At 35.8% G+C, this 264453-nt stretch overlaps 3 protein-coding genes and 1 pseudogene across 3 annotated transcripts; 1 reads left to right on the top strand and 3 right to left on the bottom strand.

Annotated features, from left to right (window-relative positions):
• Positions 1 to 7688: 7688 nt before the first annotated feature.
• On the bottom strand, positions 7689 to 8548 carry TSHB (thyroid stimulating hormone subunit beta). The gene is made up of 2 exons (XM_033861410.1): positions 8387 to 8548; positions 7689 to 7943 (listed from the first exon to the last, which is right to left on the bottom strand). The coding sequence occupies exons 1-2, from the start codon at positions 8546 to 8548 to the stop codon at positions 7689 to 7691; spliced, it is 417 nt and encodes a 138-aa protein (XP_033717301.1).
• Positions 8549 to 48992: 40444 nt separating this feature from the next.
• SYCP1 (synaptonemal complex protein 1) lies at positions 48993 to 208154 on the bottom strand. The gene is made up of 27 exons (XM_019919177.3): positions 207994 to 208154; positions 207199 to 207266; positions 202106 to 202179; positions 189573 to 189631; positions 188255 to 188324; positions 187571 to 187644; positions 184729 to 184837; positions 175624 to 175718; positions 174935 to 175119; positions 173645 to 173712; positions 151058 to 151119; positions 126969 to 127073; positions 126060 to 126163; positions 124528 to 124645; positions 123747 to 123817; positions 120843 to 120924; positions 114865 to 114927; positions 114625 to 114687; positions 88236 to 88352; positions 87697 to 87807; positions 86458 to 86550; positions 85864 to 85938; positions 68218 to 68277; positions 64381 to 64560; positions 57377 to 57520; positions 49586 to 49675; positions 48993 to 49478 (listed from the first exon to the last, which is right to left on the bottom strand). The coding sequence occupies exons 1-27, from the start codon at positions 208144 to 208146 to the stop codon at positions 49341 to 49343; spliced, it is 2631 nt and encodes an 876-aa protein (XP_019774736.3). The 5' UTR covers positions 208147 to 208154; the 3' UTR covers positions 48993 to 49340.
• A 6688-nt stretch (positions 208155 to 214842) lies between these two features.
• LOC101324049 (bile acid receptor-like) lies at positions 214843 to 228045 on the bottom strand. The gene is made up of 10 exons (XM_004327651.4): positions 227982 to 228045; positions 225705 to 226067; positions 223550 to 223690; positions 222734 to 222876; positions 222535 to 222639; positions 222301 to 222400; positions 221327 to 221458; positions 220794 to 220919; positions 220527 to 220640; positions 214843 to 216171 (listed from the first exon to the last, which is right to left on the bottom strand). Exons 1-10 carry the CDS (start codon positions 228043 to 228045, stop codon positions 215927 to 215929), a joined length of 1533 nt encoding a protein of 510 aa, XP_004327699.3. The 3' UTR covers positions 214843 to 215926.
• LOC109547325 (dnaJ homolog subfamily A member 1 pseudogene) lies at positions 219361 to 220170 on the top strand (annotated as a pseudogene).
• Positions 228046 to 264453: the final 36408 nt, after the last annotated feature.

The following is a 264453-nucleotide window of genomic DNA, read 5'->3' on the forward strand; positions in this document are numbered from 1 at the left end:
CTAATATACCAGAAACACTCCAAAATTTTGGTGTTGTTTTTGTTTTTGTCCTGTATAATTTATGATGGTTTTACTTATATTAAATAGAAGAAATTTAAATTAAATTAAAAGAAATAACCAACAAAGTGCCTAGCATGCCTGGCACTGATGAATATTATTACCTATTGTTACAATTATTATGTTTATGAGTTTTTGTTAATTATAAATCAAACGTGTAATTGTGTATAACTAAAGATACTTCTGCATGATACCAAATACCTATTTGAACACATTCATTTGCTGAATTAATGAATAGTTTTTTTATATATTTCCCAATTCTATTTTAATTTAAAGACTACATATCAAGAGCCATAGCTACAGTTCCTATAGTTTTCCCTGGGCCTGCTCTGCCTTGTAAGATGCAACCCATTCTAATATTAGAATTGTTTTCTTATTTTGTTTTGGAAATACTATTTTGTACACTTGAAAAAACTCTTTATAAGAATGCTGATATGCTAAGATGAACAAGACAAGTCTCTGTCCCCAAGGAGGTTAGAGTGGAAAAAAGGCAAGTATAATTACCATGAGGTAAGTGCTATGATAATCATTAACCTGGAGTGGATCCATTCAGCCTTGGGAAGGATGGTCAGAGGAAAGAGGTTTACTGAATTTTGAGGTCACCAAACTGAGTCCTGAAGAACCCATACAAATGAGTCAAGTAAAAAGAAATAGAGGTAGAAAAGAAAAAGGGATTACTGAGGAACAGTATGAAGAAGGCCCTGAAACAGAGAAAGCATGGAAACATTCAAAGAGGGAAGGTCAAGAACTGAGTTGATAAAGGGCCCTGTTAAACTGTGCTAAGAAGTCTTAGGTTTGTACAGAGGTCGTTGGGAAATTTTTAAACAAAATCAAATTAATTTGATTAATTGATTTTAATCAAATTAATTTTTACAAAATCAAATTTCATTCTTTTAAAGATTACTTAGCTTTAGTATAAACAGTGATTGGAGGGCAAAGGCCAGAGTCATGAGGATTTCTAACTAATGAAATGCAAATTCTACCAAGAAGTAGTAGACAGATGCAAGAGAAATTGAGGGAAAGAGGAGCCTAGAGCCATGCCTAGGTTTCTTGGCAGCTGGAAGATAGTGGTGTACAGGAGGAAAAGCAGATTGTACTGATGATGCTAGTTGGAGATGACTACAGGACATCCAAGAGGATATATAAACAGGCACTGGATACATGACTCTGAAGCTCGGGAAAGAAGTCTAGACTAGAACTGTAGTTGAGGAATCTGCAACATAAAAGTAGTAATGCCCAGATTTGAACAATATGAGCCACCTCTCATATTTAAGATCTCAGTGATAAAGTTTAAAAAATTATAATCTCCTACTCTAGGAAGATAAAAGCCCCAAACAATTCTTTACTCCCCATGCATTTCTTAATCTCAGACTGGAGTGTCTCTTAGCTACCTGCATTCCTTCAATAGCTGCCATCTAAACTGTCTTTTAATGCAATGAGTGTAATTCCTTAGGAAAACCAAGGTTGAATGAATACAAATTGAAGTTTCTCATATGCTCTACATTGAACAGTGTCCACAAGGTCAACAGGACACATAAGATTATCACAACAGTAGCCCTTCCTTCACAAAGTTTATAACCTTCACCCCTACAGCACCAAGCAAAATTACATTCCCAGAAGGAAGTATAGTCCAGAACTATATTACTGTTGCCTGCTAAACACCATAGCATAGATTTTGAGTCATCTTAGAGAAAAAGGGTATAAAGGCATGACAGGAGAAAATGTTGACTTCAGCCTCATTAGGACTGGTTATAAATGCCATGAATGTATTACATTGAGACTCCAGATATGTGACCTCCACTGGGCCCTCTAGGGAAGCAGAAAGGTCAGGGAAGATCAGGACTAAAAATTGTCCTGAATATTGGACTATTAGCAAGTCTTTGTTGACCTTATTGAAAACAGTTTCAAGGGAAGATAGGAGTGGAAGTCAAATTGTAATGGGTTAGGAAGACGATGAGAAGTGAGGCAGTAAATATTTAGTGTAAGGGTCTTGCTCTGGTCTGATTGATTCTCCCTAAAATTCATATGTTGAAATCCTAATGCCCATTGTGATAGTATTAGGAGGTGGGGCCTTTGGGAAGTGCCTAGGTCATGAGGGTGGAGCCCTCATGAATGGGATTAGTGTTCTTATAAAAAGAAACCCTACAGAGATCCCTTGCCCCTTCCACCAAGTGAGGACACAGTAAGAAGGAGCCAGCTCTGAAGCAGGAAGAGCTCTCACCAGAACATGACCATGCTGGCACCATGACCTTGAACTTCCCAGCCGGAAGAGCTGTGAGAAATAGATTTTTGTCATTTATAAGCTACCCAATCTGTGGTATTTTGCTATAGCAGCCCAAACAGACTAAGACAGGGCTATTTCACAAAGAACCTGGAATAAGAATTCAAGGAGAGGGGTAAATAAATATAAGGTTGCACAGGGTCGAGAGAGAGCTGTTTGCTTTTTTTTTTTTTTTGGATGAGAAACCATTCAAGGATGCTTTATACTGAAGCGAAGGAGTCCATAAAGCAGAAGTAAGAGAAGATAGAAGAGGAAACAGCAAGGTCCTGGAGGAAATGGAGGATGGGATGAGGAGCATCTTTTTAAACTAGTGGAAAAGATGCTGAATCAATCAGTAATTTTCAGTTGAAACAGTATCAGAAACCCAACTCTAGCTTAAGCAGAACAGGAAAGTTATGACTTCTTTAAGGGTTGAAGCTGGCTTCAGATTAGACCTACTGATATCAGAAGGTCTCCCTTTCCTCACTCTCTTGTTCTTCTCTGGGTTGGCTTTATTCTCAGGCTGGCTGTTTCTAGGAGATGCCAAGGATGGCTAGCAGTGGCTCTAGGTTCACATTCTAGCAGCTTAGAAACCCCAACAGGCCAAGCACTCCTCTTTGTCCAACAGTTACAGTTAAAGCCCTGAGACTGACTCCTACTGGAAGAGATTAGGTCATATGTCCACCCCTTAATCCATCAGGCTTGGTTGAGCTTAAGTAGCATGCCTACCTCCATCAGCTCCACTCAAACCATTTGACTTGGAAAAGGATGGGGGGAGAGCCCCCAAAGGAAAATCAAGGTGCAGCTACCAAAAGAAGGGACATGGATGTTAGCCAGGCAAAAATGGTAGGTGAAAGGAGGGTAATAGAAGTAGAGAAAGTGAGACAGAGTTGTGTTAAAAGATAAGTAAGAATTGGTCAAAAGAAATGAGAGGGTAAGGAAGAACCCAACACTGAACATTAGAACTAGAGTGGAAGATACCATGATATAAGAATTTTTATGGCACTTAAACTCAGACTTGCTGCTCAATAAACGGGGGAGAGGTAATTTCTTATATAAAAAACAACTTTAAAAAAATTGAGGTATAATTGACATACATTATATTACTTTCAGGTATACAAGATAATGATTCAATACTTGTAAATATTTCAAAATAATCACCACAATAAGTCCAGGTAACATCTGTCATCACACATAGTTACAGAATTTTTTTCTTCTGATGAGAACTTTTAAGATTTACTCTCTTAGCAACTTTCAACTATACAACACGGTATTACTAACTACAGTCGCCATGCTGTACCTCGCCATGACTTATTTATTTTATATCTGGAAGTTTTTTCCTTTTGACTCCCTCCATCCATTTCACCTACCTCCCCACCCTTCACCTCCGGCAAGCACCTACCTGTTATCTTTTTCTATGGGCTTTTTGGGGGTTTTCTTTCCACATATAAGTGAAATCAAACGGCAATGATTGGCAGTCTTCCTCCATCTGACTTTTTCACTTATAATACACTCGGCGTCCATCCATGTTGCCGAAAATGGCAAGATCTCCTTTTTGTCTGCTGAGCAGTAGTCCATTATATATATCTACCACATCATTAACCATTCATCCATCAATGGACACCTAGGTTGTTTCCATATCTTGGCTATTGTAAATAGTGCTGCAATGAACTTAGGGGTGCATATATCTTTTCCAGTTAATATTTTCATTTTCTTCAGATAAATATCCAGATGTGGAATTGCTGGATCATATGGTAGCTCTATTTTCCATTTTTTTAAAGGAAACTCCATACGGTTTTCCATAATGGCTCCACCAATTTATAACCCCACCAACAGTGTACAAGGTTCCTTTTTCTCCTTGTTATTTGTTGTCTCTTTGATAAATAGCTATTCTAACAGATGTGAGATGATATCTCATTGGGGTTTTTATTTGCATTTCCCTGATGATTAGTGATATTGTACATCTTTTTGTGTACCTGTTGGCTGTCTGCATGTATTCTTTGGAAAAAATGTCTATTCAGGTCCTCTGCCCATTTTTTAAATCAGGCTGTTCATTTTTTTTTTTTTTTTCGATGTCAAGTTACATGAGTCTTTGTATATTTGGGATATTAACCCCTTATGGGATATATTGTTTTCAAATACCTTCTCCCATTTAGTAGGTTGCCTTTTTATTTTGTTGATAGTTTCCTTTGCTGTGCAGAAGCTTTTTAGTTTGATGTTTATTTATTTTTGCTTTTGTTTCCATTGTCTGAGGAAACAGATTAAAAAAAAATATTGCTAATACCAGTGTCAAAGAGCATACTGCCTACATTTTCTTCTAGGAGACTTATGGTTTCAGGTCTTATGTTTAAGTCTTTAATCCATTTTGAGGTGATTTTTGTATATGGTGTGAGAAAGCAGTCCAGTTTCATTCTTTTGCATGTAGACATCCAGTTTTCTCAACACCATTTATTGAAGAGACTGTCCTTTCCCCATTGTATAGTCTTGGCTCTTTTGTTTTATAGTAATTGACCATATATGCATGGTTTTATTCTGAGCTCTCTATCCTGTTCAATTGATTTAGTGTCTTTTTTTAATGCCAATACCATACTATTTTGATTACTATAGCTTTGTAATATAGTTTGAAATCAGGACGGATGATGCTCCAGATTTGTTCTTCTTTCTCAGGATTGCTTTGGTTATTTGAGGTCTTTTGTGGTTCTGTACAAATTTTAGAATTGTTTGTTCTAGTTCTGTAAAAAATGGCATTGGAATTTTGATAAAGATTGCTTTGAATCTGTAGATCACTTTGGGTAGTATGGACATTTATTTTAACAATATTAATTCTTCCAATCCATGAGCACAGACTATCTTCCCACTTACTTGTGTCTTCTTCATGTTCTTTCATTAGTTTCTTATAGTTTTCAGTGTACAGGTCTTTACCTCCTATCTATTTTTGATGTAATTGTAAATAGGATAGTTTTGTTAATGTCTCTGTTAGTTTTTTACTAGTATATATAATGCAACTGATTTCTGTACATGATTTTGTATCCTGCAATTAGTTCTCACAGTTTTTTGATGGAGTCTTTAGGGTTTTCTATATATAGTATCATGCAGTAGTGACCATTTTACATTTTCATTTCCAATTTGGATGTCTTTTATCTTTTTCTTGTCTACTTGCTCTGGCTAAGACTTCCAATATATTGGTAAGAGTGGATATTCTTGTCTTGTTCCTCTTCTTAGAGAAAACATTTTCATCGGTATGATGTTAGCTGTGGGCTTGCATATATGGCCTTTATTATGTTGAGGTACATTCCCTCTAAAAGAGAATTTCTATTACTAGCAGCATCCATTTAGTTATGAAAGAACTCTTTATATTTCAAAGTCAAATGAGAAACAAGAGGGACTCTTTTTAAAGAACTGAATCTCAAATTCCTCTGCCAAAAACTGACTTATTAAACTTCAGGTTGAATTAAAGACCAGTTCAGAAGATGTTCCAAAATTTCCATCTTTCTCTTCTCACACAAGCAATAATTCTTCACTTCCCCATCTCTAAGTTCTCTATTCATTCTCCCACTTCTAAACCCAAAGAATACTAATACATTCCAAAATAGCATTTCCATATACCCAAGTTTCTGGATCTAGCTGAGGTAAATTTTTGGTCATGCCAATTCCTAAGCTCTTTTCTAAGTATTCTTTGCCTTGGACAACTCCATTTTCAAAAGTAGTTTAAGATAATTTATACATGCATCTAATCCAAATAGACTGCCTTCAGTGGAAAGAAACAAGCAGTCTCTAATGCACTCACTCTAGGGCTCCATGCTGATACAGGCCACCACACCCATGTCCAGGCCTAGCCTCCTCCCTGAATGTTGAGGAAGCCCATTTAATGAATGTCTTCTGAGTTGGACTGTTTATAAGGGGCCTCACTGAACCCCATAGGCTTTCCACAGCTCAAGTCCTTGGAAAACATTTTTCAGATTCTGTGCAAGTCATGTGTGATTAGTGCCAGTTACGTTTGATTAATCAAAAATCTATATTTGGTATACAGTTTTCAGAGGGAATGTTTTAATTCTACAGCTTTAAGTGTCCATATTGTCAAGTGATATGAGAACCCAAAACCCCAGATTAATATTTGGAGATCATGATAACATTGACTTCACATGTTAAGGTAAGAATAATGTGGATTCATGACTTTGCATATAAATGTACAACTATTCTGTCCCCATTGGCAGAGCATGGGTTTGGTACTAATCCATCTACACCACCTTAGCATCCCCCCTTGGACACTGTCAGCCTGCAGGCATTTACAACATGCCCAGAAGAATGCAACCAATGACTAGGATATAACAAAGACAACTGGCCCTGCTGACAATTGATTTTCACCCAATGGCAGCAATTTGGATGGAGAGAAATGGAAAAATATAGGATAAGTCATCTTTTATGAGGTCAAGTCTGCAGGACACTAGGTCTGTCTCACTTCACGCAGCTATTGAAACCAAACTCAAATGAAAGAGTACCTAAGGAAGGAAGAGAAAAATAAACCACTCTCTAAGCACATTTACTGGAAAACAGTGTTTAACTATTGAAGGTTTAGGTTAGAATTTAGGATGATTCCTCTCTGTTAGATCCCTTAGCACTCTACCACTATTCCTAAAATCTTTCATAATCATACTAGTTTTTCATGACATCGAAAGCCAAAACAGCATAAGTTGCTGGAAAGTGTCTCAAATTACCTTAAAGACTACAAAGGATTTAGACTTCTACATGTAAAATGATCGTGGCCTCTTTTCTAGGCTTTTGGAGTATAACTTTCATAAGTCAGTAGGCCCACCAGAGTAATTAAATTAAATAGATTAAAATATACTGTTTACTGAGTTTTGGTGAAGTTTTATCTTGTGTATTTGAATGACAGGATAAAGTAGTATATTGCAAATTTCATATATTCCTTACTCTCTCTCTCTACTCCAGCCCCGTTTCAGCCTTTGGAAGTAGGTGTCTCCAGTACGCTGACACCGTTTGTTCCTTCAGCCGTTGACCACATTACTCTGTAGCTTTCCCATATTCATTTTCTATGTCAAGACAAACCTCGTGGCCCTCTGTTAAGACAGCCTGATTAACGCTGTCTTTCATTAGTATTTCATGTTCCTGTTCTCCATTTTACCTGCACTCTGCCCTTTCATGTGGAAACCATCCTTCATATGAGCTGGAAATGCTCTTTCACTCACCTTCTCTTCTAAAGCCCTTAAGCTCGCTAATGCATGAATGGGTATGGGTATGGATGAAATAGTACTCAAACGTACACATGGTGTTGTGAAATATATCGATATTTTATTAGTTTTATTCCAGGTAAACACATTTAACCAAATTGCAAATTACATCACAATTGAAGTTAGATAGAAAATCCCACCACATAGGACTTCTGAGGTTTGGTACAGTAGTTTGTTTTGATGGCTTCATGTATACAATCACTATAGTCAGTATTACACTTGCCACACTTACAGCTTATAGCTACAGGGTAGGAGAAATAAGGAGTAACATGGCGTGGGCATCCTGGTATTTCTACAGTCTTGTACATGAAGTCTCTATATGTACAAACATCCTGGGACAGAGCATATTTGGGAAGAAACAGCTTGCCATTGAAGTCCTGAGGAAAGAATTAAAAAAGGAGCATACTGTGATAGGACTTTAGAAAGTATATAGATAATGGAAACAGATAAAAATCAATTCACTTATATTCCTTTGTCACAAACAGGACTGGAGGAGGATTCCTTAGTTCCATTCCCCGGTACTAACTCAACATATCCACACTAAATCCCATAGAGACAAAAGTGACACCCCCTCTTTTACCTTATATCATGAGAACAAGATAAGTTTTAAATAAATTTTGGAAGTAAAACTGTTATAAAATTATCTGTATCCACTGTGCTGAGTAGGTACTGTAACCTGTGTACTCTACCTCTACAGAGCCAATAACTGTTAGATTTTGGAAATGAGGTTGTGTTTTATCTCATTTTCTCTCTGGATAGAAATGGACTGAGTCTAGGTTTATCTAATTTTCAGCTAAAAGAAGTGAAATGAACTACATACCCGTGTCATACAATATCCAGCACAGATGGTAGTGTTGATGGTTAGGCAGTAAGCACACTCTTTCCTTTCGACATGCATCATATACTCAGTTGGAATACAAAGAGCCATTGCTTGCCCACATGCAAGGCCAAAAAGCATGGACATCAGGAAGATAGCAGTCATGCTAAATCAAAGATAAAATTAAAGAATCTATTACATGTATCCTTTAGGACATTCAGAAGGGACATTCAGAAAGAGCTATAATGTGTGTGTATGTGTGTGTGTGTGTAAATATATGTATTTATTGAATGTCTTCTTTGTCCTAGGCCCTATATTAGGTGTTTTTACATAGTTAATACTCTCAGTAACCTTTCTTTATGTATTTAGATGTGGCTATGATCCACATACCCCACAGTGACAGAGCTCACATAGTGAAAGTCCTGTTTGCAGGTGCCACTTAGCTCCACTGGGCAGTGAAATGGCAAGCCTGAAACACTATAACAGAAAAGTGGCAGGGACACGTATGTCAACTAAGTACAAAATAATTCATTCAATGGAAACAATCAAAATACCTGCCTTTATCATTATAAGAAGTGAGTTAACAGGCTTCAGTAAGGGCTTTCCCAGAAATGTGCTTTTCTAAAAACTTTGATTCAATAGCTTAAAAGGCCAACAAACTGGTCATAATAAGAAAAGGCAAAGAAATCAAGGAAGTGCATAATCAAACTTCAGTACCAGCTCAATGCAAACAGTCTTGCATATGATTCTACCCAATGCCTGTCAAGAAAGACAAGGCTAAAGGTCAGCTAAATCTACCACTGATGTTAAGGGGCTAACCCAGAAATCTAAAAACCCCTCTTCTCAACCCTTAGGATATCCTTTAAGGTTGAAAGAATTAGAGTTGGAAAAATAAAATTATTTTACACAGAAATTGTATGGAATTCATTATCTTAAAAAGATTGTGGAGGCAAAAAATACAGATTGACACAATGAGAGTAATACAATCAAGGATGACAGGTCCACTGTAAGTTAGCCAGGAAAGTAAAATAAGTTTTGGGTGAACGGAAGACAACAGAGGATCCACTGTGCCTCAGGCAGAATACGTATCTCTGTAGAGCCTGTCTGATGAAGAGTGTGTTCACTATCAACTGGACTTTGTAATGAGTTGGATAATGTTATGACTTATAATAATTTAAGTTTTGCTACTGAGAGAGGGTAATCAAGTTGCAGACTTTTGGATGTAAGTTGATCACTTCAAAGATTGTACAGTTAGCTAGGCATATTTGGATTTTTTTTCCTTCTCAAGTATCATTGTCAGAAAAGAAAATACATATCTTAATGGAGTAGTATTACCTTTGAACACAAACTTGTTTTATTATTCTATTAAATAAATTATAATTCATTAAATGTTGTTATTCAATCATGAAAAATGTATCAAGATTTTTCTCAATTTTTTCCTCAAATCTGTCAATTATATCCCAAGAGCATCTTTAAGCTACATACACTGAAACTTCCATTAACTGAAATCTCATAGACTCTGCCTCAGTTAACAAGAATTTTTGTCTTTAATTAGCTTGTAAGAAAAAAATGAAACCACATTCAACAAGCTACCAGGTATTTATTTTAAATGTCAACTTCCAGAGATTAGTGGGCATTCCTACCAGTCTCCTGTTTGGAGAATGAGAATTGCCGATAAATTAGACAAACATATATTGAGCATTTAAAGTAGGCACTGACAGACACAAAATGGATAAGCTATGGTCTTTGACCTCAAGGGCTGACAGTCTAGTGTAGGAGATAACTATGAACACTAATAATAAAAATACATATTGTTTAACTGATAACACCAAGTGTTGGTGATGATTTTGAGCAACTAGAACTTTCATATGTTGCTGGTGGGATGGTAAAATGGTACATACAAATAGTTTGAAAATCAGTTTGTTTCTTATAAAATTAAACATACGCTTAACTGATCACCCAGCAATTCTACTCCTAGATAGTCACTCAAGATAAATAAGAACAAATGTTAACAAAAAGTAGGCAGTATTTTAAGTGCTCTGAATGACTTGAAATTATCACTCTGACACCCACAATAATCAAAGAGTTTTTTTCCTATATAGACAAGGAAGTGAACTAACCCATTAAGAAGTGTTTTCTGGTGAATACTTTCAAATAAAATTTGCATATTTAAGCATTCCTTGGAGGTTTTTTGGTATTTCAATCACGGAGCAAAGTTATAAGAATTCCTTGCTCATGGAGTCTGGTTTTCTCAGTGCTTCACAAACGTGAGCTCCCTCTATGGTATAGAGCTGGTTCCATTATTTTAGAGCCACAGACTTAGAGGATCCTCTGCAGGATCTTAAAAATATCGACTGAGGTAGTCCAGGGGTTAAGACTTCACCTTCCAATGCAGTGGGTGCGGGTTCGATCCCTGGTCGGGGAGCTAAGATCCCACATGCCTTGCGGCCAACAGATATAAAACAGAAGAAATATTGTAACAAATTCAATAAAGACTTTAAAAATTGTCCACATCAAAAAAAAAAATAGACTGAGTAAATGATATAAAATATTCACCTGTCATGATCATATGGTTCTTGCCCATCTAGCCAGCCAGCTACTGAATTTTTGCCATAGGAAATAATTAACTTCACATATTTTAACTTTTAGCTCTATGTTCTATATAAAATAGATATGTGCTGACCTAGTGGTGAGAATATTGGTCCTGGAGTTAAGGAACAGAATTCTATTTCAAGATCTCCCATGGATCTATGAGAAATCGACTAAAATATTGAATCTATCTGGGCCTAATTTCCCCATCTGCAAAACAGAAAAAGACAAGTACACCTGATCCTTTTTAAAACTGTAGAAGAAAAAACAGTTTTGGAACTTTTACCCATTGTTGTCATATTCATTATGGACACTTTACATTGTCTGAAGTTCCTCTTATAAATGTAAAACTCCAAATTAACAAAAAGAAAAATTAAAAGTGCTGAATCATCAGCAGCAGTAGCTATATAACTTAGTAAAGAAAGTAAGAATTATTCTTTCTCCTTTATTGCAAATAGTAAAACTTCACCCAAAGAATCTTTCTGGGGCTCAATTTCTTCAGCTGTAAAAGAAAAGGCTTAGAACCACAAGATGATCAGGAAGGAATTTTCAGCACAAATAGACTATGATCCTATGTGATAAATTAGTGTCCGGTCCCTGGTCTAAGAGATAGTGACCTAGAATTATGCTTCCAGGTTTTATTGCAATTGTGTGTAACTGAGAAATTAAGAAATCTGTACCTTCATTTTTCCATATACTCCTTCCTAAAATCATAATAAGTATAAAACAATACATGTGAAGCACTTGGAATGCTACAGAAAACTATGTAACTATATAATACTGAGTATATAAATCAGTGTTAGTTAATACCTCCCTAGATGATCTGCCACAGTTTCTCCTTTATTGTCACCTGGATTCTCATCCTCTGTAACTTAATTGCCTCTTTTAAAATCATTCATAAATGATTTATTGAGCACCTAAACAGAGGTGTGATTTTAGGCCCTAAATAATGAGAGATGCCCTTTTCAGTGCCATGACCACTATATCCACACTTTCAACATTTGTACTTATTCCAAGATATCCTCTTTCCTTTGCCCCTTACCCAGCCTTTTCTCTCATCTTTTTGTTCTCACTACCTTCATTCTTAAGCACATTTCTCTCTAATCTGCTAATTGCCTTCACCAATCTTTTCTCCCCAAATCCCTTACTGTGCTATGAAAAGAATCAATTGTCCACCCTGTGAACTCCAGGAAGTTCACTAAAGCAATACAGTTTTCTAGAGAGCAAAATGTACTATAAGTCGGGTGTGTGCTTTGGAAACTATCCAAGGGGGGTTAGCTATAACTAAAACAATAAAGAGTAAATTACCTCTGCAGGTACCCAAAACTGAAGTTATTCCCAACTTTTCTCAGAAGTACATTATCATCAAAGATAACCATTAGTAATTGACAGGATTTAATACACAGATTATTTAACTGATTAAAACATTTAAATCAAATGTAAATAGTAAGGGAAGGCCATGAATATCAATCAGCCTTCATTAGGAAATTGACCAATTTTTCCTCTTCTTTGAAGTCAGTAGAATATTTTCTTACCCTTACATATGTAGTTCATTCATCTTCACCTATCACTGAACAATTTTGGAGCAATAACTAGAATTTCTAGAGCCTATCAAAGCAAATTGTCACTCAGCATTTGCCATTTTGAAATAAATGCTAAAATGATGAAAATGAAAATAATTTAGAATAACAACATTTCATTTCACAATGCCTTCTCAGTGTAGACACCTACCTTACTTTGCATTGGGGAGCTGATGCTGTAATGACCCAGACTAGAAGCTCTTGGTTCATTTTATACCCTTCAGGATAATTCCTCTCTGATCTTCTTGTTTATATAATCACGTTTGAATTACCGCTTCCTTATCTAAAAACCATCTATTGAAAATTCATACTGAACCCCAAATAAAATGTGTTTAGACAAACAATTTCACAACATCTTCCTCTGGAAACTCTGACATTATTGCAGCACGAATTTCCTTTTCTCCTATTTCAAAATAAAATTACCCTTGTAAATATATCCTTTATTAATATTTATTAATAAAGGAGAAAAACACAGAAGGATAAAAAACAAATTCAAAACAAAAAACCCTTAAACAGGGCTTCCCTGGTGGCGCAGTGGTTGAGAGTCCGCCTGCCGATGCAGGGGACACGGGTTCGTGCCCCGGTCCAGGAAGATCCCACATGCCGCGGAGCGGCTGGGCCCGTGAACCATGGCCGCTGAGCCTGCGCGTCCGGAGCCTGTGCTCTGCAACGGGAGAGGCCACAACAGTGAGAGGCCCGCGTAGCACAAAAAAAAAAAAAAAAAAAAAAACCCTTAAACATCATCTAAGTAAGTCTTGGGAATGAAAATTTTTGGGGGGCTTGAGTGCCCCAAATTTTACCTAAATGTTCATTTAGAGATATATATAATTATTGCTCATCTATAAAGCAAAGGTAACTTCTTTATGGTAATCCAGGACAATTGGCATACATCTTGCTGATTAAAACCTCCCCAAAATTAGTTCAAAATATCGTATTTGTTTTTTCTTTGGATTTAAAAAATAATAAGTAAAATTTACATGTGGGAAACAATATCATTTAAGTAAATGGCCAAATATTTTGAGATGTCAAAATGATTGAGTGCAAATCCTGGCTCTGCCATTTACTAGTTATATGACTTTAGCATGCTTGAGCTCTCTTTACTTCAGTTTCTTTACCTATTTAAAGATAATATCAGTTTCTTAAGAACTGCTTTTGCTGCATCCCATAGGTTTTGGGTTGTTGTGCTTTCATTGTCTTTTGTTTCTAGGTATTTTTTAATTTCTTCTTTGATTTCTTCAATGACCTCTTGGTTATTTAGTAGCATATTGTTTAGCCTCCATGTGTTTGTGTTTTTTACGTTTTTTTCCCTGTGATTGATTTCTAATCTCATAGCGTTGTGGTCAGAAAACATGCTTGATACGATTTCAATTTTCTTAAATTTTCCGAGGCTTGATTTGTGACCCAAGATGTGATCTATCCTGAAGAACATTCCATGTGCACTTGAGAAGAAAATGCATTCTGCTGCTTTCAGATGGAATGTCCTATAAATATCAGTTAAGTCTATCTGGTCTAATGTGTCATTTAAGGCTTGTGTTTCCTTATTAATTTTCTGTCTGGATGATCTATCCATTGGTATAAGTAGAGGGTTAAAGTCTCCCACTATTACTGTGTTACTGTCAATTTCCCCTTTTATGGCTGTTAGCATTTGCCTTAGGTATTGAGGTGCTCCTATGTTGGGTGTATAAATATTTACTATTGCCATCATCAAAAAATCTGCAAACTATAAATCCTGGAAAGGGTGTGGAGAAAAGGGAACCCTCTTGCACTGTTGGTGGGAATGTTAATTGATACAACCATTATGGAGAACAGTATGGAGGTTCCTTAAAAAACTAAAAATAGAACTACCATATGACCCAGCAATCTCACTACTAGGCATATGCCCAGAGAAAACCATAATTCAGAAAGACACATGCACCCCAATGTTCATTGCAGCACTATTTACAATAGCCAGGACATGGAAGCAACCTAAATATCCATCAACAGAGGAATGGATAAAGAAGATGTGGTACACATATACAATGGAATATTACTCAGCAAGAAAAAGGAACAAAATTGGGTCATTTGTAGAGACATGGATGGACCTAGAGAGTGTCATACAGAGTGAAATAAGCCAAAAAGAGAAAAACAAATATCATATATTAATGCATATATGTGGAATCTAAAACAATGGTATTGATGATCTTATTTGCAAAGCAGAAATAGAGACACAGATGTAGAGAACAAACATATGGATACCAAGGGGGAAGGGGGTGTGGGATGAATTGGGAGATGGGGATTGACATATATACATTATTGATACTATGTATAAAATAGATAACTAATAAGAACCTACTGTGTAGCACAGGGAACTCTACTTGATGCTCTGCGGTGACCTAAATGGGAAGGAAATCCAAAAAAAAGTGGATATATGTATACGTATAGCTGATTTACTTTGCTGTACAGTAGAAACTAACACAACATTGTAAAGCAACTATACTCCAATAAAAAAAACTAGCTCACAAATTTTTTTAATTTTTTAGAATTTAAAAAGTGATAATATTAGTGTTTATGTAAAGCACTTAACACAGTGTCTGGCATATAATAAGTGCTCAATAAATGGGAGGAAATCTATAATAACTCAACTTTTATTTAGTTACAGAACCTAGTACATAGTAGGCAATTATTACATTTGTTGAGTGCATAAATGGCTGAGGGAGTGCATGAATAAATAATTACTGAATTTTTGGTACCAACATACACTTTTCTCCATTCCATAGTTGTAACTCAATTTTACCCCTTTTAACCCATTTGTGTCACTGTAACAAAGGCAATATGCCAAAAGTTCAATGAGAATATCCCATTGCCCTCAGCAAAAAGTCTAAACTCCTTAGTATTATTTACCAAGTCCCTCACAATGTATTTTATCTCTCTAGTTTTATCTTTCACCATCTCCCACCTTCCCCCTACCTTCCCTACCTTTTCTCCACTTCCTATGTTTTTCAGCCACACTGCATGAGTTCCTCAGATTAGTCACATCCTTTCTTGCCTCCAAGTCTTTTCATATGTCATTCCTTCTATCTGAAACATTTGCCTGATCCTTCATTCCATGCTTCATCTTATCCAACTCCTGCTCATTCTTTTTTTTTTAATGGGTTGTTCCTTTTTAATTTAAGATTCATTACTTATTTATTTATTTTATTTATTTTTGGCTGCATCGGGTCTTGGTTGCAGCATGCGGGATCTTCGTTGAGGCATGCGGGATTTTTCGCTACGGCGCGTCGGCTTTTTGTTGCAGCGTGCAGGCTTCTCTCTAGTTGTAGTGTGCAGGCTCCAGGGCACGTGAGCTCTGTAGTTGTGGCGCGTGGGTTCCAGAGAGCATGGGCTCTGTAGTTTGTGGCACAGCAGGCTCTCTAATTGAGATGCGCAAGCTCAGTAGTTGTGGCTCACGTGGGCTTAGTTGCCCCGTGGCATGTGGGATCTTAGCTCCCTGCAGGGATCAAAGCTGCATCCCCTGCATTGTAAGGCAGATTCTTTACCACTGGACCACCAGGGAAGTCCCTCCTGCTCATTCTTTGCAAAGCCTTCTCTGTTTCCCCAAGGTCTTTCTCATGGTTAGTGGTTTTAAGAGAATTAGAGGAAATATATAGAATATCTGGCACATGGTAGATGCTCAATAAATCATAGATATTATAGATTATTGAAAATCCCATTAGTATTCACTTATCCTAGTCTATATTATTAATAAAAGTTATTGAAAAAAAAAGAGGCCTGGTATAGCTGAGTCTCCTTGGAGGGGAGATGGGAAGGTCAAGAAAGAATCTAGGATATATACCAGAAAAAGTCATTTTGGAGCCCTCAAATCTTGCGAATGTGAGCTACTGTGTAGTAAGGGAAGAACTATGAAAACAGGGAAAGGAACTTCCCTGGTGGCCCAGTGGTTAAAACTCCATGCTCCCAATGCAGGGGACCCGGGAATGATCCCTGGTCAGGGAACTAGATACCACATGCCACAACTAAAGATCCGCATGCCAGAACAAAGATTCCGCAGGCAGCAACGAAGATCTTGTGTGCTGCAACTAAGACCTAGCGTAGCCAAATAAATAATTTTTTTTTTTTAAAGAAAAGAAAACAGGGAAAGTGGAAACGAGGGTGTCAAACTTAACCTGCTTCATGTGATGCTATGTTAAGACAAGAGTATGGTAACTCTGGGAACATTAGATGTTTGTTTCTAATGGAAGTAGTATCTCTGTGGTATGAAGTAGATTCAGGAATTCAGTTTCTAGCAGATTTATACACACGTCTCTGGGAAATATACATACACATAATAGGTAACTGATAAACACTTGGCCTATTACTAGAAGAACTATGATAAATATCACACATTTGAGTAATAGTTTTCTTTTCAAAAAAACTCTCACATATGTGATCTCATGCTGTTAAAAGAATCCAGGCAGATTGAACTTGCACTTCTGGCCTAGATTTACTCTCCCACATAAAATAACTATAAATAGGACAAAATATATGAAACAAGGTACTACACACACATTGAATATTAGACAGCAAAGGAAAGTGACCCCAGAGAAATGGGATGCAAAACAAGCAAACTATAGCTTACTTCCTGGAGAAAGTTTCTGGCCTACTGGTGTAGGGACGGGTACCAAGGAAGAGGCCAGACGTGTCCCCAAAATGAGGAGATGGACCTGGGAGTTCTTGGAGCTCAAGGCACCTAGAGTACAAAAGAAGAGTACTGGAGAGGAGAGAACTGTGCAGAGAGAAAATTCTAGAGATGTGTAGAGGATCTCTTTGAGTATTCAGCTAAAAACTGATAAACTCATGCCTGATGAGGCTGAGAAAATAAATATCTGAAATGTTTAAAAGGACAGTCCTGGGACTCACACAGATATAGGAATAGCACATGTTCCAACCAGCAACAGTGAAAACTCTCCTGATTCATGGGAAATTGAGTCATATACTTACAAAGATTTTGCCTCATTTGTGGGGAAAAATTAGCCCCAGACTAAATGCTATTCTGACCCTGCCTAGCAAAACTTAAAAGCAAGATCCCAAAGGATCAACTGTTTACCAATAACAGAACTGAGTCAAATAAGAAAGCTGAATAATATTTATAGAAACACAAAAATATCTGTGGAGAACAAAGTAGTAGTTACCAGTTGGGAGAGGGAAGGGGGGGAGGGGCAAGATAGGAGAAGGAGATTAAGAGGTACAAACTACTACAATAAAATAAATAAGTTACCAGGATATATTGTACAGCACAGGGAATATAGTCAATATTTAAGAACTTTAAATGGAGTATAATCCATTAAAATATTGAATCACTATGTTGTATACCTGAAACTAATATAATATTGTAAATCAACTATACTTCAATTCAAAAAAAGAATACAACAATATCTGGTACCCAAAAAGGTATAATCTACAATATGTGGCATTCAATGAACAAATTACTAGACATGCGAAGAAGCAAGAAAATACAACTCATGATGAAGAAAAAATTAATCAATTGAAACTGACCCAGAAATAATATATATAATAGAATTAGTAGACAAAAGAGATCAGAACATGACATTACCAAATGAATACAATAATTTTCCAGTAACTGATGCCAAAGAAATGGAAATTTGTGAGTTACCTGAGAAAGAATTCAAAATGATTATTTTAAAGAAGCTCAGCAAGATTCAAGGGAACGTAGACAGACAACTCAATGAACTCAGGAACACAATATATGAAAAAATAAGAACTTTAACAATGAGATAGAAATCATAAAAAATAAAGAACCAAACAGAAATCCTGGGGCTGAAGACTATGTAATCATATTGAACTCTCAGATATGAGTTAAAAGACAGGTCTGTTGAAAATAACCATAGCTACAATATTTTGTTAATGAATACATGATATAAAAAGATGTAAATTGGGGCATCAACAACATAAAGTTGGGGGCAAATAAATGTGTAGAACATTTATGCAAATTAAGTTGTTATCAGCTTAAAAATAGACATAAATATGAGATGTTTATATAAGCCTCACAGTAATCACAAAGGAAAACCTATAATTGATACACAAATGAGAAATAGAAAAGAATCAAAGCATACAACTACAAAAAGTCAGCAATTCACAAAGATGGCAAGAGAGGAAGAAAGAAAAAAAGAACTACAAAACAGTCAGAAAACAATTAACAAAATGATAATAGTAAATTCTTAAATATCAATAATTACTCTAAATGTAAATGGTTTAAATTCTCCAAAAGACACATAGAGTGGCTGAATGGATTAAAAGAAAAGTCTCAATAATATGCCTATAAGAGACTCACTTAAGCTTTAAGGATACTCATAGGCCAAAACTGAAGGATGGAATAAGATATCCCGTGCAAATGGAAACCAAAAGAGAGCAGGGACAGCTATACTTATACCATATAAAATAGACTTTAAATCAAAAGCTGTAACAAGAGACAAAGAAGGCCATTAAATAATGATAAAGGGGTCAATTCATCAAGAGGCTATAACAATTATAAATATATATGTATTCAATATTGGAGCACTTAAATATATTAAAAAATGATTAACAGATGTGAAGGCAGAAATAAACAGCAATGCAATAACAATAGGGGACTTAAATACCCCACTTCCAATAATGGATAGATTACCCAGACAGAAAATCAACACAAAAATAGTAGACTTGAAATATGCTTTAGGCCACACAGACCTAACAGACATATATGCAACATTAATTCCAATGGCAGCAGAATGTACATTCTTCTTAGGCACACATGGAACATTCTCTAGGATAGATCATATGTTAGGTCACAAAACAAGTCTTAACAATTTAAGAAGACTGAAATTATATCTAGCAACTTTTCTGACAACAATAGTATGAAAATACAAATCAATAATAGGAAAACTGGAAAATTTACAAATATGTGGAAATTAAAACAATATACTCCTGAACTACCAATGAGTCAAAGAAGAAATGAGAAAATGTCTTGAAACAAATGAAAATAGAAACACAATCTACTAAAACTTATGGGGTGTAGTAAAACCAGTTCTAAGAGGAAAGTTTAGAGTTACAAATGACTACATTAAGAAAAAAGAAAGGTATCATAGACAACCTACAATTATGCCTCAAGGAATTATAAAAAGAAGAATAAACTAAGCCCAAAGTTAGCAGAAGGAAGAAAATAATAAAGATTAGAGCAGAAATAAATGAAATTGAGACTAGACAGACTATAGAAACCAATGAAACTGGGTTGGGTATTTTTGAAAACATAAACAAAATGACGAACTTTTAATTAGACTCACAAAGAAAAAAAGGGAGATAACTCAAATAAAACTATAAAGGAAAAAAGGGACATTACAACTGACAACAGAAATACAAAGTACCATAAGAGACTATAAATAATTACATAGCAACAAATTAGATAACCTAGAAGAAATGGATAAATTCCTAGAAACTTACAAGCTACCAAGATTGAATCATGTAGTAATAGAAAATCTGAACAGATCAATAATGAGTAAGGAGATTGAATCATTAATCAAAAATCTCCCAAAAGTAAAAGCCTAGGACCAGATGGCTTTGCTGGTGAATTCCATTTTAAAAAGAATGAATACCAATCCTTTTCAAACTCTTCTCAAATAATTGAAGAGGAAAGAAAACTTCAAAATTCATTTTATGAGGTCAGCATTACACTGCTATTAAGCCATAAAAGGACACTAAAGACAAGAAAACTAGCTATTGTAAATAATGCTACATGGAAGCAACATAAATGTCCATCAATGGAGGAATGGATAAGGAAGATGTGGTACATATATACAGTGGAATATTAGCCATAAAAAGGAACAAAATTGGGTCATTTGTAGAGCCGTGGATGGACGTAGAGAGTGTCATACAGAGTGAAATAAGTCAAAAAGAGAAAAACAAATATCATATATTAATGCATATATGTGGAATCTAGAAAAATGATATAGATGATCTTATTTGCAAAGCAGAAATAGAGATACAGACGTAGAGAACAAACGTATGGATACCAAGGGGGGAAGGGGGAGATGGGAGGAATTGGGAGATTGGGATTGACACATATACACTATTGATACTATGTATAAAATAGACAACTAATGAGAACATACTGTATAGCACAGGGAACTCTACTCAATGCATTGTGGTGACCTAAATGGGAAGGAAATCCAAAAAAGAGGGATTTTTATATATACATATATAAAAAATATGTATATACATATGTATGTATATACATACACATATATGTATATGTATAGCTGATTCATTTTGCTGTACAGTAGAAACTAACACAACATTGTAAAGCAACTATACTCCAATAAAAATTAATTACAGGGCTTCGCTGGTGGCGCAGTGGTTGAGAGTCTGCCTGCCAATGCAGGGGACACGGGTTCGTGCCCTGGTCCGGGAAGATCCCACATGCCGTGGAGCAGCTGGGCCCGTGAGCCATGGCCGCTGAGCCTGCACATCTGGAGCCTGTGCTCCGCAGCGGGAGAGGCCACAACAGTGAGAGGCCCACGTACCACAAAAAACAAAACAAAACAAAACAAAAACAAAAACAAAAATTAATTACAAAGAATTTACTCTGTTACAATGCCAAGAAGCAATCAGGAGAATACCATCACCAATAGGATAAAGCTAATCCAAGTTCTAATGGTCTAATATTCCCCATTAGTAGCTAAATAGTGCAACTTATGCTGAAATTCACATGGAGTTAAGATGGACCTATTAATTTGGAGGAATAATTAAATATGAACAGTCAGGAAAATGTAAATACGGTAGTACTATTTCTTTTTTACCCATCTCAAGTCTCTTTTTAATTTAGAAATACTAAAATGCATTATGCATATTGTGGTTTGTTCTCAAATGACCACATTTAGTATGTTAAGTTTTAGAGCATAGTAGTTTATTTAACACTAATTACAAATTCACTTACTGAATTAAATTTAAATGTTATAGCTTTTGTTATAGAGTTCCAAAGCTGAGAAAATATAAACAATTCAACATCTTTAAAAGAATAAAAAAAAGAATGAAATAATGCCATTTGCAGCAACATGGATGGACCTAGAGATTGTCATACTGAGTGAAGTTGTCAGACAGAGAAAGACAAATATCATATGCTATCGCTTATAGGTGGAATCTAAAAAAATCGTACAAATGAACCTATTTACAAAACAGAAATAGAGTCACAGATGTAGAAAACAAACTTATGGTTACCAAGGGGGGAAAGGGGGGAGACGGATAAATTGGGAGATTGGGATTGACATGTACCCACTACTGTATATAAAATAGATAACTAATAAGAACCTGCTGTATAGCACAGGGAACTCTACTCAATACTCTGTAATGACATATATGGGAATAGAATCTAAAAAAGAGTGGATATATGTATATGTACAACTGAATTTTTTTTTTTTTTTTTTTTTTTCGGTATGCAGGCCTCTCACTGTTGTGGCCTCTCCCACTGCAGAGCACAGGCTCTGGATGCGCAGGCTTAGCGGCCATGGCTCACGGGCGCAGCCACTCCGCAGCACGTGGGATCTTCCAGGACCGGGGCACAGACCCGTGTCCCCTGCATTGGCAGGCGGACTCTCAACCACTGCGCCACCAGTGAAGCCCCAACTGAATCACTTTGCTGTACAACTGAAACTAACACAACATTGTAAATCAACTATATTTCAATAAAAAATTTAAAAAACAAACAACAAAAACAATGGGATACTACTATGCCTCCATTAGAATGGCTTAATTAAAAAGACTGAACATACCAAGTGCTACTGAAGATGTGGAAGACTAGAACTCTTATACATTGTTGATGGGAATATAAAATGGTGACCACTTTTGAAAATATTTTGAAGTCTCTTAAAAAGTTAAACATAAACATACCATGTGACCTACCCATTCCATTGCTAGCTCTTTTTCCAAGCAAAATAAAAGTGCATGCCAACACAAAAACTTGTATACAGATGTTTTAGCAGCTTTACTTGTAGTATCCAAACCCTGGAAACAACCCAAATGTCCAACAACAAGTGAATGAGTAAATAGTGGTATAACCATATAATAGAATACTACTCAGCAATAACAATGAATGAACTATTGATGTTAGACATAGATGAAACTCAAAATAATTATTCTGGGTAAAGAAGCCAAGCAAAAAAGAGTGCATGTTTTATGACTCCATTTGTATAAAATGTTATGAAATTCAAACTAACCTATGGTACATGAAGTACATCAGTGGTTTCCTGGGGACAAGGGGAGAGACAGAGGATGAGATTATGAAGAATATGAGCAAAATTTTGGTGGATATGGATATGTTCATTATTTTGATATCATGATGGTTTTAAAACTTATTAAATTGAATACTTTAAATATGTGCCATTAATTGTTAATTATATCTCAATAAAGATTTTTATAAAACTAAAAAAAAGACAAGAAAACTATAGGCTAAACTCTTAAATGAACATAGATTCAAAAATTTTAAACAAATGTTAGCAAACCAAATTCAACAACAGATTAAAAGGATCATGTACCACGATCAAGCATAATTTATCCCTGGGATGCAAGGATAGGTCAACATGAGCAAATAAATCAATGCCATACACCACATTAACAAAATGAATAATAAAAAGCATATGATCATCTCAATAGAAATAGAAAATATATTCAACAAAATTCGATGTCATTTCATGATAAAAAATCTCAACAAGTAAGGTATAGAAGGAAGGTACCTCAACATAATAAAGGCCATATATGATAAGTCCACAGCAAACACCATACTCAGTGGTGAAAAGTTAAAAATCTTCTCCTCCAAGATGAAAGCAAGACATGCAGGCTCACTACTGCCTTAATTCAACATAGTAAGGGAAGTCCTACTCACAGCAATTAGGGAAAAAAAGAAATAAAGGCATCCAAATTGCAAAAGAAGAAGTAAAGTGATCTCTGCAGATTACATAATCTTATACACAAAACCCTTAAAGACACCACCAAAAAAAAAAAAAAATGTTAGACCTAATAAATGAATTCAGTAAAGTTGCAGGATACAAAATCAACATGCAAAAGTGAGTCACATTTCTATACATTAACAATGAACTAACAGAAAGAGAAATTAACAAACCAAACCCATTTAAAATAGCATCAAAAACAATAAAATACTTAGGAAAAATTTAACTAATGAGGTGAAAGACCTGTACACTGCAAACTATAAAAACACTGATGAAGTAAATTGAGGAAGTCACAAATAAATGGAAAGATATGCTGTGTTGATGGACTGGAAGAATTAATATTGTTAAAATGTCTATAATACCCAAAGCAATCTACAGATTCAATGCAAATTCTATCAAAATTCCAATGGCATTTTCCACAAAAATAGAAATAATCCTAAAACTGTATGGAACCACAAAGGGCCCTGAATAGCTAAAACAATCTTGAGAAAGAAGAACAAAGCCAAAGGCATCATGTTCCCTGATTTCAAACTACACTGCAAAGCTGTAGTCATAAAAACAGTATGGTATTGGCACAAAAACAGATACACAGATCAATGGAACAGAACAAAGAACCCCAAAATAAACCCGTGCACTTACGGTCAATTAATCTACAACAAAAGAGGCAAAAATATACAATGGAGAAAAGGCAGCCTCTTCAGTAAATGGTGTTGGGAAAAGTGGACAGTTACATGTGAAGAAATGAAACTGGACCCCTATCTTTTTTTTTTTTTTTTTTTTGTGATACGCGGGCCTCTCACTGTTGTGGAGCACAGCCTCCGGACACGCAGGCTCAGCAGCATTGGCTCACGGGCCCAGCTGCTCCGTGGCATGTGGGATCTTCCTGGATCGGGGCATGAACCCGTGTCCCCTGCATTGGCAGGCGGACTCTCAATCACTGTGCCACCAGCGAAGCCCTGGACCCCTATCTTATACCACTCACAATAATTAACTCAGAATGGATTAAAGCTTAAACATAAGACCTGAAACCATAAAGTTCCTAGAAGAAAACATACAGGAAAATCTCCTTGATTTGTGTCTTGGCAATGGTCTTTTGGATATAACTCCAAAAGCACAGTCAACAGAAGCTAAAAGAAATTAGTGGGACTACATCAAACTAAAAACGCCCCCTGATTTGAAACTATACTGCAAAGTTACAGTCATAAAAAGCAGTATGGTACTGGCACAGAAACAGACATATAGATCAGTGGAACAGAATAGAAAGCCCAGAAACAAATCTACACACATGGTCAATTAATCTACAACAAAGGAGACAAGAATATACAATGGAGAAAAGACATTCTCTTCAATAAGTGATGCTGGGATAACTGGAGAGGTACAGGTAAAAGAATGAGATGAAAACATTTCCTCACATCATACAAAAAAATAAAGTCAAAATGGATTAAAGAGCTAAATGTAAGACCTGAAATCATACAACTCCTGGAAGAAAACATAGGTAGAACACTCTTTGACATCATGGCAATATTTTTTTTTGATCTGCCTCCAAAAGCAAAAGAAATAAAAGCAAAAATAAACAAATGGAACTTAATTAAACTTAAAAGATTTTGTGCAGCATAGGAAACCATCAGCAAAACAAAAAGATAACTTACTGAATGGGAGAAAATATTTGCAAATGATATGACCCATAAGGGATGATACCCGAAATTTATTTAAAAATTCATACAACTCAATATCAAAAAACCCAAACAACCCAATTTAAAAATGGGTAGAACATCTGAATAGATATTTTTCCAAAGAAGACATTCAGGTAGCTAACAGGACATGGAAAAATGCTTAACATAATTACTCATCAGAGAAATGCAAATCAAACCCACAATGAGATATCACAATATACCTATCAAAATGGCTATCGGGCTTCCCTGGTGGCGCAGTGGGTGAGAGTCCGCCTGTCGATGCAGGGGACGCGGGTTCGTGCCCCGGTCCGGGAAGATCCCACATGCCGCGGAGCGGCTGGGCCCGTGAGCCATGGCCGCTGAGCCTGCGCGTCCGGAGCCTGGGCTCCGCAACGGGAGAGGCCATGGCAGTGAGAGGCCCGCGTACCGCAAAAAAAAAAAAAAAAAAAAAAAAAAAATGGCTATCATCAAAGTCTACAAATAAAAAGTGTTGGCAGGGTTGTAGAGAAAAGGGAACCCTAGTACACTGTTGGTGGGGTTGTAAATTAGTACAGCCATTATGGAAAACGGTATGGAGCTTCCTTATAAAACTACCATATGATCCAGCAATTCCACTGATGGGTATATATCCAAAGAAAATGAAAACACTATTTCAAAAAAATACATGCACCTCAATGTTCATAGCAGCATTATTTACAATAGCCAAGATATGGAAACAGCCTAAGTGCCCATCAAGAGATGAATGTAAAAAGAAGATGTAGTATATATACAATGGACTATTACTCAGCCATAAAAAAGAATGAAATTCTGCCATTTGCAATAATGTGGATGAACCTAGAGAGTATTATCCTTAGTGAAATAAGTGAGACAGAGAAAGACAAAACTCTGTTAGCATTTATATGTAGAATCTAAAAAATAATATAAACAAATGTATACAACAAAAACAGAAATAAACTCACAGATATAGAGAACAAGCTAGTGGTTACCAGTACAGATAGGGAAGAGCAGAGGGGTGATATAATGGTATGGGATTAAGAGACACAAACTACTATGTATAAAATAAATAAGAAACAAGGATATGTTGTACAGCACAGGGAAATATAGTCATTCTTTTGTAATAACTTTAAATGGAGTATAATCTATAAAAATATTGAATCACCATGTTGTACACCTGAATGTAATACAATATTGTAAATCATGTATACTTCAATTAAAAAATAATAATAAAATTTTAAAGTCAAACTCATAGAAGCAGAGAGTAGAGTGGTGGTTTCCAGGGACTAAGAGTTGGGGAAAATTGGGAGATGTTGGTCAAAGAGTATAAGATTTTTGTTATAAGGTGAATAAGTCCTGGAGAATCTAATGTACAGTATAGTTAATAATAATTAATCCAGTTAATTATACTGTATTATAGACTTGAAATTTGCTACAAGAGTAAATTTTAGTGTTCTTACCACACACACACACAAATGATAACTATGTAAGGTGGTGGATGTGCTAATTAACTTGACTGTGGTAATCATTTCACAATTTATACATATATTAAATCATCACATTGTACTGCTTCAAAAATCATGTTGTACAGCTTAAATATATATAATTTTTTATCATTTGTACTTCAAGCTGGGGGAAAATGGTAAAAAATAAAATAAAAGAACTCTTATAGTTCAATAGCAAAAAACCAAATAATCCAATTTAAAAATGGACATATGATCTGAATAGACATTTTTCCATAGATGACTTACAGATGGCCAGTAAGTACACAAAAAGGTGCTAAACATCAGGAATCACTAGGAAAATGCAAATCAAAACCACAATAACATATCACCTCATACTTGTAAGAAAAGTTATTATCCAAAAGTCAAGAGATGAAAAATGTTGGCAAGGATGAAGAGAATGGAACCATTATACACTGTTGTGGGAATGTAAATTGGTACAAGCATTATGGAAAACAGTTTGGCAGTTCCTCAAAAAAATAAAATTAGAACTACCATATAAGCCAGTAATCCTACTCCTGGTTATATATCCAAAGGAAATGAAATCAGAATCTCAAAGAGGCATCTGTACTCCCATGTTCATGGCAACATTATTCATATAACCAAGACATGGATACAAACTAAGTGCTTATCAACAGATGAATGGATAAAGAAGATGTCTTACATGCACACACACACACACACACACACTGGAATATTATTATTCAGGCATAAAATAGAAGAAAATTCTTCCTTCTGCAGCAATATGGATGAACCTAAAGGATGTACTAAGTGAAATAAGCCAAAGACAAATACTGTACGGTATCACTTATATATGGAAGCCAAATAGAAAAAAAAAGCTGATTTCATAGAAACAGAGAATAAAATGTTTATTTCCAGGAGCTGGGTTTAGGGGAAAATAAGGATATGTAGGCCAAAGGATATAAACTTTCAATTACAAGAAGAATAAATTCCAAGGTTCTAATGTGTGTCATGGTGACTATAGTTAATAATAGGGTATTGTAAACTTGAAAGTTTCTGTGAGTAGATACTAAGCATTCTCATGACAGACAAAAAAAGAGCTAACTGTATTAGATGATGGATATATTAATTATCTTGATCTTGGTAATTATTCCACAATGTATATGTATATCAAATCATCATGTTGTATACTTTTAACATATACAATTATATTTGTCAATTACTCCTTAATAAATAAAGTTGGAAAAAGGTATTATAACTAACTTTTATATATTCAAGTAGTTAGAGGAAAAACTAAACATGTATAGACATGGAGATATAAAATGTCCAAATTGAACTTCTAAAGATAAAAACAACATTGTTTCTGATGAGAATACACTGAAGTAGGTTGATAGCAGATAAAGCATTACAGTGAAAAAGATTAGTAAAGTTAAATACATAGCAATACAAACTATTCTAAATAAATTACAGAGGTAAAAGGACTGAAAAAAAATGAACACTAAATGATTGAGTTGTGGAACAAATTTGAGATTCCAAATTTATATGTAACTGTACCCCTGAAGGCAAGGGGCCCAGAAAAAAATACACTATACTAGAAGACTAAACAATAAAAACTATATGATCACCTCAATAAAGGCACACACACAAAAAACGTTTGGCAAAATCCAAACTCTATTCCTGACAAAATTATCAGCAAACTGGGGATAGAAGGAAACTTACTTAACTTAATAAAAGGCATCAACAAAAAAACTATGACTAACATCATACTTAATATCAAAAGATAGAATGCTTCACCCTGAAGACAGTGAAAAAGGCAAGAATGTCTGTTCCCATATCTTCTATTTAACAGTGCACTGGGGATAAGGTAAGAAACACAAAAAGGCATTGAGACTGGAAAGGAAGGAGTAACATTTTTAGTCACAAAAAGCATGATTATATATAAAACCTTACTGAATCTAAAAAAACTAATAGAACTTAATAAACTAATAGAGTTCAGCAAGATTAATATACAAAAATCGGTTGTATTTCTATACATAAACATCAAAATTTTAAAACAATTGTTATTATATTTGCATACCATAAAAACTGCTGCTTGAGGGTCTGGCTTCCAACTAGCCTGAATCTAGGTGCTGTGTGAGATGTTCCTGTTTGGGACATGACAGGCCTTTGCACCCCCCAGCCCCCAACTACTAGGAGCAACTAAGAATAAATTAAGCTGTTTGGACACTCAAAAAGGTTTGAGAGACAACCAAAAGCTAGGGCAGGGTTGAACAATAAATCCATCTCCTACATGAAACCACTCATTACAGACTACGAAAGGTGGCTATTTTATCCAATGCAACCACACATGGAACATTATCCAGGATAAATCATATGTTAGGTCACAAAATAAGTCTTAATAAATTTAAGAAGACTGAAATCATATAAAGCACCTTTTCCAACCAAAATGGTATGAAGCTAGAAATCAATTACAAGAAGAAAACTGTAAAACTCACAAATATGTGTAGATTAAAAACATGCTACTGAATAACCAATTGGTCAAAGAAGAAATCAAGAGAGAAATTAAAAAAATTACCTTGAGACAAATGGAACTGGAAATACAACATACCAAATTATATGATGCAGCAAAAGCAGTGCCAAGAGGGAGGTTCATAGCAATAAATGCCTACTTTAAGAAACAAGAAAGATATCAAATAAGCAACATAACTTTATACCACAAGGAACTAGAAAAAGAAAAACAAACTAACCTCAAAGTTAGTAGAAGGAAGTACCTAACAAAGATCAGAGCAGAAATAAAAGAAATAGAGACTAAAAATGCAATAGAAAAGTCCGATGAAAATAAGAGCTCAATTTTTGAAAAGATAAACAAAATTGTCAAACCCTTAGCTAGACTAACCAAGAAAAAAGAAAACTTAAATAAATAAAATCAGAAAAGAGGAGATATTACAATTGATATCACAGAAATACAAAAGAACATAAGAGATTACCATGAACAATTATAGGCCAAAGTACTAAACATCCTAGACAAAATGGGAAATTCCCATAGAAACATACAACCTAACAACACTGAATTATAAAGAAATAGAAAATCTGAAGAGACCAATCACTAATAAGGAGATGGAATCAGTAATCAAAAACGCCCCAACAAACAAAAGTGCAGGACATACAATGAAGAAAGGACAGCCTCTTCAATAAATGGTGTTCGGAAAACTAGACAGTCACATGCAAAAGAATGAAACTAGACCATTATCTTACACCGTACACAAAAATTAATTCAAAATGGATTAAAGACTTGGATGTAAGACCTGAAACCATAAAAGTCCTAGAAGAAAACACAGGCAGCATATTCTTTGACATTGGTCTTAGCTATATCTTTCTGGATATGTCTCCTCAGGCAAGAAAAACAAAAGCAAAAATAAACAAACAGGACTATGTCAAACTAAAAAGCTTCTTCACAGAAAAGGAAACCATCAACAAAATTAAAAGACAACCTACCAAATGGGAGAAGATATCTGTAAATCATATATCCGATAATGGGTTAATATCCAAAAAGTATAAAGAACTCATACAACTCAACATCAAAAAAACCCCACCTCAATTAAAATATAAGCAGAGAACCTGAATAGACATTTTCCCATACAGATAGTCAACAGACACATGAAAAGATGCTCAGCATCACTAATTAATAGGTAAATGCAAATCAAAACCACTATGAGATATCACCTCACACCCATCAGAATGGTTATTATCAAAAAGAGAAAAAAATAACAAGTGTTGGAGAGTATGTGGAGAAAACAGAACTGTCATACACTTAGTAGAAAGGTAAATTGGTGCAGTCACTATGAAAAACAATATGGCGATTCCTCAAAAAATTAAGAATAAAACTATATGATCCATCTATTTTATTCCTAGATATTTGTCTGAAGAGTACGAAAATACTAATTCAAAAAGATATAAGCACCCCTATGTTCATGGCAGCATTATTCAGAAAAGGTAGGATATGGAAATAACCTAAGTGCCCATCAATGGATGAATAAATAAAGAAGATGTGATATATATATAAAATGGAATACTACTCAGTCATAAAAAGATGAAATCTTGCCATTTGCAATAACATGGATGTACCTTGAGGGTATTATGCTAAGTGAAATAAGTCAGGTGGAGAAAGACAAATAACATATGATTTCAATCATATGTGGAATACTTTTAAAAATCAAAATAAACAAAACAAAACAAACACATAGATTCAGAGCACAGATTGGTGGCTACCAGAAGAGAAAGAGGATTGGAGGCAGGGCAAAATGGGTAAAGGGGGTCAGCTGCATGGTGACAGATAGAAACTAGACTCTTGGTGGTGAGCACGCTGTTGTGTATTCAGAAGCCGAATCATAGTGTTGTACACATGAAACACACAATGTTATAAACCAATGTTACCTCAATAAAAATAATTATTCTATGTGAAAAAGCCAGACCAAAAAAAGTACATGCCATATGATTCTGTTTATATAAAATTCTAGAAAATACAAGTTAATCATTAGAGCAAAAGCCAATTAGTGACTAACTGGGGATGGGGAAATGCGAGGAAGAGCAGAAGAGAAGGATTACAAAGGGGCAGAGGAAATTTTTTAGGGGTGATGAATATGTTCATTATCTTGATTGTGATGATTTCATAGGATATACATATGTCAAAACCTATCAAATTATACTCTTTAAACATATGCACCATTATGGTTTGAATTGAGTACCCCCAAAATTCATACATTGAAGTCCCAACCCCAAGTAACTCAGAATGCAATCTTATTTGGGAGATAGGGCATTGCAGACGAAATTAGTTAAGATGGAGTAGGTTAGGCCCCTAAAACAATATGATTGGTATCCTTATAAAAAGGGGAAATTTGGATACAGACACATGAGCAGGGAGAATGCCATGTGACGACTGGAGTTCCTTGCCACAAGGAACTAGCAGAAACTAGGAGACAGGCCTACAACAGATCCTTTCCCAGCACTCTCAGAGTAGCATGACCCTACCCTACCAATATCTTATCTTGGACTTCTCGCCTCTATAACTCTGAGATAATACATTTCTGATGTTTAAGCCATTCAGTTGTGGTACTATTTTATAACAGCCCTAGGAAACTAATACATGCAGTTAATTGTATGTCAATCATACCCCCAACAAAGCTGTTTTTAAAAATTCAGTAGATAGAAACGACCTGTGCCTTATCTGGATTCAGGTTGTACCACTCTTTCACTAATCTGTGCCTTATCTGGATTCATGTTGTACCACTCTTTCACTCTTCCTTTTACTATGTTCTTTTGAACATTCTAAACTTTTCTTGCAGCAGGGCTTTGCATTTGCTGTTTGTTCATTATGAAGAGCTCTTTCACCATATCTCCAAATGGCTTCCTCATTATCTCAGCTTAAAAATTATTTCCTCAGAAAAGTCTTCCTTGACAACTAAATCTAGTGTCTTACACTGCCCCCATCACTTTTTACCCCATTATCTTGTACTTTCTTCATAGCATTTATAACTTTCTGATATTGTATTATTTGTTTACACACTTTTCTCTGTTTCTCCCTTTCCAAAGAGAATGTAAACACCATAAATGGAGGGGCTCATCTGTCATCACTATATCCTCAGACTTCAAACCAGCCTACTGTATATACTATATGTTAAATAAATATTTATTGAACACATAAATAAGTGAACATATAGAGCTAATCTCAGAGTGTATAATTCAATACATAGAGAGGTTATTAACTGCTTCAATGTTCTATAAATAGTTACAGTAAAAGCCAGGCTAAAATCCAAGTTTCCTAATATCCTTTTCATGACATTAAAATTTTAACTCACTTTCAAAGGTAAAAAGAGCCATCCACAATCTCCAATTAACTAAGCAGAGGAATGACATTGGAATATGGACATATGGAATATGGATCAGATTTACTAATACTTTCCCCTCCTCAAAGAGTGTACTTTTCTAGCTTGCAACATGCTCTAGTTCCATAAAATTCTAAAATCCTATGCAACAGATATTTTTTTAAACATCAGTTTATTCATCTGAACTCTGAGTTATCTATAAGAATCAAATTGCAATAGTCTGCAATTTGAAACAAAATCTATTTGTTTATTAAACTCCTTTTAACCCTCTTTTCTTAAACAATACAGATAACTGAGAGCAAGAAGAGCTGGACCTAATGGGCGTATTGATAATTTTATTATCTTGAAGCTCCGAAGAGACAATTTTGATTTAATATGTATAAAAAATATGTCAATTTGCTGCTTTCTTTTGGTAACCAGTTAAAGCCCCTAATATGACAGATTTATATGAATTTATGCAAGCTTGTCCCATCCATTTCAAAACATTTTTAAAATTAAGGTCATATATAAATGTTAATAGGAATTGCTAACATTTTCTGTAATAAAATTTATAGTGTTATAAAGTAGGATCAATACCAAGGTTTTTTTCCTATATATCAAAACTTATTTTTCTAACCCTTAGTATAATATCATTCACTCTATTTTTGTTACTTTATATAACCTCTTGGTAATTAGATATTATTTCTCTGGCTAAATAATATGAGCAGTATTAACTGTACTCACAATAACACAGTATTGTTATATGCGAAAATCAATAAAAGATCATTAGCAAATTAATCTGTGGTAGCTAAGGAATAATAAACTAATAATATAGTTAATTTCCTTCACTACACATGTGTAAAAAACAACTGAAGTGAAAGAAGCTAGACACAAAAAATCACGTATTGTATGATTCCACTTATTTGAAATACACAGGAGAATTCATAGAGACAGAAAGCAGACTGGTGGTTACCAGGAGCTGGGGGAGTAGAAAATGGGGAATAACAACTTAGAGGGTAAAGGGTATCCTTTTGGGGTGATGAAATTATTTTGAACCAGATAAAGGCAGTGCTTGCACAACACTGTGAATGTATTAAATGCCACAGAACTGTTCATTTTGAAAGGTTTATTTTTATTATGTGAATTTCACATATTAACTTTAAAAAAGACAACTGACAGCTTAATGCAAAAATATTAACAATACATTATGGTGTTTGTAATACATGTAGAAGTATATTGTATGTCAAGAACAGAATAAAGGACAGGAATGGGGAATGGAAATGTATTTCTGTAAGGTTTTTATTTATTTATTTTTTTTGTGGTACACGGGCCTCCCACTGTTGTGGCCTCTCCGTTGCAGAGCACAGGCTCCAGACGCGCAGGCTCAGCAGCCATGGTTCATGGGCCTAGCCGCTCCGCGGCATGTGGGATCTTCCCGGACTGGGGCACGAACCCGCGTCCCCTGCATTGGCAGGCGAACTCTCAACCACTGTGCCACCAGGGAAGCCCTCTGTAAGGTTTTTATACCATATGTAAAGTGCTATAATATTATTAGAAGGTAAACTATGATAAGTTAAAGATGTATATTGAAAATCCTAGAGCAACCACCAAAAAATAAAATATAGCTAAAAAGGCAATAGTTCAAAAGAATGAGAAGACACAGACTGGGAGAAAATATTTACAAAAGATATATCAGATAAACCATTGTTATCTGAAATAGTCAAAGAATATTAAAACTCAATGATAAGAAAACTAACAACCTGATTTAAAAATGGACTTGAGCAGACATCCCACCAGAGAAGACATATAGATGGCAAATCAGCATATGAAAAGATGTTCCACACTATATGTCACCAGGGAATCGCAAATTAAAAAAAAAGATACCACTACACACCTATTAGAATGGCCAAAATCCAGAACACTGACAATACCAAATGCTGGCAAGAATGTGGAGCAACAGGAGCTCTCATTAATTGCTGGTGTGAATACAAATGATACAGCCACTTTAGAAGATAGATTGGCAGTTTATTACAAAACTACATGACTCTTATTATAAGATCCAACAATCATGCTCATTGGTATTAACCCAAAGGAGTTAAAAGCTTGTGTCCATACAGAAATTTCCACATGGATGTTTATAGAAGCTTAATCCATGATTGCCAAAACTTGGAAGCAACCAAGATGGCCTTCAAGCGGTGAAAGGATAAACAAATCGTGGTACATTCAGACAATGGAAAATTATTCAGCACTTAAAGAGAAATGATCTACCAAGCCATGAAAAGTTATGGAGGAGCCTTAAATGCATATTACTAAGTGAAAGAAGGCAATCTGAAAAGGCTACGTACTGTATGATTCCAACTAAATGACATTCTGGAAAAGGCAAAACTATGGAGACATTAAAAAGAACAGTGGTTACCAGGGGTTGGGGGAGGGAGGGATGAATGGGCAAAGCACAGAGGATTTGTAGGGTAGTGATAATATTCTGTACGATATGATAATGTTGGGTACATGTCATTATACATTTGTCAAAACCCATAGAATGTAGAACACCAAGAGTAAACCCTAATGTAAACTATGAACTTTGGATGGCAATAATGAATTGATAAAGCTTCATCAGTTGTAACAAATGTACCACTCTGATACAGGATGTTAACTGAGGGGGAGATTAAGCATGCGTGGGACCATGTGCATATGGGAAATCTCTGTATTTTCCATTGTTTTTTTTTTTTTTTTTTTTTTTTTTTTTTTGCGGTACGCAGGCCTCTCACTGTTGTGGCCTCTCCCATTGCGGAGCACAGGCTCCGGACACGCAGGCTCAGCGGCCATGGCTCACGGGCCTAGCCGCTCCGTGGCATGTGAGATCTTTGCAGACCAGGGCACGAACCCGTGTCCCCTGCATCGGCAGGCAGACTCTCAACCACTGCGCCACCAGGGAAGCCCTCCATTCAGTTTTACTGTGAACCTAAAACTACTCTAAAAAATAAAGTCTGTTACTTTTTAAAAAGCCAATGATGAAAATAAAATGGAATCATGACAACACTAAAATAATCCAAAAGAAAATACAGGCTTACCTCATTTTACTGTGCTTCACTTAATTGCACTTCACAGTGTATTTTTTACAAATTGAAGGTTTGTGGCAACCCTGTGTCAAGCAAATCTATCAGTACCATTTTTCCAACAGCATTATCTTTAAATTAAAGTGTATACATTATTTTTTAGACATAATGCTATTGCAAACTTAATAGGCTATAGCAGAATGTAAACATAACTTTTATATGCATAGGGAAACCAAAAAATTTGTGTGACTCACTTTGTTTTGATACCTTATTTACTGCAGTGCTCTGCAACTGAACCTTGAATATCTCCAAAGTATGCCTGTAGAAACAGAGAAAACAAGGAACAAAGAACAGATGGAATAGAAAATAAATGGCAAGATGGTAAAATTAAACCCAAGTGCATCAATAATTATATTAAACGTAAATGGTTTAACTAATTCAAAAGATACATGCACCCCAATGTTCATAGCAGCACTATTTACAATAGTCAAGACATGGAAGCAATCCAAGTGCCCATCAACAGACGATTGTGTGTGTGGGTATATATATATACAGTGAATATTATTCAGCTATAATAAAGAAATATTGCCATTTGTAGCAACATGGATGGACCTAGAGAATATTTTATTAGTGAAGTCAGAGAAACACAAAAATGATATCACTTGTGGAATCTAAAAAATAATACAAATGAATCTATATACAAAACAGAAACAGTCTCACAGACAAAGAAAACAAACTTATGGTTATCAAAGAGGAGAGGGGAGGGAGGGAGGGACAAATTACGTGTATGGGATTAACAGATACAAACTACTATATGTAAAATAGATAAGCAATAAGGATTTACTGTATAGCACAGGGGATTATATCCAATAGCTTGCAATTACTTATAATGGAATATAACCTACAAAAAAACTGAATCACTATGCTGTACACCTGTAACAGCATATTATTGTAAGTCAATAATATTCAATTAAAATACTGTAAATCAACCATACTTCAATTAAAGATATATAGTTAAATGGTTAATCATTCAAATTATAAAGCAAAGATGATCAGATTTGATTAAAAAATCAAGACTGACTGTATTCTGTCTACATGTAACCCAGTTTACATACAGAAATACAGACAGATAAAGACAAAAGAGTGGAAAAAGATAAAATATGAAAACATTAATTAGAAGAAAGCTGTAGTGGCTATATGAATATCAAAGTAAACTTCAGAGCAATGAATATTCTATGAATAAAAAGGAACACTTTACAATGATGAAGGGGTGAAGTCATCAAGAACAAAAAAGCAATCCTAAAAGTGTATGCACATAAAAACAAACTTAAAAGTATATGAAACAAACACGGACAGACTTAAAAGGAGAAATCAATAATCTATAATTATAGTTGAAAATTTCAACACCTTTCTCTCAGTAATTGAAATACTACATATTTCAAGAAGCTCAAGAAGAAATAGTAACTTTAAATAGCCATATATTTATCAAATAAATTTATTTCATAATTAAATATATTACTTCAAAGAAAACTTCATTCCCAGATTATTTCACTGGTAAATTTTCTCAAACATTTAAGAAAGATATAATACCAATTTAACACAAAGTCTTTCCAAAAGTTGAGAGAACACTCCTCAGTTAATGTTATAAGGCCAGCATAACCTTGATGGCAAACCAGGCAAAAACACTACAGACTAAGAAAACTAGAGACCAACATCTCTCAAAAAATGTCGAGATGCAAAAATTCTTCACAAGAATTTTAGCAAATCAAGTCCAATAATATATAAAAAGGATAATATGTCATGACCAAATGGGGTTTATCCCATGAATGCAAAGTTGGTTTAACACTGGAAAATCAATTAATGTAATTCACCATGTCAACAGACTAAAAATGAAATACCATATGTTCATCTCAAAATATGCAGAAAAAGCTTGAGAAAAATCAGCATTCATTCATGATAAAAATTTCCAGCAAATTAGTAATACAATGAACTTCTTCAACCTGATAAAAGATATCTAACATCATACTTAAGGTGAAATAATTGGGAAAAAGGCAAGGATGTCCACTCTCACCATTTGTATACAATGTTATATTAGAAATACTAGCCTGTGTAACAAGGCGATAAAAAGGGGAAAAAAGCATAGAGATTGAAGAAGTAAAAATGTGTTTATCTACAGATGACATGATCATCTATACAGAAAATTGTAAGGAATCTACAAAAATATTACTGGAACTAGTAAATGCTACTGGAACTAGTAAGCAGGTTTATCAAGGTTGTAGGAATCAAGTTCATTAGACAAAAATTTCCACCTCCCTAGGCATCATTATCTTCCTTCTGCCACAAGGTTCCTGGAGTGTCAGACTATGTTACACTCATGCCCTCTTTCTGGGTCCTGGGCACCACAGATGGCTACTGCTAGGTGGCCATCCTTGGGTTCATCTACTTGTTTGGTCTGCCAGCTAGGCTGCCTTGACTTCCATGTACCAAATACCATTCCCTGAGTCCTACAAAGCAAATGCAGACCTTAGCGAGGCAAAGAACACTCAATCAGTAGAGCTGGCACCAAAATACCAATGCTCCATGCCAACATGGTCTTTCATAGACTGTGACCACCTATTACTGACCAGAGCTGCCTTGGGTGGCCCTCACGTGTCCATTTGTAGGAACTGCAGCCTCCAAGTTAACTTCTGTTTTCAAAGGACCTGGGATAGGCAGGTGCATAATAATAATGGCTATTGCAGGCATCAGCCTGGCAATATGGGTTCTCTTGACATTTCAGCTACTCCCAGGACAGGAAGGAGGCTTCTGAGGATGGAGAGAGTCCATGGGGCCAGTTTAGAGCTAGGGAACATCTAGAGTACAAGTCCTCCTTTTTCCTTGTCCCTGTTGAATTCACCTTCATGTAGTGAGTCAAATTCATTAAAACCCACTGAACGCCCACCTATCAAGGGCATTCATAACATTGATTTTATTAATAAAAATGAGAGATAATTATTAGCACTTGCTTTGTGCTAGATACACTTCAAAATGTCTGTTAACTCATTTTTTTCTATTTATAATTATCACCATTTTACACAACAGAAAACTGAGCCACAGAGAGGTTATTCAGAACCTGAATGGCAGAGCAAGGACTCCAAACTTAGTCAGCCAAACAAACGCCATACTTTTAATACACACATCATATCACCTGTGGTAGGTAGGCCTGAAGAATTAGTTTTGACTTAATTAAACATGATAATCTAAAAAACTATATTTGCGATTTAGCTAATAAACAGATTGTACAAAAATCTCAGATACTATTAAAAGAGCTAGAAAACTTTTTTTTTCACATCTTTATTGGAGTATAATTGCTTTAAAATGTCATGTTAGTTTCTGCTGTACAACAAAGTGAATCAACTATATGTATACATATATCCCCATATTCCCTCCCTCGTGAGCCTCCTTCCTACACCTCCTATCCCACCCCTCTAGGTCATCACAAAACATCAAGTTGATCTCCCTGTGCTATGCAGCTGCTTCCCACTAGCCATCCATTTTACATTTGGTAGTGTATATATGTCAATGTTACTCTCTCACTTCATCCCAGCTTCCCCTTCCCCCATTGTGTCCCCAAGTCCGTTTTCTACGTCTGCATCTTTATTCCTGCCCTGCCACTAGGTTCATCAGTACCTTTCTTTAGATTCCATATATATGCATTAGCATACGGTATTTGTTTTTCTCTTTCTGACTTACTTCACTCTGTATGACAGACTCTAGGTCCATCCACCTCACTAAAAATAACTCAATTTCATTCCATTTTATGGCTGAGTAATATTCCATTGTATATATGTGCATATCTTCTTTATCCATTCATGTGTTGATGGACATTTAGGTTGCTTCCATGTCCTGGCTATTGTAAATAGTGCTGCAGTGCACATTGGGATGCATGTATCTTTTGGAATTATGGTTTTCTCCGGGTATATGCCCAGGAGTGGGATTGCTGGGTCATATGGTAGTTCTATTTTTAGTTTTTTAAGGAACCTCCATACTGCTTTCCATAGTGGCTGTATCAATTTACATTCCCACCAGCAGTACAGGAGGGTTCCCCTTTCTCCACACCCTCTCCAGCATTTATTGTTTCTAGATTTTTTGATAACGGCCATTCTGACTGGTGTGAGGTGATACCTCATGGTAGATTTGATTTGCATTTCTCTAGTGATTAGTGATGTTGAGCATCTTTTCATGTGTTTGTTGGCAATCTGTATGTCTTCTTTGGAGAAATGTCTATTTAGGTCTGCCCATTTTTGGATTGAGTTGTTTGTTGTTTTGATATTGAGCTGCAAGAGCTGCTTGTATATTTGGAGATTAATCCTTTCTCAGTTGCTTCATTTGCAACTATTTTCTCCCATTCTGAGGGTTGTCTTTTTGTCTTGTTTATGGTTTCCTTTGCTGTGCAGAAGCTTTGAAGTTTCATTAGGTCGCATTTGTTTATTCTTGTTTTTATTTCCATTACTCTAGGAGGTGGGTAAAAAAGGATCTTGCTGTGATTTATGTCAAAGAGTGTTCTGCCTATGTTTTCCTCTAAGAGTTTTATAGTGTCCGGCCTTACATTTAGGTCTTTAATCCATTTTGAGTTTATTTTTGTGTATGATGTTAGGAGGTGTTATAATTTCATTCTTTTACATGTAGCTGTCCAGTTTCCCCAGCACCACTTGAGGAGGCTGTCTTTTTTCCATTGTATATTCTTGCCTCTTTTGTCAAAGAAAAAGTGACCATATGTGCATGGGTTTATCTCCGGGCTTTCTATCCTGTTCCATTGATCTATATTTCTGTTTTTGTATCAGTACCATACTGTCTTGATTACTATATCTTTGTAGTATAGTCTGAAGTCAGGGAGCCTGATTCCTCCATCTCCATTTCTCTTTCTCAAGATTGCTTTGGCTATTCAAGGTCTTTTGTGTTTCCATACAAATTATAAAATTTCTTGTTCTAGTTCTGTGAAAAATGCCATTGGTAATTTGATAAGGATTTCATTGAATCTGTAAATTGCTTCGGGTAATATAGTCATTTTCACAATGTTGATTCGTCCAATCCAAGAACAGAGTATATCTCTCCATCTGTTTGTATTGTCTTTGATTTCTTTCATCAGTGTCCTACAGTTTTCTACAGGTCTTTTGCCTCCTTAGGTAGGTTTATGCCTAGGTATTTTATTCTTTTTGTTGCAATGGTAAATGGGAGTGTTTCCTTAATTTCTCTTTCTGATTTTTCATTGTTAGTGTATAGGAATGCAAGAGATTTCTGTTCATTAATTTTGTATCCTGCTGCTTTGCTGAATTCATTGCTTAGCTCTATTAGTTTTCTGGTGGCATCTTTAGGATTTTCTATGTATAGTATCATGTCATCTGCAAACAGTGACAGTTTTACTTTTTCTTTTCCAATTTGGATCCCTTTTATTTCTTTTTCTTCTCTGATTGCAGTGGCTAAAACTTCCAAAAGTATGTTGAATAAGAGTGGTGAGAGTCTTCTTCCTGATCTTACAGGAAATGCTTTCAGTTAGTCACCATTGAGAATGATGTTGGCTGCAGGTTTGTCATATATGGCTTTTATTATGTTGAGGTAGGTTCCCTCTATACCCACTTTCTGGAGAGTTTTTATCATAAATGGGTGTTAAAATTTGTCAAAAGCTTTTTCTGCCTCTATTGAGATTATCATATGGTTTTTATCCTTCAATTTGTTAATATGTGAGCTAGAAAACTTTTAATGTAATAGTTGTTAACTTAGTGTACGTTGAGAGAGGATTTGGCACTATGAACAATATTGTTGACAAAAAGGAATTTTCTACCTATTGAGACTAGGTCATCCAATGACTGTCAATTTACTGGGAAAATCATTTTAAAAAATGGATGCATTTTCCTTTGACAAATCATAGTTCAGACATGGGCTTCTTTTAACTACAGACATCCTCATCAAGCAAATAACACAGCAATTATTTTTAAATTAAAAATAATTTGGAAATTATTAGAATAATTAGAGGATCTGCACTACAGGCTTATCACTTTGGGTTTTTTAAGGTTTTGTTTGTTTGTTTGTTTGCTTCTTGGCCGCACTGTGCAGCATGTGGGATCTTATTAGTTCCCCGACCATGGATTGAACCTGTGCCCCCTGCAGTGGAAGCATGGAGTCTTAAACCACTGGATCACCAGGGAAGTCTGGGAATGTCTATTAAAATTTTAAATATACATCTCCATAGGCCCATGAATTCCAAGTTAATAATTTATTCTATAGAAATAAAAGCACTAACATTAGCATTGTTCATAGTGCATAAAACTGGAAACAAAGAGAAATCCCATTACATCAGTTAAGATAGAGCAGATTATGCCAACAATAACAAACAACCCCAAACTCACAGGGGCTTAACACCACAAAGTCTTATTACTTATTCACACTACATGACCATGATGTGCTTAATCAGAGAACTTTATTCCATGTAATTTTCACTCACAGCCCTAGGATGACAGAGGTTTCATCATTTGTAACATCACAAATTGCTGCAGCAGGAGGAAGAGTGTAACAGAGGGTCTCATGTTATTAACCAAATACTCTGGCATGGAAGTAATTAACGTACATCACTTCTATCTAAAATCGATTGGCCAGAACTTATCATATAGCCTTACCGAAGTGAGAGGGGAAGTATAATTTTCTCATGTGTCTGGAAGGAGAGAAGAACTGGATACAGCTGATCATAAAAGTCTCTACCATACTCTAGTAGATAAATAGCTGAATTATGGTACATTCATAAAATGTCACACAGCAATTTAAAAGAATGAATTGGAAGTATACCATGTTTTAGAGAGATCTCCATGAGAGAATGAACGAGTAAAGCAAGACTCCAAAAAGTATATATTATCTCATTTTTGTAAACTAACCATGATCGGAGAACCCTGTATGTATCACGCATATGTAAAAATATAAGTAAATACATTATATCTATATCTATCTGTCATGGAGAAAAATAGGGTTCTTGCCAAGGGTTACTACCTAGGAGAGGAGGATTTGGTGGAGGGGGACCCTGATATATGTAGACAGGGGAAGAGAGAGGGTGAAAAAGAAAGCAAAAGGAAAAAATTAGGGCACTAAGAATTTGTATGATTATATTTATGCATTGATGTAAGTTATGTATATGAATATAGAAACTAAGTCATTTTTAATCTTTTCCTTATAATTTTGATTGCTTTTATAGGCCTCAAAACACTGATCTGTTGAAATTAAATGAACTTTTCACTTGCCCCCAGCTCTAAACTCTATGATTTCATAATTTAAATAAGTCTTATCTGTCTCTATTTGTCATTTCCTATTTCTAACCCACAGTTGACCTGCTACTGATTAAAGTTCTTGATGTACTACTACAGCCTGTGGACTATTAATTATACTGAGTTATACTGAATTCAGGTTGCCTGAAATTATGAATAATTTATTTCTAACCTTTATATCAACCGAAGCAACTTGCTCTTTGACGTCATTAATTTACATTTACATGAAGCAGGAGACATTTTATTACTGCTAAAGTGATAAAGTTATGGATATTTTTCTTAGGACAGGTATTAGGTCTAATCTAAAAGTCTATAACTTAAACTATCAGTCTAAGAAATTTTCCCGTCTCTCATCTGGACTATTTTAATATCTTCAATAACCTCACCTGTTCTGATTTACATCTAATGATCTTTCTAAAACAAAAGTCTTTTTCAAGTGAAAGGATGGATGATAAAGTTGGGAAACCATATACTTTATATCCTTTTGTAAAGTTTTAATTTTAAAATACCATATTTTAAGTAATAAAGTCTTATTTTCCTTGCTTAAACTCTATTCCATTTTCCATACCAAAAAAGTACAAGCTTTGCAACATAATATACAACATTCTATATGAAGAGACCATGGTCTGGTTCTACTAATTATTCTTCATTTCAACCTTTATTTTGCTATTTCTTCTGCTTTGATTTCCTCTTATCCTTCTTATACACCTGTAGAATTCCTATTTATGTTCAAAATCCATCTCTTCCTGAAGGCCTTCTCTGAAGTCGACATGAAATTATCATTTATGTCTCTGTATATTTCATACTTGTATACTGTTGAATTACTTATAAGTGACTCATTTGTTTACACATTTATATTTGCTACTAGACTGCAAGTCATTGAGAGTATCATTTATCATATTGATACCCCCAAATCCAACTATTTATTCTATACTTTCAGGTATTGCCACTCAGAATGATACGATACAGAATATTCCTTTCTTGAATCACTTTGTTCTCTAGGCTTCCATGATCCTTTACACTTCACTTGTCTCCCTTATTAGTGTTTACAGCAACCCCTCTATTGCTTGACAATGTTTCAGTATCCCAAGCCTCAATACTAACTCCTTTCCCTTCTGTAACTACACACTCACTACCTGTAAAGAGAGTGCATTCAATCCTGTGCTTTAAACGGCATGTTTATGCCAATGATTAGTAAATACTGACCCTTCTGGAAAGCTCCAGATTCATTTGTCCAATGACCTTCTCAACATCTCCACTTAGATATCTAAGCTATCTCAAATATTACATAGCCCAAAACAGAACTTGAAAACCCAACCTTACACATTTTCTTTCTTTCACCTCATCCTTACCTCCAGCCAATCTGTCAGTAGTCAGCACATCTGTTTGGTTCCACTATCAAAATATATCCAAAATATAACCCCTGAGCCCCACACCCTTGCTCAGTCTAGTGTGGCTAACATATGCTCTTTTTACAGCCCAAATTTGGCTGAGGCTCCCTCAGCCCATGCTTCTGCTGAAGCGTATGTCCTGTAGACACACTGAAGTACTCATTTTTGCTTCAGACAAAGCTTACAAATCATTCAGTTAAGATCCAGAACCTGCAACCTATTTCTAAAAAACAGTAATTCATGTAAAAGCAAAGCTACCATAGGCTATAATGACTCACCAAGTGAAAATTCCTATGGGGCTATGATCCAGAACAGGACCACCAAAGCCACATCAGAGTTTCAATATTAGTATGTTATTTAGCTCCCCCAAATTCCACTCTATTTTTTAAACCTTTTTTAAAAAATTAGTTTATTTTATTTATTTTTGGCTCTGTTGGGTCTTTGTTGCTGTGCGCAGACTTTCTCTATTTGCGGCGAGCGGGGGCTACTCTTTGCGGTGCACAGGCTTCTCGTTGCGGTGGCTTCTCTTGTTGCAGAGCACGGGCTCTAGGCACGCAGGCTTTAGTAGTTATGGCTCGCGGGCTCTAGAGCACAGGCTCAGGAGTTGTGGCACACGGGCTTTGTTGCTCCGCGGCATGTGGGATCTTCCCGGACCAGGGCTCGAACCCGTGTCCCCTGCATTGGCAGGTGGATTCTTAACCACTGCGCCGCCAGAGAAGCCCCAAATTCTAATCTATTTTTTTCTCAAAGTATCCAGCCTATTTAATCAAATTACTGGGATTTGATAACGCTCTACTGAATTTATCCCCTCATTAGAGGGGCTTTCATCTGCAGGGCAAAGCCTGCTCTATAAAACATACAGCATGGAGCAGATCACATGCCTCCTGCAAGAAGCTTCAAGATGAAAAGAGTAGAGAAGGCTGGGTCCCCTATGCCCAATTTTCCTAAACTCATGGATCATACTGTCACTCCTTCAAAGAGTGACTAAAGGGCAGGAAATATTTCCTAACAACCTAAAACTGGGTTATGACAAAAAGCTTCTTCTTATAATAATATCTAAACTGCACTCAGTTTAAATTAATATGCTTAAAAAAGGTATTAATCATTATGTAATTAGCCTATACAATTTTCATAATAATTAAATTATAAATTTTCCAATTGTTCATTAATGCTAGTTAAAATTATTTTTATGATATTTTTTGTGAGGTTTTTTTTTTTTTTTTTTTTTTTGATGAGGTTACCACAAATGAGTGCACTGATCCCTAAACTTAGAATGATAAATTATTTTTCTTACTCTGGTGTTTTTCAGGAGTTGCCTCAAAGTAAAAACAATAGCATTAGTCTTAAGTTTTATTCTGGATTTGGTTGTCAAAACTGACTCTCCAAATCTCAAAACAGAAGACACAAATATAGGCTACTATAACAATATAGGAAATTTTAGGAAATTTTATGGAAATTTTATGTTTTTCTAATTTCCAATATTTGATCTTATTTTTATTTTTTAAATTAATTTTTATTGGAGTATAGTTGCTTTACAATGTTGTATTAATTTCTGATCTTATTTTTAAATCATGTATTAAACATTTTGATTCTGAAGTCTTACTATAAGAATCATCAGTATGGTATATGTAACTTTTTCTTAAATATATATTAAATTTTTATTTAATCAATTCAACAAATACTGAGTACCTACAATGGGTCAGGCATTGTTCTAAGTACTCAGGATGCATCAATAAACAAAGCAGACAAAAATCCCTGTCTTTGTGAAGTTTACATTCTAGTGAGTGAAGACAATGAATAATAAACATACTAAGTGAGGTATATAGTGTGTTAGAAGATTATATGTGCCATGGGGAGAAAAAGAGTAGTGTAAGGGGAATCAGAAGTACTGGAGAGAGGGGAAAGTTTCCGAGAAAGAAGCATGCCCAGCATGCTCAAAAACAGCAAGAAGCAATCTGTCAAAACTTAAGAGCCTAACTCATCTTTTTAAATTAAAAGCAAGGAAGAACAATATTTGAAAATTTAAAGAGTGCAAACTAATTGTGACAGACTGGCTAGTTGTTGACCTGACCCCCTTCCCTGATCTCCTGAGACATAACTAGAAATGGATCACAGTCTGTCTTGAAATTAGGTGTGGCCATGTGATTTGGTTCCAGAAAGTAGAATGTGGGTGGAAGTGATGTACATCTATTTCAGACCTGGGTCATTAAAAACTTCCCACATGGATCCTCCATGGTATTTCCCCTTTTGCAACAACCTTGGAAGCAAGTTGTTGAAGATGGCAGACCTAGAAGCTGGAAGGAGCCAGCGTTCCTAAATCACCACCTGGAGAAATGCTGCTTACTAAATAGTAGCATTTAAGTGAGAAGTTGATGATTAGCCAGAGAAGCTAGTGTTAACTAATATACAAGTCTTGTTTTATTTTAAAATGTTTGAAAATATATAGTAGCTTCAAATGTGAAATATCATGTCATCAAGACTAATAATCCTCCAAAGAAAATACTTGCTCAGGAGACTAATTATAAAGTTCCAATTAAAGTTTCTAGATCAAAAGCTAGAAATCCTAAGACTATATCCAGTTTTCAGAGTATAGTTACAGGCACACAAATTGAAGGAGGAACATAATTTCCATAATGTTATATAGCATTTCCATTTTTTCCTGGGTAGTCTTTCCTACAAACACATTTCCCCACCATAAGGAAATTAAAATTCTACTATACCAAAATTGTTATAGACAACTATAAGACTATTTTTATCCATTTGCCAATTGTTTTTATAAAGTTCATTCACTCCCTTACTTTATTAGATGAGTCTTTCATACCTACTCTTCTCTTCACAACTTGCAACACTTTCCCCTCCACCTTCATTCTCAGTGGATGATCTTAATTCTCACTTCACTTAAGAAAATTGAAGCTATGAAACCAGAAGTTCTACAAACTCCCATCCACCATCGTGTTGTGATATATATGTTTCCTTTTCCCTTGTTACTATGGTAGAATTGTCTATTCTCCTAGTTAAGGCCCAGCACTTTAATATTCCACCAGATTCCATTCCTCTTGCCTATTATAGGACATTCTACTTAAAAAAAAAAATCTTCTTTCTCTTCGGCATCATCATTTCCCATCATCCTGAATCTTTCCTTAATTATTTAAACTTGCTATTAATTCTTACATCTTTTAAAAAAGAATCTTCTCTTGACCCACTTCCATTTCAAGTAGCTATTTCATTTATCTTCTTCCCTTTTAAGGTATAACTTCTTAGTTTTCTTACTCTTAATGAAGATAGCTGTCTCCACTTTTTTCCTTCCATTCTTTCCTTAACCACCCCCTCCAATTGAACTCCACTTCACTGAAACTGCCATTGTTAAGATCACCAAAGTCCTCCCCATTAATAACACATTAATCAATTTTATCTCTGAGCAGTATTTAACACAATTTATCACTCCCTTCTTCTTTGAAATGCCTTCTTGCTAGACTTCAGTATTACCCTTGCTAAATCTTTTATGGTTCCTTCTCATCTCTGATCTCTTCTCTTTTCTAGGTACAGTCACTCTCATAATTGTACATGTTCTCAACCACTCTGATAGCTTTAAATATGCTGTTGACTCCCAAATTTATATCACTCTCCTGGATCTGTCTCTAAGCCTACTTACCATCTCTGGATGTCTAATATACATTTTAGACCAAATATGTCCAAAATTACATTGCTCAGGCCAAAAATATTGACATTATCCTTGGCCTTTTCTTTTTTTTTTTTTTATCACATCCCACATCTAATCTTAAAAATAGATCCAGAAGTTGACCTCTTTACTCCTCTACTGCTCTCAGCTTTGTTCACACCACTACCATCTCTCATATGTATTATTAAAATAACCTGTTTTCCTGTTTTAACCTTTTGTCCTCTTTTCAAAATCTGTTCTCAATATAGCAGTCAGAAAGATCCTTATTTTAAAACATGAGTCAGATCACAGTTTTCTTTGCTCAGAAATATCTGCTAATTTCACATCTTATTCAGAGTAAAAGTCAAAGTTCTTACAGTAGCCTATAAGCATTACATAATCTGCCCACCCAAACTCCCTATCCTGTTAAATACCAGGCCTTTTCTCCTTATACTCTTCTTTTGTTCATTATCCTCTACCCACACTGGCCTCCTTGCTGTTTCCCAGATACACTAAGCACACCTCCACCTCTGGGCCTTTATACTTTTTGTTCCTTTTATCAGGAATGTTCTCCTCAAGATAGCCACAGGCTTACTAGTTATTCATCAGATCTTCAAATGTCATTGCACTGAGGGCCACTCTACATAAAATTTCAACCCTCTTCAATACTCCCTAATACTCTTACCTGTTTTATTTCTCCTTAGCAATTATCATTAACTAATATACTATGTGTTTTGCTTATATAGTTTATTTATTGTCTATTTTCCCCATTAAAATGTAAGCTCTAGAAGAAGAGAGGGCTTATTTTTGTTTCATTCATTCTTATATCCCCAGTATCTAGAACTGTGCTTAATTCTTAGCAGATATTCAATAAATATTTGCCGAATGAATGTTGAATAAATGAAGTATTTTAGGTAGTCATACTGGTGGAGGCTTTTTTCCCACAACTTAAAGCCATTTGTCAATTTTATAAATAGATAAATCAAAGCTGCTTCAGAACCGTGAAACTTAAATGCCCTCAAGATTTTAAAAATAAATAATATTAGCAAAATTATAATAATTAGCTGTTCAGATGACCTCACAGAATCAATGAGAAGTATTTGCATCTAAAATACTTTAATAGTAAAGAATAAATAGTAAATCTCAGTGTTCCTAGTGTTCAACGGACAACTTTACAGGTGTGAAAACTTAGCCAAAACAGCTTTCACGAATACAAGAAAAGGTAAAACCAAAATATAATCATCTAATTATCTGAATAGAATTACAAGTTTTTAAGTAACATGTGGTTATCTCCCATTTAGGCCAAAATATTAAAATATAAAGAAACAAATTATTTATGAAAATATCAAAAAAGTCTCAATTTCAGAAAATGTTTGGCTCTGTAGAAAATAAGAATAAAAAAATTAACTATAAATTTGCTGTTATTTAGGCTCCTTAATCACACTGATTTTCTGAAATTAAACAAATAGCTTTCCTGCTTCCTTTAGTTTTTGTTTCCTATCCATTTTAGCAATTATAGCCCAAGGGTCCTCCTGCATTTTCCTCATAGCTCCAAGATTCCGCGTACATCCAGTGGTTGTTAGAGATGAAGGAGTCTGAATAGGAAATAAATAAAATCATAATATGTTTAACTAAAAAAAAAAAAAAAAGAATTAAATCCAGCTTTTGAAATTTGCTTTCTGAAATAAAATTTTAAAACTACCTTTTTTGGTGTTCTGACACAAAATTGAGAAATTGGTGGATTCTTCTTCTTGTATAGTTTTTTCAATGTCTCTTCCTCTGAAACCATGCTCTTAAAGAGAAATATAAAAATATAATTTGGAGGCTGTCACCATTAATATTATATTATTAAATTTTTGTCTACATCCCACATATGAGAAGGAGATGGAGGAGTACAAGGAGGGAGAATAAAAGAGGAGAGAGGGGAAAGGAAAAAAATAAAAAAGACTGAAGAAAGAAGACAATGACAAAATAAATCTTCAATCTGTCAAACAAGGACCTAGATTTTGATTCTATTAACTATATACCTAAAAGGTTATGTGGAATACAAGATGTGTATGAATAGTGTTTTTCTACTGATTTCTATTTCTGTTTCAGAGTCTTCATACTATGACTTTCCCCACCCCTTCTCCCAACCTACTTATTTAAATACACTTAGGCCTTATAATAAGCATTCATAATCCTATAAAAATTATAAATGTTGTCAATTATCAATTTATGAATATTTTCCCAAATAATAATAGCTAACACTTATTCAGTATTTCTTTATGTCAGGCACTACTTTAAGCACTTTGCATATTTTAATTAGTTTTAATCCTCACAACATTTTTATGACACACAAATACTATTATTATCCCCATTTTAAAGGTGAAGAACTGAGACACACAAATATTAAGTAACTTGCCCAAGACTATACAGCTAGTAAGAGGTGGAGCCAGGATTCAAATCCAGGTAGGCTGGCTCCAGAATCCATTTCCTTAATGAATATGCTACATAAATTTAGTCAGGTAAGCAATCAGTTCACATTATCTTTTCCTGCTCATTAAAGTCACACTTAACACAAATTTCAGAAGCTTCATGGATGAAAATATTCAGCCATTTTCATGAATTCTAAGATTTCAGCAGAATTCACTTAGTCACAAAGAGCTGACCTTTCAGATACACTCAAATCAGTATGCACCAACTGACCAACTTAGAAAAGATAAATTATCTTAAAAATCATATCGTAAACTATCATTAAAATTTTGCTTACTGTATGGTAACTGTATGTTCACTAATGGCTGCCTATATAAAAAGAATAAATTAACCTAATTTAAAACAACAAAAACTTGTCTGTCCTTATAACTCTGTTGCATTCATCTTTTATGTGCTTATTGGGCACTTGTATATCTCCTTTGGAGAAATGTCTGGTCAAGTCCTTTGCCCATTTTTCAACTGGCTTGTTTTTTGTCATTGAGTTACGGGAGTTCCTTATGTATTCTGGATATTAATCTCTTGTCAGATATATGATTTGCAAATATTTTCTCCCAATCTTTAACCTTTTCACTTTCTTAATAGAGTCCTTTGATGCATTTAAGTCCTTAATTTTGATGAAGTCCAATTTACCTATTTTTTTCTCTTTTTTGCCTGTGCTTTGGTGTCATGATATCCATGAAGTCCTTGCCATTCAATGTCATGAAGATTTTCCCAATGTTCTTCTAAGAGTTTCATAGTTTTAGTCCTTACGATTAGGTCTTTGATTCATTCTGAGTCAGTTTTTGTATATGGTGTAAGGTAAGAGTCCAACTTCATTTTCTTGCATGTGGACATCCAGTTTTCCTAGTACCATTTGTTGAAAAAACTGTCCTTTCCCCACTGAATGATCCTGGCACTCTTGTCAAAACTCAACTGATTATATATGTGAAGATTTATTTCTGGGCTCTGTTTTTTATTACATCGGTGTATATATTTGTCTTTATGCCGGTACTATACTATTTCAATTACTAGCTTTGTAATAAGTTTCAAAGTCAAGAACTGTGAGTCCTCCAATGTTGTCTTTCTTTTTCAAGATTGCTTTAGCTATCTGGGGCCCCTTGCAAATCTGTATAAATGTATCGAATTTTCCATTTCTGCCAAAAAAGCTGTTGGAAATTTAATAGGGAACATGTTAAATATGTACACTGCTTTTGGTAGTATTGACATCTTAACAATGTTATGTCTTCCTATCCATGAACACAGAATTATTTTTCTTTATTTTTAAGTCTTTCAGCAATGTTTTGTAATTTTCAGTGTATGAGTATTTTACTTTCTTGGCTAGATTTGTTCTTAAGTATTTAATTCTTTTTAATGGTATAGTAAATAAAATTGTTTTCTTAATTTCCTTTTTGGATTATTCATTGTTGGTGTATAGAAACATAACTGATTTTCATATGTTGATCTTATACCTTTCAACATTGCTGAATTTATCTATTAGGTCTAGAAGCTTTCTTGTTTAGGCTTTGTGATTTTCCATGTATAGATATGATCATGTCACCTGCAAATTAGAGGCAGTTTTACCTCTTTTTTACATTTGCATGCCTTTTGTTTTTTGTATTTGTCTAATAGTTAAAAGCCATGGCTAGAACTTCCAGTACAATGCTGACTAACATTGGTGAAAGTGGGCATCCTAGTCTTATTCTTAATCTTAGGGGGAAAGCTTTCAGTCTTTCACCATTGAGTATGATGTTAGCTTTGGTTTTCATTCATACCCTTTATCATGTTGAGGAATTTTCCCTCTGTCCTAGCTTTATGAATTTTTATAATGTCAATTGAGACGATCATTTGCAATATTTTTTCCTTTGTTCTATTAATGTGGTGTATTATATTGATTTTCTTATATTGAACCACTCTGGCATTTCTTGGATAAGTCTCATTGGTCATGGTAAATGATCCATTTACTATGCTGCTGGATTTGATTTGCTAATATTTTGTTGAGGATTTTTGCATCTACGTTCAGAAAGAATAATGGTCTACAATTTTCCTTTCTTGTGATGTCTTCATCTGGCTTTGGTATCAAGGTAATGCTGGCCTTATTGAATGAGTTACAAAGTGTTCTCCCTTCAATTTTCTGGAAGACTTTGAGAAGGATTGGTGTTAAGTCTTTAAATATTTGGTAGAATCCATCGATAAAGCTATCTGGTCGAGGACTTTTCTTTTTTGGGAGTTTTGGATTACTAGCTCAGCTCTGATAAGGTTTTCTGTTTCTTCTTGAGCAGATTTAAGTAATTTGTGTATTTCAAGAAGTTTTTCTATTTGTATATTTCTTCTAGGTTATCTAATTTGTTGGCATATAATTATTCACAGTATTATCTATCTCTAAAATGTTGGTAATAACATCTCCAATTATATTTCTGACTTTAGGTATTTGCTTTTGTCAGTCTAGCTAAAGGTTTGTCAATTTAATTGATCTTTTCAAAGAAACAAATTTTGGCTTCATTGATTTTCTGCTGTTTCCTTTTCTCTAATTTGTTTATCTCCACTCTAACCTTATTATTTCCTTCCTCTGTCAGCTTTGGGTTTAGTTTGATCTTCTTTTTCTAGTTCCTTAAGGTATAAAGTTAGTTTATTGATTTCTTTCTTTTTCAATGTAGAAATTTACAGCTATTACATTTCCCTTAGAGCACTGTTTTTTCTGTCTTACGTAAGTTTTGGTGTATTGTGTTTTTCATTTTCATACATCTCTAAGTCAAATTTCCCTTGTGATTTCTTCTCTGATCCATTGGTTGGTTAGAAGTGTGTTAATTTCCACAAGTTTGTGAATTTTCTAATTTTCCTTCTCTTATTGATTTCTAACTTCATCTCTTTGCATTAGCTTTACTTCATATATTTTAAGGGTTTGTTATTAGATGTGTAAATGATTAAAACTCTCATAACTTCCCACTGTATTGAATCTTTTATTAATATATAATGTCCTTATTTGTTTCTTGTACTTTTTGATTTAAAGTCTATTTTGTCAGATATTAGTATAGCCATCCCACCTCCTTTTTGGTTACTATTTGCACATCTTTTTCCATCCTTTCACATTTAACCAATTTAAAGCTAACATGAGTCTCTTTTTGTTTACTAGAGTGTATAATCTGTTTACATTTAAGTAACTACTGATAAGGAGAGACTAACTTTTGCCTTTTTTGATATTCATTTTCTATATGCTTTATAGGTGTTTTGTTTGTTTGTTTTTGGTCACTCATTTCCTCCATTACTCTCTTCTTTTGTGTTTAGGTGACTTTTTTGGTAGTAAAATGTTTTGATTCCCTTCCCATTTTCTTTTGTGTGTATTCTATAGATCATTTTTGTGTTTACCATGGGGATTACATTTAATGACCAAACATTATAGTAACCTAATTTGAATTTATACCAACTTCACTTCAATAGCCTACACAAACTGCTCTTATACAGCTCCATTCTCCTTCTGCTACTGATGTCAAAAATTACATCTTTATATATTGTGTGACCAACAACATAGGTTAATTAAGCATTTGTCTTTTAAATTATGTAGAGGATAAAAAGTGAAGTTAGAAACCAAAATTACAATCATTTCAGCTTTTATAATTTCCAATGTATTTAACTTTATCAGAGATCTTTTCTTTGTCTAGCATACTTTCATTTCAACCTGAACAACTCCCTTCAGCATTTCTTGAAGAGAAGGTCTAGTGACAACTCCCTCAGCTTTTGTTTATCTGGGAATGTCTTAATTTCACTACATTTTTGAAGGACAGTTTTGCTAGATAGCAAATGCTTAGCTGACAATGTTTGTCTTTCAGCACTTTGAATATGTAAACCTAATGACTTCTGGTTCCAAGGTTTCTAATGAGAAATCAGCTCATAATCTTATTGAGGGTAACATATATGATGAGTTGATTCTCTCTTGCTGCTTTCAAGATTCTCTCTGTCTTTTGAATTAACTTATGTTTATCAGGTGGGGAAGGATGGAGGGAAGGGATAGTTAGGGAGTTTCCTATTGACATGTACATACTGCTATACTTAAAAAGGATAACCAACAAGAACCTACTGTATAGCACAGGGGAACAAATACATTATGTATTAAAAACAAGATTCTCTCTGTCTTTCAACAGTTTGATTATAATGTGTTTTGATGTGAGTCTATTTGAATCTATCCACTTAGAATTCATTGAGGTTCTTGGATTTGTAGATTCATTTACTTCATCAAAATCTGAAAAGTTTTCAGCCATTTCTTCAAACATTCTTTCTTCCCCTTTCTCTCTTCTCTTTCTGGGACTCCCACAATTCATATATTGATTTTTTGATGGTGTCCCACAAGTTTCTGAGGCTCTGTTCACTTTTCTTCATTCCTTTTTTTCTGTGCTTATACTCAATAGTTTATTGTCCTATCTTCAAGTTTACCAATTCTTTCTTTTGCTTACTTATATCTGCTTTTGAATCCCTCTAATACACTTTTCATTTCAATTACTGTACTGTCAATTCCAAGATTTCTTCTTGGTTCCTTTTATAATTTCTATCTCTTTATTGCTATTCTCATTTTATTCATACATTTTTCTGTTTTTGTCTGTCTTCCTTTAGCTCTTTGAACATCTTTAAGATGGTTGTTTTTAAAGTCTTTGTCTAGTAAGTCCAATATCTGAGCTTCCTCTGGACATTTTCTGTTGATTTGTTTTGTTCCTTTGATAGGCTATACTTCCCTTTTCTTCATATGCCTTGTGATTTTGTTGTTGTTGTTGTTGAAAACTAGCCACTTTAATCTTATAATTTGATACATCTGCAAATCAGATTCTTCCCCTTCCCCAGGGTTTACTGTTTATTTATTTAGATTTGTTTTGCTTTTTGTTTTACTATTAAAAGTGTCTCTGTGCATTGGATAAGCCTGTGGTGAAAATTTGAGATCTTCCTGTTTTTTTTTATGAGCCTGTGTCCTTCCCTGGGCATGGCTTTCTAAATGCCCTGTAAATGTGATTGATTTTGAATGTTCTAATGCTTGAACATCTGGCTCTCCAAAGAGGGAAAAAAAGAGAGAGATAAAAGTGCAGTTTGTTCTTCTGGAAGACAAATCTTCTGGAAGACACTTCAGCCAGTGAGGTTCGAAACACTTCAGCCAGACTCTGTACCTGTACCTCAGTGATCAGAATCAGCAGTCAGAACACTGAACCTTGATCTTCGGAGGACAAGGTCCTTATTGTTCACCCTGGTTCCAGCAAGACATAAGCATGGCCCTACCACATGGTTATAGGTTGAGTGATAGGTAGCCATTACCACTTTTAAGGCTGAAATTGACCAAAATTAACCATAACTTACCAGCCAAGTTTCCCTCTGGAAGTTGCAAGCATTCAAATAGTCTTTAGAGTTCCAAAATAAATTACTTCAGACAGTTTCTACCAGTACCATTGTTGTCTAGGTGGAGAAATGGGTTCCTGGCACTTCCTACTCCACTATCTTCTCTAAGGTCATTCTAGACAATACATTTTTAAATCTTACTTTTTATAATAATTTGAATGTTCACCAAAATTTAAATGTAACAGCTAAGAAAATTACAAAAATAACTAACTTCAAGTGATAATTATAACAAATAAAGCCCACTATGAAATATCTTTAGACTAGTTTAAACTGTAAAAAATAAAATAAAAATAAATAAAATACTGTAGTATGTTACTGTGTTACAAAGTTGTGATGCTCCTTTTAAAAATGAAATGAAATCATGAATCATTCTGAATCTCAGATAAGCTAAGAAACTAGCCTAAATTCACACTACTAGAAAAACAGTATGAACTCTAGTCCTGGAATATCTAATTCCATAGCTCATGCTCTTTCTAATAATTCTCATTACATTCTTTTAATATCTGGACTTCAGTTTGAACTGGCAGTTATTATGTACAATGACATACATAGGCTATGGAGCTAGACTGTTGGTGTTCAAATTTTGGCTCCATGCCTTACTAGTTATGTGACCTTAGGCAATGTAACAGTGTGACTCAGTTTCCTCATCTGTAAAATGAGAATAACAACCCTGTCTCTCCTTCTAAAGCATGAGATTGTTTCAAGAAATAACTGAAGTAATCTGTGTAAAGTCTTTACAATAGTGCCTGGTTCACATTTTAATCATTAAAATGCTAATCATTATCTACAAAACAAAGAGATACTAGAGTAGGGATTTTCTATAAGTTAACTTCAATAATTACAATTTTAAGACTTCAGCTACTCATTATTCCAGAACAAATGAAAGTAGAGGATCCCAAAACAGTATAAAAGCTTGAAGGATCTCATAGCTATGAGTTGGAATAATGAAACAAATGACTTTAGCTGGAATTTTGTAATTAAGAATCTTTGGTAAATTGCTCCATTTCGTGTAATAAGGTTTATCTGATTTTAAATCAAATGAGTATAAGTTTAATTATTCTCAATAAATCATTATTATGCCTTAAGAAAATACTGATACGTGTTAATATACTCATAGTAGGGAGTAATTGATGATACAAACTGCTAGGGGAACTATCCTCCTTAAACATGTCATCTTTAACACATTAACCCATTAAGAATCATAGAAATGTAATAGTTTTCAACCAATACCTTGATATAAATTTCAACCAATAAGTGGTATAAAATAAAAGAACATGTATAATATGCAAAATCAAGAGGGGTCTTGAATAACAAATTTGGCTGCAGCAAGATTAAAGATATTCACCTAGCCTTTCTTTAAAAAAAAAAAAAGGAAAAGAAATAACACTCTTCTGGAAAACAAGAGGGTTAGTCCTCTCATATGACAACTATGTTATATCAAGTATTTCAAAATGTCATTGTTTTCTGAAGTTTATGGCGATTTTTTTAACCCTAATTTCTTTAAAATGCTGCAAAAGTAGAGGGTTCTGTGTTATAGTAGAGTTCTACTTTTTTTCAGTATTGCAATATAGATACTATGCATATATATTATACATATACATCAAGAAATAATATAGAAATATAATAATGTAAACAAATAATAAATGCTGATTATTTGTAATAAGTTTACCAAAAGATCAGTAGTTTCTGAACTATCTGAATTAATATCAAAATCGAAGACCATTTTTCTCTTTTTACTACTTTCTTCAGTGGGTACATTCTTGTTTTCTCTTTGCTGAATTTTTAGTTTCGTTGGTGTCTTCACAGTATATGCCTATTCAAAAAGAAAAACAATACGTTATCCCATCAAATAAAACATATATTACTAATAAACGCAAGTTGAGGTTTTAGCAATCAATAATAACTCTCCATTATTATTGACATGTATATGAAGTAGAAATTTTGGATAAGAATTTAATTCAGAAGTTTTTGAAAAAAATCATGGGGGAGGAGAAGGAGAAAGAGAGGGAGGGGCAGAGAAAGAGAGAGAAAAGAGGCACTCCAGCTTCAGCAGTCAACAATCTTAAGAGAGACTTTAATTTTTCTAACAATGATTAAGGCCCAAGACCTGAAATCTTTTCTCACTCCATAGAAATACTTACTGATTTATTTGACAAAAAGTTTGCTTATGTTTTGTTGACACAGTAATTCCATTAGTCAATGTTTAGTATTCCATATTACCCTGTAATATGTAATATGTAAGTTTTATAATTTTTAAAAAGTATCTTTAAAAAGTAAGGGCACTGATATCAGCAAAAATGGCAGAATAAGGAGCTCCAAAAATATGCTCTTCCACAAAGCAACAAAAATGCTGGTAAAGGTGGTCAGAATCAGCTTGTTTAGAACTATGGAAATTAACAAAAAGCTTGCAACAACCTGGAGAGTTTTTTGTTGTTGTTAATGGCTGAACTTCTGTAAGAAGAGCAAAATTAGCAGTATCTTAACTTTTCCTCATCTCATCCCCTGCTCTCTAGCTCTGTGGTACCCTTAAAAAGAAACAGCCCACATTCCTGGTCCAGCCTGGCAGCCACTGGACACAGCAAAACAGAACTCTTTCAAAGTTTTATTCCCAAAAAGTTGTCATTATTTGACCTGCCTAGTGGTTCTCTGGATGATTTCATTTACAGGACTGTTGGTATTTGATCCAACTCAGAGCTCACTCAGTTAAAAAAAAAAAAAACTTTCTCCTTGATGTGTGTAGGGTAGGAAATAATATTTGTCAAAAACAATTAAAGACAAGTGTTTTAACTTTGCAGCTCCCTGAGGCAATGATTAACAGTTGGGTGAATGACAGACTAACCAAAAACCTTAAAAGGACAGCTAGGAAATAAGATGTCCATAAGGGGCTTTGAAAAACTCTGAAATATTCCTGGAAGTACAGAAAGCCATGCTCACAGACAGGGCTGTAAGCACAGGAAAGACATGAGAAGGCCCTAAGCTCTTACCTGTGGCTCATCTTGAAGGTCTGCAAAAGCAGAAACTGAAGGCTAAGGCAGAGTTTTCTACTGTCTGGCTGAGTGTTGAAAGCATGCCTTAACATTAACTTAATAGTCCTTTGGCAAAGATTGTGAAATTTATTGATCCAGGTATTTAAGGAAATCTCTATTAAAACATTAGCTGAACATTAAGCTAACCAGTAGAGACTTTAGTGGCACTCAAAGAATACAAACTTTACAGAATTAATTTAGAAAAATCACTAAACGAACAATAAAAACTATGACAAGCAGAAACAACAAACCTTGAGGAGAAGGGAGAATCTGATTTCCAGATTTGTCACTTACATTATTTTTAATGTTCAGATTTCAAGAGAAAATTATAAGCTGTGCAAATAAGAAATAATGGCCCATACATTTGTGAGGAAGCAATCAACAGAAACTATCCCTAAGGAAACCTAGTTATTGGACTACCTAGACAAAGACTTTAAACCAACTATTTTAAACATGTTCAAAGTGAACATATTATAGTAATCTTATAGTCTTATTATAGTAAGAGATAAGAAAAACCATGTCCAAAGAACTAAAGGAAAGTATAAAGACAACGTCAAACCAAATGGAACATCAATAGATGGATAGAAATTATTTTTAAAAGCACCAAATAGAAATTCTGGAGTTGAAAAGTACAATAACTGAAATGAAAAATCACTAAAGAGGCTCAACCTCAGATTTGAGCAGGTAGAGGAAAGAATCCATGAACCTGAAGATAGTTCAACTGATATTATCCAATCTGAGTGACAGAAAGAAGAAAAAAGAAAAATGAAAAGAGCCTCAGAGACTTGTGGGGCACCATCAACCATACCAACATACACATAATGGGAATGAGAGTGGAGGGAATTCCCTGGTGGTCCAATGGTTAGGACTCTGTGCTTCCAGTGCAAGTGGCCTGGGTTCAATCCCTGGTTGGGGAACTAACATCCTGCAAGCCACATGGCACAGCCCCCCAAAAAATAAATATAAAAATAAACAAAGAATGAGAGCAGAGAGAGAAAGGGCAGAAATAATATTTGAAAAAATGACTGAAAACCTCCCAAATTTGATGTAAACATTAATCTATACATCCAAGAGGCTCAACAAGCTCCAAGGAAGATAAAATCAAAGAGATCCACACCTAGACACATCATAACCAAAATGTCAAAAAACAAAGAGAAACTTGAAAGTAGCAAGAGACAAGGGACTCACCATATACAAGGTATCTTCAATAATATTAATGGCTGGTTTCTCATGAGAAACCAGGGAGTCCATAAAAGATTGACATATCCAAATGCTAAAAGGAACCATTAGCAAATAATTCTATATCCAGCAAAACTGTCCTTCAAAAATGAAGGAAAAATTAAGATATTCCTAGATAAACAAAAATTGAGAGAATTTGTCACAAGCAGACCTCCCCCACAAGAAATACTAAAGGCAGTCCTTCAGGCTGAAATGAAAGAACACAAGACTCAAATTCATATGAAGAAATAAAGAGCACCAGAAAAGGACACTGCATAGGTAATCATAAAAGATAGTATAAATATATTTTTGTTTGTAACTCTGTTTTTCCTATCTGATTTTAGACACAGATATATAAAGCAATAATACTGTATCGATGGGCTTAAAATGTATAAATATGTGACTTATGTGACAATGATAGCACAAAAGAGAAAGAGGGAACAAAGATATATTGGGGCAAAGTTTTTATATACCATTGAAATTACACTGACATTAATTCAAACTAAATTTAAGTTAAGGTGTTAACTGTACTTTTCAGCTAATCACTAAGAAAATTTATTCCAAAAGTATAGTAAAAACCAAAAGGATTAAAGTGGTATACTAGGTAATACCTATTTATCACAAAACAAGACAGTAATGGAAAGGTACAGGAATAAAAAGACATAAGACATATAGAAAACAAAGAACAAAATGGTGGACCTAAGTTCTACATTATTAGTAATTACATTAAATGTAAGTCGATTAAACATTCCAATCAAAATGCAGAGATTGTCCGAATGAATGATGGAAAAAATCATGATCCAACTATATGATGTCCACAAAAGACACAATTTAGATTCCATAACATGAATAGGTTGGCAGTAAAAGGGTGATAAAAGATATACCATGCAAATAGTAAACAAAAAGAGCTAATATCAGATAAAATATACTTAAAAAAAAGATTAGTAGTGACAAAAGGAACATTTTATAAAGGTAAAAGAATCAATCCATCAAGAAAAGATAATTGGTATGAAGTATACATGCAGCTAACAATATAGCCCCCAACACATGAACCAAAAACTGGGAAAATTAGATTATTCAACAGTAATAGTAGGAGACTTCCATACCCCCACTTTCAATAATGAAAAGAACAACCAGACGTAAGATCAGCAAGGAAATATAATACTTGAACAACACTATAAACCAGCTAGATGGATACTTAGCAGAATCACAAATTTGGAAATACAATGCATTCCTAAATAACCAATGGGTCAAAAAATAAATCACAAGGGAAATTAGAAAGTACTTTGAGATAATGAAAAGGAAAATACAACAGACTTATGGGATACAGTGAAATCAGTGCTTAGAGAGAATTTTATAGCTATAAATGTCTACATTAAAAATTATGATGAAGACATGACAATTAAATACAGTATGGTACCCTGAGTTGGATCCTGGAAGAGAAAGAGGACATTAACGGAAAAACTGTGAAATCCAAATCAAGTCTGAAGTCTAGTTAATAGTAATGTACCAATGAATGATTCTTAGTTTTGACAAATGTACATGGTAATGTAAGATGTTAACAATGGTGAAAACTGTGTGAGGAATATAAAGGGATTCTCTGTATTATGTTTGTAACTTTTCCATAGATCTAAAATTAATTGCAAAATAAAACTTCATATGAAATAAAAAGGTCACCACACCACCAGAACAGCCAAAATAAAAAGATGAAAAATACCATGTGGTGACAAGGATGCGCAGCAATCAGAACTCTCATTCACTGGTAGCCAGAATGTACAATAATTTGGTACAATAAATTGGTACAATAGTTTTTTTAAAAACATGATTGGCAGTGTGATACAATAAGAAATATATATATATATTTGGTCTTTGTCCTTGGTTCCTGACACAACTTCTAAAACCCTTGTAATTTCCTGAGTGACAGGGTTGACAGGAGGCATCTTTTGGTATAATATTTGGTCTTTGTCCCCAGTGATGTTGATAGGAGAGTTCTTTGTTATTCATAATGAGCTCCTTTCAACTTACCTGAGTTTATGCTAATGAAATAACTGGTGGTAGGGGGTGCTTCAGGATGATAGCTTCAGGATGGTGGCTGGTTGCCAGGAAGGCCAAGGCATGATTAGAAGTTTGGAACCTTTCACCCCACCCCCTGAACTCCTAGGAGGGGAGATGGGTTAAAGACTGAGTTAATCACCAATGGCCGATGATTTAACAAATCATGCCATGTAATGAAACCTCCATAAAACCCCTAAACAATGAGGTTCAGAGAGCTTCCAGGTTGGTAGACACATGGAGGTGTTGGGAGGGTAGCACTCCCGGAGAGGCATGGAAGCTTCTGTGCCCCTTTCCCCATACCTTGTGCCCTATGCATTTTTTCTATTTGGCTGTTCCCAAATTGTGTCCTTTATAAATACTGTTAATAGCAAGTAAAGTAATTTCCTGAGTTCTGTGGGTCATTCTAGCAAATTATTAAACCTGAGAAGGGGGTTGTGGGAACCGTCAATTTATAGCCAGTTGGTCAGTAGTACAAGTGGCAAGCCAGGACGGTGTCTAAAATGGAAGCCTTGTGGGACTGAGCCCTTAACTTGTGGGGTCTACATTAACTACATTAACTACAGTGTCAGAAGTGAATCAAATTGCAGGACGCCTAGTTGATGTCTGGAGAACTGGAGAATTGGCTGGTGTGGGAAAAGATACACACACATTTTGTATCAGAGTAAAAACAGCTCAGGCTGTATCTGTTAACATGGAATGTATTATGCATAACCCTGTAACCCAGCAATTTCACTTCTATGGACATACCCAACCAAGATGCGTACATGTCAAGCAATACATTTTTATAGCAATGCTATTCATAAAAGTCCACTCTGGAAGCTAACCAAATGTCCATTAACATTACAAGGGATAAATAAGCTGTGGTACAGTCACACCATGAAATACCAAATAAAAATAAAGCAACTTCAAGCAACAATGTGGATGAATCTCATAAACATAATGTTAAGTGGAAAATGTCAAAACAAAAAGAATATGATTCTAATTATAGAAAATGCAAAAACAGGTACATCTAATACTAGAATTTGGGACAGCAGTTGGACTTGGAGGAAGGGCTAGTGACTGGAAGGGGAAACAATCAACTATTCTGAAGTGATAGTAAGAGTCTCTTTTAATCTGAGTGCTAGTAATAAGGTTAAGTTTGGTTTGTAAAGATTCATCAAGTTGTATAATTATGATCTGTGCATTTTCTTGCATATATTTCAATAAAAATCTTTTTTAACTAAGGTCATTCTTCAACAGAGATCATTTCATATTTTGAATAACAGAATAGTAAATACAACAAAATAATTTTATATAAAAGGCTTGCTAAAAAAGAAACTATTCTTTTTTTAAAAATACGATAAAAATAAAATAAAAACAATATATCTTTTTTTAAAAAGCCTCGCTAAGCTATGTACTTTACTAATTTTCATAAATTCCACGAGGTGCATAATATTGTATATATAACAGGATATGAGTGTAACTCTTTCTTTTGCTCTGGAATTGTCAACTAAAGCACAAAGCTGGGGGAAAGTGCCAGTAACACATACTCTAAAGAAAGCTACCTATAATTAAGGCCAGCTCCTTCTCTAAGGCTTATTAAAAGGTGGTAGAACAGGCCCAACAATCACCAAATACCTCTCTTATTCCCAGTTATTTTAAGGAAACTGGGAGGTTAAAGCACAAAATTTCCACTTAGGGGGTAAAGACAGGTTGAAATACTCTGCCCCGCGACTCCCAAGACAAGTGAGGATATAACTTTAAAAAGCAGCCTTATAAGAAGGGGATACTGGCATCTCATTCCCTAAGTGGATATAAACCTAAGCAGAAAATTTGTTTATCTGTCTTTGTGTCTCCCTGAGCAAAGTAAAAAGAAATTAGAGAGAGATAGATGGCAGAGAGCGGGAAAGGGGGAGTCAGAAGTAGAGCATTATGCACCACCATTTAGCATTGAAAGGTTGAATGAATTCCCCATGGATTAAGTGGACATGTCGAAGATAGCTAGCAATGAGCCACCTTGTTAGTGGCACCTGCTCCACAGGGCTGACTGCTAAGTAAAAGACGCCAGCAGCAAGATGATGATGAGTAAACAGCAAAGGGAGGTAACTGAGGTCATACTGGAAAATGCAAGTCAAAACCAGATTTTGTACATCAGGGTCCTATGCACTGGTGAATACCAGAAAGTGATAAAATTTGCCCAAGATGTCATTAAGTTGTGAACAGTGATAGATTTAAAAAAATGAAACCATTTCGTGCTGGTATAACAAATAATTGAAACTTTAAAGAAAATGGTTTCATGTCTATGTGTGTGATACCAGATATATGGTATGTGATAACAGAGACTTCTTTTTTATTAAAAAAAATTACTACTTTCTTAGAAATTTTAGCAACAAACCTTTGGTAATGGTGTAGATAAAGTATTTTTGGCAGATGTCCACAGACAGTCTCTTTTATCTTTTGATTTGCCGTGATCAGCTGATGGGAAGTTTCCAGATTTATTTTGTGAAGGAGCTGCTTTAGAATCAAGTTTCCAACAACTAGTTTCAGGTGTTTCCAATAAAGATGTCCGTGTTTTCTATATTGAACAACAAAAATGAATAAAGTCATCATTAAATGTCATTTTAATTAAAGTACAACAACTAGAAGAAATATCACTGAAATAAACTAGAATTTACCCCCAAATTTAGTATTGATTAGATAACTTTGAATAAATTTCACTTATCTTCTTTGTCACTTTATTTTGCCATTTAAGATGAAAGTGGTATCTGCCCCCTTTGTCTTCACAGAGCTGCTATGAAAACAAGTAAGACATCTCAACTCCCTATTTGACCAAAAGTTGAGAATTCTCCAGAGAAAAATCTCTATTCCTGGTGGCAAAAAAATCTTAATCTGAGGTTCATTCCAACAGCCTAACAGCCAAAGGGCATTCTCTTTTATGCTTTCATATTTTCTCTATCAACTATAAAAATATCAGCTTTTCCTATCCACCAGCTTCATTCCCCTCCAAAAAAAAGAAATAGAGAAGAAAAATTATGAAAGTAAAGACCTAGAGAAATTTTCAGGAAAATTTTCAGGGCAAGATAAAGGTAGCTGATTAGAAGGCACAAACTACTATGTATAAAATAAATAAGCTAGAATGATATATTGTACAGCACAGAGAATATACCCAATATTTTATAATAACTATAAATGGAGTATAACCTTTAAAATTTGTGAATCTCTATGTTGTATACCTGAAACTTATATAATACTGTAAGGAAACTATACCTCAATTAAAAAATAAAATATAAATTTTTAAAAAGGAGCTAAATGAGGTAATTTGAAGGTTTCTTGCCCAGTTCTAGTGATCTCACTTCATTATCCTTTTTCCAATAGGTATGAATTTTGGCAGCATTTTTTCCACAGAGTTGTATTTCTATATCTTTTTCCATAAATATTTCTATATCATAGCTGATAACACAATTTTGATGAAAGCAAATTTTCTTCCGCTCTCTGGACTCATCAGGAGTCATCCTCAAAATCTCCAAAATGTAACTGCTTTCATGGACAAATTTTTCTTACCCAAAAGGACTGAGAATAGCAACTACACCACCCTGTGGTCATATCTTGGAATCTAACATTTCCCTAGTAGCCTAAAAGAAAATGCACCAGCATTCTAGACTACTGAAATAACCCTCTTTGTAATACATCATGAAAATGTATATACTTTCCTACAAGTTACATTCTTTTCTGAATATTACATTTCCAATGATGAATATATACAGAACATTCATGATTTTCTCTGTTGTTCTTTTTAAACAAACATTTATTCGGTATTTCCTATGTGCCAAGCACTATTTTATTTTATTATTTTTTTAATACATCTTTATTGGAGTATAAAGTATACCAGCTTTACAATGGTGTATTAGTTTCTGCTTTATAACAAAGTGAATCAGTTATACATATACATATGTTCCCATATCTCTTCCCTCTTGCATCTCCCTCCCTCCCACCCTCCCTATCCCACCCCTCCAGGCGGTCACAAAGCACCCAGCTGATCTCCCTGCCAAGCACTATTTTAAATGCTTCACAAAGCATTAAATGAGATAATAATCTCATTTAATCTTCATAACAACTTTAGGAAAAAGGTACTATTATTATCCCTAGGTGATAAAACTGAAGCATGAAGAAATAACATTCCCAACCTCAGAAATGTTTGATAAACCTCATGATTATTATATATAAGGCTTGTGATACTTCAATATTGTTGGAATAAAGCATAGCACACAAAAGTCTATTTAAATCTTCTCATTTCATCATTTTCTCATTATTTGCAATATATATATATCTAGACACCCAGATAAAATATAGGGAATTATCTAATCTACTTGATAACATACATAAATAATAGACATGTTACTGGAATTATACATGAATCAAAACAGCTCTATAAGAATATGTGATATATACTTTCATAATATGAACACATTCTATATTTAGAAATAAATATTGGAGTTTAACCAATTTATCATCTTCATCAGACACTTCGCTTAGACTATATCTAACCCTCCTGGCTAATTTTAATATAACAATAATTTCTCCAAATATAATGTTTTCAAATATCTATCACAGTGTCCGGACATATGAAGCATCTAATATTCACTCACAGGTGCAATATTTCTTTCTTTCTTCTCTTTGAACCCAAATGTAACAAAATTATATCACTGTCTATACAAAAAAACTGAACATTGTTGTTTGGTATAGACAAACAACATACTCTTATGTTAAACAAACATATACAAACAATATACTCTGTTACTTTCAGTTTATAGTTAAAGCAACTTCTGTGGGGACTTAGGAGATTACATCACTGCGTATAAGGAATATTTAATCATTTTAACTAAAATTTGCAATAAAACTCTTCTGTAATAATTCTATATTACCAACTGGATTAGAAGCTGAATATAACCTCCCTTTCTCATACCTGATGCTCCCTTCTATGTACAGGGAACATTCTTAACTTCTCTCTGCTTTCTTAGAGAAACAGCAATGACTTAATGGGATTGTTGAATACGAAAGGAGTAACGGGGGACATATAGTTCAGCCCCTTCCTTACTCCTCCTCTTGGGTACCAGAAGAAGCACACATTCTACTCTATGCCATACATTTTACAAGAGCAGGCCATTCAAGTAGGTACACTTGTCCCAGTCTAGCTCTACCTGTGATAAAGTAGATAAACTTGTTTAATTTAGGATTTCAGGATTAAGAAATCCTGTTGCCTTCAAATATAAGCCACACTGTCCAATGTTATTTGTCAATAATAAAGATATTATGTTGATTTTCACTGCCTTTCTCAGTTGGCTTAGACTTAAGAGAGCAAGATGTCATTTATTTAGCCCTCTCAAACCTCAAAATTAAACACAATCTAAACATGAGCTTTAGAATTTTTAATTGAAATATTTTCCCCCAATGTTGGAAATTTCTCAAGAAACACAGAAGTACCTAACTAATTTAATGCTATAATAAAAACTATAAAAGAATAAAATCTCTAAATTTCCAAATGACAAATGCTTTGAAATTTTTTAGCTAATGCTTTTGAATTAATAAATAGAAAGAAACAATTTTGGAAATGAAATTGTGTGATATATATATATATTTAATTTTTATTGGGGTATAGTTGATTTACAATGTTGTATTAGTTTCAGGGGTACAGCAAAGTGAATCTGTTATACATATACATATATCCACTCTTTTTTAGATTCTTTTCCCATATCAGCCATTACAGAGTATTGAATAGAGTTCCCTGTGCTATACCATAGGTCCTTATTAGTTATGTATTTTTATATAGCAGTGGGTATACGTCAATCCCAATCTTCCAATTTATCCCTCCCTCACCCTTTACCCCCTAGTAACCATAAGTTTATTTTCTACATCTGTAACTCTATTTCTGTTTTGTAGATAAGTTCATTTGTAGATTCCACATATAAGCAATATCATATGATATTTGTCTTTCTCTGTCTGACTTAACTTCACTTAGCATGATAATCTCTAGGTCCATCCATGTTCCAGCAAATGGCATTATTTTGTTCTTTTTAATGGCTGAGTAATATTCCATTGTATATATGTACCACATCTTCTGTGTGATATATTTTTGATGTTATTTTCCCATTTATGAACAAAAAAATTTACTAAGTAGATGTTAGAAAGTGAAATGGTTATAAAGAAATCTATGAGAGTTATATAAAACTCTTACCTTGTCTTTTTTTTCTTTGAGAGTAACTGTGTTTTCTTTTGCCTCTCTTTTGAGGTTTGCCTATTAAAAATGAATATCAAGTACATACAATGTAGTCATTACTATTATAAAAAATTACTGTTCCTATTATCAAATCTTTCCTAAGAAGTATTAACAAAGAATACTGCCTTCTAAATCTTATAAAATAATGAAAAGAAAAAAGAAAAACAAATCAGTTCCTTTCTACAAAGGTACGTTATTTGATTTTGATTATCTTTTTTAAAAATTCTGATCTGTCAGTAGTTATCTGTGGACTTTTTAAAGTCCTTTAAAACACTGAATCTCAGCTTTCTCATTTGTAAAATGAAGTGGATGGATCAGCTTATAAAGTAAGGGTATATACAAGTAACTAACTGTAAAGAGCTGCGAAGAGATCCAAAATATTGTGAGCCTTTAGAGGCAGAATTCCCTTTTTCTCTGTGTATGGAGAAAAGCAATTCAGTTGGACACTGAATAATCAATTTTCAACTTGAGATAAACAGGTATGAGAGAGAAAAAGAAAGTACAAAAAGAGTACAAAATACTTACAAAATAATACATCATTTCTCTAGTACTCCAGGAAACAATACATTTTGCTGGAGATTAGGGCATGTGTATTCAGTGGGAAAAAAAGAAAAATTAACCCTGGCCTAGAGAAAAGAATATGTGCAATACCTTTAATATGACAATCATCTGGAAAACAGAATGGTTACAGCTCCAAGGAGCCTTAAAGGTCTCAGAGCAGAAAAAGTTTCAATAAGCACAACTTTAGGCAAAGTCGCCTTGCCTGCCCATGATGCCTATGCCAATACCTGCACTCACTGAATGTCTGTACACCATGGTATCTCTCCTAAAGTGCTGCTCCTAACCAGAGAACACACTTCACCATGAAAGAAGCTGGCAATAAGCTGATGTAACAGTAGTCACTGCTCTTATTATGTATCCTATCAACTACCAATAGTTGATCTTCAGTTATCACAACTGGGGTCTACTCTATGGGGATGAAATGCTGTCTTCTAGGATAAAGTATACCCTCTAAACTGGCTAAATAACACTGCTTCTCAGAATACATATCTTGGCTTCTAGAGGATGGAAGGGAGAAAGCACCTCCCAAAACTGCACTTTCTCTACAACTCTGACTTTTGCTACTCCGGAGATCTTAGTACAGTCTGTTCTAATACAACATGGGTTTCCAAGGTGTGAATTAGCTCATATACAAAGGTGTATCTTTGCTAGTGTCTAATTAATCATGAGTTCCCTAAGGCCAAAGTGATGGGCAGTCCACTAAGGTACCTATTTAATCTGAGTAACTAAAAAATGCGTGTAATATGGTCTGGCAAAGAGAGGATTGACTTGAGGCACAGGAGTAGAGTATGATAGCCCTGTGCCCAAATTTCAGACCTGAATAAATTTACAAACCTAGAACCCTCTAAACTAAACAAAAGCTTGGTACTATTGTGGAAGGATTTTGCAATAATATCACAAATTCATACTGAATCCTTCCTACTACCATGTGCACTGAGAGAAATACTAAGACTTATGGGTAATTGGACATTGACTATTAGCTAACACCAATTCTTGTAACCCATAATGTTATTATTTTTTCACTAGTTTGAGCACAGATGTACTGGGGTCAAGTGATAAATAGCACTTAATCCAAGTCCACCTCATGGTGAGCCCATGGAACCATAAACCTATCCTGTGGTCATTTCTTTAGATCCTGAATACACAGCTGAACAGATAAACTCAATAAGTGGCAAAATCCCCATATTGGTTCTGACTACAGAGTGAGAGATTTTTATATTTGGAAGGACCAATTGGAAGACTTTAGAACTCTCCTTCCATATCAAGAATGTAAACAAATATACAAAATATCACATCTCACTAGGCAGAGATTAAGGCACCATCAAGAGATGAAAGATATAGGAAAGGTGATTTAGTACAGTCTCACAAAGCCAACCTATTTTAAGTGGAAGCTAAGACTGTCATTCGGCAACAATTTCTTCATACCAACTGGTATGTAAAATAGGTCAAAATTGGGATTGGCATATTGACTAGGATCAAAATTGAAAACTAAAAAAAAGTTTCATACAAAACATGAGCTCAACTTAAATAATGGAATTGTGATTACAGAACAGAATATGTGTTTTTATTAATCCTGATAATGTAAAATAATTAAACATAAAAATTGTATATGCAAAAGAATAGGCAGTAGGAGAAAGTGTTAGATATACTGTTTAAAAATATAAAGGTAATGAGTAAAATAATTTAAAAAACTATATACACATCCCAAATCAACCAAAAATACACACACATAAAATTTAGAGAAAAAGACAATAAAATAAATATTAATACGCAATGTAAAATAAAATGGCAAAAGCATGATTAAAATATATATCATATTGATAAGGGTTAATATCCAGAATATGTAAGGAACTCACACAACTCAACCAAAAAAACCAAATAATTTTTAAATGGGCAAAGGACATGAATAGACGATTCTCCAAAGAGGATATACAAATGGCCAACAAGCGTATGAAAAGATGCCCAACATCACTAATTATAAGAGAAATGCAAATCAAAACTACAATGAGCTATCACTCACACTTCTTAGGAGGATGACCACTATCAAAATAATAGAAAATAAGTGTTGGCAAGGATGCAGAGAAATCGGAACCCTTGCACACTATTGGCAGAAATGTAAAATGGTACAGTTGCTACAGAAGACTGTATGGTGGTTCCTCAAAAATTATAATAGAATTACCATATGATCCAGGAATCCCACTTTTGGGTATATATCCAAAAGAATTCACAGCAGGATTTCCAAGAGACATTTGCACACCCATGTTCATTAATTACAACATTAATCACAATAGCCAAGAGGTGGAAGCAACCTAAATGTCCATCACAGATGAATGGATATTCATCCATGTGGTATATACATGCAATGGAATATCAGACTGCCTTAAAAAAAAAAAAAGGAAATTCTGTCACATGCTACAAATGGATGAACCCTGAAGACATTATGCTAATTGAAATAATCCAGTTACAGAAAGACAAATACTGCATGGTTCTACTCATATGAAGTATCAAAGGTAGTTAAAATCATAGAAACAGAAAAAAGGTAGTTGGAAGGGGAATTAGTGTTTAATGGATTTAGACTTCCAGTTTTGCAAGATTAAAAAGTTCTAGAGATCTATTGTACAACAATATGTATATGCTTAAAACTATTAAACTGTATACACTTAAAAAGTGTTAAGATGGATGGTAAATTTAATGATACATATTTTTACCATGATTAAAAAAAGTAAAACTATAACCATTCTATCTTATGAATATCAATATGAAGGTACTAAGAAAAAATATTAGCAAACAGAATCCAGCATCACATTAAAAATACTTCATGACCAAATGGAGTTCATTCCAGAAATGCAAGAATAATTTAAAAATATGAATCGTATCAATAAATACTATTGGAAAAAATAAGCTACTAAAGAAAAAGAGACTCTCAGATTAGAGACTCCACCAGGGTTAATAAGAAATGGACAAAAACATATAAGACAAACAAGTCCAAAAAGAAAGTTAGGATCACAACATAAATATCAGGCAAAGCTGGCTTCAAAGCAAAAAGGACAAAGATGAAAGATACAGTTTCCAAGGAGCAATTAATTAGTATAAACTTTTACACAATGAATAGTATTCATAAAAACATGTAAAGCAAAACTGGTCGAGAACTCAAAAAGAAGAGAAATATAACAGTAATAAACCCTTAACTCCTTCTTTCAGCTCATGATTGATCAAACAGAAAAAATACATAACAAAGTTAAAGTAGATGTCAAAAAAAAACTGATACAGTAGATCAAACTGTTTGGTAAAGGTGGAAGAGTGAAGGCAGATTATAAAATCTTCCTCTCCCTACACTAACAAAAAAGTATAAAGGGAGGGAGGAAAAGTAAGTAGTCAAGAACCGGCAAAAATGAATTCAACGACAGAAACATACCATACCAGGTCATAATCTCTGATTCTAGTGAAGGTTCAGCATGAAAGATACAGAGTACAGCTGTGCTGATTTGACTCAATGTGTCTCCTAACCTAATCACTACTTACATGGTATTGGTGAAAGTGAACACATATAATAATGAGAAGAATTGTCACTAATATACCTGAATTTGTAAGAAGAAATATGAGGGGATAAGCAGGCAGTCCAAGAAAAAGAAGCCTAGGAAATGCATGAAAAATGACTAAATCTTATCATTTTGGTCTCTCTAGTCTGGACAAAAAAGCATAACAACCATACCCGTATAGAATTAATTATCCTTGCCAATAAATAGAACATATTAGAAATAAAGTCAAAAGACAAAATGTAAAAAAGAAGAAAAGATTCCCCTGAAGGAGCAGAAAACATAAAAAATATGAGATTCACTGAAAAACCACGTGAATTTTGTCCTTATCCCTGGGTCCACCTCTCATCACCTTGTAAGTGAGGTATACCAAATCATGATATTCTTATCTTTTCCCTCATAAAATTTGGTGCGTGAGGAAATACAGCTTGGAAGAGAGATTGGAAAAATGGCAAAAATGAATAACCATAGCTTATCCTGTTGGATAGACACATGGGCTCCAGGGCTTCAGCTTGAGTTGGTTAAAAGATGTGAAGCCTGGGCTTCCCTGGTGGCGCAGTGGTTGAGAGTCCACCTGCCGATGCAGGGGACACGGGTTCGTGCTCCAGTACGGGAAGATCCCACATGGCACGGAGCGGCTGAGCCCGTAAGCCATGGCCGCTGAGCCTGCGCGTCCGGAGCCTGTGCTCTGCAATGGGAGAGGCCACAACAGTGAGAGGCCTGCGTACCGCAAAAAAAAAAAAAAAAAAAAAAAAAAAAAAGATGTGAAGCCTAAGGAAAAAATCATCACAAAAAAACTACAGACCAATCTTTGTTATGAATCTAGGTGCAAAAATTGCTCAACAAAATACTAGCAAACCAAATCTAGCAGAATACAAAGAAGATTATATGTCATGACAAAGTAGGATTTCTCCCAAGAATTGAAATTGAATTTCATCAAATTAAAGACTTTGTGCTACAAATGATACCATCAAGAAACTGAAAAGACAATTCAAAGAATGATAGACATTTCTCCAAAGAAGATATACAGACTGCCAACAAACACATGAAAGAATGCTCAACATCATTAATCATTAGAGAAATGCAAATCAAAACTACAATGAGATATCATCTCACACCAGTCAGAATGGCCATCATCAATAAATCTAGAAACAATAAATGCTGGAGAGGGTGTGGAGAAAAGGGAACCCTCTTGCACTGCTGGTGGGAATGTGAATTGGTTCAGCCACTATGGAGAACAGTATGGAGGTTCCTTAAAAAACTACAAATAGAACTACCATATGACCCAGCAATCCCACTACTGGGCATATACCCTGAGAAAACCGAAATTCAAAAAGAGTCATGTACCAAAATGTTCATCGCAGCTCTATTTACAATAGCCCGGAGATGGAAACAACCTAAGTGCCCATCATCGGATGAATGGATAAAGAAGATGTGGCACATATATACAATGGAATATTACTCAGCCATAAAAAGAAACGAAATTGAGCTATTTGTAATGAGGTGGATAGACCTAGAGTCTGTCATACACAGTGAAGTAAGTCAGAAAGAAAAAGACAAATACAGTATGCTAACACATATATATGGAATTTAAGAAAAAAAAAATGTCATGAAGAACCTAGGGGTAAGGCAGGAATAAAGACGCAGACCTCCTAGAGAACGGACTTGAGGTTATGGGGAGGGGGAAGGGTGAGCTGTGACGGGGCGAGAGAGAGTCATGGACATATACACACTAACAAACGTAGTAAGGTAGATAGCTAGTGGGAAGCAGCCGCATGGCACAGGGATATTGGCTCGGTGCTCTGTGACAGCCTGGAGGGGTGGGATAGGGAGGGTGGGAGGGAGGGAGACGCAAGAGGGAAGAGATATGGGAACATATGTATATGTATAACTGATTCACTTTGTTATAAAGCAGAAACTAACACACCATTGTAAAGTAATTATACCCCAATAAAGATTTTAAAAAAAAAAAAATAAAAAAAAAAATAAAAAAAAAAAAAAAAAAAAAAAAGAATGGGAGAAAATGTTTAAAGATCTTATATCAGATAAGGGACTTGTATCTAGAATATATAAAGAACTCTTAAAACTCAACACTAAAAAAATAAGTAACCTAATTTTAAAATACGCAAAGTATCTGAATAGATATTTCTCCAAAAAAGATATACAAATGGCCAATAGCACGTGAAAAGATGATCAAAATCATTAGGCATTAAAGAAATACAAATCAAAACAAAAATGATATACCATGCCACACCCACCTGGATGATTATATCAAAAAAAGACAACAACAAGTATTGGTGAGGTTGTGGAAAAACTGAGACCTTCATGCACTACTAGTGGGAATCCAAAATGGTACAGTTGGTTTAGAGAACAGTTGGGCAGTATCTTAAAATATAGAGACACCATATTACCCAGCAATTCTACTTCTACATATATAATCAAGAGAAATGAAAACATATATCCTCACAAAACTTGTACACAAATATTCTTAACAGCATTATTCTTAATAGTCAAAATGGAAACAACCGAAATTTCCATCAATTGATAAATGGATAAATAAAACAGTATACCCATATAACAAAATATTATTCAGCAATAAAAAGGAATGAAGTACTGATATATGCTAGGACATGGTTGGACCTTGAAGACATTATGCTCAGTGAAACAAGACCATATATTATATGATTTCATTTAAGTGAAATATCCAGAAAAGGTAAATCTTATAGAAATAGAAAGTAGATCATTGATTGACTAGAGCTAGTGAATTTGTTGATGGGAGCCAAGGGGCAGGTATAATTGCTGCTGGGGGGTTGATACATATATTCTAAAACTACGTAGCAGTGATGGTTGCACAACTCTCAGTAACTGTCAATATATGTAAAAACCACTGAGTTGTACACTTTAAATGGATGATTATATAGTACATAAATTATATGTCAGTGAAACTGTTTTTAAAAACTTTCGGAGCTGAGCAAGGAAACAGACAAAGTTGGGGACTTTAACACCCCTCTTTCAGCTACTGATAGAATTACTAGGCAGAAAGTCAGCAAAAATATATAAAACCTGAACAACACAACTAACTAATTAGGTTTAATTGACATTTATAGTACACTCCACCAACAATAGCATAACATACATTTGTTTCAAGCACCTATAGATCATTCACCAAGACAGACCATATTCTGGGCCATAAAGCGAACCTCAACAAATTTAAAAGAATAAAACTGCTATGGACTAAATGTTTGTACCCCCCCAAAATTCATATATCAAGGCCTTAACACCTAGTGTGGAATGGTGTTTGGAGGTAGGGCCTTTAAGAAGTAATTGGGTTTGGAAGAGGTCATAGAGGTGAAGCCCTCACGATGGGACTGGTACTCATAAAGAGTTGAAGAGACCAGCATTCTCTTTCAGCCATGTGAGGACATAGCAAGAAAGTAACTGTCTTCAAGCCAGGAAATGGGCCCTGACCAGAACTTTACCACGCTGGCACTCTGATCTCAGACTTACAGCTTCCAGAACTGTGAGAAATAATATTTGTTGTTTAAGCCATTCAATCTATGGTATTTTTGTTATAGTATCATGCAGACAAATACAGAACTCATAAAGATTGTATTCTCTAACCATAATGGAATCAAACTAGAAATCAGTAACAGAGAGACAACAGGAAAATCTTTGAACACATGAAAATTTGAAAACAAACTTCTAAATAATCAATGGGTCAAAGAAGAAGTCTCAAAGAAAAATAAAATTATAAGAACTGAATGGGGAGAGGGGGAAGATGGCAAAGAGTAAGACGCGGAGATCACCTTCCTCCCCACAGATACATCAGAAATACATCTACACGTGGAACAACTCCTAGAGAACACCTACTGAACGCTGGCAGAAGACCTCAGACCTCCCAATGGCAAGAAACCCCCCATGTACCTGGGTAGGGCAAAAGAAAAAAGAATAAACAGAGACAAAAGAATAGGGATGGGACGGGACCTGCACCAGTGGGAGGGAGCTGTGAGGAGGAAAGGTTTCCACACACTAGGAAGCCCCTTCGTGGGCGGAGACTGCGGGTGGCGGAGGGGGGAAGCTTTGGTGCCGCGGAGGAGAGCACAGCTACAGGGGTATGGAGGGCAAAGGGGAGAGATTCCCGCACAGAGGATCGGTGCCGACTGGCACTCACCAGCCCGAGAGGCTTGTCTGCTCACCCGCCGGGGAGGGCAGGGCTGGGAGCTGAGGCTCGGAATTCGGTTGGATCGCAGGCAGAGGACTGGCGGCGAGAACACAGCCTGAAGGGGTTAGTGCACCACAGCTAGCCAGGAGGGAGTCCGGGGAAAAGTCTGGACCTGCCGAAGAGGCAAGAGACTTTTTCTTGCCTTTTTGTTTCCTGGTGCGCGAGGAGAGGGGATTCAGAGCGCTGCTTAAAGGAGCTCCAGAGAAGGACGCGAGCCGCGGCTATCAGCGCGGACCCCAGAGACGGGCATGGGATGCTAAGGCTGCTGCTGCCACCACCAAGAAGCCTGTGTGCAAGCACAGGTCACTATCTACACCTCCCCTCCCGGGAGTCTGTGCAGCCCGCCACTGCCAGGGTCCCGGGATCCAGGGACAACTTCCCCGGGAGAACGCACGGTGGGCGCATCAGGCTGGTGCAACGTCCTGCAGGCCTCTGCCACCGCAGGCTCGCCGCGCACTCTGTGCCCCTCCCTCCCCCCAGCCTCAGTGAGCCAGAGCCCCCGAATCACCTGCTCCTTTAACCCCGTCCTGTCTGAGCGAAGAACAGATGCCCTCAGGCAACCTACACGCAACCTACACCACATCCCAAGCTGAACCCCGGGAGCTGTGCGAACACAGAAGAGAAAGGGAAACTTCTCCCAGCTGCCTCAGGTGCAGCGGAGTAAATCTCCACAATTAACTTGATGTACCCTGCATCGGTGGAATACCTGAATGGACAACGAATCATCCCAAATTGAGGAGGTGGACTTTGACAGCAAGATATATTATTTGTTCCCCTTTTCCTCTTTTTGTGAGTGTATATGTGTATGCTTCAGTGTGAGATTTTGTATAGCTTTGCTTTCACCATTTGTCCTAGGGTTCTGTTCGTCCATTTTCTTTTTTTACTTAAAAATTTTTTTTTCTTAATAATTACTTTTTATTTTAATAACTTTATTTTATTTTATCCTCTTTCTTTCTTTCTACTTTTTCTCCCTTTTATTCTGAGCCGTGTGGATGAAAGGCTCTTGGTGCTCCAGCCAGGAGTCAGTGCGGTGCCTCTGAAGTGGGAGAGCCAACTTCAGGACACTGGTCCACAAGAGACCTCCCAGCTCCATGTAATATCAAACGGTGAAAATCTCCCAGAGATCTCCATCTCAACACCAACACCCAGCTTCACTCAACGACCAGCAAGCTACAATGCTGGACACCCTATGCCAAACAACTACCAAGACAGGAACACAACCCCACCCATTAGCAGAGAGGCTGCCTAAAATCATAATAAGGCCACAGACACCCCAAAACACACCACCAGACGTGGACCTGCCCACCAGAAAGACAAGATCCAGCCTCATCCACCAGAACACAGGCACTAGTCCCCTCCACCAGGAAGCCTACACAACCCACGGAACCAATTTTAGCCACTGGGGACAGACATTAAAAACAACGGGAACTACGAATCTGCAGCCTGCAAAAGGAGACCCCAAACACAGTAAGATAAGCAAAATGAGAAGACAGAAAAACACACAGCAGATGAAGGAGCAAGATTAAAAACCCACCAGACCTAACAAATGAAGAGGAAATAGGCAGTCTACCTGAAAAAGAATTCAGAATAATGATAGTAAAGATGATCCAAGATCTTGGAAATACAATAGAGAAAATGCAAGAAACATTTAACAAGGACCTAGAAGAACTAAAGAGGAAACAAGCAATGATGAACAACAAAATAAATGAAATTAAAAATACTCTAGAAGGGATCAATAGCAGAATAACTGAGGCAGAAGAATGGATAAGTGACCTGGAAGATAAAATAGTGGAAATAACTACTGCAGAGCAGAATAAAGAAAAAAGAATGAAAAGAAATGAGGACAGTCTCAGAGACTTCTGGGACAACATTAAATGCAACAACATTCGAATTATAGGGGTTCCAGAAGAAGAAGAGAAAAAGAAAGGGACTGAGAAAGTATTTGAAGAGATTATAGTTGAAAACTTCCCTAATATGGAAAAGGAAATAGTTAATCAAGTCCAGGAAGCACAGAGAGTCCCACACAGGATAAATCCAAGGAGAAACACGCCAAGACACATATTAATCAAACTGTCAAAAATTAAATACAAAGAAAACATATTAAAAGCAGCAAGGGAAAAACAACAAATAACACACAAGGGAATTCCCATAAGGTTAACAGCTGATCTTTCAGCAGAAACTCTGCAAGCCAAAAGGGACTGGCAGGACATATTTAAAGTGATGAAGGAGAAAAACCTACAACCAAGATTACTCTACCCAAAAAGGATCTCATTCAGATTTGATGGAGAAATTAAAACCTTTACAGACAAGCGAAAGCTGAGAGAGTTCAGCACCACCAAACCAGCTTTACAACAAATGCTAAAGGAACTTCTCTAGGCAAGAAACACAAGAGAAGGAAAAGACCTACATTAACAAACCCAAAACAATTAAGAAAATGGGAATAGTAACATACATATCGATAATTACCTTAAATGTAAATGGATTAAATGCTCCCACCAAAAGACACAGATTGGCTGAATGGATACAAAAACAAGACCCATATATATGCTGTCTACAAGAGACCCACTTCAGACCTAGGGACACGTACAGACTGAAAGTGAGGGGATGGAAAAAGATATTCCATGCAAATGGAAACCAAAAGAAAGCTGGAGTAGCAATTCTCATATCAGACAAAATAGACTTTAAAATAAAGACTATTAAAAGGGACAAAGAAGGACACTACATAATGATCAAGGGATCCAAGAAGAAGGGATCCAAGAAGAAGATATAACAATTGTAAATATTTCTGCACCCAACATAGGAGCACCTCAATACATAAGGCAAATACTAACAGCCATAAAAGGGGAAATCGACAGTAACACATTCATAGTAGAGGACTTTAACACCCCACTTTCACCAATGGACAGATCATCCAAAATGAAATAAATAAGGAAACACAAGCTTTAAATGATACATTAAACAAGATGGACTTAATTGATACTTATAGGACATTCCATCCAAAACCAACAGAATACACATTTTTCTCAAGTGCTCATGGAACATTCTCCAGGATAGATCATATCTTGGGTCACAAATCAAGCCTTGGTAAATTTAAGAAAATTGAAATTGTATCAAGTATCTTTTCCGACCACAAGGCTATGAGACTAGATATCAATTACAGGAAAAGCTCTGTAAAAAACACAGACACATGCTGGCTAAACAATACAATACTTAATAACAAAGTGATCACTGAAGAAATCAAAGAGGAAATCAAAAAATACCTAGAAACAAATGACAATGGAGACACCATGACCCAAAACCTATGGGATGCAGCAAAAGCAGTTCTAAGAGGGAAGTTTATAGCAATGCAATCGTACCTTAAGAAACAGGAAACATCTTGAATAAACAACCTAACCTTGCACCTAACGCAATTAGAGAAAGAAGAACAAAAAACCCCAAAGTTAGCAGAAGGAAAGAAATCATAAAGATCAGATCAGAAATAAATGAAAAAAAATGAAGGAAACAATAGCAAAGATCAATAAACTAAAAGCTGGTTCTTCGAGAAGATAAACAAAATAAACAAACCATTAGCCAGACTCATCAAGAAAAAAAGGGAGAAGACTCAAATCAATAGAATTAAAAATCAAAAAGAAGTAACAACTGACACTGCAGAAATAAAAGAGATAATGAGAGATTACTCCAAGCAACTCTATGCCAATAAAATGGACAACCTGGAAGAAATGGACAAATCTTAGAAATGCACAACCTGCCAAGACTGAATCAGGAAGAAATAGAAAATATGAACAGACAAATCACAAGCACTGAAATTGAAACTGTGATAAAAAAATCTTCCAACAAACAAAAGCCCAGGACCATATGGCTTCACAGGTGAATTCTACCAAACACTTAGAGAAGAGCTAACACCTATCCTTCTCAAACTCTTCCAAAATATAGCAGAGGGAGGAACACTCCCAAACTCATTCTACGAGGACACCATCACCCTGATACCAAAACCAGACAAGGATGTCACAAAGAAAGAAAACTACAGGCCAATATCACTGATGAACATAGATGCAAAAATTCTCAACAAAATATTAACAAACAGAATCCAACAGCACATTAAAAGGGTCATACCCCATGATTAAGTGGGGTTTATTCCAGGAATTCAAGGATTCTTCAATATACGCAAATAAATCAATGTGATAAACCATATTAACAAATTAAAGGAGAAAAACCATATGATCAACTCAATAGATGCAGAGAAAGCTTTCGAAAAAATTCAACACCCATTTTTGATAAAAACCCTGCAGAAAGTAGGCATAGAGGGAACTTTCCTCAACATAATAAAGGCCACATATGACAAACCCACAGGCAACATCATCCTCAATGGTGAAAAAGTGAAAGCATTTCCACTAAGATCAGGAACAAGACAAGGTTGCCCACTCTCACCACTCTTATTCAACATAGTTTTGGAAGTTTTAACCACAGCAATCAGATAAGAAAAGGAAATAAAGGGAATCCAAATCGGAAAAGAAGAAGTAAAGCTGTCACTGTTTACAGATGACATGATACTATACATAGAGACTCCTAAAGATGCTACCAGACAACTACTAGAGCTAATCAATGAATTTGGTAAAGTAGCAGGATACAAAATTACTGCACAGAAATCTCTGGCATTCCTATACACTCATGATGAAAAATCTGAAAGTGAAATCAAGAAAACACTCCCATTTACCACTGCAACAAAAAGAATATAATATCTAGGAATAAGCCTACCTAAGGAGACAAAAGACCTATATGCAGAAAATTATAAGACACTGATGAAAGAAATTAAAGATGATACAAATAGATGGAGAGATATACCATGTTCTTGGATTGGAAGAATCAACATTGTGAAAATGACTCTACTACCCAAAGCAATCTACAGATTCAATGCAATCCCTATCAAACTACCACTGGCATTTTTCACAGAACTACAACAAAAAATTTCACAATTTGTATGGAAACAGAAAAGACCCCGAATAGCCAAAGCAATCTTGAGAACCAGAAACGGAGCTGGAGGATCAGGCTCCCTGACTTCAGACTATACTATAAAGCTACAGTAATCAAGACACTATGGTACTGGCACAAAAACAGAAATATAGATCAATGGAACAGGATACAAAGCCCAGAGATAAACCCACAAACATATGGTCACCTTATCTTTGATAAAGGAGGCAGGAATGTACAGTGGAGAAAGGACAGCCTCTTCGATAAGTGGTCCTGGGAAAACTGGACAGGTACATGTAAAGTATGAAATTAGAACACTCCCTAACACCATACACAAAAATTAGCTTAGAATGGATTAAAGACATAAATGTAAGGCCAGAAACTATCAAACTCTTAGAGGAAAACATAGGCAGAACACTCTATGACAAAAATCACAGCAAGATCCTTTTTGACCCACCTCTTAGAGAAATGGAAATAAAAACAAAAATAAACAAATGGAACCTAATGAAACTTCAAAGCTTTTGCACAGCAAAGGAAACCATAAACAAGACCAAAAGACAACCCTCAGAATGGGAGAAAATATTTGCAAATGAAGCAACTGACAAAGGATTAATCTCCAAAATTTACAAGCAGCTCAATAACAAAAAACCAAACAACCCAATCCAAAAATGGGCAGAAGACCTAAATAGACATTTCTCCAAAGAAGATATACAGATTGCCAACAAACATATGAAAGAATGCTCATCATCATTAATCATTAGAGAAATGCAAATCAAAACTACAATGAGATATCATCTCACCCCAGTCAGAATGGCCATCATCAAAAAATCTAGAAACAATAAATGCTGGAGAGGGTGTGGACAAAAGGGAACCCTTGAACACTGCTGGTGGGAATGTGAATTGGTACAGCCACTATGGAGAACAGTATGGAGGTTCCTTAAAAAGCTACAAACAGAACTACTATATGACCCAGCAATCCCACTACTGGGCATATACCCTGAGAAAACCATAATTCAAAAAGAGTCATGTACCAAAATGTTCACTGCAGCTCTATTTACAATAGCCAGGAGATGGAAGCAACCTAAGTGTCCGTCATCGGATGAATGGATAAAGAAGATGTGGCACATATATACAATGGAATATTACTCAGCCATAAAAAGAAACGAAATTGAGTTATTTGTAGTGAGGTGGATGGACCTAGAGTCTTTCATACAGAGTGAAGTAACTCAGAAACAGAAAGGCAAATACCGTATGCTAACACATATATATGGAATCTAAGAAAAAAAAATGTCATGAAGAACCTAGGGGTAAGACGGGAATAAAGACACAGACCTACTAGAGAAGGGACTTGAGGATATAGGGAGGGAGGAGGGTAAGCTGTGACAAAGTGAGAGAGTGGCATGGACATATATACACTACCAAACATAAAATAGATAGCTAGTGGGAAGCAGCTGCATAGCACAGGGAGATCAGCTGGGTGCTTTGTGACCACCTAGAGGGGTGGGATAGGGAGCGTGGGAAGGAGGGAGATGCAAGAGGGAAGAGATATGGGAACATATGTATATGTATAACTGATTCACTTTGTTATAAAGCAGAAACTAACACACCATTGTAAAGCAATTATACTCCAATAAAGATGTAAAAAAAAAGTCTTTAGAGACATGAAAAGTAGGGCTAACCTTTTATTTCAAAAGTCTAGTAAAGAAGTAAAAAAAAAAACTGAATGAACACAAAACACAACGTATCAAAACATACGGGACACAGCTAAAGCAGTACTGAGAGAGAAATTTATAGTACTAAATGCTTACATTAGGAAAAAGGGGAGAGTGATTTCAGCAAAATGGCAGAATAGGCGTTTTTACCGTCCTCCCCATCAAGAACACAGATTTTGACTATAATCCATAGATGAGAATACCTCTGTGGAAGTTCTGGAGTCCAAAAGAGAACTTCCAGCACACCATTAGAGCAAAAAAAAACCCAGATTCAACACACTGAAGAAGATAAGATGAATGGTTTCATTTTACCCACATCACCCCCTCTCCCAAGACAGTACAGCACAGTTCCCAGAGAGAACCTGTTAAGTCAGCAATTTTTCCCATGGGGAAAAGTGAGACCAGGAAAGTAAGCACCTAGCTTCCCCAACTATGTAAAACACTGCCAAATATTTGCAAACCATATATGTGATAAAGGGTTAATGTCAAAAACATATAAAGAACTCATACAATTCAATAGCCAAAAGCCAAACGATCCAATTTAAAAATTGGCACAGGACCTGAGTAGACATATTTCCAAAGAAGATATATAAATGGCCAACAAGTAAATGAAAAGGTATTCAACATCACTAATCATCAGGGAACTGCAAATCAAAAGTACTATTAGATATATTACCTCATGTTTGTTGGAATGGCTATTATCAAATAAAACAGGAGATAAATGCTGGCATGGATGCAGAGAAAAAGAAGAACCCTTGTGCACTACAGATGGGAAAGTAAACTGGTTCAGCCCCTACAGAAAACAGTATAAAGATTCTTCAAAAAATTAAAAATAGAACTGCCATACAAGTCAGAAATTCTACTTCTGAGACTACATCCAAAGGAAATGAAATTATTATGTTGAAGAGGTATTTGCACCCCCATGTAGCATTATTCACAACATCCAATACATGGAAACAACCTGAGTGTCCATAGACGAAGAATGGATAGAGACAGTGCAGTATATATATACAATGGAGTATTATTCAGGTGTAAAAAGAAGGAAATCCTTTCATTTGTAACAACATGGTTAGACCTTGAGAGCATTATGCTAACTGAAATCGACAGAGAAAGACAAATACTATATGATATAACTTACATGTGGAATCTTAAAAAACAAACAAAACACAACTAAATTCACAGAGAAGAGGATTAGATTTATGGTTACAAGATGCAGGGTTTGGGGAGATGGGGAACTGGATGAAGGTGGTCAAAAGGCACTAACATCCAGTTATAAGACAAGTACTAGGGATGTAATGTATAACATGATGACTATCATTAACACTACTGTATGGTACATTTGAAAGTTGCTAAGAGAGTAAATCCTAAGAGTTCTCATCACAAGGAAAAAACCTTTTTTTTCTTTGTCTTTCTTTTTCTTAATCTATATGAGATGATGGATGTTAACTAAACTTATTGTGGTTATCATTTTACAATGTATGTAAGGCAAATCATGCTGTACACCTTAACTTATACAGTGCTGTCAATTATATCTCAATAAAATTGGAAAAAGAACCTAGAAGAAAGAACATTAGGAGTGGTTTAATACAAGGAAGTATTATTCCTCTTTTACTAAAACAGTAGGATAAAGGTAAGTATGTATGCTACAATCGCAGGTGAAGTAAAAGCCACTTAGTCATTTCTTTGACAAACATTTGTCGAAAACAGAAAATTTTCAAAGCACTATGCTCAAATAAAGGAAAGACAAAGATAAATAGACATAACCCCAGCCCTTGAGGAACTTGAAATATAATGGGGCACAGAGTGACATAACTATTTTAATATAAGAGCAAAATACTATGAGAATACTTATATACAGTCAGCTCACCTTTGCAAGATAAAAGATATGTGAAGTTTTCCATAGGTGGAGAAAGGAAGAAAGAAATTAAATGCAGGAAACAAAGTGAACAAATGCACAGAGGTTTGAAACTGAAATTGCATGTTACCTAGGCACGTTGCAGAGTGATTAGGGAGGAGGATTTGGAATTATGAAAAATAAACCTAGATTTGAATTCTAAGCCATTCTATTTTTTTTTATTATGTGATCCTGAATAAATAAGCTAACCTCTATAAAAATGGAGATAATAATAAGTATTGTTTATAGAACTGCTATAAAGATTAAATTATATATAAGTAGTATACTCAGCACAGTGAGCTGTCATATAGAAAAAAAAAAAAGTATTTGTCATTTTAAAGTGTGAGTCAATTCACTTTGTAAATTCCAAAACACTATACAAATATAAGGCATTATTTTTTTTCTGAAACATGATCAATAGCTAAAAAACACATCCAAATACATAAGTACTTTATAATATATGAAATAATATTTCTCAAATATTTATATCTGAAAGCTCGCCTACTCTTAAAGTATACTTATATTTATATGTCTTTAATATTTAAACAAGGGAATATGCTAAATACTTCTGAAATAAAAGCTAATGGGGAAAATTATATTTTTAATCCTTACTCAAATTTATCCTATTATTTTCTAATATGACATGTTTATAAAAACTTAAGTTACACCTAAAACTTAAAATTAGTTACTTTATAATGCCACAAAACCTACTTTTTCTTCTCTTTCTATTTCAAGTTGTTTCTTAGCAGAACAAAGTTCATTTTTGAGATTGGATAGTTCAGTCTCCTAAAGAAAAAGGAACATAAAGCTTATAAGTGCATCCATATATTTCTTAAGACAATAAAAATTCAAACTAGTGTTTCAAAACCAATTTAGTTTTATAGAGAAATAAATTCACTCATGAAATATATACACTTTTAAAACCCTACTGATATGAAGGCTCCTAGTTGAATATAACTAAAGATTTCATTTAGACAACTTTTGTATAGTTTGCTCTAAAGAAATGTTTAACACTATGTATATCTCTCCTTCTCATTCTCTCCCAATCTATCTCACTCCTCCTTTCCCAACCTCAATCAGAGCTCAAAACTTATTCATAACTGGAGTTTATAACTTTCCATTTGAAAAACAGAGTTCGTTTTACCAAAAAAATGATTAGAAAACCACCTACCTATAAGATCTATAACATCCCTTTCAGATTTATGATTATTTGATTCTACAGTTCAAAATTATGGTTTTATTTATTATTCTTTACTACCAGCCATGCTGACATGAAAATTGGCTTCTACTGCTATTTGTTCTCACCAAAGATGCTTTCAATGATGACTGTTCTTGTTCTTTGCTCTTATAAAGTCCTAATTCTGAGTCTCTTTCTTCAACAATTTTATCATATTGGTGCTATGTTAAAAAGAGAAACCATTTTAAGTATATTAGAAGCCCAAAAGATTACATTTTAATACGACTGGTATCCTTATGCATTTAATATTTATAAAAAATGATGTTTATGAATTCAGTAATACATATCTGAGCTATTTTTTAATTTTTTCAACTACATTTTTAAATTCTAACAATAAAAACAATGAAACATAGATAACTGTCTTCGAAATAACCCAAGAGCAAGAAATAATTTTTTAAATTAGAGACACTGAATTTCATAATTTATAAAAAGTCTAGAAACACAGGACCTCTTCGAAAAACGGCTGATTCCAGATCTTGTGCAGGGAATACAAAATGAGTCTTGAACATTTTGTCATAACAGAAAGCAAGAAAGCTGTCACAGATTATTAGGGTCAAATCAAAGGGACCTGCCAACCAGTTCGAAGAGGCTCCCACTGGCCAAAGTTGGGACAATTTAAGTGTCAACAAGGATCAAAACTGTACTGGATTAAGACATACCAAATATGCTTAAATCTATGAGTTCACAATATTACTTAAAATATTTTTTTAAATCCTCATTGGTTACTTCATAATAATATCCTAGCAACAACTTATAAAGATTAATTGATAGGTATAGCCCACTTCCTCTCCAAATCTTGAAGAGTATAGGGCTTAATTCCCTAAGAGAATGATTACTTTCAAACAACAATAAAAAATAGAGCACACTCACAAACACAACAAACATTGTCTTTCATCTATTTATTATTGTTTAGCCTAGTATGTGTTAGACACAGGTAGAAGATAAAAATATTATATTTATAGTTATATTATATTTATTTAAATACATATCCTGGGTATGTATTTAAATAACTACAAGGTGGGAAAGTCTATAAGAGACTACTATGAAAATTGAGGAAAAGAGTGACTACATTTATCCATCAAGACAATAAGGAGAGACCTCCTCAAGGAAGTGACCCCCAGGCTCAGCTTCATGTGGTTAAGACTTCAACTTGGAGAAATGAGAGATCAAGAGTATTCCAGCTCTATTAGTCATGGTTGCATAGACAATAATTTTCTCTGACAAATCAGAATGCTATATTTTACCATTTTTATGCATAAATATGGCTCCAATTAATAATTTTCATTACACAACAGGAAAAAAATTACCTTATGCTTTTCCATAAGTGCTACCATTTCAGCTATTTTATGTTGACATCGTATATCAATTTCTTTCTGTAATTTTACTGCTTCATCAGCTATTACTTTTGCTTTCTCAACCTATCAAATAAATTTAAAGTTTTTTAAAATTAATGCACAAAAAACAAATTTAACTTAAATGTTAAATTTAAGTTAAAATACAGAAATCAAACACCAGGAAATTAGGAAAGCCAAGTAGAAAATACATTATTGTTTTGGTTTATTTTAGTTAGGGTCTTCTACTAAGTGAATGACAGTATAACACTGTAAAGATCATTTAATCTTTTCAAAATGATTATATACTACCCAATACTCAAATACTTAGAATAACAATGATACTTTTAGCTTCTATTAAAAAAGCTAATTAATTATCCCTAGTATAAATTTATTAAATCTTCTAAAGAATCATAGTGTTAAAAGTAAGAATTATTACTTTTCTCTTAAAATGCAAACATACAAATATAGGGTTTTAGTATAACAACTTCTCAAACATATTTAGTTTTTCCTACCTCTCCCAAAAGATTTTCTTCTAATAGCTTTTTGTCCTCAATTTCTTTCTGATAGCTGTCAGTCATTTCTTTAAATTTTTGTTTGGCACCTTCTAGTTCTAATTCTAATTTATTGACCTTTGAATAAAGAAAACAGCATGAACATTAATAAATTTTGTGGATTACTTGAAAATATTCTGTATTCATTTTGTGGTTTTGTGACTCTTAAAAGATGATTTATTCATAGATATTATAGTTGGATCATTTTACTTACAGTTTTCATATGGTGAGATGTGCTTTATTTTTCACAATATCTATCTTTTTCCCTAAAATACATATTTAGTCTTGACAAGTAATATTTTAAAAGCAGCCATATTTTTATTTTTAATGAATTTTTCAACATTATTTATTTAGTCTCAGTTTGCTGTTTTATTACAATAAGTAACTATTCCATTTGGACAGAACACACATGCGATTCAAAGAAAAAGCATTTTTTCAAAAAAAAGCTTTATTGAGGTATAACATATGCAAAAAAACTACACATAGTTAATGTATACAGTGTGATGAGATTGGACAAATGCATACACCCATGAAATCATCGCCAAAATCAAGGTAATAGACATATCCATCATCTTCAAAAGTTTCCTTCTGTCCCGTTTTTTTTGTCATAAGAACACTTACATGAGACTACTCTCTTAACAAATTTTTTTAAATTTTGTGCATATTTATTCCTTCTAATAGATAGTGTTCAGGTTCTTTTTAACTGATGCCTATTTCTCCCTATCCTCCTAACCCTGATACATTTTTTAAATGTTTTTATTGTGGTAAAAGTCACATGATATAAAACATACTATTTTAACCATATTTAACTGTACGGTTCAATGGCACTAAGTACATTCACATTGTTGTGCAACTCTCACCATCATCCATCTCCCGAATATTTCACCTTCCTAAACTGAAACTCTGTCCCCTTTAAACATTAACTCCCCATTCTCCCTCCCCACTCCCTCTACCCCCCAGCCCCTGGCATCTACCAATGTACTTTCTGACTCTATGAATTTGACTATTCTAGGCACCTCGTATAAGTGGAATCAAACAGTACTTGTCTGCACGTAATGTATACTGGAATGTATTTTTAAGGCTAACTTAATATATGTCCTGCAAACAGAACGTACCTTCTTTTTTTCCCCCCTGTGCTATACAGTAGGTACTCACCAGCCAAATACGTCATACATAGTAGTGTACATACATCAGTCCCAATCTCCCAATCCATCTCACCCCTGTCTTAGTGTCCATACATTTGCTCTCTACAATTGTGTCTCTATTTCTGCTTTGCAAATAGGTTCATTTGCATCATTTTTCTAAATTCCATATACATACGTTAATATACAACATTTGTTTTTCTCTTTCTAACTTACTTCACTCTGTATGACAGTTTCTAGGTCCATCCACGTCTCTGCGAATGGCACAACTTCATTCCTTTTTATGGCTGAGTAATATTCCATTGTACCACATCTTTATACATTCCTCTGTTAATGGACACTTAGGTTGCTTCCACGACCTGGCTATTGTAAATAGTGCTGCAATGCACACTGGGGTGCATGCATCTTTTGGAATTATGGTTTTCTCAGGGTATATGCCCAGTAGTGTGATTGCTGGGTCATATGGTAGTTGTATTTTTAGTTTTTTAAGGAACCTCCATACTGTTCTCCATAGTGGCTGTATCAATTTACATTCCAACCAACGGTGTAAAAGGGTTCCCTTTTCTCCACACCCTCTTCAACATTTATTGTTTGTAGATTTTTTGATGATGGACATTCTGAACAGTGTGAGGTGATACCTCATGGTGGTTTTGATTTGCATTTCTCTAATAATTAGTGATGTTGAGCAGTTTTTCATGGGCCTCTTGGCCATCTGTATGTTTTTGTTGGAGAAAAGCCTATTTAGGTCTTCTGCCCACTTTTGATTGGGTTGTTTGTCTGGATATTGAGCTGCATAAGCTATTTGTATATTTTGGAGATGAATCCCTTGTCAGTTGCTTCATTTGCAAATATTTTCTCCCATTCTGAGGGTTGCCTTTTGGTCTTGTTTATGGTTTCCTTTGCTGTGCAAAAGCTTTTAAGTTTAACTGGGTCCCATTTGTTTATTTTTGTTTTAATTTTCATTATTCTAGAAGGTGTGTCCAAAAAGATCTTGCTGTGATTTATGTCAAAGAGTGTTCTGCCTATGTTTTCTTCTAAGAGTTTTATAGTGTCTGGCCTTACATTTAGGTCTTTAATCCCTTTTGAGTTTATTTTTGTGTATGGTGTTAGGGAGTGTTCCAATTTCATTGTTTTACATGTAGCTGTCCAGTTTTCCCAGCACCACTTATTGAAGAGGCTGTCTTTTCTCCATTGTATATTCTTGCCTCCTTTTTCATAGATTAGTTGACCACAGGTGTGTGGGTTTATCTCTGGGCTTTCTATCCTGTTCCATTTATCTATATTACTGTTTTTGTGCCAGTACCATACTGTCTTGATTACTGTAGTTTTGTAGTGTAGTCCGAAGTCAGGGAGTCTGATTCCTCCAGCTCCAGTTTTCTTTCTCAAGATTGCTTTGGCTATTCGGGGTCCTTTGTTTCCATACAAATTGTAAAAATTTTTGTTCTATTTCTGTGAAAAATGCCATTGGTAATTTGATAGGGATTGCATTGAATCTGTAGACTGCTTTAAGTAAACAATATAGAATTGTTGACTACAGGCCCTATGTAGTACAGCAGATCTCTAGAACTACTTTATCTTGCATAACTGAAACCTAAGCAAATTGAAGAACAACTCCCCATTTCCCCCTCCCTCCTAGTCCCTGGTATTTACTTTTCTAATTTCTGCTTCTATGTGTTTGACTATTTTAGGTATCATGCAGTATTTGTTCTTCAGTGACTGGCTTTTGTTGCTGAATTGTAAATATTCTTTACATATTCTGGATATTAGATCATTACCAAATAATGATTTGCAAATATTTTTTTCCAATTTTTTGGCTTGTCTTTTCACTCCCTTGATAGTGTCCTTTCAACCTTTGATAGTGTCCCCTTGAACATTATCAATAGAGTGAAAAGATTCATTGCAATCTCTACCCAAATTCCAACTGCCTTTTGTCGGAACAAATTGATCCTAAAGTTTACAAGGAATTCCCAGGGACCCTGGATAGCCAAAACAATCTTGAAAAAGAACAATGTTGGAGGACACATAATCCCCAATTTTAAAACTCACTACAAAGCTACAATAATCAAAACAGTGTGGTACTGACATAAGGTAAACATATGGATCAATGGAATAGAATAGGAAGTCCAGAAATAAAGCCATACAACTATGGTCAACTTAGAATGACAAGACAATTCAATGGAGAAAGAATAGCTTCTAACAATAAGAATGACAAAAGAATTCAATGGAGAAAGAACAGTTTCTAACAAATGTTGTTAAGACAAATAATAAGCACATGGAAAAGAATGAAGTTGGACTCTTACCTCATATCACATTACAAAAATAACTCAAAATAGATTAAAGATCTAAATGTAATAGCTAAAACCAAAACCTCTTAGAAGAAAATAGGAGTTAAAATGCATGACAATAGATTTGGCAATGGATCCTTAGATATGACACTAAAAACACAAGCAACTAAAGAAAAACAGTTAAAATGGATTCCATTAAAAAGCACACTCAGTATTACTGAGATTAATTTTCTATAAAGAATCAATACCTTCAGTTTCTATTTTTTCCATATATTTTGTACAAATATTTACTAATATAATAATTATCAAAAGAAAGAGGACCTTAGGACTTCCCTCGTGGTCCAATGTTAAGAATCCACCTACCAGTGCAGTGGATGTGGGTTCGATCCCTGGTCAGAGAACTAAGATCCCACATGCCTCAGGGCAACTAAGCCTGTGCACTGCAACTATTGAGCACACAGGCCACAACTGGAGAGCCCACATACTGCAACTACAGAGCCCACGTGCTCTAGAGCCTGCGCACCACAACAATAGATCCTGTGTGTCGCAGCTGAGTCCTGATGCAGCCAAATATAAAATAAATAAATAAATAAATAAATATTTTAAAAAAGAGGACCTTTAATTAGCACTCACTCTCCAGAATCACTTATGGCATTAGGACTGAATTAGAATTGAGGAGGGGGTAGAGGACAGTGACAGGAATTGGGGAAGGGAGGCATGGGTAACTTAATAATGAAACAGACTGTATTCTGTACCCATGAAAGAACCACTAACTTTATTTTTCTTAATATTTATTTATTTGGCTGTGCCGGGTCTTAGTTGCAGCATGTGGGATCTTCATTGCTGCATGCGGGATCTTTTAGTTGAGGCGTGAGGAACCTTTAGTTGTGGCACATGGGTCCTTTAGTTGCAGCATGCAGGATCTTTAGTTGTAGCATGCAAACTCTTAGTTGTGGCATGTGGGATCTAGGTTCCTGACTAGGGATCAAACCCAGCCCCCCTACATTGGGAGCACAGAGTTTTAGCCACTGGACCATCAGGGAAGTCCCACAATCACCAACTTTAAAACACAGAATATTATAAATGTTGATAAAGGCTTCTGAATGCCTCTGTTCATTAGTTTCCCCTTCTGCTCCCTGAAGAGTAACAAAGATTCTTAATTTAATATTCATGAGTCCCTTCCCCTTTTTTATAGCTTTACTGCATAATGATATATCAGTATTTCAGAGTTTTTTGTTTCAGACTCTATATAAATGTTTTCTTAGTATGTATATTTTTCTGTCTTGCATTTTCACTCAGCAGTAGGTTTTACATATTTATGTGTGTATAGTTCCTTCATTTTCTCTGCAGAGTAGTGTTCCATTGTATGAATATACCATGGTTTATTTATGTACTCAACTGTTCACAGACACTGAATTGTATTCAACTTGGAGATAATACACACGATAACGGTGTGACTGTTCTCAAAAACATTGTCTCCTGGTACAAATGTATAAATTTCTCTATATCCAGACCTGAAATTGCAGATTGCATGTTCAACTTTACAAGATAACAACATTGTTTTCCAAAGTACATGTACCAATTTGAACTCCCAGCAACAGTGTGTGAATACGTATATCAATTTGGAGAGAACCAGCATTTTCACATAAATGGTAGATTGTTAAAATTACATTTTCTAATAGCTTGTTGCAGATGTTTAAGACTAGTAATTTTTTCTGTGTAATGATTATATATCTATCAACCTTACTAAACGACTCAATACTTTATTAACTCATCTGGAGATTCTTATAGATTTTTTACAAATGCAACTCCAATCTAAAACCATCTGAGTCTGAAGTTTGTTTGTTGAAAGATTTTAAACTGCTGATCCAATCTCCTTAATAGGACTATTCAGGTTAATTATTCGTTTTGAGATTGTTTTGGTTAATCGACTTCACTTCATATTTTTTGTATCTTTCAAATATATTGGCATAACAATGTTCATAGTAAAGGTATTAACTTCAGACCTTCATTAAAAAAACACGTTATAATTTCTAGATTAATAGAATTGTGGTTAGAGGACATATTCTGTATGATTTCAAGCCTTTGAATTCTGTGGCCCTATACATGATCATTTTTGTTAACTATCTGAGTGTTCTTGAAAAATATGTTTCCTTCAGTTTTTCATCTAAAAATGTCCTTATTTCTCCAACATAAAAGAGAGACACGTTGTGGACATAATTCAAGGTTGATCTTTTCTCTGTACTTGAGAATATTGTTTCACTGGTTTCTAACTTCCACTGTTGCTTGCTGAGATGTCCACGGTAAATCTCTTGTCATTCTTTCATTGGTGATCTCTCATTTCTCTCTAGCTACTTTTAAGACCTATGTGTGTTTAACATTCTGTAGTTTTACTGTACTAAGTCTAGTTCTGGATTTATTCTAATTTTTCCTTCTAGGTATCCATCAGTCTTCCTATATCTATGAATTCGTGTATTTCATCAATTCTAAACATTCTTAGTATTTATTGCCTCTCCCCAATTCACTCCATTCTTTCCTTCTTCCTGGGCAATACAAAACCCTTATAAAAACAAATTCATTACAATATGTGACAATAATAAGAGTATGATAGCATATAAGTTAGACATGAGAGAGAAAGGAGATTATGTATTCTGAAGCTAAAATGTACCAGTAAAAAGGACAAAAATTATGAACTCCAGCTGTATGTTGTTCATAAGAGACACATCTAAAACAAAGATATAGAAAGCACAATAGTAAATAGGTTGTTAAAAATACCATGCTTAACACAACATTGTAAATCAACTATACTCCAACAAAATTTTAAATAAATAAATAAATTAAAGCCTGTAAACACTAAGAAGAAAACTGGTATAGTTATAACAATAAAAAAGAAGAATTATTCTCTAAGGCAAGAAAACACTATTACATAGATAAAGTGAGTGTCTTTAAAGTGGAAAAAAGTTCTATTATGTATAGAATATACAGAATATATATAGAATATATATTAAGTATACACATAAAGTTCCACATTGTATAAAAAAATTACATATATTATAGTATGTACCTAATAACGTGGTATTAAAAGAAAAATTGACAGAACTTCAAGGAAGAATAGAAATCCACAAACATCAAGTGAGATTTTTTAACACATCAATCTCATTCAAGTAATAAAACACGAAGAAAAAAGAAGTAAAGATATAGAATCAATAAATATGCAGCAGTTTAAAGAATATGACTATAATCTTGACCAAATGGAACACTTCACCCAACAACTGTAGAATACACATTATTTTCAGGTATATGCGTGCGTTTATAAAAAGTAACCCTATATTGGTCCATCAAGCAAATGTCAATAAATTCCAAAGTACTGCAGTCATACCAGAGTGTGTTCTCTAATTACAGTGTGCTTATGATAGAAATCAATTCCAAAAACATAACATGCCATTAAGCTCAGAAACTGAGAAATATAGGAAGGTATTGAATGAAACAATACTAATTTAATATATATTTAAACCTATGAGACACAACTACAACAAGCTTAGAAGGAAATATATTGCCTTAAAATGTGTACACTGGAAAGACTGAAAATTAATTATCAAAGAATTAATATCAAATTGGAAAAAGAACATAATGAAAAAACAATAAAAGGAGGAGAAAATAATAAAGAACATAAATTAATGAAACAAAAACAAGCACCCTACAGAGAAGATCAAAAAATCCAAAGCTGTGTTTTTTTAAAACTTCCAAAATTGATAAATGCCTGGTAAGACTGATCAAGAATAACAAAAGGCATAAATAACCAACATCAGGATTGAAAAAAGGACAATACTATAGATGCTACAATTTTCAAAATATAGAAAATGTAGATTAACAGGGCAAAATCCCCCCAAAATATTATTTACTAAAATTGAAAGAAATAGTAGGATACAAAATGAACATACAGATATCTGTTGCATGTCTAAACACTAACAATGAACAAGCAGAAAGAAAAATTTTTTTTAAATCCCATTTAAAATTGCAAAAGAAAAAGAATAAAATACCTAAGAATAATCTAAATAAAGAGGTAAAGACCTGTACTCAGAAAACTAAAGACACAGATGAAAGAAAGTGAAGGCGCCACAAAAAAGAATGGGAAAATATACTAAGCTCAGGGATTGGAAGAATTAATACTGTTAAAATGACCATACTACCTAAGGCAATCTACAGATTCAGTGCAATCTCTATCAAAATACCAATGGCATTTTTCACCAAACTACAACAAATAATTTTAAAATTTGTATGGAAACATGAAAGATCCCAGATAGCTAAAATAATCTTGAGAAAGAACAGCAAAGCAGGAGGTATCACACTCCCTGACTTCAACACTGTACTACAAAGCGACAGTAATCAAAGGAGCTGGCACAAAAACAGACACATAGATCAATGGAACAGAATAGAGAGTCCAGAAATAAACCTATGCTTATATGGTCAATTAATCTACAACAAAAGAAGAACACACAATGAGGAAAAGACAGCCTCTTCATAAATTGTGTCAAGAAAACTGGACAGCTACATGCAAAAGAATCAAATTGGACTACTTTCTCACACCATATACAAAAATAAAATAGATTAAAGACTTAAATGCAAGACCTGAAACCATAAACCTCCTAGGAGAAAACATAGGCGGTATGCTCTTTGACACTGATCTCATCAATATTTTTTTTTGGATATGTCTTCTTAGGCAAGGGTAACAAAAGCAAAAATTAAACAAATGGGAATCAAAATAAAAACTTTTGCATAGAGAAGGAAACTATCAACAAAATGAAAAAGCACTCTACTGAATGGGAAAAAATATTTCTAACAATATATCTGATAAGGGATTAACATCCAAAATATACAAAGAACTCATACAACTCAACATCAAAATAAACAAGCAACTCGATTAAAAAAAGGGCAGAAGACCTGAATAGACATTTTTCCAAAACAGACATGCAGATGGCCAACAGGCAGATGAAAAGATGCTTAACATCACTAATCATCAGGGAAATGCAAATCAAAACCACAATGAGGTGGGGAGGAGTCAAGATGGCAGAGTAGGAGGACATGGAATTCACCTCTCCCAACAAATACATCCACAAATGGAACAATTCTCACAGAGCACCTTCTAAACACTAGCAGAGGACCTTGGACACCTAAAAGGACAAGAAAGATTCCTGCATAACTCAGTAGGATGAAAGAAAGGAAAAAAAGAGGAAGTGGGATGGGACCAGTGCCCCTGGTGGGGAGCTGAAGAAGAGGAGAGGTTCCTGCACCCAGGGAAGCCCCCTCACCAGGGGGAAGATCAGCTGGGACAGAAGGGGAACTTCAGGGGCTCGAAGGAGAGTACAGCAACCAGTCTGTGGCAGGCGGGACAGAGTGAGACCTACACAGATGGTCCATGCCACAGCCCTGCACGCCCCAGCCTGAGACACGTGTCTGCCACTGCAGGCGGGGGCTGGGTGCTGGAACATGGAGTTTGGAGAGCAGACCGAGGGAGAGGTCTGTTGTTGGCTGCGAGGAGACAGCCTGAAGGGACGGGAGTGAGGAGCTGCGCAACTGGGAACATTCGTGGAAGAAGCCTGGGGCACCATCGAAGCAAAGCATCATTGTTGAATGGCACATGGAGGGCGGGGCTGTCATTGCAGCCTCTTTCCCCACGTGCTGGCCCTTGCCTCCATGGGCATTACGAGGAGCTCCCTCCTGAGCAGACTTGCATGCCCTGGTCACCACCTCAGCTCCCCCCAACCTGTCTGGGTGGGCTCACATACCCAAATCGCTGCCCCAGCCCCCTCTCGCCAGGGCAGGCTCATGTACTCTGGGGCAACCTCAGAAGCAGACACCGGTGGGTGACCCACACGCAGATGTGGAGCTGAAACCAAAGCTGAGCCCCAGGGGTTGTGTGACTAAGGAAGAAGAGCTGAAATCTCTCCTTGAGGCTGTGCGAACCACAGATTTACACCCCTGCTGCCAGCTTTGTAAATTCAGCACCTGTGGAACATTTGAAAGGACAATGAGTGCTCCCGAAGATGAGATAGGTCTAGCTTTAGCAAGTGGAGGGTTTGTGGGCACATACACTCAGGAGTTAGGCTAGGCCACAGTCTGAGCAGCCTCCATAGCTCCAACAGTGGGTCCAGGTGCACGATTACTGCAGTCCTTGGACCTGACTTCAGTAGGTCTGTGGTGGTGGCCTGGTGAAAACAATGCCAAAGAGACACCAGGGCCAATCAATTGCTGGCATACCCACAGTTAAGGTGGGTCATGAGCACTGACAACAAAAATGTAATTTGTGAGCCCACACAATGGGTAAAAGGTGACACAACAGAGCACGCTCACAGGTGAACAGTTTCAGAGGAGTAATATTTAGCAGCGTCTCTCCCAGTGGGAATGCTCCAATCCTGCCTACCTAGCACTGCAGATCAGAAATACAGCTCCAAAACAGATCTGGGGGCCTCTACTCCAAGAACTAGGGAGCAAACCCTGCCCCTGACAGGGCTGTGACAATCACAGAGCAAAGGGAAGGCCTCACTCAATATCTAGTGCAGGCTCTGGTCACCACAACCGCCTATCAAGGGGATAACGGCCAGCATACACTGGGAAACAGGTGGCAGACATCCATACTAAAAAACAGCCCCCAAACCAAAAAATATTAAACACACAGAGACTACACAAGGACATTCCCACATAAAAATAGCCCTCCAACACAGTGTGAGGTTCTGGCGTCGGGAGGAAGAGCCACCCGAGCATTTGGCTTTGAAGGCCAGTGGGTCTTGAGTGCGGGAGCCCAACAGAGCTGAGGGATACAGAGACTGCATTCTTAGAGGGCACACACAGGGTCTCATATGCACGGGGACCCAACACAAAGCAGTATCTCCATAGGAACCTGGGCTAGACCTACCTAGGGGTCTTGGGAGGTCTCCTGGGGAGGCACGGGTTGCCTGTAGCTCACTGTGGAAGCAAGGACACTGGTTGTGGAGACCTCAGGGAATATTGATAAGCATAAGCACTCCTGGAGTTTCCAATTTCAGCACCAAGACCCAGCCCCACAAACAGCATGCAGGCTCCAGCACTGGAACAACTCAGGCCAAACAACCAGCAGGTTAGAAATACAACCCTACCCATCAGTAGACAGGCTGCCTAAAGGAGTACTGAGCTCACAGCCACCTCATACGGCTTGACACAGTCCTGCCCACCAGACGGACAAGACCCATCTCCACCCACCAGAGGGCAGGCACCAGTCCCTCCCACCAGGAAACCTCCACAAGGCCCCAGACCAAACTCTTCCACCAAGGAGCAGATACCAGAAGCAAGAGGAACTATGATCCTGCAGCCTGCGGAAAGGAGACCACAAACACAGAAAGTTAGACATAATGAGATGACAGAGAAATATGTTTCAGATGAAGGAAAAAGATAAAAACCCACAAGAACAACTAAATGTAGAGGACATAGGCAACCTACCCAAAAAAGAATTCAGAGTAACAATACTAAAGATGATCCAAAATCTCAGAAAAAGAATGGCGGCACAGACCGAGAAGATACAAGAAATGTTTAACAAAGAGCTACAAGATTTAAAGAACAGATATGAACAATACAACAAATGAAATGAAAAATACACTAGAAGGAATCAATAGCAGAATAACTGAGGCAGAAGAATGAACAAGTGAGCTGGAATATAGAATGGTGGAAATCACTGCCACAGAACAGAATAAAGAAAAAAAGAGTTAAAAGAAATGAGGACAGTCTCAGAGACCTCTGGGACAACAATAAATGTAACAAAATTTGCATTATATGGGTCCCAGAAGGAGAAGAGAAAGAGAAAGGGCCTGAGAAAATATTTGAAGAAATTATAGTCAAAAATTTCCCTAATATTAGAAAGGAAACACTCACTCAAGGCCAGGAAGCACAGAGAGTCCCATACAGGATAAACCCAAGGAGGAACATGCCAAAACACATATTAATCAGACAGAAAAAAATTAAATACCAAGAAAAAAATATTAAAAGCAACAAGGAAAAAGTGACAAATAATATACAAGGGAAAACCCATAAGGCTATCAGTTGATTTTTCAGCAGAAACTCTGTAGGCCAGAAGGGAGTGGCAGAATATATTTAAAGTGATGAAAGGGAAAGACCTACAACCAAGAATACTTTACCCAACAAGGCTCTCATTAAGATTCCAGGGAGAAATCAAAAGCTTTACAGATAAGCAAAAGCTAAGAGAATTCAGCACTACCAAACCAGCCTTACAAAAAATGCTAAAAGAACTTCGCTAGGTGGGGGGAAAAAAGAGGCCACAACTAGAAACAAGAAAATCACAAATGGGAAAAGTCACTGGTAAAGGCAAACATACAGTAAAAGTAAAAATTCATCAACATACAAATATATCAAAACCCGCAACCGTGAGGAGAGTACAAAAGCAGGAAATGGGAAATGCATTTGAAATTAAGATACCAGCAACTTAAAACAACCTTGTATATATAAAGATTGCTATATCAATACCTCATGGGAACTGCAAACAAAAAACAATAGAATCACACACAAAGAAGGAAAAGCAACCCAAACATAATACTAAAAGATAGTCATTAAATCAAAAGAGAAGAGAACAAAAGAAGAAGGGAAGAAAAATCACCTACAAAAACAAATCCAAAACAATTAAGAAAATGGCAATAAGAACATACATACCGATAATTACCTTAATTGTAAATAGATTAAATGCTCCAACCAAAAGAGGCAGACTGGCTGAAAGAATTTTAAAAAAGACCCATATATATGCTAGAAGAGACCCACTTCAGATCTATGGACACATACAGACTGAAAGTGAGTAGATGGAAAAAGGTATTCCATAAAAATGGAAATCAAAAGAAATCTGGAGTAGCAACACTCATATCAGACAAAATAGATTCTAAAATAATGACTATTATAAGAGAAAAAGAAGGACACTACACAATGATCAAGGGATCAATCCAAGAAGATATAACAATTGTAAATATTTATGCACCCAAACTAGGAGCACCTCAATACATAAGGCAAATGCTGACAGCCATAAGAGGGGAAATCGACAGTAACACAATGATAGTAGGGGACTTTAACACCCCACTTTCACCAATGGAGAGATCATCCAAAATGAAAATGAATAAGGCAACACAAGCTTTAAATGATACATTAAACAAGATGGACTTAATTGATATTTATATGACATTCCACCTAAAAACAACAGAATACACTTTCTTCTCAAGTGCTCATGGAACAATTCTGCAATATAGATCATATCTTGGGTCACAAATCAAGCCTTGGAAAATTTAAGAAAATTGAAATAATATCAAGTATCTTTTCCGACCACAAGGCTATGAGACTAGATATCAATTACAGGAAAAAATCTATAAAAAATACAAACACATGGAGGATAAACAATACAGTACTAAATAACCAAGAGATCACTGAAGAAATCAAAGAGGAAATAAAAAAATACCTAGAAACAAATGACAATGAAAACACGACGACCCAAAACCTATGGGATGCAGCAAAAGCAGTTCTAAGAGGGAAGTTTATAGCAATACAATCCTACCTCAAGAAACAAGAAACATCTCAAATAAAACCTAACCTTACACCTAAAGCAATTAGAGAAAGAAGAAAGAAAAAACCCAAAGTTAGCAGAAGGAAAGAAATCGTAAAGATCAGATCAGAAATAAATGAAAAAGAAATGAAGCAAACAATAGATAAGATCAATAAAACTAAAAGCTGGTTCTTTGAGAAGATAAACAAAATTGAGAAACCATTACCAGACTCACCAAGAAAAACAGGGAGAACACTCAAATCAACAGAATAAGAAATGAAAAAGGAGAAGTAACAACTGACACTGCAGAAATACAAAGGATCATGAGAGATTACTACAAGCAACAATATGTCAATAAAATGGACAACCTGTAAGAAATGGACATATTCTTAGAAAAGCACAACCTTCTGAGACTGAACAGGAAGAAATAAAAAATATAAACAGACCAATCACAAGGACTGAAATTGAGATTGTGATTAAAAATCTTCCAAAAAAGAGAAGCCCAGGACCAGATGGTTTCACAGGCAAATTCTATCAAACATTTATAGAAGAGCTAACACCTATCCTTCTCAAACTCTTCCAAAATATAGCAGAGGGAGGAACATTCCCAAACTCATTCTATAAAGCCACCATCACCCTGATACCAAAACCAGACAAAGATGTCACAAAAAAAGAAAACTACAGGCCAAATTCACTGATGACCATAGATGCCAAAATCCTCAACAAACTACTAGCAAACAGAATCCAACAATACTTAAAATGACCATACACCATGATCAACTAGAGTTTATCCCAAGAATGCAAAGATTCCTCAATATATGCAAATCAAACAATGTGATACACCACATTAACAAATTGAAGGATAAAAACCATATGATAATCTCAATAGATGCAGAAAAAGCTTTTGACAAAATTCAGCACCAATTTATGCCAGAAAGTAGGCATAAAGGGACCCTACATCAACATAATAAAGGTCATATATGACAAACCCACAGCCAACATGGTTCTCAATGGTGAAAAACTGAAACCATTTCCTCAAATATCAGAAAGAAGACAAGGTTGCCCACTCTTGCCACTATTATTCAATATAGTTTTGGAAGTTTTAGCCACAGCAATCAGATAAGAAAAAGAAATAAAAGGAATACAAATTGGAAAAGAAGAAGTGAAACTGTCACTGTTTGCAGATCACATGATACTGTACATAGGGAATCCTAAAGATGCTACCTGAAAACTACTAGAGCTAATCAATGAATTTGGTAGAGTAGAAAGATACAAAATTACTTCACAGAAATCTCTTGCATTCCTTTACACCAATGATGAAAAGTCTGAAAGAGAAATTAAGGAAACACTGACATTTACCACTGCAACAAAAAAAATAAAATACCTAGGTATAAACCTACCTAAGGAGGCAAAAGACCTGTATGTAGAAAACTACATGACACTGATGAAAGAAATTCAAGATGATACCAACAGATGGAGAGATATACTATGTTCTTGGATTAGAAGAATCAGCATTGTGAAAATGACTATACTACCCAAAGCAATTTACAGATTCAGTGCAATCCCTATCAAACTACCAATGGCATTTTTCACAGAACTAGAAGAAAAAATTGCACAATTTGTATGGAAATACAAAAGACCCCGAATAGCTAAACAATGTTGAGAAAGAAAAATGGAGCTGGAGGAATCAGGTTCCCAGATTTCGGAATATACTACAAAGCTACAGTAATGAAGACAATACGGTATGGGCACAAAAATAGAAATACAGATCAATGGAACAGGAGAGAAAGCCCAGAGACAAACCCATGCACATATGGTCAACTTATATTTGATAAAGGAGGCAAGAGTATACAATGGAGAAAAGACAGCCTCTTCAATAAGTGGTGCTGGGACAACTGGACAGCTACATGTAAAAGAATGAAATTAGAACCCTTCCTAACACCTTACACAAAATTAAACTCAAAATGGATTAAAGACCTAAATGTAAGGGCAGACAGTATAAAACTCTTAGAGTAAAACATAGGCAGAATACTCTATGACATAAATCACAGCAAGATCCATTTTGACCCACCTCCTAGAGAAATGGAAATAAAAACAAATGGGACCTAATGAAACTTAAAAGATTTTGCACAGCAAAGGAAACCATAAATATACACAAAAAGACAACACTCAGAATGGGAGAAAATATTTGCAAATGAAGCAACTGACAAAGGATCAATCTTAAAAATATACAAGCACCTCATGCAGCTCAATATCAAAAAAGCAAATAACCCAATCCAAAAATGGGCAGAAGACCTAAATAGACATTTCTCCAAAGGAGATATACAGATGGCCAACAAACACATGAAAAGATGCTCAACATCACTAATCATTAGAGAAATGTAAATCAAAACTACAATAAGGTATCACCTCACACCGGTCAGAATCGCCATCATCAAAAAATCTACAAACAATAAATGCTGGAGAGAGTGTGAAGAAAAAGGCACCCTCCTGCACTGTTGGTAGGAATGTAAATTGATACAGCCACTATGGAGAACAGTATGGAGGTTCCTTAAAAAACTAAAAATACAACTACCATATGACCCAGCAATCCCACTACTGGGCATATACCCTGAGAAAACCATAATTCAAAAAGAGTCATGTATCACAATGTTCATTGCAGCAATATTTACAATAGCCAGGACGTGGAAGCAACCTACGTGTCCATCAACAGATGAATGGATAAAGAAGATGTGACACATATATACAGTGGACTATTACTGAGCCATAACAAGAAATGAAATTGTCCCAGAGTCTGTCATACAGAGTGAAGTAAATCAGAAAGAGAAAAATAAATACCGTATGCTAACACATAGATATGGAATCTAAAAAACAAAATGGTTCTGATGAAATAGGGGCAGGACAGGAAAAAGGACACAGACGTAGAGAATGGACTTGACAACACGTGGAGGGGGAAGGGTAAGCTGCGACGAAGTGACAGAGTAGCATTGACACATGTACACTACCAAATATAAAACAGATAGCTAGTGGGAAGCAGCTGCATGGCAGAGGAAGATCAGTTCGGTGCTTTGCAACCACCTAGAGGTGTGGGATAACAGGGAGACACATGAGTAAGAGGTTATGGGGATATACGTATGCATATAGCTGACTCACTTTGTTATACAGCAGAAACTAACACAACACTGTAAAGCAATTATACTCCAATAAAGTTGTTAAAAAATGATAAAAAATTAAAGACTGTTACAAGGGATAAGGAAGAACACTACACAATGATCAAGGGAACAATACAAGAAGATATAACAATTGTAAAAATATACGCACCCAACATAGGAGCACCTCAATATATAATGCAAATGCTAACAACCATAAAAGGGGAAATTGACAGTAACACAATAAAAGTGGGGGACTTTAACACCCCACTTATACCAAAGGACAGATCATCCAGATAGAAAATCAATAAGGAACCACAGGCCTTAAATGACACATTAGACCATTCGGACTTAACTGATATTTATAAAACATTCGATCCAAAAGCACCAGAATACACTTTCTTCTCAAATGCACACAAAATGTTCTCTAGGATAGATCACATCTTGGACCACAAATCAAGCCTCGGTAAATTTAAGACAATGGAAATCATATCAAGCATCTTCGCCAACCACAACGCTCTGAAATTAGAAATAAATTACAGGAGGGGCTTCCCTGGTGGTGCAGTGGTTAAGAATCCACCTGCCAGTGCAGGGGACATGGGTTTGAGCCCTGGTCCGGGAAGATCCCACATGCTGCAGAGCAACTAAGCCCGTGCACCACAACTACAGAAGCCTGTGCTCTAGAGTCCACGTACCACAACTACTGAGCCTGCACACCTAGAGCCTGTGCTCTGCAACAAACAGAAGCCACCACAATGAGAAGCCCACGCACTGCAACAGAGTAGACCCCGCTCACCGAACCTAAAAGAAAGCCTGTGAGCAGCAACGAGAACCCAAAGCAGCCAAAAATAAAATAAGTAAATAAATAAATAAATAAATTTATTAAATATAAAAATAAAAGAAAGAAATTACAGGAAAAAACTGTAAAAAACACAAACACGAGGAGGCTAAACAATATGTTACTAAACAACCAATGGATCACTGAAGAAATCAAAGAGGAAATCAAAAAATACCTAGAGAAAAATGACAATGAAACATGACAATCTAAAATCTATGGGACACAGTAAAAGCAGTCCCAAGAGGAAAGTTTACAGCAATACAATATTACCTTAGGAAACAAGAAAAATATCAAATAAACAACTTAACCTTACACTTAAAGCAACTAGAGAAAGAAAAACAAAGCCCAAAGTTAGTAGAAGGAAAAAACTCATAAAGATCAGAGCAGAAATAAATGAAATAGAGACAAAGAAAACAAGATCAATGAAATTAAAAGCTGGTTCCTTGAAAAGATAAACAAAATTGATAAACCTTTAGCCAGACTCATCAAGAAAAAAAGGGAAAGGGCTCAAATCAATAAAATTAGGACATTACTACAAGCAACTACACACCAATAAAATGGACAACCTAGAAGAAATGGACAAATTCTTAGAAGGGTACAATCTCCCAAGACTGAACCAGGAAGAAATAGAAAACATGAACAGACCAATCACAAGTACTGAAATTGCAACTGTGATTTTAAAATTTCCAACAAACAAAAGTCCAGAACCAGATGGCTTCACAGGCAAACTGTATCAAACATTTAGAGAAGAGTTAACACCTATTCTTCTGAAACTCTTCCAAAAAATTGCAGAGAAAGAAACACTCCTAAGCTCATTTTATGAGGCCACCAACACCCTGATACCAAAACCAGACAAAGATACCACAATAAAAGAAAATTACACATGGATGAACAGAGACACAAAAATCCTCAACAAAATACTAGCAAACCGAATCCAACAAACGATACGTTAAAAGTCGCATACACCATGATCAAGTGGGATTTATCCCAGGGATGCAGGAGTTTTTAATATATGCAAATCAGTGGGACACACCACATTAACAAACTGAAGAATAAAAACCATACGATCATCTCAGTAGATGCAGGAAAAGCTTTTGACAAAATTCAACACCCATTTATGATAAAAGCTCTCCAGAAAGTTGGCATAGAGGGAACCTACCTCAACATAATAAAGGCCATATATGACAAACCCACAGAAACCCTTATTCTCAGTGGTGAAAAACTGAAAGCAGTGTATATATGTCCATGCCACTCTCTCACTTTGTCACAGCTTACCATTCCCCCTCCCCATACCCTCAAGTCCATTCTCTAGTAGGTCATAGCTAGTGGGAAGCAGCCACATAGCACAGGGAGATCAGCTCAGTGCTTTGTGACCACCTAGAGTGGTGGGATAGGGAGGGTAGGAGGGAGAGAGATGCAAGAGGGAAGAGATATGGGAACATATGTATATGTATAACTGATTCACTTTGTTATAAAGCAGAAACTAACACACCACTGTAAAACAATTATACTCCAATAAAGATGTAAAAAAAAAAAACAAAAACTGAAAGCATTTCCTCTAAGATCAGGAACAAGACAAGGATGTCCACTCTTGTCACTTTTATCCAACATAGTTTTGGAAATCCTAGCCATGGAAAACAGAGAAGAAAAAGAAATAAAGGGAATCCATATTGCAAAGGAAAAAGTAAAACTGTCACTGTTTGCAGATGCCATGATACCATACACAGAAAATCCTAAAGATGCTACCAGAAAACTACTAGAGCTCATCAATGAATTTGGCAAAGTTGCAGGATACTAAATTAATACACAGAAATGTTGCATTCCTATACAAATAAATTAATACACAGAAATGTTGCATTCCTATACACTGACAACAAAAGATCAGAAAAAGAAACTGAGGAAAAACAATCCCATTTACCATCGCATCAAAAAGAATACAATACCTAGGAATAAACCTATCTAAGGAGGCAAAAGACCTGTACTCTGAAAGCTATAAGATGCTGATGAAAGAAATCAAAGATAACACAAACAGATGGAGAAATATACCATATGCTTGTATTGGAAGAATCAATGTTGTCAAAATGACTATACTACCCAAGTCAATCTACAGACTCAGTGCAACCCCAGCAAATTACCAATGGCCTTTTTTACAGAAATAGAACAAAAAAAAATTTTAATTTGTATGGAAACATAAAAGACCCCAAATAGTCGAAGCAATCTTGAGAAAGAAAAATGGAGCTGGAGGAATCAGACACCCTGACTTCAGACAATACAAAGCTACAATAATCAAAACAGTATAATATTGGCACAAAAACAAAAATATAGCTCAATGCAACAGAATAGAAACTCCAGAGATAAACTCACGCACCTATGGTGAACTGATCTATGACAAAGGAGGCAAGAATATACAATGGAGAAAAGACAGCCTCTTCAATAACCAGTGCTGGGAAAACTGGACAGCTTTATGAGAAAGAATGAAATTAGAACACTCCCTAACACCATACACAAAAATATACTAAAACTGGATTAAAGACCTAAATGTAAGGCCGGATACTATAAAACTCTTAGAGGAAAACATAGGCAGAACACTCTCTGACATAATTGTAGCAATATCTTTTTGGATCCACCTCCTAGAGTAACTAAAATAAAACAAAAATAAACAAATGGGACCTAACTAAACTTAAAAGCTTTTGCACAGCAAAGGAAGCCATAAACAAAATGGAAAGACAACCAAAAAAACAAGAAAAAATATTTGCAAGCAAAGTGACTGACAAGGGATTAATCTCCAAAATATACAAACAGCTCACACAGCCCAATATTAAAAAAACAAACAATCCAATCAAAAACTGGGCAGAAGATCTAAACAGACATTTCTCCAAAGAAGACATACAGATGGCCAAAAGCACATGAAAAGATGGTCAACATCACTTATTACTAGAGAAATGCAAATCAAAACTACCACGAGGTATCACCCCTCACCTGTCAGAATGACTATCCTCAAAGACAACAAATAACAAGCATTGATGAGGATGTGGAGAAAAGGGAACCTTCATGCACTGTCAGTAGAAATGTAAATTGGTACAGCCACTGTGGAAAACAGTATGGAAATTCCTCAGAAAATTAAAAAAGAACACTACCCTACGATGCAGCAATTCCATTTCTGGGTGCTTTTCTGAGGAAAGCAAAAACACTAATTTGAAATATATATGTACCCCTATGTTCCTTGTAGCATTATTTACAATAGTCAAGATATAGAAGCAACCTAAATGTCCATCAACAGATGAACCAATAAAATTTCAACCATTCTTGTAGGTAGGGCCCACTTTCATAGGTGTGAGACCTATGTAGTCATACAATGCTCTCTGATTAGTTTCCAGCCTATTTTGAATTTTTTAAGAATATTTGAACTAGGTGCCCCACCTTTTCATTTTGCACTGAGCCCTACATATTATGTGGCTAGTCCTACTTAGGGGTGTAGTGATATCCCATTGTGATTTTATTTTTATTTCTGTAACTAATAGTGTTAAATATTTCTTCATGAGCTAATCAGTCATTAGTATATTTCCTTTGTGAAGTGTCTATTCAAGTCTTTTGCCCACTTTTTAATTTTTATTATGATAAAATACCCATAACATAAAATTTGCCATCTTAACCTTTCTAAACCATACAGTTCATTTACATGGTTATGCAACCAATCCCCAGAACTCTTTATCTCATAAAACTGAAACTCTATACCCATTAAATAATTCCCCACTACCCACCTCGCACAGTCCCTGGCAACCACCACTCTCTAGCCCATAAATTTGACAACCCTAGGTACCTCACATAAGTAGAATAATATTTGTCTTTTTGTGACTGGCTTCTTTCACTTAGCTTATGCCCTCAAGGTTTATTCATGCCGTAGCATATATCAGAATTTCCTTCTTTCTTAAGGCTGGGTAAAATTTCATTCTATGTATATACCACATTTTGTTTGTCACTCACTAGTCAATGAATGTTGAGTTGCTTCTACCTTTCAGCTATTGTGAATAATGCTGCTAAAAACACGGGTGTATACATATTTCTTTCAGACCCTACTTTCAATTCTTTAGGTATATACACAGAGATGGAATTACCAGATCATATGTTAATTCAATTTTTAATTTTTGAGTAACCACCAGACTGCTTTCCATAGCAATGGTACCATTTGACATCCCACCAAAGTGTACAAGGATTCCAATTTCTCTACAATTTCACAAATATTTCTTATGTTCTTTTTTTTTTAATAGTACCCATCCTAATGGATGTGAGGTGGCATCTTATTGTGGTTTTGATTTGCATTTTCCTAATGATTAGTGATGTTGAAGATCTTTTCATGTACCTATATACCATTCATACATCTTCTGTGGAGAAATATTTATTCAAGTCCTTTGCCCATTTCCAATCCAGGTTGTTTGTAGTTGTCTTTTGCCAATTTTGAATTGGAATATTTGTATTTTAGTGTTGAGTTTTAAGAGTTCGTTATATATTCTGGATATATGTTATTTGTCAAACAAATATTTTTGTCAGTATTTTCGTCTTCTTTGTACTTTGCCTATTTTCTTTTTTTTTTTTTTTTTTCCGGTACGCGGGCCTCTCACTGTTGTGGCCTCTCCGGACGCGCAGGCTCAGCGGCCATGGCTCACGGGCCTAGCCGCTCTGCGGCATGTGGGATCTTCCCGGACCGGGGCACGAACCCATGTCCCCTGCATCGGCAGGCAGACTCTCAACCACTGCGCCACCAGGGAAGCCCGCCTATCTTCTTAATGATACCTTTTGATATACAGATCTTTCAGATTTTGATGAAGTCTAATTTATCATATTTTTATGAATATTGCTAGTTCACTTACTAGTACACTAGTGACTTTGTAGAAACCTTAGAATTTTCAGTGTAGACCATCACATCACTTAAGAAGAAACAGTTTTACATATTGTTTTACAATCTATATAACTTTATTCCTTTTTCTTGCCTTAATGTACTAGCTAGAACCTCCAATACAATGTTGAATGGGGTAGTAAGAGCAGACACTGTTCTTGATACTAAAGAGAAAGTATTCAGTCTTTCATCATTAAGTATGATGCTAGCTCTAGGTATTTTGTAGGTATTCTGTATTAGACTGATAAAGTCTCCTTTTATACCTAGTTTTGTTGAAATTTTTTTATCAAGAATGAGTGCTGAATTTTGTCAAATGTTTCTCTGCAATCATTGAGCTGATTATATTTTTCTATTTAATCACTTGATACAGTAGATTACACTGAGAGTTTCAAATTTTAAACCTAACTTAAGTTTCAAAAACCCCCACTTCTTCAATGTAATATGGTTTTAATATATTGCTAGATTATATTTACTGGTATTTTTTTAAGGGTTTTATGTCTCTATAAAGGATACTGGTCTGTAATTTTTTTTCTTGTAATATCTTTATCAGGATTTTGTATCAAAAAACTAGTTGGGAATTGTTTCCCCTCTTCTATTTTTTGAAAGAATTTGTAGAACACTGGCATTATTTCTTCCTGAAGTGTGTGTTAGAATTCACCTGATAACTTCCAGATCAGGATTTTCTCAAGGAGATTTTTTTTTGAATTTTATTTAATTTGTTTTTATACAGCAGGTTCTTATTAGTTATCTATTTTATACATATTGGTGCATATATGTCAATCCCAATCTCTCAATTCATCCAACCACACCCCCACACACACTTCCCCCCTTGGTGTCCATACGTTTGTTCTCTACATCTGTGTCTCTATTTCTGCCCTGCAAACCGGTTCATCTGTACCATTTTTCTGGATTCCACAAATATGCGTTAATATATGATATTTGTTTTTCTCTGACTTGCTTCACTCTGTATGACAGTCTTTAGGTCCAACCACATCTCTACAAATGACCCAATTGAGTTCCTTTTTATGGATAAGTAATATTCCATTGCATATACGTACCACATCTTCTTTATCCATTCGTCTGTCAATGGGCACTTAGGTTGCTTCCATGACCTGGTTATTGTAAATAGTGCTGCAATGAACATTGGGGTGCATGTGTCTTTCTGAATTATGGTTTTCTCTGGGTATATGCCCAGTAGTGGGATTGCTGGATCACATGGTAATTCTATTTTTAGTTTTTCTAGGAACTTCCATACTGTTCTCCATAGTGGCTATATCAATTTACATTCCAACCAACAATGTAAGAGGGTTCCCTTTTCTTCACACCCTCTCCAGCATTTGTTTGTAGATTTTTTTGATGATGGCCATTCTGACCGATGTGAGGTGATACCTCATGGTAGGTTTGATTTGCATTTTCTAATAATTAGTGATGTTGAGCATCTTTTCATGTGCTTTGGGCCATCTGTATGTCTTCTTTGGAGAAATGTCTGTTTAGATCTTCTGCCCATTTTTTGATTGGGTTGTTTGTTTTTTTTATATTGAGCTGCATGAACTGTTTATATATTTTGGAGATTAATCCTTTGTCTGTTGATTCATTTGCAAATATTTTCTCCCATTCTGAGGGCTGTCTTTTTGTCTTGTTTATAGTTTCCTTTGCTGTGCAAAAGCTTTTAAGTTTCATTAGGTCCCATTTGTTTATTTTTGCTTATTTCCATTACTCTAGGAGGTGGGTCAAAAAGGATCTTGATGTGATTTATGTCATAGAGTGTTCTGCCTGTTTTCCTCTAAGCATTTTATAGTGTCCAGTCTTACATTTAGGTCTTTAATCCATTTTGAGTTTACTTTTGTGTATGGTGTTAGGGAGTGTTCTCATTTCATTCTTTTACATGTAGCTGTCCAGTTTTCCCAGGACCACTTACTGAAGAGACTGTCTTTTCCCCATTGTATATCCTTGACTCCTTTGTCATAGATTAGTTGACATAGGTGTGTGGGTTTATCTCTGGGCTTTCTATCCTGTTCCATTGATCTATATTTCTGTTTTTGTGTCAGTACTACATTGTCTTGATTACTATAGCTTGGTAGTATAGTCAGAAGTCAGGGCGTCTGATTCCTCCAACTCCATTTTTCTTTCTCAAGATTGCTTTGGTTATTCAGGGTCTTTTGTGTCTCCATACAAATTTTAAGATTTTTTTCTTCTAGTTCTGTGAAAAATGCCATTGGTAGTTTGATAGGGATTGCACTGAATCTGTAGATTGCTTTGGGTAGCATAGTCATTTTCACAATATTGATCCTTCCAATCCAAGAACATGGTATATCTCTTCTCTAGGAGATTTTTTTTTTTTTTTTTTTCTGTGGCACGCGGGCCTCTCACTGTTGTGGCCTCTCCCGTTGCAGAGCACAGGCTCCAGACGCGCAGGCTCAGCGGCCATGGCTCACGGGTCCAGCCGCCCCGCGGCATGTGGGATCTTCCTGGACCGGGGCACGAACCCGTGTCCCCTGCATTGGCAGGCAGACTCCCAACCACTGCGCCACCACGGAAGCCCTCTCTAGGAGATTTTTGATGACAAATTCAATTTCCCTGATATATGGCTCTTCAGATGTACTGTTTCATCTTATGTCAGTTTTTAGGAAGTTAGGTTTTCCAAGAAATTTGCCCATATATACAGTGGAATATTACTCGGCCATAAAAAGGAATGAAATTGGGTCATTTGCAAAGACATGGATGGACCTACAGACTGTCATACAAAGTGAAGTAAGTCAGAAAGAGAAAAACAAATATCGTATATTAACGTATATATGTGGAATCTAGAAAAAATGGTACAGATGAACTGGTTTGCAAGGCTGAAACAGAGACACAGATGTAGAGAACAAACGTATGGACAGCAAGGGGGAAAAGCGGGGGTGGGGGTGGTGGTGGTGGTGGGAAGAATTGGGAGATACATATATACACTAATATGTATAAAATCGATAACTAATAAGAACCTGCTGTATAAAAAAGTTAAATTTAATTAAATTTTAAAAAAATAAATTTGCCCATTTCATCTAAGTTTCAGATTTATTGATATAATGTTGTCCATGACATTCCTTTGTTATCCTTTTAATATTTACAGTATCTATATGGTAATGTCCTATTTTATTCCTGCCTTCAGTGAATTTTACTCTCTCTCCTTTTGTAATCAACCCTGCTAGGGGCTTATCAATTTTATTAATATTTTCAAAGAATCAACTTTTGATTTCATTAATTTTTGTCTTTGTCTCTCTTATTTCTTTGATCTCTCTTTTCATTTTTATTATTTCCTTTGGTCTACTTTCCATGGGTTTCATTTGCTCACCTCTTTTCAGTATCTGGGTGAAAACCTAGGTCATTTCTCCTTTTCTAAAATAAACATTATTTATAAATTTCCCTACAAGAACTGCTTTAGTTGCATCCCACAAATTTTGGCATATTGTATTTCTATGATCGTTCCGTTTAAAATAATTTCTAATTTTCCTTGTGATTTCTTCTTTGGCCCATGAGTTACTTACTAGTATAATGCTTAATTTCCTAATATTAGGCTTTTCCAGATATCTTATGGTTACTTATTTGTAATTTAATTCTGTTGTAGTGAGAGAATATACTCTATAAGACTTTAAAATTTTTAAATGTATGGCCCAGCATATGGTCTATCTTGGTAAACAACCTATGTGCACTTCAAAAGAATTTACAGTTGTAGCTATAATGTTCTACAAATGTCAATTAAGTCAAGGTAGTTAATAATGTTGTTCAAATTTTGTATATTCTTACCTATTTTCTTCTAGTTGCATTAATTGCTGAAAGAGGGCTATTACAACCCCCAAATATAATAATGAAATTATCTATTTCTCATTTTAGCTTTTTATGTTTTTACTTCACGTATATTGAAGCTCTGCTATTAAGAACAAATACATTCATGACTGTTATACCTTCCTGATGAACTGATACCTTTATCATTATCAAATGCCCCTTAGGATCTCTGATAATACTCCTTGTATTTCAATCTATTATATGTGTTATAAAAATTGTTATTCCAGGTTTTCTATGCTTACTGTTTGTATAGCATATGACATATCTTTTTCCATATTTTTACTTCAACTTCCTTTTATCTTTATTTAATAAAGTGTGTCTCTTGCAGGGAGCATATAGTGTGGCCTTGACTTTTTTATCCAGACTAACAATTCCAAGGCTCCACCCCAAACCTACTCAAGTTCAATTTTCAATGTATGGGTAAGGAATATGAAGACATATATATACACACACGTACATATATTCTAAGCTGCTTAGATGATTTTAACATAGATAAACCAAAGATGTGCACTCTACTACAACTAAAAGGATTGATCCCCACAATCTCAAGATAATGATTGAAAATAATTGCTACAATATAAATAAAGGGCTTAAAATTCCTAAATTCTCATCTATGTGTTAGTATTTTTAAAACAAAAATAAGGATTCCAAATACCTTTATCTCATAAACATTCAGTTGCTTGCTTTCTGCTGTACTTTTTTTTTTTAAGGCCTTATTCTGTTAAAAGATAAAAATAAAGGATTATGTTTAATATCAAAGTGATTCAAACTTGCACTGTTACTGACTTAGACTAAAATTACTAAAGTAAAGGAAAGCATTATTCTCTAAAACTGTAGTGAAAACATAGGTTGTTTTTTTTTTTTAAATAGTTTTATTTTGAGAATCAGTACATACCTCCTGCTGGAGTTCTTCAATAACCTTGCTTTTATTTTCAACTTGTTTCCTTAAATTGTTACACTAAAAAATCAAGAGAAATTTAAAATATTTTATTCAATATTCCAGTCAAAATAATTTCAAACTAACAAAAATATTAGCATAGAGATCACTTCAAAAATCATGTCGTTAAATAATTCCATTAATGTCAAAAATTCTGTGAACAAGTACAAATTTTAATAGATTATCTCAGTACAAATTTGAAATTCTTAAAATGTCTTAATCTACTTAAAGAACACATGAATTCAATTACTTTAAGGGAAAAGTACCTTTTACTGAATCCCATACAGAGGGCTGAATTATATAATTAATTGGAGGATTAGAGATAGCCAGAGGATTAACTATAATTTGTCTTCTTTCTTATTCATTATTCCCCATTTATCATTTATGAGATCTCTTTTACTTATTATATTTGGGGAAGGGGAATAATATAATACTCTATCTCCTCTATAATACTCTATCTCCTCCTAAATACATTCTAATTCCTCTTACAGAAATACCATCTAAATCATTTTTTTAATATCTCACTTTGAGGGACTATTTCACCTGGCTACACATGTAGAATTGGATTAAGAGGTACTAGCCCAAAAATATATGGAGCACCATAAATGCAGCACAGATTTCTAAAGGGTCCTAAAACATTACAGATATATAAGCTGTTCTAATTTCCATCAAAGTAGAAAGAAAGTCCAACGGGAAAAAAATTGTAATATCCACAATTAGCACAAAATGCTGTGTTAAATATCTTTTTTGAAATACTCATATGTAGTCATAGTCAGCAACTATTCTGAAACTGAATAAGGTATGATACTGGGGTTTACAAGTGATTTATTTAATCTAAATTTTACTGTGCACCATCCCCCTCAATGGTCTATTTTAGAAAACTCAAAAGAAAACTGAAGAAGAAAAGCCATAGAAAAGTGAGAAACATTTTACTGATTATCATGCCAATTGGCAGGTATAAACATATTAGGTGAAACTATTTGTGTATACAATTTTTATTTATTAAAAAAATCAAAGACTTCCATTTTTGACAGAAAAATCACCTAGATACTCTGAACAACTTTCCTGATAAAAATAATTTGAAAGTAAATATCTAAAAAATAAGGAATCTGCCTACTTGAAATTACAACTTTAAAGTGTCGTAATAGTAGGTTTGAGGCTAGCATCAAAGGCAGCACTTGGCCTACAGGTATCTGCTGAACATACCTAGGGTCAAAGAGATAGGAGATAAAACTCAGAGCTCACTAAAGGTAGAGAATCCAATAAGAGAACCCTGCATAAAGTCACAAACTCAAAGGACTACCTACTCAGTGAAAGTGTAAACAAGAAATAAATCTGCCACACAGAAGGGTACAGTAAGGAAACTTGTCTGTCTTGACCCTGGCACTGAGTGAATGTTATGAAAACTGTCCTGAAAATTTGTAGCCATGAGGTGGCCTTATATTGGATTGGGGAGGGGAGCGGGGCAGTCATTTATAGCTGGGTTCATACTATCTCTATAATCTCAAAAAACTTCAAATGGAGAATTTACTTTAAAACGGGCTCCTCGTTAGTAGTGTCCCCAAGAAAATCTTTCTGGGAGGATACCAATTTCAACACAAGCCTCAAAGAATTACCACAGGTAAAAAACCAAGGAATCAGAAAACATAAATAAGGCTCAAAGAATAAAAAGTCAGCAGAAAGAACAAAGAGCAAAATCAGACCTGAAGAAGACTTCAGATATTGATATTATCAGACAAAGAATATCATATTAAAATATATTAAATATTTTTTAAAATTAAAGACTTGAAACTATGAAAAAGAAATGAGAGACCATAAACAACAATTGAGCAGATTTTTAAAAGAACTAATTAAAACTTCAGTAATGAAAAATATAATTAAAATTTAAAACTCAATAGACAGGAAAATAGGTTACTTCTTGGCCTTACCACATGAATGCTGAACACATTTTAAAAATATCAGTTTGAAGTATCACCAGATTATTAACTTTGCCCAAAAAAGCACATGTTTTATGCATTTCTCTGTTCTTCAGACCATCAAAACTTATTCCCTTGAGAGTTAATATTTATGATCATATTTTTCTGCTACTCAGTTTTTCCTAAAAAACTATCTTTATAACTGACATTACTACATATTATAAAAACCATCTTTATAACTGTAATTATGACAGTTCAAAAAATATGTATATTTTACTAAAAGGATAATGACATCAGATCTATCAACTTTGTCATTTTGACTGGCCCATCTCACTGTCCCTTATTTCTGAATAAACTAATGAAAATTAAAGTAACTTAAGTTTTCAATCCTTTTAAATTTAAATAATATCCAAATTTAGGACTAATTAATATATTTGGTGGAATACCCAGAAATTCTTGAAAAGATTTTAAAGTATTACAGTTATTTTTAAGTCAAATAATTCATGTACAAAATATCAAAGAATTTTATTCACCAGAATTCTAGGTAGAAGAAAATAGTGTTAATTATTAGAGGTCGGAACTTCAGAAAGTGAACTATGCTTTCCAAAAGACTACTCACTGACTCACTATACAGAAAGTCAAGTTTAAGACAAGTGTGTGGTGAAGGGCAGAGAAGGGAAAAGTGAATTGGTATTGCCAGCCAGGCAGTAAAAACATTTCACATAAAGAAAGCAGAAATTTTTCTGCAGCTCCCTTGATTATAAGAATTGGAGAGATATCTAAGAATGATTTTTAAAAGCATCTTGCCACTCTAAAGATATCCACAACAAATGCAGCTGCTAAGAGAATGAAATTTGGGGAAAGAGAAGAGATAGCTAAAGATCAGTTTAATGAAGCTTTCTTTGGTCTTTGAAGCATTATGCAAAAACTCCTTATCGCAGAGCCTCTTCAAAGAAACCTGTAGTAAAAATCCTATACTATTCCTCGGGGAGGGGAAAGGGTAAGCTGGGACAAAGTGAGAGAGTGGCATGGATTTATATATACTACCAAATGTAAAATAGATAGCTAGTAGGAAGCAGCCGCATAGCACAGGGCAATCAGCTCAGTGCTTTGTGACCACCTAGAGAGGTGGGATAGGGAGGGTGGGAGGGAGACACAAGAGGGAGGAGATATGGGAACATATGTATATGTATAACTGATTCACTTTGTTATAAAGCAGAAACTAACACACCATTGTAAAGCAATTATACTCCAATAAAGATGTTAAAAAAAAAATCCTATACTATTCCTGAAAGCCTTCAAAGTGGAATTGAGATTTCTTTGTACAGGACAATGTAAAGGTTGGCCCTAAAGAATCTAGCCATACATATTTTGTTACAAAGTCTCTATTCCTAAATATTTTTCACATTTGATAATACCTTGTTTTCTAATATCTTCATTTGTTTATCTTTTTTTACAACTTCACATTCAATGCTTCGAGCCTAAAAAACATTATTTGACATCAGATTTTTAAAAAATGTCAACAGAATTTCTATTTTCTGAGTATCTTTTAGACATGGAATTATAAAGCTTAGTCTTATATTTCTACAAAAACATTTATCAGCTCTCCCAGTTTAGTTCAGTAACCTTTTTTAAAAAAGAAATTCTTTTTGTGTCTATATGTCAATGTTCATTATTCTTATCTTAGCATTAATATCACTTTACAATATTTTATTAGCTTTCCCAGTTTATACTGAATTTTTTTAAACTATATATAAATGTTTATAATTTGTTAAATATGTCTTTCACAAACATTTGTTAAACTGAACTTTGTAACAATCCAATGATATAGAAAAGTAGGTATTATTATCCCCACTTTAGAGATGAGGAAACAAAGGCTCAGATAAACTACGTATGAAATAATAAATGTCTGAACTAACGTAGTGGATTGGGATAAAAGAAGAGTGTAATGAATTTCAATGTCAGCCAAAATATCCAAGAAATATTTGTATTTTAAATTCTTTCCAGAAAACTGTTTCAACAGGTAAATTGAAATCCAACCATGGAAAGCTGAAACATGCTATCAATTTGTCTTGCATTTCGTTGTTTTTTTTTTTTTTTCCTTAACTCATCATTAATATTTTCTACTTTGGTAAAATAAATTTAAGTTCTTAGTGGAAAATTTTTATTTTACATTAAACATGAAATTCATGTTTTTCCCTACACCAACAAAATTAGTGTTTTGAAGCAGCCCTCTGATACAAATTTTAAAGTAGTGAATTACATACCAAGTCTTTAGGAGATTAAATTCATTTTTTTCGGGTTGAATTTAACAAATAAATATGAAACTCAAAGAAAAAATAACTTTTTGAGAAAAATATATGATATAGTCTAAAGAATGTTAGAGAGGCAGCTCTACCACTTCTTACTCATGTAGCTTTTCAAGTTTTTACCCTTTGAAGGCCTGACTTCCTAATTCATAAAATGAGAACAAAAATGACTTCCAGTTTAAGATAACATACATAATCTAGAATGTTCCTGGTTCATTGCAAGCCCTTAAAAATATAGTTCATCTCATCCTTAGACTATTCCAATAGTCTTAGAGCTCTCCAACGTATAAATAAAATTATGACACTTCTCAGGTGAAAACTCTTCAATAACCTCAAACTCCTAAATATAGCTATGTGGCCTTAAATGATCTACCCTCATTTTCCCCCACCCTCATTTTTCCCCATCTTCATCTCTCCACTCGCATCTCCTCGCCTCTCAGCTTTCCCTCCTCTCTCCACTCTCACCACTATCTTAAACTCCACCTTTCAGCCAAGATAAACTTTGTCTAGTTGCTTAAATATGATGGGCTCTCTCATACTTCATATACAATGTGTGTATGTGTGTGTGTGTGTGTGTGTGTGTGTGTGTGTGTGTGTGTGTAACTTGGAATACTCTTCTTTTCCCTGATATACTTGTGCCCACACCTCTGCCTTCCACTAATTCCTATTAATCAGAGGTTTCAAAATGAATGTTGCTTCTTCCAGGAAGCTTGTCCTGACTCAAGTTTAGATAGATGCCCTTTCCATGGGCTCCAACAGCAATTACATAGAAGACCTATGTTTTGGTCTGGCCAGCATCCTTTCCTGGAAAGACTCTTTCAGTATAAATTTCACAGTAATCCTGCTTAGTTCATAAAGCTTGATGGGGACTGATATGGCTCCAAGGATGGCAATGCAGCTCAGGCTTGGACAGATTACTCTATCCCCTAATTGCAATGAATGGCTCAGGTATAAGTGAGCTAAACTAGACCAGAGTCCTCTCTAAGATTTTTTTCAGAGCTTTCAAGACTATTTTTTATAGCCTTCCAATTTATTCCAGTGCCTTTCACCTCTCCCTATTCCATTCTCAAAAATTAAAAATGTTACTTGCCTAATGAAAAAACTTAATTGGATACTATTGTCCACCAAAACAAATTAAAAACAAACTTAGCACCCAGAACAGTGCCTGGCACATCGTAGGTAGTCAGTAATATTTGTGGAATGAATGAAAAAACACAGTCAAGGCTTTCACAATCTAGGTTGATCAGCACAATCTATTTTGGCACCCTTTTCTCCCTCTATGTATGTTATATACTATAATCATGTCACATACTTTATACTATTCCACTTTTGTGAATAATCTTCCCTAAAAGCCTTCTTCCTATCTCAACTCTTTGAAATCATTTCCACCAATGCACAACACAAATTTATTAATCAATTTATCAGTATATTTCATATTACTAAAGTATGAGCCTTTTATTTAGCCTAAAATATAAATCAACATTTATAAATGCTCACTATTTAAAGAAATTTAGAATCATGCCACTATTTCTTCTAGATATAAACCACATAAGCAAAATAACCCAATGTGGCCCCTATTTTTAAGGTCAATAGCCTACAACAGTCCTTGGCCCACTAATTATTTATACAATAGTGTACTTTTTCTTGACACGTGGTATTGCTTTTATGATTTAAAATTTTGTGATAGAACCTTTCATTAAATACAACATACCTTTTCTTCACTCTTGTCCAATTTATATTTAACTTCATCTCCTTTCTGTTTTAGTTCTTCTTTCACAGATTCCAGTTCATTCCTTAAAGAAATAGAAGAGTGATACTGTAATAAAATCTATATTTTCATTTTATTCCCTTTCTGGAATTCCTAAAACGGTTGACTATTTAATTTTTTGTTGGTTTATATTTTCATTTTGTTTGATAATTTTTCATGCATTAATGTCAATAAGCACAATTCTACTCCTACATTTAAATTAATTTATACATTTATTTTGAAATTACTTAGATCTTTATAGCCATTTTTCCATAAAAAAAGAAACTCCTAGGTAGGAAAACTTATTTCTTATTTAAGTCAAGATTTCACTTTACTGTTTTCTTAGTCATAAATTAGTCATCATTCTAAGACATAGTCGTAATGTTGTACAGATAAATTAGGGACATACATACCAGTGATTTTAAAGAAGAACTACATGACTGAGATATTTGCGTATACCTGTATCCTTATATATGTACAGAGTATCTCTGGAAACATACACAAGAAACCTAGATACCTCTGGAGAGGGAAACTGGATATCAGGAAGACAAAAGGCAAGCAAAACAGGTTTCTTTCCCCATGTCCTTTTGTCCTTTTGATTTTTACACCACATGCATGTATTATCCTTTCAAACTTTTTTCAATTTAAAATCTGTCTGTTGCATATGAAAACAAGGGTGTTTTGTCTCAGAAGGATACTTAAAGCTATTTCTTTCTTTCTTTTTTTTTTTTTTTGTGGTACGTGGGCCTCTCACTGTTGTGGCCTCTCCTGTTGCGGAACACAGGCTCCGGACGCACAGGCTCAGCGGCCATGGCTCACGGGCCCAGCTGCTCCGCAGCATGTGGGATCTTCCCAGACCGGGGCACGAACCTGTGTCCCCTGCATCGGCAGGCGGACTCTCAACCACTGCGCCACCAGGGAAGCCCTAAAGCTATTTCTAATTGTAGACTCTCTTGTTACTACAACTGATATGTTACTGGGTCTAATGTAAATGCATGGAATAGTATTCAATCACGTGGAATAACTTGGCCTTGTAAGAACTGAATCTAGGATGTTTACTCTTCAACTGAGTTTAAAATTTTTAATTGGCATATTCTTACTTTTCCTAAATATATTTTTATTTACAGTTCTGTAAGTCCATAGAGTAGGCAGATGTACAAAAAGATATTATCCAAACAACTTAAATTAAAAGCAGCCTTTCCCTAAAAAATAGCTTCACTTTTTATCCCCAAAATGTACAGTGGCTTAATCACAGATTTAGTCTATAAATAACAGTTACTTCTGAAGAAGAAAAGTAAGCATAAAGGACAAAAGTAATCTTTAGAAGCATAGTAAAAGATGACTTTCCAAATATGGAAAATAGTAACAGTTAAGTGCCAGGCACTGTGCTCAGCACTTTATTCACATTTCCTCATGAAATCCCCAGACAGTCCTATGAGGGAGATATATTAGGTCTAAGGAAATATCAAATAATTTACAATTGTTAAGTTTTAATGACCACATTCTTTAATCAAACAAGTCAAAACTTAATACATCAGAATGTGAGTACAAACAAGAGCCCCCTAATATTTGGAAATCATCTAAATTACTAATGGATTAAAAGGAAACTTAAAATACAAAAACAGATTATTTAGAAAATAATAAACATGAAAACACTGCGTATCAAAAAGCAGGTCACAGATCTACAGTAGTGTTAGAAAGTAAATTGATACCTTGAAATGTTTTTCAGTATTTGAAAAAGAGAAAGATAAACCAAATATCAATATATTGATTTTTAAATATATCAATTTTTAAAGTAACTAAAGAAAATATTAATATTTGATTGCAGGCAGGAAAAAGATTTGTAAGTAAAAAAGCAATGGGAAAAAATTTCAAAAGGAAAGAATTCGATTTAATACAAAATTCTTTAAAAAAACTTCTGTATAACAAAAAAATTACCCAAAGTGAAAGGAAAACAACAGGTTAGGGGAAATATGTGCTTTAAATAAAATAACATAAAGGATTAATATGTTTTTTAAAGCTTAAATGAGTAAGAAAATAATCAAGATATCAAAATATTAGTGGGCAACAGGCATAAGCAATTTACAGAGAAGAAACTCTAGCAAACACACACGAAAAATTCCAAAGCTTACCCAAAACATGAGAATTATAAATCATAACAACTATGAGTTGTTTCTACCTGTTATATTATCAAATAAATTAATGATAATACCCAAAAGTAATTAAAACATTTGGAACCATCATTTTCATAAAATATTGGTTGTATTGCATGGTTTACAACTGATAAAACCTATTAGAAACCATTGGTCTATAAAAAGTAATTGAAATAATTATTCCTATGACTCAATAAATTCACACTGGAAATTTATCCTATAAGAAAAACATCTCTATGTCCCAAAATGTTTACTACAGTATTCTTTATGATAGTGAAAAACTGGAAAATGTAAATATCCAAATTAAAATATTGTTATATTCACTTGACTGACTGGCATACAAGCATTAAAATAGATGATTGTGAAAACAACTAGAAACATAGATAATGCTTAAAGTAATATTAAATTTTTTAAATACCTCTTCTAAATTTTCTGGCATATGACTAGTATACTTTCTTAAATAAATATTAAATATTAGAAAGTTTATGATAATTTAAAATTAATTTCTACATCTAATATCACTATTTCAAGCTAAGTATAAAATAGACATTATTACAATTTTATTTTTAAGCAGGATTCCAAACCAATGATTTAAGTCTAATTTTTTATTTTATACTATATTCAACATAAGATTAATGTAAATTAACTACAACAAGTTAATAGAAAAGAAATACTATTTTGGGCCAGTCAAAAAAGGCCAATGCATTAGTCTTGCCTCAATTGTGTTTCTGTCTCTTCCAGATTTTCTATTTGTTTCAACATCCTTTCTTCTTCCTTTTTGCTGTTCTAAAGAAATAATCAGTGCGGTTTATATTAATTATTTTGTTTCAACAAAACTAAAATTGAAATTAATACTCAAGACCTTTATCTGTCTTAAAATTCATTTAGTTATATATAAAGCAAGAGAATGGGTTATTTAACTTATACAGTTCCACACTAGTTTTCCAGCCTTACTCTATTCCCCTAATAATCTCTATATTAGTAGCTAAAAAACTAGTCTTACTTGCTGTTTCCCAGTGATACTTTGAGACTTGTGTCCTTTGTTCATATTGTTATGGCTTCAAGGAATGCTTTTCCACTCATTGCTACCGACTGAACTGATAATTATTCATGTTTTTAAGGCAAAAATCAATGCTGTATTCTCTCTGAAGCCTTCTCTTTCTCTTTCCCCAAGGCAGAAGTGATCCTGTGAACTGTGATAACATTTTGTCCCCCAAACAATACATATACTATTTTAAGCTATTTGAGCATTTATTTTTTTTATTGAGTCATAAACTAAAGAGGAATGATATTTTATTCATCATTGTATGCATATTATTACTACCTCAATATGCATATTTTTCTTCTAAAACAAAGTATTTCGAAGAAAAAGATAATCAGATAATCTAAAATAATCAGACTTTTAAAGCTGGAAGAAACTTTAGAGGTAATCTATTCTAACCCCTTAACTTTACAGTAAGAAAACTAAGTCACTGGGACTTTCTTTTTCAACTCACATTAATATCTTCTTGCTGTTTCTTTAATTCTAGGGCCATATCCCTTGTTTCTTGTGCTAGGTCTTTGTTTTCCAGTGAAAGCCTTTTGCAGCTTGCAGTTAGTTCAGTATTCTTAAGCCTGTTTTTTAAAAAACATGTCATACCAAAATATTTACATATAAAATTATATGATGTGGAATTTTATCCAAAATAATCTTAGGGGAAAGAAAGGAAGGGCTGGGGCTACAAATGAAATAAGATTGGCCATTAGTTAAAAATTTTTGAAGCTGGGTGATAGGTATATGCTGGTTCATTACAATATTCCCTCTTAACGTTGTATATATTTGAAAATTTTCTATAGTAAGTTTTTCAAGATGTTACATATTTCCTTGCATATTCTCCATACCACTTCCCCATTTATCTTTCACAAATTTTGAAAAGTATTTATTTTTTCAAATAATATTTTCTTTCTAGTAGACTGTCTCTTAGAAACTGTTTCAAATTTCTGATGATTTAATAGCACATGAGACATTAACTATTTTTAATTAAAATATTTTCATTAAAATAAATAAAACTTTGTGCACATGCACAACACTTAAACTGCTCTTACAAGGTCTCAAATATTCTACATTGGAAGAGAGATTACTGCTGTTACTGGTTGCAGCCAGGATCATTTTTAAATGAGGGAAGGGGAGTGTGTGGCTGGCTCTATGGAATGATTTCAGAAGCACCTTTTATCTCCTACTTACTGATACTGGAAACTCATCAAAGAGTTTTAATTAAAAAATGAAAAGTTGAAAAAGCAAATATACCAAGGATAACACAAATTTATATTAATCAGTTCATTCATTAAAAGGAATTTTGGTTAATAGATGAATATTACCCAGAGCTCCTACAAAAGTACTGTTGAAAAGGTACCAGAAAGCTGAGAATGGGAGTTGAAAGAGAAGTGACAAGATGCTGAGTAAATTACTTATTTCTCATTTTTATCTAGAGTTGAGAAGCAACCAGAAAGCAAAAATCATGCTCACCACTAGATTGCCTGCTTCAGTTTAGTTCTCCCTGAGTAACAACACAACAATCATTTCCTCCCACTTTCTCTAGAAATTAAATTTACTAAGTAGGTGAAACAACTAAATATTATGTTTGGACAATGTGAGAAATGAATTTATATTTTGTCAGTTCATCAATACAAACCTATGTAGTAATTTAGTAAAACAATCAAAATAACTAGTTACAACTACAAATGATTATTTTTATGAGGAGCTAAATAATCTCCAAGAAAAGAACATATCGCTCTTCTAATGCAGTTCTCAAGTTTGTGATATATACTCTTCTTATGTCAATAATATGTACCTCCTTTAACAATGAAATTGACACATTATTTTGATCTTTAATCAGAAATAAAACACAACTTTAAGCCTATTCAAAAAAGTATTACACATAATTTACTAATTTAGTATTACCTACTTCGGAAAGTAGTTAATACTTTACAGTATTACAGAAAGCTTAGGAATTGAATACATAAGCTACTTTATAGATAGAAAACATACTTCTCATTTTCAAGCTCAGTTTTCAGCTCTTTAACCTGTTTTGAATAATGCTGTTCACTTGTTGCAATGGCAGTTAACTGTATTTCCAAATCATGTACTTTTTTCTGGAAAATAAACATGTATTATCACAGCAAATGTTTTTACAGTTTTCTCACTTAAGAAGTATGGTCACTCCATGTAAGCAAGTTATATCTTTGGCAAAAATATGACAAATTTTTAAAATTTAAATTGATTTAATGCCATAGTCATTATAATTTTAAAACAATGAGCAATGACAAATGCAATACTATAAGTAAATTCCATCTTGATATTCTGAAGCTCAAGCAGTAAAATTATATTTACATATTATAAAATACTATTGTCAATTTTATACTACCAAGTAATTAATTTCAATTAAAATGTCACATTTTTAAGAAGAAATGCATTAGTTAATGAAATCAGGCAGTACTTGAAAAACTAAGCTGTTCTTACTATATTAGAAAGACAATTACAATGTAATACTGTAATAGACTGAAAACATACTTTTTAAAAATAAAAGACATTCTAAAATTATAACATGAGCACTATAAAAATTACTATAAGCTAAGAACTTAATAAAGGCTAAAATTTAAATGTATCAATTAAGAAATACTCAAGACATCAAGAAATGTAATTGTTATAAGCCATGGCATTATGTATACTATTGGTATCTAAAATGTTGACCTTTCTCTTCCTCATTATAATATGCAGGTTCTCTAAATGTGCTTTAAATCAATTGTTAGCATACTAAATGTAGCAGGAACACATCTTCCAGAGGAATTTTGTGAAGCAATCTTGCACAAATCTAACAGCCACACCATAATCTACAATGTAAATCTGTATCCTACTAACAAAACACTTGAAAAAAAAATGTATCCTTTTTAAACAAACCTCTCTGGTTTTGAGAAGCCCTGTTAGTTCTTGTTCTGCTCCTTTTAATTCTTCAGCAATCTTCTCAAATTGTTTCTTCTCATCTAAAAGCTTTTGGTTTTCTGCCTATTTAAGGACATTAACAAATCATGACAATCAAAGCACACACACATTCAAGATAATCAAGCTGCTCAAACAGAGTTGTGAAGAGAATTATGAATTTCTCTTTGGCTCAAATTTTTAAAAAAGAGAAAACAAGTCATTAAGTAAATTCCCAAACTAAATATGATAACAGAGGATTTAATGGGCAGAGCCCTGGAATTTTTTATTTAAAAAAAATAAGTCATACAGGTCACTGAATTCAAACCTCACCTTATGCATAAATCACTTTAATTTATTAGCACTTATTACTTAACTCACTATTCTATCAACCCAGTTTGTACTTACATTTTACTAAAATGCTCTTCCTGTAACTTTCATGCAATGGTCATTGTTCTGTGTTCCTTAATCACAAAGTCTAATTCCTCTTTTCACATGATAGCTGAGAAATATTTGAAGAGCTATCATCACTCCTGAACTTTTCTCTTAGCTATTCTAAAATTTCTAATTATTTTTATTATATATTCCTATGGAATGGTTTTATATTGCCTCATTCCTTCAGGATGGGCTCACTTTGTCAACATACCATTCTAAATGAGGTGTCAAGAATTTAATTCAATGTTCTAGACAACCATGGGTCAGCAAACTACAGCTCACAGATCAAACCCAGCCACTGCCTGTTTTTAATAATTCTTTACCATAATATAGCCAACCTAGTTGTTTATGTATTATCTATGCCTGTCTTGCCCTGTAACAGCAAAGTTGAATACCTGCAGCAGAGACCATATGGCCCGCAAAGCCTAAAAACTTACTATTGGCCTTTCACATAAAAATTTTGTCAACCTCTGCTCTAGACAAGTCCTATACAACAAAACTTCCTGCAACAATAGGAACATTTTCCATCCTGTCCAATATGGTAGCTATTAGTCCTTCAAATGTGGGCCACTGGAGCTTAGAAACTGACTTGTTAATTTGATTTATTTTAATTAATTTAAATATAACACATTTGGCCAGTGGCTACCATACTGGTTAGCATAGCTCTAGCTACTGAGCAAAACAAACTATAATCTAACCATTAACTCTTTAGTTATGAGTGCTTAATTTCTATTACTTCTTCCTGTTATCCAACAGAGCATAAGATTATGAATTCAATTTTTATTTTGTTTACTTAAGCATGAGATTATAATAATTTTATTAAAGCCTTGCCAATAAGAGGTCTGAGATTAAAAACTATAAAATCCACTAATTGCAGTTATAGAGTTTGAATTTTACCTATAAGCAATGTAGAGCTATTGAAAGTTTTGATATAGCAATATAACATGATCATATTTGCGATTTAAAAAAGATAACTATAGAAATAGTACATAGGAAGACCCAATTATAATCAGGTATATATCTATACCTATATAGATATGTACAAATATCTACAAATATAAAGACTCAAAGATATGCCATGTAAACAATAAACATAAAAAAACTAATGGCCATAATAATATCAGTTAAAACAGACTTCAAAATGAGACAGTATTATCAGAGATAAAGACAGGCATTCAATCATGACCAAAGAGTCAATGCAGCTGGAAGATATAATAGTTATATATAAATGTAAAACATTTAACCGAAATTCAAAATACACAAGGCAAACATTGACAGAATTAGAGAGAAACAGACAATTACAGAATCAAAGTAAGAGATTTTAATACCCATCTTTCAGTAAACAATAGAACTGGACAAAAATGAATCAAAACCAAAAGAGTTTTCACAATACCATCAACCAACTGTACCTAATTGACATTTATAGAACATTCCACCTAACAATAGCAGAGGAAATATTCTTTTCAAGTGCACATGGAGCATTCACTCAGATATACGAGATCATGATTTCTAAAACAAACCATAACAAATTTAAGTAATAATATAGATATACGAGATCATGATTTCTAAAACAAACCATAACAAATTTAAGTAATAAAGTATATTATTTGACCATAATGGAATTATGGTCAAGCTAAAAATGAATAACAGAAATGTAACAGCAAAATCTCCAAATACACAGAAATTAAATAACAGACTTATAAATAACCCCAGGGTCAAAGAATAACTCTCAAGAGAAATCAGAAAATAAATGAAAATGAAAATACAACATATCAAAATTTGTGGGCTAAAGCTAAAGAGGTGATTAGAGGAAATTTATAATATTAAATGTTTACATTAGAAAAGTCTCAAAAGAGCAATCTAAGTTTCCACCTTAAAAACATAGAAAAAGAGCAAATACACACAAAGCAAACAGAAGGAAGGAAAAAAGAGAAGAAATCAGTGAGATTGAAAATCAAAAACCAACAGAGAAAATCAATGAAATAGAAAGCTGGTTATTTGAAAAGATTGATAAAGTAATAAAACTCTATCAAGACTGACAAAGAAAACAAGACCACAAGACAACTCTCAGAATGGAAGAAAATATTTGCAAATGAAGCAACTGACAAAGGATTAATCTCCAAAATTTACAAGCAGCTCATGCAGCTAAATAACAAAAAACCAATAAACCCAATCCAAAAATTGGCAGAAGACCTAAATAGACATTTCTCCAAAGAAGATATACAGATTGCCAACAAACACATGAAAGAATGCTAATCATCATTAATCATTAGAGAAATGCAAATCAAAACTACAATGAGATATCATCTCACACTGGTCAGAATGGCCATCATCAAAAAATCTAGAAATAATAAATGCTGGAGAGCGTGTGGAGAAAAGGGAACACTCTTGCACTGTTGGTGGGAATGCAAGTTAATACAGCCACTATGGAGAACGGTATGGAGGTTCCTTAAAAAACTAAAAATAGAATTACCATACAACCCAGCAATCCCACTACTGGGCATATACCCTGAGAAAACCATAATTCAAAAAGAGTCATGTACCAAAATGTTCATTGCAGCTCCATTTACAATAGCCAGGAGATGGAAGCAACCTAAGTGTCCATCGTTGGATGAATGGATAAAGAAGATGTGGCACATATATACAATGGAATATTACTCAGCCATAAAAAGAAATGAAATTGAGTTATTTGTAGTGAGGTGGATGGACCTAGAGTCTGTCATAGAGTGAAGTAAGTCAGAAAGAGAAAAACAAATACCGTATGCTAACACATATATATGGAATGTAAGAAAAAAAATAGGTCATGAAGAACCTGGGGTAAGATGGGAATAACGACACAGACCTACTAAAGAATGGACTTAAGGATATGGGGAGGGGGAAGGGTAAGCTGTGACAAAGTGAGAGAGTGGCATGGACATATATACACTACCAAACATAAAATAGATAGCTAGTGGGAAGCAGCTGCATGGCACAGGGAGATCAGCTCGGTGGTTTGTGACCACCTAGAGGGGTGGGATAGGAAGGGTGAGAGGGAGAGAGATGCAAGAGGGAAGAGATATGGGAACATATGTATATGTATAACTGATTCACTTTGTTATAAAGCAGAAACTAACACACCATTGTAAAGCAATCATACTCCAATAAAGATGTTAAAAATAAAATGACTGACAAAGAAAAAAGAGAGAAGACATAAATCACCAATATCAGCAATGAAAATAAGGGTAACACTACAGACTCCAAAGACATTAAAAAAATAATTGCAGGGAGTGCTACTAACAACTCCATGCACAGATAGTCGACAAAGTTAATGAAATGGGTTAATTCCTTAAAAACCACAAACTACCAAAATCACCCAAGATAAAGCGAGTAACTTGAATAATGCTATAGAAAAAATAAATAAAATTCATAGTTAAAAATCTTGCCAAAAAGCAATCTCTAGGTCCACATGATTTCTCTGGAGAATTCTACCAAACATTTAAAAAAGAAATAATACTAATTCTATATAATCTCTTCCAGAAAATGGAAATGAAAGAAATGATTCCCAACTCATTTTATGAGGCCAGCATTAGCCTGGTTCCAAAACCAGTGAAAGACAGTCCAAGAAAACTATAGGCCAATAACTCTCATGAACACGAAAACAAAAATCCTCAACAAAATATTAACAAAAAAATTCAACAATACAGAAAAAGAATAATACAGGCATATCTCAGAGATATTATGGGTTCATTACAGAATACTGCAATAAAGCAAATATCACAATAAAGCAAGGAACAGGAACTTTCTGTGCACATAAAAGTTATGTTTACACTATTCTTAGTTTACTAAGTGTTCAATAGCATTATGTCTAAAAACAACAATGTACATACTTTAATTTAAAAATACTTCGGAACTTCCCTGATGGAGCAGTGGTTAAGAATCCACCTGCCAAAGCAGGCGACATGGGTTCAAGCCCTGGTCCGGGAACATCCCACATGCCATGGAGCAACTAAGCCCGTATGCCACAACTACTGAGCCTGTGCTCTAGAGCTCATGAGCCACAACTACTGAGCCCACTTGCCACAACTACAGAAACCCACACACCTAGAGCCCATGCTCTGCCACAAGAGAAGCCACCTCAATGAGAAGCCCGTGCACCACAACAAAGAGTAGCCCCACTCGCTGCAACTAGAGAAAGCCCGTGCACAGCAATGAAGACACAATGCAGCCAAAAAGAAATAAATAAATAAAGTTTTTTTTAAATACTTCATTGCTAAATAAACCCAGACACCTACGGTCAATTAACCTTTGACTAAGGAGGCAAGAATATACAACGCGAAAAGTCTCTTCAGCAAGTGGTGTTGGGAATGTTGGACAGCTGCATGTAAATCAGTGAAGTTAGTATGCTAACACATATATATGGAATTTATGAAAAAAATATATCATGAAGAATGTAGGGGTAAGACAGAAATAAAGACACAGACCTACTAGAGAATGGACTTGAGGATATGGGGAGGGGGAAGGGTAAGCTGTGACAAAGTGAGAGAGTGGCATGGACATATATACACTACCAAACATAAAATAGATAGCTAGTGGGAAGCAGCCGCATAGCACAGGGAGATAGCTCGGTGCTTTGTGACCACCTAGAGGGGTGGCATAGGGAGGGTAGGAGGGAGGGAGACGCAAGAGGGAAGAGATATGGGAACATAGGTATATGTATAACTGATTCACTTTGTTATAAAGCAGAAACTAACACACCATTGTAAAGCAATCATACTCCAATAAAGATGTTAAAAAAATAAAAAAGAATACACCCTCTCACCACACTCAAAAATAAACTCAAAATGGCTTAAAGACTTAAACATAAGACATGACACCACAAAACTCCTATAACAGATCACAGGCAAAACATTCTCTGACATAAATCATACCAATTTTTTCTTAGGTCAGTCTCCCAAGGCAATAGAAATGAAAACAAAAATAAATAAGTGGGACCTAATCAAACTTACAAGCTTTTGCACAGCAAAGGAAACCATAAACAAAACAAAAAGACAACCTACAGAATTGGAAAAAATAATTGCAAACGATGTGACCAACAAGGGCTTAATTTCCAAAATATACAAACAGCTCATACAACAACAATAAAGAAACAAACAACCCAATCGAAAAATGGGCAGAAGAACTAAAGAGACATTTCTCCAAAGAAGATATACAGATGGCCAATAGACACATGAAAAGATGATCAACATCGCTAATTATTAGAGAAATACAAATCAAAGCTATAATGAGGTACCACCTCACGCCAGTCAGAATGGCATCATTAAAAAGTCTACAGATAACAAATGCTGGAGAGAGTGTGGAGAAAAGGGAGCCCTCCTACACTGTTGGTGGGAATATAAGTTGGTGCAGCCACTGTGGAAAACAGTATGGAGGTTTTCTCAGAAAACTAAAAATAGAATTACCATAGGATCCAGCAATCCCACTCCTGGGCATCTATCCAGACAAAACTATAATTCAAAAAGATATATGTACCCCTATGTTCATAGCAGCATTATTCACAATAGCCAAGACATGGAAACAACCTAAATGTCCATCAACAGATAGATGGATAAAGAAGATGTGGTACATATATACAATGGAATACTACTCAGGCATAAAACCAAACAAAATAATGCCATTTGCAGCAACAAGGATGAACCTAGCGATTACCATACGAAGTGAAGTAAGTCAGAAAGAGAAAGACAAATACCATATGATATCACTTATATATGGAATCTAAAATATGACACCAATGAACCTACCTAAGAAACAAAAACGGAGTCATGGATATAGAGAATAGACTGGTGGTTGCCAGGGGTAGGTGGGTGGGAGAGGGAAAAAAAAATACTTCATTGCTAAAAAAATGCTAACCATCATTACATTATTTGTAATCTTTCTGCACTAGTAACAAAGATCACTGATCACAGATCACTGTAAAAAATATAATAATAATGAAAAAGTTTGAAATACCATGAGAATTACCAAAAAGTGACACCAAGACACAGAGTGAGCAACTGCTGTTGGAAAAATAGTGCCAATATACTTGCTTGAGGCAGCGTTGCCACAAACCTTCAATTTACAGAAAATGCAATTATCTGCAGTGAAGTGCAATAAAACAAAGTATGCCTATACACCACACCAAGTGAGATTTTTCCCAGGAATACAAGGCTAGTTCAACGTTTGGAAATTAATCAATGTAAAACACCATATTAATAGTCTAAAGAACAAAAACCACATGATCATATCAAATGACACGTAAAAATAATTTGACAAAATTCAACACAGATTCATAGTAAAAATTCTCAACAAACTAGGAATACATGGGAAAGTCAACAAAAAACCTATAATTAACATCATAGTTAATAGTTAAACACTAAATGTTTTTCCCTTAAGATCAGGACATCAAAGATGTACACAATCATCACTCCTATTCAATATCATATTGGAAGTATGGAAGAATAAAAAAATACACAAAATAATTCATCTTTAATAAATAAATAAATATTTTGTGGAAAAGGTTGGGGGTGTGGCCAAGATGGCACAGTAGGAAGACCTTGTGCTCACCTCCCCCTATCAGCATACCAGAATTAAACTATTTACACAGAAACTGTTGATGAGAAAGACCAGAAGACTAGAGAAAAGTGCTTCTACAACTAAAGAAATAAAAAAGGAACCACAATGAGATGGGTAGGAGGGGCAGATATGTGGTATAGTCAAGACCCATACCCCCAGGGTGGGCAACCCACAACAGAAGAATAATTGAAATTGCAGAGATTCTCCCCGAAGAGCACGGAGTCCAAGTCCCACACTGGGCTCCCAGGCTAGGGTCCCTGCACCAGAAGATGAGTCCCCGAAACATCTGCCTTTGAAGGCCAGTGGGATTTACTTTCAGGAGAGCCAAACGGCTATGGGAAATCGAGATTCCACTTTTAAAGAGTGCACACAAAATCTCACATGCTCTGGGACCCAGGGAAAGAAACAGTAATTTGAAAGGAGCCTGCGTCAGACCCACCTGCTGACACCAGAGAGCCTCCTAGAGAGGCATGAGGCAAGTGGAGCCCACCCTGGGAACACAGACACTGGCAGCAGCCAATTTTTGGAGCTCGTTCTACTACGAGGACACTTGTGCTGGCAAGCAACATTCTGGAATTCTCCCCCTCTAGCTTATTAGTGCCAAGACCCAGTCTGCCTCAACAGCCTGAAGACTCTAATACTGGGAACCTCAAGCCAAGCAACTAGCCAGATACAGCCCCAACCACCAACAGGCCAACTTCCTTAAGAGCCCCAAAGCCCACAGCCAACCCAAGACATGGTCCTATCCACGAGAAGGCAAAGGACTCGGCCCCACACATCACTGCACCAGCACCAGCCCTGGAACCACCAGGGCCCTACAATCAGAGATCTCAGGAACCAGCTCTACCCACCAGTGAGCCAGCACAAACACGAGGACCCAGCCTCACCCACCAGTTGGTGAGCACAAACCCCAGGATCCCTTGGGCTCCCACCCTTCCCACCAGTGGGTGAACAACAGGCACAGGACCACTGCAGCCACACAGCCTGCCTTGTCAAAAAACAGTCCATGTACCAGGAGTCTGGCACCAGTCTCAGGACCCCCAGGCCCTGAACCTGCCCACCTGCAGGCCAATACCAGTTCTGAGATGCCTTGGACCCCCTCAGCCAGCCATCCAATTATCCAGCCCCACCAACCTTCAGGCTGACAACAGCTCTGGGATACCCCGGACCCCAGAGCCAGTAGTGTCAGGAATCAGCCATGCCCACCAGCAGGCCGATACTAGATGCAAGACCCCAGCAATACAACTACTCATCCCAGAACCCAGCTCTGCCCACCCGTAGGTCAGCACTAGCCCTAGGATCTCCTGAGGCTCCACAGCCAGCCACCTTGTGACCCAGCCCCACCCATCAGTGGGCAGCAGCCTCCACACAAGGCAGGGCCTGGCAACCAACTGGACCGGGGCCACCCACACCTGTAAGACCACCCAAAGTAGGCAGCCCACCACAACAGAAGGAAAAACATGGCCCACATAGGGGGCACCCCTAAAGCATATAGTTCTGATGACCAGAGGAAAATATGTGGCTGGGACACATAGGATGTCTCCTATAAAGGGCCACATCTCAAAGGTCAGGAAATATAACCAACCTTCTAAATACATAGAAATAAAAACAGCAAATTAGGCAAAATGAGGCAACAGAGGAATATGTTCTAAATGTAGGAACAACAAAGTGAAGTGGAGATAAGAATCTACCCAAAAGAGTTCAGGGTAATGATTGAAAAATGCTCAAAGAACATGGGAGAAAATTGGATGAACAGGGGGGAAGTTAGAAGTTTTTAACAAAAAGTTAGAAAATATAAAGAAGACCCAAACAGAGATGAAGAATACAATAACTGAAATTTAAAAAATACACTAGAAGAAATCAACAGTAGATTAGACAATACAGAGGAATGGATCAGTGAGCTGGAAGACAGAGTAGTGGAAATTACTGAAGATGAACAGAAAAAAGAATAAGAAGAAATGAGGACAGTTTAAGAGACTTCCATGACAACATCAAGAGTATTAACATCTGCATTATAGAGGGCCCAGAAGAACAGAGAGAGAAAAGGCCAGAGGACATATTTGAAGACATAATAGCAGAAAACTTCCCTAATCTGGGAAAGGAAACAGACATCAAAGTTCAGAAAGAACAAAGAGTCCCAAACAGGGCCACACCAAGACACACTGTAACTTAAATAGCAAAAATTAAAGATAAAGAGAGAATATTAACAGCAGCAATGAAAAAGAAGTTATGCACATGAGAACTCCCAAAAGGCTATCAGCTGACTTTTCTGCAGAAACTCCACAGCCCAGAAGGGAGTGGCATGATATATTTAAAGTGGTGAAAGGGAAAAACTTAACAACCAAGAATACTCTACCTGGCAAGGCTTTCACTCAGATTTGATAAAGAGATCAAAAGTTTTACAGAAAAGAAAAGCTAAAAGAGTTCAGCACCACCAAACCAGCTCATGTACAAAGCTAGTAGAAAGGTTAAAAGACAAAAGTAATAAAATCAACTTTATCTGCCATAAGTAGTTAAGGGATACACAAAACAAAAAGATGAAAAGTATGATGTCAAAAATAGTAATAATGGGGAGAAGGGAGTAAAAATGCAGGGTTGTTAAAATCCATTTGAACTTAAGACATTAAAAACTTAATCAGATAGATAGATAGATAGATAGACTGCTGTATATAAACCTCATAGTAACCACAAGTCAAAAATCTATTATAGATACATACACACAAAATAGAAACGAACCCAAACATAACACTAAAGATAGCCATCAAATCACAAACGAAGAGAGCAAAACAGAACTACAAAAACAACTCAAGGAGGGGACCAAGATGGTGGAGTAGGAGGATATGGAACTTACCTTTCCCCACAAATACGTTAAAAATACATCTATACATGGAACAATTCTCATGGAAAACTGGAAACTGACAGAGGAACTCCTATACAACCAAGGATGCAAGAAAGATTCCCATGTAATCAGGTAGGACAGGAAGAAAAGCATCAAGTTGGGACCTGTGCCCCTGGGAGGGGACTAAGAAGAAAAGGGAAATTGCATGGGGGGACACTCACTGTGGGGAGTAAGTGGGTTGAGCCACAGACTGGGCATCCCAGTCCTGAGGTATTACATAGAGGAGACAAGCCCCTTTGGCTATTTGGAGAACTGCTGGGACAGAGAGAAAGGCTGGAGGTGTCTAGACTCTACTTGTGAGGAGTGAGTGGGTGCTGGCTTGCCACCAGGCAGGGCAGGGAGAGGTCTGCCCTAGAGGCTAGCACCTTGAGCACTCCCCAGTCCAAGCTGAGTGAACACCTTGGCCCCACTCACTCCATGCAACATCTTGGCACTGGATCTAGGAAAGCCAGGTCCTGGGAAAAGACTCGATCTAGGAATGCAGAGGCGGCCCAAGAGCCTGGGGTGTGGTCCAGGTAGGGTGGCGGCAGCCATTGTTGGTGCTTACTCAAACAATGCCACAGAAGTAGCCCAGGCTTCTGATGGCAGCACAGCCACTTCAATTCCTGCAACCATAACGTCACGATCTCCAGTGTCAATCAAGTTAATGCTCCGGCCCTGCCCACTCCATGCCATAACCTTGCACTAGATCTGGGAAAATGACAACAGGGGAAAAGACGTGACCTTGGGCTGAGTGAGTGGAGCCACAGACACATATGCAGGTAGCGGACTGGACCTCTGTTAGCCCACGAGCCCCACTTTCTATACAGCATTCCCCTCCTTTGGGGCAAAGGATCCAGCACGAGGAGAAGGAAAAAATACACACTTAAGGGAACACAGCCAGTTCTATCCCAACCCTCAGGGCATCCACTCCTGCAACTTAGGAACTGAAAGGGTGGGGATTGCCACTGAGCAGAGAAGAAGTCACACCTCACACCCTGTGCAGGCTTTAGCTCCTCAAACACCAGCCACATACCCTATCAAGGTGATAGTGGCCGGCACACCCTGGGGAAAGATGTGACTGGTCTCCACACCAAATCCAGCCCTTACACTAAAAACACTGGGCACATGCAGTCTACACAGGAATGCTCCCACATAAAAACACCCCTTCAAGACCACAGCAGATAACTGTTTCACCTAAATTCATAGAGACAGAAAAAGTTAAGTAAAATGAAAAGGCAGAGGAACAACTCATAATTGAAAGAGCAAGAGAAATTCCCTGAAAAATAATGAAACAGAGATAATCAGTACAACACACAAGTTCAAAACGTTGGTAATGAAAACACTAAATTAAGAAAGAGAATAGATCTAAACATTTTAACAAGGAACTAGAAATTATACAGAAGATCTAATCAAAAATAGAACATTCAATTTCTGATAAAAAGCACTCTAGAGGTAATGACTCACAGACTAAATGACACAAAAGAATTCATAAGCGATCTGGAAGGTAGAAAAATGTAAATCACCCAATCAGAACGGCAGACAAAGATAAATGAAAATTAATGGTGAAAGCAACATACAAGGTCTATGGGATAATATAAAACATGTCAACTTCCACATTATAGGGGTCCCAGAAGGGAGAAGAGAGAGAGAAAAAGGTCGAAAATGTACTTGATGAAATTACAGCTGAAAACTTCCCTAACCTAAAGAAGGAAACAGATATTCAGGTACAGGAAGCACAGACAGTCCCAAACAAGATAAACCCAAACAGACACACACCAAGATATGTCATAATTAAAACAGCAAAAGTTAAAGAGAGAATTCTAAAGGCAGCAAGAGAAAAAGAGAGTCACGTATAAAGGAACCCGCATAAGGTTATCAGCCAATTTTTCTACACTAACATTGCAGACCAAAAGGGACTGGCATGATACATTCAAAGTCATGAAAAGGAAAAACCTGCAAACTAGGATACTCTACTCAGCAAGACTATCATTTACAATATAAGAGATAAAGAATTTCACAGACAAGCGAAACTAGAAGAATTCAGCAATACTAAACCTATCCTAAAAGAAATGTTGAAGGAACTTCTCTAAATGAAAAAGAAGTAAGAATCTACAGGAAAGGGAAAATCCCAACAGGAAAGGCAGATAAATAACAAGGATTGAAGATCACTTAAATGAGCTAGTACACATATTAAAAAACAAACAACAATTGTAAAAGCAACTATAACTACAATAAACAGTAAAGGGATAAGCATGAAAATGTAAAATAGGACATCAAAATCACAAAATGGGGGGAGGGGAGTAAAAAAATGTAGATCTTTTAGAATGTGCTTGAACTTAAATAACTATCAGTTTAAAGCAATAGATATGATTATGGTCAACATAGATGAACCCCATGGTAACCACAAATCGAAAACCTACAATAGATACACACACACACACAAAAAAGAGAGAGAAACATAAGAATATTACAAAAGAAAATCATCAAACCACAGTGGGAAAAACAAAAAGAAGAAATAAAAAAGAAGAACTACAAAAACAACTGGAAAACAAGGGAAAAAATAACAATAAGTACATGCATATAAATAATTACGCTCAATTTTAATAGACTAAATGCTCCCATCAAAATATATGGTGGGTGATTGGACTAAAAAAAACAAGAGCCTTCAATATGCTAACTACAAGAGATTCACTTCAGAGTGAAATACACAGACTGAAAGTAAGCAGATGGAAAAAGATTTCATGCAAACAGAAACAAGAAAGTGGGGGTAGCAATACTCATATCAGACCAAATATGTTTTAAAACAAAGGCTATAACAAAAGATAAAGAAGAGCATCATACAATGATAAAGGTATCAATACAAGAAGAGGATTTTACACTCGCTAACATATACGCACCCAATACAGGAGCATTAAACATTTAAATACTAACATACATAAAGGGAGAAACTGAAAATAATACAATGATAATAGGAGATTTTAACACTCGACTGACATCAATGGACAGATCATCCAGACAGAAAATCAATAAGGCAACAGAGGTCCTATATGACACAATAGACCAGTTGGACTTAATTGCTATGTACAGGATGCTACACCCCCAAAAAAGCAGAATACACATTCTTTTCAAGTTGACATAGAACATTCTCCAGGATAGATCACATACTACATCACAAAACAAGCCTCAACAAATTTAGGAGGACAGAAATTTTATCAAGCATCTTTTCCAATAATTGTATGAAACTAGAAATCAACTACAGAAAGAAAAATGGGAAAAGAACAACCATGTGGCAACTGAACAACATGCTACTAAAAAGAAATGGGTCATCAATGAAATCAAAGGGAAAATCAAAATACCTTGAGGAAAATGAAAACACAACGTTCCAAAATCTATAGGATGCAGCAAAAGCAGTTCTAAGAGAGAGGTTTATAGTGATACAGGCCTTCCTCAAGAAACAAAGAAAATCACAAACAACCTAGCCTATCACCTAAAAGAATTAGAAGAAGAAAAACAAAGACAAAAGTCAGCAGACGGAAGGAAACAATAAAGATCAGAGAGGAAATAAATAAGAGACCAAAAAAAAAGAAAATATCAATAAAAACAAGAGCTGATTTTTTGACAAAATTGATAAACCTTCAGCGAGACTCACCAAGAAGATAAAAAAGAGGACCCAAACAAACAACATAAGAAATGAAAGAGGAAAAATAACAGCCAATACCACAGAGATACAAAAAGTCACGAGAATATTATCAGCAATTATATGCCAATAAACTGAAGAACCTAGAAGAAATGGACACATTCCTAGAAACATACAGCCTGCCAGGACTGAGTCAAGAAGAAACAGACAATTGAAACAGACTGCTCACTAAAAGCGAAATTGAATCTGTAATAAAACTCCCAGCAAACAAAAGTCCAGAACAGGATAAATTCACAGGATAATTCTACTAAACATATAGAGAAGAGCTAAGACCTATCCTTCTCAAACTATTCCCCCAAATTGAAGAGGAAACACTCCCAAATTCGTTCCACAGGGCCACTGTTACCCTGATACCAAAATCAGACAAAGACACTACAAAAAAAGAAAATGTATTTTATGAATATATATGTAAAAATCCTCAACAAAGTATTAGCAAACCAAATTCAACAATACATAAAAAGATCATGTACTATGATCAAGTTGGATTTATTCCAGGGCCACAAGGCTGGTTCAACATATGCAAGTCAATCAATGTGATACACCACATTAACAGAAGGAAAGACAAAAAACCCCATGATCATTCCAACAGATGCAGAAAAAAATGTTTAACAAAATTCATCATCCATTCGCAATAAAAGCTCTCATCAAAGTTGGTACAGAGTAAACATATCTCAATATAATAAAGGCCATTTATGAAAAACCCACAGCCAAAGTAATATTCAACAGTGAAAAGCTGAAAGACTTCCCACCAAATTCAGGAACTAGACAAGAATGCTCACTCTCACCACATCTATTTAACATAGTATTGAAAGTCCTACTCACAGCAATCAGACAAGAAGGAAAAACAAGTATCAAAATTGGAAGGAAAGGGGTAAAACTGTTACTGTTTGCAGATTACATGATACTCTATACAAAGTACCCTAAAGCCTCCACCCAAAAACTATTAGAACTAAGAGATGAATTCAACAAGATTGTAGAATACAAGATTAAGCTGTACTAAAGATGCTACCAAAAAACTACTTGAGCTCATCAATGAATTTGGTGAAGTTGCAGGACAAAAAATTAATACACAGAAATCTGTTGCATTTCTATACACTAATAATAAAATATCAAAAAGAGAGAGCAAAAAAAAATCCCATTTAAAATTTCATCAGAAAAATAAAATACCTAAGAATAACCTTAAACAAGGAGGTGAAAACTCTGCAAACTATAAAACACTGATGAAGGAAATAGGAGATGATTCAAAGAAATGGAAAGATATCCTGTGCTCTTGGATTGGAATAATTAATATTATTAATATGGCCATACCACCCAAAGCAATCTACAAATTTAATGCAATCCCTATCAAAATATCCATGACATTTTTCACAGAACTAGGACAAATAATCCTAAAATACATATAGAACCACAAAAGACCATGAGTTGCCAAAGCAATCCTGAAAATTAAAAAACAAAGCTGGAGGTATAATCCTCAGAGACTTCAGACTATACTACAAAGCTGCAGTAATCAAGGCAGTATGGTACTGGTACAAAACCAGACACAAAGATGAATAGAACAAAATAGAACCCAGAAATAAATCCGCACACCTATTGTCAATTAATCTACAACAAAGGGGGCAAGAATGTACAATGGAGAAAAGACAGTCTCTTTGGTGCTGGGAAAACTGGACAGCTACATGTAAAAGAATGAAATCAAAACATTCTCTAACACCATATATAAAAATAACACAAAATGGATTAAAAACCTAAATGTAAGACTGGAAACCATAAAACTCCTAGAGGAAAACATAGGCAGAACACTCTTTAACATAAATCATAGCAATATCTTCTTGGATCAGTCTCCTAAGGCAAAAGAAATAAAAGCAAAAATAAATAATGGGACCCTATTAAACTTAAAAGCTTTTGCACAGTAAAGGAAACCATCGACAAAACAAAAAGACAACCTACAAAATAGGAGAAAATATTCGCAAATGATATGACTGACAAGGAGGTTTTTTTTGTTTGTTTGTTTGTGGTACGCGGGCCTCTCACTGCTGTGGCCTCTCCCATTGCAGAGCACAGGCTCCGGACGCGCAGGCTCAGCAGCCATGGATCATGGACCCAGCCACTCTGCGGCATGTGGGATCCTCCCGGACCGGGGCACAAACCCATGTCCCCTGAATCAGCAGGTGGATTCTCAACCACTGCACCACCAGGGAAGCCCAGACAAGGAGTTTTAATATTTAAAATACACAAACAGCTCATACAACTCAATATCAAAAACAACCAATCCAATCAGAAAATGGACAGAAGACTTGTAGAGATATTTTTCCAAAGAAGATACACAAATGGCAAACAGGCACATAAAAAGATGCTCAACATCACTAATTATTAGAGAAATGCAAATCAAAACCACAATTAAATATCACCTCACACCTCTGAGAATGGCTATCATCAAAAGTCTACATATAACAAACATTGGAGAGGATGTGGAGAAAAGGGAACCCTGGTACACTGTTGGTGGGAATGTAAATTGGTTCAGCCACTATGGAAAACAGTATAGAGATTACTTTAAAAAACTTAGAACAGAATTACCATATGATGAAGCAATTCCACTCCTGAGCACATATCCAAAAAACCTAAAACACTAACTCAAAAAGATATATGCACCCCACTGTTCACAGAAGCACTATTTACAACAGCCAAGACACAGAAACATGGAAGCTACCCAACAGACAGTCATCAACAGATGACTGGATTAAGATGTATACACACACACACACACACACACACACACAAAATGGAATATTGCTCAGCCATAAGAAAGAATGAAATACTGCCATTTGCAGCAACATGGACGGACCTAGAGAATATTATGCTTAGTAAAATAAGTCAGAGAGAGAAATACAAATACAAATACATTATATCACATGTGGAATCTAAAAAATAATACAAATGAATATATATGCAAAACAGAAACAGAATCACAGATGTAGAAAACAAACTTGTAGTTACCAAAGGGGAGAGGGAAGTGGGGAGGAGCAAATTAGGGATATGCGGTTAACAAATACAAACTACTTATAAATAAAATAGATATGCAACAAGAATATACTGTATAGAACACAGAATTACACCCAATACCTTTTGAGAACCTATAATGGAATATAATCTGCAAAAAACCGAATCACTATGCTATACACCTGAAAATAACACAATATTGTAAATCAACTATAGTTCAAGAAAAAAAAGAGGAAGAAAGAAAGCTCTGACAGGTCTTACAAAACAATAAACCTGTCTAACTTTGAAAAATACAACAAAACCAATTTTAAAATGGCAATAAGAACATACCTATCAATAATTACTTTAAAAGAAATGGACTGAGGCTTCCCTGGTGGTGCAGTGGTTGAGAGTCTGCCTTCCGATGCAGGGGACACAGGTTCGTGCCCCGGTCCAGGAGGATCCCACGTGCCGCGGAGCGGCTGGGCCCGTGAGCCATGGCCGCTGAGCCTGCGCGTCCGGAGCTTGTGCTCCGCAACGGGAGAGGTCACAACAGTGAGAGGCCCGTGTACCACAAAAAAAAAAAAAAAGGACTAATGGACTAAATTCTCCCAAAAAAAGACACAGAGTGCCTGAATGGACAAAAAAACAAGATGCATATATATGCTGCTTACAAGAGACTCACTTCAGATCTAAAGACATAGACTAAAAGTGAGGGCATGGAAAAAGGTATTCCATGCAAATGTAAATCAAAAGAAAGCCAGGGTAACAATACTTATATCAAACAAAGTAAAACAAAGACTGTTACAAGAGACAAAGAAGTCCATTACATAATGATTAAGAGATTAATCAAAAGGATGATATAATAATTATAAATATATATGCACCCAACATATAGAAGTACCTAAATACATAGTGCAAACATTAACAGACATAAAGGGAGTAATTGACAGCAACACAATAATAGCAGGGAACTTTAACATCCCACTTACACCAGTAGACAGATTATCCAGACAGAAAATCAATAAAGCACTGGCCTTAAATGACACATTAGACCAAAAGGACTCAATATATCTATACAGAACATTCCATCCAAAAGCAGCAGAATAGACATTCTTTTCAAGTATACATGGAACCTTTTCCAGGATAGACCACATGCTAGGCCACAAAAAAAATCAGTAAATTTAAGAAAATTCAATTCATATCAAGCATCTTTTCTGACCACAACACTATGAGACTAGAAATCAACTACAAAGAAAAAAACTACAAGGGAAAAAAACTCCCAAACATGTGAAGGCTAAACAATATGCTACTAAACAACCAATGGATCACTGAAGGAATCAAAGAATAAATCAGAAAATACATGGTGACAAATGAAAATGAAAACACAACAATCCAAAATCTAAGCAATGCAGCAAAAGCAGTTCTAAGAGGGAGGTTTATAGTGATACAAGTCTACCTCTCAGGAAACAAGAAAAATCTCAAATAAATAGCTTAATCTTACACCCAAAGGAAGTAGAAAAAGAACACACAAAACCCAAAGTCAGTGGAAGGAAGAAAATCATAAAAATCAGAACTAAATTTTTAAAAAGAGAGACTAAGAAAACAATAGAAAAGATCAACAAAACTAAGAGCTGGTTATTTGAAAAAATAGACAAAATTGATAAACCTTAGTAAGAGACTCATCAAGAGAAAAACAGGGCCCAAATCAATAAAACCAGAAATAAAAAAGGATAAATAGAACCAACACCACAGAAATACAAAGGATCATGAGAGATTACTATGAACAATTTTACACCAATAAAATGGACAGCCTAGAAGAAAAGGACAAATTCCTAGAATTGTACAATTTTCCAAGACTGAACCAGGAAGACATAGAAAGAATAAACAGACCAATTACCAGTAATGAAATTGAATCAGTAATTTAAAAAATTTCCAACAAACAAAAGTCCAGGACCAGATGGCTTCATAGGTGAATTCTACCAAACATTTAAAGGAGAATTAACACCTATCCTTCTCAAACTATTCCAAAAAACTGCAGAGGTAGGAACTCTTCCAAACTAATCCTGCCAGGTCAGTATTATCCTATTAGCAAAACCAGTCAAAGATATCACAAAAACAAAAGATTACACCCCAATATCATTGATGAACATAAATACAAAAATCCTCAACAAAATATTAGGAAACCAAATTCAACAATACATTAAAAGGATCATACACCATGATCAAGTGGGGTTTATCCCAGGGATGCAAGGATGGCTGAATATCTGCAAATTAATGTGATACACCACATTAACCAGATGAAGAATAAAAATTATATGATCATCTCAATAGATGTGGAAAAAGTTTTTGACAAAATTCAATATCCATTTATGCTAAAAACTCTCCAGAAAGTGAGTATAGAGGGAATATATCTCAACATAATAAAGGTCATATATGACAAGCCCACAGCTAACATCATACTCAACAGTCAAAAGTACTTCCTTTAAAATCAGGAACAAGACAATGATGCCAACACTTGCCACTTCTACCTAACAAAGAATTGGAAATTCTAGCCACATCTATCATACAAGAAAAAGAAATAAAAGGAATCCAAATCAGAAAGGAAGAAGTAAAATTGTCACTGTTTGCATATGACATGATACTGTAAACAGAAAATCCTAAAGACGGCACCAAAAAACTACTAGAACTCATCCATGAATTCGGTAAAGTTACAGGACACAAAATTAATACACAGAAATCTGCTGCAGTTCTATATACTAACAACAAACTAACAGAAAGAGAAATTAAGAAAGCAATCCCATTTACAATCACATCAAGGAGAATAAAATACCTATGAATAACTCTAAGTAAGGAAGTAAAAATCTCTACCTGGAAAACTATAAGACACTGATGAAAGAAATTGAAAACACAAAAAAGATGTAAAGGTATACCATATTCATGGACTCAAAGAATTAATGTCATTAAAACAACCACAATACCCAAGGCAATCTACAAATTCAATGCATTCCCTATCAAAATAACAATGGCATTTTTCACCATACTACAATAATTCTAAAATTTGTATGGAAACACAAAAGACCTCAGATTGCCAAAATGATCTTGAGAAAGAACAAAGCAGGAGGTATTATGATACCTGATTTCAAACTCTACCACAAAGCTACAGTCATCAAAACAGTATGGTACTGGCACCAAAACAGACACATAGATCAATGGAATAGAACAGAGGGTGCAGAACTAAGCCCATGCTTATATAATCAATTAACCTACAACAAAAGAGCAAGAAATACAATGGGGAAAAGACAGCCTCTTTAATAAATGGTATTGGGAACACTGGACAGCTACATGCAAAAGAATCAAACTGGACTACTCTCTCATGCCATGCATAAAAATAAATTCAAAATGGATTGAAGACTTAAATGCAAGACCTGAAACCATAAAATTCCTAGGAGAAAACATAGGCAGTACACTATTTGACATCAGTGTTAGCAATATCTTTTTTGGATATGTTTCCTCAGGCAAGGGAAACAAAAGCAAAATAAACAAATTGGACTATATCAAACTAAAAAACTTTTTCATAGAAAAGGAAACTATCAAAAAAATGAAAAGGCCACCTACTGAATGGGAGAAAATATTTGCAAATGATACATCCAAAAGGGGTTAATATCCACAATATACAAAGAAACAAATAACTCATACAACTCAACATCAAAAAAAAACCCAAACAAGCTCATTATAAAACAGGACAGGGAAAAGGATCTGAAGAGAGATTTTTCCAAAGACATAAAGATGTCCAACTGGCACATGAAAAGATGCTCATCACCACTAATCAGGGAAAGGCAAATCAAAACCACAATGAGATACTACCTCCCATCTGTCAGAATGGCTATTATCAAAAGATAAGAGATAACAAGTGTTGGTGAGGATGTGGAACAAAGGGAACCCTCATGCATTGTTGGTGGGATTAGCATTATTTACAATAGCTAAGATATGGAAGCAACATAAATGCCCATCAATTGATGAACAGATAAAGAATATGTGAGAAAGATAGATAGATAGATAACAGCCATAAAAAAAATGAAATCTTTTCATCTGCAACAACATAGGTGGACCCAGAGGGTATTATGTTGAAATAAGTTGTACAGAGAAAGGCAAATACTGTATGATTTCACTTATATGTGAAATCTAAAAAACAAAACAAATGAACAGACACAACAAAACAGAAACAGAGTTATAGATACAGTGAAAAAACAGGTGGTTGCCAGAGGGGAGAGAGGTGAGGGTAGGAAAGAAATAGGCAAAGGAGACTAAGAGGTACAAACTTCCAGTTGCAAAATAAATGAGTCACAGGTATGAAATGTACAGTATGGGGAATATAGTGAATACCTATGTAATATATTTGTATGGTGACATACTGTAACTAGACTTATCCCAGTGAACATTTCAAAATGTACAGAAATATCAAATCACTGGTGTGCAACAGGAAGTAATATACTGTTTTAGGTCAATTATACTTCAAAACAAACAAACAAAGTCATAAAACAGAGATGAGATTTATGGTTATGGGGGTGGGGAAAATAAGGGAGGACGAGGAGTTGGATGAAGGCTGCCAAAAGGCACAAACTTCCAGTTGTAAGATAAACAGTACTAGGGATGTAACGTACAATGTGATATAATTCACACTGCTGTATGTTATTTATGAAAGTTGTTAAGACAGTAAATCTTAAGAGTTCTCATCACAAGGAAAACTTTTTTTCTATTTCTTTAATTTTGTATCTATATGAGATGATGGATGTAGACTTATTGTAATGTATGTAAGTCAAATCATTATGCTGTAGACGTTAAACTTATACAGTGCTGTATGACAATTATATCTCAAGAAAACTGGAAGAAAAAATAAAATACAATTAGATTCAAAAAATAAATACATTAAAAAAATTATACACAAAAGAATAATAAAGCTGGAGGAATCACACTACCCAAATCTAAGACTCACTATAAAGCTACAGTAAGCAAAACACTGGTGCATGGATAGACCACAAAAATCAATGAAACAGAAATAGTCCAGAAGTAGACCCACACAAATATGGTCAATTGATTTTTTTTTATAAATGTGCAAGAGTAACTCAATAGAAAAAGGAGAGTCTTGGGAATTCCCTGGTGGTCCAGTGGTTAGGACTCCGCACTTTCACTGCCGAGAGCTCAGGTTCAATCCCTGGTCAAGGAACTTAGATCCCGTAAGCCGCTTGGTGCAGCCAAAAACATAAATACATACATACACACATACATATATAAAGAAAAAGAGAGTCTTTTCAACAAATAGTATTATCAGTACCCTACATCAATCCAAAGTATTTAAATCTTAAATATCTCTCAAAGTAGTATCTCATTACTACCATCATCTCCCAGCCTAAGTTCTCTTCTCTGGCTCCTGTGATTGTCTGTCTATTCTGAACTGTTCTCTTAATATATTGTGTTCTCCGTACTGCAAACCAAATGAGCTCTTCAAATTGCAAATCTGACCAAGTCACTCCCTGCTGAAATTCTTTAGAGCTTCTCATTCCTCTTAGGATAAACATAAAATTCTGTTGATATGATTTTAAAGGGCCATGAATTAACAGGCTCCTACTACCTCTCTAGCCTCATTTTGCACCACACTCTTTCTTTCACTCCATGTTGTATTCACCATTCTCCTTCCTATCAAATGACCTTTGCACATATTTTCTCTACCTGATAAGCACTTCCCTTCCTTCTCTGGATTTCAGTTCAATCTTTACTTTTTCAAAAAACGTCTCCTAAACTCTCTACATAGTTCAAATCCCTTTATTACACTGTAAACTAATCCTTTATTGCCCTTGACACCATGGTATTATTACCTTTGAATGGCTGCTTGTATTTAAGTATGATTATTTCATGACTAGCTCCATGAAAACAGGATATGCATCCATTTGCTCCCCAGTGCATCCCCAGAGTATACCATAAAAGGAACTCAACAAATGTTTGTTAAACGAATTAATGTATCTTATTCATCCTTCACAACCACCCTATGAGATATGTACAATTATTTCCCCCATTTCATAAAATGGAAAAACCAAGGCATCAAGAATTTAGGTAAATTGCTCTAGGTCATACAGCTAAGAAGTAAAAAGCTGGATACCATCAAAGCATTATGATTCTAAGGACCAAGATATTAATTATGCTCTAACGGCTATTCAAATAAAACAAAACCTAAACCAATCCTTGTCCATGTAGGAGTGTAAAAATAATACTTTAGTATTAATTCATTCAACAAATATTTATAAAGTGCTTACAAAGTGTCAGTTACTGTGCTAAGTACTGAGGTTACAGGGCAAACAGGACAAAGGTTCTTAGTCCTTATTGGAGCATTCCACTATTTATTTATTGACCACCTACTATGTGCCAACTACTGTGCTAAGTAAAGGAGACTCTAAAGAGTGAATAAAGCTTTAAATAATTATACCAAAAATAAATTAAATTTCATTTGTGATAAGTGCTATAAAGGAAAAATTCAGGGTGCTAGAGGAACAAGCTACACAGAGACCTAAACTAGCTAGGAATGTCAAGAGAGATTTCTAAAGAATTGATATTTAAGCTGAGACCTGAAGTATAAGTTTACATTATCAAATTTGAAAGAAATGTAAATATTATTATTTGCAAGAATTTGTGCAAAAGCAATTCACTGAAGAAAGGATAAGCATTTGGAAATAGTGCTTCCCAAGAGATGGAAGAATTAGGAGTTGCAAAATCAGGTAGAGATGTGATTGGTTAAACCCAAAATCAAAGACCTGTAATGATAAACAATATTGTCTTTTATAAGCAAAGGTTGGCAAACTACAGCCTCTAAGACAAAATCAGCCCACAACCTTCTTTTGTAGGCCCTTTAACTAAGAATGGTTCTTACATTTTTATAAGATTGTTAAAAATAAAAGAAAAAAAATGGAAGGGGAGGAGAAAATTAACATTCTGTATATAGCCACAAAGCCTAAAATATTTACTATCTAGTCCTTTACAAAAAAAGTTTACCAACCCATGCTCTACACACTATAATCAAGTAAAACATAATGAAGCCTATCCTAACAAATTCATTAAATATGATTCTATTTGAATACTAAACGTAGGTACTGAATAGATATCATACATATCTTGCTCAAAATTGCAGCTTTGTGGCTCAAAGTTATCAAACGCACACCAAATTTACAATCATCTACAGAATAGGCATATTTGATCTCACTTAAATGTACTGTCAACACATGCTTAAGTAATATAAACACCTACACTGACAGTTATCAAAATATACCATAAAAATTGATAGAGATAAGAAATGTGGCTTCACTAAAACCAAATGTAGTTTTTTTTATATTTTAGTTGAAAAACTACCATAAGACATCTATAGGATGAGAGTCTAAGTCACTGGATTTAATACTATTTTGAAAAATAATTGCTACATATTAATAAGAGAAACCATACACTTACCAAGATTTTTTTCAATTCTTCAAGTTCTACTTCTTTGTTATTTTTAAGCTTAGTCATCTCTTCTAAAAAATCAAAAGAATATAAATGCGTTAAAAGCTGGATTTAAAAAAATGGGAAAGGAGAGACAAGAAAACAAAAAAAAGATTCCATTTTTAAAAGACATTCTTTCATAGTTGTACCATTCAAATAGCCTCCAATCTGATTTCTCCACTTCTATTCCTCACTACCAACACTCCCCACCCAACATCAAATTTACCTTCCATACAGAAGTGACAATGATCCTTTAAAAATGTAAACAAGATCATGTCATTCCTCTAATTAAAATCTTTCAGTGGTGTTCCTTTGCCAGCAGAATAAAATCAAAATTCCTTTCCTTGGCCCTACCTGATTTGGTCCTTATTACCCCATACTCACTTCATTTCCCTTTCCATATTTCTTCTTACACTTAGTCACAAAGGTTTTCATTCACTCACATGTATTAACCAAGCTCCTTCACACCTCAGCGCATTTCTACAAGCTTTTCCTCCTGAATGAAAAGCTCTCTCCAACTCACATGCTTTCCCTTAACTAAATCTCACTTACTTAGGTCTCAGTTTAAGGCCATCCTTGATCACCAAATCTAGATTAGGCCTTATTATTTTCTTATATTTTGTCATTTTCATTCATTTCATTCCTTCATAGCACTTATCCCAATTTGTAATTAAATATTTATTTGTAATTATTCATTTTATGTGTCTCCAAGTGCAAAATCTCATGAGAACAAAGACCATGTCTGTTATGTTCCTAATGAATATCCAAAGCTAAATGAGAAACATCTAAGTCTAAGTTCTATAGTTATTGTGTATCTAATAACCAAAGAAGAAGCAATAGAAAAAACTAGAAGGAGAATCTATTATACAACCAGAGTGAAAATAAATGTAGGCACAGAGATAGAAAATTGACCACAGGAGTAAAACCTGTTTAGAGCTATATTAGACTGAACTGAAGATGGGAGACACATGAAGAAGCAAAGAAAACTGTACCAAGGAAAGAAACACACAAAAAATTATTTGACAAAGATTCTGAATTTACAGTTGTCTTTAACTTACTTGGTATGCACTACCTCATTTAAATGAACAATGAAGAAACAAAGAGTTTGAATTTAGGCAATTAGATGGCTCTTAAATCTGCAACACAGAATAGTCAGATTTGTATTTTTAAAGGAACACTAGCATAAATGCAGAGAATGAACAAAAGGTAGACAAGACTGGAAAGAAAAAGATTGATTCTAAAGATACTGCAATTAGTTCTGGTCAGAGATGTCTGGTTCCAAGCTAATGTCAAGATATAAGGGGTAGAGTAGGCTGTATCTGAGAAGTGCACAGAATAACAGTGGTCTTAGGATAGGTCAATGATTGTAACTCCTGAGGGGACAGTGGAGGCATACACTAATCAAGATGTAATCCTACGAAAATATCATTAAGGAAGAATGCAAAGTGTAGCCAGGAAACAATGCAGTAAGAATGAGGGCTACTGCAGTAAGAAAGAAGGTTATGAATAAAGGACAAAGCAAATAGAAGCCTAGTAAACACAAAAAGAGATGACAAAGATGAGGACAAATGAGGGTAATATGAAGCATGGTTTATGATAATGTCCCAGATACAATTTGTGTTCCATTATGTTACTCACATGCATCCCTCTCCTAGGCTAAGAGAATGTGCTTGAAACTCTAAAAACCAGGAAAGAGGAAATGAGGACTTGAACTGTTCTAGGTCTGTGGAGACGAAGAAAAGGGGGAAGATTCAAAAGATATTTAAGCGTTAAAAACTCTTAAATTGGAGAGCAGGAAGATGGCGGAAGAGTAAGACGCGGAGATCACCTTCCTCCCCACAGATACACCAGAAATACATCTACACGTGGAACAACTCCTACTGAACACCTACTGAAGGCTGGCAGAAGACCTCAGACCTCCCAAAAGGCAAGAAACTCCCCACGTACCTGGGTAGGGCAAAAGAAAAAAAAGAATAAACAGGGACAAAAGGATAGGGACGGCACCTGCACCAGTGGGAGGGAGCTGTGAAGGAGGAAAAGTTTCCACACACTAGGAAGCCCCTTCGCGGGCGGAGACTGCGGGAGGCGGAGTGGGGAGCTTCGAAGCCGCGGAGGAGTGCACAGCAACGGGTGCGGAGGGCAAAGCGGGGAGATTCCTGCACAGAGGATCGGTGCCGACCGGCACTCACCAGCCCGAGAGGCTTGTCTGCTCACCCGCCGGGGCGGGCGGGGCTGCGAGCTGAGGCTCGGGCTTCGGTCGGAGCGCCGGGAGAGGACTGGGGTTGGCGGCTTGAACATAGCCTGAAGGGGTTGGTGCACCACAGCTAGCCGGGAGAGAGTCCGGGGAAAAGTCTGCACCTGCCAAAGAGGCAAGACTTTTTCTTCCCTCTTTGTTTCCTGGTCCGTGAGGAGAGGGGTTTAAGAACGCTGCTTAAAGGAACTCCAGAGACGGGCGCGAGCCGCGGCTAAAAGCGCGAACCCCAGAGACAAGCGCGAGCCGCGGCTGAAAGCGCGGACCCCAGAGACGGGCGCAAGCCGCGGCTGAAAGCGCGGACTCCAGAGACGGGCGCAAGCCGCGGCTAAAAGCGCGGACCCCAGAGGCGGGCGGGAGACGTTAAGGCTGCTGCTGCCGCCACCAAGGGGCCTGTGTGCGAGCACAGGTCACTCTCCACACCCCTCTTCCGCGGAGCCTGTGCAGCCCGCCACTGCCAGGTTCCCGGGATCCAGAGACAACTTCCCCCGGAGAACGCACGGCGGGCCTCAGGCTGCTGCAAAGCCACGCCGGACTTTGCCGCCGCAGGCCCGCCCCGCATTCCGTGCCCCACCCTCCCCGCCGGCCTCAGTACGCCAGAACCCCCGAATCAGCGGCTCCTTTAACCCCGTCCTGTCTGAGCAAAAAACGGACGCCCTCCAGCGACCTACACGCAGAGGCAGGGCCAAATCCAAAGCTGAGCCCCTGTGAGCTGTGAGAACAAAGAAGAGAAAGGGAAATCTCTCCCAGCAGCCTCAGAAGCAGCGGATTAAAGCTCCACAATCAACTTGATATACCCTGCATCTGTGGAAAACATGAATAGACAACCAATCATCCCAAATTAAGGAAGTGGACTTTAGGAGCAAGATCTATGATTTTTTTCCCTATTCCTCTTTTTGTGAATGTGTATGTGTATGCTTCTGTGTGAGATCTTGTCTGTATAGTCTTGCTTCCACCATTCGTCCTAGGGTTCTATCCGTCCATGGTTTTTTCTTAAAATTTTTTTCTTAATAATCAATTTTAATTTTAATAACGTTATTATACTTTACCTTCGTCCTTTCTTTCTTTCTTTCTTTCTTTCCTTCCTTCCTTCCCTCCTTTAGACAACGATTCATCCCAAATTGAGGAGGTGGTCTCTGACACCAATATTTATGATTTTTCCCCCTTTACCTCCTTTAGTGAGGGTGTATGTGTATGCTTCTGTGTAAGATTTTGTCTGTATAGCTTTGCTTCCAACATTTGTCCTAAGGTTCTATCCGTCCCTTTTTTTTTTTTTCTAAATAAGAATTTTTTAATTCAATAACTTTATTATACTTTATTTTATTTTTACTGTATCTTCTTTCTTTCTGTTTTTCCTTCTTTCCCTCTTTCCTTCCTTCCTCCCTCCCTCCTTCCCTGCTTTCTTTCCTTCTTGCCTTCTTTCCTTCTTTCTTTCTTTCTTCCTTCCTTCCTTCCTTCCCTCCTTTCCTTCTTTCTTTCCTCATACTTTTACTAATTCCCTCTACTTTTTCTCCCTTTTATTCTGAGCCGTGTGGATGAAAGGCTCTTGGTGCTCCAGCCAGGAGTCAGGGCTCTGCCTCTGAGGTAGGAGAGCCAACTTCAGGACACTGGTCCACAACAGACCTCCCAGCTCCACATAATATCAAACGGCGAAAATCTCCCAGAGACCTCCATCTTAACACCAGCACCCAGCTTCACTCAACGACCAGCAAGCCACAGTGCTGGACAACCTATGCCAAACAACTAGCAAAACAGGAACACAACCCCACCCATTAGCAGAGAGGCTGCCTAAAATCATAATAAGGCCACAGACACCCCAAACCACACCACCAGACGTGAACCTGCCCACTAGAGAGACAAGATCCAGCCTTATCCACCAGAACACAGGCACTAGTCCCCTCCACCAGGAAGCCTACACAACCCACTGAACCAACCTTAGCCACTGGAGACAGACATCAAAAACAGCGGGAACTACGAACCTGCAGTCTGCAAAAAGGAGACCCCAAACACAGTAAGATAAGCAAAATGAGAAGACAGAAAAACACACAGCAGATGAAGGAGCAAGATAAAAATGCACCAGACCTAACAAATGAAGAGGAAATAGGCAGTCTACCTGAAAAAGAATTCAGAATAATGATGTTAAGGATGATCTGAAATCTTGGAAATAGAATGGACAAAATGCAAGAATCAGTTAACAAGGACCTAGAAGAAATAAAAATGAAACAAGCAACGATGAACAACACAATAAATGAAATTAAAAGTACTCTAGATGGGATCAATAGCAGAATAACTGAGGCAGAAGAACGGATAAGTGACCTGGAAGATAAAATAGTGGAAATAACTACTGCAGAGCAGAATAAAGAAAAAAGAATGAAAAGAACTGAGGACAGTCTCAGAGACCTCTGGGACAACATTAAACGCACCAACATTCGAATTATAGGGGTTCCAGAAGAAGAAGAGAAAAAGAAAGGGACTGAGAAAATATTTGAAGAGATTATAGTTGAAAACTTCCCTAATATGGGAAAGGAAATAGTTAATCAAGTCCAGGAAGCACAGAGAGTCCCATACAGGATAAATAAGGAGAAATACGCCAAGACACATATTAATCAAACTGTCAAAAATTAAATACAAAGAAAACATATTAAAAGCAGCAAGGGAAAAACAACAAATAACACATAAGGGAATCCCCATAAGGTTAACAGCTGATCTCTCAGCAGAAACCCTACAAGCCAGAAGGGAGTGGCAGGACATACTGAAAGTGATGAAGGAGAAAAACCTGCAGCCAAGACTACTCTACCCAAAAAGAACCTCATTCAGATTTGATGGAGAAATTAAAACCTTTACAGACAAGCAAAAGCTGAGAGAGTTCACCACCACCAAACCAGCTTTACAACAAATGCTAAAGGATCTTCTCTAGGCAAGAAACACAAGAGAAGGAAAAGACCTATAATAACGAACCCAAAACAATTTAGAAAATGGGAATAGGAACATACATATCGATAATTACCTTAAATGTAAATGGACTAAATGCTCTCACCAAAAGACAGAGATTAGCTGAATGGATACAAAAACAAGACCCTTATATATGCTGTCTACAAGAGACCCACTTCAGACCTAGAGACACATACAGACTGAAAGTAAGGGGATGGAAAAAGATATTCCATGCAAATGGAAACCAAAAGAAAGCTGGAGTAGCAATTCTCATATCAGACAAAATAGACTTTAAAATAAAGACTATTACAAGAGACAAAGAAGGACACTACATAATGATCAAGGGATCGATCCAAGAAGAAGATATAACAATTGTAAATATTTATGCACCCAACATAGGAGCACCTCAATACATAAGGCAAATACTAACAGCCATAAAAGGGGAAATCGACAGTAACACATTCATAGTAGGGGACTTAAACACCCCAGTTTCACCCATGGACAGATCATCCAAAATGAAAATAAATAAGGAAACACAAGCTTTAAATGATACATTAAACAAGATGGACTTAATTGATATTTATAGGACACTCCATCCAAAAACAACACAATACACATTTTTCTCAAGTGCTCATGGAACATTCTCCAGGATAGATCATATCTTAGGTCACAAATCAAGCCTTGGTAAATTTAAGAAAATTGAAATTGTATCAAGTATCTTTTCTGACCACAACGCCATGAGACTAGATATCAATTACAGGAAAAGATCTGTAAAAAATACAAACACATGGAGGCTAAACAATACACTATAATAATGAAGTGATCACTGAAGAAATCAAAGAGGAAATCAAAAAATACCTAGAAACAAATGACAATGGAGACACAACGACCCAAAACCTGTGGGATGCAGCAAAAGCAGTTCTAAGGGGGAAGTTTATAGCAATACAAGCCCACCTTAAGAAGCAGGAAACATCTCGAATATACAACCTAACCTTGCACCTAAAGCAATTAGAGAAAGAAGAACAAAAAAACCCCAAAGCTAGCAGAAGGAAAGAAATCATAAAAATCAGATCAGAAATAAATGAAAAAGAAATGAAAGAAACAATAGCAAAGATCAATAAAACTAAAAGCTGGTTCTTCGAGAAGATAAACAAAATAGATAAACCACTAGCCAGACTCATCAAGAAAAAAAGGAAGAAGACTCAAATCAATAGAATTAGAAATGAAAAAAGAGAAGTAACGACTGACACTGCAGAAATAAAAAAGATCATGAGAGATTATTACAAGCAACTCTATGCCAATAAAATGGACAACCTGGAAGAAATGGACAAATTCTTAGAAATGCACAACCTGCCAAGACTGAAACAGGAAGAAATAGAAAATATGAACAGACCAATCACAAGCACTGAAATTGAAACTGTGATTAAAAATCTTCCAACAAAGAAAAGCCCAGGACCAGATGGCTTCACAGGCGAATTCTATCAAACATTTAGAGAAGAGCTAACACCTATCCTTCTCAAACTCTTCCAAAATATAGCAGAGGGAGGAACACTCCCAAATTCCTTCTACGAGGCCACCATCACCTTGATACCAAAACCAGACAAGGATGTCACAAAGAAAGAAAACTACAGGCCAATATCACTGATGAACAGAGATGCAAAAATCCTCAACGAAATACTAGCAAACAGAATCCAACAGCACATTAAAAGGATCATACGCCATGATCAAGTGGGGTTTATTCCAGGAATGCAAGGATTCTTCAATATACGCAAATCTATCAATGTGATAAACCATATTAACAAATTGAAGGAGAAAAACCATATGATCATCTCAATAGATGCAGAGAAAGCTTTTGACAAAATTCAACACCCATTTATGATAAAAACCCCGCAGAAAGTAGGCATAGAGAGAACTTTCCTCAACATAATAAAGGCCATATATGACAAGCCCACAGCAAACATCATCCTCAATGGTGAAAAACTGAAAGCATTTCCACTAAGATCAGGAACAAGACAAGGTTGCCCACTCTCAACACTCTTATTCAACATAGTTTTGGAAGTTTTAGCCACAGCAATCAGAGAAGAAAAGGAAATAAAAGCAATTCAAATCGGAAAAGAAGAAGTAAAGCTGTCACTGTTTGCAGATGACATGGTCCTATACATAGAGAATCCTAAAGATGCTACCAGGAAACTACTAGAGCTAATCAATGAATGTGCTAAAGTGGCAGGATACAAAATTAATGCACAGAAATCTCTGGCATTCCTATATACTAATGATGAAAAATCTGAAAGTGAAATCAAGAAAACACTCCCATTTACCATTGCAACAAAAAGAATAAAATATCTAGGAATAAGCCTACCTAAGGAGACAAAAGACCTGTATGCAGAAAATTATAAGACACTGATGAAAGAAATTAAAGATGATACAAATAGATGGAGAGATATACCATGTTCTTGGATTGGAAGAATCAACATTGTGAAAATGACTCTACTACCCAAAGCAATCTATAGATTCAATGCAATCCCTATCAAACTACCACTGGCATTTTTCACAGAACTAGAACAAAAAATTTTGCAATTTGTATGGAAACACAAAAGACTCCGAATAGCCAAAGCAATCTTGAGAACGAAAGAAGGAACTGGAGGAATCAGGCTCCCTGACTTCAGACTATACTACAAAGCTACAGTTATCAAGACGGTATGGTACTGGCACAAAAACAAAAAGATAGATCAATGGAACAGGATAGAAAACCCAGAGATAAACCCATGCACATATGGACACCTTATCTTTGATAAAGGTGGCAGTAATGTACAGTGGATAAAGGACAGCCTCTTCAATAAGTGGTGCTGGGAAAACTGGACAGGTACATGTAAAAGTATGCGATTAGATCACTCCCTAACACCATACACAAAAATAAGCTCAAAATGGATTAAAGACCTAAATGTAAGGCCAGAAACTATCAAACTCTTAGAAGAAAGCATAGGCAGAACACTCTATGACATAAATGACAGCAAGATCCTTTCTGACCCGCCTCCTAGAGTAATGGAAATAAAAACAAAAATAAACAAATGGGACCTAATGAAACTTCAAAGCTTTTGCACAGCAAAGGAAACCATAAACAAGACCAAAAGACAACCCTCAGAATGGGAGAAAATATTTGCAAATGAAGCAACCGACAAAGGATTAATCTCCAAAATTTACAAGCAGCTCATGCAGCTCAATAACAAGAAAACAAACAACCCAATCCAAAAATGGGCAGAAGACCTAAATAGACATTTCTCCAAAGAAGATATACAGACTGCCAACAAACACATGAAAGAATGCTCAACATCATTCATCATTAGAGAAATGCAAATCAAAACTACAATGAGATATCATCTCACACCAGTCAGAATGGCCATCATCAAAAAATCTAGAAACAATAAATGCTAGAGAGGGTGTGGAGAAAAGGGAACCCTCTTGCACTGCTGGTGGGAATGTGAATTGGTACAGCCACTATGGAGAACAGTATGGAGGTTCCTTAAAAAACTACAAACAGAACTACCATATGACCCAGCAATCCCACTACTGGGCATATACCCTGAGAAAACCAAAATTCAAAAAGAGTCATGTACCAAAATGTTCATTGCAGCTCTATTTACAATAGCCCGGAGATGGAAACAACCTAAGTGCCCGTCATCGGATGAATGGATAAAGAAGACGTGGCACATATATACAATGGAATATTACTCAGCCATAAAAAGAAACGAAATTGAGCTATTTGTAATGAGGTGGATAGACCTAGAGTCTGTCATACAGAGTGAAGTAAGTCAGAAAGAAAAAGACAAATACCGTATGCTTACACATATATATGGAATTTAAGAAAAAAAAATGTCATGAAGAACCTAGGGGTAAGACAGGAATAAAGACGCAGACCTCCTAGAGAACGGACTTGAGGTTATGGGGAGGGGGAAGGGTGAGCTGTGACAGGGCGAGAGAGAGTCATGGGCATATACACACTAACAAACGTAGAAAGGTAGATAGCTATTGGGAAGCAGCCGCATGGCACAGGGATATTGGCTCGGTGCTTTGTGACAGCCTGGAGGGGTGGGATAGGGAGGGTGGGAGGTAGGGAAACGCAAGAGGGAAGACATATGGGAACATATGTTTATGTATGACTGATTCACTTTGTTATAAAGCAGAAACTAACACACCATTGTAAAGCAATTATACCCCAATAAAGATGTTAAAAAAAAAAACTCTTAAATTAGTTAGATTTTAAGAGCTAGATATTAAGAGTTAGAAACAACAGCATTAGATAACCAATTAGAAGTGAAAGGTAAGGGAGAAAGAAGATTTTTTGGTTTTGAGAACTATACTATCAACCAAAGAAGGAAATAAACTAATGTTGAGTACTTACATCATTGTTAATGATACTCTCCTAAACATAATACTTTGCACACTCCATCATTCTCTACAACTATCCAAATCCTCTCTGTATCTTAAACTCTACTTTGTTTTTTAAATCTACCTATTCTATAAAGCCTTTTCCAACTCTGCAGTCCACATTGATACCTTTGGCTTCCTCTTGTTAACAGCATTAACACATTTCCATCAATAAGAAATCTGTGAGCATTCACTCCAAATATATAAATATTTAATACAAATACATATTTATATTTTATAAATTTATATAAAATACATATATTATATTATTCATTATAAAACATATATAAAGCATTAAGAATAAATAGAAATAGAAGTTCTAATACTTCCTTCCCTAATCCTAAATAGAAGTCTCTCTCACTCCTTTAATTTTTGAAACATGGTTCTAATGATTTTATGAATTCAAACTTTCTCCTACAATAATTAGAGATTTCTCAAGAACATGGTATTTCACTTCTTGTATATGTTTCCACCTAAGATAGTGCTAAGAAACACACATAGAACTATTTCACAGTCCTGGAATTCCTTATCCAAACTTCTCATAATATATTGCTCTACTAAGAGCAAAATCACATTATGCATTCGATCTTTCAATATGACAATAACAGCCACTTATATTCAATATCAGATTTAATTATCCCATAGTCTACAACATTCAACTGACCAATTCTAAAGAACATAGGTATATGCAGTGATTTAAGACAGTATGTTATGCTTTAAAGGAAGATTTAAAAAGTGGGTGAAATATGCATTCACAATCATTCTAATGTAAAATAATACTAAAAATATTATTTACCATTGGATAGTACAATTTTGGATGTTCTAAACAGTCTAGTCTTTAATGGAAAAGTAAGCTTTGCAAAAGGAAAAGCATAAATTGGGTTTCAAAGTTCAACCAAACATCCTAACAGGCACTACTGCTTACAATTATTTTAATTATATAAGTATTCAAAGTTAATAATAAAGATTATAGAAAGTTATAGAGATTTCCAGAAAAATGCCTGCCAATCCATGAATTATCTTAATTTATAAAATAATTCTTTTCACCAAAATTGGAAAAAAATGTTTATATATGTTTATAATTCTCCACAATTATAAATATGAAGCTTTATAAATATGAAGCATAGACTTATTAAAATTAGCTAACTAAATAGTCATAAATTCACAAAATAACTACAAACTTCTCTCTCTTTTAGCCATGAAAGTTGAATATTAACACCACCACATGATAAAATAGTGTCACATTTTCCTGAAAATAGTTCATAATCCAACATGGCTAATAAATGAAATTTCAAAATTCAATCAAATCAAAATATAAGACATTTCCCACTAAGAATTATTATTACGGCCTCTGAATCCTAAATTAAGAAAAAAAAGACTACAGGACGAAGACATTCCACCTGTGGGCAGCAGCTTCAGGCCATGCTCCAGAGTTCCAGCCTACCCTACATATTTCAGACTTGCCTAGCCAGCCGCTAAAACCTTGAGAATGCATCAAGCGCACGTTTATAACACTCTATGGAAGGAATCTGATCTTCCCATATGCAGAGCCTAAAAACCCACGGCAACTGTCTAGAAGGAGAACAAGGGGTAAAAGGCAGTTTCAGGCACAAGCCCCTTAGATATCCTCATCCACCAATGGGCAGAGAGCAGAAGCAAGAAGAACTACAATCCCGCAGCCTGGGGAATGAAAACCACATTCACAGAAAGATAAACAAATGAAAAGGCAGAGGGCTATGTACCAGATGAAGAAACAAGATAAAACCCCAGAAAAACAACTAAATGAAGAGGAGATAGGCAACCTTCCAGAAAAAGAATTCAGAATAATGATAGTGAAGATGATGCAAGACCTCAGAAAAAGAATGGAGGCAAAGATAGAGAAGATGCAAGAAATATTTAACAAAGACCTAAAAGAATTAAAGAACAAACAGAGATGAACAGTACAATAACTGAAATGAAAACTACACTAGAAGGAATCAATAGAAGAATAACTGAGGCGGAAAACGGATAAGTGACCTGGAAGACAGAACGGTGGAACTCACTGCTGCAGAACAGAATAAAGAAAACAGAATGAAAAGAAATGAAGAGAGCCTAAGAGACCTCTGGGACAATATTAAATGCAACAACATTCGCATTATAGGGGTGCCAGAATGAGAAGAGAGAAAGAAAGGACCCAAGAAAATATTTGAAGAGATTATAGTCAAAAAATTCCCTAACATGGGAAAGGAAATAGCCACGCAAGTCCAGGAAGCGCAGAGAGTCCCATACAGGATAAACCCACGGAGAAACACGCCGAGACACATAGTAATCAAATTGGCAAAAATTAAAAACAAAGAAAAATTATTGAAAGCAGCAAGGGAAAAATGACAAATAATATACAAGGGAATTCCCATAAGGTTAACAGCTGATTTCTCAGCAAAAACTCTACAAGCCAGAAGGGAGTGGCATGACACACTTAAAGAGATGAAAGGGAAGAACCTACAACCAAGATTACTCTACCTGGCAAGGATCTCATTCAGATTGGATGGAGAAATCCAAAGCTTTACAGACAAGCAAAAGCTAAGAGAATTCAGCACCACCAAACCAGCTGTACAAGAAATGCTAAAGGAACTTCGCTAAGAGGGAAACACAAGAGAAGAAAAGGGCCGACAAAAACAAACCCAAAACAATTAAGAAAATGGTCATAGGAACATACATATCGATAATTACCTTAAACATGAATGGATTAAATGCTCCAAACAAAAGACACAGGCTTGCTGAATGGACACAAAAACAAGACCCATATATGTGCTGTCTACAAGAGACCCACTTTAGGCCTAGGGACACATACAGACTGAAAGTGAGTGGATAGAAAAGATATTCCATGCAAATGGAAATCAGAAGAAAGCTGGAGTAGCAATACTCATATCAGATAAAATAAACTTTAAAATAAAGAATGTTACAAGAGGAAAGGAAGGACACTACATAATGATCAAGGGATGAATCCAAGAAGAAGATATAACAATTATAAACATATATGCACCCAACATAGGAGCACCTCAATACATAAGGCAACTGCTACCAACTATAAAGGAGGAAATCGACAGTAACACAATAATATTGGGGGGCTGTAAACCTCACTTACACCAATGGACAGATCATCCAAACAGAAAATTAATAAGGAAACACAAGCTTTAAATGACACAATAGACCAAATAGATTTAATTGATATTTATAGGACATTCCATCCAAAAACAGCAGATTACACCTTCTTCTTAAGTGCACATGAAATATTCTCCAGGATAGATCACATCTTGGGTCACAAATCAAGCCACAGTAAATTTAAGAAAATTGAAATCATATCAAGCATGTTTTCTGCCCACAATGCTATGAGATTAGAAGTGAATTACAAGGAAAAAACGTAAAAAACACAAATGCATAGAGGCTAAACAATACGTTACTAAATAACCAAGAGATCACTGAAAAAATCAAAGAGGAAATCAAAAAATACCTAGAGACAAATGACAATGAAAACACGATGATCCAAAACCTATGGGATGCAGCAAAAGCAGTTCTAAGAGGGAAGTTTATACCAATACAATCCTACCTCAAGATACAAGAAAAATCTCAAATAAACAATTTAACCTTACACCTAAACGAACTAAAGAAAGAAGAACAAACAAAACCAAAAGTTAGCAGAAGGAAAGAAATCATAAAGATCACAGCAGAAATAAATGAAATAGAAACAAAGAAAACAATAGCAAAGATCAATAAAACTAAAAGCTGGTCCTTTGAGGAGATAAACAAAAGTGATAAACCATTAGCCACACTCATCAAGAAAAAGAGGGAGAGGACTCAAATCAATAAAATTAGAAATGAAAAAGGAGAAGTTACAACAGACACCACAGAAATACAAAGCATCCTAAGAGACTACTACAAGTAACTCTAGCCACTAAAATGGAAAATCTGGAAGAAATGGACAAATTCTTAGAAAGGTATAACCTTCCAAGACTGAACCAGGAAGAAACAGAAAATAATATGAACAGACCAATCACAAGTAATGAAAATGAAACTGTGATTAAACATCTTCCAACAAACAAAAGTCCAGGACCAGATAGCTTCAGAGGTGAATTCTATCAAACATTTAGAGAAGAGCTAACACCTATCCTTCTCAAACTCTTCCAAGAAATTGCAGAGGAAGGAACACTCTGAAACTCATTCTATGAGGCCACCATCACCCTGATACCAAAACCAGACAAAGATACTACAAAAAAAAAAAATTACAGACCAATATCATTGATGAACATAGATGCAAAAATCCTCAACAAAATACTAGCAAACAAAATCCAACAACACATTAAAAGGATCATACACCATGATCAAGTGGGATTTATCCCAAAGATGCAAGGATTCTTCAATATATGCAAATCAATCAATGTGATACACCATATTAACAAATTGAAGAATAAAAACCATATGATCATCTCAATAGATACAGAAAAAGCTTTTGGCAAAATTCAACACCCATTTATGATAAAAACTCTCTAGAAAGTGGGCATAGAGGGAACCTACCTCAACATAATAAAGGCCATATATGACAAACGCAAAGCAAACACCATTCTCAATGGTGAAAAACTGAAAGCATTTCCTCTAAGACCAGGAACAAGACAAGGATGTCCACTCTCACCACTATTATTAAACATAGTTTTGGAAGTCCTAGCCATGGCAATCAGAGAAAAAAAGAAATAAAAGGAATATGAATAGGAAATGAAGAAGTGAAACTGTCACTGTTTGCAGATGACATGATACTATACATAGAGAATCCTAAAGATGCCACCAGAAAACTACTAGAGGTAATCAATGAATTTGGTAAAGCTGCAGGATATAAAATTAATGCACAGAAATCTCTTGCATTCCTATATACTAATGATGAAAAATCTGAAAGAGAAATTAAGGAAACACTGCCATTTACCTTTGCAACAAAAAGAAAATACCTAGGAATAAACCTACCTAGGGAGACAAAAGACGTGTATGCAGAAAACTATAAGACACTGAGGAAAGAAATTACAGATGATACCAACAGATGGAGAGATATACCATGTTCTTGAATTGGAAGAATCAGTATTGTGAAAATAACTATACTACCCAAAGCAATCTACAGATTCAATGCAATCCCTATCAAAATACCAATAGCATTTTTTACAGAATTACAACAAAAAAATCTTAAAATTTGTATGGAGACACAGAAGACTCCGAATAGCCAAAACAGTCTTGAGGGAGAAATACAGAGCTGGAGGAATCAGACTCCCTGACTTCAAAGCTACAGTAATCAAGACAATATGGTACTGGCACAAAAACAGAACTATAGATCAATGGAACAAGATAGAAAGCCCAGAGATAAACCCATGCACCTATTGTCAACTAATCTATGACAAAGGAGGCAAGGATATACAATGGAGACAAGACAGTTTCTTCAATAAGTGGTGCTGGGAAAACTGGACAGCTACATGTAAAAGAATGAAATTAGAACACTCCCTAACACCATACACAAAAATAAACTCAAAATGGATTAGAGACCTAAATGTAAGACCGGACACTATAAAACGCTTAGAGGAAAACATAGGAAGAACACTCTTTGACATAAATCACAGCAAGATATTTTTTGATCCACCTCCTAGAGTAATGGAAATAAAAACAAAGATAAACATATGGAACAGCGGCTGCGCAGGTGCAAGTGGAGAGCCTTGGGCTTGGCGCAGGAGCAGACGTGGTTCTGTGGCTCGTCAGTCTTACTCAGGGTTTTGGTCCCATCACTCCAGTGAATGGGTCTTCTCAATGTCACCACTGGGATGTGGCTCTCCTGCTGCTGATGGAGTTGGAAAATTCCGCAAGACAAGGCCCAGTGACATTTCACATGGCGTAGGAGGAAAAAACTTGGACAGGCAATGGACTGAAAGAACATGACTACAGAAGCACCCAGCTCCAAAAGTCCCAGCCTGCCACTATAGAATGGCCATGTGGATAAAAGGCTATTGGTGCTCCAGCCAGGAGTCACTGCTATGCCTCTTAGGTGAGAGAGCCAACTTCAGGACACTGGTCCACAAGAGACCTCCCAGCTCCATGTAATATCAAACGGTGAAAATCTCCCAGAGATCTCCATCTCAACACCAACACCCAGCTTCACTCAACGACCAGCAACCTACAGGGATGGAAAACCTATGGCAAACAACTAGTAAGACAGGAACACAACCCAACCCATTAGCAGAGAGGCTGCCTAAAATCATAATAAGGCTACAGACACAGCAAAACACACCACCAGACGTGGACCTGCCCACCAGAAAGACAAGATCAGGCTCATCCACCAGAACACAGGCACTAGTCCCCTCCACCAGGAAGCCTACACAACCCACTGAACCAACTTTACCCACTGGGGACAGACATCAAAAACAACGGGAACTACAAACCTGCAGCCTGCAAAAAGGAGACCCCAAACACAATAAGATAAGCAAAATGAGAAGACAGAAAAACACACAGCAGATGAAGGAGCAAGATAAAAATGCACCAGACCTAACAAATGAAGAGGAAATAGGCAGTCTACCTGAAAAAGAATTCAGAATAATGATGTTAAGGATGATCTGAAATCTTGGAAATAGAATGGACAAAATGCAAGAATCAGTTAACAAGGACCTAGAAGAAATAAAAATGAAACAAGCAACGATGAACAACACAATAAATGAAATGAAAAAGACTCTAGATGGGATCGATAGCAGAATAACTGAGGCAGAAGAATGGATAAGTGATCTGGAAGATAAAATAGTGGAAATAACTACTGCAGAGCAGAATAAAGAAAAAAGAATGAAAAGAGCTGAAGACAGTCTCACAGAGACCTCTGGGACAACATTAAACGCACCGACATTCGAATTATAGGGGTTCCAGAAGAAGAAAAGAAAAAGAAAGGGACTGAGAAAATATTTGAAGAGATTATAGTTGAAAACTTCCCTAATATGGGAAAGGAAATAGTTAATCAAGTCCAGGAAGCGCAGAGAGTCTGATACAGGATGAATCCAAGGAGAAATATGCCAAGACACATATTCAAACTGTCAAAAATTAAATACAAAGAAAGCGTATTAAAAGTAGCAAGGGAAAAACAACAAATAACACACAAGGAAATCCCCATAAGGTTCACAGCTGATCTCTCAGCAGAAACTCTGCAAGCCAGAAGGGACTGGCAGGACATACTGAAAGTGATGAAGGAGAAAAACCTACAACCAAGATTACTCTACCCAAAAAGGAGCTCATTCAGATTTGATGGAGAAATTAAAACCTTTACAGACAAGCAAAAGCTGAGAGAGTTCACCACCACCAAACCAGCTTTACAACAAATGCTAAAGGAACTTCTCTAGACAGGAAACACAAGAGAAGGAAAAGACCTATAATAACGAACCCAAAACAATTAAGAAAATGGGAATAGGAACATACATATCGATACTTACCTTAAATGTAAATGGACTAAATGCTCTCACCAAAAGACACAGATTGGCTGAATGGATACAAAAACAAGACCCATATATATGCTGTCTACAAGAGACCCACTTCAGACCTAGAGACACATACACACTGAAGGTAAGGGGATGGAAAAAGATATTCCATGCAAATGGAAACCAAAATAAAGCTGGAGTAGCAATTCTCATATCAGACAAAATAGACTTTAAAATAAAGACTATTACAAGAGACAAAGAAGGACACTACATAATGATCAAGGGATCGATCCAAGAAGAAGATATAACAATTGTAAATATTTATGCACCCAACATAGGAGCACCTCAATACATAAGGCAAATACTAACAGCCATAAAAGGGGAAATCGACAGTAACGCATTCATAGTAGGGGACTTTAACACCGCAATTTCACCAATGGACAGATCATCCAAAACGAAAATAAATAAGGAAACACAAGCTTTAAATGATACATTAAACAAGAGGGACTTAATTGATATTTATACGAAACTCCATTCAAAAACAACACAATACACATTTTTCTCAAGTGCTCATGGAACATTCTCCAGGATAGATCATATCTTAGGTCACAATACAAGCCTTGGTAAATTTAAGAAAATTGAAATTGTATCAAGTATCTTTTCTGACCACAACGCCATGAGACGAGATATCAATTACAGAAAAAGATCTCTAAAAAATACAAACACATGGAGGCTAAACAATACGTTACTTAATAACGAAGTGACCACTGAAGAAATCAAAGAGGAAATTAAAAAATACCTAGAAACAAATGACAATGGAGACACCATGACCCAAAACCTATGGGATGCAGCAAAAGCAGTTCTAAGAGGGAAGTTTATAGCAATACAAGCCCACCTTAAGAAACAGGAAACATCTCGAATATACAACCTAACCTTGCACCTAACGCAATTAGAGAAAGAAGAACAAAAAACCCCAAAGTTAGCAGAAGGAAAGAAATCATAAAAATCAGATCAGAAATAAATGAAAAAGAAATGAAGGAAAGAATAGCAAAGATCAATAAAACTAAAAGCTGGTTCTTCGAGAAGATAAACAAAATAGATAAACCACTAGCCAGACTCATCAAGAAAAAAAGGAAGAAGACTCAAATCAATAGAATTAGAAATGAAAAAAGAGAAGTAACGACTGACACTGCAGAAATAAAAAAGATCATGAGAGATTATTACAAGCAACTCTATGCCAATAAAATGGACAACCTGGAAGAAATGGACAAATTCTTAGAAATGCACAACCTGCCAAGACTGAAACAGGAAGAAATAGAAAATATGAACAGACCAATCACAAGCACTGAAATTGAAACTGTGATTTAAAATCTTCCAACAAACAAAAGCCCAGGACCAGATGGCTTCACGGGCGAAATCTATCAAACATTTAGAGAAGAGCTAACACCTATCCTTCTCAAACTCTTCCAAAATATAGCAGAGGGAGGAACACTCCCAAATTGCTTCTACGAGGCCACCATCACCTTGATACCAAAACCAGACAAGGATGTCACAAAGAAAGGAAACTACAGGCCAATATCACTGATGAACATAGATGCAAAAATCCTCAACAAAATACTAGCAAACAGAATCCAACAGCACATTAAAAGGATCATACACCATGATCAAGTGGAGTTTATTCCAGCAATGCAAGGATTCTTCAATATACGCAAATCTATCAATGTGATAAACCATATTAACAAATTGAAGGAGAAAAACCATATGATCATCTCAATAGATGCAGAGAAAGCCTTTGACAAAATTCAACACCCATTTATGATAAAAACCCCGCACAAAGTAGTCACAGAGGGAACTTTCCTCAACATAATAAAGGCCATATATGACAAGCCCACAGCAAACATCATCCTCAATGGTGAAAAAGTGAAAGCATTTCCACTAAGATCAGGAACAAGACAAGGTTGCCTACTCTCACCACTCTTATTCAACATAGTTTTGGAAGTTTTAGCCACAGCAATCAGAGAAGAAAAGGAAATAAAAGGTATCCAAATCGGAAAAGAAGAAGTAAAGCTGTCACTGTTTGCAGATGACATGGTCCTATACATAGAGAATCCTAAAGATGCAACCAGAAAACTACTAGAGCTAATCAATGAATGTGGTAAAGTAGCAGGATACAAAATTACTGCACAGAAATCTCTGGCATTCCTATACACTCATGATGAAAAATCTGAAAGTGAAATCAAGAAAACACTCCCATTTACCACTGCAACAAAAAGAATAAAATATCTACAAATAAACCTACCTAAGGAGACAAAAGACCTATATGCAGAAAATTATAAGACACTGATGAAAGAAATTAAAGATGATACAAATATATGGAGAGATATACCGTGGTCTTCGATTAGAAGAATCAACATTGTGAAAATGACTCTACTACCCAAAGCAATCTATAGATTCAATGCAATCCCTATCAAACTACCACTGGCATTTTTCAAAGAACTAGAACAAAAAATTTCACAATTTGTATGGAAACACAAAAGACCCCGAATAGCCAAAGCAATCTTGAGAACGAAAAACGGAGCTGGAGGAATCAGGCTCCCTGACTTCAGACTATACTACAAAGCTACAGTTATCAAGACGGTATGGTACTGGCACAAAAACAGAAAGAGAGATCAATGGAACAGGATAGAAAGCCCAGAGATAAACCCACACAAATACGGTCATCTTATCTTTGATAAAGGAGGCAGTAATGTACAGTGGAGGGAGGACAGCCTCTTCAATAAGTGGTCCTGGGAAAACTGGACAGGTACATGTAAAAGTATGAGATTAGATCACTCCCTAACACCGTACACAAAAATAAGCTCAAAATGGATTAAAGACATAAATGTGACGTCAGAAACTATCAAACTCTTAGAGGAAAACATAGGCAGAACACTCTATGACATAAATGACAGCAAGATCCTTTTTGACCCACCTCCTAAAGAAATGGAAATAAAAACAAAAATAAACAAATGGGACCTAATGAAACTTCAAAGCTTTTGCACAGCAAAGGAAACCATAAACAAGACCAAAAGACAACCCTCAGAATGGGAGAAAATATTTCAAATGAAGCAAGTGACAAAGGATTAATCTCCAAAATTTATAAGCAGCTCATGCAGCTCAATAACAAGAAAACAAACAACCCAATCTAAAAATGTGCAGAGCTAAATAGACATTTCTCCAAAGAAGATATACAGACTGCCAAAAAACACATGAAAGAATGCTCAACTTCATTAATCATTAGAGAAATGCACATCAAAACTGCAATGAGATACCATCTCACACCAGTCAGAACAGCCATCATCAAAAAATCTCGAAACAATAAATGCTGGAGAGGGTGTGGAGAAAAGGAAACACTCTTGCACTGCTGGTGGGAATGTGAATTGGTACAGCCACTATGGAGAACAGTATGGAGGTTCCTTAAAAAGCTACAAACAGAACTACCATATGACCCAGCAATCCTACTACTGGGCATATACCCTGAGAAAACCATAATTCAAAAAGAGTCATGTACCAAAATGTTCATTGCAGCTCTATTTACAATAGCCCAGAGATGGAAACAACCTAATTGTCCATCATCGGATGAATGGATAAAGAAGACGTGGCACATATATACAATGGAATATTACTCAGCCATAAAAAGAAACGAAATTGAGTTATTTGTAATGAGGCGGATGGACCTAGAGTCTGTCATACAGAGTGAAGTAGGTCAGAAAGAGAAAGACATATACCATATGCTAACACATACATATGGAATTTAAGGGAAAAAAATGTCATGAAGAACGTAGGGGTAAGACAGGAATAAAGACACAGACCTACTGGAGAATGGACTTGAGGATATGGGGAGGGGGAAGGGTGAGCTGTGACAGGGCGAGAGAGAGGCATGGACATATATACACTACCAAACGTAAAATAGATAGCTAGTGGGAAGCAGCTGCATGGCACAGGGAGATCGGCTCCGTGCTTTGCGACCGCCTGGAGGGGTGAGATAGGGAGGGTGGGAGGGAGGGAGATGCAAGAGGCAAGAGATATGGGAACATATGTATATGTATAACTGGTTCACTTTGTTATAAAGCAGAAACTCACACACCATTGTAAAGCAATTATATTCCAATAAAGATGTAAAAATACTAATAAAAAAATAAAATAAACAAATGGGACCTAATGAAACTTAAAAGCTTTTGCACAGCAAAGGAAACCATGAACAAGATGAAAAGACTACCCTCAGAGTGGGAGAAAATATTTGCAAACAAATCAGCAGACAAAGGATTAATCTCCAAAATATATAAACATCTCATGCAGCTCAATATTAAAAAAAAAAAAGACCCAATCAAAAAATGGGAAGAAGACCTAAATAGACATTTCTCCAAAGAAGACATACAGATGGCCAAGGAGCACATGAAAAGCTGCTCAACATCACTAATTATTAGAGAAATGCAAACTACAGTGAGGTATCACCTCACACCAGTCAGAATGGGCATCATCAGAAAACCTAAAAACAGCAATTGCTGGAGAGGGTGTGGAGAAAAGGGAACCTTCTTGCACTGTTGGTGGGAATGTAAATTGATGCAGCCACTATGGAGAACAGTATGGAGGTTCCTTAAAAAACTAAGAATAGAATTACCATCTGACCCAGCAATCCCACTACTGGCCATATACCCAAAGAAAACCATAATTCAAAAAGACACACGCACCCCAATGTTCATTGCAGCACTATTTACAATAGCCAGAACACGGAAGCAACCTAAATGCCCATTGACAGACGAATGGATAAAGAAGATGTGGTACATATATACAATGGAATATTACTCAGCCATAAAAAGGAACGAAATTGGGTCATTTGTTGAGACGTGGATGGATCTAGAGCCTGTCATACAAAGTGAAGTCAGAAAGAGAAAAGAAATATCGTATATTAACGCATATATGTGGAACCTAGAAAAACGGTACAGATGAACCGGTTTGCAGGGCAGAAATTGAGACACAGATATAGAGAACAAATGTATGCACACCAAGGGGGGAAAGCAGCGGGGGGTGGGGGTGGTGGCGGGATGAACTGGCGGATTGGGATTGACATGTATACACTGATGTGGATAAAGTTGATGACTAATCAGAACCTGGTGTATAAAAAAAATTATGTATATATATATATATATATATATAGAGAGAGAGAGAGAGAGAGAGAGAGAGAGGGAGAGAGAGAGAGTAAGAAAAATAAAAAAGACTACAAAACATCTGTTAGGCTCCTTACAATTCTAGGTATGTATGAACTGCATAATGAAACTGAAAAGTCTTTCTTAAGATTTAAATTTTCTATCTTTGAAAAATCAAATTAATAGTTACCAAATAATCACTATTGGTAAATGATGGAGGAGAAACTATATTTTATTCTGAAATAATGTTGATGGTTTTATAATTGGTTAATATTATCATGTACATATGTTATTCTCTAAAACTTACCCAGATCACTTGATTTCTTCTGAAGCTCGATGGTAAGTACTTTCAATTGATCTTCACTTCTTTCCAACCTTGTAAAATATATTAGTTCATAATGTAAAATATTCTTTTAGTCAGAATTCATCTAGTAACTAAAACTGGTGCAATTTAGCAACAGTATATCTTTTCATAGATTCACTCATTCAATTATTACACATTTCTTGACAACCTACTTTGTGTCAGATAGTGTAACATTTCAAAACAAGATATTACTATTATACATACATAGTTGTGTATTATTTACATCTACATAAACCCTCAAACTTATTGTCATGATTTAGCTCTTAGCTATTGATGATAATCAAATTAATGCATCCTAGAACTTTGAAAGAGATTGAGTACATAACTACTATTATACTGAATTCTGCCTTAGGAACAATATATGAGAATTACCCAATTCACTTAACTCCACTGGCTTTCCATTTCCTCATCTATAAAACTGAGGTAATTGGAACAGATGACATCCAAAGTCACTTAAAATTTGAAAATCACCTGGATAGGTCAATCAAGAATATACAAGATTAGCTGAGCTAGAATATCTAGTTTTCCTTCCTTCACTATACACAAGCAGTAGAGAAGAAACTCTACTAGGCCCAGGTCATGACTTCAGAGAGAAGCTTATTCCTCTCTTTCATCTTCCAGACTTAATTAACCCTTATACTAATGGGACAAAAATAATTACCTAGGCCTCATAACACAACTTCATATAAACATTTCCTTAATACAAAGTACTGGAAAACAGATGAAGTTTTTAACTCAAGTTTTAGAAAAACTATTTAGATGAAATGCAGATGAATACTTTATATATACCTAACCATATTCATTAATCCATTGATTTATTAAAAATGTTTGAGTACCTACTCTGTACCAGGCTAGTTGCTAAATTTATAAATCACAAAGAAGGTTACAGACCCCAGTAAAAACAAACCAACAACCTAGGAAGTTATTTCTATTTAATAACCCACAGTTAATTAAATATGTGATATCACTGCATCAGCCCTTATGAGCTTGTCTATATTGCTTAACTCTATGAAAAGCATGCATGGGAACTATCCTAGAGAATACCTGCTATCTTTTCCTGGGATACCTGCCTACCCAATACAAACTCTTAAAATGTGTTCCCACTTTATATATAAAAAAGAGACTTGGTTATAGTTGTTATAGGAATTACAAGCCAGTTGTCAATGAATAGAAAATGGCACTGAATATTAGAAGTAAATTGCTTTTATTCAGCTAAATAAGAAGTATTTTTACCTTTGCTGTTCTGTTGTCAATAATTCTTTCAAGTTGCAGGTAGTAGTTTTAAGTTCAGTAACCACAAATGAATGGGCAGCTTTAGCTTCATTAAATTCTTCCATTTGCGCTTCTTTTTCTCTAGTGAGCTGATATATTTTTTTTGTTGCTATTTGTAAATCTTCCTCTAAAGCCTTTTGAGTACTCTAAATGAAATAAAGTACAAAAAAAACCCCTATGAACCAAGGGCCTTAAGAAAAAAGGCTGAATTCATCTGCTTTCTGTAATTCACTGCCTCTCCCTCCCTCTCTCCTTATCCCTTCACCCCTCCTCTACTCCACCCTGGCCAATCTGGAGTGCCGCACCCACTACTCTTATTTCAATTCACCATTCCTCCAAAGCCCACCTATACTCCCAATCCCTCCATGGAGTCTTCCTAACCAATCCAGCCCATAATGTTCTTTCAATTCTTAGAAACATTGTAGAATTTTTGCCTGAATCATGTTGGTACCTAGCATAGTCTTGTATTTGTTATACTTTTGATGTGTTTTTATCAAATGTCTCTAAACTATAAGCATTTGCAGACAGAGATTGTATCTTCTCTGTTTGAAGCTTCAGGTCCTTGTACATAGTATTAGCATTCAGTAAATATTTGTTGACTGACTGATGGTGTGAGAATTATCACACACTAATCAGTTTTTAAATCATACCACACTTCTTTGCAAAGACATTTTAATATCTTCTAGTTCTGATGTCAAATGATCCTTCTTCTCATTTGATTCTTTTAAGCTTTCATTCTGTAATTCTAAAAAAGAAAGTTGTAGATAGGTAATACTTAATAAAAAATACATACCAAGAAAACAAATTATTTGTAACAATTACTTTTTCCTCTATTACATACTCCAAAATGAGAGAGAATTATGCATATACAGATGCACTGATATCATCACCTTTTACTGATCTTTCAAGATTGTTATTGCCCAAGGACTCAAAGGTGAATATATAGGGACATTTTGTGCTACATTTTTTAGTACTAGCTAAGCATTAGAAACAACCTAAATATCCAAAAGGAGACATTAAATTATGGTGATACAATGGTATATCATGTAGCCAGCCACTGTAAATGATGATATAGATGTTTATTTATTTATTACTAATTTGAATATTCATAAAAATCATAGAATAAAAAGGGCAACTTAAAAACAGTATTTATATAAATAGTACATGTGAAAGGAAAGAATACACATAAAAATCTCAAAAGTAATTTGTCTCCTAATGGTGAAATTATTCATGATTTTCATTATTCCCGATCTTGATTTTTATATTTTTCTAAATAATTGCATTTACTTATTTAAATATTATGAAAAAAATACTGACTCCACTTGATAGCTAAATATTTACTAAATCCTAAGTGCCAGGTGCTAGTTTATATGCTTTACACATATGCAGTCACTTTTCAACCTCATAAAAAACACTAAGGGAAAACAGTTCATGCCCGTCTCTGGGTTCAAATTATTCTATTTCCTTTTACTAGCTACCTACACTTGGGCATGATACTTAACCAATCTCTCTCTACTTTTCCCACATGTAAAATGATAGTTATTCATATCTTGAAGAGTTCCTGTTAGGATTACACACGATAATGCAACTTAAAACATCTAACCACAGTGTTTTCTAGCATATAGTCAACAAATGTTAAATACTATTATGATGATGGTAATGATGGTATAGTGTATACAGAAACTGGACCTTAAAATTCAAGGTATTTACAGTACAACTGGGCAGGCAGACAAATAATCAAAGATAAGTGCTGATGGGTAGTCACTAGAAATTCTGGGAATATATCAATACATAGAGGGGACACCAAAGCTTAATAGGACCAGTAACGGTTAGAGGTAAGGGGAGACAGACATAGAGAGGGAAAGTTCCAGAAAATGACAGCTGGGTTGAAACATTTGAAAGCCAGTAACAATTAACAAGAGTAATGGGAGTTGGGAGAAAATCACAAGAGATGTGAAAGAGCATATACAAAGGCAAAAATGGAAGAGACAGGATGACACATTCTGCAATCTAAAGGAAATATATTTCAATAGCATGAAACTTAAAGTATGAGGGAGAAATCATAGCAGATATGATTGGAAAAATAATGACAAAATCATAACAGGATTCATATAACTTGCTCAGAGGTGTATGCTTCCTAAGTCATGAAAAACAATGAAGGATGTTAAACAACAGAATAATGTTCCAGGTTTATATTTTTTTTAAATTCCAATCTCAAAATCTGTGTAGAAATGAAGGGGCTAGTGCTCCAACTCTCAGAAAAAAATAGGAAAAGTAGATCTGGAAAGGGGGCAATGATAACTAAAGGTTGTCTATTATCATACTATTTATAATGGTCTGTCAATAAGTGTCTCCTCTGAGAAATCATAATCACAAACTAGTACTTAGGCATGTGTGGGAACAGAATATATGCTGCTTGAATATCCTAAAAAGCTCCAAGCCAAAACTTAGTTTGAAGTTCCCCTAAGTTCCCCCAGAATTCCAGAAGCTGCAAATGTAAATTTCCTCTGTAAAAATATACTTCCAGTTCAGGCCTTAAAGAATTTCCACAGCTGAAATTACATGACCTCACAATCAAAATTCACAAGAGTAAACAAAGCACTACGAGCAAAGTCAGTAGAATGAACAATAGACAGACTTTGACCTGACTGTAAGATTTCAGATGTTAGAATTACTGGCTGTAGAATTTAAAAAATAAGTATTATATCATTTTTAAAAACTAAAAGAAGGAACTTCCCTGTCAGTCCAGTGGTTAAGATTCCACGCTTCCAATGCAGGGGGCACGGGTTTGATCCCTGGTCGGGGAACTAAGATCCCACATGCCGTGGGGTGCAGACAAAAATTTAAAAAAAACAAAAATACTAAAACAAATAAGGGGACTTCCCTGGTGGCGCAGTGGTTGAGAGTCCGCCTGCCGATGCAGGGGACACGGGTTCGTGCCCCGGTCCGGGAAGATCCCACACACCATGGAGCGGCTGGGCCTGTGAGCCATGGCCACTGAGCCTGCACGTCCAGAGCCTGTGCTCCACAACGGGAGAGGCCACAACAGTGAGAGGCCCGCGAACCACAAAAATAAATAAATGAAAGAAAGAAAGAAAGAAAGAAAGAAAGAAAGAAAGAAAGGAAGGAAGGAAGGAAGGAAGGAAGGAAGGAAGGAAGGAAGGAAGGAAGGAAGGAAGGAAGGAAGGAAGGAAGGAAGGAAGGAAGGAAGGAAGGAAGGAAGGAAGGAAGGAAGGAAGGAAGGAAGGAAGGAAGGAAGGAAGGAAGGAAGGAAGGAAGGAAGGAAGGAAGAAAGAAAGAAAGAAAGAAAGAAAAGAAAAGAAAAGAAAAGAAATAAGGAAGATGTCCTAAAACTATCTAGAAATGACATATAAAATTGAAACTGACAATTTCACTGGGGTAATAGTGAGGTATGTCATTCAAACAAACATTCCTCTAAAAAGGAATAAAAATTCAGGATCAAATATTAAGAACATTAAAATCACTAAACTCCCAACAAAATAATAAGAAATTACCAGGCACAAAGTGAAGGGAAAATAGAAACTTAGAGAAGTAAGATAAGTACAAAACCTGCTTTTGCCTCAGGGGAATTTGCAGGTCTTGGCAAAGCTGGACTTTTGATTTGAAATTATGATGAAATGAGAAAAAGAAATATGAAAATCCAAAGACTATATAAGGTAAGAAGCCCAAGAATTAAACCTTTGTACAATAAGATAGAACAATCATTATATGTGGAGGGAGCAAAAGTAAACAAACTCTCAAGCAAATCTACAGCACAGGTTCACATCACCTGAGTGGTCCAGTTAATCCCAAGCCATGAAACGGACTTAAGGTGGGTAGAGCCACCATGCACATGGTAAAAGTAAATAGGAATCCTCCAAAGAGGAAGTTAAATTACTTACATACTAGGCAAGGCTTACAATACTTACAAATTTTTTCAAGAAAAATAATAAACATGTAGTCAAAGACAACAAGGCACCCAATAAAACAAGGCTAAATAAATAAAACAAAATCTGGGCTAAAATATATCAGAAACAAAAGACAGTATGAGGCCCACAAACATTTAAGATAAAGAATTATCAGAAAGAAACTATAAAATAGCTATTCTTAGTATATTTAAAGAATAAAAGCCTTGAAAATAATAAGAAACAGAAAATTATATAAAGTAGAATAGCAGATTTGAAAAATAAGTAAGAATAACATCTTAAACATCTTAATAACTGAAAATAAAGTTGGAAGAGTTCATAGTGGGTGAGAAACAAATGAAGAGAGAATTAGTGAATGACAAGATAGGTGAAAAGAAATCGTCAAGAATAAGGCACAGAAAAGCAAAACTGTGAAAAGATGGAAAAGAAATTAAGAGTCACAGAAGATAGAGAAAATTAACATGATTTTTATTCAAAGTTCCAGAATGAGAGGAAACAGAGAATAGAGCAAATATAATGTTTGAAGGAAAGCAATAATAAAGGACATTAATTTACAGATTCAAGAAGCTGTAAAATAAGATTAAGCATATATCTTAACATATCATACTGAAAATGCTAAAATATCAAAGGCAAAGAAAATCTAAAAAGCCACAATAGAGGGAAAAGCTAACTTATATTCAAAGGTTCAACAGTTAGGTTGAAAAATGACACAAAGGAAGCCAAAAGAAAGCAAGATGCTACCTTCAGTGTTCTAAAACATATAGTTTTAACATATAGTGTGCCAACTAGAAATACATATCAAACAAAAAAATCCTTTCCAGATGAGAATGGATAAACAAACGTTCAGACAAAATCATCACAAGAATATGCTCACTAAAGCATATTATAAGTATTACTCTTCAAGGTGGAAAGAATATGATCCAAACAAAAGATCTGAGAATTAAGAGGAGGGATCAAAATCAAAATGGCAGAGTAGGAGGACACGAAACTCACCTCCCCACGAGGAACACATCAAAAATACATTTATACGTGGAACAATTCTCACTGAAAACTAACTGAAGAATGTCAGAAAAACTCTTGTACATCCAAGGCTGTAAGAAAGATCCACATGGAATCCAGTAGAAAGGAAAGAGAAGCAATCAGATCGGGACCTGTGCCCCTGTGAAGAGACACGGAAAAGGAGGGGAATCCTCCTTGGGGAGAGAGCAGTTCAAACCACGTATTGGGCACCTCAGCTCTCAGGTCCAAAAGTGGGAAGACAAGTCCCCTAAGCTGGTTAGAAAACCAGTGAGACTAACAAGGGGGCTGTAAGAAACCTAAACTCAACTTGTGAAGAACTGCAACACTTGCTTACTCCTGAAACAAGGCAGAGAAAGCAAACTGAAACTGCACTGTACTCTGTCCCATTTCCCACAACTTCCACAGTGTGCTACCCAGCCTGAGCCAAGTGCCTGCTCAGGCTTTGCTTGCTTTGCCCACAACTCCACACTAGGTAAAGGGCTGCTGTGGCTGACCGGAGTGCTCAATTGTGAGCGACTATGCCAGCCCAAACACAAAACAGCATCTGACTAGGGAGGAGCATCCATTATCAGCACTTAAAGCAACAGTACATCAGAAGCGGTCCCAGGCTCTGACTACAGCTGACACCACCACAGCCTGCACCCAGACCCACACAGAGCACCCACACCAGCCCTGCCTACTCTGCAGTCCAACTCCAAACTAGGGTGAGGGTTGCAAAGGCATTTTAGTCCCATCTGAATGGGGCAGGGACAGCTATTAATGGTGCTTACAGATGCAGCACATAAGCAGTCCAGACTCTGACTGTGACCAGGGATGCCACAGACCATACCCAGACCCACGCCGAGCACCTGCACTGGCCCCTCTTGCTCCAGCACTGCTCTGCATGGGGTAAGGGTGCCAGTGCTGGGAGGGAAGAGCACACACTTAGAAGGAACAAAGACAGATCAGACCAAACCCTTAGGCTTTCTCCTTGAGCAACTTGAGACCTGACCCTGCCCCCAGTAGGCTGGTGTTGGCCACTTAGAAAAGAAACCCCAGCTCACAACTGGCTCTGGCTCTAGTCCCTCCATCTCCAGCCCAACCTCTTACCAAGGTGATAGCTGCCAGCACATGCTGGGAAAAAACACGACTCACATCAGATCCCACTCTCCCACCACAACCAATGGGCACACTCAGACTCTCCCATACAAGAATACCCCTTCAGGACCTCAATGGGTAACTTTTTCACCTAATTTCATCAAAACAGAGAAAGTTAAGCAAAATGAGAAGACAGATGAATTTCTTTCAATCAACAGAACAAGAGAAAAACCCTAAAAACAACTGTTGAAACTAATAAATAATTTACCAAATAAAGAGTTTAAACCATTAGTAATAAGAATGCTACCTGAATTAGAGAAAAGAACAGATGAACACAGTGAGAATTTTAACAAGAAACAAGAATATATAAAAAAGAAACAGTAAGAACTAAATAATACAATAATTAAATGAAAAACACACTACAGGGAATTAACAAGTGACTAAGTGATATAGAAGAATGCATAAATGATCTGAAAGATAGAAAAATGTAAATCGCCCAATCAGCAAAAATATTTTCCAGCAAAAATGCCAAAAAAGTCCTAAAAATAACATTAATCAAACAATATGTAAAATTGAATAAAATAACATAAAAATAATAATAAAAGTAGATTCATAACCAGGGATAAAAAGTTAATATTAGAAAATTAGGTTTAACATTAGAAAATAATCACTAATAAATTAAAGGAAAAAAACATATGACAATCTCAATATATGCCAAAAAAAAGCACATTTGATAAGTCAATATCCATTATAAAACTCTTTGACAGTAATTCTCTTCCAGAAAGCAGGGATGCAATAATAAATAATTGCATTCCCCATAATTAACTTTGTGCCTGACACAGAATAGAAAGGAGGTTAATAAAAGTTGAACAGATGGAAGAATGAGTAATTGTTTGAAAGTGGTAATATACATCCAAAAGAAAGTTTCCAACTGCCTTCCAACTGCATTATACATGGAATGTAGGACAATGTGCCGCTTCCATTCAAAAGGATAGCAGAGGAAGTAGAGACTTCAAATTTGTTAAAGCCAGAAGGTAAAGAAAACTTTCATTAATAGGTTTTGAGGGAAAAAAATTTTTATATGCTACATAAGAAGAGCAAGGGTTTCAAAGACAAAGTTTGGAAAGTAGAGGAACAATAGGAGGTTAAGACAGGGAGAAAAGCCAACGTTGATAAGAGAATGAAAAAAGGTAATGGGTTTTAACCAAGGATGACTGATATGTGGCCTCATGAAAAAACCCAAACCCTCTCCAAACAGCATCCTATTTCAAAGTATAGTACTCTTAATACACAGAAAGAAAATAATCAAAATTTTCTCCCCTTAAATTTATTTCTTAAATCTCTGATCACTGATACTCTTTAGCAGGCAACAAGTATTGGCAAGAGACAAAAATTAGGTAATAGCAAGAAAATATTAAAAATTAGCTGATCATAATTCATTTAAATGGATAGTTCCAGGCAGAATGAAGTAGTCTGTAACAGAACAACTCTCATGCTGAAAATAACTAGAAAACACGAAACAAACCAAAACAGAAAGGACAAAAGAGGCTAAGATTCCTAAGAAAGAACTCCTGATAACTGAACTGACAAAGTGCAGCTGACATCTGCTGATTCTGGGTATGAGCAAGAGGTCTAAATGCTGCCTTGGTCCCAGCAGAGGGCCACTGCCAGGGGATAAAAAAAAGAGCATAGTTTTATTGGGTCTCAAAGAGCTGAAGAAACAAAACTGAAGACTCAAAAAACCTCATAAACTTGACTATTTCCCTTCATTCAGCTCAGCCTCTAATTGCATTATAGTAGTTAGCCCACCACACTCCCAATTTCTCTCTAGCAAACAGAAGACAATATCTCCAGAGCCTCTAACTTTTCTTATAACAATGTATGGAATTCAATCAAAAAATTACTGGGCACACCAAAAGATAAGGACAAATCACTAAAAAGTAAGACTGTAAAGGAATAGAAAGTAGAATGGGCTGAGGGGAGGAAGGAAGGGGAGTTACTGGTTAATGGGTACAGAGTTTCAGTTTTGCAACATGAAAAGAGTTGCAAGAGTTCTGGAGATAAATACTAGTGATGACTACATAACAGTGTGAATGTATCTACACCACTGAGCTGTACACTTAAAAATGATTAAGATGGTAAGTTTTATGTTATATGTATTTTATCACATTTTTTAAAAAGAAACAGACCAACAGGTAAGCCAGATATTGAAATAAAAAGAAAATAGCTATAAAATATCAATGATTAATATATTCAAAAAGGATGAAATGTCATTTTTAAAAGAGGAGAATTAACTGGAGAATTGGAATCTTAAGAAAAATAATTGAGTGGAAATTTAGAAGGAAAAAATATGATTAAAGTTAAGAATTCAGTAAATGAGTTTAAAACCAAATTAGACACAGCAGAAGGCAGGGTTAGGTAACAGGTCAATAGAAGATCTCTAAATTGAAACAAAGAGAAAAACAAATGGAAGATACATACATATGGGAAACAATGAAAAGTAACTTAAATGAATATATTTCAGTGGTTATGAGTCTGCAGAATCACATTGTATTAGTTATTTATTACCAATAAGTTGTTTCCAGTTTATATAAGATTAAACATTCATTCATCCTAACACGTATTAAACTCCTATTATATATACATAGCAATATGCTGGGCACTAGAGTGACAAAGATATTTAGTGAGACAGAGTGCCTGCCCTCAAGACACTCATGGTCACAGGAGACACACAAGTAATGCTTAAGCCACTCTTAACAATAAGGAGTTCACTAGAATTTAGCCAGTAAATTTGGAGAGGAGGTAGGAGGTTCATTTTGGACAGAGTAAGTAGCCAAAAGCATGATGGTGAGATAGGAAGAACATAAAAGGTAAGGAAGTTAAACAATTTCAGTATATCTGGAGTATAGGATATAGTAGTGACCGTAAGATGAAAGGAGCAGGCATAGGTTAGCAGGAACTAGATAATTATTTGCCACATTTTTAAGAGAAAGGTGAAAAATATCACAAGACCTCTATGATGTTCTGAAAGGGACATAGTATTTCACAAAGTATATGCCTTTCAAGTGCCTTACTAGTTGAACAAGTTTGAAAAATACTCAATAATAATATAGTCTAAACATTACATGACACTAAAGATCCTTCATAATCTGATCCAAACATTTTTTTCCAGTCTCATTTACCTGAGTTCTTTAAGATACAGACACACCAATCAGTGTTTCAAATATACCCTAATTTTCACACTTCCATGACTTGCACAAGCCATTTCTTCTGCCTACACTCCCTCCTCCAATTCATTGTCTAGTGAACTTTTAATCATCTAAGGTTTAGTTTAACTAACAATTTTTTCTAAATGTCTTGCTCCAAGAATAATTAATAATTCCCTCCATAGTGCTCCCAGAGTATTCATTTATTTATAAGATGTTTGAGTGCCTAATATATGCCAGGCACTTGGAATGCATCAATGAACAAAAAAAGACAAAGATCCTTGTTTTCATGGAGCACCTTATTGAAACTCTGAAGAAGGTGACAGTATGAAAAGGGATAAGAGGAGCACATATACTTTGAAAAATCTTCTTAAGCGACTATTACTCCCTCCTCCAACTGTTCCAACCTAGGTGGAGAATTACAGCATTAGAAAGCATTACAAAAAAATTGTAGTGAAAGCTAAATTTAAAACATAACAAGAGGAATACATAAGACATTCTTATGTTTTCTTATATAAATTCTTACTTGTCTTTTCCTCTAATTGATTAACTTTATCTCTGGACTCCTCTAGCAGAAATGTTAACTCTTTCATTTTATTTTCTTTCTCAGTACTTTGGATCAATAGCAGTGATACCTAAAATGAAATATTTAAATAATACATTATAGATATGAAAAATTAGATATGACACCTTAGCATTTATCATTATCTGTGATTTTTTTATGTACTTGCTTATATGCTTTTCAGCTGTCTGTGCCTGGCATTTAGTTATGTGCCTGTACGATAAACATTTATTGGATGAAGGAATGAACAAACTAATGCAATATACCCAATATTACAGTATGCATTTTAAGATATCACTTAGAAGATTATATATTGAAATCTACTCGTTCATTTATTCCATAAATATTATTGAGCACCTAATCTGTTCCAGAAACCCTAATACGCACTGAATATACAGAGATGATGGAACTCACCTTCAAGAAACTCACAGCCTAGACCAGGAAACAAACAACTATACTTGAATATTATTAGTAATAGGACAAAAATGTTATAGGAATCAAGAAAGGAACACCTAAATCAGTCCTGGGGGAGGTAATCAAAAATTAATCCTTCTCAGAGAACTGAACTGAGTCTTGATAGACAAGTACAAATTAATCAGGCTGCAGGGGAAATGAACATTCTAGACTTGTATGAGAACACAAAGGATCAAGAGATCATGCTTCTATTCAGAGAACTGAAAATATTCAGATGGCTAGAATACAGAGTGCATGTAAAGAAAAGGTGAAAGATAAACTCATAAAGATAGATTGAAGACTTGCAGATTCAACATGGCAGAAAGACCTCTATGCCCTATTTTCATCTTCAAATCACCCAAAAAATAACCAGGAAAACAACAAAGGTGGACTTCATCTTCCATGAAACCACGAGACTTCTATAATCCAAACCACAACATGTCAAAAAGGAAAGCAGTTAGAAGGAACAGAAAAGGATTTAGTATAGAAAAGCAAGGTCAAAACTAAGAGTCTAGGGGCTTCTCTGGTGGCGCAGTGGTTAAGAATCTGCCTGCCAATGCAGAGGACAAAGGTTCGAGCCCTGGTCCGGGAAGATCCCACATGTCGCGAAGCAACTAAGCCCGTGTGCCACAGCTACAGAGCCTGCGCTCTAGAGCCTATGAGCCACAACTACTGAGCCCATGTGCCACAACTACTGAAGCCCGCGCACCTCGAGCCCATGCTCCAAAACAAGAGAAGCCACCGCAATGAGAAGCCTGTGCACTGCAACAAAGAGTTGCCCCCGCTCACCGCAACTAGAGAAAGCCCGTGCGCAGCAACGAAGACCCAACGCAGCCAAATAAATAAATAAATAAAAATAAATTAAAAAAAAAAAACAACTAAGAGCCTACACAGGGAAGATTACAAATGAGAAGATAATTAAATCCCAAAGAAACAGAATGTTTCAAGAATTAGAAGCAACAGACACTGTGAAAGGTAGGTATGAAACAGGAGACTAAGTCTAAGGAGACTGGAAGTCTGCAAAGAGTAGTAAGACCTCCCTAGGCCCTCTTAACCCTCCTTTCCTGGACTCTACTCCCTGAAAGCCAATGTAGTCAGAGAACTAACCTACTCCATCTTTATAAGAGACACTGGTATGATCAAACTGAAAAAAAGAATCTCTAAACCTGGGTATTCCAGGCACAGGAAGGGGTGGAGACAAAGGATATAATTGAGAGTCAGCATATGGAATGATGAGACTCAGCTTGTCCTTCCTACCCTGCCAACCCAGCCCCAAAATGCCATCAGCAAAGTTTACATTCCCAGGCAGGAATTTGGAGAACTCCAGAAAAAAAAAAAGCCTTACAAATAATGACATTTAGGAGTCCCCAACAAAAACACTAGCTGGACACAGCATAATTTTACAGGGAACCCCCCAAATCTGTAAGCTCTGCTCATGTACCCAGGATTCCAACAAGCTTCTTAGCACTTTATTCTATTTTTGTGTTCTGTAATAATAAGCACAATTTTAAATTTTAAGAAGACCTTCTTTCAGAAATCTGGTTTAAAAAATACAGTTAAAATACAGAAAAAATTGTTAACTCTTTCAAAAGATCAAAGTATAACACATAAATCAGAATTCTATCATTTAACCAGAACTTAAAGAAACTCTAAGAATCTTCTCTGTACTTTCAATTAACGTTTGCCATTATTGTTCAAGTAGATATCCTTATTATCTATAATTACAAGCTATCTGTGGCAAGTCAGATAAAAACTCAGGAAAAATTGGGGGAAGTAGAGAGATGAGGATTCCTTTCTATATTTCATTTTCCATTCTGGATTCAGAAGGCTTGAAACTGTTAAAGTTGGCATAATAATCATCTGAAATCAACATTCTTGTGACTGCAAAAGAACACAGACTCATCATTTTCAAGTCTCGCACTATGTGTCATTAATAGAAAGAAGCAAAAGAATGTTTTAGTTCCCCTTCATTGGTGTCATAAATAGTGTATTTCAAAATAAACTGCAAAATGTGGGTCGAGTGGTCAATCATCATCATCTTTATATTTTATGAGGTTTCTGTCTGAACAAAACTTCTCACAAAATAACATATTTTTACAGCAATGTCCTAAAACCCACTAATATAAATATTGTAGAAGATTCACTGATTTTAAAAAAGGACTAGCATTTAGTATGTATAAATTTGAGTCAATGGAAATTAAGGCAAATGGAAAATATATTTAAATATGTATAATATTAAAATTCTCTCAGAAATTTATCAAGCAGGCAGCAAGTACAAATTTCTCTTGAAATTTTAAGTATCTCATGAATTAGCAAGTATAAAGAATACAGAAAGTTGATTTTTAAAAAGCACCTGCTTTTCCTTGTTATTTACTTCCTTCTTGTATTGTTCATCAAGATGTTGGATTTTTTCATAATCTTCCTTTACTTTAAAAATAAAACAAATACACTTTAATATCTTCACATAATTGTATAACAAACAAAATTTTAAGTTTCTGATATTTTATTTCACTTCCTTATTTATCTAGATATTAAACCCCAAAGGTTTCTAACAAGTTAAAACTGCTATTTTCTTGCTGCTAACTTTCTGTTTAGTAAAATAAAGAATTTAAATAATATCAAAGTTACAATAACTTTTAAAAATTCTATCATTCTTATAATAGCAGATATATAAAAGTTTTTTCTTTATAACACACTAGTCTGAAATAACAGATTTTAAATGTGTATGTATATTATTATTTTAACATGCAACTTGACCAAGAAATGTAAAAATAAGACCAAATCACACTTCAAATCACCAAATCACACCATTATACAAACCATAATTTGATTTCAGGGAAAATGTAGCTTTTGAAGCCAAAAGGTTATTTTTAACATATACCAATTTCCTGCCACATTCCACAAGATTTTGAGGGGCTTATAAAACCATATACAATACAGAAATTTTCAATAGTTTAGGCATCAAGCTGAAGGTATGAAAACATTAGCAGAATCTAATAAACAGCAAAAGAGTAATATAAAAAATAAGGATTCCTACCCTTAAAATGGATTTCCAGTCTGGAATTCTCAGCTTGCACACGAAGTTCCTCAAAAGCTATTATCATTTTCTGAAATACATTTAACTTTTAAGAATCATACTTAGACTTTTTAAATAGCTTTCCTCAAACAATGAAAATAATAAATTTGTATCATCTGATCATTATACTTAAAACTATACAACTTTGAATAATGAAAATTCTATAACTTTTAACAATTAAATAAATTTACTAAAATATTAAGAGTGCCTATTAAGGTAGCTTCCCAGGTATTTGAAGGCACTGAAGACAGGTTATATATCACTGAACAGCAAAAAAACAATTGTTGGTACTCTAGTCATTTACTTAATAGCCCATACCAAAATCTGTAATTTTCTATTGATTTTTGCTTATGTATTTCTGTCTTCACTAAAGTGTAACCTCTGTGAGGTCTCTCCCCATAAGAGTTCAAATTATACTTCTATTACCTGGCAGCATGAGTTCATTCACATTCAACAAATCCTGATTTGTAAAATTGGATGAATTCATTTATTCATTTAATAAATAGTTACTGAGTGTCAATTATGTGCCAGGCACTGTTTTAAGCACTTAGGATATAAGACAAAGTCCTTACCCTATTGGAACTAACTTATATTTCAGTGTAAGAAAGAATATATACACACACAAATACACACACACATACACACACACACGTGTATATCAAATAAATATCATGTAGTTTTAAGTGCTCTTCAGAAAAGTTAGACAAGGTGAGGAGATAGAGGATAATTGAACAGAAAGACATTTTAGGTAAAGTAGTAAAGGGGATAATAAAAAAGCAGAATGAAGCTTATGAGTTTGCATAAGATCTTGGATACAGAAGTTCTAGATAGAAGGAACAAATTCAAAGAAGCAAGATCAGAAAGAGCTTAGCAAGTTTGAGAAACAAAAAAGGAACAACTATAGAAGAGAAGCAAAGTGGAAAATGATAGGGGATGGGGTAAAAAAGGTAAACAGGCAACAGACAGATTGATAATACTGGCATGTTTTTCAAATTAATGGTTAAGTGTCACAATGTGCTAGTCTCTGACACAGAGTTAATATCTAATAAATTAAGTTAAATGGTGTCACTAACATGTAAATTCAAAAAATATTAAAAAACAGAACATTAATACTCATGGTATATATAGAACCCTGGGAATTTTATTGGATATAATCATATATCAAAAGATAAATAATAATCCCTTTAGCAAGAACAATTGTTCATATCTTTGTAGCTATCACTATAATTTGCTTAGAAATGCCTCTGTTTAAAATATTCAAATTTTCAATACCACTTACCTCAATGTTACTATTTAGGTCCACATAAACTTGCCTAGTTTCTTCCCGCTCATATTCATCTATTATAAATATAAAATTTTCAAAAGTAAATTTGAAAACAATTACAATTCCAATAAGATAATACTCAAATGTCTCCGGTAAACATTAAAATATTTAAAAATCTGTGTTAGTAAAGGGCACTGGTATATCTTTTGAGTCTTTTAAAGTAGTATCAAAAGCAGCTTCATAGTAAGGTATGGTCATACTTCATGACATCAACCTCAAAAGCTAGGTGCTGTTCAATTATCTCTAATTTCCTTTTATAGAATTACTACTATTCATTAATTTATTCAAACTTTGTAAAATATATTTACAGTTTTAGACTTTACAATAAGTAGGGATTTAACCACTAGTCTATGAAGTATTTTTCCTTTGTATATTTAAGATTCTTGAAGTACATGTGAAAGGCAAAGCTCACTCTTGTTTCTGCTCTATCTCTGAAGAGGCAGGAAAGAAGATAAATCTCAAGACCAGAGGAACAAGTTAAGAATAGGTGTAGCCCCAAGAACAAATCTCCTGTAACTCCTCTATAATATTTTTTAGGGTTTTCTTTTTTGGTTTTTTTTTAACCTGAGCAATGATTCCCTCTAACTATATATTCAAGCCTTGAGTAAAGTCAGTAAAACTTAGAGTTGATAGGTGGTGCTGTAGAGAATTAAGGCACGAGGCAGGAAAAGAAATGCAGCTGTCCCATCATCATTCCCCCAGGTAAGGCCAAGCAACACAGAAACCACATTAGACTAAAGGGAGGGTATTGGTCCTATATTCTCAGTAACAAGCTGCAAAACAAGAGAACGGCAGCTACGATAGACTCAAATGTCAATGAAGAGCCAAATGAACTGACTTTAGAAGAATACAAGTATCCTAAATGCCTCAAAAATACTGAAGAGAGCTCTAGACTTATCACAGCACATGGAACAGGAGCCGTTTATTTGAATATTCAAATAAACCATTTTTATTTGAATATTAAAGGGCTGGAAAATTTAAAGAAATAGAGACAGAACACATCAGCATTTCAACAGAAAGATGGTTCATCCTTCTCACTCCATCTATTCACTGTCTCATATTCACTAACAAACACATTTAGCAACAAACCTTCCCTATTCCACAGAAATTATTTGCACCAAAGAACTGCATTCTATTGCCAACACCTCCAATCTTCCCGTTACCACTACCACCAGTACTTCCAAAATACCCTCCAGTCATTCTTCCAATAGGCAAGTACTGAAAAGCAAATAAATAAAACTACAAAAAAGAAAATAAATTGGTATAGATGTACTTTACAGTTGTCAGGAGCAAGTTGCTACAGGTGGCATAGAGAAGGGACTTTCGTAGCAGAGTGTTCTAATATACTGACATAATACTGTAACAGTATAAGCCTACCTTTTTGGTTTTCCTGGTATCTATCTATCTATCTATCTATCTATCTATCTATCTAAACTCCCTGGTTTTCCTGGTATCTATCTATCTATCTATCTAAACTCCCCACCCCCACCTCCTCCCTTCCCTCTCTCTCCCCTCTCCCTCCTCTCTCTCTCTCTCATACACACACACACACACACACACACACACACACACACACACACACACTTACTTTGCCCTAATTTGGCCAACTAGATCGTGCTGCATTCATCATCTTAAATAAGAAAGGATTCAACCAAAAGCAAAGAAAATGTCTATGAGTTTCAAAAGCCCAGTGTTGGGATTAGGGGAAAGATTCAAGATATAAACAAGTAATAGATTTTCAGAATATATAAGTCAGAACAAAGCTTCCATCCTCTAGACCTAAGAAATATTTACCAGTTTGTAAGGAAGAAGCCTTTAAAAGGGGAAGCTGAGAGAGCTTATTAGATTCTGGCAGGTACTTAAGAAAGGGTTCACAAATACCATATGCTAACACATATATACGGAATCTAAGGGAAAAAAAATGTCATGAAGAACCTAGGGGTAAGACAGGAATAAAGACACAGACCTACTAGAGAATGGACTTGAGGATATGGGGAGGGGGAAGGGTAAGCTGTGACAAAGCCAGAGAGTGGCATGGACATATATACACTACCAAACGTAAAATAGATAGCCAGTGGGAAGGAGCCGCATAGCACAGGGAGATCAGCTGGGTGCTTTGCGACCACCTAGAGGGGTGGGATAGGGAGGGTGGGAGGGAGGGAGATGCAAGAGGGAAGAGATATGGGAACATATGTATATGTATAACTGATTCACTTTGTTATAAAGCAGAAACTAACACACCATTGTAAAGCAATTATACTCCAATAAAGATGTAAAAAAAAAAAAAGAAAGGGTTCTGTAGCCCTCTACCCTCACCAAGCTAAGCTTCAGGGTTGGGGAACACAGAAATCCCAGAGAGTTAGGGCCAACTAAGAGTAGAGTGGGGCTGTGCTTTTTTTTTCTTCAGTATAACTCTAGGAAGATGACAAAACCTGAGAAGAAATGCCTGTGAAATATATATAGACAGGTAAGGCCTTAAACAGCTTCACAATTTCCCTTGTTCCAACACGTTATGCAACTGAGCATGGTGGGATGAAGCACAGAGAACCAGCATACCTGAATAGGCCCTGAGGACTGGTATGAGGAGCAGCTCACCAACTATCTATGTGGACAAATAACTGAATACCAATCGAAATGATGAAAAGTCTCAGAGGATAGATGACTGAGAAACAAACGTCCCTCTCTACCACATGGTACTATATGGGCACCCCCAAATTTACATACAATCCCAGGGAAAGAAGAAAAATTCCCAAATTTACTGAGATAATTTCTTCCACACTAGCAGAATGAAGGCTTTAAGATATAAAGATATAAAAAAGATATAAAAATATAAAAAATATAAAGATATAAAACATCTTAAAAATTAAGAATTTTTAACATTTTAAGACATAAAAATCTTGTGCATACTTGAGTTTGCTGACTAAAATCACTCAGAATCATATATTCTACAAAATTTATCAGAGTACGAGAAAACCACACAGAAGGGACAGAAAAGAGATTCAGCTACCATAAGTAGAGCCATGCAAGGTGAAAACATTAGAAATTGCTCAGTGACCTGCTGTACAACTATAAATATAAAAAGAGGATTCAACCACTATACTAGGACCAAGCTCAGTTTATCACCTAGTTTGTTTATTTAGTCTAGATAGTTCTTGCTTTTTTCAATGATGTATATGGTTAGAAAACCTACACGAGGCCTATGAAAAAATACTGTCAAACAAAGAAAAGGGAACATGAAAGATGTTAAAAGGAACAGCCTATCTCTGAAAACGAACTCTAGAGAATTCAGATGAAAATTTCAGAAAACTATTTGGTATTCTCAACAGAACCAAGAAAATATGGTCTCAGTGAAAGAGGAAGATACAGTCATAAAGAAAGAACAGGCCATGTTAGAAATTCAAGAAATGGGGTGAATTAAATAGAAAAAATAAATAAGGAGGAAAGGAGCAATGGCTTAGATAATGAGAGACTCAAAGGAACTAGAGATTAGAGGCAGGACAGGAAAGAACTGATACTTCAGAAGTCAAATTGTTTCCTAATACAGGAAACAAACATAAATTGAGGGGGTGGGGGAACAAATATTAAAACAATTAGAGAAACGAAGAACAGAGGGCCAACAAACAAATAATAAGTATACCCAAACAGAAATCAGAATAAGTGACCAAAGATATCATAAGGCTTTCCTGGTCTAAAGAAATAGACTAGTGCATATAGATCCAAATGGTTGCACTGACAAAACTGTAAATCAAAAGGATCAAGAAAATGCCAGAGTCCTGGCAAGGGGGAAAATATATGCATAAATACATATACTATATATTTAGGTAGAAATCTAGGTATAGATAAATGGAACTGTGATTATCCCCATTTCACAGATAACAAAAGTGTGACACAGAAAAATTATGTTATTTGCTAGGATCCCAAAATAATAAGTGGTGGTACATGATTAAAACACAGGTCTGCCTAATGAAAACCAGTAGGGATAAATGCAAAGAATGTTATTTGGATCCAAAAACCTAAATGCACTTGCAAAGAATGAAGTAAAAAAAAAAAGTGAAAGATTTTAATGACTAGTGAAGTCACTAAAGCCTATAATACAATGTGACTATCAAATAAGCTGACTTTAGAGTTCATTAATGACACCTACAATTAGACAAGAAATAGTCCTTTACACAGGTCAAGTTACACATTAGATTATCTAATACAGATCTGGACTCCTAAATATAACAACAATATTCAAACAGATCAACCAAAATAACAAAAGTACAAAGAATCTTGAAACATCTAGGCTGAAGAAGACAAGGTTCAGAAAGGACAAGTAACCACCTTTAAAAATCTAAAGAGATGTGACAGGGCGAGAGAGAGTCATGGGCATATACACAGTAACAAACGCAGTAAGGTAGATAGCTAGTGGGAAGCAGCCGCATGGCACAGGGATATTGGCTCGGTGCTTTGTGACAGCCTGGAGGGGTGGGATGGGGAGGGTGGGAGGGAGGGAGACGCAACAGGGAAGACATATGGGAACATATGTTTATGTATGACTGATTCACTTTGTTAAAAGCAGAAACTAACACACCATTGTAAAGCAATTATACCCCAATAAAGATGTTAAAAAAAAAAAAATCTAAAGAGATAAAAAAGTGCTTAGACTTTTTCTGTATGCCTTAAGGAGAAGAAATACAATAAGAAGAGAGAAACTACAAAGAGATTTCAATATAAGAGATTTCAACAGGGAATTCCCTGGAGGTCCACACTTTCACTGCAGGGGGCCCAGGTTCCACCCCTGGTGGGGAACTAAGATCCCGCAAGCTGCCTGGTGTGGCCAAAAAAACAAAAAGAGAGAGAGAGAGAGATTTCAACATAAAAATAAGAGCTGTGCTTAAATGACAGCCTCGGGGTTAGTGGGTTTCCAACACTGAATATGTTCAATCACAGGAAAGAGACTACCACTTGGTAGTCACAAAGGAAATTATTAATTTCCTATAAAAGAATTAAAGCAATGGATATGTAAATAGACCAAAAAGCTTTAAAGTCCTTTTCAACACTAAGTAATTTAGATTAAGGGATAAGGCTACAGGAAAAAAAAAAATGTATGCAGTACTTCGAATGGCAGGCTAAAGAATTCCAATGTACTTAATGTGAGCAATAGACAGCCATTTAAAGGTTTGTTTTTTTTTTAAGGTACATCTAAGAACAAATTTATTCTTTACTTATTCATTCATGAATTTATTTATTGCCTGCTATCTTCACAGACACTGTGCAAAGTGTTGAATATACTGAGTCAAATAAGACATGATCCCTTGCCTGCAAGCTTACAGTGAGATGTAGTAGGTACTCAATATTTGTTGAAGGAATTCATAAATACATGGTAAAGGTATACTAAGGGTACTAAGTAAAAGAAGAGGAGCATCTAAGTCAGAGTGAAAAACTAGGGAATATTTCCCAAGGGTGGTAATAATTACTCTGAGTTTTGAAGGACAAATATGAATTAACAAGATGAAAAAGGAAGGAGGATCAGCCAATAAACATATGCAAAAACTCAGAAGTATAATCTGTTTAGGGGTTAACAAGTAGTTTTCCATGAGCTTGTGTATGTGGGACATGTGAAAAGATTTGGCAAGGTGAAGGGAAGTGGCAAACACCATGCTATCCTGAAAATTATGGAAAGCCACTGAAAAAATTAGACAGTGACATTATTTGATCTGTATTTTGAAAAAGCATCCAGGACTCTGTCTTATGGTAATGACTAAATAATTCAGACCAACCTTCCTCCTAAAGATAAAAATCTGGAGGAATTTTTTGAATTATTGAAAGAATCAAAGATCTAAAAAGATAATGATGAATCATCAGGCCAAGAACAGGTTGAGGATTATAACTCAGAAAACCTAAACCAACTTCCAGTGTCAGTCAAGATGGAATAAGCCCACTATAGCCTTTGTCTCCCATTGATTACAACTAAAAACTCTGGATGAAATCCATAAAGCAACTACTTGAGGAATCTGAAAAGTAAGCAAAAGCAGGTAGATTGGGAAGAAAAGTAAAATCTTGAAGAAATGACTCATGTGAAGGCAAGTTTCCTGTTTGTTTAGTTTTTTTCCTACCTTCTCTCCTAGCATTACTAAAGTGTAAGGGCCCAGCAGAACTATAAAAGCAAAAGGAAATCCCTTTTTTTTTTCTCTTCCAGCCCTGCCCCAAAGGTGGCTCCAGTAGTGGAGCTACAGCAGCCATGGCAGCAAGGACATATGAAACCCCAGGAGAAACTCCATGTCTCTCACCAAAGGACAGGAGGACGGGACCCCTGTAAGGCTGAGGGTGAAGGGGCAATGCTAGAGAGAGCTCGAGAAGGTGATTCCCTAATTATTTGTATGACTTGGCACAAGTCCCATAGGGAAAAGGGAGGATGTGCATGTACAAGATAGACCCAAGGCAAATATAGCAAGTCCCTCTGAAATCACTATCCAAGTCCCAGAACTAATCTAATCTTGAGTGGAGCATACATGAAACAGACGCAGAGTAACATGGCAAAAGCTTTGAAAACTGAACTGATAATGGAACCCCAGCACACAAAAGGTAAGATAGAACTTGTGATCTAAACTTGAGTTGCGTATCTGCTAAAATACAAACAAACAAACAAACATTTTCCAAGGGATTTTTAACAGGACCCAGAATCTCACAACATGTCCAGGATATAATCTAAAACTTCTCAGCATTCAGAGAACTAGGAAAATGTCACATCATTCTAAGTCTCAAGCAAGCAATCAAAAATAATGAAGTACACAATGAGATAAACAATAAGAACTAGAATCTACAAAACAACAAACCACAGAAACAGATCCCAAGGGATTCCAGATATTGGCATTGCTGGACAAAAAATTTAATAAAACTAAGCTTACTATGCTCATGGAGACAAAAAAAAAGCGAGCTTAAAAATTTCTGCAAGGAATTTGAAACTCTAAAAAGTAACATTACAGATATTTTTTAAAGAACAGAACCAGAGAATACAAGAGCAGAAATTAAGGCCTAACAGATGAATTTAAAAACAGTTTAGAAACAGCTAAATAGAGAATTGGTGAACTGGAACAAAGCAGAAGAAATTATCCTGAAGGGAGCGCAATAAGAAAAGAAGATGAAAGATACAAAAAAGGTAAGAAATATGGAAGGAACAGCACAGTGACCTCACTGTTATGACTTGAAAAGATTCAACAGGCTCTCATCTAAGGGATTTTGCATTTGCTGTTTCCTCTGCCCGAAATATTCATTCCCAAAATAGCTACATGATACATTCCCTCATTTATTCAGGTCTCTAATCAGATACCACTTAATCAGAAAAAAACTTCCCCAAATACCCTATCCCAAAATATTCTCTTTTGAAGCAGTTGTCATCACCCAACATGTATTTTATTTATTCATTTATGATATGTGTCCCTTTACAAGAGTGCATACTCCATAATAGCAGAAATTTTGTCTGTTTACCACTGTTTTCCCTTAGCATCTAGAACATTTCATGGCACATAGTAGGCACTTTTTAAAATGTTGAATGAATAAATAAAAGACAGAGAAAATCACAAGAGTAAAAATAAAGGCTTACGGCAAAAATACAGATGGAGTTTACAGTAAATATAAGGCAAGTATTAAGAATTTTTAGGGCAAGAATATATAATGGAGAAAAGACAGTCTGTTCAATAAGTGGTGTTTGGAAAACTGGACAGCAACATGTAAATGAATGAAATTAGAACATTCCCTAATACACAAAAATAAACTCAAAATGGATTATAGACCTAAATGTAAGGCCACAGACTACAAAACTCTTAGAGGAAAACATAGGCAGAACACTGACATAAATCACAGCAAGATCTTTTTTGATCCACCTCCTAGAGTAATGAAAATAAAAACAAAAATAAACAAATGGGACCTAATTAAACTTAAAAGCTTTTGCATAGCAAAGGAAACCATAAACAAAACAAAAAGACAACCCTCAGAATGGGAGAAAATATTTACGAATGAAGCAACCAACAAGAAATTAATCTCCAAAATATACAAACAGCTCATGCAACTCAATATCAAAAAAGCAAACAACCCTTGGGCTTCCCTGGTGGCGCAGTGGTTGAGAGTCCGCCTGCCGATGCAGGGGACATGGGTTCGTGCCCCGGTCCGGGAAGATCCCACATGCCGCGGAGCGGCTGGGCCCGTGAGCCATGGCCGATGAGCCTGTGCATCCGGAGCCTGTGCTCCACAACGGGAGAGGCCACAACACTGAGAGGCCCGCGTACAGCAAAAATAAAAAAAAAAAGCAAACAACCCAGTCAAAAAATGGGTGGAAGACCTAAGAAGCCTTTTCTCCAAAGAAGACATACACATGGCTAAAAAGCACGTGAAAAGAAGCGCAACATCACTAATTAAGAGAAATGCAAATCAAAACTACCATGAGGTACATTCATTCAACAAGTGATATGCTCAGGGCCAGGGATCCAGCAGTGAATAAACAGACAACAATTTTAATCTCATAGAGCTTACATTCCATTGCGGGAGGAGGTAAGATAATAAACATCTCAAAAAAGTAAAATCTAGAGTTTGTCAGATAGTGATTGACTGCCCAGGAGTGAAACAATTCAGGGAAAAAGGACTTGAAGTGTCAGTAGAGGTTGGGGTCATCAATGTACAATACAGTGGCTAGGCTAGAACCTAGGGGAAGATGGTATTTGAATAAAGACCTGAAGGAGGTGAGGGAGCAGCACATGATGATGTTGGGGAGGGGTGGGAGCATTCCAGTCACAGGGACCAGCAGGGACAAAGAACTTGAAGTGGGAGTAGGTCTGGAGAGTCTGAGGTGGCCAGAGCAGAGTCAATGAGGAGGAGAGAAGCAAGAGATGAGGATGGAAGAGTAGGCAGGGGCAGACATGAAAGGCCTTGTGGACCACTGTCAGGACTTTGACTTTTCCATTGAGTGTGATGGGAAACTGCTGGAGAATTAGGAGCACAGCAACAGTACAATCAGACTTAGGCTTAACAGTATTATCTAGACCACCAATGCCCCAAAGGTGAGCAACAGACCTTTGGAAATGTGGCTGATGAGACTGATTTTTCATTTTATTTCATTTTAATTAAATTTAAAACTCATTTCTTGATTCAGTGATTGGAAAACTTATAAGTGTGTTTGGAACAACTTGGGTATGTGAATCTATTTTTTTCAACTGTACATTTATGAGTTTTAAATATAGATCAGGTATTTCCAATAAAAATTTTACCATCTGAGGGCTTCCCTGGTGGTGCAGTGGTTGAGAATCTGCCTGCCAATGCAGGGGACATGGGTTCAAGCCCTGGTCTGGGAAGATCCCACATGCCACAGAGCAACTAGGCCCGTGAGCCACAACTACTGAGCCTGCGCGTCTGGAGCCCGTGCTCTGCAACAAGAGAGGCCGCGATAGTGAGAGGCCCGCGCACCGTGATGAAGAGTGGCCCCCACTTGCCGCAACTAGAGAAAGCCCTCGCACAGAAATGAAGACCCAACACAGTCAAAAATAAATTAATTAATTAATTAATTATAGTATCTTTAAAAAAAAACAAAAATTTTACCATCTGAAAGAAAAAAAAACAACCTACCATGAGGTATCACTTCACACTGGTCAGAATGGCCATCAACAAAAAATGTACAAACAGTAAATGCTGGAGAGAGTGTGCAGAAAAAGGAACCCTCCTACATTGTTGGTGGGAATGTAAATTGGTACAGCCACTATGGAAAACAGTATAGAGGTTCTTTACAAAACTAAAAACAGAGCTACCATATGATCCACCACTCCTGGGCATATATCCAGAGAAAACCATAATTCAAAAAGATACATGCACCCCAATGTTCACTGCAGCACTATTTACAATAGCCAGGACATGGAAGTAACCTAAATGTCTATCCGCAGAAGAATGGATAAAGAAAATGTGGTACATATATACAACAGAATATTACTCAGCCAGAAAAAAGAATGAACTAATGCCATTTGCAGCAACATGGATGGACCTAGAGATTATCATACTGAGTGAAGTAAGTCAAACAGAGAAAGACAAATATCGTATGATATTGCTTATATGTGGAATCTAAAAAAAGGTACAAATCAACTTATCTACAAAACAGAAATAGAGTTACAGATGTAGAAAACAAACTTATGGTTACCAGGAGGTAAGGTGGGAGGAAGGGATAAAATGGGACATTGGAACTGACATATACAGACTACTATATATAAAATAGATAACTAATAAGGACCTGCTACATAGCACAGGGAACTGTATTCAATATTCTGTAATGGCCTATATGGGAAAAGAATCTAAAAAAGAGTGGATATATGTATATGTATGTGTAACTGATTCACTTTGCTGTATACCTGAAACTAACACAACATTGTAAATCAAATATACTCCAATAAAAATTTAAAAAATAATAATAATCATAATAATAATAAAATAAATAAAAGATGTTTTAGGAAAAAAAAGAATCTACATGTCACATCAAGATATACTCTTTAGGGGAATTCTGTGGTGGTCCAGTGGTTAGGACTCTGTGCTTTCACTGCCAAGGGCACAGGTTCAATCCCTGGCTGGAGAACTAAGATCCTGCAAGCCATGTGGCATCGCCATAAATAAATAAATAAATAAATAAATAAATAAACAAACAAACGAACAAATATGAGGAAAAAAGATATACTCTTTAGTTCACTTAAGAGATCACCTAAAAATGTTTAAAAGGTTCTTCAAACCTCTCCCACCATCTGATATCTGACTTAGCTTAAAACTAAATGGAAGAAAGAACTAACAGCCTTGCCTCTCTAGCCCAGGTTACTTTCTACAGTGCAGTCCATATACTATCTCTCTACCCCATCCATATACTTTTCACCACTTTTTATATTTAGACAGAAAAGTTAATCTTGCAAGTTGAATAAACAGGGTATCATGGAAGAGCTGATAGTGGTGCGGTACATTCTGGAAGGTATATGTAGTTGCAAAAGCAAAGTACTTTAGGCAGAGACCAAGAATAAAATAACTAGCAATACTGCATACTAGAAATAATAATAACAGCTAACATTTATTGAGCACTTTGCACTGTTTAAGCATTTTATATTTATTAACTACCTTAATTCTCAAAACAACACTGAGGTACTTTACTAACTAATAAACAGAGGGTCAGAGATTACATAAATTATTCAAATTATTCAAGGTCAAGCAGATAACAACTGAAAGTTTGAATTTGAGCACAGGGCTATCTATCTCTTCAATCCAAGCTCTTAAGCTGTGTGGTATCAATTAAAATTTGAAAAATAGAGGCTATCCTGAAAAAGCAGGTAGACAGTATTTCCCAACAGATTCTTGGCAGAAACAAACAAACAACAAAGTAGACCTAATGGCAGATTAATGACAAAGACAAAAACAATTATTTTTGAAAATCAGATTATGTTTTTCATCAAAATGAAAAAAATTCCTACTTTACAATTAACATCAAAATATGCATAAAATAAAAACATGCACTTTCACATACATACTACAACCTTAATAGAATGTTTTAAAATAATGTTTCTTTAGAAGAAATTTGAGAATTCTATTTATAAATAAATACTACACTGCTATTCTTAAGCACTGTGCTTTCAGCATAGCCCTCCATCAGTATTTTCTATTATGAACATGGCTATATATCATTCTTGATTCAATTTCCTGGTTGTTCCAAACAGAAGAGAAGGTTAGTCTCAAGACCACACTTTAATTGAAATGCGAATTAACCATAAATGCCAAGTAAATATATATCTTTTAAAATATATTATCTTTCAAAAAGCTTGAAGAACTTTTCAAAGCTCAAAGAACTGAGAATCTAGTTACTACTTATATAAAGAAATGGTATGAGACACATATAACTTGTTCAAATAAAAAATGGCTCCTGGGACTTCCCTGGTGGTCCAGTGGTTAAGAATCCACCTTCCAATGCAGGGGACATGGGTTCGATCCCTGGTCAGGAAACTAGGATCCCACATGCCACAGGGCAACTAAGGCCGTGCCACAACTACTGAGCCTGCATGCTCTAGAGCCCACGCACCACAACTAGAGGGCCCACATGCCGCAACTACTGAGGCTGCACACTCTGGAGCCTATGTGCCGCAACTAGACAGCCCATGCACCACAACTACCTAGCCCGCGTGCTCTGGAGCCCGTGCGCCACAAGTAGAGAGAAGCCCACGTGCTGCAACAAAAAGACCCCACGTGCTGCAACAAAAATACCCCACATGCTGCAATGAAAAGACCCCACATGCAACAACCAAAAGACCTTGCATGCTGCAGTGAAGATCCCATGTGCCACAACTAAGACACAACGCAGCCAAATAAATAAATAAATAAATATTTTTTAAAAATTTTTAATTGGTTCCAAAAACTGAAAAGACAATTTGTTTCCCTCTCCACCCCCACCATTAAAGTAATAACAATAAATTGATAAAATCATATAAAATGAGAAAGATATTTACATTTCTTTGTCTTTTCAGCAGATCTGGCACAAGTTTCTTTGAGTAGATTACATAAATGCCTTGTAGCATTATTCCTGAAACAGAGGAAAGAGTTTGCATAAGTGTAATGTATCTCAAAGCAAAATCATATATAAAAGTTATGAAACATTACTGTTACAATTTTAAAGAAATTCTTAAAACATCATAATATTTAATATATATCACATATCGTTCATAAATGACTATAAAGGAAAAATTGGTTGACTGTACTATTAGCAAAGATGATTTAATAACTGCCTCCTTTTAAAGTGAAAAGCTCCTTAAAAGTTTCTACCCAAGTAGCTTTCAATAACCTTTTAGTAAACAGTTCCAGATTCACCTAAGAAATAAAATGAGAAGAGAGGATTGGTATTTTCATTACTAATTACCCCAGAAATATTCTAGCTATCTTACCTTCAAAACATAAAATAAGTAATTTTCTGAAGAGTCATTAATTATGTGAATAAGACCTCTGATCATCTCACAGATGCAGAAAAAGCTTTTGACAAAATTCAAAATCCATCTATGATAAAAATTTTCAACAGAGTGGGTACAGAGGGAACCTACATCAACATAATAAAAGCCATATATAACAAGTCCACAGCTAACATCATACTCAACCCTGAAAAGCTGAAAGTTTGTCCTGTAAGATCAGGAACAAGACAAGGATGCCCATTCTTGCCACTGATATTCAACATAGTATTGGAAGTCCTAGCCACAGCAATAGACAAGAAAATAAAAGGCACTTGAATCAGAAAGAACAAAGTAAAACTGTCACGATTTGCAGATGACATGCTATTATATATAGAAAACCCTAAAGCCTCCACCGAAAAACTGTTAGAACTAATAAACAAATTCAGTAAAGTTACAGGATACAAAACCAACATACAAAAATCAGTTGTATTTCTGTACACTAATAATGAACTATCAGAAGAGAAATTAAGAATATAATTCCATTTACAATTGCATCAAAAAGAATAACACACTTAGGAATACATTTAACCAAGGAGGTAAAAGACCTGCACACTGAAAACTATAACACACTGATGAAAGAAATTGAAGAAGACACAAATAAATGGAAAAATCTTCTGTGTCCATGAATTAGAAGAATTAATATTGTTAAAATGTCCACACTACCTAAATGGAGTCTGGTACCAATTCCAAAATTGGAAGGGGGTTCCTCACACCAACAAGCAATTCTGGGCACCACAGCTGAGTGTCCTACAATTCAATTCTGACACCATCTACCTGGAGATAGCATCAGACTTCATAAGTTAAGGGTTCAGTCCTATAAGACTGCTACCCTCCCCTTATCCCACCAACTTCAGATGCTTGTTGCAAGCCCAGGTTGTTACCTGTGGTTCTGTCCCACTGGCTATAAATCAGAGGTTCCCATGACCTCCTCCTTGGCTTCTATTAATTTGCTAGAATGACTCAGAGAACAGAGAAACAATTTACTTACTAGAGTACTGGTTTATCATAAAAGGATATAACTCAGGAACAGCCAAGTGGGAAAGATGCACAGGGCAAGGTATGAGGAAAGGGTGAGAATCTTTCATGCTCTCTCCGAGCTCATCATTCTCCCCAAATCTCCACATGTTCACCAACCAGGAACCTCTCGAACCCTGACCTCTCAGGTTTTTACAGAGGCTTCATTAGATAGTCATGACTGATTAAATCTTTAGCCATTGGCAACTGATTCACACTCCAGGTCCTTGCCTGTCCCCAGAGGTTGGAAGTTCCAATCCTCTAACCACGTGGTTGGCTCTCCAGGCAACCGGCCCCTATCTTTAGGTGGGGTCCAAAAGTCACCTCATTAGCATAACAAGACACCTTTTCACTCTCAACATTTAGGAAATTCCAAGGGTTTGAAGAGTTGTGAGTCAGGAAAGATGGATGAAAACTAAATATATACGTGAAATATATTTTGGTCATCTGAATGACCAAATATATATATATATTTTCTTATAAATCACAATACCACACTACTGAAAGCAATCTACAAATTCAATGCAATCCCACTCAAATTTCCAATGGCATTTTTCACAGAAACAGAACAAACAATACTAAAATTTGTATGGCATCACCAAAAACCCCAATTAGCCAAAGTAATCTTGAGAAAGGAGACCAAAGCTGGAGGCATCACACTTCCTGATTTGAAACTACATTATAAAGCTATAGTAATCAAAATGGTATGGTACTGGCATAAAACCAGACACATAAATCAATAGAACAGAATAGACAGCCCAGAAATAAACCCACAGATATACAGTCAATTAATTCATGACGAAGAAACCAAAAACATACAGAATGAGGAAAGGACAGTCTCTTCAATACATGGTGTTGGGGAAACTAGACAGCCACATGCAAAAGAACAAAACTGGACCACTACCTTACACCATACACAAAAATAAAGTCAAAAGGGATCAAAGACTTGAACCTAAGATCTGAAATCATAAAACTCCTAGAAGAAAACATAGGCAGTAAGCTCCTTGACATAGGTGATGATTTTCTGGATTTAACACCAAAAGCAAAGGTAACAAAAGGAAAAATAAACAAGTGGGCTACATCAAATTTAAAAGCTTCTGCACAGCAAAGGAAACCATAAACAAAATTAAAAGGCAACCTACTAAATGAGAGAAAATATTTGCAAATCATATATCTGATAAGAGGTTAATATCCAAAGTATATAAAGAAGTCATGCAACTCAATAGCAAAAAACAATCTGATTTTAATCTGGGAAGAGGATCTGGACAGAGATTTTTCCAGAGAAGACATACAGATGGTCAACAGGTACATGAAAAGGTGCCCAACATCACTAACCCCCAGGGAAATGCAAATCAAAATCACAATGAGATACTACCTCACACCTATTAGAATGACTATTATTAAAAAGATGAGATAACAAGTGTTGGTGAGGATGTGGAGAAAAGCGAACCCTTGTGCACTACTGGTGGGAATATAAATTGGTTCAGCCACTATGAAAAACAGTTTGGTGGCTCCTCAAAAAATTAAAAATAAAACCATATGATCTAGCAATTCTACTTCTTGGGATTTATCCAAAGGAAACAAGAATACTAACTTGAAAAGGCATATGCATCCCCATGTTCAATGCAGCATTATTTACAACAGTCAAGACATGGAAACAACCTAACTATCAATGGATAAATAAAGTGTGGAATATATATACACCCATAAAAATGAAGGAAATCCTGTCATTTACAACATTATGAATGGAACTTGAGAGCATTATGCTATATGAAATAACTCAGACAAAGAAAGACAAATACCGTATGGTCTCATTTATATGTGAAATCTTAAAAAAAAATTAAAAACTTATAGATACAGACAACAGATTGATGGTTGCCAGAGACAGAGGTGGGAGGTGGGCAAAATGAGTGAAGGGAGTTAAAAGGTACAAACTTCCAGTCATAAAATAAATCCCGGGGATGTAATATACCGCATGATGAATACAGTTAGTAATATTGTATATTTGAAAGTTGCTAAGAGAGTAGATCTTGAGGGTTCTTGTCAAAACAAAAAATCTGCAATTATATGTGGTAATGGATATTAACTAGACTTATTGTGGTGATAATTTTGCAATATATACATATATCAATCATTACATTATACACTTAAAAATAATATAATGTTATATGTCAATTATATCTCAACCAAACAAAATTTTAAAGGTCAATATAATGCAGTCATATCTTCCAAATCTCATTAAATGGTATTGAAAGTTAAAAAAAAAAGACCTCTGGGTGTCTCGAAGTTGCTAACATATACACCAGTTTAAATTTTCCAATGTATAATTTTTCTGCAGAAATGAATTGTTACAGATTAACATTTTATAATAATTTTTAAGTCTAAATATTAGTTTAATGAAGAGCAAAAGCTGTAATATTACATAAACTACATCCTTTAACATTTTCAATAATCTAATAAATGAAAAGGTTAAGAAGTCACTGAAATCAAAGGTGGCTTTGTTTTGTTTTCAAAGCCTGTGACTATTCTCTACCACAAATCAGTAGTTCTCAAAGTATGATCCTTGCACCAGCAGCATCCACATCACTTGTTAGAAGTACAAATTCTTAAGTCTACTCCACTGAATCAGAAACTCTGGCAGGGGAGGAGAGGCCAACAACATGTGTTTTAAGAAGCTCTGCGGGTAATTCTGAAGCTTGCTAAAGTTTAAGAACAACTGTTCTAGACAGAGGAACTTTTTATTGTTACTGATTTTGTAAAATCAAAACAAGTAACTACAAACCTAATTCTTGGACTTCCCTGGTGGCACAGTGGTTAAGAATCTGCTTGCCAATGCAGGTAACACGGGTTGGCGCCCTGGTCCGGGAAGATCCCACATGCTGTGGAGCAACTAAGCCTGTGTGCCACAACTACTGAGCCTGCGCTCTAGAACCCGCAAGCCACAACTACCGAAGCCCATGCGCCTAGAGCCCATGCTCTGCAACAAGAGAAGTCACCGCAATGAGAAGCCCGCACACCGCAACAAAGAGTAGCCCCCCGCTCACCACAACTAGAGAAAGCCCGCGCGCAGCAATGAAGACCCAACACAGCCAAAATTAAATAAATAAAATAAATTAATTAATTTTAAAAAAAAGGATGATACTAAAGTTTTAAGCCAAAGTTAATGGAAGAATGATTGGGCCACTGGCAAAAACAGGAATTTGACAGTGAGAATTAGCTTGGAACTAAGTTGAGCCCTCTTCTGCAAGGGTTTCACCTAAAACAATAGTCAAACAAAAAGGTATACAATATACATAGGCAGTTGTAGATATAAGATTATCAGGTACCTTTATCAACACTAAGTAATGGCTTCCCTGCCTGTCATTTTAAAAAGTGAGAAGTTACTAGTCAGTGACCACAGTTTGCCAAATGCAAGAATGTAAAATAGGTATGTCTTCCTTTTCTCCACAGCACCCAGATAGAATTCTATATATCAATTAATATTATACAACAGAAAGAGCACATCCAATTTTTGGAAATTATTTTAATAATTAGTTTGGAATAAAAAATAAATTTGTAAAGAACAAATTCATTAAATTATTACTTACTCTTTTATTAAATCTTTATTTTCTTGAATTCCTTCTTCTAATTTCAAACTTACTTTTTCATTTTCAAACTAATTTATAAGACAAAAGAACAGTTCATCACATTTTACTTAGCAAAATAAACATGAGTATATTCATTAAGCAGCATTTCTTTGCTAACATGCTATGATGGTCAATAAGAATTATTTTCTTTGAACACAAAGAAGAACTTTTTTTGTCACACTTATGGATATCCTATAAGAATATGGGTCTCACTTTCATCAGTCTAAAATTAGGTTTGCTGAATTATCTCCAAAATGTATCCAACAATATTTTAATGTGATATTATCTTCCCTAAACATTTTGAAATGATGTTTTATCTTTCTCCTAACCCAATGTTGCATTTTCTCAAAATTTTTCTTTCACTATGCCATAAAATTGAAGAGAAACAGTTTCAAATTTAAAGTTTTATCTACAATGTCATTTTCTAATATAATAAAAAAAGACATATCAAACAAAACATCATCAGTAACAGGAACCAATAAAAATTAAAATTCTATAATTAGAATCATTAAATCAATCTTTATCTAAAGTAAATTACTATTTCCCTAGTCATTTGCATTAAGTTTCATGCAGCCTGTCTTCTGCTCATCCTAAAGTTGAAATGCAACTAATATTAATGAAACTTCAAAAAACACCATTCTTAAAATCCACATCACAGAAACAAGATAAACCCAACTTACTCTGAAATAATACTCTAGTTTTAATAGTATTATAAGATTTACTATACTATATTTTCAATTACAAATTTCATTATACCTGTAGTTCTTGAATGGCTTTCCGCTGTGCTTCAATTATTTTTCTATTTTCTTGCAACTTGTTTTCTTTCTGCTTCAGTTCAGATTCTACACTCACTTTCCACTTCTTGATCTTGTCAGTCTCCTTATACAGTTTTGAATATAGTCTGCTCATTGGTTCTGAATTCTATTATAAAATAGGTTTTCAATGACTGTTAATAGTTCAAAATTTTAGTATAACCAAACTACAGCTGCCTATTGAAAATATCCATGAGTATCTTAATAGTTGAGACCAAATCTCTCCTCAATTTATGCCCTAATACCATGCTGAAAGCTATATTAACTTTTTTCTAACTACTAAGGCAATATTAGCTACTTTACTAAGGTTACTGGTCACCTGACTAAGTTATTCCTTGATGAACAAAATCAAATAACTTCAAAATGTGCCTAAGCCAGAAGTTAGAAATCTTTAAGTCAATGAGAGAATCTGGCTGCTTAAAAGCTAAAATAAATCACTCTACATGAAATGTGTCAATTTTAGCAATGGTCTTGAAATATTTTGGTTATACAAACAGCTTAAGGATTAGCCAAAGGATATGAAGTTTAAGGTACAATGACAAGAAAAATAATAGTGAACACAAGATCTTTCATTTAGCCTGAGGTTTTATTTGGATTTTATTTGGATTTCCTGCATCATCCCTTTCCACATTATAAGGTAAATGTCAAAGGTTTGCTTTTATTTTTTTAATCATGCTACTTTCTCCTTGCTGATAGCTCTGTTATCAAAATATATGAATAAATTCCGTATTTCTAAATTTGTGATACCATAATCCCAGCAACAACCAGATAGCGCTTTACCAGGCCATGGAATTTCTCTTTGCTTTAAAGACATCTATGTGCCATAAGAAAGAATGATTTTTATAACTAAAATCAAAAGTACAGTATATCCTACAAATTCCTTAGACAGTAAACCAGCCAAACAATCATACCTATTAATTCAAGAATTGTTTGTAAAATACTGGCTTAATTCTCAACCTTTTCACACATTGCATTCATCTCCCCTTTCCTATTCTTGATTTTTATGGTTTAAAGTTAAATGGCCCCGTAAGAATTCATGCTTTTATAACTCAGGAAAATACAGAGGCCTAGTGTTTCAGCAAATTCAAAAGAAAAGCAAAGTGGCAAAAAGGTTTTAAAGAATATAACTTAAAACCTTAACTAAATATTAATCCTTTTGAAGCTTCAAAAGAAAGATAAATACAAGTAATAATAAATGATACTCCAATTACAAGAAATTTAATATAGACAGGAAATCTTCTGACCTCAAAATCAGAGTCTTTTAGTCCCTCCTGGTAATGACAACTGTCAGAATTATCAACCTAAAAAATGAATAAATTTTTCCTATGAGAAAATACTCCTGATGATAGTTTCCAAATAGCAGCAATTAAATACTGAAGACTAGTAATCCAACAACTAAAGACTTTTTTTTCTTTTTCAAGCAAGCCATTCAATATCTAAACAGGTTATATCTATATACACTATACTTAACTGACCTGTTCAAGCATGGGCAAAAAGTCAACTTTTTGTAAAGCAGGATCTGCAAGATAAAAGACAACTGGAATTAAATATGCCAACATCCTGTTTTATATATTAAGTATTATATCTAGCTTTAATGTCAACGCTATCAATATAATACTCTTATTTGATATCTAGCAATGTGTATTTTAAAAATGCTTCTATGTAAGGTGATACATTGCTTTTCTAGTCTCCTACCTGAATCAATGTTTTTCCCATTTTTGGAGAAATTAGTCATTGCAAATGGAAAACCAAAATCATCTTCAACACATTTGTTGAAACCCTAGAAACACAAAGAAGTTCTTAAACACACTGTCTCATACCACTCTAATAACTAGCAGTGTAATATGTAATTACATATACAGTATACATCTGCTTAAAAAAGTGACTATAATTGTAAATCCTTTAATGTATACATAGTGTTAAATATATCAAACGATTTTGCCCTGTAAACAAAGCAAAATTTTTTAATTTTCACTTATAAGAGAAAGCTAAACTAAAATTACATGATACATGCTTTGTTAAGTACTCAGTAATAATTTTAGTGATTTTAATTAGTAGCTTAGAATATTGGCTTTCTTCAATTTCATTATGATCTTTCCCCTGGTAGAATTGAGAATTTTCTTCACTGAATAGCATTTTAATATTATACTCTTTGGCTATAGAGACATAAGAATTTTTCTACAACATAGAAAATTAAAATATTCATTGCTTCATCCTATTTCCAACATAAAGTTCCACATAAGAAATTTATTTTTTTAAACAGAAAGACAGATCAATGGAACAGGATAGAAAGCCCAGAGACAAACCCACGCACATATGGACACCTTATCTTTGATAAAGGTGGCAGGAATGTACAGTGGAGAAAGGACAGCCTCTTCAATAAGTAGTGCTGGGAAAACTGGACAGATACATGTAAAAGTATGAGATTAGATCACTCCCTAACACCATACACAAAAATAAGCTCAAAATGGATTAAAGACCTAAATGTAAGGCCAGAAACTATCAAACTCTTAGAGGAAAACATAGGCAGAACACTCTATGACATAAATCACAGCAAGATCCTTTCTGACCCACCTCCTAGAGTAATGGAAATAAAAACAAAAATAAACAAATGGGACCTAATGAAACTTCAAAGCTTTTGCACAGCAAAGGAAACCATAAACAAGACCAAAAGACAACCCTCAGAATGGGAGAAAATATTTGCAAATGAAGCAACTGACAAAGGATTAATCTCCAAAATTTACAAGCAGCTCATGCAGCTCAATAACAAGAAAACAAACAACCCAATCCAAAAATGGGCAGAAGACCTAAATAGACATTTCTCCAAAGAAGATATACAGACTGCCAACAAACACATGAAAGAATGCTCAACATCATTCATCATTAGAGAAATGCAAATCAAAACTACCATGAGATATCATCTCACCCCAGTCAGAATGGCCATCATCAAAAAATCTAGAAACAATAAATGCTGGAGAGGGTGTGGAAAAAAGGGAACCCTCTTGCACTGCTGGTGGGAATGTGAATAGGTTCAGCCACTATGGAGAACAGTATGGAGGTTCCTTAAAAAACTACAAATAGAACTACCATACGAGCCAGCAATCCCACTACTGGGCATATACCCTGAGAAAACCAAAATTCAAAAAGAGTCATGTACCAAAATGTTCATTGCAGCTCTATTTACAATAGCCCGGAGATGGAAACAACCTAAGTGCCCATCATCGGATGAATGGATAAAGAAGACGTGGCACATATATACAATGGAATATTACTCAGCCATAAAAAGAAACGAAATTGAGCTATTTGTAATAAGGTGGATAGACCTAGAGTCTGTCATACAGAGTGAAGTAAGTCAGAAAGAAAAAGACAAATACCGTATGCTAACACATATATATGGAATTTAAGAAAAAAAATGTCATGAAGAACCTAGGGGTAAGACAGGAATAAAGACACAGACCTACTGGAGAACAGACTTGAGGATATAGGGAGGGGGAAGGGTGAGCTGTGACAGGGCCAGAGAGAGTCATGTACATATACACACTAACAAACGTAAGGTAGATAGCTAGTGGGAAGCAGCCGCATGGCACAGGGAGATCAGCTCAGTGCTTTGTGACCGCCTGGAGGGGTGGGATAGGGAGGGTGGGAGGGAGGGAGACGCAAGAGGGAAGAGATATGGGAACATATGTATATGTATAACTGATTCACTTTGTTATAAAGCAGAAACTAACACACCATTGTAAAGCAATTATACCCCAATAAAGATGTTAAAAAAAATTATTTTTTTAATGTAATTTTTTTTTTTTGCCACACTGTGCATAATGTGGGTTCTTAGTTCCCTGACCAGGGACTGAACGCATGCCCCCTGCAGTGAAAGTGCGGAGTCAACCACTGGACTGGCCAGGGAAGTCCCCACATGAGAAATTTAAATAAATTACTAAAAAAAGCTCTATTCCTCCTTTCCTATAAGAACCTACTACACGTACGAACTTCCCGTTTATCCTGTCAACCCAGAAGCTCAGAGTCAAATTTTAACCTCAAACACTGATTTTTACCAGTATGTCAACATATTTGTCCAAATTTTCTTAATTTTCCTTGATCCTAATATTCTTCTAATTTATATTTTACTATTTCATTGTATATGTTCATAAGTTGCTTTAAATCATTTAAAGAAAGAGGATTAAAGTAAGCAGGTTCCATTATGTATGCAGAATTCCAAAGCACCAGTAATTATTTCTTTAAATGAATGATGCCTAAACACATTAAGTGTGCTCATTATTCATTCAAAGAAATGCTATTCAAAATTCTTGGGTAAATCAGAACATATTTACTGAAAAAAATTATATCACCAGTAAGAAAGTTCACTTTACCTCATTTACCTAATGAATAAATGCAAATTTACCTTGAAGAAATCAGAATCTCCACCCAAAGTCTGAGGTTTCACTGCAGATACTTGACTGCTACTTAATCTCGGTGGTACAAACAATTTAAAGGGCTTCTGCTTTTCCATTTTCTCTTCCAGTCGTAATTATCTATTGCTCAAGATGGGGGAGAAAGTGTTTTACATTGTTTCATTAATACACTACTTATTCTATAATAAATGGGTATATAAAGGAATGCGTGAAACATTTGCTACCATGGAAGCCTACGGTGTCCCTTACTGCCGTGGTGTTCAAAGCAGAAACATCCCCTATTTGTCCCCACCATCCCCCCACCACCAATGGCCACGCTGGCGACGTCAATGGATAACCGAGAAACTCAAACTAGGCATCTTCGCCGGGACTGCCTGAAAAGAAGCCCGTTACCTCCACCAGCCCTGTTAAATTGCATCACCTCGCCGGGAAGAACTAGTTGAGGTGCTTAGACGACTACGGAGAAGGCGCCACAAGGCGCCGGGGGCTGCCTGCGTGTGGGAGGGCCAGTAACAAAACGTCGCCCAGCTCTGGGTTCAGTCATCAGGGAGGGAACTCGGCACACCTGCCCTTACCTTTAAAAAACTAGCGGGAAACGGCGGGCTCGGTGCTCACGCGAACCGCCACCTGCTGTCTATTAGGGCAGCAGAAAGAACCAACACGAACTTCTGCCTCCGAACCTCGGAAAAGGCGGGATATCGCGCCAGCCGAGCGGCCAGGAGGGAAGTGCAGGGCGGTTGGAGGTTTAACGGCTAAATAACGGTCGGCGACCTCCGTTGACCCGGGGCGCAAGACCTACATCTCGCGAGATTTCCCTTTACCTTAGTAGCAATTCTTCCCTGGATACTCTTTCTCCTTAGAATTGGTCTTCTTTAAGCTTCTCCTATTGTTAAAGAACGTGAGGAAAACTATCAGGTGCTGTGATAGAATGGAGCTGAGAGTGAAAAATCTATTTCTGTCCTCTAAGAAGAGCTCACAGTCTTAGGGAAGAAACAAGTGCAAACATAATTATAACCCCCTGTAATCATTTAATGGTAGTAATTTTCTAAGGGTTGTTGGGACCCTTAGAAAGGGAGAGTGGCCTTTACAGTGGCTTGGGAGTCAGGAGAGAGCTTCACGGATGTGGTACACTTTTGTTACTACTTCCGTAGAAAACAGAAGGGTGAATAGAGCGTTGGCTAGATAGTGAATGCGGGAAGGGGTGTTCCCGGCTGAGGGGCGGTAGGCAAAGGCGCTGGAGTCGTGAGAGAGAGAAGTCCGAGAGTGACTGAGGGGGCTTTCCTGGTGGCGCAGTGGTTGAGAGTCCGCCTGCTGATGCAGGGGACACGGGTTCGTGCCCCGGTCCGGGAAGATCCCACATGCCGCGGAGCGGCTGGGCCCATGAGCCATGGCTGCTGAGCCTGCGCATCTGGAGCCTGTGCTCCGCAACGGGAGAGGCCACAGCAATGAGAGGCCCGTGTACCGCAAAAAATAAAAATAAATAAAAAGAGTGAGTGGGTCCAGGCAGTGCGGTGTAGGTGTGTGAGGACGCAAATGGGAAAATGATGAGACTGGAGACTTAGCAGATGTGACGGCCTCTCGAAGGCTTTTGGATTTTAGCCTTTATGGATGGGAATCTTGAGGAAGTTTGAACGGAAAAGGGGGCATGATCAAGTTCAGAAGAAAATTTGTAGTATGAAAAACGGTTTAGATTTATGATACTGGAGTTAGGGAGACAGTTTTAATAGCCTAGGTGAGTAAGGTATGAGACCTGAGCTATGACAGTGCCAGTAAAGATGAAGAAAATGTGTCAAATGTAAAAGATATTTAGGAAGGAAAATTAATAGGATTTGATGGCTTTTTTAAAGTGAGCAGCAAAAGAGAGAAGTCTAAGATGACTGCCTGGTTTCAGACTTGGGCTACTAGACACAATAAATATTGTGGGTGCTAGGTACCTAGGTTTGAGAAATAAGACAATGAGTTCTGTTTTCAACATATTGACTTTGTTTTCTAACTTTCTCCATGTACTACAATATAATTGATGCTTTTCCAAAGGACTTTAGTAATATTTTTAAACAACTCGTTTTGTATAAATTTAACCTACAAGACGGAACAGTTTCTGATAAAATTACATTTTGAGCTAGAAAGGATGATCCAGTGTAAGGCTTTCATTTTACATGAAACAGTCTAGATACCCTAAAAAAGATAAAATACTCCCTTCAAGAGATGATACCAAGAATAAATGCACAAGATAACCCCTGGGGGGAATACTTGATACATTTAATTAATATATTTTATAAGTTGAGGGTATAAATTCAATATTCCAATTTTTTTAAGTTTTACAACAGTGAAATATTCAACTATGGTCTTTTTTCTATATTGAAAACAAAATGCTATTCCCAGTATTAAATTAACTTAAAAATCACAGTATATTATTTAATCAGATCCAGTCTTTCAAAACAATTGTGCTTCCATAGAATTTCTCACTTTCATGTATTTCACATGAAAAATTGTTAACATTAATCTTATTCTTACAAGGATTAAAATATTTGTGGTAAGATTTCAGGTTTTAAGAACTTTATTTTTTCTGCAAAAGGTGTTGGCAAAAATGTCAAAATATTGTCTACCAGAATGAGCATTAAATTGTGCTGAATTTCCCAATGTATGTTAACATATTTTGTCATTTTAATTTTTTCAGTATCTTGCCATGACAAAATTTTTAATTGGGGCTTATAAAAGATCTCTTTTTTAAAGACATTAAGGGACTTCCCAGGCGGTCCAGTGGTTAAGACTTCACCTTCCAATGCAGGGGGTGCAGGTTTGATCACCGGTCGGGGAGCTAAGATCCCACATGCCTCGGGGCCAAAAAACCAAAAAAACATAAAACACAAGCAATATTGTAACAAACTCAACAAAGACTTTAAAAATGGTCCACATCCAAAAAAAAAATCTTAAAAAAAAAGACATTAAGGAAAAGTAAGAATTGAACGAAGCTTTGTTCCTCTTTAATAATTTATAAAATGCTATAACAGAAATAAGTTTAAAACGTTAGTTCCTTATCCATCAATCTAGCCTTAAAGAGGTTCACAACTGCTTTTATTCTGATTACAACTGTTTCCACTAAATAATCTCTTTTATGTCTTCAAATAATATATATATTTTCATTCAATTTTCTACTAAATGAAAAAAAGGAGAGTTTCTTCAGGTAAGAACTCTATTTAGTACTACTCCTTTCTGAACGAACCACGCAGTAACAATAACCATTGCTTCTTTGGGGACGAATCTTAAAAAGAATACTAGATGTCCCTCTAGTGGTGGTCCTAAATTCCACAAAATTTGATGAGCCCTTGATGATGTCCATTTTATGGCGATATATTCTATTCGTAACAGCAATTCTGTTCATGTTTTTCAAATCAGTATCCTGTGATCATAGCGTAAACAATCTAGATTTAGGAAGTTTAAGACAAACCACAACATTCTAAAATTTCATCAAAATGAATACAAATTCCATTTCTCAGAGAGTAAACTAGCCAATTTGGAGTCCTTTGTTTTCCAAATGCTAAGTATTTCTGAATAGTTGTGATTCAGTGTTCTCAGTTCAGTGAGCCTCCCTATGAGATGAGCAAAATGCTGTAGGTCTTCTGGATGATAAATTTTTGAATATTTGTACAAAATTTGTAAAACTGGTTCTTGTAAATTTTCCACATGTTGCTTATTTGTAATGCATGGACGATCTGAAAAACATTATCACATATATCTTAATGAATATTGGAAAATGGTAGAAGATAATGAATTAATTTAAAACAATACAGTTTTAAATAATAAAAATTGCAAATATTTACTGAACCTTTAATATATGCCAGATTTTATGCCAGGTAACTTGCTTCTATGCAATGTTTTATTTAATCTTCATAATACCCTATGAAGAGTATTTCTTAATGATCAGACAGCATTCACTCATCCAGTCATTGTGCTGGAGATACAGCAGTGAACAGAGACTAAATTTCCTGCCCTCATTGAGCTTGTTTTTTGGGTCTGGGAGGAGTAGGGGAGGAAAAAGACATATACACATTTTTTAAATAAAAATATATGACAACAATAAGCGAGAGTGCGGGATAAGAATTGGGGGGGGAGGGGCATTAGCTATTTTTAAAAGGGTAATCAGAGATAAGATGACATTTAGCAGAGATCCAGGATGGTGAAGAGGGAGCCATGAAACCATCTAGGAAAGAGCTTTCCAAGCAGAAGATTTGTCAAGTACAGTAGAAGCTGTGGAAGGAATCTGCTTGAAATTTACAGGCAACATATGCATCAAAGGCAGTGTGGCTGTGGTGGTGTGAGCAAAAGGAATAGTAATAGACACTGATAGAAAGAACTTTGGCTTTAAATTGTGTAAAATAGAAAGCCATTACAGGGTTATGAGCAGAGGAATGACATAATCTGGCTTATGTTGTCAAAGAATCACTCTGGCTACTGTATAAAGAATAGACCCTAGGGAGGCAAGGGCAAAAACAGGAAAGTGAGTTAGTAGTTTTATTAGGATGGCAGGGACAGAGACAGTAAGAAGTGGTTGAGTTCTGGATCTATTTTGAGGCTATAGCCAACAAGACTTGTTGCATATTTGATAATGGGCATAAGAGAAAAAGAAGTGAAGGATGACTTCAAGAATTTTGGCTTATACAACTTGAAGTATGGAGATGCCATTTAGTAGAGATGGAGGAAGAATATAGGAGAATCAGGGGGCAATCAGGAGTTCACATTCAGACATGTTAAATTTTATATGCCTACTAAACATCCAAATTGAAATCTTGAGTAGGCTATTTAATGGAGCTTAGGGTAGCAGTCCAGGTTGGTATATAATTTGGGAGTTGTCAGCCTCTAGATGGCATTTAAAGCCATGAGATAAGATGAAATTTCAAAGGAAGTGCACATAGGAAAAAAGAGAACTGAGTCCTGGGACATTTTAACATTTATCAGTGTGCGAGATGAGGGGGAATTAACAAAGGAGACAGAAAGAGCAGCAACTGAGGAGGAAAACCAAGAGAGTGAAATGTCCTGGAAATCAAGTGGAAAAAAATCATGTCAAGAAGGAGGGAGTGATCAACTGAAGCCAAATGTTAAGTGTTCGAAGAAAGAGGGAGTGATCTGCTCTTTCAAATGTAGCTCACGGGTCAAGTAAGATGAAGACTAAGAATTGACCACTGTAATCTGCAATGCCAAATTACTGAAGATTTTGATAAGTTATGGTGGAAGGGAAAGGAGGGGACAAAATCTGACTGTACTGGGTTCAGAAGTAAATGAGAAGAGAGAAATGGAGGCAGGAGTATAGACAACTCTTAAATTTTTTTTTTTTTTTTTTGCTATAATGTAGAACAGAGAAATAGGAGAATAGCTGAAAGGGGATTTGAGGTAAGGGCAGACACTATAAAACTCTTAGAGGAAAACATAGGCAGAACACTCTATGACATAAATCACAGCAAGATCCTTTTTGACCCACCTCCTAGAGAAATGGAAATAAAAACAAAAATAAACAAATGGGACCTAATGAAACTTCAAAGTTTTGCACAGCAAAGGAAACCATAAACATGATGAAAAGACAACCCTTAGAATGGCAGAAAATATTTGCAAACGAAGCAACTGACAAAGGATTAATCTCAAAAATATACAAGGAGCTCATGCAGCTCAATAGCAAAAAAACAAACAACCCAATCCAAAAATGGGCAGAAGACCTAAATAGACATTTCTCCAAAGAAGATACACAGATTGCCAACAAACACGTGAAAGGATGCTCAACATCACTAATCATTAGAGAAATGTGAATCAAAACTACAACGAGGGCCTTCCCTGGTGGCGCAGTGGTTGGGAGTCCGCCTGCTGATGCAGGGGACACGGGTTCGTGCCCCGGTCCGGGAAGCTCCCACATGCCGCGGAGCGGCTGGGCCCATGAGCCATGGCCGCTGAGCCTGCGCGTCCGGAGCCTGTGCTCCACAATGGGAGAGGCCACAACAGTGAGAGGCCTGCATACCACAAAAAAAAAAAAAAAAAAAAAACTACAATGAGGTGTCACCTCACGCTAGTCAGAATGGCCATCATCAAAAATCTACAAACAACAAATGCTGGAAAGGGTGTGAAGAAAAGGGAACCCTCTTGCATTTTTGGTGGGAATGTAAATTGATACAGCCACTATGGAGGTTCCTTAAAAAAATAAAAATAGAACTACCATACGACCCAGCAATCCCACTACCGGACATATACCCTGAGAAAACCATAATTCAAAAAGAGTCATGTACCACAATGTTCATTGCAGCAATATTTACAATAGCCAGGACATGGAAGCAACCTAAATGTCCATCAACAGATGAATGGTTAAAGAAGATGTGGCACATATATACAATGGAATATTAATCAGCCATAAAAAGAAACGAAATTGAGTTATTTGTAGTGAGGTGGATGGACCTAGACTCTGTCATACAGAGTAAAGTAAGTCAGAAAGAGAAAAACAAATACCGTATGCTAACACATATATATGGAAACTAAAAAATAAGTGGTTCTGAAGAACCTAGGAGCAGGACAGGAATAAAGACACAGACGTAGAGAACAGACTTGAGGACACAGGGAGGGGGAAGGGTAAGCTGGGACAAAGTGAGAGAGTGGCATGGACATATATACACTACCAAATGTAAAATAAGATAGCTAGTGGGAAGCAGCCGCATAGCACAGGGAGATCAGCTGGGTGCCTTGTGACCTCCTAGAGGGGTGGGATAGGGAGGGTGGGAGGGAGATGCAAGAGGGACGGGATATGGGGATATATGTATATGTATATGTATGGTGCAACAAGAAAACTAGCTCTGCAAAAGAATGTGATTTGTGACAAATGTGAAGGCCAAGGTGGTAAGAAAGGAGCAGTGGAGTGCTGTCCCAATTGCTGAGGTACTGGAATGCAAATAAGAATTCATCAGATAGGACCTGGAATGGTTCAGCAAATTCAGTCTGTCTGCATGGAGTTCCAGGGCCATGGGGAGCGGATCAGTCCTAAAGATAGATGTAAAAGCTGCAATGGAAGGAAGATAGTTCAAGAGAAGAAAATTCTAGAAGTTCATATTGACAAAGGCATGAAAGATGGCCAGAAGATAACATCCCATGGTGAAGGAGACCAAGAACCAGGACTGGAGCCAGGAGATATTATCATCATTTTAGATCAGAAGAATCATGCTGTTTTTACACGACGAGGAGAAGACCTTTTCATGTGTATGGACATACAGCTGGTTGAGGCATTGTGTGGCTTCCAAAAGCCAATATCTACTCTTGACAACCGAACCATAGTCATCACTTCTCATCCAGGTCAGATTGTCAAGCACGGAGATATCAAGTGTGTGCTAAATGAAGGCATGCCAATTTATCGTAGACCATATGAAAAGGGTCGCCTAATCATTGAATTTAAGGTAAACTTTCCTGAGAATGGCTTTCTCTCCCCGGATAAACTCTCTTTGCTGGAAAAACTCCTACCTGAGAGGAAGGAAGTAGAAGAGACTGATGAAATGGACCAGGTAGAACTAGTGGACTTTGATCCAAATCAGGAAAGACGGCGCCATTACAATGGAGAAGCATATGAGGATGATGAACATCATCCTCGGGGTGGTGTTCAGTGTCAGACCTCCTAATGGGGCCAGTGAATAACACTCACTGCTGGCATTTTATTTGCAGTAGTGATTGAGTGAAAGACTATAATCATAATATGCTCACTACTTGCTATTTTTTGTTTTAATATTCAACTATAGTAGTGTTTTAAAAGTTAAATGAAGAATAAACTCAAATATAAAAAAGAAAAAAAAACTTTGTTATAAAGCAGAAACTAACACACCATTGTAAAGCAATTATACTCCAATAAAGATGTTTTAAAAAAAAAAGGCATTTTTTTAAGATGCAAGAAATTACAGCATGTTTGTAAGCTGAAGGGAATGCCCTTATAGAGAAGGCTATTTTGATGAAAATTGGTACATTTGGAATCAATGAGTAATAAAATAATCACAATCTTCATGATTTCATTGCCAAACTTAATCCAAATTTTTACTGCTAAATAGTTTTTTACCTGAAAAAAACACTGTTGTGGCTGCAAGCAGAGCATATTCAGTATTAGTAATGCTAAGCTCATTCATTCTTCTACAGAAGTAATACACTGTAGTAATAAATTCTTCAGAAATACCTAAAAAGATTAATATCAAATGTATTTTCATCAGAACACAGTGCAGACTCATATTGCCATTATCATATTTTCTCAAAGGAGTACAAGAAAATGAAACATGTCTGACAAATTTTTTCCATCCAATACAATATTTTGTATTATATATAATATTACCAGTCAGCATAGCAGAAGGACAATCTTCATTGCAAAATGTTTCCATAGGATAAATAGCACTTCTATCACCACTTTGATCATGACAATTCAGTGAATGATCTGAATGATCTGATATTTTCATAGTACCTAGTTAAGGGAAAAAATATAAAGTCTGATTTTTTAAAATCTTTATTCAGTTAGTAAAGTCAATCTCTCTAACGTCTGTTAAACAGGAAACATTCCCAACAAATGGTATCTTTATAATTTTTATTACTGAAACATGAATCTAGAATAATAGTTCACACTTTATGTAAACATTATATAGAAGACCCTCCAAAAATGTGTATTCTATGATACTATATAAGAAGAATGGCTTTCTTTAAGAGAAAAACAAAAGCTAGAACAATGAATTGGAAAACTATAAACCACTATTATGAAGTACTTATTTGTACACCAACTAGTACAATAAAAATATAATAAAAAATAGCTCAATGTTATATAATCTGTTGCTAAATTTAATAGTAACTATTAACATTAAGATTGAGTTAGTTGACCTTTTTTGCTTTCAGAAGTTGATGAAAGATATTCTTTTTGACTGTAAATTTGGGCCACATGAAGGAACATCACTTCAGTTTTTGATCCCTTCTGTAATGCAGTCTGATCCTCATTGGTCAAATTTTCAAATCCTTTACGAAAAGATCACATAATTGTTTGAAATAAATAATGAAAAGATAATTTTCAGGTATAGGATTTAACTTTTTTTTTTTTTTTTGAGGTATGCAGGCCTCTCACTGTTGTGGCCTCTCCCGTTGCGGAGCACAGGCTCCGGACGCGCAGGCTCAGCGGCCATGGCTCCCGGGCCCAGTCGCCCCACGGCATGTGGGATCTTCCTGGACCAGGGCATGAACCTGTGTCCCCTGTATCGGCAGGCGGACTCTTAACCACTGTGCCACCAGGGAAGCCCAGGATTCAACATTTTTATATTATTTACTTATGATACGAATCTTAACTGGTCCCTTAGAATAATTATGATTCCACATGGTACTATTTGGGGGCACTTTCATCAGAACCAGATAATAATAATTTCCTATGGCAAGAGCAAATTAAACGTAGTTGGTTTAGCCTTGAAGAATTTATTTTCACAGAGAGTTACCTGTGCACGTAACTAGATAGCTAAGTTTTGGCCAACAGTGGCTTCACCTTTTTTTTTTTTTTGGTATGGTACAGGGAATTTTGTTTCATGTTTTATCTAAAAAACAAAAACAATTTATTTCCCAAAATAAAAATAAAATAAAACATACAATCAATCATAGTTTGTCTTAACTCTAAGTCTTTGAAGTCACTTGAATAATATTTTAAAATATTTATATTTTCATCCAACTGATTGATTAAAGCAAACAAAGTAAACATGTTTTTAAATTTAGAAGCAGTTTTGTTTTCTTAAAATGCCACCTTCCTTTAAAACAAGGAACTTTTTTAAAATTACGTATTAAATTACTTTAATTTTTTCCAAAGATAAAGTGATTACCTGGGAGTCTCTTGGTGAAATTCATTAACCTCTGTATATGTAGGACAACTGTCTCTGAGAGTCGCAAGAAGATCAGTTCAGGATTTGCATATCCCTGCAGCTAAGCAACAAAAAGAAATAAGATTAATAATTTTTTTCTTTCAAATGACTTTAAATTTTAAACTTTTCTGATTATGCTGTTATTTTCTAACATAATTAATTACAAATTATTTCTTGCTAGTAATGAACACATACAAATCTTTCTGTTTCTTCTAATGGAATTGTATATTTTTGATGAGCGGCCACAATGTTGTTAATGAGCTGATGTTCCTCTTGAGTTAGTTCCATGCTCTCCTGAATCTGTAAGAAAATACAGGGGGAAAACTGTAATGCATACCTATTAAATAAGACATCATCATTAAAGAAACAAGAAATTTTTTAAGGAGAGCCTTGCCACTTTTCCAGATCTAGTGGTAGGTGACACAAGCTTGTTGTTTACCCCTTCCTCTTCCACTTTGATGTTAGAGTAAAAATTATTCTTCTGCTTAAAGTTCTTTCGAAGTCTCTTTGATCTGCATTGGATTTCTGTGAGCAAACCTGTGATATTACAAAATTCACATAAAATATTTTTGGTACAACAAATAACATTATAGGATTTGATGAAAATTGTCTTACATTGTACACATATGTGATCATGAACTTGCCTTTTCACAAAAAACCTTTCTTTTTTGGTAAGCATGTACAACAGCAGTTAAATTCACTACATTACTTACTTCTTTTCCTTCCACAACTTCCTGTCTACTTAAAACTACACAGTCATCCTAGACTTAAATTAAAAATTAATTTTGCATCTCCAAATTATAAATTTAGACCTTTTTATGTTAGAGAAATTTCCACATTAATTATATCTTGGAAGCAACAGAATGTTAATTGGTACATTGAAGGGAAACCACTAATTTTAAATTGTGCTTTTTGTAGTTGAATTATATAACTTTAGGTTAAGTAATATAAAAATACAAGGATTTCCAATTAAGAAGAAACTATGATTATTACCAAAGTTAGAGCAATACAGTATAGAACATATTTTATGGAAATAATTACCTAGATTGGTAACTGGCTATCCTAATTTAGCAGTTGCTGGAGAAATAGCTTAAATCCAGACAAATATGTTATGTTCAAATATGTTCAAAATAACTTGAAGAACGTAAGTTCCTAGTAAGGTAAGAAAAACTAAAACCCCCCTAAAAAAAAAAACCACAATGGCACTTACATTCTTCCAACATTCCTACAGCCTTACACTTTTTTAGTCTGCACTCTTGACATTTTCTACGCATGTACATGTCCATTTCACAGTGACCACCATTCTTGCAACTATATACTGCATTTTTGGTGATGCTACGTCGAAAAAACCCTAATAACAAAGGAGAGTTTTTAAAATTTTACTATTAGGTGTTTTTAGTTACTTGTTTTTAACCTTCATAGTAAAAGTAATCAAGTTAACTAAATTATTTCAATAAAATGTTTTTTCCCTCAGTAAGAAGGTTTGGTTTAATATACATTTATCTGGATAATTGTTTTAATCCTCTCCTATTTGATATATCTTATTCCATGGTTGTTCCTGTCAATAATCTATCTGGAAATTAAACTAAATAACCCCAACACATTAAAACAACTCTCTGTTTTCTATGGTTATAATATACCATCTAAAAGCATTTTTAAACTATATTTTACAGAATATCAAGATTCCATGACACATCTCTCAAGGTTCCCTAGAAGGAATATGTGCTCATGTAAAATAAAACTATAAGGAAACCTCTCTTTTTCTCGCCCCACATTTCTACCTCAACTCATAAAGGAAGAGATAATTCTTCCAAACTTACTCCTCTGTCCTTCCTTTTTAGCACTTCCCCAGATGAGAACATATTGCTAATTTATTTAGTCCAAGATGTTGAATGGGCCGTTTTGTGTGTGTGTGTGTGTGTGTGTGTGTGTGTGTGTGTGTGTGTGTGTGTGCATGCTGGGGAGAGGTGTGGAGATTCTACATTTTCCTAAATCCATGCATAGCAGTCTCTTCCCATTTCCTGTTTCATTTCCCATTCCTGTGCAACAATCCCTGCTATCTTCCTCTTATTCTATTCCAAGCAGTGAAGTTGATAAAGTTAGTCAATACCCCAATTAGAAGCCTGCCATACTCTTTCTGTAGACACGCTTGAGAGTGGGAGTTTCATGACTTAGATTCAGCAAAGGGAATAGAAAGCTCAGCTTAGGTTTCAGAACTATGCCTCATTCTTCAACTTAGTTTTAACAGCAAGGCCCTGCATTTTAAGAGTACGCAAATACTGGCCCAGCTATTCTACTCATAAAGCTGGTACCTCCTTTCCCTTAGTCTTCGTTTGGCTATTCTTTGTGTGGGGTGAGTGTGAGATTCTGACAATAAGACTTCACCTTGAACTTCTAGACATGTTTACCTAGTCCTGTATTGATCTAATCATTTCCAGGTTCTGCCCCAATATTTCATTTGTGAATTTAAAAAATGCAGAAGTGTTTCAAAACCTCAAAACTTCATCAAGAACTATTTTACTCCTTACTCCATGCCAATATCAATGATGATCTTCAGTGGTAGACCTCCCATTGGTTTTCAAAAAAGCATTCCTGGGACTTCCCTGGTGGTCCAGTGGTAAAGAATCCGCCTTCCAATGCAGGGGATGCGGGTTCGATCCCTGGTTGGGAACTAAGATCCCACATGCTGCGGGGCAACTAAGCCCACCCGCCTCAACTAGAGAGGCCGCGTGCCTCGAACTCCAGGGTCCACGTGCTCTGGAGCCCAAGCACCACAACTAGAGAGAGAAAACCTGCACGCCACAACTAGAGAGAAGCCCATGCACCACAACAAATAGCCCGCGCAACACACCAAAGTCCTGCATGCCGCAGTGGAGATCCCACGTGCCACAACTAAGACCCCACACAGCCAAAAATTTAAAAATAAAATAAAATAAATAAATATTTTTTAAAAAGCATTTCCAACAAATAGATAGAATCGTAGAAGTCATTTAATTGAAATTTCTTCCTAATTCACGAATTATACCAGCCATATGAGATGTAATAGTTAACATTCAGACCTTTTTAAAAGATATTTTTTATTCCAACGTCAAATTCACCTAGGAACATGCAGAGTTTCTGCCACAAAAGTATTTTGAATTTTATATTTAAATATAAAAGTTTTCATCAAAATTAAAAAGAAAATGAAATCAAAACTTCGTTAAATTCCATTTTCACATCTTTGATCCCACAGACTGATCACTTTAAACATATCAATGGCTCCCCTTGATTTTATGTTTCACATTTTAAAGAGAGTACTCCTACATGCTTAAAATTTCATGACTCTTCAGTGAACACTAGGATTAAAGTTTTAACTTTATCCTTACCTTTGCAACCTTCACAAGTAAGTGCATTGTAATGATATCCTGATGCTTTATCACCACAAACTACACAGAGTTCTTCCTGTCCCTTAATACGAATGGAAGAATGAGTTATTCTGGACCTTTTTATTCCAGGGTAACCATCTTCAGCATCGTGGGCAACCACGTAAGTGGATTTATTTAATTCACAGGAAAGAAGTCCATACTCTCCACCACTGAACTGTGGGTCCAAGCTACAAGTGTTGAAATGACTCTGTAAAGATTGGGACTGTAGAACTGGAGGAAACTGGACAGTAGAATACTGGCAATAAGGTGATTCTTGAAAATCAATGTCGTACAGCTGATAATTGATTTGTTCTGGCAAAATATCTAGTTTTTTTAACGCACACACACACACAAAAAAAAAAAAAAATGGTGAAAGTCAAGTTATTTTTCAAATTTCAAGGAGTTTTACACTCAAAGAACAGAGTTAATTCAACATGTCCAATACATCCCAGGGACTTGCTGTCCAGCATGAGAGGCAGACAGTAAACTGAATTGCAATGCATGATAAATGCTGCCACCCCAGAAGTATGCAGAGGTTGCTCAGGAGCTGGGAGAAAGGGTTGTTAATGGCTTACATACCAATGCAGTCTATTTCCTTAAGTAGAAATGAGTATTTCCCGGAGTTTGAAATGAAAGCTTTTCCCCAGCTTCTGTATTTTCTTTGTTGTGAATAAAATTGTTTTCAGTGCAATCAGATCAGTAAAGAGATGAATTAATAAATTATCCCACCCCCCCTACCAAAAAAATCAAACTAAAATACAATTATACCAGTTATCTGGTTATTTCAAGCAAAAAATAAATTCTTTAAACTCCCCATTTAATATACCTTAACACTCTCCTTTGCCATTTGTAGACCTGATTTAAATTACTAGTTTCTTTTCTGTTTTATTATCTAGCAATTCAATTATCTGGTGATAAACTTACCTACCCCGGAGGGTGACTGTAAGAATGAAATAAAATGTGAAATGCAAAAGCATGTATAAAATACAAAATGATACTTAATGGGTATCTTTATTGTTATTATCAGAAGCTACCAAACACCAACTTACTTTCTGTTTTCAGGAGGATTACTGAAATCAATCCAGAAAATTGGCTCCAAAGAGACCCAGGAATACTTAGTTCCTCTATGTCTGTATCTAGTAATATTTGTACTTTTCCTGGTGCTGAATCACAAGATGATTAGACTTACTCTTACCCTCAAAATTCTACCCCCAAGATTGGTAAACAGTATAATTTCTATTAATTCACCTAAATTATTTGCAATCTGATAGCATCCAATCCAATGCAAAGTGTTGAATAAATACCAATAACAGCCTGATATAAGAAGAAAAGTTATCAGTAAAAACAATGTAACTTTTATTTAAAGAAGAGGGCCCTTCTTGGCTGAGTATCAAAAGACTGCAGAATACTGGCTGATGTTCCATTGGCATGGAAATCAGAGTTCAAAGTATAATATAAAAGAAAACTGCATTTAAAATTCAATTCATATTATAATCTTGGTCTTTTTGGAGAAAAATCCTATTGTCTCTTGCACTCTGTTTTCTATTTCTTTCCCTTTGATAAAAATCTTATATTAAGATTAAAGTTTCAGGAACATTGAATAACTACTCTGAACTACATTTTCTAAATTGCATGTGAACTAGCTTCAGCTAACCCCTAAAAATAACTTATAATTTGCATGCTAATTATATTTTTAAAAATTGAATACAATTTTAGACTACTCTGCTTTTTCTTCTTTACATTTGATTCTGGCTTACAGCATTTTGGTATTTCTGATTTTTGAAAGTAATTATATTCTCTGGTAGGGAGTAATTGAAAGTCTTTGGTTCATTTGTTAATTTCTTTTAAAAAAAACCCTCTAGGGACTTCCCTGGTGGCGCAGTGGTTAAGAATCCGCCTGCCAATGCAGGGCACTGGGTTCGAGCCCTGGTCCAGGAAGATCCCACATGCCGCGGAGCAACTAAGCCCGTGTGCCACAACTACTGAGCCTGCACGCCTAGAGCCCGTGATCTGCAACAAAGAGAAGCCACCATAATGAGAAGCCTGTGCACCGCAATGAAGAGTAGCCCCCGCTCGCCGCAACTAGAGAAAGCCGGCGCGCAGTAATGAAGACCCAAAGCAGCCAACAATAAATAATAAATAAATAAATATTTTTTTTAAAAACCTCTAATTAACCATAATTCCTGCCAAAAAAAAAAAGTTTTATTAACTATTATACTGTAGTTTTTTATTACACACCGTAGTACTGCACTGGTTCAGCAAGACAATACCCATCAGATGCAGTGACGTAAGTATTGGCCATTCTCTGGTCCAATTTTCACTTCTTCATTAGTAGATGCTAAAATAGAACCTGAAGGAAACAAAAATTTTGTAGACTTTTTGAAAGTATGATTATCAAATCAGTATGATTTTATAAAAGTATAATACTGTTTTTGAAAAATAAAGAATTTAGCAGACTTTATACAAGACATTTATATTTACACTTTAACTGGAAGAATATTGATTTTTCATATCTCTACATACCAGATTATTTAATTCAGACAACTTCTTATTGCTCAGTTCTTTAAAATAACTTAAATCTTGGTAATAATCATTATGGCTCTTGAAAGTGTACCAAGCTTTGGAGTTAGACTTCATACACTGCATTTACCACTTATTTATGGGTCATTTTTACACCTCCTTGAACCTTAGTTTCCTCATTTGTAGAAGCGAAAGAATGAAACACACCTAGCCAAGTTATGGGAGAGTTTAATTAATGTGTTTAAAATCCAGCACAGTTCTTGACTTAATAACCGAGTCGTATAATTATTATTCTAATGTGTTCTAAATTTAGGTGAATTAGGAAGAAAAATTACACTTTTTCATGAAGGAAATTAAAGAGTAGGAAAAGAATGGCTTTCATAGCACTTTATTTAATCTTCTATGTCCTTTGTAAATATTTTTCATAGCACTGTGATATGCTAAGCATTAAAACATTAATTTTGGTTCTGCGTGACCAATGAAAATAGTTTTTTGATTACTGAAAAAGTGTTTTATTTTTAATAGTAAAGACTAAAAATCATAAGCTATTATGAGGGAAAATTATTCAAAATCTAAGACGATCCCTTATGGGAAAAAAACCTATTTTTGTTATTTCCTAGGTAGGAACTCCAAAAAGAATGCATCTTTGAATAGACTTAAACAGGAAATCACAGTTAAAGAAATTGGAAATTATTAAAAGAAAATAAAGGTCACTCTAGAGTCCATGATATTTTATAGCTTTATCCTCTCTATTCGAAGGTAAAGACTGTTTTCACCTTTTAAAAGAACCGAAAAAGAAGAAAATGGGTTTTGAAACATACCAAAGATATACATGACAAACTTCTGAGATTATATTGAAAAATCTTTTACTTAGATTTATTTCTCATGTGATGAGGTCATGGCAAAGGTTTCTACATTCGTGAAGATGATTAAAGTAGTAGTATCTCTGAAATTTGTCTCCTGTATTATTTAATAGGCTCTAGGTTCCTTTAAAAGTACTTAAATCTCCCACTCTCTGACAGTCATGTAGAAGAAGTGCTGAATGGAACAGATGAAGCAAAAGTGGTGCCCCCAAGTAAGTGCACTTTCAAAATGAAGTTTTCCTTGAAAAGTAAGGACTAAAATCAATAGGATCAGTATTACAACAGGTTAATCGGCTCTCCATATGAAAAGAATTCTAAGTGCTATCGGTTTAATTTGTGCCATACTCTTTAGTAATAATCCTGTTTAGTTTTTTCCAAACTTCTCTTTTGAGTCTCAATTTGATTTTAGAAAATCCCAAATGAATGTGAAAACTTGAAGTTGTTACTCACCCTTCCTTTAAAATTCCTGCTTTTAGCATTAGACTTCATATAATATTAAATAAATATCTGAAAATTAAAAAGTATTTGGTATTCCTTTTTTTTGCTGAGCAAGATTTCATTTAAAAAATAATATAGAATAAATTAGAGGTAGCACATTAAAACAAAACTGGTAATATCCTGGCAAATACATACAGAAGTATCTTATAACAATGCTGCTGTCAGGGTTCATATCATAAATAACAATGTTCTCAAACCAAGTCCTTCCAATACTGATAAATAAATGCCCCAAAATATTGTCTAAAGCAGAAATGTCTTTATCAGTTTATGGACTACAGGCATACCTCAGAGATACTACGGGATTGGTTCCAGACCACCAAAATTAAGCAAATATCACAATAAAGCAAGTCACATACAGTTTTTTATTTCCCAGTGCATATTAAAAGTTATGTTTATTTTATCCTGTAGTCTACTAAACATGCAATAGCATTATGTCTTTTAAAAAAATACCTTGTTAAAAATACTTTATTGCTAAAAAAAGTAATCATTATCTGAGCCTTTAGCAAGTCATAATCTTTTTGCTGGTGGAGGGTCTTGCCTCAGTGTTGTCGGCTGCTGACTGATCAGGGTGGTGGCTGCTGAAGATGAAGTTATGAAACTATGAAGTTTCCCTCACCAATTGACTCTTCCTTTCATGAACAATTTCTCTGTAGCATGCACTGCTGTTTCATAGCAGTTTACCCACAGTAGAACTTCTTTCAAAATTGAAATCAGTCTTTCAAACCCTGCCTGTGCTTTATCAACTAAGTTTATTTACTATTCTAAATCCTTTGTTGTCATTTCAACAACCTTCATAGCATCTTCACCAGGGATAGGTTCCATCTCAAGAAACCACTTTCTTTTCTCATCCATAAGAAGCAACTCCTCATCCATTCACATTTTATCATGAGATTGCAGCGATTCAGTCACATATTCACGCTTGACTTCTAATTCTAATTCTCTTGCTATTTTCACCACAGCTGCAGTTACTTCCTCCACTGAAGTCTTGAACCCCTCAAAGTCATCTATAAGGGTTGGGATCAACTTCTTCCAAACTCCTGTTAATGTTGATATTTTTACCTCTTCCTATGAATCACGAATGTTCTTTTTTTTTTAAGGTGTGTGTGTGTTTTTTTTGTTTTTGGCCTCAACGCATAGCATGTGGGATCTTTGTTCCCCAAGTAGGGATCAAACCTGTGCCCCCTGCAGTGGAAGAGTGGAGTTTTAACCACTGGATAGCTAGGGAAATCCCTGAATGTTCTTAATGGCATCTAAAATGGTGAATCCTTACCAGAAGATTTTCAAGTTACTTGGTGCAGATCCATCAGAGGAATCACTAGCTGCAGCAGCTATAGCCTTACAAAATATATTTCTTAAATAGTAAGACTTGAAAGTCAAAAGCCATGGGCTGTAGAATGGATGTTGTGTTAGCAGGCATAAAAACAACATTAAACTTACTATACATCTCCATTAGAACTCTTGGGTGACCAGGTGCATTGTCAATGAGCGGTAATATTCTAAAAACAATCTTTTTTTCTGAGCAGTACGTTTCAACAGTGGATTTAAAATATTCAGTAAACCATGTTGTAAACAGATGTGCTGACATCCAGACTTTGTTTTTCCATTTATAGAGCACAGGCAGAGTAGACTTAGCATAATTCTTTAGGGCCCTAGGATTTTCAGAATAGTAACTGAACATTGGCTACAACTTCTAGTCACCAGCTGTATTAGCCCCTAACAGGAGAGTCAGCCTTTCCTTTGAAGCTTTGAAGCCAGGCATTGACTTCTCCTCTCTAGCTATGGAAGTCCTAGGTGGCATTTTCTTCCAGTGTAAGGTTATTTCATCTACATTTGTTGTTTAGTGTAGCCACCTTCATTCATTACTTAGGTATGTCTTCTGGATAACATGCTGCAGCTTCTTCATCAGCACTTGCTGCTTCACCTTGCACTTTTACGTTATGGAGATGGCTTCTTTCCTTAAACATCATTAACCCACCTCTGCTAGCTTCAAACTTTTCTCTGAAGCTTCCTCATCAATCTCAGCCTTCATAAAATTGAAGAGAGTTAGGGCCTTGCTCTGGATTAGGCTTTGGCTTGAAGGAATGTTGTGGCTGGTTTGATCTTCCATCCAGACCACTAAAACTTTCTCCATTATCAGCAATAGGGTTGTTCCACTTTCTTATCATTTGTGTGTTCACTGGGGAATCACCTTTGATTTCCTTCAAGAACGTTTCCTTTGCACTCACAGCTTGGCTAACTGTTTGGCATAAGAGACCTAGCTTTTGACCTATCACAGCTTTTAACATGCCTTCCTCACTATGCATAATCATTTCTAGCTTTTGATTTAAAGTGAGAGACATGAGACTCTTCCTTTCACTTGAGCACTTAGAGGTCATTGTAGGGTTATTCAGTGGCCTAATTTCAATATAGTTGTGCCTCAGAGAATAGGGAGGCCTAAGGAGAAGGGGAGAGATGGGAACCAGGCTGTTAGTGGAGCAGTCAGAACACGCAGCATTTATCGATTAAGTTCACTTTATATGGGTGTGAGTTCATGGTGCCCCAAAACAATTACAATGGTAACATCAGAAATCAATGACCACAGATTACCATAACAAATATAATAATAATGAAAAAGTTTGAAATATTAAGAGAATTACCAAAATGTGACACAGAGACACAAAGTGAGCTAACTGCTTTTGGAAAAAATGGTGCCACTAGACTTGCTCAGTGTAGGGTCACCACAAAACTTCAATTGGTAAAAAACCCAGTATCTGCAAAGCACAGCAAAGCAAAGTGCAGTAAAATGAGGTATGCTTGTAGTTATAATCCAGGGCATATATGGGACACAAACATAAATAGGCCATTGATTAAAATATGCCTTTTAAAATATGAAATATTTCTCTCCTTTATATGCTTATAGTAATAGTTGCATTATTTTCTACATAAAATGTTCACTAATTAAATTTTTCTTCAGACTTCTAAATGTCTAACAGAAGTATTATAATATGTATGCATGGTAAAACAAAATTTTCAGAAATAATATGCTTATAAAATTAGTTTAAAAACAAATTATTAATAACATAGAGAGAGGTATGTAATCAAAAACTTCCTATCCTATTAAAGTAAAGAGAAAAATTACCGTGGTCTTGGAATGATTCTGTTTCATTACCTTCCTAGTAAATATTTATTTAAAGAGAAAATAACTTAGTTAAGAGAGGAGAGTTTGTCAAGAGGATCAATTTGGCCTGCGTAAAGTCTATGTTTTTCTTTAACAAATATAACTTTATCAAAAACCATATTTTTCACAGATTATGATAGCTATTTTACTGAAAAGATGTGTAATTGCACAAATGAATTTGCGTCTCCTCTGCTTTAACCATGAATTGTTCTTGGTAAATCTTCATGTCTAAAACCTTAACAGGAAAAACATATTGATTACTGAGAACTATATCTATATGTTAAAGAATTTCACAGTTTTCACATTTTTACTCTTGCAATATATGTCATTTGAATCATGAATAATGCATTGCTTATTGACATAATTGAAAAGTATATTGTTTTGCAAAAAAAAATTTTTAGTTTTCATAGTAGTATCTACTAAAAAATAAGTGATAGTGCTATATAGTACATAATTATAAAAAGGTTTTTTATGGTAGTGCTTCTTTGAGCCAGAATTCTCTGAGCTTATTGGAACCAGAAAAAATGAAAAGAATATATTTGAATAATAACACAAATTAAGGCTTCTTGATTCCTCCATAATTATCTGTCCTTTAACTTTTGAATACAGGGAGGACTTTACACTGTGAAGTCTTCTCATGCTTTTATTATACAGCTTTATCAAGCTGTAATTTACATAACATCATATTCATTCTCTTAAATTCACTGTACAGTTCAGTGGTTTTTAGAATATTCAGAGTGTGCAGCTATTACCATCATCTAATTCCAGACCATTTTTGTCACCCCAAAATGATCCCCCCATACCTGTAAGCATGGCACCTCAACCCCTCCTCCCCCCAATCCCTGACAACCACTAAGCAACTTTCTGTTTTTATAGATATGCCTATTCTACACATTTCATATAAATCTAATCATATAATCCATACATAGTTTTTTAAGAAAAAAGTAATTAATATGTTAAGTACTTTTCACAGCATAAGACAGAAAGAAAATAGATTAAGTATTTAGAAAATTCATGACTATGAAAGTAATATTTTATATACTTCAGAAGTATAGAAATATTTGTGTGTCTATTTCCACAATCTGACGTAATTTTCATAATTATATCATCATAAAATTTTCAACAAAAGTATAATTCCCTGAATATCTCTTTATCAGAATTTATTTCAAGTGGTTTGAATTTACATATTACCTATTGCTTCAAAAAATAAAATATTTTATCAATAAGTTCTTGATTTAAAAATGAGTTTAATTTTTAAAATATAACAATAAACATTACTGTGAAGTGACTTATCACATCAAATGTCAAGTCCAACCATAGTCTAAAATTATCTTGTCATTCTTTAGGAAAGAACCAAATTATTGTGTAATCTACTTAATTAAATTTCTTATTTTCAAGGGGAAAATGCTTTTTATAGCTTGACTATCATAGTAACTACAATTGTCTTACCTTGCAAAAATTAAGTTAATGTTAGTGGAAACTAAAGATCTCAAAAAATACCCTCTAATTTATTAATATCTTACGGTTTAATAATGAAGTGAGTTGTCAACAAAATTAGCATTCATATTTAATTTAGACAGTATAAAATACATTTTTCTTATTTTAGAGAGAACAAAATACTCACAGTTCAATGATATTACTAGAGATTGTCCTTTTCCTCACAGAATGAGTATAGATAGATTTAGCAATGACTTTAACTTTCCATCTGGAGCAACTGAGCCTTTTCTCTATTTATCAAGGAGTGGAAATAAGGGCACTCTGCATACATTTAGGCTCTAGACACTCTGCAGAGCAATGCTTCAGCTCTATCTCAGAGACAAACTTCCCACACAATCCTCTCGGGTCAAAGCAAGGGCAGTTACAAGCTGACATAAATCAAATAATAACCAGATCATCAGGGATAGAAGCCTTTGGGACCTTCAGGTCACACTCTCCCAGAGTTCCTTATTGTTTATTTAATACATACTTTGTTTTCATGATTGAATTTGACATTCTTCCATTCTGATTACAAAACATTGGGTCTCTACAAACTACCAAGTAATATATACAGGAAGGAAAAAAACCCTTCATTAAATTCAAACTCCACTAATACAGGTGCTATAACAATTCAACTTGAAGTTTATCTTTTCATTACCTATAAAAAAGGGAATTTGTTAAACCAATTAGTAATGTGTAATAATTCATAGATTGCTGCAATGTTAGATGTATACAAATCATCTAATCCAACTCTCTCAAGTTTTTGCCTAAGAAAAACTGCAACACAAATAGATACTACTCCTTGTTCAAGTTCTCATAGCTAGTTAGTAGCAGAGATGAAACTCAATGAAAATCCAAGCAGTTGAACAGGATATATAAATAATTTCATTTTGACTTTTTTAATGTCACATAAATAAAGTCTGTTAGATAATACCAGGCTCAGAGTCTTATTCCTTTAAGGCATTTCTACAGAGGCAAGTTTACAAATGCGTTTTCTACCACTAAACCCCATTCTCCTGGTTACACCATCTCTGACCTGATGACTGACTTTTCTTATCTGACACTATGCTCTTGTCTCAGTCCTGCCCAGTTCCACTTGCACGTAAACATGGCATAGCCTCAGTATGCACCTCTACCTTTCCTGGCATCTGATCTTGTCCACCTCCAGTTTCTGACTTCAAACTATAATACTGATGATGAATTCTTCAAGGGTCTTCATCTACTACAGAGCAGAATTCATGATAAAATCTGCAAGTCATGTCACATGGAGTTTTGTTTACTTTTTAAATAAGAGGCTCTGTATCTGTGAATTTTAATTGGTTAACCAAAGAATAACAGTCATGCCATTATAATTCATTTGTGTTGATTCTAAAATATTCCAAAAATAGACTCCAGATTATGTCTTAAAAGAGGTACTCTCTACTAGCAACCTTACATCGAAAAAGAGCAAAACAACTACATGAAAGAAAAAAATAGCAAAACAAACATACAGTACTTGATATCTTTTAAAAGCAATGTTTAACTTCTAAATATTTATCTGGAACATTTGTTTCTTAAGAGAACATATTTTTTAAAGAACTTTAATCCTTTCACTATTAGTATTCAAACATCAGGGATAATGTATACAATTTTATTGCTTAGATAATTCCCAATTTTAACCTCTGTTTATAAGCAGAATTATTAGCTTCTGTATTTAAAAAATACAATTTCGAATGCTCAATGATTCAAACTTTTCACTTATTCATATCATCTTGACCACGCATACCCTCAGTTCCATCCAAATTATATCTGAGATACTACAATTCATTGACAATCAGCTTCCTTGTTTAGTTTTACAAAAAATGATTTGGGAATTCCCTGGCAGTCCAGTGGTTAGAATTTGACGCTTTCACTGTGGTGAACCAGGTTCAATCCCTGGTCGGGAACTAAGATCCTGCAAGCTGTGTGGCCGCAGACAAAAAAAAAAAAAAAAAAAGATTCATCCAGAACTTTACAGCTACAAATTTTTACATGTACTTCCCTGGTTTATAATAATACTCTAGACTTACTGTGGCATTAGCATAGTGCTCATTCCAAGGTACTTAAAGATATGTGCAAATATATCTTGATATTTTAAAATAAGGAAAGCAGATTTATATTTTTCAAATTTTACACAGGCTACTGGCAACCGAGCATTCTACTTGTAATCACATGGTTCACTGATATCCCTTAATATGCATAAATGAGGAAATTTCTTGAAATTTATTCTTTTTATACTGTCACTCAATACACAGGTGGCCTATATTTATAGATACATGCCATTTAAAATAAATATTCTCATTACATTATCAGTAACAAATAATCTAAAGAGTTACAAATCTAACCCACTTGTTTGCTGTATAATTAGGAGCATCATTAGGGAAGGCTCTATGAGAAAGTGACATCCAAGACAAGACCTAAAGGATGACAAAAAGCCAGCCACAGGAAGAGCTGAGGGATGAATGTTTTAGAAGGAACAACACACTGCTCTGTGTTGGCTTGTGTAACACCAAAAGAAGGTCAGTGTAGTGAATGGTGACAGAAGACAGGAATAGAACAAGATGAGACTGGAGAGAAAATAAAACCAGATTGTAAGAGCCTTAGAGAGAAGTCCGAATTTTATTCTGGGTATAACAGGAAATCATTAAAGGATTTTAAGCAGAAAAGACACATAATCTGAAGTATATTTTTTGTTTTGCTTTATTTTGTTGTTTTGTTTTTAATTGACATTTTTATTGAGACCATTGTAGATTACCTTGCAGTTTTAAGAAATAATACGGAGAGATCATGTGCTTAATCTAGTTTCCCCCAATGGTAACATTTTGCAAAATTGTGGTACAATATCACAACCAGTATATGGACATTGATAAAAACCACCTTATTCAGAGTTCCCCAATTTTACCTCTGCTTATTTATGTATGTGAATTAAATTCTGTACAGTTTTATCACTTGTAGGTTCATGTAGCCATCACAGAGTCAAGATACTGAATAGTTCCCATATCACAATCCCTCGTGTCACCCTGTTTTAACCACACTCACTTCCTTCTTCCCTCTCCCCATTCCTAACCTCTGGCAACCACTAATATGTCCTCCATTTCTAAAAATTTGCCTTTTCAAAATGTTATACAATTGATCATACATTGTGTAACCTTTTATTCCTCAGCATAATTCCCTGGAGGTTAATCCAAGTTGTTGTGTAGATCAACAAACCACTCATTTTCATTGTTGAGTAGTAGTCTATGGTTCTGGGCGTACCACAGTTTAAATATTAAATACCTTTGGAAGGGCACATAGGTTAATTCCATTTTCTGCTACTGCACATAAAGTTGCTATGAACACTCATGTACAGATTTATGTGTGAACATAAGTTTTCATTTCTCTGGAGTAAATGCCCAAAAGTATAATTTCTAGTTTTATGATAATTGTGTATTTTATAAGAAACTGCAAAACTTTTCCCAAATAACTGTATAATTTTATATTTCTACTAGGAATGTATGAGTGAACCAATTTCTCTCCATCTCTTCCAGAATTTGATATTGTTACTATTTTTAATTTTAGCCTTTCTGATAGATGGGTAGTGATATCTTGTGGTTTTCATTTGTGTTTCCCTCATGGCTAATCATACTGAACATCTTTTTTTAATATTTATTTATTTTATTTATTTTCCTTTTTTTTTTTTTGGCTGCTTCGGGTCTTAGTTGTGGCATACGGGATCTTTGTTGAGGCATACAGGATCTTTTCGTTACGGCATGTGGTCTCTTCGTTGCAGCGCTCAGGTTTCTCTCTAGTTGCGGCACTCAGTCTTTTCTGTAGTCGTGGCACGTGGGCTCTGTAGTTTGCGGCATTTGGGCGCTCTTGTTGAGGCACACAAGCTCCGTGGTTGTGGCACATGGGCTTACTTGCCCCACGGCATGTGGGAATCTTAGTTTCCCAACCAGGGATCAAACCTGCATCCCTTGCATTGGAAGGTGGATTCTTTACCACTGGACCACCAGGGAAGTCTCCTGAACATCTTTTCACATTTTTTTTTTTTTTTTTTGCCATCTGTATATCCTCTTTGGGGAAATGTCTGTTCATGTCTTTTCCCCATTTTCTAATAGAATTGTTTATCTTCTTATTGTTGAGTTTTGAGGGTTGTTTATATATTTTAGATACTAGTCTTTTGTTGCATATGTGGTTTGCAAACATTTCTCCTAATCTCCTAACATTTCTCCTAGTGTGTCTTTGCATCCTCTTTACAGGGTCTTTTGCAGAGCAAAAGTTTTTTTGGCCTTTGTTCTGTTTTGTTTTGTTTATTTAACATCTTTATTGGAGTATAATTGCTTTACATTGTTGTGTTAGTTTCTACTGTATAGCAAAATGAATCAGCTATACATATATCCCCATATCCCCTCCCTCTTGCGTCTCCCTCCCACCCTCCCTATCCCACCCCTCTAGGTTGTCACAAAGCACCGAGATGATCTCCCTGTGTTATGTGGCTGCTTCCCACTAGCTATCTAATTTACATTTGTCTGTGTGTATATGTCCATGCCACTCTCTCACTTCGTTCCTGCTTATCCTTCCCCCTCCCCGTGTCCTCAAGTCCATTCTCTAATTCTGCGTCTTTATTCCTGTCCTGTCCCTAGGATCTTCAGAACCATTTTTTTTTTTAGATTCCATATATATGTGTTAGCATATGGTATTTGTTTTTCTCTTTCTGACTTACTTCAGTCTGTGTGACAGTCTCTAGGTCCATCCACCTCACTACAAATAACTCAATTTCGTTTCTTTTTATGGCTGAGTAATATTCCATTGTATATATGTGCCACATCTTCTTTATCCATTCATCTGTCAACGGACACTTAGGTTGCTTCCATGCCCTGGCTATTGTAAATATTGCTGCAGTGAACATTGTGGTACATGACCCTTTTTGAATTATGGTTTTCTCAGGGTATATGCCCAGTAGTGGGATTGCTGGGTCATATGGTAGTTCTATTTTTACTTTTTCAGGGAACCTCCATACTGTTCTCCATAGTGGCTGTATCAATTTACATTCCCACCAACAATGCAAGAGGGTTCCCTTTTCTCCACCCCATCTCCAGCATTTGTTGTTTGTAGATTTTTGATGATGGCCATTCTGACCAGTGTGAGGTGATACCTCATTGTAGCTTTGATTTGCATTTCTCTAAGGATTAGTGATGTTGAGCATCCTTTCATGTGTTTGTTGGCAGTCTGTATATCTTCTTCGGAGGAATGTCTATTTAGGTCTTCTGCCCATTTTTGGATTGGGTTGTTTGTTTCTTTGATATTGAGCTGCATGAGCTGCTTGTATGTTTTGGAGCTTAATCCTTTGTCAGTTGCTTCGTTTGCAAATATTTTCTGCCGTTCTGAGGGTTTTTTTTTCCATCATGTTTATGGTTTCCTTTGCTGCGCAAAAGCTTTGAAGTTTCATTAGGTCCCATTTATTTATTTTTGTTTTAATTTCCATTTCTTTAGGAGGTGGGTCAAAAAGGATCTTGTGATTTATGTCAAAGAGTGTTCCTCCTATGTTTTCCCCTAAAATTCTATAGTGTCTGGCTTTACATTTAGGCCTTTCCTTTAATCCATTTTGAGTTTATTTTTGTGTGTGGTGTTAGGAAGTGTTCTAATTTCATTCTTTTACATGTAACTGTCCAGTTTTGCAGAGCAAAAGTTTTTAATTTTGATGAAGGATAATTTATCAATTTATCCTTTTACAGATTGTACTTATAGTGTTAAGTCTAAGAACTCTTCACCTAGCTCTAGATCCCGAAGATTTTCTTCTATATAGTTTTCTAAAAGTTTCATATTTTAAGTTTTACATTTAAGTCTAGGATTCATTGTTAGTTAATATTTTTATAAGATGTGAAGTTTAAGTTAAGGTTTTGTTTTGTTTTGTTTTTGTCTATGGATGTTCAATTGCTCCAGCACTGTTTGTTGAAAAAGTGATCCTTCCTCTGTTGAATTGCTTTTGCACCTTGTCAAAATTCAGTTGGGCATATCTGTGTGGGTATATTTTTGGGTTCTCTATTCTGTCGATTGATTTATGTGTCTATCTCTCCACCACTACCATACCACACCATTTTGACTGCTGTAGCTAACTAGAAAGACTTAATGCTTATGGAAGGATCTTCCCACTTTCTCCTTCTTTGTCAAGATTGTCTTAGTTATTCTAGGACCTGTGCTTTTTCATATAAATTTCAAAATAAGCTTGTCTATTTCTACCAAAAAAAATTGCTGGGATTTTTATAAGAATTGTATTAAACTTATTGATCAGTTTGAAGAGAATTGACATCTTTACTATGTTGAGCCTTCCAACCCATGAGCATGGTATATCTCTTCATTTATTTAGGTGGTCTTTGATTTATTTCAGCATACAAACCCTGTACATGTTTTGCTAAGTAAATACCTAAGTACTTCATTTTCTTTGGAGTGATTTTAAATGGTATTGTTTTTCATTTTAGTTACTTCATTGTTGGTTTATAGAAATATAATTGCATTTTTCTGTTGATCTTGTATCTTGCAACCTTGCTGAACTTACTTATTAGCTCTAAAGTGATTTTTCTATTCCTTGGAATTTTCTATGTAGACAATCATGTCATCTGCAAGTAGAAATAGTTTTATTTCTTCCTTTCCCAACTGTATGCCTTTTTATTTCTTTTTCTTCGTTTATTAAAATGTCTAGAACTTCCAGTACTATGTTCAGTAAGAGTGGTGAAAGCAGACATCCTTACCCTTGTTCCAATCTTAGGGAGAAAGCATTCAGTTTTTCATCATTAAGTGTGATGTTAGCTAAGATTTTTATAGATGCTCTTTATCAAGTGGAGGTAATTCTCTATTCCTAACTAAACTACTATATGCGTGAATTTTATTTTCATATAATTCTGATGCTACATGGGAGGAGAGCAGGAAAATAAATGAGGTAACCAGTAAGGTGACTATCACAGTACTCCAGGTGAGAGATGATGGTAGCCTAGACTAAGATGATGGTAGTGATGTGGACTAGGAGATAAGAGGGAAGATTCAAGATATATTTTGCTGTATAATCTGTAGAACCTGCTAATGGATTGGACAGTTAGTCAGAAATTGCATTTGGCTACAAACAGCAGAAAACCCTACTATAATGACTTAAGTAGAGGCCTTCTTCCCCCATACAAAAATAAGTCTGAGAGTTAGCAGTTCTATTGATGTCACCAATGTCTCAAGATCCTTCTATTCTTTGCTCCTTCATCATTAACATATGACTTTGAACCATATGGTCACAAATGGATGTTGTACTTCTAGGTACCACAGATGAGTTCCAGTAAGAAGGACAGAATTGCAAAAATTTTCCTTTAGTGAGACTTTATTCAGAAAGTTAAGCACTTCCAGAAACATCCATCTATATCTCCTTGATTAAAACTATGTCACTGGCCACTCAGCTTGCAAGGGAGGCTAGGAAATGAATATTTTATTTTCCAGTCTCTAAAGTAGAGAAAAGCAGGGAGAAGTTTACTGCAATGGGCGCTAAGTGAGCCAACCCAGAGTACCTGCCACATTAGGGATGATGGAGAATAAGGAATAATGGATTACTCCCATGTTTCTGGTTGACAGATTATATTACAGTTTGCTAGGATGTGTAAGAGCAGAAGAGATATGGATTTTTAAGGGAAAGCGATAGTTCAACTTTGGACGTGGTGAGATTAAAATGTTTGTGAAGTATCTAGAATGTCAAGCAAAGAATTAGATACATGAGGCTGGAATTTAGAGAAGTCAAGGCTGGAGGTAATAATCTGGAAGTTTTCAAGAAATTGATAGCATTTAAAGCTGTTGAACTATATAAGATCACCTAAGAAGAAAAAAAGTAGTTGGACACAGCCTTGAGGAACTCCAATATTTAAGTATTGCTTTGGGAAAAGTGAACTCACAAAATAGATTGAGTAGCTAAAAAGGTAAGAGAGAAACAAAGAAAGAGGCATCAAGGAAATAAAGGGAGATATGTGTTTCATGGAGAAGGTATTCTATAGTGTAGAATGCTACTGAGAGAAGCTAAATATGATAAAGAAAAAAATTTTTCCACTGAATTTAGCAGCATGAAAGTAATTGATGATTGAATTAATTAAAACTGATTTCAGAGTCAAGAAACAAAAAATCCATTTTAACCCCAAATAGGAATCTGCTATTTTTCCCACACAACAAAAAGCCTGGATGTAAGCAGCTAAAAGCATTAGGGAGCCAACTGTCAGAGCCTGCTGATTTGTGCTTCCCTTGGACTGTCCCTCATGGCTGGAAAGTGGGTGTCATTGTTCTGGACGCATGTACAAGACAGAGGGAAAAGAAAGCAAAGGTGTGGTGCCAGCAACATATGCCCCTTTATCAAGAGTAGAAGAACTTTCCCTTCCCTCGGAATTATTTTGCACCTCATTAGTCAGAACTGTGTAACACAGCCATCTTGAACTGCAAGGGAAACTCTGGGAAGGTGAGAATTTAAGTTTTCTAGCCTCTACAGTGAAAATGGACAAAAGAAAGAGGGATTGAGAATGGATGGTTTAAGCAATCAAAAGTGCCTGCCATGATGACCTCGACAATAACAGTTTTAATGGTGTGGTGAGACTGAAACCAGATTCCAGGGGACTGAAGAGTGAATGGGAGGTGAAGTAGTAAAATGCAATGAATAGAAACATTTTCTATTCATTTGGCCAGAAGTTTAGCTGTGAAGAGGAGCAGAGAAGTAGGATGGTATCTAGATTGGGTTATAAGGTCCAGGGATATTTTTTGTTTTATTTTATTGTCATTGTTTTTAATATGAAGTAGTAGGCTATGTTTGTAAGAAGATAAGAATGATCATTGTGAGGAGGGGCGAGACTAGTGATGCAGGGAGGAAAGAGAATGAAAAGGAAGACTCCAAAAAACTCATGCCCATAGGTTCTAACCTGCTTGTGATCTTCCCTTCCTGATCACCTGGACTTTAGACTCACCTAGCCAGCCTCCACAATTGCATCAACTTATTCCCTGTAATAAATGCCTTAAAATCCCTGGTTCTGCTTCTAGGATTGAATCCTGATGTAGAATTTGATTCTCAAAAAAGTCCTTGAAAAGGCAATAAAATTGTGCACTAGTTTCTATGAAAGAAGAGAGGAGGTACACTTGACCTGAGGAAGCAAGTGAAGACTTCTGGAGTGGGATTTCACTTAACCTGAGTCTTGAAGAGTTATTAAAAATTAATAAGGCAAGGAAGGAGTGGAAGCAGTAATGAGCTAGTGAGCCAGCCCCCTGGAAAACAAACAAACAAACTTGATTTGTAGAATTCAGTAATTTCCCTGGTGTATATATTCCTAGCATGGCCAATTTTAAGCTCTCAACATGATGTCACATGAACACAGAGTTAGAAAGAGATGCACACAATTGGCTTTCATAAGTTAGTATGAGCCCACACCACTAAGTAGAAGGTATAGGGCGGAAACAGCATGTACAATCAAAACGTAAACACCAAACTTCTTTCTTGTACAAGACCCTTTAACATGGAGAAAAGATCCAGTGGGCCACCTTCCCCACCAGTTGTCATAGCAGTAAAAGAACAATGCTCAGAAGCATAACTGCATTTTTTTGGCAACATACCAATGATGAGCACCAAAATGATTAATTCAACTAAGGAACTTCTAGACATTGTCCTATAAAAGCAGATAATATTATTTGCCTGAGGTCAATGACAAGTAAAGGCAGAGGTGTGATCAAACACTAGGCAGCCTAGAGTGAATGCTCTTTCCACTATAGAATTCTTCACTACCACATCCTACTATAAGGACTAAACCTGGAGTCCAGAATATCTAACACCTGGAAAATCCTCACACTCCCATTAGTCTGGAATCAAATCTTTAAGAATCACTGTGGTAAGATGGAAATGTCCACCTGGTTTTGAAGGAATTTAAAAGCCAGTCTTTAAGCCATACATCTATGATTTTTGACAGGGTGCCAATACCATTCAATGGTGATAGAATAGTCTCTTCAAAAAATAGTGCTGGGACATCTCAATATCCACCTGCAAAAGTATGAAGCTGCACCCCTACCTCACACCATATCAAAAAATTAACTCAAAATGGGCCCATAACCTAAATATCAAGAGCTAAACCATAAAACTCTTACAAGAAAACATAGGAGTAAATTGTCATGATCTTGGATTTAAAAATGGTTTCTTAGATATGACACCAAAATATGCGTAACAAAAGAAATATAGATAAATTGGACTTCACCAGAATTAAAGACTTTTGTGCATCAAAGAAAATTACCAAAAAGGTGAAAAGAAAATCTATGGAATAGTAGAAAACATATTCCAAATCATATATCTGTCAATGGTCTAGTATCCAGAATATATAAAGAACTCTTACAAATCAATAATAAAAAGAAAAAATTCAATAAAAACATGGGCAAAGGACTTGATTAGACATTTCCCCAAAGAAGATGTACAAATGGCCAACAAACACATGAAAGGATACTGAACTTCATTAATCACCATGGAAATGCAAATCAAAACCATAATGAGGTACCTCATCACAACCCCTAGGGTAGCTATAATAATTTTTTTAAAAAACAGAAAATAAGTGTTGGCAAGCAGGTGGAGAAACCAGAACCCTCCTACATTGCTGATGGGAACGTAAAATGATTCAGTGTTGTGGAAAATCATTTGGTGATTCCTCAAAAAGTTAAACATAGCATTACTACACGACCAAGTAATTCTACTCCTAAGTACATAGCCAAAAGAATTGAATACTCAAATAAATACATGCTCATATCATCACTATTCATTTGAGCCAAAAATGTAAACAATGGAGGCTTCCCTGGTGGCGCAGTGGTTGAGATTCCGCCTGCCGATGCAGGGGACACGGGTTCGTGCCCCGGTCCAGGAAGACCCCACATGCCGCAGAGTGGCTGAGCCCGTGAGCCATGGCCGCTGAGCCTGCGCGTCCGGAGCCTGTGCTCCGCAACGGGCAAGACCACAACAGTGAGAGGCCCGCGTAGCGGGGAAAAAAAAATGTAAACAATGTAAATGTCCATCAATAGTTGAATGGATAAATAAATTGTGGTGTAAACATGCAATGAGGACTTCCCTGGTGGTCCAGTAGTTAAGACTCTGCACTTCCACTGCAGGGGGCACGGGTTCCATCCCTGGTTGGGGAAGTTCTGCATGCTGCCTGGTGCGCAAAATAAACAAACAAATTAATAAATAATTAAAAATAAACGTGCAATGAAATATTAAGCCATAAAAAGAAATGAAATACTGATATATGCTACAACATAGATGAACCTCAAAAACATTATTAAGTGAATGAAAGTAAACCCAAAAGGTCACATATTGTATGTTTCCATTTGTATGAAATATCCAGAATAGGTAAATCCATGGAGACAGAACACACATTGGTAGTTGCCAGCAGCTGGGGGTGGGGTGAATGGGAAGTAATAGTTTAATGGTCATGGGCTTTCCTCTTGGGGTGAGGAAAATGATTTGGAACTAGATAGAGGTGGTAGCTGCACAGCACTGAATGTACTAAATACAACTGGAATGTTCACTTTAAAATGGGTAATTTTATGTTACATGAACCTCACCTCACATGAACCACACCTCACCTTGTTTAATAACAAGAAAGGCCTGGCTCTATAGTTGAGGTTCATACTGAGCAAACAGAAAGGCTGTCTCTTAAAGTTGCACTGATTTTCATTTTATGGTAAGATCAAGTAAATTCCATTTTGTGGTTTTGGAGCTGTTTCACTGGATTTGAAAACTAAACTAGATGTGGCTTTCAATTCTAAACAAAACAGTAAGAAATAAAGTTACATGGTAGGTGGTTTGGTTGTTTTTTTGTCCTCAAGTGTTTTAAAACATTTTTGAGGTTTTTAATAGTAAAAGGAAATCAGATTTAGTACAGCTGGATCATTTCTACATAATTGGCTTTCATTCTTGATCTGGTTTTGAACTGTTTACCCCACTTTAGTATTTAACCATTATCAGCTTCATTAATGAAACAGAAACCACCTCCTCTAATCATTTATAAAAATGCTTGTCAAACAAAATTTAAACAAAGAATAGGATCTGGGCAAAGTAACATCTCTTTAAAAGCTACTGCAACTAATTATAGGAGTGTTCCAAGTTATTTTGTTGTTGTTTTCCATTTATTATGAAAGAATCTTAAGACCTACAGCATTTCTCTTAGCAAAGTTATCTGAATTCTTTTATACAAGAGTAATTATTTTAACAATACTTTTCACTGATATGAAAAGCAGAGTTTTCAGCTGCTTATTTATGTCTATAAGCTATAAAAATCAGATTCCTATTTAATCAAACCACCTTTAGAGACATCATTTTTTAGTCTACTTAGTTTTCAGTTGATTGAGTAAAAAAGAGCGTGGGAGACAGTTTAAAACATATTTCTTAGTTTGTGATATGCTTATGAGATTGCACAAGCAAAATTATCAGTTTGAGTATCCAAAAACAAAATTAGATTTAAATATTCAATTCCAAAAGACTGTTCTACTGGAATTTAATGAGAATGCCACAAAGTTTTAAGTGATTTATAGTTAAATATGCTCCACTCTTGTAATCATTTCTCCTCAAGTCTTCATATTTTGTAGAGTTGAGAATGTTAGAAAAATAAGGCAAAAAAATAGAATGCTAATTCAAAATATAAGGGGTAATGATGAGATGCAAGCTTTATATATATAAATGATGCTATTGGCTGATCATCAATTGAGCATGTTGTTTGAGCTTCTTTTCTAGTTCACTTTGCTGACTAAGGGGATCAGTCTGTAGCTATAGAGCAGGAAAGGTTCTTAGGGTGATTCAGTCAATGATCTTTTTTCATTACTATTCTGTTAGACTATTGGTCTGTGGCAATCTTCTTCACTATTGTGTTCCCAGTGCCCATCACAGGGCTTGGCTCATAATAAATGCTCAATAAGTATTTCTTGATTGAATAAACAAATAAATGCATGAAGAATGAGTGGCTGCTATGCTAACCAGCCTAGTTAACTATCCAGGGAGTGAAAGTAAAGATTCAATAAAGTAACGGCTCTGGCATTCAAGAAAGTCAAAATACTCAGTTAAGGACTTCATTATCTTATAGCTCCTGTTTTGAATTCAAGATTTATTTATGCTCATTTTGTGGGAGGAAAACTGAGCAATAGCAGTTGACACTTTGTTTATGAATCTATTAGTGCTTTATCTCCCTGGGCTATAATTGTTTTTATTCATATTTATCCTAATGAATTAATCATGTATACCTTATAAGCAGAGACCACATTTATTTTTATTTCCCCAGTGCTTAATACAGTCACTTGCACATAAGAGATAATCAATAAATGCTTGTTGAACCCAAAGTTGACACTTTCTCTAAAATATTTTCTTCTTCATTTTTATTTTGTTCCTAGTATATTAATGTAGTACAGACCTTTCAGAATACAGAAACTGTAGATAATGGCAGGGACATTTCTATCTATTTATAATTTATACTTAATATATTTTAAAAATCTTATTGATTAGCACTGGTTTATGAAGAAACAGCTCCCAAAATATATGGCTTCTAATTAACATTAAATAATAATTTATGAAATTTCTTCACTCAGCTTTTGCAGAATATTATACATTTTAAAATATCATTTTAATAAAATAACCAATGAAAAATTAACTCATAACAATCTCAATTTCAAGGGTGGGAAATTTTTCTAAAGTATTCTAGTTACAACTTTCCTATCTAGAGAATTTTCAAAATAATACTGCTCAATATTTTCCCATAATACTAGTGAAAATCTGCAGGGGAAAAGTATTATTTTTTCTCCAAAGTGGCAAAGGTATAGGACCACCTGTTAAGGGTTCTTATTTTGAGAAAAAAAAAAAGTCACCTGGTTTAAATAGCCAGGTGAATCTCCTTTGTGTGAATTAAAAAGCTGAATAATACCAGAGAGAATTTGAGAGTCACCATTTACGATACTGACACGCTTTACCTGGAAATTTAACCATTGGTTTTAGACTGTCAGATATTTTGTGTAAATGCACCTTAAAATGTAGAATTAAATATTCTAAGACTTCTTTTCATTCTACTTCCCCTTTTCCTTAATCAATATCATATTTGGCATAATGTTACAGAAATGCACATGATTTGTGCAGGCCTTTTTTTGGGGGGGGTGCGCCTTATCAGACTGTTTTATTTAATGGGGCATTGACAGATCAGCTCAGGCTCTAATTGTTAGGATAAAATATTAGTCACATTTTTTATGCAGTATTTATGAATACTTGGCACCTCCTTTTATATTAATGCCAGAGTTAGAATGGGTATTTTTAAAATTATCTATGGAGGAGGACAGTTGCTCTTCCTTGCTTTTTTTTAACTAAATCAAGTAACTCTTTGTTAGCAGCTCTTCTGAGTCCTGCCAGAATGAATTTGTATCATTTTGACAAGATGCAGAAGTGGCGCTAATAGTTATTAAAAGCATTAAAACATTAACCTTTAGCAACCTCATTTTTCACTTGCTACCCTCGTTTAGCATTTTTCACTTGCTACCCTCAATTTTATCAAATTGAAGTTAAACACTAAAAATTAGAGAGAACAACTAATCTATACTTCTCAGCCTAGAAAGAATAAATGTGACAGAAAGTAAAAGCATTAGAAGGAAGAGACAGCGTAAATTGTTGTTTTAGTGTTAATTAATATAATTTTAGTTATCTACGACTGTTGAAACTGAAGTGTCGGAGAGGGAATTGTTCAAGAAACAATTATCATTATAATTATCATTTAATCTTCAGAATTTCAAGATTACAGATTTGATAGTATCAGGACTCGGTTTATAAAACATTACATGAGAGACTTCCCTGGTGGCACAGTGGTTAAGAATCCACCTGCCAATGCAGGGGACACGGGTTCGATCCCTGGTCCGGGAAGATCTCACATGCCACGGAACAACTAAGACCGTGCGCCACAGTTACTGAGCCTGTGCTCTAGAGCCTGCAACCATAACTACTGAGTCCATGTGCCACAACTACTGAAGTCTGCGCCCCTGGAGACCGTGCTCCGCAACAAGAGAAGCCACTGCAATGAGAAGCCCATGCACCACAGCGAAGAGCAGCCCCCGCTGGCCGCAACTAGAGAAAGCCTGCGCGCAGCAACGAAGACGCAACACAGCCAAAAATAAATAAATACATTTATTAAAATTTTTTTTTAATTTAAAAATAATCGTTACATGAGCACTCTAGATTAAAGAATTTTCAGGGAATTCCCTGATGGGCCCGTAGTTAGGACTCTGAGCTCTCACTGCTGAGGACACGGGTTCAATCCCTGCTCAGGGAACTAAGGTCCCGCAAGCCGCGCAGCCGAAAAATAATAATAATAAAATAAAATAAAGAATTTTCAGATCAGAATATTTTAGCCCCTCTAATCACAAATTTAATTGAATTCAATTTACAGCACACCTCAATAGGAAGTTCTTAACAAATATTAACGACTGCCCCAAATCTCTTGTCACCTGACTATAAACTAGGCACTTCACTGGCTCCTAAGGCAGAGCGAAGATAAATAAAACATAATTCCTTTATAGGTAGGGAGTAGGACATGTATATAAGTAACTACTACACAGGGTAGAACATGATAAGTGCTAAGCAGACAAAGAACTGTGAGGACACAGCAGAGGAAGAAATAATTAGCATAGCCCACAACAAGCATTTGTAGATGAAATTTATCATTCTTTCTAGCCACCTGGTACCTGAAACTTTTCACTGTTTGGAAAAGTTCCTCTCCTTATGATTCTTGGTAAGGCAGAGCCCAGGTTTCACTATGGAAGCTAAAAATGTGGCATCCTCCCTTGCAGCTAGAACATGACTTAGGCTCAATTGACCAGATATCACTGTCCCCCACACCAACTATTCCCAATAGCAAAGACTGCAAAGAACTCTCTGTGGGCGGCTTTCCTGGCGGCACAGTGGTTAAGAATCTGCCTGCCAATGTAGGGGACACGGGTTCGAGCCCTGGGCCGGGAAGATCCCATATACCGCGGAGCAGCTAAGCCCGTGCGCCACAACTACTGAGCCTGCTCTCTAGAGCCTGTGAGCCACAACTACTGAGCCCGTGAGCCTAGAGCCTGTGCTCCACAACAAGAGAAGCCACCTCAATGAGAAACCCGCGCACCGCCACGAAGAGTAGCCCCTGCTCACCGCAACTAGAGAAAGCATGCGAGCAGCAAAAAGACCCCGCACAGCCAGAAAGAAAGAGAGAGAAAGACAGAAAGAAAGAGAAAGAAAGAAAAGTACCTGGAGCAACTACAGTAGAGATATTTGAGAACTCTCTGCAGAGCAAACTGAAGCATCTAGTGATAAAGATGGTAGTTGTAATGTTCTCACTACACAAGTTCTTCAGCATGATTTTGAACATTGTTCCTGGTTGCACAACGGTGAACCTGATTTTCCAGTCTTCCTAGTGGATCTTTAGGCAACACAATATCCTTAAAATAAATGATTCTCCATTCAGATCGACTAGAATTTTATTCTATAGCTAGCATGTAAGAATGTTGGTGGACACAGCACTTAATAAATGGTAGCATGCTTTTCTTGTGTCATATTTCTATCTGCTGACCCAGTCCAGGATGTTAAACAGGACCTTCTAGTATATGTAATGCAATGGTCCTCAAGTCCGCCTAACCATCAGAATCAAACTGAGGACCTTTCAAGTTCAAGCTAATGGAACTTGATCAGGAGAACCTGATGGCATCATTCATTCGTTCCACAATATTTATTGAATACCTACTATTTTTCAGGCATTCTGCAGGTGCTAGGGATCAATGATAGCAAGAACAAACATTATCTCAACTCTAGTGGAAATTACTGTCTTGTGGGGAAACAAAGTAATCTCATATGATGAGATTTCATCAGATGTTTCTCACTGATGAAACATCACTATAAATAAAATAAATGTGTGAAAGAACATAATTTTATGACAGTATATAATAAAAGAACCTAACCAAAACTGAGAGATTTCAGAAAGCTTCCCAGATGAAAGATTGAGTTGAGATCTGGAGAAGTAAAGGCATTTGATTTAGGCCTTGAAGGATCTCAGGCAAATATGCAAGAATGAAAGTGTCAGATCAGTGATTAGATTAGATGCCATATATCCTGGAACTTTGAGAGAGTTGGAGAACAAGAGACCTCTTTTTATTTTTTATTTTTTGATGGTTCTTTTTTGTTGTTATTATTGAGAAATATTGACATACAACATTTTCAGTTTTAGGTATACAACATAATGATTCGATACATGTATATATTGTGAAATGATCACCAAACTAAGTCCAGTCAACACCCATTACCACACATAATTACAATTTTTTCCCTTGTGATTAGATCCCTCAAGATCTACTCTCCTAGCAACCTTCAAATATACAATAGAGTACTATTAACTACAGTTATCATGCTGTCATTACATCTGCAAGACTCATTTATTTTATTTGCTGGAAGTTTACCGTTTATCCACATTTACCCATTTCACTCATACCCCAGCAGTGTCTAAACTAGGATTCTAGGATCCCTAGAAATGCATGAAAACAGCCTTACATCATTGAAGGATTTTTTGAGAAGTCAATTTCAAGAATCTCAAGAAGCCTTTTTCACGACTGATCTGTGTAAGAATGAGCTTATGTTCATAATAATAATTATCCTACTTTACAAAAGAAGTACATATTCCTAATCCAACCCAAATATTAGCACGATACTTTCCACTGGGTTATATTTCCAGAGCATCAAACAAGAGCATAAATGAAAATGCTAGTTTGGGAGAAATCTCCTTTAACAATAAATCAGCCCCACAGGGCTTCCTATCTTGCTTAGTAAGACTTAGCATTAGATATTGGATATTTTGGCCCACATTAGGATATTCTGAATTCAGAACAGATGAATCAGTATAAATTAGTGAGGATTTTTCTTTTCAATATAAATAGAATACATATTTAATATATGTTATATATTTATGTATAGTATATATAAATGGAATATTTGGGAGACTCCCAAATTTTTTGAGATACAGTGACTGAAACCTATAGATAAATGATGTGCTTTATTCAATTAAGTATTAAAACCAAATTTGTCAAATCATATAATTAAATATTCCTGTTAGTTAATTCTCATCTTATAAATGTTTACTAGTTCCTACCTAATTTTATCAAAAAATAAGTGTATTCAGATACAGAGAACAAACTAGTGGTTACCAGTGGGGAGAGCGGGGAGGGGCAAGGTAGGTAGGGGTGAGGGAGTGGTAGGTAAACACTCCTGGGTGTAAGGTAGGCTACAAGGATGTATCGTTCAACACAGGGAATATAGCCAATATTTTGTAATAACTGTAAATGGAGTATAACCTTTAAACATTTTATAAAAAATTAAAAATTCATAAAAGTCATAAAAAAGTGTATTTATATTTATGGTGAAAAATCACAAACAGCCACTTCAGTTTTAGTCAGAAACTGGGTGAGGTAGAATCCAGGGCCTAAGCATTTTAAAGCCTAGTTATTCAGAAGAAGGGGGCTTCCGGGAAGATGGAGGAAGAGTAAGATGCGAAGATCACCTTCCTCCCCACAGATACACCAGAAATACATCTACACGTGGAACAACTCCTACAGAACACCTACTGAACGCTGGCAGAAGATCTCAGACCTCCCAGAAGGCAAGAAACCTCCCACGTACCTGGATAGGGCAAAAGAAAAAAGAATAACGAGAGACAAAAGGATAGGGACCTGCACCAGTGGGAGGGAGCTGTGAAGGAGGAAACGTTTCCACACACTAGGAAGCTCCTTCGCGGGCGGAGACTGCAGGTGGTGCAGGGGAAAAGCTTCGGAGCTGCGGAGGAGAGCACAGCAACAGGGGTGCGGAGGGCAAAGCGGAGAGATTCCCGCACAGAGGATCAGGGCCGACCGGCACTCACCAGCCCGAGAGGCTTGTCTGCCCACCCGCCGGGGCGGGCGGGGCTGGGAGTTGAGGCTCGGGCTTCGGTGGGAGCGCAGGGAGAGGACTGGGGTTGGCGGCGTGAGCACAGCCTGCAGGGGGTTAGTGCGCCACGGCTAGCTGGGAGGGAGTCCGGGGAAAAGTCTGTACCTGCCGAAGAGGCAAGAGACTTTTTCTTACCTCTTTGTTTCCTGGTGCGCGAGGAGAGGGGATTCAGAGCGCTGCTTAAAGGAGCTCCAGAGACGGGCGCGAGCCGCGGCTAAAAGCGCGGACCCCAGAGACGGGCATGAGACGCTAAGGCTGCTGCTGCCGCCACCAAGAAGCCTGTGTGCGAGCACAGGTGACTCTCCACATCCCCCTTCCGGGGAGCCTGTGCAGCCCGCCACTGCCGGGGTCCCGGGATCCAGGGATAACTTCCCCGGGAGAACGCACAGCGCGCGTCAGGCTGCTGCAACGTCACGCCGGCCTCTGCCGCTGCAGGCCCGCCCCGCGCTCCGTGCCCCTCCCTCCCCCCACCTGAGTGAGCCAGAGCCTCAGCTCCGAATCAGCGGCTCCTTTAACCCCATCCTGTCTGAGCGAAGAACAGAGACCCTCCGGCGACCTACACGCAGAGGCGGGGCCAAATCCGAAGCTGAGCCCCTGGGAGCTGTGAAAACAAAGAAGAGAAAGGGAAATCTCTCCCAGCAGCCTCAGAAGCAGCGGATTAAAGCTCCACAATCAACTTGATGTACCCTGCATCTGTGGAATACCTGAATAGACAACGAATCATCCCACATTGAGGAGGTGGACTTTGAGAGCAAGATTTATGATTTTTTCCCCTTTTCCTATTTTTGTGAGTGTGTATGTGTATGCTTCTGTGTGAGATTTTGTCTGTATAGCTTTGCTTCCACAATTTGTCCTAGGGTTCTATCCTTCCTTTTTTTAATTTTTTTCTTAATAATTATTTTTGATTTTAATAACTTTATTTTATTTTACTTTATCTTCTTTCTTCCTTCCTTTCTTTCCTTCTTTCTTTATTTCTTTCTTTCTTTCTTTCTTGCCTTCCTTCCTTCCCTCCTTTAGACAAAAATCATCCCAAATTGAGGAGGTGGACGTTGAGAGCAAGATTTATGATTTTTTCCCCTTTTCCTCTTTTTGTGAGTGTGTATGTGTATGCTTCTGTGTGAGATTACGTCTGTATAGCTTTGCTTCCACCATTTGTCCTAGGGTTCTATCCATCCTTTTTTTTTTCCTTAATAATTATTTATTTATTTTAATAACTTTATTATATTTTATTTTATTTTACTTTATCTTTTTTCTTTCTTTCTTTTTCTTCCTTCCTTCCCTCCTTCCTTCCTTCCTCCCTCCCTCGCTCCCTCCCTGCCTCCTTTGTTTGTTTGTTTCTTTCTTTCTTTCTTTTTTCTACTTCTACTAATTCTTTCTTTCTACTTTTTCTCACTTTTATTATGAGCCGTGTGGATGAAAGGTTCTTGGTGCTGCAGTCAGAGTCAGTGCTGTGCCTCTGAGGATGGAGAGCCAACTTCAGGACACTGGTCCACAAGAGACCTCCCAGCTCCACATAATATCAAATGGCGAAAATCTCCCAGAGATCTCCATCTCAACACCAGCACCCAGCATCACTCAATGACCAGCAAGCTACAGTGCTGTACATCCTATGCCAAACAGCTAGCAAGACAGGAACACAACCCCACCTATTAGCAGAGAGGCTGCCTAAAATCATAATAAGTCCACAGACACCCCAAAACACACCACGAGACGTGGACCTGCCCACCAGAAAGACAAGATCCAGCCTCATCCACCAGAACAAGGATCTCATTCAGATCTCATTCAGATTTGATGGAGAAATTAAAACCTTTACAGACAAGCAAAGGCTGAGAGAGTTCAGCACCACCACACCAGCTTTACCACAACTGCTAAAGGAACTTCTCTAGGCAAGAAACACAAGAGAAGGAAAAGACATACAATAACGAACCCAAAACAATTAAGAAAATGGGAATAGGAACATACATATTGATAATTACCTTATATGTAAATGGACTAAATGCTCCCACCAAAAGACACAGATTGGCTGAATGGATACAAAAACAAGACCCATATATATGCTGTCTAAAAGAGACCCACTTCAGACCTAGAGACACATACAGAATGAAAGTAAGGGGATGGAAAAAGATATTCCATGCAAATGGAAACCAAAAGAAAGCTGGAGTAGCAATTCTCATATCAGACAAAATAGACTTTAAAATAAAGACTATTAGAAGATACAAAGAAGAACACTACATAATGATCAAGTGATCGATCCAAGAAGAAGATATAACAATTGTAAATATTTCTGCACCCAACATAGGAACACCTCAATACATAAGGCAAATACTAACAGCCATAAAAGGGGAAATCGACAGTAACACATTCATAGTAGGGGACTTTAACACCCCACTTTAACCAATGGACAGATCATCCAAAATGAAAATAAATAAGGAAACACAAGCTTTAAATGATACATTAAACAAGATGGACTTAACTGATATTTATAGGACATTCCATCCAAAACCAACAGAATACACATTTTTCTCAACTGCTAATGGAACATTCTCCAGGATAGATCATATCTTGGATCACAAGTCAAGCCTTGGTAAATTTAAGAAGATTGAAATAGTTTCAAGTATCTTTTCCAACCACAAGGCTATGAGACTAGATATCAATTACAGGAAAAGATCTGTAAAAAATACAAACACATGGAGGCTAAACAATACACTACTTAATAATGAAGTGATCACTGAAGAAATCAAAGAGGAAATAAAAAAATACCTAGAAACAAATGACAATGGAGACACGATGACCCAAAATCTATGGGATGCAGCGAAAGCAGTTCTAAGAGGGAAGTTTATAGCAATACAATCCTACCTTAAGAAACAGGAAACATCTCGAATAAACAACCTAGCCTTGCACCTAAAGCAATTAGAGAAAGAAGAACAAAAAACCTCCAAAGTTAACAGAAGGAAAGAAATCAGAAATATCAGATCAGAAATAAATGAAAAAGAAATGAAGGAAACAATAGCAAAGATCAATAAAACTAAAAGCTGGTTCTTTGAGAAGATAAAAAAATAGATAACCCATTAGCCAGACTCATCAAGAACAAAAGGGAGAAGACTCAAATCAATAGAATTAGAAATGATAAAGGAGAAGTAACAACTGACACTGCAGAAATACAAAAGATCATGAGAGATTACTACAAGCAACTCTATGCCAATAAAATGGACAACCTGGAAGAAATGGACAAATTCTCAGAAATGCACAACCTGCCAAGACTGAATCAGGAAGAAATAGAAAATATGAACAGACCAATCACAAGCACTGAAATTGTGATTAAAAATCTTCCAACAGACAAAAGCCCAGGACCAGATGGCTTCACAGGCGAATTCTATCAAACATTTAGAGAAGAGCTAACACCTATCCTTCTCAAACTCTTCCAAAATATAGCAGAGGGAGGAACACTCCCAAACTCATTCTACAAGGCCACCATCACCTTAATACCAAAACCAGACAAGGATGTCACAAAGAAAGAAAACTACAGGCCAATATCACTGATGAACAGAGATGCAAAAATCCTCAACAAAATAGTAGCAAACAGAATCCAACAGCACATTAAAAGGATCATACACCATGATCAAGTGGAGTTTATTCCAGCAATGCAAGGATTCTTCAATATACGCAAAGCAATCAATGTGATGAACCATATTAACAAATTGAAGGAGAAAAACCATATGATCAACTCAATAGATGCAGAGAAAGCTTTCGACAAAATTCAACACCCATTTATAATAAAAACCCTGCAAAAAGTAGGCATAGAGGGAACTTTCCTCAACATAATAAAGGCCACATATGACAAACCCACAGCCAACATCATCCTCAATGGTGAAAAACTGAAAGCATTTCCACTAAGATCAGGAACAAAACAAGGTTGCCCACTCTCACCACTCTTATTCAACATAGTTTTGGAAGTTTTAGCCACAGCAATCAGAGAAGAAAAGGAGATAAAAGGTATCCAAATCGGAAAAGAAGAAGTAAAGCTGTCACTGTTTGCAGATGTATCTATGTATGCAGATACATAGAGAATCCTAAAGATGCAACCAGAAAACTATGAGAGCTAATCAATGAATTTGGTAAGGTAGTAGGATACAAAATTAATGCACAGAAGTCTCTGGCATTCCTACACACTAATGATGAAAAATCTGAAAGTGAAATCAAGAAAACACTCCCATTTACCATTGCAACAAAAAGAATAAAATATGTAGAAATAATCCTACCTAAGGAGACAAAAGATCTGTATGCAGAAAATTATAAGACACTGATGAAAGAAATTAAAGATGATACAAATAGATGGAGAGATATACCATGTTCTTGGATTGGAAGAATCAACATTGTGAAAATGACTCTACTACCCAAAGCAATCTATAGATTCAACGCAATCCCTATCAAACTACCACTGGCATTTTTCACAGAACTAGAACAAAAAATTTCACAATTTGTTTGGAAACACAAAAGACCCCGAATAGCCAAAGCAATCTTGAGAACGAAAGAAGGAACTGGAGGAATCAGGCTCCCTGACTTCAGACTATACTACAAAGCTACAGTTATCAAGACGGTATGGTACTGGCACAAAAACAGAAAGATAGATCAATGGAACAGGATAGAAAGCCCAGAGATAAACCCATGCACATATGGACACCTTATCTTTGATAAAGGTGGCAGTAATGTACAGTGGAGAAAGGACAGCCTCTTCAATAAGTGGTGCTGGGAAAACTGGAAAGGTACATGTAAAAGTATGAGATTAGATCACTCCCTAACACCATACACAAAAATAAGCTCAAAATGGATTAAAGACCTAAATGTAAGGCCAGAAACTATCAAACTCTTAGAGGAAAACATAGGCAGAAAACTCTATGACATAAATCACAGCAAGATCCTTTCTGACCCACCTCCTAGAGTAATGGAAATAAAAACAAAAATAAACAAATGGGACCTAATGAAACTTCAAAGCTTTTGCACAGCAAAGGAAACCATAAACAAGACCAAAAGACAACCCTCAGAATGGGAGAAAATATTTGCAAATGAAGCAACTGACAAAGGATTAATCTCCAAAATTTACAAGCAGCTCATGCAGCTCAATAACAAGAAAACAAACAACCCAATCCAAAAATGGGCAGAAGACCTAAATAGACATTTCTCCAAAGAAGATATACAGACTGCCAACAAACACATGAAAGAATGCTCAACATCATTCATCATTAGAGAAATGCAAATCAAAACTACAATGAGATGTCATCTCACACCAGTCAGAATGGCCATCATCAAAAAATCTAGAAACAATAAATGCTGGAGAGGGTGTGGAGAAAAGGGAACTCTCTTGCACTGCTGGTGGGAATGTGAATTGGTTCAGCCACTATGGAGAACAGTATGGAGGTTCCTTAAAAAACTACAAATAGAACTACCATATGACCCAGCAATCCCACTACTGGGCATATACCCTGAGAAAACCAAAATTCAAAAAGAGTCATATACCAAAATGTTCATTGCAGCTCTATTTACAATAGCCCGGAGATGGAAACAACCTAAGTGCCCGTCATCGGATGAATGGATAAAGAAGATGTGGCACATATATACAATGGAATATTACTCAGCCATAAAAAGAAACGAAATTGAGCTATTTGTAATGAGGTGGATAGACCTAGAGTCTGTCATACAGAGTGAAGTAAGTCAGAAAGAAAAAGACAAATACCGTATGCTAACACATATATATGGAATTTAAGAAAAAAAATGTCATGAAAAACCTAGGGGTAAAGCAGGAATAAAGACGCAGACCTCCTAGAGAACGGACTTGAGGTTATGGGGAGGGGGAAGGGTGAGCTGTGACAGGGCGAGAGAGAGTCATGGACATATACACACTAACAAACGTAGTAAGGTAGATAGCTGGTGGGAAGCAGCCGCATGGCACAGGGATATTGGCTCGGTGCTTTGTGACAGCCTGGAGGGGTGGGATGGAGAGGGTGGGAGGGAGGGAGACGCAACAGGGAGGACATATGGGAACATGTGTTTATGTATGACTGATTCACTTTGTTGTAAAGCGGAAGCTAACACACCATTGTAAAGCAATTATACCCCAATAAAGATGTTAAAAAAATGATACAAATAGATGGAGATATATACCATGTTCTTGGATTGGAAGAATCAACATTGTGAAAATGACTCTACTACCCAAAGCAATCTACAGATTCAATGCAATCCCTATTAAACTACCACTGGTATTTCTCACAGAGCTAGAACAAAAAATTTCACAATTTGTATGGAAACACAAAAGACCCCAAATAGCCAAAGCAATCTTGAGAACGAAAAACGGAGCTGGAAAAATCAGGCTCCCTGACTTCAGACTATACTACAAAGCTACAGTAATCAAGACGGTATGGTATTGGCACAAAAACAGAAAGATAGATCAGTGGAACAGGATAGAAAGCTCAGAGATAAACCCACACACATATGGTCACCTCATCTTTGATAAAGGAGGCAGGAATGTACAGTGGAGAAAGGACAGCCTCTTCAATAAGTGGTGCTGGGAAAACTGGACAGATACATGTAAAAGTATGAGATTAGATCACTCCCTAACACCATACACAAAAATAAGCTCAAAATGGATTAAAGACCTAAATGTAAGGCCAGAAACTATCAAACTCTCTTAGAGGAAAGCATAGGCAGAACACTCTATGACATAAATCACAGCAAGATCCTTTCTGACCCACCTCCCAGAGAAATGGAAATAAAAACAAAAATAAACAAATGGGACCTAATGAAGCTTCAAAGCTTTTGCACAGCAAAGGAAACCATAAACAAGACCAAAAGACAACCCTCAGAATGGGAGAAAATATTTGCAAATGAAGCAACTGACAAAGGATTAATCTCCAAAATTTATAAGCAGCTCATGCATCTCAATAACAAAAAACCAAACAACCGAATCCAAAAATGGGCAGAAGACCTAAATAGACATTTCTCCAAAGAAGATATACAGACTGCCAACAAACACATGAAAGAATGCTAAACTTCATTAATCATTAGAGAAATGCAAATCAAAACTACAATGAGATGTCATCTCACACCAGTCAAAATGGCCATCATGAAAAAATCTCGAAACAATAAATGCTGGAGAGGGTGTCGAGAAAAGGAAACTCTCTTGCACTGCTGGTGGGAATGTGAATTGGTACAGCCACTATGGAGAACAGTATGGAGGTTCCTTAGAAAACTACAAATAGAACTACCATATGACCCAGCAATCCCACTACTGGGCATATACCCTGAGAAAACCATAATTCAAAAAGAGTCATGTACCAAAATGTTCATTGCAGCTCTATTTACAATAGCTAGGAGATGGAAACAACCTAAGTGCCCATCTTCGGATGAATGGATAAAGAAGACGTGGCACATATATACAATGGAATATTACTCAGCCATAAAAAGAAACGAAATTGAGCTATTTGTAATGAGGTGGATAGACCTAGAGTCTGTCATACAGAGTGAAGTAAGTCAGAAAGAGAAAGACAAATACCGTATGCTAACACATATATATGGAATTTAAGAAAAAAAAATGTCATGAAGGACCTTGGGGTAAGACGGGAATAAAGACACAGACCTACTAGAGAATGGACTTGAGGATATGGGGAGGGAGAAGGGTAAGCTGTGACAAAGCGAGAGAGAGGCATGGACATATATACACTACCAAACGTAAGGTAGATAGCTAGTGGGAAGCAGCCGCATAGCACAGGGAGATCAGCTTGGTGCTTTGTGACCACCCGGAGGGGTTCGATAGGGAGGGGTGGGATAGGGAGGGAGGGAGGGAGGGAGGGAGACGCAAGAGGGAGGAGATATGGGAACATATGTATATGTATAACTGATTCACTTTGTTATAAAGCAGAACCTAACACACCATTGTAAAGCAATTATACTCCAATAAAGATGTAAAAAAAATAAAAAATGACAAACAACTTAAAAACGGTAAGTAGGTTGATATTTTTTTCAAAATTCTTGTAGAGAATATACTAACACAAATGTATAAGGAAAGGGTTGTGCTCATCTTTACGTGAGTGTGACCAGTGACCATAGTTTTATTTGGCAAGCACTCTATTTAAAATTTTTTTAATCTGAATGATGTAGGTAGGGTTGTGGGGGAGGCATACTCTCTTGAATTCTTCACCACAGAGCCTTCCAGTCCCTATTATTAGCACTTAGCTCAGTTAACTCATTTACTATTCCTGTATGGCCCCTCTTGGGCTTTGAGTTTACAACTCCTATAAAGGTATAGTATGTGTTTGGAATAAGGCTCGGAGGTAGTTGTTGATAGTCAATTCTCCAAGGGTCTCTAACATTTATGCACATCTTGCAACTAATGTACTTTTCCCCTTTATTCATAGTATCTTTTCAAAGGTGTTTGACTAGAAAACAATCTTTAAGGATAAGATAGTGTCTCCCTCTAGACCAAAAGTGAGGCATGCTTACTACCCTTTGTAAAAGTTTCATGTTCTGTAAGCTCCAGTTTCTCCTGTATCAACCCACTACATATGCAGGTGTCATCCTGCCCCCTTTACATCACTTTGTGGGAAGTTAAGATGGGGAAACAACATGAAAGTCCTGATGCTCTGGCTACTGTTATTGCAGATAGTAATAAACTGCCCTTCACCTCTGATCCAGGAATTTTGAGCATGGTTCCCTCTATCTAGTCTTTTAGGTGGTTCTTTCCCCACCACAGGCAGTTTCCTAATATTCTTGTGCTAATCAGTACTTGGCTGAAGAATTTAGGATGACACTTTGCAGATCCAGGCCTGGGACTAGGGTAAGGCAAGAGAGGTGCCCAGGAACAAAATTTAAGGAGGCCTTCACTCTCAGGCTCAAGCAAAAACCTAAGAATAAGTACCTCCTTGAAGTCTGTGGTCTGGACCTCTCTCTTGCCTCACCCTAGTCCCAGTCATGTCCACATCTCCAGAGTACTCTTTCATTTCTCTCTCTCTCTCTCTCCCTCTCTCAGGCTTTTTTTTTTTTCTCTCCACTATTCTACCCTCAGAACTCTGGGATGTTGTGAAGAGTAAATGTTCTAATAACTGTAAATGTTTATTACATGCTTAAAACATAAAATGTGCTCAATAAATGTTTATTATTGTTGGGACTATTATTACAAAGATATTTTTGTGCTTTTTGGTGGATATATTTGGGTTTTGTTGCTACTTACTTTCTAACAAAGATGTTCCATTAAATCAAATTCACCAAAGAATTCCTATAACACTTTTTAAAGGGAAAAGAAGATGTCTAATGATATCTGGGAAATGTTCACATTGTTTAGAAATTCAACATTTATTAAAAGCATATACAAACTTATAAGTGGAAAAGCTGAAACTTTGGCATCAGTCCAGTGGAGGAAGTCAACTACATAATCACTACTACCCCATTTGGGAGTAACAAAGCTAAAGTTACGACCTGCCAGTACTCCCCACACATACACATACCACTCACAAGTAGAAAAAAAGAAAAGAAAAATAAAGCAAGCATGCCTACTTAATCCAGCTTTCCAATATATCAAAAATTAAAGCCACTATATTCTTGGGAATTGTGGTTTCTATTGTGTATGAAATTTAAAAACCTAATGTATCACCAGCTTTGCTCCACTTGCTCTTTTAAGACACCTGTCTTCTAGCAAAATTCATTCATATTTATGGATGTCCTAAAGAATGTATTACATATGATAACAGACAGGACCAGTCAAAGACTATCTGGAATCCATGTTGTTTTGCCCCTCCTATCCCACTAAAAACAGTAGTCTCTACTAGGTTCTCTCTACTGCATGGTTCTGCCTCTATCAAGCACCACTGCCCCCTCAGGTGCATATCAGTCCATCCACCAAGTACCATCCCCCATGCCCACTGCCTTCTTCTTCAGCTGGGCCTCATTACAGATTCCCAAAGACCTCACTGTCTTCCACTGCTAGTACTACAATTTGTCTCTAAGAAGTTGAACCACACCACAGAAAATTGTAAAATCATGGTGACTGTGCCACCACAAAAGTATAATTTCTAATTTTAGTCAGACCCCTAACACCACTCATTTATCTTTAAACATTGGTACCTCTCCTTCTATGAGAGATTGCAAATCTCCTACAATAGATTGCAAAAATGACACACATTCTTTCCCTTCCAGAAAGAAGTAGAGTCTGTTTCTCCATCCCTTGAATGTGGGCTGGCCACATGATTTGCTCTGACCAGTGAGACACTGTAGTATACATGAATAAGCAGAGGTGAAAAAAAACTTGCACATTTGGGCTTGTAATGATCTTGTTATCCCATAGCCACATGAACAAGCCATGGCTAGCCTACTAAAGGATGAGACACATGACCAATCACTCCAGCTGACAGCTGGCCTACCACCAGATATGTGAGTGAACATATCCAGGACCAGCTAGCCTCCTGCCAACCAACAAATCACAAACCAGAATCAGCTAAGCCTGACCCAAACCAGAAGGACTACCCAGAAGACTCATGAACAAAATAAATGATTATTGTTTTAAGCCACTAAGTTCTGGGGTAGTTTTTTATGCAGCAATAAATAAATGATATACCCTCTGATTCACTTCAGTAATTACTTTATTCCAAACCCTTGCACCATTTAATAACCACCCCTACTACCATTCTCAGCACCTGATTTTACCTCCTTCTTTAATGAGAAAAACGAACATACTTAACTCCCACCCTGCCCTAACACCACACTACAGTGTAGTGGTAAAGAGTACTGATTCTGAAATCAGACTCCCAACTCTTACCTTGGCTCTGGAACACATAAGCAGTATGACCTAGAGAAAATTACATGTTCCTTCTCTGTTAAAGTAGGGGTAGTGATAATACCTACCTCATAAGGTTGTTGTGAGAATTATGAATAAAGCCTTAAGATCATTTCACTGCACATAGTGAATGTTCTAGAAATATAAGTTACTATTATTTTTATTGTGACTAGCCAGTGATCCAGAACTTGATTGTTAACAGCTTTATTCACATATTTATTTATTCATATGCCATAAAATTCATGTATTTACAGTGTACATGTCAATGGTTTTTAGTATATTCACAGAGTACTGCAACCATCACCACAATCTAATTTTAGAGCACTCTCATCACCCCAAAACAAAGCTTGATTTTTGAGGCCTGAAAAACTAAGGTG

Source organism: Tursiops truncatus, chromosome 1 (assembly GCF_011762595.2).
Source record: "Tursiops truncatus isolate mTurTru1 chromosome 1, mTurTru1.mat.Y, whole genome shotgun sequence".
NCBI lineage: Eukaryota > Metazoa > Chordata > Mammalia > Artiodactyla > Delphinidae > Tursiops > Tursiops truncatus.

Bases quoted from the DNA above. Each gene is read 5' to 3' on its own strand.
- TSHB (XM_033861410.1), bottom strand. From the start codon at position 8,548: ATGACTGCTATCTTCCTGATGTCCATGCTTTTTGGCCTTGCATGTGGG. The intron at 7,944-8,386 runs GTATGTAGTTCA...TTCTTTCCTCAG, and splicing joins CTGGATATTGTATGACACGG to GACTTCAATGGCAAGCTGTT.
- SYCP1 (XM_019919177.3), bottom strand. From the start codon at position 208,146: ATGAGCAGACTATATTCAAAACTGTATAAGGAGACTGACAAGATCAAG. The intron at 120,925-123,746 runs GCAAGACTAATG...TATTTCTTTAAG, and splicing joins GAGACAGAAACACAATTGAG to GAATGAACTGGAATCTGTGA. The intron at 114,928-120,842 runs GTATGTTGTATT...TTGATTTTTTAG, and splicing joins TGGACAAGAGTGAAGAAAAG to TGTAACAATTTAAGGAAACA.
- LOC101324049 (XM_004327651.4), bottom strand. From the start codon at position 228,045: ATGGCCAATACTTACGTCACTGCATCTGATGGGTATTGTCTTGCTGAA. The intron at 222,401-222,534 runs GTATGTGTTCAT...TTTGTTGCTTAG, and splicing joins TAGAAGAAACAGAAAGATTT to CTGCAGGGATATGCAAATCC. The intron at 216,172-220,526 runs GTAAAAAACTAT...AATGTTTTTCAG, and splicing joins CACAACAGTGTTTTTTTCAG to ATCGTCCATGCATTACAAAT.